Source organism: Microplitis mediator, chromosome 7 (assembly GCF_029852145.1).
Source record: "Microplitis mediator isolate UGA2020A chromosome 7, iyMicMedi2.1, whole genome shotgun sequence".
NCBI lineage: Eukaryota > Metazoa > Arthropoda > Insecta > Hymenoptera > Braconidae > Microplitis > Microplitis mediator.
Genome location: NC_079975.1, coordinates 9,486,104 through 9,754,891, shown reverse-complemented (window position 1 = coordinate 9,754,891; position 268,788 = coordinate 9,486,104). Strand labels below are relative to the sequence as shown.

The following is a 268,788-nucleotide window of genomic DNA, read 5'->3' as shown; positions in this document are numbered from 1 at the left end:
CATGAATTTTTAAATTTTTTTATGTGGCATTAAAAAATTGTCGTATGTCTGCCACATTTAAACTCACACATTTATTCAATAAATTTTGTATAACTTCTAATTGATAACAACTGTAAGTAATTTTTTAAAAATTCTATATCTCGGCGAAATCGCAACTACGTTTTCCTTTTTTCAATTAAGGTTTTAATTTTTTATAAATTAATTACTAATAAAAATTTAATACGGTTATGACAGTTGAAAATTATTGCATATTTTTAAAAAGTGGTCGTCAAGTTCTGCTGTTCCAAGTTTTGACTGTAATATGAGTTCAATATAAACTACAAGTTGATGTAAAGCTACAGCCGTAATAAGAATGTAAGTTGAATCAGAAAGTTGTCTTCAAGTTGCAGAAGAAAAACTTGGAGAGTAATAGTTAATTTAAATCTGACAGAAAGTTGGGAGAAAAAATTCGAGTGAGCAAAATGTTACTTCCAAATTGACTATAAGTTACCGTCAATTATTAGCACCATCAAGTTTTTTGCAGCCGACATCTTATTTCGGTTATAGATTTTCGTCAATTCGTGATCAAAATCGCTATCAGGGAAAATATTTTTCATTTTTTTGGGCAGCATATTTATATTTTATAACTTTTTCTCCACTAACCGTACCAGTTGCTGATAAAAATACTAAAAAATATTGCCATTCGACGATTAGTATGTATTATGGCTGTATATTATATAATAGTATCCTGTGTATCTACGGTTGTTGCTACCCTAATTAAAAAAAATTATTCGAAACAATTCAAATTTAATATTTTATAGATAAACATTAATAATGAGTAAATCATTTCCTTTAATCAAGGAGGCACAATAACTTAAAAACTATATAACCGATTGATTAAATTTTTTTTTACGTTTGAATTCTTAAGTAAAAAAATTCTTTTGAAAATCTCTCTCCAAATCTTTTTTGTTTAATTCTAATTGATAAAAAATTAAAAATTGGTAATTTATAAAATATTTAGGTGATATTTTTTTTATTATTTTTTTTTTCTCCAACAACTGGCGTAGCAGCATTAGTGTAATAGGTAGAATTGAAAAAAAAACGTCTCAAAAAAAAAAAACGGAATATTCTTAAAAATTTTTAAATAATAACAATTAGACTGAAAGGAAAAAATAAAGAAATTAAATTTAAAATAAAATTGAAAATTTGAAATATAAATAAAAATTAATAATGAATATAACAAAAATATTAAATTATAAAATAATAAAAATGATTATTAAAAAATAAAATAATAATTATCATGAGCAATTGAGGTTCGCACTCTTGGATTTTCAATTTTTTTTTTTTACTTTAAAAAAATTTAACGCAAATTTATCATAATCAATTTTTTAAAGATTATATGGTTCACTGAAAAAATAAATAAGTTATATTTTTTTACTCTATATTTTATAATTACAAGATAATCCTGTTATGTGCGATTTCTTAGCATAATAATTACAGTTATTAGTTTTTCAATATTTGATTTTAAAAATTGATCTTAGAAATAGATAAAGATTTTTTTGTTGTGAGCTATCTCAGCAATTATGTATAGATAAAGCTATCGGTAGTTCAAATTATTATTATTATTTATTATAAATAAATTCCTTATAAATATTAAGCCTAAATAATATATTGAAATTAAATATACCACATTAATTAATGTATTATTAAAACAATAAGCGAATTTAAAATCTAACTTTCATCAACACTTTTCATTATCAACGAATGGTTCAGATTGAATTGAACAAAAGTTTTTTGTATCGTCGATAAATTTTTGAGAGAATAATAAATATTCTTGATAATTATTAATATAAATTAACTTACTCAGTCAAGAAATATTTATAAAAGTATTATTTTGTCTGAGTATACTTGCTTATCTTCTAGCTGAATTACATAAATATTCTCGTAATCTTTCATTCTTGGACTTTCATATTTCAATTTTGATCAACAGGTTTTTGCTTACAAGAACTTAATGTGTATTGATATAATTTAATTCATGTAGACATTATTCAAACTAGTATTTAGCTTCACAATGGGATTTGCTGATAATATTTGTTGTTATGATAATATTTTTTTAGCTTGAAAACAAACAATCATTAATCATTATCTATTGAGTAACATTTTTTACTTCCAGCTTCTCAAGTAGTAAGATCTTATAAGAAGCACGTTCTTACGATATTTTAAAAATTTTGAAGGATAGTCATTCAAAGTATGCCAAAACAAATAGCAAAAAAAAAGTATATTGATGATTACTCAGAACTGAAGGCACTTTAATTTCAAAGTTTGAGTTTTAGAAGCTATTATATATTGTCTATAATACGCGATATGATATTTATAGCTAGATTTTATATTATAGTTATAAAAAAGACCGTCCTTACGAATTTGATAAAAATAACGATTCAAACATGAAGCAGTATTTGAAGTTTTTAGAAAAATTTTTGGCCTGCTTAGGAGCGAGTGAATAAAAGTAAACAGCCAAAAATATGCAGTTGTAGTACAGTGGAGACTCTAACTTTGACATCGAGAGGCTTGAAATTCTTAAAATCAAAATCACAGAATGTACGGTATAGGTAGGACATTTTCGATTTTTTCTTTGTAAGAAATGGAGGAGAGTTAAAGTTAATAATTATTCACACTTAAGTGGGAAAGTTATAGAGATTCCACTGTAAAAATTTTTACGATTAATATTTCATGCCCACTATTATATATTTACAGCATCTTTTTACTCTGACTCAATTTCATTGATAATTTCCCGAAATTTACTGCAATATGTAAAATAGTAAATTATATTTTTTATTAACAAATAGGGTAGAGGTACCATGTGTGACCACTGCTCCATTTTTGGAAATTTGATATTTTATTTTAATTAATGAAAAAGTATCAAATAAAATTTCCAGTTTAATAGCGGGTTGAAAGTATCTTTGAAAACATTTTTAAAATTAATTTTGTCATTGCGTCTTTTACAAATTATTTTATTTAAATTTTTCAAGTGTCCAAAACTGGTTCTAAAGTGGCAAAAAACGGTACCTCTACTCTAAATCATAATTGAGTCATTCAAAAAGAATTTTCCAATCTATTTCTACAATTTTACATATTTTTTTTTTTTTTACCAGGTATAGTAAACCCTTCGAGATTTTATATATTCTACAAAAAAAAGATTCTCTGTATAAAGTCGCGCCAAGTACACGTTCAAAATTTTTTAAAAGTAAAAAAAAATTATTTTTTACAAAAAATAGTCAAATTTGAACGCGTACTTGGCGCGATCGAGGCACTACCGTGTCTCCTGATTATAATTTTTAAATAAATATTCCCTCTAAAACGTGTAATAAAAACAATAGTCGTCTAATTTATTTTCCAATTTATTATAATTCTAATTACCATATATATAAAGAGAAAAAATATGGTTGTTAATTTTTGTAAGTTAACATTATTTCAAGGTCAGTGTCAACTAGATTAAATAAATGGTGAGCTGGCAAAAAGTAACATACAGCTGATAACATACAGAATTATTTTATGCATGTACATATATTTATATATATGAGCAATCGACATTTAAAACAAAAATCATGCGGCCAAGACATCTAAGCTGATATACAAACGTGAAATACAGTATATTTTATTACTGTAGGCCACGTTGTATACAAATGACAGTACAGAGAGTAAAGATATTTTATATATGAGGGTGAATGTAGCGGATATAAGACAAATTTTGAATTACAAATAAACGAATAAAACAATTAAAAATATAAAAATTAAAAAAATGCACATACTAATTTTCAAATTTTGTAAATGTGCATATTTTAAATTTTATGTTTAATTCATTTATTTAAAAATTTTTAAAATTGATTTTTGTTAGCTACATTCACACTCTTTTTATATACGACTACAGTACAGTTACAGTACCACAGCTGATTTAAAAATATGTCCGTGTCAGTTAGTATACGTAATAGGTTAGGTTGATGTGCAAAACCTTATAATTAAGAGTAAAGAGCGTGTACTTTGTTGCAGTTGATATTAAGAGTAACAGAGAAGACTAGAATTAAATGCTAGAGATTTAATTGTTAAACAAAGACAGGAATTATTTTTTTGCCCCACTACTTTGTACGTATATCCCTTCCTTTTTTCTCCACATATATTGCATTACAAAACTGATGTACACAGTTCTGTATTTAATGTTCGGAGTTTTGTGTAGAAAATTTAATTTTTTTGTTATTTCAGTGACCAGGATTTATTGTTTATTAATGTTCATGTGTGTGTAACGTGGTCGCACTTTGAGTGCGGCAAGTAAACAAACAAAACAAGATTGACATCAGTTGATATCGTTCCTATTATAACCGTCATTATCATCACCATCATCATCGTCTCATAACTGTAGAATTGTATAGAATGGCTCCAGCACCTAGTAAATTTTTAACGAAACAAAATGTCGCTGGTGCATTAGCGATCAGTGCATTGATTTGGTTACTTAAACGCAAACGAACTAAACGTTCAATAAAATCAAGGTAATTATTTATTAGCGTCATTATCTTTAAATAATAAAATGCTTAATCATTTTCATGTTTATATTGTAGAACTTTATGGCCGACGAGTGATGTACACTATGTCATTAAAGAGGTAATTTTAATTTTAATTACGTTAAATAAATCATGCAACCAATCAATTGATTAAAAAAGTTTAAGTTAAGGGGGGAAAAGGGTCTGAGGTACAAAAAAAGAGACCGAGTCACCTCAAAAAAAAAAGTTTCCATGCCGTAGGCAAGATAACTCATGACTACTTCATCTGAAATTAAAAAACCAAAAATATTTCTTGAGTACATAAATTTATCTTGGATTTGAATGAAGGGATATACAAAATATTCATTTTTGAATTTTTGGTAAAGGTGTAATAAAAAATTTCTGATTTTTACCAAAAATTTTTCTTTTTGTTTAATTAAAAAATAAGTAGCTATTGAAAAAAAAGATCCTTCGTTCAGATCTAAGATAAATTTATGTAGTAAAGAAATCTTTTTGGTTTTTTGATTTCAGGTGAGGCAGTTATGAGTTATGCTGCCTACGGCATGGAGACTTTTTTTTTAACGTGACTCGGTTCTCCCCACTACCACTGGCTTATTTTTCAATATTTTTTCATGAAAATTTAGCAGAATATTCTTGGAATGATGCTTAATAATGTCACGAATTTTAAGAATTTGAATAAAGAAGGCACTCTGAAAAAAAAATCACAAAAATATGCTCTTTTTTTTGTATCTCAGACCCCTTTCCCCCCTTAATTATAATTGCTTATTTATCTTTTTTTTTTGTTACTTCAGGAAAAGCCTAAAGGTCCTCCTAAAGCCCACGTCAATGCTGTTTTTTTCAAACAACTTCGTCAGTTACTATCTATTGGTATTCCTGGATTACTTACACCTGAAACCGGCTTTATTGTATTGGTAGCTGGATCACTTGTTGTTAGATCATTATGTGATCTATGGATGATTCGTATCAGTACTCTCATTGAAGGGTAAATATTACTTAGATTTTTATTTATAACTACGGGGAAAAGTATTTTAAAATAACTCATATTTTATTGATGATAAAATAATATTATTTTCGTTTGGATAGAAATAATTTTATTTATTTATTTTAATAATTTATTACAGTAAATTACCCAGTCCCCAGCTCTTTCAATGACTTTTTTTTTATTCATCTTTTTGCCATAAAAATTTTTAATAACTTGAGTACAAAGTAAAAGCCTTAATTATTGATATTATATAAAATATGGAAGCTATTATAATTTATTTATTATTTTTAGTAGTAAAAATGAATCAATTATTTAAATGCAGTGTCTTATTTTAGACGCACACTTATTTAATTAATTGTTTTTTAATATTAATTGACCATATTTTATAACAAAATCAAGTTATTTTTGTATGATCACTTAAATGTACTAATTATTGACACGTCATATAATTTATATAGAATTCAAAGTTTTCATACAAAATTGAATTTTGTTTTTATCGAATCTTTTTTTGTAAACTACAACTCTATTTTTTAGTTTTATATATTTTAAAGGTAATAGAAAATCATTCACAATCTCTATGGGTGCTAAAAAAAATTACGTAAATAATTAAATAACATCAAGTGTCAATAACTAGTACTCTATTAATAAATCGGGTTCTTTAGCTTAAATTAAATAACAATTGAACTTCATTTTGATATTTATTATTATTAATTATATAAAAATTTATAGAGAAATTAAATAATGGTTGGGGGCTAGCAAGTGAACCCATTACCCTGTCATAAATCTAATGAAAATTTATGTACTTTATTGCAGGACAATTGTCAATATGGATGGTCCAATGTTCAAGAAACGGTTATTGACATTTTTAGCTGCTTTACCGATGGTAAATTTACTGTACTATAATATGAAATGGATATTTTTTTTCAGTATAATGTATTTTTAAAATTGATTATTTTTTTTATTAATTTACTTTTCTTTTTAATTCAGATATCAATTGTGAATAATCTTTTAAAATATGGAATAGGTGAAATAAAATTAAGGTTGAGAACTAATATAACGAGACATTTACTCGATCAATATCTGAAGTAAGTTCAAAATTTTACATTTAATTATTTAATCATTCAAAATGAAAAAAAATGTATTTATATATTTAACTGTTTAATTGTATATATTATAGTATTTAACAATTATATGGTTGGATAGCTAATTAGAATACAATAGAGGTCAAAGCCATTATGTTAATTAGCAGAATTGATATGGAAAAAAATTATCAAAAAATTTAATTAATTTAAAAAAAAAAAAAAATTCATATCTATAATTATATGATTTTTTTTTTACAGGGGCTTCACTTACTACAAAATGACGAATTTAGATACTCGTATTGCTAATCCTGACCAATTACTCACAACGGACATTGATAAATTTTGTGATTGTTGTACAGATTTGTATAGCAATATTGCTAAACCATTACTAGATATTTCAATTTACGTTTACAGATTGACATCATCTTTAGGTGGACAGGTAATTAATTATATTTTTAAGATTTAAAATTAATATTTATCTTTTTTTTTCTTTTACTTTATAGACTCCTCTACTAATGTTGGGGTACCTGCTTGTGGCTGGTAGTTTTCTTACGCACATACGAAAGCCTATTGCCTCAATGACAGTAAAAGAGCAGCGTTTGGAAGGAGAATTCCGGCATATTAATTCACGTCTTATCACAAATTCCGAAGAGATTGCATTTTACCGTGGAAACAATCGAGAAAAGTTAACTCTTTTTGCAAGTTTCCATAAGCTTGTACGTTTTATATTTATTTTTATTTAAGATAGTAGTCTGGTAACTCGGATTGAAAAAATCGAAAAATTTTTTGTGCTTAATTCGAAAATACAATATATTGAGAATATACTGTGAAAATTTCAAACTGAAATTCGAAATAGGAACGAAGTTACAATGAGTTTCCGAGAGCGCCTCATCGTTGCGCGCCGAAGGTTACTGAAACTTTAAACGCGTTTTTCTCGAAACAACGTTTTTACGGTCGGCCCGGGTCATAACTTTTTTTCTATTCAACCTATTAGTCTGAAACTTAAACCAGTTATTCTACACACTTGTAGTTCTCGTCGCAACTAGGATTAATTTTTTTTACTCCTCACTTTCCATTTTATAACCCTTTTTATGCGAAAAAAAAGACTTATTTTTTAACTTCCCGCTAAGAAAATTGTAAATTTTCAAAAATTCGGGAAGTTATTGGTTTCGGTCCGATTTACGAAAATCGAATTTCCATCAGATGTCGACGTTTCGAGGTCCTAGGAAGCTATCCTGACTAATTTCACGATGATGTCCGAGTGTATGTATGTGTGTACGTACGTACGTACGTACGTACGTATGTATGTATGTAAATATTCATAACTCTTGAACGGATGAACCGATTTTGATCGTTGAGGTGTCATTCGACGCGGCTTGTTAATGTCTTGAGGCCGTAGAAATTTGAACTTAATCGGTAGGGTGCGTTCAGAGATATTTCAAAAATAAAATTTTTTCAAAAATGTTTTATTTGGATAACTTCCAATTTGCTCGATGGATTGATTCCAAAATCTAATCAGCTCTAAAACTCTATAAGCCGCGTCGAATGCCACCTCAACCATCAAAATCGGTTCATTCGTTCAAGAGAAACCGTTGACGAAAGAATTCAAACAAATTTTTTCCTTGGTTTTTTTGAAATTTCTCAAAAACGGCTGAGTAAATCAATTTCAAAATTCGACCAGCTTTAGAACTTGATAAAACGCGTCGATTGCCACCTCAACCATCAAAATCGGTTGATTCGTTCGCGAGATATCGTGGAAGAAAGAAATGCTAAAAAATGGTTTTTTACAAAACAATGGCATACAAAAGTATTTGCGAGCTCGAAGAGCTCGAAAATATATTCACAATAATGTTTTCGAGCTCAGCGAGCTCGAAAACAGGGGGAAGTTTTGGGGCTGGCCCGCAGGGTCAACTGACAGACCGATTTTTTTTTTCAAAGTCCGCCATTATGTTATTTTTCGATAAAATTCCATAATCCTAGTTCCGACTAGAATGACATGTCTATAGATTAAGACTAAACAAGAATTTTTAATTTCGGATGCCCTCAAGAGTCAATATCACCCGGGCCATCCACGCGCTTTTTTTTGAGTCGTCAACTTCAAGCGACAATAACAATAATAATAAATTATTTAATTTTCTCAAAAAAATTTTTTTTTGTGGCCTAAAATGTAATTAAAAATGCAAAACTTTTCATTTGTTCCTTCTAAAAAAAAGGACCCTAAAAAACGCATGAAAAACGGCGCGAGTTACCAGACTACTACCTTAACTTATATTTATAATAACATTTTAAATTCATTTTTATTATTAATTACAGATGCAACACTTGAGATCACTCTTGGAATTCAAAGTTGCTATGGGCGTAGTTGACAATTTTGTTGGAAAATGTAATTTTTATTCATTCCTTTAATAAAAAAATTTTAATTATTTTTATTAAAATAATATTATCTAAATAATAATGAATTTAAAAATTTTTATTTTATAGATATAGCAACAGTTGTTGGTTTTTATGCAGTGAGTATTCCATTCTTTCAAAAAAATCATCCAGTGCTTTCTGGTTCACCCGATCACCGATTTAAAAATTATTACGAGAATGGTAGAATGCTGATCAAAATGGCAGAAGCTATTGGTAGATTAGTTCTCGCTGGTCGAGAAATGACAAGATTAGCTGGTTTTACAGCACGTGTAACAGAAATACGTCAAGTTCTTGATGATTTAAATAACGGAAAGTACACAAGAACAATGATAACGGATGCTAAAAATTTATCAATCGGTCAAGCAGGAGCAGGAAAAATTATTCCCAAGGATAATGTAATTCGTTTTGATCATGTACCATTAGTTACACCCAATGGTGATGTTCTTATTCGTGATCTTACATTTGAAGTTAAATCTGGAATGAATGTATTAGTTTGCGGACCAAATGGTTGTGGTAAAAGTTCATTGTTCCGTGTGCTTGGTGAAGTAAATATATTTAATTATCATTTTACATAATCAATAAATCAGTACTTGTTTTATATTTTATGTTAATTTATACTATAATTTTTCAGTTATGGCCTGTATGGGGGGGAGTAGTTACAAAGCCACCGAGTACTAAATTATTTTACATTCCTCAACGACCTTACATGACACTCGGTACTTTGAGAGATCAGGTTATTTATCCACACACTCAAGCGGAAATGCAAAGACGTAATCATGCTAAGGATGAAGATTTACAAAAGTTTTTAGATCTAGTACAGCTCAGTCATTTACTAGAACGTGAAGGTGGATGGGATACAGTCGCTGATTGGATGGACGTATTGTCTGGTGGAGAAAAACAACGAATAGCTGTATGTTAATTTTTTAATTAATATTTTATAAATAATTTGATTACTATTTATTTACATTATAATGATTACAATGTTTTTAGATGGCAAGATTATTCTATCACAAGCCACAATTTGCAATTCTAGACGAATGTACAAGTGCAGTGAGTGTAGATGTTGAAGATTCAATGTATTCTTACTGTCGACAAGCGAACATTTCATTATTCACTGTATCTCATAGACGTTCATTATGGAAACATCACGAGGTAAATATTTTTTCATTTTCTTTAACCATATATATGTAAACAACAAAAAATGTGCCAACAACATTCATTTTATTGAACTTAACAAATTTAAGATAGTGTAGAATTTTAAGTTGACATTCTTCGACTTTTTTGGAGCCTCCTTCACTTGAAAGTTAGGAATAATTATTATTTAATTACTAGAAACTTATACACGTCTTGCGAGCACTTTTAAGACGTAATTGTTAAATATAATATACAATAATTAGACGTAGGTAAGCAATAATGTATCAGCCCACAAAAAATTGCTTTTTGATATTTTTGTACCCAATGATTCCTTAGTAAGTAAAAAAAAAGGTCATTTGGCAGCCGAGATGGAAGTAGATTTTTCATTATTTGATTATTTTAAGATTTCAAATGAAAGTTAATCACAAAATAAAATTTTTTTTGACATTCTTAAAAGTTTTCAAGGCTACGAAACAAAAAAAAATCGTCAAAATTTTAAAGGAAATGAGATGTTTGAATTTTAAAAGTGATACACTGCAATAATATGAATATATAAACAGTTCCATGAATTTACTAAAAAGAACTAAGAAGAACTAATGCAATAGCGAAATTTCATTAATGAGTGGTAAGATAAGTAACTTTATTGGTCTAGGCATTTATATAGGCATGAAAATTAAAGCTTATTTGAAGAGCTTTCAAATAAATTTTATAGAAAGTCGATAAGTCGATCACATTCAAAAAATATTGAAGAAAGAATAAGTAAAAATATGAATTTTTGAAGATTTTGGTATGCTATAACTTCTAAACTAATCGACCGATTGAGCTCATTTCCAAACTCTATTACGGTAGTTACTCACAAAATACGTATACCAAGATTCAAGGCGATCGGTTTCAAATTGTGGCTATAATCAAAGTGACAACCTGCGTAAAATTAGTTTTTATAATATTTTATAAATAAATTTTCAAAACCATTTATCTATTAGAAAAAATGGTTAAATCAATGAGTTGTATAGTGAAAATTGAAAGCAATTGAGCGAGCTTTCAGATAGAACAAACAAAAATAAGCTATCTCTTTCCGTTTAAAAGATACATCCAGTTAAATCAGTAAACAAATTTTTTTTGAAAATTTTTCAAAATTTCAATTAACCATAACTTCTAAACTTATTGGCCGAATTTGCTCATCTTCGAATCCATCCAAGGCAATCGCCCAAAGAATAAGTATACTAAGTTTCATTACGATCGGTGTAGAATTGTGGATGCTATCGTTGGAGAACGGCGCGTTATATCGTATATATTGTAGTGGTTGGTATCTTAAATTAATATCACTTATACACTACAATGATAACACACTTATATTAGAAATAACAACACCACAATTAACAGCAGTAAAAGAAAGCAAGAGCAATATATAGTTTATTGAGATACAATGTTTGCTGTTTAACTGTCAATATAAGACTGACTGACTTTAATCGCGCATCTATAAAACAAGAGAAGAAGGCATTTGTTTTCTAGCTATTCAAATATTTAAAAGATCAGTTTCACATTCGTTACAATATATATATATATATATTTATTTATATATATATATATATATAAATATGTCGTAGACAGCTCGTGAAATTAGACAGTTCGTGAACTGTCTAGTCATTTCATGAACTGCAGCCAGATCGTGGAATGGTCGATCAATTACACGAAGTGTCTAAAATTTTTAGACAGTTCATGAAATGTCTAATAGCTGTTTTGCCGATCGTGTAATATCTATGAATAACGGATTCCTAAAAAGAAGACAACTAAAAAAAGATAAGATATTAATTGGAGCAGCCTACGTTATTTATTCATAGATAAAATTTCATTTTTTATTTATTTATAAAACTTAAAATATAAAATGCTAAACTCGAGAGCCAGCTAAAACAAGTTATTCGGGCAGGAATCACCCTTTTATGATCCCGTTTCGAACCCCCACCTGATCTACTTTTTCTTCTGAGCTGGCTCTCAGTTCTTTAAACGTGATGACATAGACGGAAAAACTTCTTTCTTTAAGAAAAGCTGTGAAAAATTGCAGTGGAGGGCAAGTATTTTCTCAATGCTCGTGCAGAGCTTCTGACGTGCAATGTACTACAAAAAGGTATGCGCGCAAGAAAGCTAACGTTTTGTGCAACAGTAGATGTCACTCGAGTTTACCATGTGTAAATAAATAAAAATAGTCGAATGATTTTATATTTTAAGTTTTGTAAATAAATAAAAAATGAAATTTTATCTATAAATAAATAACATAGGCTGCTCCAACTAATATCTTATCTTTTTTTAGTTGTCTTCTTTTTAGGAATCCGTTATTCATAGATATTACACGATCGGCAAAACAGCTATTAGACATTTCATGAACTGTCTAAAAATTTTAGACACTTCGTGTAATTGATCGACCATTACACGATCTGGCTGCAGTCATGATATGACTAGACAGTTCACGAACTGTCTAATTGCACGATCTGTCTACGATATATACATTTATAAACTTTTGAACTATATGTATTTCCTGACTCAGCTCGTTGAGCTGAGTTTAGAGGTAGCAAAATTTTTCAAAAATTCCATCATGAAGACAAATACAATGGTTAGATTTCTGTGAAATCTACTAAAATGTTTTTCGAGTAGTTTAGTAATGAAAAAAAATTTTTTTCTAATCATAAAATCCCATAAATTGTTGACACATAAATTATTTGGGATAATACTTTTTACGAAATCGAGTTAAGTAATTTTTACGAAAAATTTTTTATTCTCAGAATTTTTATAAAATAGTAAAAATTGTGTTACTTATGTATTGTTTATTTTGTTTCAGTATTACTTGTTAATGGATGGTCGAGGTTCATACGAATTTAAACCAATTGAGCCTAATACAGAAGAATTTGGTTCGTAAATTTTAGTGTCAATTATTTAAAAACCTCAAATTATTTAATGGTAATTGAATGCATGAGGTATTGAATTATTATAAATTATAAGAGATGATTAGTTTTTTAAATAAGAAATCAAATTAAAAGACTTTATTAAACATAAAGTCATTAGGAATAAATTCAAATGATGAATCAATTGATAGATACTAATTAATTAAATGCAAATTATCATTATTTAATAATAATTAAATTCGATTTGTGCACTATATTAAGATAATCAATTATACTGTTATGCACATCGATTTTTTAATTGTTTAATATTGAAAAACTATTAATATAAGTAAATTAAAATTTTATAGAGTATTAGAAAAAGGATTTTATATATTTTTGTTAGTAATATTTCTACTTGAACAGTTTTATAATTCTCAATTTAATATTTTTTTAACAATCAATAGTACTTTCTTGGATTTAATCGCTCAAATTGGAGTAATTAATAACTAAAATTAATGATTAACAATTTAGAGATAATTTTGTTATCATTTTTAATTGTAAATTTGATATGTCAAATAAATATGTAATTACAAGAATAAACTTTTTACGGATTGCTGGACAATATTAATAGGAAAAAAACATAAAGTTCTAAAATAGTTATTTGCAATTTTTTAATGTATCCATTGTAAAAGTACAGTATAGAATAATGTTATAAAAAAATACGACACTAGTTATTATAAAATAAAGTTAGTAAAAAAAAAAAACCAAATAATATTTTTTTCAGTACATTTTATCCGAAATTTATTATTATGAGTAATAAGTATCGATGCTCATTTCATTCCATTTTTTTTTTATCATTCTATTTTTATTCACAGGCTTAGAGCCAATCAAATAATTCTGCCTACTTCAATTCTAAAATACCATCTACAAAATTTTAGCCCCAATATATTTGTGTTTATTATTATTATTATTATTATTATTATTATTATTATTTTCTTTTGATAAAATTTATACATATTTATATGTTAATACAATGATTCGTACTTCAAAACTCATCAAATGAAAAATTAACTGATGTTTGCTTGACAGATTACTATCGTAACTCATATTTAGTTAAAAGAAAGAAAACATTTTTTATAAATTTGATGAAAAGCTCTTTATGCATAAAGCAACAATCAAAAAATTTTTTCAATACATTTTTTACTGAACATAATTTGAGATATCTATTAATCAATTATCCACGAGCTATCTCTGTCAGATATCGGGACTCGGATTTATTAATTCGTAGGTGTGAGTAACAGAATGAACAATAGTTATAACAGCCTAAGGCAGGTATGGACAGTCGCAGCTGAAAATTCTTAGCGTGGAATTTTATGCTATCTGTAACATATTAGCAGCGATTTTTGTTTCTAGGGTTGAAACGTTTGGCTTTTAAAATATGTTAACTAAAAATTAAAAAATTTTACTATTACATAATAATTGGGAATCCCGTATGGTAATGAAGATATTTCTATTCGAAATTTTTTATTTATAAATTAATTTGTTCCCAGTTACTTGTTAAGCTCAAATTAGTAGCGTAGGGTGGAGAGATTTTAGAGATAACAAGTTATTAATTCGAAACGAGAAGCAAGCGCACAAAATTTTTATTTATTAAGAATTTAATTTGAAATGTAACGTCATTAATGTATTTCGCTGTATCTTACTGATTAAAAAAAGTTCATCGAATGCTTTTAATTGTTAAAAATAGACAGTGTTGCGCAATTAAATTTTGTGATTTGAAATTTTTTGAGTTATAACTTAGAAAGAAAGAAATTTAATGTAGTTTTTGAATTGAAACTTTTTTTCTGATTTTTACAGTTTGATTCTGATAGAAAATTATTTTCTTCTATTAGATAACTTTTATTAGTTTATTGTTAATTTATATTTTTTAATAAATTAACGTACCAATTAATTATCAAACTTTAAAGTTGATATTCGAAAAGACTCGATAGTAAATAAACAAAACATTAATAGAATCGTATAGATTCTCATAAATTCCCATCGAGATTTTATAAGAAAATGAATAAGTTCTATGAGAAGTACTACAGTTAAGTATAGGACCTTATACATACAGCTATAAGAATCTATCGGATTTTTTAAGCAGGGACGCTAATAAAAATTTGTCGGTATTGGCCGAGCGCGCATATACCTATCAATTAAAAAAAAAGTATATATTGTATTATATACGCATATGTCCAAAAGCTTATGAAAAAGTTCTGCGCATTATTTTTGGTGGCGCTGTCATTACGCATGTATATGTTACACACTGACAATTTAGTAATATTAGTTTTTTCGTGCACCTATTCGATACATAAATTTTGTTAGTAATTAGAAAATTCTATACTAAAGCAGTTATTAAAATTTATTTGTGAATTGTTGATGATTTATTGATGAAGAACACGTAGCGTCCTAAATAACCCCACTCTACCCTAATATATTATTTTTAACGGTGTGGTCATTTAAGACTAAAAATATATCGTGGTATTCATAAAAATATTGACTACATGATTGATAAAATTTTTCAAACCGATTGTTTGAAATAGAATTTCCGATTATTTTGATGTTCCACTTCTTACTCGTAATGACAATGTAAAACATTAACAAAGTTATTAACTTAATCGTTTCATACTCAATTTCACTTCTTCAGTTGTCAGAGGTAAATAATGGTTCGTATGACATTTTCTTGATTTATTCAAAATTTATTAATATTCGGCATCTTATTTACGTCCAATATAAAAATAGAAAATTCAGGTTAATGAGAATTTAATCAAAAAACAAAACAATTAAACTATTGTTCAAAGAGCGCCGTTTCGTCTTTTTATCAAGACTTTTTCAAACAACTAAAATTTATTTTTTATTTTTAGTTGCTTGAGAAAGTCTTAATAAAAAGACGAAACGGCGCTCTTTGAACAATAGTTTAATTGTTTTTTGTCCAAATTCCCGTTAACCTGAATTATCTATTCATTAATATTGATTATTGTATTACTCACTGTTAAATAAGAATCGACTTTCATCTCTGATTCAATGATCACGGAATTTATCATCCATATTTACATGAATTCAAAAATGGTTGATGACAAAATTACGATTCACTTTAAAATTGAATCTTAATTTTATTTTAAAAAAGATATTTAAAACTTCGAACCTTAATCGCCAAAATAAAATTTAGAATTTTCGAATTATAAATTCATAGTCGGACTATTCAATACGCTAGTTTGAATAACGAGTTTATAAAATAATTCATGAAAATTAATATCTACAATTAGATCTTTTTGTACATTAGCTATCAATATTGGAATATTCATTAATTAATGACAAATTAATTAGATAATAATTAGATAATATTACAATGGTAACCGAAAAAATGTTAGTTGACTGTTCACTTATTATGGTTGGGATATCACTAGTATATGCTAGTGTATTCGAGGAACTTCAAGATCATTACAATGAAGGATGTGCTGATTATACATCTTTGGTAAGTACATTAATGAATGACGATTTTTCTGAGCTGTATAAACTATAAATCATATCATTTCTATAAGTAATTTTGATATTAATTTCTTTCGCGATGATTTTTGTTTAAAATAATTTTTTCAATTAGTAGGTATTCATTTTTTTCAGCTGCAAAATGATCGTTTTTAAAATATCAAAGTAGAGTCATCGTAAATGATGAAATGTAAAATCTTTTTGTTTATAATTTTTCAACAGTGTGATCCCGGACATCCCAAACCGTGCTGTGATGAAAACTATCAGTGTGTACTGGTAGAATCGCTCATGCAATATTATTGTGTGATCAATAGTACGTTATCAAAAGTAGAGTATGAGTATCTATAACAATAGTAATTTATTTCACATCCTTATCGCAAAGCATTAGATGTTCCTAACTGTCACACAAATAATTAATAGAAATTACTTACATTCAGTTATCTCCATGGTTTTTATACTACACTAATATGGAAGGGACACTTATTAAAATCATAGAATGTTGACATTTGTTGAAAATTGAATATTCGAAAATCAAACTAAGAACCAAATCTGTTATTTCTTTTTTTTTTTTTATTTGAAAATTTTTATATGAAACCTCGAAAGAGTATTAAAACAATTGTCATAGATTTTTCATTTGTAAATGAAAACGAATTGTAAACATATTACATAATTCAAGTAAAAGAAAGTTCAATATTTTCAATAAGTCCTATATAGCTTCAGTTTTCGTTTTTCATAAAATTTTAACTTTAAAAAAAGTAGTACTGTTTTTTTATCATGAAAAAAAAAACGTAATTAAGTTGGTAGTCTGAGGAGAAAATTTAGAATTAAACTGTTTGGAAGTTATTTTAATTGTTACTTTTATGCTGAATGAAATTTAAGGTCTTCTTGGAATGTATTGTGAAGATGATGAAGATTGCATTGATAATCATGCAGTTTGTTCTGATTTTGAACATAAATGTACATGTAAAGAACATTACATTACGGTGAACAACAATACATGCGTGCCAGTTATTGGTGGATTTTGTGAGGAAGATAGTGAATGCACGCCTCATAATTCTGTTTGTTTAGATAATGAATGTCGATGCAAAAATAAATTTATAGCTGTAACTAACCAGGAATGCACCAAAAGTAAGCATTATAGAATTTAAAAGTATATTAACTTCTTTTCAAATTCTACTAATGATTTTTTATTCTACAAAAAAAAAAAAAAAAAAAAAAAACAAAGCAATGCTTTTTTTATATTTATTTCAAAGAATTTCGTATGAAAACTTATATATATGTGTAGTTACATATAAAATCAATTAAAAAGTATCTATGGCCTATATGTATTATTCGTTTTTCCTGAAATTTGGTTTCTTAACGGTGTATCAGAGATTTTTTCCGAAATTTTAATAAATTTTAGCTGAACATTTTTGACTGATTCTATTTACAAACTTTCATTAAATCCTATCAGTACGGATAAAATTTATGATTATTCAGATAAAAATCACCCAAAGTTCTATTGTGTTATTATTGGGCTCATCTTTTATCCAAGCAATGAAATACAAAGAATGAAATGCAACAACATCAACTCTTTACATATTGTAAACTTTCTTACAGAATTTTAAAAACTTCTTTGATGGAGTAATAAATTTAATTATAAACGGGTGATAGTCTAAAGATATTTTAAATTTATTTCTAATGCAAACCTATTTTAGTTTATTTGGATCTGCCTTGTGAAGAAAATGGAGACTGTTATGATGTTAATCGTGCGATGTGTTCTGAAAATAAGATCTGCACTTGCAGAAAAAACAGTATTGCAAACATTGATGGACTATGCACATCACTTATAGAAGGATTTTGTGAGAAAGATCATGATTGTTTGCCTCTGAATTCGGTTTGCATGAATAATAAATGTCAATGCAAACGTTCGTTTATATCCTCATTCAATAGAGAGTGTGTACTGTGTAAGTGTAATACTTTTATCGATTATCTTAAAATCATATAAAAATATTTTACTTTAATAATTACCTCTACCATAGTTACTCGCTAATTGCATTGAAAAATTTTGCTTTCGTTTTGTTTTAATCGAGCTTTTTTAGTCTTGGTTGAATAAATGTTTCCCATTTTTTTAAATTATTCAACTTGCGCATTCTTGCATGTAAATATTAATTACTAACAATGTTAAGAATTTAAGTTTAAATTGTTTGGGAATTCACAAAAATTTGATTGAGAAAATGATCGATGTTTATAATTTCATTTTAAAGTGTGAAATAAAAAGCATATGTGTACTTGATTTTTAGCATATTTAAATCAGCCTTGTGAAAACAATCAAAATTGTCATGACACTGATCGTGCCATGTGTTCCGAAGACAAAATATGCGTTTGCAGAACAAACCATGTGGCACTAAATAACTCAACATGTGTATCATTAATAGGTGGATTTTGTTGGCGAAGTAACGATTGTTCGTTCAGAAATTCCATTTGTATACTTGATAAATGCTATTGTAAACCTGACTATAAAGCTCAGTCCAACCATCAGTGCGTGCGAAGTTAGTAGACATTAACTAAATCCACTTCCGGAAAAAAATAATTTGGATCTATAAAAGCCTAAATACTACATTCTGCTATCTAAATACATTTAATTTGTTTATCGCTTAAATCTACATAAATCTGCGTAGACACAAATGCAAAATAATCAGATCTGCAGAGATTTATACACTGATCTGATTTGTTTTAAATCGACTTATTTATACTAGTATAGATCTTAAATAAAATAAATATCTACGTTTGATCTAATCAGATTAAATAGTATATTGGGTGACAAGGGATGAAACAAAATGACTTCAGGCCAGGGTGAAGCTGGCTTTTCGAGCCGTATGTGAGGACTGATCACCTGCAGCCTGAGATCGCGTTCCATCCTGTGTCACCTATTATATTTTTTATGATTGTCTGCATTGGAACCTACAGTTTAAGTGTCAGCAGCCAGTCAGAAATAAGTTCATTTAAGACCAATGATGTGATCAACTATTCGCGTAAGTGTAAATTGTTATTTGCAATTTATAATTAAACAGAAACTATAAATACTATTTATTATTTACACTAATTTATATCAAACTTAATCACAAAGTCAGAACTGTTATGTATGTCAATAAAATTAAAGGTCTGAAAATACTTTTAAACAAATGACAAGTGTCAGAGTTGAAACTGAGAATGCTTGTATTGGTTCGCGACATTGTATTGAAATTAGCTTGTTCCGATTGGCTGTAGAAACATTGAAACTTAAAGTTTCTATTCATACTAGTATCATGAAAATTATTTTTCCCAAGTCAATAAACATATACATAGATCATATACACGTTAGGATGTGTAATTTCATAGCATTTATTTTTTTTTTGCCAGACTGTATAATTTTGTGGTATATTTCTCATTCAATCAAATCCAGCATGATAGTATATTATGTTATCGAGTAGATTGAGCTTTTGACAACAAGTGTGGAATGGCTTACGAGCTGCAAGTGAGTATAGCCAACATAGGAGTGTCAAATGCTCATTCGATTGGGTTGCGTACAATAATTTGACATTAAGTGGCCAGAAAATACGTCTTTATTGATAAAAAAACTGCTCAAAATCTAGTCAAAGTTTGTTTGCGTATACCTGGCATGGATCAGGGATTGATCTTTAGATCAACTTATGATCATTGAAAGAACAGTCTCTAATCAAATTTAAAACAAGTTCCTATTATTGTAACCATGTCAAAAAGGTTCTTTTTGAGTAATATAAATACATGCATTATACTAGCGTTCAGACTGGATTTTTTTTTTGTTGTAATTGGAAGATATTCTCACAAATATCACGGCGAATAAAACGATATTTAGTCGATAGATCAATGTCTCAACCTTGTTCATCGCATCGTAATCAATATCTTTTCGTCGTGCTTCTTTTTTTTCACCAATCTTTTTTGTCTCAACAAAAAAAATAATTGCTTTTAATTCACACAGCCTATTGTTTATATTGTGCATGTATCGATAACAAATTAATTCTATTTTATTGCAACTAATACTGATTAAATTAATAGAATTGGATAAATACTGTGAACGGGATGAAGATTGTGAAGAAGTTAGGCATACAAAGTGTTCAAAAGATAAAACATGTACATGCAGAGATAATAATGTTGCAATAAATGATTCGATATGTGTACCACTTTTAGGAGGATTTTGTTGGAAAAATGAAGTATGCGCAGCGAATAACTCGTTATGCATTAATAATGAATGTCAATGTAAGGCAAATTTTGTTCCTCAATCTAAATTTCAATGCATAAAACGTAAGAGCAATTTCAACAAAAACTTGAATTATTCTTAATATTATTATTAAATAGTATATTGTGTGACAAGGGATGAAACAAGACGATTTCAGACTAGGGTGAAGTTGGCTGCCTGACATCACCCACAGTTTGAAATCGTGTTTTGTCCTGAGTCACACACTATATTTTTCATGATTACCTGCATCGGAACTTCAAGTTCCAGTGTCAGCAGCCAGTAAAAAACAAGTTAATTTCAAGCCGATGATGCGGAGAACTGTTAGAGAATGAGAAATATGTGATTTATAGCCCCTGATTAAAAGAAACGATTCCAAACGATTGAAAACGATTCAAAACAATTCAAAATGATTCAATTCTACTACTATATAGATATACATTCAACATTGAGTGAATCGTTTTGTTTAATCAGGGGTCACTTGTTAAATAGTAAATGAGACAAAAATATTATTTTCACTCATTTTTTTGTAATTTTATTTGGTTAATTAAAACTGTCACTTAAAAAATGAAGTGAGTAAACTGATGTGATAAGTAAACAAGTGAGAGTAATAAGGCTGCAAATGAACATTAAATACAACTGACACCGGGCAGAAACAATTGTGTTGTTATTTTTGAATTACGAATTCGCTAGCAGTTGTTTGCAGCATCGGCTTGAAATTAGCTTGTTTCGACGGGCTATAGAGACACTGAAACTTCAAGTTTCGATGCTGGTACCATGAAAAAAATTTTTTGCTTGTCTTATTTAAACAATAAACTATATATAATTTTATCACCCGAGAAAAGAAAATCATATATGATCATTGATACACTGGTCACAGAAATTAAGGGATAGAAAAAAAATCGGAAATTTTTAGGTGATTTTCAACATGCTGTAACTCGGTGAAAAATGGTCGTATAAAAAAACTAAAAAAAGCAAATTGTAGCCTTAAGTTTCTAGTTTTTAGATCTGGACCTCAAAATTTTTCATCATGTACGGTTCCGGAGTAATCATAAGAAAACCAACGAAAAAAAAATTTTCAAAATTTTTGCTGGTCTTTCAATACCTCTATGGACGACAATCAATTCTTTTGAATAATCCGACTGTCTGACTTTTCTCGGAAATTTTATGCCCTTTAATTTGGTGGCCTTAAAAAGTCTCTACGACGATTGGGCGCCGAGTTATCATTGATCAAAGCAAAAAAGTCCATTTTGGCTTTGATAATCAATAACTCCGGATGTATTGGTCGTACAGAGAATGGAAGCAGAGTTTTGAAAACTGAAAAACATTCTCTATAAGGCAAAATTAGTGGCATTTGATATAATAATTTTTTTTAAAGCGATATTGTTTGGTAAAAAACAGGTCAAAATTCACAAATTTAAGGATATTCGGAAATCTTGCTATAACTTTGGATATAACGGATGAACAAAGGATATCTTCGACTTTTTTTCAACCTCAAAGTGTCCTGAAAAAACCCTGAAAATTTCAAATCGCTGCGATTTTTCTTTCTTAGTGCCCCGAAGCTTTAAATTTATCGATTTTGTCAAAAATCACCATAATTGGTAGTTTCTCGGTTTTTGTTCATTTTTTCGATTTGAAAATGGTTTTTTACCGATAATCTTCATTTCTTTGATCAAAAAGATCGATTATCGAAAAAAATTGAAAAAAAAAAAATTTTTTTTTTCAAAAATTGTTTTTTTTCAAAATTTTTTTTTTTGTTGTATCTGCAATGATTTATCATTGTCAAAAAAAATTCCTAAAATTTTTTTTACCGCTGTAACTGCATCTGCTTCAAATGTCAACTTAACAAACATACCCTTTGGGTAACTCTAATGCCGGCGGTAAAAAAAATTTTAGGAGTACTTATTGGATTATAAAAATAAAGGTTTTCATTTCTTTTTTGGTACTTACTATTCAAGCAATGTTAGGGAATTTCTGTGAAACAGATGTAGGTTGCCAAGAAGTAATGCATGCACAATGTTCAAAAAATAAAACATGTGTCTGTAAACCAAATCACATTGCATTGAATTCCGCTAGATGTGCACCACTTTTAGGAGAAAATTGTTGGAATAATGAAGAATGTGCAACCATTAATTCTGTTTGTCTTAATAGTAAATGTCAATGTAAACATAACTACATAGCATATTCGAATAACCTGTGTGAATCAAGTAAGTGTTTTAATTTCAGTATTTGAAAATGATTTCTATTTATTAACTATATCACGGAGAGAAAAATATCGCCAAAATGACTATCCAATGTATCCTCAAATGACGTATCGTCAGAATAACGATTCGTATACCTAATTTAGGAATACTCTCATATAAATTTAATAATCTATAGTATCGTTAAAATAAAGATACTTATTTGGGTTAGGTTAAGTATTCGTTTATTTAATTTAACGATACGACGAATAGCCTTCGTAACGATATGTAGTTTCGTTGATATAAGTATCTGTATCGCCAGCGTGAGGATCCGTATAGCTAAATTGGCTATACGTATCATCGTTCTCGGTTGCCGGATGCCTAAATACAGAGTTTGCGCAATAGTCATGTCAGCGATTCATAAAATGCCTAAAATAAGGATACGGATCGTCATTTTGACGATCCACTGTGAGGATACTCTGTGTAGCTGAATTGGCTATACGGCGTATCGTTATAAGTAAGATGACTATACAGCGTATAGCCAGAATAGCGATACGTATACTTAATCTGGCGATATTTTCCTCTCCGTGTATGATTTATACATTAATCTGAAAGTTTTAAAATTACTGGTGTTCTTTATTATCAAGGGTCTTTAGGAAAACGGTGTACAGATAATAAAGAATGCATGTATTCCCTAAATGCGGAATGCTCAAGAGATAATGAATGTGTTTGTTCTTCAAATTATATTAAAGTAAATGAACAATGCAAACCACTTCTATCAGGATATTGTGTCAGCCAAAATGAATGCGTACCTGACAATTCAATTTGTCTTCATTATCAATGTAGATGTAAAAGAAATTTTGTGGCCTTATCTGTCTACCAATGTGCATCAGGTGAGAATATCACGTTATAAATTGTATTAATATTTGATAAATTCTTTTCTCAGTGATAGGGATATAAATATCACATCATCTACACTGTCGAAGCTGCGAGTGACAGCCAGTATCATTGTAATCCATGTAACCGGATCACGTTCATAATTAACTAAAGTCACAACTAAAATATAAGCTGACAACTATTACGCATTGATTAAATTTAGTTTTTAAGAAAAATCACACATGTTGTATCAAAGTATTCTATAGTAGAAATAATAATGATTAGTTTGAAGTTTGATTACATGTTGAGTATTAGAACAATTGTTCATGTAATGTACATTTTTTATTTTTCTTAATTATAGATGTAATGCGATGACTTAAGTAATTTAAAGCTAAAGGCTATCATCCGTTAAAGATTTTACTTATTAAGATATTATTAAATTATAATCGTGAAAATCTTGGTTCATAATATCATGAAATAAATTTATTTCTAAGTTAACATTTTGATAACCACTAGTTTTAATATCGATACGTTTTTTGTCATGAATTTAATTTTTATTTCTGTTTTCTTTTTTTTTTTTTTTTTTCAACTGTTTCAGTTGAAGTAAATGAGCCCTGTAATACACATGAAGACTGCAGTAAGACAAAAAAAAATACACGATGTGCTCGGGATAAAGTGTGCCGATGTGATTATAACCACGTGAAAATGGACGATAATTCGTGTGCGCCGATTTTAAACCAATTTTGTTTTGATAATGAGAAATGTGCGCCTCTTAACTCTAAGTGTATTAACAATAAATGTCAATGTAAAACTAATTTCGAAGCAGTATCACCTGACCAATGCTTACCGAGTGAGTAAATAAAAAAAAAATACATTTGAAATATTTAATACGTAATAACGTTGTTTATGTTATAGGATTAATCAAAGTTTAAAATGTTACATCCTTATTTACAATTTAATCAATTAATAACTGATCGTAGAACTTCAGGACAATAAAAACAAATTAGACAAAATGAAGACAATTAAAAAAAATCAGTTACGCACTTTAACAGTGTTCATCATTTATATAAAATAGAACATCACATGATATGTACAATTTATTTAATATGCTATAATTTTTAACAATTTTATACAAAGTATCCTAAAAGCAACGTCCATAAACTAAGAGGTAGATAGGAAGTGTGATTCTGATATGAAAAGGCCGGTTGCATTTTTTAATCTGTCGTACAGGAACTTTTATCAAAAACCGTAGCCATTCGGAAGCACACTTCGGCGGAAGTAGAGAAGGAAGCCTTGCGAAGTACAGCGGTTAACCCTCACTGTACTTTTTCTGCTCATACGCGCTTCTGATTAACCACTTTTTTCAATTAATAACTAATAATTATTTATGCGTCAAATCAAACAATGCTACAGGACTTTCCATCTCAGAATTGTATCAGTTTTAAGCAATATTTGTATTATCGTAATTGTCGAATAAAAATATACTGATTATTACATAATATATTGCATTGGATTCGAAATTCTACCTATTTATTTTCAACTTTCCGTTAAGAGAGACAAGTAGGGAGGCGCTACTAAAAAATTATAGAATTTATCTAGTATCACGATCAAAGTAATTTGTATTGCTAAAACTACTTAGATTTTCATGATCAATAAATAGATTATTTTTAACTTCACAATATCCTAGTGACTTGGAGTTTCGATGTCAGTATTTTTTTTGTAAAAAAATTATGTTTTGTGCAGTAAGGAATTATGTTGAACGCGTACTTGGTGCGGTTTTATAACGTTATAACAGAAAATATGTTTTTGATGGGATTTATGTTTAATACATGATACCCTGAATAACTTAAAACTTAATTCTAGTAACCATAAAAGACGAAAGGCAATTACAAATGAAGGACTAAGAATATTTTAGAACAGCCTTACTGCCACGACATGCTAAAAAATATTTTTTCTATTGCCACATTTGATAATAAAGAAGGAACCGAAAATTCTCTTATGATAGTCAAATTAGGCACAAAAGAAAAAGAAACTTTTATGTTTTTTAATCTGACGTTACGGGACAAATATAACGAACGTTATTAAAAACATTGTAAGCACTTATTGATAAGATTAAATTTCTAATTTGATTGATGACCGTCATTAAAAATATTCCGCATTATCTTCTGAAGCAATATTCTATCTCTTTCTTTCAACTTCAGTAATTACAGTATTTTCTACAAATCCAGTGGATAATTGTAGTTTATAAATCTATTCTAGAATTGTAGTGTAAAGTATATCACCATCAGAAAATTTTTTACTGTAAGTTATTAATTATTACCAAATTTCTATACTGAAGTTAAATTATTTCAGTAAAATTATAATATGCGAAAATAATATTTTAAAATTCTTATCTCAACTCAATTGTGCAATAAATTTTTTTTACTTAAAAAAAAAAAAAAATAAAATATTACTTATAGATAAATTATAGATAAAATTTTGGAAATTTATCACCTTAAAAAATTTAGAGGTTTAATTTTTTACCTTCCCGCTAAGAGAATCGACAATTTTCAAAAAATTCGGAAAGTAATTGTTTTCACCCCGATTTTCGAAAATCGCGCGTGTGTGTGTGTGTGTGTGTGTGTGTGTGTGTGTGTGTGTGTGTGTGTGTTTCTAAACATATAACTTTTTAATAAATTAACCGATTTATATGATTTTTGCGGTAATCTGAAGAGCTTATTAGCCACTTCTTTCCTGAAAATTTTAGATCATTCGATCGAATAGACTCTGAGAAAATTGAAAAATATGAAGAAAAAATTTTTTTTTTAGATTTTTTAAAATTTCTCATGAATGACTTGGCGAAATAATTCCAAAATCCAATCAACTCTAAAACTTTATGAAACGAGTTTATTGTCGCAAGAACTATCTTACTCGGTAAATTCGCTCGAAAGAAATCGTTGGAGAAAGAAATGGTAAAAAACGGTTTTTTCGAATATCTGTGAAACGGCTTGATTAATCAATTCTAAAATCTAATTAGCTCTAGAACTCATAAAAATGCGTCGATTGCCGCCTAATCCGTTCGAGAAATATCGTGTGGGAAAGAAATACAAAAAATCGTTTTTTCGCGAATATCTTTGAAACGATTGATCATTTCCAAAATTTGATTAGCTTTAGAATTCATACATTTTGGTCAGGCCAAAACTTCAATTTTGTAAAATCACAAGAAGTTTTACAGACTATTATAATATTTTATAAAATTTTATAGAACCTCATAAAATTTCATAAATATATATAAAATTTCATACCACTGAGTCCTTGGGATCTTCACAACAATTATGTAAAGCTTTATAATTATAATTATAAATTATAAATAAAATTTCAAAAATAATTATTTTTAAAATTTTATACGGTTATATAAAATTTTATAAAACTTTATGAAATTTTACAAAATTTCATAGAATTATCTTATGGTTCTGATAAAATTTCATAAGTTTTTTTTTTAATTTTATTAAATTTTGTAACACTTTCATGAAATTTCATAAAAATATATAAAATTTCATACCAATAACTCCTTAGGATCTCAATAACAATTCTGTAAATATTTATGAAATTTTATATAATTGTATAAAATTTTATGAAACTTTATAAAGTTGCAGAAAGTTTTATAAAAATTTATGAAATTTTATAAAATTTCATGAAAAGATTTTTTCCCGGGCAGTTAAAATGTATCATGACCGAAGTAAGTGGGTATCTATCCACTAGAGTTTCGGTTTATATTCGATAAATAATTCTGAATTATTTAATATTTAAATTCTACACTAGTTTTACCGCAGAAACTAAAAAAAATGTTAGCTGACTTTTCACTCATTATCATTGGGATTTCACAAGTATATGCTAGTGTATTCGAGGAACTTCAAGATTATTATGATGAAAAATGTGCTGAAAATTGGATTTTGGTAAGTGCATTAATCAATAACTTCTTAAACTATAGATAATTTAATTATTATAAGTACAAAAAAAAATAGTATACGAAAAGAGAATTATGGAAATGGTTTCCATAGTTTCATGAAATTTTTTTTCTATCCCAGTATAGGAACGCCGACCATCATTATGGGAGCAGTTCCTAAAATTATAGGAATATTTGAGTAGAACACAATCATTGTTGAGACAATTTTTCATATACAGTAGGACCTCGTCATAAGACTACGCGTTATAAGACTCTTCCCCTCAATTTGTTAAAACTCGCTCGGAACGCTTCCCCCGCCAACAACTCAATAAAAGTTTTGCGCCGAAACCTCGCTATAAGACTAACGATAATCACGACTAAAATCAAGATAGAATGTACATACATAAAGATCTTAGATTAAATAATTTATTTTCATAAAGAATTCTTAAAATTTTGTGGTATTACATGGAGAGAAATTTATGGTAACAATTACAATATATTATGGGAATGGTTCCCATAATGCATGGTAACCGGTTTTCTTGAAATGTTGATTATAGGAACGGCACCCATATATTGTAGTTATCATTACTATAATATCATAGTAATCGTTACCATAATATTATGGTAACGGTTACCATAATATTATAATAACCGTTACCCTAACATTATGGTAATCGTAACTATAATATTATGGGAATAGTTACCATATATTATGGTAATGGTTACCATAATACATGGTAACCATTACCATAATATTATAGTAATCGTTACCATAATATTATGGTAACCATTACCATGATGTATGGTAACCTTTACCATAATATATGGTAACCATGACTATATCGGGGAAGGGGGGCAAAAGGGGTAGGGTAGGCAAAACGGGGTACCTCCAAAATTTGATAAAAAAAAATTTTATATATTAAAGGGTTTTTAAACATTCCAAAATCACTTCTGTAAATATAATTAAGCGTTACTTTGAATTTTTTTCGGTAAACTTTTTCAAAAATCAATTGTCAGTTGAAAAATATTAATGACGTTTGTTTTATGATAAAAACTATTAAAAATTTTTTTTCTTCTTTTGTATCCAATAAACATGTAAAATATAATTTTTCTTCATGTAAATTACTTAAAAAAAAATTCAACTTAATCAAATTCGTTTAAAATCCAAAAATTTTTTTTTTACCTTTTTTAGGGGGTACCCCACTTTGCCCACAGAAATGAAAAATTTTTTTTTTCAACGGTAACTGAAAATTTTTTCTATTTACTTTGAATATCATTAAAAAAAAAAGATTTAGCGTATTTGAGTCCTCGAAAACTTGGTATTTCCTTAAGTATCCCCTTTTGCCCCTCCCTCCCCTATTATGGCAATGATTACCATAATATTATGGTAACCATTACTACATCATTATGGTAACTATTACCATATATATGGTAACCATTACCATAATATATAGTAATGGTTACCATACATTATGGTAATGATTACGATAATATTATGGTAACGGTTACTCTCTGATAGCCAGAGTTTCTGATCAGAAAGTTGGTGTACCTGAGTTGCGATCAACTTGAGGACAAGTTGTAGACAACTTTCAGCTTGTTTAACTGTTGCTGACAAATTGTCTACAAGTTGCTCAGAAACTTGGCGACAATCTACTGCCGCAACCTGTCACCAAGTTTCTGAGTAACGTAGACAAGTTGTCGGCAACAATTACACGAGCTGAAAGTTGTCGACAAGTTTCTCGGAAAGTTGCCGTCAACTTATGGAAATGCCAACTTTTGCGGCCAACTGGCGACAGGTTGCGGCAGTAGGTTGTCGACAAGTTGCGGCCAACTTGGTTATCAGGGCTATAGTATTATGGGAACGATTACCATAATATTATGGCTATCATTACCATAATTATTTCACATGCGATATGGGAACTGTTACCATGATTATAGGAATTATTTCCATACTTATGGGAACTTTTACCAGAAAGTATGGGCCTATATCCCATAATTCCAAATAATCATTACCATAACGGTATGGGATGATATTTTATAAACGTACTAGGAACGGTTACCATAAATTTCTCGCCGTGTACGTAATTGATTATCAAAATAGAACGACAAAATTCTGTTTATTTATGATTATATATAAAATAGATTCACTGTATACTAGAGTAATGTCTAACCAAATACATAAATAAAACGCAAAATGATGATAGTCTTATAGCGAGTTTTGCGCGCAAACGCATTTAAGCACAATAGTGGGGGTACCTCAATTCTAAGAATTTTTTCCTCTACGGCCTCGAGCTAGTCTTATAACAAGGTCCTACTGTATGTCCACGAAATTTTATACCACATTCACTTGCGTCTCTATATCCATAGCTCGTGAGTGACAAAGAAAAGCGCGCGTCGGAATTACGCGCATCGGTTTACTATGGGTCCCTCTGGTCTCTCTTAAAATTGGCTAGCTGCCATGGTAATTTGAGGTTAAACACATAAAAAAATATAGAATTGCTGTAGGAATTTTCCGCATTTATTTAGTTGCATAAATTTCTACTATCAGAATGTATTTCAATTTACTATGGGACATAGTACAATACGACTTTAGTGTATTTCTATCACTGCGAATTTCTATAAAGTATCATTATAGTTCGCAGATAATATGCGCCCATAGTAAATTTGACTGTAAATTTTTCACCGTGAATATACAGACATATTAATGCATATAAAGACAAAAATTCGAACATTGAAAAAAAATTCGTATACGGCAAAAACATTAGAATTTTCAACAATAATTTTTTGTCAGTACAGAACATTCAAAAAAATTTTAATTTTGGAAAAAAAAATTTAATTTTGAAGAAATCCCAAATATTGAATATTTTTCATTTATTCATGCATGAAAGTTATCCCTTTATAATAAGGGTTATTATAAGCTTTATCTAATGTGTCAATACAAATTTATTATTGAAGAAGCTTCATTTAAATCTTTCCATGTCATGAGCGAAATTTCTTCCCTATTTTGCAAATAAATATTTTCATAATATTACAGGAATAGTCCCCATACCATTATGGGCACCATTCCCACAGTGGTATGGAAACTATTTCTATAATATTATGGGAACTATTCCCATAGTGGTATGGGAACTTGTGACGTTACATTGCTGAGGAGATGGATTTTGAAGGTTGGAGTGCGTGTGAGTTCGTGTGTTAGAGAGAGATAGCGTGAGTGCGTGTGTTGAGTTGAGTATAGTAGATGGTGAGTAGAGAGTATGGAGTATAAATGTGTATGGTAAGTTAAGTGTGCGATAGAGTACGTGTACGGTATGTGGTATGTTTTGGAGTGTCTGTGTGATGGAGCGTGGATTTAACGGGGGATGTCTAGCTGCGTCGCGGATAGCGGCCAAGATAACGTGCCTCTCGACCAGTGATGACGACTAGGCCCAGGCTTAGCCCTCGGGGTTAACGTGGTGATTGCGGAGGTGCGACTAAGATGTCGCCGCCCCTTCGTGGTGGTACCCGAAGTTAGCTGGGGTACGTGTACGGTTATTGGGGGGATGGCAGGCCTCGTTTGCGATGCTCGAGGAAGCCAACAATCCGCTAACTTCGAATATCACGGGGAGTGACATTACGGGAAGGCCCGTGAGTCCACGGCTTGTATGTTTGTGAAGGTAAGAATGGATGGAGGGTTGAACGAATAACGAGGGAGAGTAGATTCGTCGATAACCTATAAAACAGTCAAATAAATATTAATAACTCAAATATTTCAAACAAAAAAGAAGAAGCAGATTAATACATAAACATACACTTACTGACGTTATCAATCGTCAGGAATTATTGAGTGAATTTGAAAAGGATAAAAAGGAGTTTAAGGAAGTTTTGCATATTCTTAACATCGGAGCACGTGGCGGGCCTAGGCCTTGCAGCACAATCAACGCATATCCTTCTATCTAATACTCCCTTCACTAAGCTCTTTCACTTAGTAATTTGCTTAACTATATTTAAATAATTTAAAAGAAAAAAAAAAAAAAAAAATAAAAAAATGAAAAATAAAAAACAAATAAAAATAAACATATAAATAAAAAGATAATAAAAACTAGTAACTTGCTAAAACAACATCGACAGTAGTGCAATAATTAGTAATTAAAATGGAAAATCAAAACGTGGGTATAAATGGAAACCTTATGGATCACGATAAGGATAATCGCAAAAAGAAGTCGGAGCTCATATCACCGCCCAAGGCATCCCCTTCACAGAAAAAGCTATCGGAAAGTAATGGAGTGAACCAGTCACCCAGAAAACAACAAATTGGCAGCAGAAACAAATTTAGAGCAGAAGACCCGGGTCCGTTTATAATTTTTGTCACGGATGAATGTGAGGGCAAAAATCTTGGTCAATATAGCCCAATGATGTTTGGTAAAAAGATCCGAGACTACCTGCCGTTTCTCGTAAAATTAAAGCCACAAGGTAAGGAAAAATACAAGTTGACATTTAAAGACTATGAATCAGCGAACGTGTTTATGGTAGATATTAAGGCTAAGGTATGTAATGATTGGGTTGCTTGGAGACCAATTGAAAGCTATTATAGTATTGGTGTGATCAAAGGGGTTGAACCCTCATTTGCCGAGGAAGAAATAGTGAGTGTAATTCAATTTCCAGATAATGAAGATGTGGAAGTTACCAAGGTACAAAGACTCAAGAGAAGAGTCAATACCAATGGGGAATCATTCCTCGAAAACACGAGTGTAGTGAAAATATTCTTTGCCAGCAAAAACATACCGGAGAAGGCTAGTATCTACGGAATAATAAGGCAAGTGACGGAATACATCCCTAGGCCAATGATATGCTACAACTGTCTAAGTTATGGGCACCAAAAAAAAACTGCATGAGCAAATTTCAGAAGTGCCAGAGATGTGGCAGTACAGATCACACAAAAAGAGAGAAGATATACGCGCGGTGCCTTAATTGTGGAGGAAAGCACGAGGCTTTGTCCAAAGACTGCCCCCAATGGAAATTCAATCAGGACATAATCAAAGTTAGTGTGCAATGTAAAATTACCAAGAAAGAAGCCAGAGCAAAGTTAACGGCGGTTAATGCAAGGACACCAAGTGAACAATTTTTTACAGGGTATGAAGCGTTGTCTCCAGGGCCATTTGGCCAAGACAATTTAGAAGGATTAATTTGGAATGAGTACCGGCCACATCAACAGGGTGACGACTCGTTAGGTAATATCACATTAACTAATGAACAAGCTTATCGTATGGATGAAGATGAGGATTGCGTAACGTCTGAGCAGGTCACTGGAACAATGGCTGTCAGTGAGGGGTATTTAAAACAATTGGTGGAAAATGCTGGAGAAGTTTGAAAAAAGAGTAATGGAGAAAATAGCGACAATACCGAAACTAGAAAAACACTCACAGATGATCTACGCGGTGTTTAAAGAGGCGGAGGACCTCGATAACGAGGACCCGGGAATAGTATGACCATAAAATCCATTAAGATCTGCCAGTGGAATACCAGGAACCTCTAGCAGAGATGGCATTCTGTGCCTTCCTTTCTTAGGGAGGAAGGCATAGACATTTTATTACTGGAAGAAACCTGGCTAAAAGATACCCACAAACTACATCTACCTGGGTTCAACATTATAAGGAAAGACCGAATTACAAATACAGTTGGCGGTGGTATAATGTGTATCATCCGCAATGACATTGAATACCAACAAGTAGAAAATATTAAGCTAAACAACAAAATAGAGAACATTATATTTAGAATAGAAACTACTAGTCAAAAATATCATATAATTAATTTATATAGACCACCGGACAGCGGAGCATCCCTCAGTTCTTACCAATGGAAATACACCATCAATAAGTTGGAGCAACTAGAAAACGTTATAATTTGTGGGGACCTTAACGCACAGAGCGAGGAGTAAGGAAGTCGTATAACGAACCAGCAAGGTAAATATTTGGAGGAAGTACTAGAAGAGTCTACCCTAATTCTCAACGACGGAACGGCAACGAGAATTTCAAGGGAGATGAACAAAAATAGCGTCCCAGATATCACCCTGTCTTCGTGTAACTTGGCACCTAGTATTAGGTGGTATGTTCACGAGAATAACATGGGTAGTGATCACCTACCCCTAATTACGGAACTTCAGGCCCCAAACTTCTATAAAACCCCAAGTAAAAATAAATTATCAACATACGGCATGGACGATTACAAATTTAGCAAACACATCGAAGAAAACATAAGAGATTTTACTAGCTACAGCGTTGAAGAGTATGAGAAATTTAGAGAAATAATACGCCAGGGAGTTGAACAGTCCAAAGAATCCGCCACCAAAAAGAAACATAACTATATAGGACAGAGAGCAGCACCTCCACCAGTCAGATGGTGGAACACAGAATGCGGGGACAAAGTCCAATAACGGAGGAGAACAGTCAAGCTTTTTTTACGTTCCCCCCAGACTACAACCTATGAAGAAGTATCAAAAGCACATAAAGAATTCCGAAATGTTGCCAGAAAGGCAAAAAGAGAGTCATGGAGGAAGTTTTGCTCAACGTTAACACCAGCCATAGAGATGAAGAAAGTGTGGAACGTTGTGAAAAGTTTCAAGAAGAGATTTAATATGAGACCGTCAAACCCAATAAATTCACACAGAGACCCAGAAATACTCGAGGTCATAAGAAAGTTAACACTGCCAGTTGATAACATAGAAGAAGACATAGATGACAATGAATCAATCCTGGAAACACCTAATTACGATATTATCAGTCGCCAACTTATTGGTCATACATCTTTGCTAGAAAAAGAAATTTCACCGGAGGAAACCATGGCAGCTATCGAATCTACCAAGACGAAGAAGTCAACCCCAGGTACAGATGGAACCACTTACGAAATAATTGGGAAGTTACCACATGTAGCAGTCGTAGCGTTAACCAAATTTTATAATCACTTCCTGGTCAGCGGAGCTGTACCTTAAAAATGGAAAGAATATAGAGTATGTCTATTACCTAAAGCTACTAAAGGGTACAGACCGATTTCAATGTCAAATTGTACTATGAAGATAATGGAGAAAATATTCAACAGCAGGTTGATGTGATGGGTAGAAAATAATCATCTGCTTCCCAACGAATTCTATGGGTTCAGGAAAGAGAGATCATGTTACGATAACATCAACCTGATAGTGACAGAAGCGAGAGAGGCATTTATAAAACAACTGCACATGGGCACCGTTTATATAGATATAATGGGGGCATATGACAATGTTAACATAGACAAGTTAATAGAAGATCTAGAGGAGCTCAAAGTACCAGGTAAATTAACGGCTTTGTTAAGAAATATGATGGGACGAAGAACGCTTATATTCGTACACGTTGGACAAGAAATTTGCACTAAAACAACGTGCAAAGGGCTCCCTCAGGGGAGCATTCTAAGCCCACTACTTTTCAACGTTTACATGAGGAAAATAAAATTACACATTCATAAATGGGCAATGGTGAAGTCATTTGCTGACGACTTCGCAATCCACTCGACACTGCAAGATCTGGAGTTACTTGAAAAAATATTAAATGAAAGTCTAGAAAAACTCGACAAGTGGTTAAGGAGGAGAAATCTCAGGATCTCCCCCGATAAGACAAAAGTTATGCTCATCTCGAATACTGAAAAGGAACTAAACATTAATTTCAATGGAGAACCAATACAACAAGTGAGAACATATAAATTTCTGGGTGTAGTTATAAATGACAAGTTGAAGTGGGACTGTCATGTCGAGATGGTAAGACGTAAGGGAAAGGAATACAACAATATCTTGAAGGCCGTTACAGGCTGGAAATGGGGAGCATCTCCCGATGTGATACTGACAATATATAAAGGGTTAATACGTGCAACTTTAGACTGGGGAAGTTTATTTTTCCAGGATACAAGTGAGAAAAACTGGCTAAAAATCAAAAGAGTTCAGTACGCAGCACTGAGGAGTGTAACAGGCTGCATAAAGACAACTCCCATCAACGTTCTACTACACCTATCTGGTGAACCGGACCTGGTCAGCAGAACAAGGTACTTAACGCGAAAATACCTGGCCAGACAGATTTCAAAGAACAATAATCAGTTAATACCCATATTGAGGAGAATGGAATGGCGGTACAATAGAAGGAAGAGTAATGCAGGGAAATCATACCTGCCAACTATTTACAAGATCTGGAAAAAGGAACAAGAGCAGTTTCAGCATATCACAAGATATAACATACCTAGGTCGGAGACAGTGGATTATTGGTCAAGATTTACTACACCAAGAATAGACTTAGATATAGGACGTGAGGCACTTAAACATCCGGACGTTAATACTAAGTGGGATCAGCTAATAGCTGAGAAGTACAAAGAATCGATACTAATTTATACTGATGGATCCAAGACATCGGAAGGCACGGGGGCAGCAGTCATCTGTCCCTCTCTGGATTAATTAGAAAAAATAAAATTACACAATATTAACACGGTCTTCATAGCGGAGATCAAAGCAATCCAGAAGGCAATAAGCATGGCAATTCAGTTAAACATCCACAACTGTAAGATATGTACTGACTCGGAATTAACAGTCAGAGCACTTTTCAGTGTAAGTTTCAACAAAGAGGATATCAACATTTCAAGAACAAGGCAACTAATCAGGACTGCTGAAGAGATTGGAACAGAAGTAACACTTGTGTTGGTCCCTGGACACAAAGGTATTGCTGGTAATGAGATGGTGGATAAACTGGCCAAGGAAGCAGCAGTAGAACCGGATGATACAGAGATGAGCTATGAGTACAACGAACTAAATGAGTCAATAACAAATAAATTAAAAATGGAAACGGAAAAATTCTTCAAAGACTACGCAATAACTAAAGGTACAAAATATTTTTTGTCAAAACCCAGGACAAGTTTAAAGCCCTGGTTCCATGGTCTTAACTTGACTAGACACCAAATTGTAGTCAGTAACCGGCTTAGAAGCGGACACACACTGTCAAAAGCCCACTTAAAAAGAATGAAAATTGTGGACAGAGAAGAATGTGAATGCGGAGAAGTATCACAAACCGTAGAACACCTGATTTGGGATTGTGGTTTAGCAAGTGAAGTGGATAGACTTGAATTGATAAATAGAATCAAAAATTTATCTGTTATAGGACAAGATATCCAAATGCTGATGCTGGAATCGCCAGCTACAATAGTTATGCATATTGCCAGATTCCTAGACAAGAATAACATAATTATTTAAAAAAAAAACAAAAAAAAAAAATAAAAAAACAAAAAAAAAAATAATTAAAAAATTAAGTAAAAAACTAAAAATAAAAAAAAAAAAATTGACAAAAAAATTAAAAAAAAAATAATATATATATAAATAAATAAATAATAATAATAAAAACAATTTAAATATTCAAAATACTGGTTTATGAAATTACCACACATGCGCACAAATAACAATACTTAAACCTACCACTCCACCTACATGAGCACAGCCAGCAATATTTTTACATAGAAACCCGCTTAAACCTTACACATGCGCACAAATAGTTTTGCAGTAACGTTGGAGCTCAGATGTAAAAAGGGAAAAAAAAATAATAATAAATAAAAATAAAAAATAAATAAATAAATAAAATAAAGTTCGTCCAGAAATAAAAAAAGTGAATCAAGAGAAAGAGAAGCAAAAAGAAATAAAAAGAAACATAATCTACAATACATAGTAAATAACAAAACACAGTAATTAATAATCCATAACAGATACTGGCACATGGCACTGAAGGGCCGTTAGCCAATAAAGGAAAAAAAAAAAAAAAGAATGGATGGAGAAGCGAGAATGTGAGATTAAAGGAGAAGGAATGGAGCGAGTGAGTTAGAGTGGGAGATTATCGTGGAACAGTTGTGTGACTACCGGCGAGTAAGTAAGTTGAGACTTGGCGTCGCTCGTGTACGAGTCGACCCAGTAGTCGAGTTTGGAGTCTTAGAGTAAGCGGTGGTGAGTCGGAGAGTCGCCATGGTAGACTTCGACCGCAACCGTGGACTGCTGTCGCTTTGGAGCTTGTGGCTCTGTGTATGGTGCTCTTGGAGCCGTCTGTCGCTTTAATTAATTGTCGAAAATTACCGCATTATTTATTTATATTTTATTTTATATTTTATCTAGTAGTGTATTTTGTGATTCGCCGTCGTCGAGAGGTTCCCGATGTTGTATTCAGGTATTTATTTGCGTGATGGACCGAGAGTACTGGACCGCGGGTCCTTTGGCCCTCCGCGTCACTCTCGCGTCATCTTTATTGTATTTTATTTAGTTATGTTTTGTTATTTTATGTCTTTTATAGTGGTTAATTAATCGGCTTCTTTCGCATTGAAAGAATCGCGGCCGTCTCTCCACAACCTAGCATACTGAGCGCACCAGGACATGCCGCTACCACTGGTCATGTCTCTCATCTCCAAAGGGTATAGTTTTTAGGTTTTAATTTACGTGTACGTTTAGATCGGTTGCCGATACCGGGGAAATAAAAGTCAGCTGGCGCCCGTCAGGATCTGGAGGAGATGAGAAGGATGATTGGTGGGCGAAGTGTAACGTAGCCCACTTTCGTGTAATTTGAGTTTTGAGTTTTTGGAGTAAATTTATTGAGTAAGAATTTTGAGTAATTATTGGGTTTAATTGAGTATATTAAGAAATAATTACGTTACAAACTATTCCTATAATATTATAGGAACTGTTCCCATATATCATGGAAACCATCCCTATAATAGTATGGGAACAATTCCTATACCATTATGGGAACCATTCCCATAATGTATAGGAAAAGTTCCTATAATTTTCTTTCCGTGTAGTTATCGTAAATGATGGAATGTAAAATTTTTTTGTTTATAATTTTTCAACAGTGTGATCCCGGACATCTCATACCGTGCTGTGATGAAAACTATCAGTGTGTACTGGTAGAATCGCTCATGCAAAATTATTGTATGATCAATAGTACGTTAACATGAGTAAAGTATAAGTATTCAACAATTAGTCATTTTTTCTTATCCTTATCGCAAAGCATTAGATGTGCCCAACTGTCACACAAATAATTCATAGAAATCACTTATCTCGTTTGTTTGTATTACTACACTAATATGGGTGAAACACTTATTAAAATCTTTAGAAAGTCTGCATTTGTTGAGAATTGAATATTCGAAAAGCAGACTGTTACGTTCTGGCTTTAATTACATTTAAATAAAAATTTTAAGTATTTTTTTTTCGAAGTGTCGCCACAATAGGCGAATAAATGAATCGACACTTCTTATAATAATAAATAAATCAATAAATCGTTACTTTGTTGGCGATTATCTCTTTTCACCGCTAACAATGTAACGGAAATCTCTTGTGACAAGAGAATCGCGGTGGCTCGCTGATAGTCTAAACAGATGACGATGCATGAGACCCGGGCAACGACGATTCTTTCACAGGAAACCTGAGATGCAACGTTAACATTTTGATGATTGTACTTAGTCGAAGAGCAGCAGAATCAGTTAGTTGATCGCGAGATCGAAAAGAGCACGGACCTCTGTACTAATTAACTGACTGATTCTCCTGTCTCCAGATTTTGTCTAAAGAACCTTAAAGGGGCGAGCGCTTACTAGCTGTTCCACCCTTCCTTTGCTTAGAGCGCTAATCAGCAGTTCGGGCCCCTTCACCACCTATCATATCAACCTTTATGCTTCGAGGCCGATGAAGCAGTACGTCAGGATGTGCAGTACAGCTCGGTCGCGGGATTCAAGGTGTCATCGCGGACCTCACCGAAGGTTGTCCGAGAATTAAATTTGAGGAAGTTCTTGTTGAGCTTTCGAGCTCATGTGTTGTTGTACTTTCGAGCTCGTGTGTTGTTGTACTTTCGAGCTCGTGTGTTGTTGAGCCGTCGAGCTCGTGTGTTGTTGAGCCGTCGAGCTCGGGTGTTGTTGAGCCTTCGAGCTCTTGTGGTTTGATCGACCAATTGGAATTACTTTCCCTTACGGAGGAACCGGGCCTTCAAGGCTCGTCTTGTTCGCACTCAGAGAAGACATCAAGAGATTATTTGGGTCGACTTATGGGGCCCATAATCTCCACCATAGTAAGTGAATAAAACTTTTTTTGCATGAAATAAAGGAAGGTCAACAGCTGACACACCTGGGGTTTATTGACTTCCTAACGACGTCAACCTGGTCAATTTAAAAATATTCTGTCTAATAAATAAAGAAGCCAGAATGCAACAAGACTAAGAAAGAAATCTATTGTTTTTTGTTTGCACGCCTCGAACGCAAAGTGGAGAGATTGGGCATTACTTCCAACTTGTCAAGGTCACCTGATATCCTCACATTAAACGGTATATATTATTTTTATACCACACTTATATGGTATGAAAAACACATTAATATAAAGAGGGAACATTAATGAATAAGTCTGATATTTTTTTTAAGTTGTCCGATATGTATTATTATAACAAAAATTTATCGCGGCGTACATTAGTCTGTGGTTCAAAAAGGTCGTGGTGCGGATATTTTGAGAACTAATCGATGAAACAACTCAATTTTTTTCACAATCTTAAGAATTATGCACGGAGAAAAAAATCTGGTAATATTCGTTAATTTTCAAATAAAAATTACTATTTCGCCGAGGCAAACTTGAAACGGTCCAATAATGTGGAAATTTTCCTTTTAAATGAGTAAAAATTATAATTGCTTAATCCTATGAATTACTAAATTATAAGTAAAATTACTTTCAGTTTTAGAGTACAAAACTAAAGCATTCAATAAAATTTACCACTTGATTTAGTAAAAAATGTATCTTAGAATAAAACTTTCACTGAGACTGCTATTGAATTTTTACTAATCCAGATAGTAAAAATTGTCTCCTTGTGTGTAATAATAAATTTTTTTTCCAACATATATATATATATATATATATATATATATATATATATATATATATATATATACATACTGTCGGAATTTATCTGTATATATATTTATGTATATATCTCAATACCAATTTAAAATCCACCATCTTTTTTTTTTTTATCACTGTGGGATTCGAACCTACGCCTTCCGAATATTCCAGTTTAAGTGCAAGCATGCTAACCACTCGGCTACAGGTACCCTTCCAATATCTCAAAGTATATGCCAAATATAAATAAAATACAATGACCTCTATATTATATCTTACGCATTAAAAGTCACAATGGCAAATAGTAATTTTTACCCGCTAAGTAGCAATTCACGTTATCGATGTTTTAAAAACTGCAATACTTTAACAAAATTTATTTGATATTATAATTTTTAGAATACCTGAGTTCTTTTTACAATGTTTTCAGTAATAGTTTTAAAATGTTATAAAATAAAATTAATAATCTTACAAATTGTAATAATCGGGATATAAATGAATAATTTTCGCGAAATTCATGTAAACATAACTTGAGTCATGAGTGACTTTTCTGTTGTTTCCAAATGAAAATCACTATCTACTCTATACTAATATTTTTTATTTTATCTACTGAACTTTATGGAATAGATAAAAAGAAATATAAGTTTTATAGTAATTTATTTTTAATGAATTGTAATATTCAATTTATACACTTACAAATGTTTTTAACGAAGAATTGTAATATTATCAAAGAGATTTTTGAATATTGTTATTTCCAGAACGATCGTTGTAAAATAATTATGGATTATTACCATTCTTTATTCAATTTTTGCTAATCTGTATTATAACTTTTACAAATCGTAAAATTTACAATACTGATTGTAAGAATCAACAAAAAAATGTAATTTTCCATTGATAATAGTAATTTTTGGTTTGGGATTGTAAATTTCTCTTAGGAAAGTAATTTTTATTTGACGACTATAATTATTAGCTAATTTTGAGCTGCGCTTTTTTCCGTGTGCAGAGAAGGTTCCTTTCGAGAATCACTAATATAGTCCTTCTCGATTCCTTATAGAACATCATTACTGTTGAAACTAGAAATTTTACATGTAAACAAACACACACTGCAGCCCTTTTTACTATACTGTAAAAAGCGCGGTGTTAAAATGAAATTACACTGGTGTAAGAGGTGTAATTCGGCGGTGTTGAAATACCGGTGTAAAAGCAGGGTAAACTTCGTCAGCTCAGAGTATCAACTTTGAGAAGCTTATAAAACGCAAAAAAATATCTTGACACACATACACACACACGCACTTAAACATGTGAGCGCACACACATACACACACGAGTGCACACACACACACACATTCATATGCACACATTCCCAAAGTAAACTATTTTAACACCGGTAAAGAATATTTACACCGGTCGCGGCGTTATTTTCACACCGCTTTCGATGCTAAAATTTAACACCGCCAATTTTAACACCTACACCGCTTGGGCTTACCCCAGTGATTTTTTACAGTGTAGGAATGTACTCCTGGTCTTACTTTCTTTGTTGACTTTCATTACCGTACATAAAAATTTCTACGTGAAAACGCCGGTGATTCGAATTTTTTTACCTTTTATTGAAAATCACTTTCGTAGTCCTTTTCATGTTTTTATAATAAATTATTGCTGTTAAAACCGGCAATTTGACATGTAAAAAAACATACTGCAGCGTTATGGATTAGGTGTGTTTTCCTTCTCTTATTTAAATATAACATGAGCGTTCGAGGCGTGCACTTTTGGATTTTTCCAAATTTTTTTAATTTTCATGTGAACCCTCTAAAAAGTATAAAAACAATTGTCATAGATGTTTCATATATATGAATAAAAAAGAATTGTAAGCATATTAATTAGATTAAAAGAGAGTTCAATATTTTTAATGATTTTTGATTTGCTTCAGTCTCATTTCCTCATACAATTTTAACTTTTCAAAAAAATAAAACTGTTTTCATATCGAGGAAAAAACGTACACGGATAAAAATGTCAAGTAAAAATGCCTATGGCACCATAGTAATAATTACATTACTCTATAGTTTGTGTAAGCAGTCACATAAGAGCGGCGTGACACAAACTATAGAGTGATGTAATTACTACTATGCTGCATAAGAATATTTACTTGAAATTTCTCTCCGTGTAAATAAGTTGATAGTTTGATGAAATTATATTCTAATTATTGCTTTTATACTGAATGAAATTTAAGGTCTTCTTGGAATGTATTGTGAAGATGATAAAGATTGCATTACTACTCATGGAATTTGTTTTGAATTTGAACATGAATGTATATGTAAAGAACATTACATTACGGTGAACAACAATACATGCGTGCCAGTTATTGGTGGATTTTGTGAGGAAGATAGTGAATGCACGCCTGATAATTCTGTTTGTTTAGACAATGAATGTCGATGCCAAAATAACTTTACATCTATAACTAATCAAGAATGCGCCAAAAGTAAGTATTATAGAATTCAAATTTATTTTAACCTGTTTTTTACAATTTTACCGTGATTTTTTTATTCTACAAAAAAGAGTAAAAGATACCCTGATTAAAAATACTCATTGAAAAGTATTGAAAATTATTTCAATTCTTTTCAATCCACACGGAGATTTTTAAAAATATTAAATGGAATTGAAATTTCGATCATTTGAATACTTTCTAATTCTTATAATGGAGTTCAAAAGTATTGAAAAGAATTCAATCAAGATATGGAACTATTTTAGTATTAAATATTCGATTTGTCGTGGAATGCCCCATAGATGTAGTCATTTATGAGATCAATTAACAAGTATATATGACCCACCTAGATTATTCGTTTTTCCCGGGTTTTGGTTTCTTAACAGTGTGTTGTAGATTTTTTCCGAAATTTTAATAAATTTTACCTGAATATTTTTGACTGATTCTATTTAAAAACTTTCATTAAATCCTATCAGTACGGATAAAATTTATGATTATTCAGATAAAAATCACCCATAGTTCTATTGTGTTATTATTGGGCTCATCTTTTATCCAAGCAATGAAATACAAAGAATGAAATGCAACAACATCAACTCTTTACATATTGTAAACTTTCTTACAGAATTTTAAAAACGTCTTTGATGGAGTAATAAATTTAATTATAAACGGGTGATAGTCTAAAGATATTTTAAATTTATTTCTTATTCAAACCTATTTTAGTTTATTTGGATCTGCCTTGTGAAGAAAATGAAGACTGTTATGATGTTAATCGTGCAATGTGTTCTGAAAATAAGATCTGTACTTGCAGAAAAAACAGTATTGCAAACATTGATGGACTATGCACATCACTTATAGATGGATTCTGTGAGAAAGATCATGATTGTTTGCCTCTGCACTCGGTTTGCATGAATAATAAATGTCAATGCAAACGTTCGTTTATATCCTCATTCAATAGAGAGTGTGTACTGTGTAAGTGTAATACTTTTATCGATTATCTTAAAATCATATAAAAATATTTTACTTTAATAATTACCTCGACCACAGTTATTCGCTAATTGCATTAAAAAAATTGCTTTCATTTTGTTTCAATCGAGCTCTTTCAGTTTTGGTTGAATAAATGTTCCATTTTTTTAAATTATTCAACTTATGCATTCTTGCATGTAAATATTAATTACTAACAATGTTAAGAATTTAAGTTTACATTGTTTGGGAATTCACACAAATTTGATTGAGAAAATGATCGATGTTTATAATTTCATTTTAAAGTGTGAAATAAAAATCATATGTGTACTTGATTTTTAGCATATTTAAATCAGCCTTGTGAAAACAATCAAAATTGTCATGACACTGATCGTGCCATGTGTTCCGAAGACAAAATATGCGTTTGCAGAACAAACCATGTGGCACTAAATAACTCAACATGTGTATCATTAATAGGTGGATTTTGTTGGCGAAGTAACGATTGTTCGTTCAGAAATTCCATTTGTATACTTGATAAATGTTATTGTAAACCTGACTTTAAAGCTCAGTCCAATCATCAGTGTGTGCGAAGTTAGTAGAAATTAATTGTATCCCCTTTCGGAAAAAAATAATTTGAATCTATAGAGGCCTAAATCTTACATTCTATTACCTAGATAGATCTAATTTTTTTATTATTTGAATCTATGTAGTGCTGTACAGGCTCTACACTCTAAAACTAAGTGTGTTACGAGTGTATTATTTTAACAGACGTTCAATGTGTTTCGCATGTTTAAGGTTATTTTCAGTTTTAATACACTGTGAAAAATTATCGGTGTGAAAAGGTCCTCGAGGACTTTACACTGTTTGCTCGGTGTGAATTGACGGTGTAAGTTTTCTAAGTGTGAATTATCAAGCTGTGTTCCTTTAACACGGTATAGAGTGTTTTCTTTCTCACCGTTCGGTGTTATTATCTCAAATATTGTCCGATAATATAATCTGTAGTTAAAAATTTTCGAATAATATATAGGTTGCAGCATTGATATATCATTATTATTATTGATGTAGATTATTATCAAATAATAGTAAAGCGCCCAATGTCAAAGCAATCTAGAGTTTTGAATAAATCACAACATTTACATCGTTGGTGGTCTGAACGTTCTTATTCACACGGTCCAAAATTTAACACAGTGCGACGTGTAACTTCCACACCGACAGTGTTGAAATTTTAACACCAAATCATTCACACCACACCGCAGACTCAAAATTTTTTACAGTGTACACGAATTAAATTAACTTTAGACTGGATATTTCATTGTTGCAATTACAAGACATTAGTCATTATCTCTTTCTTTTAAAATGTCTAGTCATGTGCACATTAATAGTACTGTCGTGCTCAGGAAAAGTGCAGTAAGTTCACTTACTGCATTTCTATCTTACCAGTGTTAATTTAACATTAGTTAAATATAAAAGCAATAAGTGAAGTTACTGCCCTTTTTCTAAGCACGACAGAGTATAGCTATATGTATAAGTGCGTATATTAATAAAACTTATGAAATCTAAAATATCGCGATAAATAAAACGACATTTATTTGATGGCCCAATCACAATTTTGTTTATCGCATTGTGAACGATATCTTTCTATGATAGTTTTTTTTTTAAATAATTTCCATTTTGTATATACTACAAAAACAAAAATGAAATAATTGCTTTAAAATAACTCAACTTATTGTTCATATTGTGCACGTATGGCATGCAAAGTGTTCAAAAGATAAAATATGTGTATGCAGAGACAATAATGTTGCATTAAATGATACGACATGCGTACCACTTTTAGGAGAGTTTTGTTGGAAAAATGAAGTATGCGCAGCTAATAACTCGTTATGTATTAACAATGAATGTCAATGTACGGCAAATTTTGTTCCTCACTCTAAATTTCAATGCAGAAAAGGTAAGAGCAACTTCAACAAAAAATAACTTGAATTATTACTAATATTCCCTGATTAAACACTTGAATTCGATCGAATTAAACAGAATTAAATTTTTAATTCTATTTAATTCAGATAAATTTTGTTAATTCGGTACCTAACTTAAAAATGAATTCTGTCTAATTCGGCAGGAAAACCAGAATTCGTCCAAATTAAAACGAATTTAAATAATTCGATTCGTTTTAATTCTGATTAATTCGAAAATAATTCTCCAATTTCGGGTTCTAAATCCGAATTAAACTGAATTAAAATGAATTTGAAATTTTTAAATCGGTTTTATTCTGTTTAATTCAAATTCAAATTTTCAATTCAGTTGATTTCTGTTTTGCAGAATTCGACAGAATATAACAGAATTAAAATTTTTAATTCGGTCGAATTCAGTTGTTTAATCAGGATCAAAATTTGTCATATAGCAAATAAAAAAAAAAAAAAAATTCAAATAACAGGAATGAAAGTCCTGACCAATCATTTTTACATTTTAGTTGTTATTTGTTTATTTTTATTTGTTACTATCACACGAGCAATTAAGGCGTGCAATTTTGGATTTTCTAACATTTTCTCTTTCTTTGTCTTATTTGAACAAAAAACCATATATGATAATCGACTTTATATCAACGCTCATATATGATGTATGATGTACAAGTACAGTTGTAAAAAATCATTTAAGCTAAAAAATTATGGTCAAATAATACTTCATTATATTTACTTCTATTATATCTGTTTAGAAATATAATACAAGTTCGATGTATGGTCATGTATAAATATATATGACCATATAGAGTTGTACATATATTCCCTTATGAAACGAAACGATCTATTCAATGATGAATCTATTTCTATAGAGAACCTATTACAATTGAATCGTTTTGAATTGTTTCGAATCATTTATATCCTTTTCAATAGTTTTTTTTTTTAAACCAGGGTTAGTACGCTAGGTTATAAATGACTACAAAACGATATACTGCGAATGTGATCATATGTTATCATATTTGGTTAAAATACATGTATGACAATATACAAAGCAAATTAATTAATGTTCACAAATGCTTATTTATTTATTTACCAGAAAGTATATAAGTATCCTATAGAGATGATATATTATCTGTACATAGGCCTGGTCACATCGAATATATACATTTCATTTATGCCAGTCTAATTTAAAAATATATTTCAAAAGCTCATGTACGATTATTACAAAAGCAGGACGTTAATGACCATTTATACGTTATAGGGGAGCCTGGGGCACGAAGGCTCCCTTAAGCCGGTTTTTTTCTTTTTGTGGCTTTTAACCATCAAATTCGTTTATTTTTCGTCTATTTCGGAAGAATCAGTCGAAATTTTGCAAAAAAACGAAAATAAATTTTTTTTCTGGGGCACGAAGGCCCCCTCCCCAAAAAATTATAAAAATTTTTTTTTTTTATTTTCCGTCGAGTTATGACCTTTATAATGTTTTTGTTATATTTCAGGTCAATATGTGATATATGGGGCACAATAGACCACTCGAAAAAAAAATTGTAACGAAAAAATTAACTTGACGGAAATAAAAAAAAAATAATTTTTTCGTTACAATTTTTTTTTCGAGTGGTCTATTGTGCCCCACATATCACATATTGACCTGAAATATAATAAAAACATTATAAAGGTCATAACTCGACGGAAAATGAAAAAAAAATTTATACCTAATTTTTGAGGAGGCCTTCGTGCCCCAGGCTCCCCTATATGATCATTTTTTACGAAATTGTATAGAACTAGCTTTAGTACTTAAGAAGTACTTATTGGATTATAAAAATAAAGGTTTTCATTGATTTTTTGGTACTTGCTATTCAAGCAATGTTAGGGGATTTCTGTGAAATGAATATATATTGCCAAGAAGTAATGCATGCACAATGTTCAAAAAATAAAACATGTGTCTGTAGACCAAATTACGTTGCATTGAATTCCTCTAGATGTGTACCACTTTTAGAAGAAGATTGTTGGAATAATGAAGAATGTGCAACCATTAATTCTGTTTGTCTTAATAGTAAATGTCAATGTAAACATAACTACACAGCATGTTCGAATAACCTGTGTGAAACAAGTAAGCGTTTTCATTTCAGTATTTTGAGAATGGTTTCTATTTATTAACTATGATTTATACATTAATCTTAAAGTTTTAAAATTACTGTTGTTCTTTATTATCAAGGGTTTTTAGGAAAACGGTGTACAGATAATAAAGAATGCATGTATTCCCTAAATGCGGAATGCTCAAGAGATAATGAATGTGTTTGTTCTTCAAATTATATTAAAGTAAATGAACAATGCAAACCACTTCTATCAGGATATTGTATCAGCCAAAATGAATGCGTACCTGACAATTCAATTTGTCTTCATTATCAATGTAGATGTAAAAGAAATTTTGTGGCCTTATCTGTCTACCAATGTGCATCAGGTGAGAATATCACGTTATAAATTGTATTACTTCATTTAATATTTTTCATTTGTTCCGAAATAATCACTGGTTCAATCAGATGCAATCGGATTTTTTAACCCGGGATTAAAGTCTTCTAATACACTAATAAATGCGGCGATGTTTTCTTTGTTCGCATCAATCGTGGAATCTATTGAATATATTTACTCAAATTGATCAAAAATATACATTAAATTAAAAATTTTAATTAAACTGAAAGATAAATATAATATTGTTCTTAATCGAATTTAACAATTTAAGCTGTAATTTATTGCGTAATTCGTAAATTTAGTTTTTACGAATTATTCCACCCGTCAAAAATGAATCATACATGGCCATGCATGGCTGTATATGGCTCATATATGAAGCATATATGGCTATACATGGATCATATATGGCCATACATGGGCACACCAATTTTTTAATACAGTCATGCATGGCCATGTATGAATCATATAAGGTCATATATGGCCATACAAGGTTTTGTATGACCATGTATGTCCGTGATTAATTAAACATATATGGCCATACATGGACATACTAACTTTTTTAATAAGCATGCATATCTATATATGAATCATATAAGGCCATATATGGTTTTGTACGACTATGTATGACTATGTATGTCCGTGGTTAATTAAACATATATGGCCATATATGGCCGTTTATAGTCCACGTATGGGCATGTATAGCCATACATAGTTGTAGTGTTGAGTACTTTTCCGGACAGTAGTGGATACAGTCTAGATAGCATACAGTACTGTCTGAAATTTTTTTTTTTACAGAAAGAACTGGGCATTATCCCAGAGAGTTGCCACTACTATTTTGTTTTTTTCGTGTATGATTTAAATTTCTTACATGGAAATCTGTTAAACTATATTGAATATAATTTCAACCATATATTTGTTACCCGTGAATTTACCCGTGAAAATGAAACATATATGGCCATGCATGTCCGTATATATATTCAAGCAAACATTAATATTATAAACTAAAGTCACGATGTATTATAGGATACACTATAGTACAATACATAAATGTACTTGTCACTCTGTCAAATGATAGGAATACTCGAACAAAATCGTACTGAAATTTCGAATTTATCACTTCTAGAATATCTTTCTTACCAGGGACACTACAACTGGTAGGCGCGATCTCGTGGCGAGCACCAAACTACTCCCGCTGCTGCTGCCAAGCACCGGTGACTTTCCCCTTCTCCATATAGATCTTTTCTCCCAAGAAATTTTTTCTCTTGGCTTAAGCAACTTTTGTTATCTTGGTCGGCGAATACAAAAATACTTGCGTGAAAAGTATAGTACTTGTTCCGAGAAATTTTATTTTCTTTAACCAAAAAAATGCAATATTGCTACAAAAAAATAATGTATCTTGCTCCAAAAAAATATCTCTTACTTTAAGAAATATAAACTCTTGAAACAAGTGAAAATTTTTTGATTTAAGCGTAAAAATATGTTGACGTGAGAAAAAAAATTTTGATTCAAGATAAAAATTTGAAGATAATTGTTTACTTGGTGCAAGTAAATTTTTATTTTCCGAATCAAGAATATTTTCACATATTTCTCACATATACTATTTCAAAAATATTTACTGACAATTGAATATGGAATTAGTACTTTCGTACATTCAGCTAATTGCCGTGAGACGGTCTAAAATTTCAATATCTAAAATGTAAAACTTACAAATTCCAATGCAAGTGATTTCATGGAATTGAAACACAAATTTTCAATTTTCAACCTTTAATGAATGGTTGTCAAACTGCAAAAGTTAAAAAAGTAAATTTTTAATTTTATGAAACTTATTAACGATATTTTAAAATGGAGATTTACTATTTTTATATTTTAAATAGTAAAAGTTCGTGATTGCTAAGGCATTGATGATACTTGGTATAGAAATTCTAAAAATTACAGTGTGAGATGTAATAGTTCCATTTTCTAAATTAAGGTTCATAATTGAATGCCCACACTGTAAATCTTCTCGAACCACTCAACAAATTTTCTAGTTTAATACTTTAATTTTGACACAACGGCTAAACTGTAATTTTTACAGTTTTAAAGAGGAATAAATGATTTTTAAATTTATTTCTAAATTTTAGTTGAAGTAAATGAACCCTGTAATACCCATGAAGATTGCAGAAAGATAAAAAAATACACACGATGTACTCCGGATAATGTGTGCGAATGTGACGTTAACTACGTAAAAATGGACGATAATTCATGTGCACCGATATTAAACCAATTTTGTGTTGAAAATGATAAATGTGCGCCTCATAACTCTATGTGTATTAACAATAAATGTCAATGTAAAACTTATTTCGAAGCAGTATCACCTGACCAAAGCTTACCTAGTGAGTAAATAAGAAAAAAATACATTTTAAATATTTAATATGTAATAACGTTGTTTATGTTATAGAATTAATCAAAGTTTAAAATGTAACATCCTTATTTACAATTTAATCAATTAATAACTGATCGTAGAACTTCAGGACAATAAAAACAAATTAGACAAAATGAAGACAATTAAAAAAAATCAGTTACGCACTTTAACAGTGTTCATCATTTATATAAAATAGAACATCACATGATATGTACAATTTATTTAATATGCTATAATTTTTAACAATTTTATACAAAGTATCCTAAAAGCAACGTCCATAAACTAAGAGGTAGATAGGAAGTGTGATTCTGATATGAAAAGGCCGGTTGCATTTTTTAATCTGTCGTACAGGAACTTTTATCAAAAACCGTAGCCATTCGGAAGCACACTTCGGCGGAAGTAGAGAAGGAAGCCTTGCGAAGAACAGCGGTTAACCCTCACTGTACTTTTTCTGCTCATACGCGCTTCTGATTAACCACTTTTTTCAATTAATAACTAATAATTATTTGCGCGTCAAATCAAAAAATGCTACAGGACTTTCCATCTCAGAATTGTATCAGTTTTAAGTAATATTTGTATTATCGTAATTGTCGAATAAAAATATACTGATTATTACATAATATATTACATTGGATTCGAAATTCTACTTATTTATTTTCAACTTTCCGTTAAGAGAGAGAAGTAGGGAGGCGCTAATAAAAAATTATAGAATTTATCTAGTATCACGATCAACGTAATTTGTATTGCTAAAACTACTTAGATTTTCATGATCAATAGATAGATTTTTTTTAACTTCACAATATCCCAGTCACTTAGTGTTTTTTTTTTCGATTTCAGTATTTTTTTGTAAAAAAAAGTATGTTTTGTGCAGTAAGGAATTATGTTGAACGTGTGCTTAATGCGATCTCATAATGTTATAACAGAAAATCTGTTTTTGGTAGGATTTATGTTTACATCCCTAGCGGATCCGAATTACAGTCCGGCAGGATTACCGTAATTTACGGTAAAATTCGGTAATTTGATGCAAATTTACGGTAACTGCGGTATCTTACCGCAATTTACGGCAAAATACCGTAATTCACGGTAAATTGCGTAAAAATAACGTAAATTTACGGCAAAAAGCCGAATTTTACCGTAAATTGCGGTAATTCAGATCTGCCAGGGATGATACCCTGAACAACCTAAAACTTAATTCTAGTAACCATAAAAGACGAAAGGCGATTACAAATGAAGGACCAAGAATATTTTGGAGCAGCCTTACTGCCACAACATGTTAACGAATATTTTTTCTAATGTCATATTTGATAATAAAGAAGGGACCGAAAATCCTCTTATGATAGTAAAATTTGGCACAGAAGAAAAAGAGAACTTCGTTTTAAAATATAGGAATATTCTCTCATTTACTTTTTGGTTTTTGATATGGCGTTACGGGACAAAAATAACGAACGTTATTAAAAACATTGTAAGTACTTATTGATAAGATTAAATTTCTAATTTGGTTGATGTCCGTCATTAAAAATATTCAGCTTTATCTTCGGAGGCAATAGTCTATATATTTTTTTTCACTTCAGTAATTACAGTATTTTATACAAATCCAGTGGATAATTTTAGTTCATAAATCTATTCTAGAATTGTAGTGTAAAGTATATCACCATCAGAAAATTTTTCACAGTAAGTTATTAAATATTACCAAATTTCTATACTGCAGTTAAAATATTATAATAAAATCATAATATGCGAAAATAATATTTTTAAATTCTCATTTTAACTCAATTATGCAATTAATTTTTTTTACTTAAAAAAAAAAAAAATTAAAAATTACTTATAGATAAATTTTTGCAATTTATGACCTTAAACCATTTAGAGGTTTAATTTTTTACCTTCCCGCTAAGAGAATTGACAATTTTCAAAAAATCCGGAAAGTAATTGTTTTCACCCCGATTTTCGAAAATCGAGTTTTCATCAGATGTCAACGTTTTGAGGTCCTAGGAAGCTATTCTGACTTTTTTCAGAATGATGTCCGAGTGCCTGTGTGTGTGTGCGCGTGTGTTTGTGTGTGTGCGTGTGTGTGTGTGTCTAAACTTTTTATAACTTTTTAATGAATCAACCGATTTAGATGGTTTTTTTTGCGGTTATCGGAAGAGCTTATTAGCCATTAGCTTTTCTGGAAATTTTAGATCATTCGATCAAATAGACTTTGAGAAAATTGAAAAATATGAAGAAAAAAATTTTTTTTTTTAGATTTTTTAAATTTTTCATGAGCGACTAGGAGAATTAATTCCAAAATCTAATCAGCTATAGAACTTTATAAAACGAGTTGATTGTCGCAAGAATTATCTTAATTCGGTAGAGCACTCGGCGCGATACCGACATGGTCTGGGTTCGATTCCCAGTTCGGGCTATCTATATTTTTCTCAATTTATCTATAAATTGTCTTATTGACAAGGCTTGCATGTTTAGGCTTCCACTATATAAAATTGGTCTGCTATATACAATAATCGGTAAATTCGCTCGAAAGAAATCGTTGGAGAAAGAAATGGTAAAAAACGGTTTTTTCGAATATCTCTGAAACGACTTGATTAATCAATTCTAAAATATAATTAGCTCTAGAACTTATAAAAATGGGTTAATTGTCGCCTAATCCGTTCGAGAGATATCGTGTGAGAAAAAAATACTAAAAAATCGTTTTTTCGCGAATATCTTTGAAACGACTGAACCAATTATTTCCAAAATTTGATCAGCTTTAGAACTCATGGATTTTGTATAAGGCCATAACTTAAATTTTGTATAATCACAAGAACTTTTACAGACTATTATAATATTTCATAAAACTTCATATACTTTCATAAAATTTCATAAAAATATATAAAATTTCATACCAATGGATCCGTGAGATCTCGATAACAATTCTGTCAATGTTTACGAAATTTCATGCAATTTTATATAATTGTATAAAATTTTATGAAACTTTATAAAGTTGCAAAACATTTTATAAAAATTTATGAAATTTATAAAACTTCATGAAAATATTTTTTCCCGGGCAGTTAAAATGTATCATGACCGAAGTAAGTGGGTATATATCCACTAGAGTTTCGGTTTACATTCGATAAATAATTCTGAATTATTTAATATTTAAATTATACATTAGTATTACCGCAGAAACTAAAAAAATGTTAGCTGAGTTTTCACTTATTATCATTGGGATTTCACAAGTATATGGTAGTGTATTCGAAGGACTTCAAGGTTATAGTAATGAAAGATGTGCTGAAAATTGGATTTTGGTGAGTGCATTAATCAATGACGATTTCTTAAACTATAGATAATTTCATTATGATAAGTAAAAAAAAAAAATAGTATACGGAAAGAGAATTATGGGAACGGTTTCCATAATTTTATGAAATTTTTTCTTATCCCGGTATAGGAACGTCGACCATCATTATGGGAGCAGTTCCTAAAATTATTGGAGTGTTTAAGTAGAATACAATCATTGTTGAGATAATTTTTTATATATGTCCAAAAAATTTTATACCACATTTACTTGCGTCTCTACATCCATAACTCGTGAGTGACAAAGAAAAGCGCGCGTCGAAGTTAAACTATTCCTATAATATTATGGAAACTATTCCCATATATCTTGGAAACTATCCCTAAATAGTATGGGAACAATTCCCACAGTGGTATGGAAACTATTCCTATAATATTATGAGAACTATTCCGATATATCATGGAACCATCCCTATAATAGTATGGGAACAATTCCTATTCCATTATGGGAACCATTTCCATAATATGTATAGGAAAAGTTCCTATAATTTTCTTTCCGTGTAGTCATCGTAAATAATGAAATGTAAAATTTTTTTATCTTTAAATTTTCAACACCCGGGAAAAAATGATTTTGCCTAATTATATATAATTATATATAAGACCTTATATATAATTAGATCTAAAAATTGGCCAGGTCTAATTATATATAATTTATATATAATTATATATAGGTTATATATGATTATATATAATACGTTATATATAATTAGATCTGAAAATTGGCCAGGTCTAATTATATATAATCATATATAAGTTATATATACTCATATATAATTAGATATGATTATGTATAATACATATATATCATATTTTATATATAATTAGATCCGAAAATTAGGCGGGTTTCATCATATATATGATTATGTGTAATTTATATACAATTACGTATGTTCATGTACGATTAATATTGAAGTATTCAGAGGGAAGTTTTTTTTTTAATTATACGTTTAATTATACATAAGTTTATTACTTTTTTAACAGACTGAAAAATATAATGTAACGCTTCGTAAATATTTTAAAATTATAATTTATAGTAAAATTGTAATCATTATTTCTGTAAATATACACCTAAAACTATAATGCATTTAACGAGTACTGATTATGAAATATCAATAAAGACCATAGAGCATCTAATATATTAAATAAGAAAAACTAAATATTAAATATATTCTATAAATAAAATATTAACTTATCTATATATATATATATATATATAAATAATTAATTTATATTTGATTATATATAGATTTAAAGATCTAAAATATAATAAAAATTACTATATATGGGTCTATATAGGTCAGGTCTAATCAGATCTAATCATATATAGACCCATGTACAACTATATATGGGTATATACTATTATATATATTCCATATACAATCATATATAATTAGGCAAAATCATTTTGTCCCGGGATATAATTAGATCTAATTATATATAAGGCTATATATACTTATATATAGGTCTATATATAACCATATATATTCTATATATAATCATATATAATTAGGCAAAATCATTTTTTTCCCGGTATAATTAGGTCTAATTATATATAAGGCTATATATACTTATATATAGGTCTATATATAACCATATATATTCTATATATAATCATATATAATTAGGCAAAATCATTTTTTTCCCGGTATAATTAGGTCTAATTATATATAAGACTATATATACTTATATATAGGTCTATATATAACCATATATATTCTATATATAATCAGGCAAAATAATTTTTTTCCCGGTATAATTAGGTCTAATTATATATAAGGCTATATATACTTATATATAGGCCTATATATAACCATATATAAGTATATATAATACCATATATAATTATATATATTCCATATATAATCATATATAATTATATATAATTAGGCAAAATCATTTTTTCCCGGGCAGTGTGATCCCGGACATCCCAAATCGTGCTGTGATGAAAACTATCAGTGTGTATTGGTAGAATCGCTCATGGAAAATTATTGTGTGATCAATAGTACGTTAACATGAGCAAAGTATAAGTATTCAACAATTAGTCATTTTTTTACATGCTTATCGCAAAGTATTAGATGTTCCCAACTGTCACACAAATAATTCATAAAAATCACTGACATTCACTTATCTCGTTCGTTTATATTAATACATTCATATGGCGGAAACACTTATTAAAATCTTAGAATGTCTACATTTGTTGAGAATTGAATATTCGAAAAGCAGACTAAGAAAGCAATCTATTGTTTTTTGTTTGCACACCTCGAACGCAAAGTGGAGAGGTTGGGTATTACTTCCAACTTGTCAAGTTTACCTGATTTCTTCATATTAAACGGTATATATTATTTTTATATCACACTTATACGGTATGAAAAACACATTATTATAAAGAGGGAACACTAATGAATAAGCCTGATACTTTTTTTAAGTTGTACGATGTGTATTATTATAATAAAAATTTATCGTGGACGTGCATTAGTCTGTGGTTCAAAAAGGTCGTGGTATACGGATATTTTGAGAACGACTCGACAAAATGACTCAATTTTTTTAACAATCTTCAGAATTATGCAGAGAAGGTTCCTTTCAAAAATTACTACTATAGTCCTTCTCGATTTTTTATAAAAGATTATTACTGTTAAAACTGGAAATTTTATATGTAAACAAACACACACTGCAGCCATTTTTACTAGGAATGTTCTCCTTGTCTTACTTTCTTTGTTGACTTTTATGACCGTACATAAAAATTTCTATGGGAAAACGCGGGCGATTTAAATTTTTTTACCTTTTATTGAAAATCACTTTCGTAGTCCTTTTCATGTTTTTATAATGAATTATTACTGCTGAAACCGACAGTTTTACATGTAAAAAAACATACTGCAGCCATTTGTATTAGGTGTGTTTTCCTTCTCTTATTTAAATATAACATGAGTGTTCGAGGCGTGTACTTTTGGATTTTCCAAATTTTTTAAAATTTTATATGAACCCTCGACAAAGTATAAAAAAAATTTTTCATAGATATTTCATATATATGAATGAAAAAGAATTGTAAACATATTAATTAGATTGAAAGAGAGTTCAAGATATTTAATGATTCTTGTTTTGCTACAGTCTCAGTTTTTCATACAATTCTAACTTTTAAAAAAAATAGAACTGTTTTGATATCGCGGAAAAAACGTAAATAAGTTGATAGTTTGATGAAATTATATTTTAATTGTTGCTTTTATACTGAATGAAATTTGAGGTCTTCTTGGAATGCATTGTGAAGATGATGAAGATTGCATTAATAATCATGCAGTTTGTTCTGATTTTGAACATAAATGTACATGTAAAGAACATTACATTACGGTGAACAACATTACATGCGTGCCAGTTATTGGTGGATTTTGTAAGGAAGATAGTGAATGCACGCCTGATAATTCTGTTTGTTTAGACAATGAATGTCGATGCCAGAATAACTTTACATCTATAACTAATCAAGAATGCGCCAAAAGTAAGTATTATAGAATTCAAATTTATCTTAACCTGTTTTTTTACAATTTTACCGTGATTTTTTTATTCTACAAAAAAGAGTAAAAGATAATCAAAGCAATGCTATTTGTTTATTTATATTAATAAATTTCTTATAAGAACTTTCCAAGGTATCAGGGAGGCCTCTCTCAACCGATACTATAACAAAAAATTACGAAAATAATTGGAGATATAAAAGCCAAATGGTATCCGATTTGACGTGGAATGCCCCACAAATAAATTCATGTATGAAATCAATTAACTAGTACATATGACCCATCTAGATTATTCGTTTTTCCCGGGTTTTGGTTTCTTTACAATGTATCGTAGATTTTTTCCGAAATTTTAATGAATTTTATCTGAATATTTTTGACTGATTTTATTTACAAACTTTCATTGAATCCTATCGGTACGGATAAAATTTATGATTATTCAGATAAAAATCACCTATTGTTCAATTGTATTATTATTAGGCTCATCCTTTGTCCAAGCAATAAAATACAAAAAATGAGAATGCAAAAACATCAACCCTTTACAGAGGGTTCCTACAGAATTTTAAAAACGTCTTTGATGGAATAATAAATATAATTATAAACGGGTGATAGTTTAGAGATTTGTTAAATTTATTTCTTATTCAAACCTATTTTAGTTTATTTGGATCTGCCTTGTCAAGAAAATGAAGACTGTTATGATGTTAATCGTGCGATGTGTTCTGAAAATAAGATCTGTACTTGCAGAAAAAACAGTATTGCAAACAATGATAAACTATGCACATCACTTATAGATGGATTCTGTGAGAAAGATCATGATTGTTTGCCTCTGAACTCGGTTTGCATGAATAATAAATGTCAATGCAAACGTTCGTTTATATTCTCATTCAATAGAGAGTGTGTACTGTGTAAGTGTAATACTTTTATCGATTATCTTAAAGTCATATAAAAATATTTTACTTTAATAATTACCTCGACCACAGTTATTCGCTACACGGAAAGAAAATTATAGCAGCGGTTCCCATAATTTTGTGAAATTTTTTCCTATACCATCATAGGAATTACGACCATAAATTATGGGAGCGGTTCCTATAATTATAGGAATGTTTCCCATAATTATAGGAATAGTTCCTATAATTCTGGGAATGATACCCATAACACTATAGGAATGGTTCCTATAATTATAGGAATGGTTCCTATAATTTATAGGAATACTTTCTATAATATTATGGGAATCATTCCTATAATTTATGGGAATGGTTCCTATAATTTATAGGAACTATTCCCATAAATTATAGGAACCATTCCCATAATATTATGGGAATGGTTCCTATAATAGTATGGGAACTATTCCCATAATATTATGGGAATGATTCCCATAATGCAATTGGAACGGTTCCCATACCATTATGGGAACGGTTCCCATAATATTATGGGAACCATTCCCATATCATTATGGGAACCATTCCTATAATATTATGGGAATGGTTCCCATATTATCATGAAAAAATTAATTTAAATAAAAGTGTGGTAATCACTTCTACAATACACAGAAATATTATTAAACATATAAACAAAAATTCGAACATTGAAAAAAAAATCGTATTTGGCAAAAAACATTAAAATTTTTAACAAGAATTTTTTGTCAGCACAAAACATTCAAGAAAATTCAAATTTCGGGAAATTTCTACACTACTGTGCAAAAAAAAAAATTAATGATATTATAGGAATGGTTCCCATAACATTATGGGAATAGTTCCCATAATATTATAGGAATAGTTCCTATACCAATATGGGAACCATTCCCATAATAGTATGGGAATGATTCCCATACCATTATGGGAATGGTTCCCATAATGATATGGGAATGGTCCCCATAATATTATGGGAATGGTTCCCATAATGGTATGGGAACCATTCCCATATCATTATGGGAACCATTCCCATAATGGTATGGGAATCATTCCCATACTATTATGGGAATGGTTCCCATAATATATGGGAACCATCCCTATAGTAGTATAGGTACTGTTCCCATACCATTATGGGAACCATTCCCATAATGCATAGGAAAACTTCCCATAATTTTCTTTCCGTGTAATTGCATTAAAAAAATTGCTTTCATTTTGTTTCAATCGAGCTCTTTCAGTTTTGGTTGAATAAATGTTCTATTTTTTTAAATTATTCAACTTATGCATTCTTGCATGTAAATATTAATTACTAACAATGTTAAGAATTTAAGTTTACATTGTTTGGGAATTCACACAAATTTGATTAAGAAAATGATCGATGTTTATAATTTCATTTTAAAGTGTGAAATAAAAAGCATATTACTTGATTTTTAGCATATTTAAATCAGCCTTGTGAAAACAATCAAGATTGTCATGACACCGATCGTGCCATGTGTTCCGAAGACAAAATATGTGTTTGCAGAACAAACCATGTGGCACTAAATAACTCAACATGTGTATCATTAATAGGCGGATTTTGTTGGCAAAGTAAAGATTGTTTGCCTAGCGATTCCATTTGTTTATTCGATAAATGCTCATGTAAACCTGACTTTAAAGCTCAGTCCAATCATCAGTGTGTGCGAAGTTAGTAGAAATTAATTGTATCCCCTTTCGGAAAAAAATAATTTGAATCTATAGAGGCCTAAATCTTACATTCTATTACCTAGATAGATCTAATTTTTTTATTATTTGAATCTATCTAGTGCTGTACAGGCTCAACACTCTAAAACTAAGTGTGTTACGAGTGTATTATTTTAACAGACGTTCAATGTGTTTCGCATGTTTAAGGTTATTTTCAGTTTTAATACACTGTGAAAAATTATCAGTGTGAAAAGGTCTTCGAGAATTTTAAACGGTTTACTCGGTGTGAATTGACGGTGTGAAATTTTTCTTGGTGTGAAATATCAAGCCGTGTTCCTTTAACACGGTATAGAGTGTTTTCTTTCTCACCGTTCGATGTCATTATCTCAAATATTGTCCGATAATATAATCTGTCATTAAAAATTTTCGAATAATATATAGATTGCAGCATTAGTATATCATTATTATTATTGATGTAGATTATTATCGAATAATAGTAAAGTGCCTAATATCAAAGCAATCTAGAGTTTTGAATAAATCACAACATATACATCGTTGGTGGTCTGAACGTTCTTATTCACACGGTCCAAAATTTAACACAGTGCGATGTGTAACTTCCACACCGACAGTGTTGAAATTTTAACACCAAATCATTCACACCACACCGCAGACTCAAAATTTTTTACAGTGTACACTAATTAAATTAACTTTAGACTGGATATTTCATTGTTGCAATTACAAGACATTAGTCATTATCTCTTTCTTTTAAAATGTCTAGTCATGTGCACATTAATAGTACTGTCGTGCTCAGGAAAAGTGCAGTAAGTTCACTTACTGCATTTCTATCTTACCAGTGTTAATTTAACATTAGTTAAATATAAAAGCAATAAGTGAAGTTACTGCCCTTTTTCTAAGCACGGCAGAGTATAGCTATATCTATAAGTGCATATATTAATAGAACGTATGATATCTAAAATATCGCGATAAATAAAACGATATTTATATGTTGGCCCAATTATAATCTTGTTCATCGCGTTAGGAACGATATCTTTCTATGATAGTTTTTTTTTTAAATAATTTCCATTTTGTATATACTACAAAAACAAAAATGAAATAATTGCTTTAAAATAACTCAACTTATTGTTCTTATTGTGCACGTATCAATAACAAATCATTTCTGTTTTATTATAACTGCTGATAAAATAAATAGAATTGGGAAATCACTGTGAACACGATGAGGATTGTCAAGAAATAAGGCATGCAAAGTGTTCAAAAGATAAAATATGTGTATGCAGAGACAATAATGTTGCATTAAATGATACGACATGCGTACCACTTTTAGGAGAGTTTTGTTGGAAAAATGAAGTATGCGCAGCTAATAACTCGTTATGTATTGACAATAAATGTCAATGTACGGCAAATTTTGTTCCTCAATCTAAATTTCAATGCAGAAAAGGTAAGAGCAACTTCAACAAAAATAACTTGAATTATTACTAATATTATCATAAACGGAAAGAATTTTTGTATGAATATTGCCATGCCGGTTATTCTAAAATGTCACGCTTATCAAGACGAGAGGAAAGCTTGACCTCACAATTATTGAACTAGCTACAATGGAAGACAGAGAAAAAATCCTTAAATGTAAATCAACGAAGCTCAAAAGAACCAAAATCTTGATCAACCGAGATCAGTCGCAGAATGAGAGAGACATACAACGAAAGATAAGGGAGATAGCAGGAGATGAGGCACGTAAAGGTAAAAAAGTCCATGTCAGGTACAGAAGCCTGGAAGCTCAGCAGCGCCGAGATTTCAGTCTTTAGATGGGACAGAGATGGAGCAGAGCAATACCGGAAGGAACTAGCAGATATTCAGCCATAGAAGTTGGATAGCGTAGAAGGAATGGTGAGTTGTATAGCATCAGCGATTAAGACAGTGTCATCGAAAGTGAACATGTTGCGAGTTATAAAAAGTGGTAGACGCGGGCGGGCCAAAAATCTATAGTTCAACCGGGATTGTGTGCAATCGAAGAGGGAAGAGCATAGAGCCCAAAGAAAATGGTTTAAGTATGGTGGTGAACAGCTTAAAAAACAGTACATTGCAGCTCGCAACGCTCATGTTGACGTGGTAAAAAAGGCGAAGAAAAAACATGCTACTGATGTGCAAGAAGAGCTGTCAAAGGCTAGAGATATGCAGAGCTTTTGGAAAACCATAAGGAAATACAAGCCAGCTCCAACAAAACCCAACCCGATAACAATAAACCAGTGGGAAGATTTTTATAACAACGCTATGCCACCAAAAGCAGAAGATAATCGCCGTTTCCGGGACTGCCGGCATCCGTTGCTTGATCGCAACATTACCGTGGAGAAGGTGAAGAACATTCTAGCTAAGGCCAAGAACAATAAAAGTCCAGGGTCGGACGGCATACCTGCTGAGTTCTACAAAGCGTTGCCAGAATGCTGGATCATTTATTTAACAGACTTATTCAACGAGATACTGACTTCTGGTAGAGTGCCCGAAGAGTGGTGTAAATCTAACATCACGATGCTGTATAAAAAGGGCGATGAACTGAACCCATTAAACTATCGCGGAATCGCGTTTGCTAATGCCAGTGCAAATATTTTCACTACCCTGTCAGCGCGCAGGCTCTATCGTTGGGCTGAAGAGGCCGGTGTTCTTCCAGAAGGCCAGAATGGATTTAGAGCGGCAAGATCGTGTGAAGACAACATTTTTATTTTATCGGCAAAAAGTGCAGCAACACTGGCGAGGAATGGCTGATTGTTCGTCACCTTTATCGACTTCCGCAGAGCATTCGACTCAGTCGCACATGACGTATTATGGAAGAAATTGTTTGAACTGGGAGTGAGCAGCCAACTAATCAGAGCTATCAAGAACCTATACGACAAAGCTGGGTTTCGTGTAAAAGTAAACCAGACATCATTCACCGAATTCGTTGACATCACCGAGGGAGTACTGCAAGGAGACCCTTTAAGTCCCCTTCTATTAATTTTGCTATTAGCGGATATTAATGACTCTTTTGTGGCAGAAGGGTACTACGAGGTGACCGAGAAGATGCTAATATTGCTCTTTGCGGATGACACGACTCTAATAGCTGAGGACGTGGTTAAAATGCAAAACTTGCTGAGAACGTTTGAGAAGTACTGTAAGATCAACCGATTGACCGTAAATGTTGCTAAAACTAAAACTATGGTCTTCAAAAAATCGGGAAGACTTCCAAAACTGCGTGTCCTGAAATATCAAGGTCAACCGATAAAGGTTGTAAAACAATTCACATATCTTGGGGCCCCCTTCAGTGCATCGGGTCTGTTGAACAATTTGGTTCAATATTTTATGGGAATTCATGAGAATCTATTGGATTCTATGAATTTTTCTTAAACAGTGAGTAATTTTCATCAAAAAATTCTTTCCGTGTGCAAACTATATTTGCGCTAAAGGTGCTTTACTGACATTTCATTTTTTTCGACTATTTCACTTACACAAAAACGTTCCTACACTTTTGTCATTGCATAAAAATAGGTTAATTATGTACTCGCATATAGAAAATTTATTAAGAAACAATTTAAACTCAATACTAAGTCGATTTGTTATTTCATTGATTTAAAATTAATTATTTTATTCCAAGAAACCAGTGCTGACAATTGTTACGCATGAATCTTTGTAAACACGAAAACTCTCGAAAGACATAATTTTTGAATTAATCGCTATTACATGTATATTTTACGTGTGTGTATTCTATGACGAACGTGTACGTATTCAATGATGAATCTATATTAGGGTGATTCATTTCCGCAAGTTTTTTTTTTTTTAAGTGCTGAAGCAACATCTCAATCTACATCGAAAAAAAAAAATTCTCACTAAATATGAGCTCTTAATTCCAATGCTAAGTACTTTCCATTTGATTTCAAAGATTTCTCATTTAAAATACACGTAAACTAAATTACTTTTTTTTTTTTAACTTTCTAATACTCAGCTGCGTTTCATGATATCAACGCGGTTTTGGTCGCAAATTGTAGGACATTTGATCTTCTTCAGAAGTGCCCATAGTTACTTAGCTGTAATTCCAGCTGTTTCACTTGTGTCCGTTACGGAACTCATTTTTCCTATGAAATTGACTTTTATTGGCTTGCAGAACGTAAACCAATGAAAGTACACTAAAAATTTTAGTAAGAATTTTATAGGAAATTTTATTCCCTTCAATAAAAGTCCTATGAGTCAACTCGCTAAAGTCCATAGTTTCCGAGTTATAATTATTTTAATAATTTAAAAAATAAATATCAATTATAATTTTTTTTTTATATTATATTTTTCAAATTATTAAAAGTACTATACCTCGGAAACTATCGACTTTAGAGACTTGGCTCATAGGACTTTTTTTGAAGGGAATAAAATTTCCTATAAAATTCTCATTAACATTTGTAGTGTACTTTCATTGGTTTACGTTCTGCAAGTCAATAAAGGTCAATTTCATAGGAAAAATGAGTTCCGCAACAGATACAAGTGAAACAGCTGGAATTACAGCTAAGTAACTATGGGCACTTTTGAAGAAGATCAAATGTCCTACAATTTGCGACCAAAACCGCGTTGATATCATGAAACGCAGCTGAGTATTAGAAAGTTAAAAAAAAAGTAATTTAATTTACGTGTATTTTAAATGGGAAATATTCGAAATCAAATGGAAAGTACTTAGCATTGGAATTAAGAGCTCATATTTGGTGAGAATTTTTTTTTTCGATGTAGATTGAGATTTTGCTTGAGCACTTAAAAAAAAAACTTTTGCGGAAATGAATCACCTTAATCTATATCTATATAGTATTAAAATTGAATCGTTTTGAATTGTTTCGAATCATTTTTAATCGTTTTCAATAGTTATTTTTTAACAAGGGTTGGTACGCTAGGTTATAAATAACTACAAAACGATATACTGTGAATGTGATCATATGTTATCATATTTGGTTAAAATCACGAAGGCTACATAGGCCTATGTAGCCTTCGTGGTTAAAATACATGTATGACAATATATAAAGCAAATTAATTAATGTCCACAAATGCTTATTTACTTATTTACCAGAAAGTATATAAGTATCCTATAGAGATGATATTTTATCTGTACATAGGCCGGGTCAAATCGAATATATACATTTCATTTATGCCAGTCTAATTTAAAAATGCATTTCCAAAGCTCATTTACTATTATAACAAAACCAAGATGTTAATGACCATTTACACATTATATATGATCATTTTTTACAAAATTGTATAGAACTAGCTTTAGTACTTAAGAAGTACTTATTGGATTATAAAAATAAAGGTTTTCATTGATTTTTTGGTACTCGCTATTCAAGCAATGTTAGGGGATTTCTGTGAAATGAATATAGATTGCCACGAAGTAATGCATGCACAATGTTCAAAATATAAAACATGTGTCTGTAGACCAAATCACATTGCATTGAATTCCGCTAGATGTGCACCACTTTTAGGAGAAAATTGTTGGAATAATGAAGAATGTGCAACCATTAATTCTGTTTGTCTTCATAGTAAATGTCAATGTAAAAATAACTATACAGCAAATTCGAATAACTTGTGTGAATCAAGTAAGTGTTTTAATTTCAGTACTTTGAGAATGATTCCTATTTATTAATTATGATTCATACATTAATCTTTAAGTATTAAAGTTACTGTTGTTCTTTATTATCAAGGGTCTTTAAGGAAACGGTGTACAGATAATAAAGAATGCACACTCAGAGAAAAAATAAGTTATTTTAACTATACAATTATAGTGCAATAACGCTTCAACTATTTAATCATAATTTCTACAACAATGATTTATAGTTATTATATCAATCGGAAAATAGTCAAAATAACTATTTTTCAGTACAATTAGTCATGTAGAATGTTAACATAACTAATTTAAAAATGTTTATGAAATAAAAATTTTATTATTTTTATAATTCAATTTTAGTAGTTTTATTTACTATAAGTATTTCATTCAAAAGCATAAAAATTTAAGTATCTTTAAACATACAGTAATAATTATTGGCAGTATTTAAAATTTATTAATGTTACTACTTTTATAGAATTGACACAAATCTAGTATATAAGTTAAGTAACCTATACATTGGTGATTAAGTAAACAATGATTTTAGTTATCACGATTAGAAAATTATATTTATAGTATCTATAACTTTAAGGGCCAGTTTTTCAAACCGAGTTTATTTTTATCCGGGTTTTAATTAATATTGCTAGTATATCTATATATTAATAATATTGTAATCAAATAATTCATAATGCTACGTTGTTTTGTTTCATTAATACCAATTCGTTTAGTTAAATTAACCATAAAGTTAAAGTGCAATGAAACTTTAACTAAAAAATTTTAATTTTATGAATTAACTCGATAATTAAAATAACTATTTAATATTAACTACAACTCAACACTTACGATTAAAACAATTTTATAGTAACTTGAACTAACGAAAAAGTTGCTGTAATTACTTAAAATTTATTTAATTTAAACTATACTTTAGTAGTTGCGATAAAAAATTTTCATCATTATCACATTGTAGTAATACCAATAAATTTTATTATATTTCAACAATTAATGAATAGTTAATACTTATTACTATCGAAAATAGTATTAAGAATTAATTTTAAATAGTTGAAGCTTTTTAGTTAACATGACTATCGACTTTTCTCTGAGCGTACTTATACTGTATGAGTAATAAAAATAAATTTATTTTTAAATCAATATTCTACCTATTAGCTTTAACATACAATATATTTTTACAGTGTTTGGTTATATCATAAATTTCATTTTTGTTTCTGAGGTTTTTTTTTTTTTTTACTGTTTTAGTTGAAGTAAATGAACCCTGTAATACCCATAAAGATTGCAGAAAGACAAGAAAATATACACGATGTGCTTTGGATAAAGTGTGCCAATGTGATTATTTCTACGTACAAATGGACGATAATTCATGTGCGCCGATTTTAAACCGATTTTGTGATGAAAATGATAAATGTGCGCCTCATAACTCTACATGCATTAACAACAAATGTCAATGTAAAGCTAACTTTGAAGCTGTATCACGTGATCAATGCCTACCAAGTGAGTCAATAAGAAAAAAATTAGGATGTGCATCTAAACTGGCTCCACCGGTTAAAAAAGTTAACCGGATTAATTACCCTAATTAAGAAAAATGATTTAATCCATGCTAAGTGTATATCAATATATTAGTCGATTCAAATTGTTTTAAATCTTTTTAAATAATTTTTCTTCATGTATAGCTGGCTAGATCATCCACTTAGCTGATTTAACCGATTAACTTAATTAGCTTGACTGATTAGCCAAAGGTTTAACTCAAATTAGCTTAGCTAATTAGCCAAAAGAAAACGGTTAATTTAATTTTTTATTGATATGCCATTCAATGTTAAAAGACAAGTAGGAATAATCAAATTAAATATAATTTCAAGTTGAAGGAGCAATTGTAATATAAATACATAAAAGGATTTTAAAATAAAATAATTACAAATTATAAAATAGTTGAGTTAAAAGTATAGCTTTGTTAATTATTTTAACTTAGCAAATCACTAAGTCCTTCAGTGATATCTATATTTTGATAGAGAAATATTAATAGATCGCATTTTCGGACAAAAAACAATTTTTTTTAGTAGAAATAATATTTCATGCTATCAAAAAAACTTGCTCTGATGGCATAATCGATGTTTAAATAGCTAAATATTATCTAAGTTTAAATTTTAAGTTAGACAAAACAGTTTTGAAAAAATGGCAAGTTTTGAAGACATATCAACAAGATATTCGACAGTGTTAACAAAAGATCAATAACTATACAAATGAGCAAATCATTCTTCTAGAAGACAATCCTCTGCTCTTATAAAATTCAAGACGGCACCAATTCCTATCGTTCACTAGATTTGTTAGACAATATCTTGCTACTCCAGTATCGGATACGCCATCAGAGCGAGTATTTTTGACAACAGGAAAGATTATTTCTGCTAAAAAAAAACTGTTTATTGTCAGAAAATGCGAATCTATTAATATTTCTCTATCAAAATAGGGATATCACTGAAGGACAGTGATTTACTAAGTTAAAATAATTAACAAAGCTATACTTTTAACATAACTATTTTATAAACTGTAATTATTTTATCTTAAAATTGTTTTATGATTTATACAGTAGAAACTCTGTAAGTCGAACCTCGATAAGTCGAAAACCTCCTAAACTCGAAGAAATGTTTCATCCCCTTCTCTCCAAGCCCCAAAATCTCCGTTGCTCGAAATTTTCACCCTCTCTAAGTCGAAATAATTAGTGAGTCCCTACAAGCTATTTCTGTACATTTTTACCCTCCATAACTCGAATACATACACTTGGACCTCTTTATCTCGAATTTAAAATTATTACCGTATGTAAGTGTCTTTTTAGGATTACCAGTTCTACGAAATGGTAATGGAATTTATAGCTGACGTCAGGTTTTCTATTAGCGATTGTAAAATTATCATACCTTTAGACTTAGTTAGGATTCACTGCAATACACATCTATTTCGACAGCTCCTGTTGCCTAACTCGAAATCCTCTATAACTCGAAAACTCTATAACTCGAATTTTTTTGCCTCTCCCTTGGAGTTCGAGTTATATAGGTTCTACTGTATTACAATTGCTTCTCCAACTTAAAATATTTCTTAATTTGATTATTCCTACTTGTCTTCTAACATTGAATGGCAGATCAATAAAAAGATTAAATTAACCGTTTTAACTCTTAACTAATTTGAGTTAACAGGTTGGCCTATGGCTAATTAGCCAAACTAATTAAGTTAACCGGTTAAATCAGGTAAGCTGATGAGCTAGCCAGCTAATTAACCTGGTTAATGTTTTTTGCCGGTTAAGCCGGTTTAGATGGGCAGCCCTAAAAAAAAATACATTTTCGATATTTAATACGTAATAACGTTGTTTATGTTATAGAATTAATCAAAGTTTGAAATGTAACGTCCATATTTACAATTTGATCAATTAATAGCTGATCGTAGAACTTCAGGACAATAAAAACAAATTGGGCAAAATAAAGAAAACTTAAAAAAATCAGAGTTATGCACTTTTACAGTGCTCTTTATTTATATATAATAGAATATCGCTTGATATGTACAATATTTTTAATATGCATATAATTTATAATAACATTGCATAGAAATTATTATTCATATATATTATCACGTAAATATAATTATTACAATAAATATAAAACAATAGTCATCATAACAAATATATGACATTAAAAAATTTTTAAATAATGACAGACATTTTTTTGTTTTTGTAAAAGTTAAAATTTCATAATTATTTATACTAATTAAAAATTCATATAAATGCTGTGAAATTTATGAATAAAAAGCCTCATTAAAGCTGTAAAAAAACGTACTACAAAATATTATTAAAAAAAAAATACTGTTTTGTGTTGAGGCAAATTTATAACTAATTTACTATATCTACTTTTTATAAAATAATTGATATATTATTAACTGTGCAGTTTATACTTCTATCTGAATTTTTAAAAAGCATAATTTTCTTTTTATGCAAAATTTGTATTGACACAATCGACCAATAAAAATAATATAATAATAAATAAATAATTAATCGCAGTAAATTCAAAATTTCAATTTGTTATTTTATTTATTTATTTATTTTTTTTTTTCATCATCAAGGCACTGATGGTCGGGCTGAATATATACAACATTAATTTTTTATTATTCATAGTTATGATAAACTATAAATTTTAAAATTTATCTTTCGAGAATCCATACACCCTTTTATTACATGGTCCTTTAAATTTAATTATTCAATTTATAAATATCAATTAACAGATTTAAGTTTATTGATCTGTTATTGATTACGTTTGGTATATATAAAGCTTCTTTATATTAAATATAGATATCGAGTATTATTATATAATAAATTAGTGCAATTGCGATTTTATAATACATACTATGCTACGGAATAAATGGTTAACATTTATATACTTATTGGAAAAATATTTTTTCAGTTGTTGAAACGAACTAATTTTCAACTAAAAATTTGCTTATCCATTTTTATTTTTATTACCGTGTAATGTAACTTGATTATTTTCCATTGCTCAGATATTAGTTTCAAAACATATAGATTACGATGTTCGATTAGCCAACAAAATTGTTTATGTTAACTTACTGAATAGTTGCATGTGATTGAAATTTTGAAATTTCATAGCATACTTTTTTTTTTAGCAACATCAAGTTTTAAATTATGGTTTACAGTTAATCCTAGCGGATCTTAATTACAATTCCCCGCAAAATATCGTATTCAATTGCAAATTTGCTACATTTTACGATAATTTCCCGCAATTTGTAGCATTTTTACCGTAACACAGTGAATTACTTCACATAACGGTAAAATCCCGTAATTTTGCAGTAAATCTGCACATTTACGGTAAAGTATCGCAACGTTATTGCAAAATTGCGGTAAAATACTGCACTGTCACCGAAAAGTACCGTACTTTTACTGTAAAATACCGCAGGATTGCCAAAAATTTACGGAGAATCCAAATTACGGATATTACCGTAATTTGGATCCGCCAAGAAAATTTTAAAGTATGTTAATTTTTTGAAAAATATTTATCAATTAAAAAAATTATTTTTAATTTTATATTGATAATTATTTTGTCTAATGATTAATGAAATTTGTTATCAATTTTAATATGTTATTAATCTCAATTTACATTATATTAATCTGCTTAAATATTCTGTGTAAGATAAATACGTTAATAATTTTTTATATATTTTTTTTTCTAACGAAGCTATTTTACAATTCTTTTCTTTAAATTTGATTACTAATTTACATTATAATTATATCATTAATTATTTAATTCCAGTATTAAAATTTTTCGTTTGTTTTATAATAATTATTATAAACAGAACACAATTTTGTGGATTTTTATACAATCGTCATGCGGGTATCGAAAGTTAAAAGCTTTCGAAATTTTTCGTTATGAAAATTCAAGAATACTTGACATAGACAATCAATTAGAGATTCTTTTATAAATTGAACATTTTTTTTTTTATTTCATTTTATACTAAACTCATCAATTTTTCACAATTAACCGCAGTTTTTATATAGATGAGTATATTTATTCAGATATTGAAACAAACATAATTTAAAAATTATTATAGCGATAGTAAAATTTATAATGACTATAAATGATAAATTACTGTGACCATTGTAAATTTTACTGTGGCCATGGTACTTTTTGAAACATGTTTATTTCAGTGTCCGTTAGATGGCTAAGATAGTTTATTGTTGCTATGACACCATAGCATTTCAAACAAGAATAATATCTTCGTGTACAGAAACAAGTGGTAGCACCTTGACAATATATTTTATCATTCAATCAATTACTGTTCGTTTATTAAATATTGATTGTAGATTTTATCAACACCATGTTAATATAGTTTTTTAAAAATAAAATCACATTGAAACACTTGTCATCAATTGATACACCATCCAGATGTATTTATGTCGTTCAACGTAACGAATAAAATATCATTTAAAACTATTGTTGAGAAACCGGAAATGTCTATGTTTCTCTGTCTTCTGTTTGATTGATATCTTTTCGTTACGCTGGTGCTTCCTGTCAAACATGGTGTTGTGCATACCTGCACCATGTTTGACTATTATTGTTATCTTCGTAGTAAAGTAATTCTCAGTCATCAAAATCGTGGCGTAGCTTTATATAAAGGCAGGAACCAAGAATAATACCAAAGACTTCAAGAACGGAGAGACCGAGACCGACGGCTCCTAAAATAATCAGGTGTTCTTTTGTCGTCTCCAGAAATTTGTATATACATCCCTGCAATTATTTAGAATAATAAATTATAATGATAGTTATTGATATTATAGTAAGATGATTGTTTTAGAGAATATATATATTATGAGAAAAAAGTCTGATTTTGGTCTAGAGGCGACCAAACCCAGACTTAAAATTTTTGAAAACAAGTTTGAAAATAGTCCAAATAAGGAATAGTACAGGTAAAACTTGATTAAATTTCACATGTTAATTAAATACAAATAAAGTTTGGAAAATCCAAAAGATACCTCATAACGCTTATTTAATTTGGAATTTAAAATAACTTTTATTCCTAAATCATAAAGTAAAACAAAACAAAACAAAACAAAATTTGTTGCTACTCTCACGCTATTGTTTATAATAACATTTGACCTCAAAAAAATAGAAAAAAATTTTTAAAATGTTGTGCAAAAAAAAACGCCGCCTGGATGCAGCACCGGTAAAAGGTCCATAATAGAATATATCTATGCATATTAGGTTTGCAAAAATATCCGTCAGAGGTAGCACCAGTGGAGAAAAACATATACGGAATTTTGTATACATCAGTCATCACTTTTAACTAAATATAAAAAAACGATAGAAACTATAATAGTGAATATTGAAAGGGTTCATCTTGAGAAAATTCTGTACAAAATAAATAAAAACCGCTCACGATACGATAATTTTTTCGGCAATTATTACGACTACATACAAAAAAAGTTCATACATACAGGCATCCAGACGTCCAAGTAAAATTTTTTTAAACTGTTTTTTTCTTCAAATTAGTAAAACAAATGTTTTTGAAAAAACATAAAATAAGTTTTCTCAAGTCTTTTCTCGATATACGTTTACTCATATTATCCTACCGATGAAATATGAACGTAATAGAGTCATTTTAAGGCCAGAAAATTGCTCGACTTTGACGTGTTGAGAGTAGAGCACTACCTTAAACAAACACTTCGCGTTATGAGGCGTGCAAAAAAGTAAATTTGAATAGAAATAACTTAAAATTTTTATTTGATTTAAAACAGATAAAATTTTTCGACCGAGGACAACTACCCTAAATTTTTTTTTATGTCTCATAACATTTTTACAATTAAAAAAGTTTAACTTCTTCAGAAGAATTTATTATGGTAATTTACCGTGTACTGAATATTAGATGGATGATCTCGTCTTCCACAAAGTAATGTAGGTGTTTTGCAACAACTGTCAGGTACTAAACTTCCATCACGTTGTACTTGTTCATCTTTGTACCACTCACTCGCTAACCAATCTTCAAATCTCCTAGCTCCACAGCATCTAAACTATAATAATATTATTATTATATTAATATTTCGTATCTCAAGCACAAAGTGTAAAGTGTACTCATCTACCGCTTAAAAAATTTTTTAAATATTTTATTAATTATAAACAATATGTTAAGATTATGTATAAATCGTAAATAAAAATAATTATTTGAGCAATAGAAGCCGGCAATAATTGAAATTTATCGGTTAAATTATTAAAAATAAAATTTGGCAACATCTGGCGATTTAATAAAGAAAATCGTGTGTGCAATTCTTGAACATAATCAATAATAAATGAAAGTATTTGATTTCTAAGAGATAAAAGTATTGATCGTAGTTGACTCAACCAAAATATTAAAAAGTCGATGTTGTGTTTAACAACAGAAGTGTAATTGTTATTTTGTTGGATTGTTTGCTGAATACTTATAAACTTTTATTAAAAAATTTATTGCAGTAAGAGAAAAAAAAAACTAAAAAATGATAAAGAATTTTATCTTAGAAATATTTCGTCTAATTTTTTGAAGTATTGAAAAAAAAACTTTTTGAAATACTTAAAAGAAAATATATTTATTATAATAATAAGCTTAAGTTATCATATTAATTAATTTTACACAATTTCATCTAACTTTATAAAATTTTATAAAAATATTTTTTCACGGAAATCAATACAATCAAGCGATTTATACACTTACTTCAATCTGCATTTTGTCAATTGCTGCGGTTTCCCGGGAACTCACAGAGTAATATTCTAGGAAAGTGCGGTTCAGAGTATCCTTTAGCTCCGGGCCAACTTGTTCTTCGTGCAATCTAGCCAATACTCCAACCCCTGCTTCTAATCCTAAGACAGCCATCACCACGAAAATATACTATAAAAAAAAAAATTATTTGGATAAGAATTTTTAAATCTCACCATAGTTTTCGCTATTTATAATTAATTAAAAGTTTTGAAATTTAAAAATAATTCATAATTTATTAAATAAAAAAATTTATCTCTTTATTTTTAATTAACAATTTCAAATTTTCAGACATCTTGTGCGGATGTACATTAATCGTCATGCTAAATAATGTTACAAACCACGCAGTCTCCGGTCAACAATACCTTGTTGTTCACAAATTAATTTTTTGAACATATTTTTATGTAACTCATGCCCGAAGAATATGCTACTAACTGGCTAAAGTCAGCCTCATAAAATTTTATATTAAAATACAATCTTTTCTGATTAGTCAAAAGTATGATTTAATATATATTAAATCACTACTCTTTATATTAAATTATGAAATTTTAGTGAAATGGACAGAGTACTTCTCTACTCAATGATTCAATCCGCTAACGAATCTATTACTTCCCTCTTTTATGACGTCACTTTGAAATCTCTAGACTGCACATGTGCGTTTAATTAATCAACACACGCATATGTAGATCAATGCAACGTAAGCTGAATTTGACGAGTTTACATATCTCTATTAATTGATACGACATCCCTATCTAAAAGTTCCCATAGAATTCACTCAAATGGGTCAAAAACCGCATAGAAGCCAATACAAGTCTACTGTATTCTATGCAGCTTTTGACCCATCTGAGTGGATTCTATGGGAACTTTTGAATAGGAATAACACCAAAGTTGTGTTTTTTTATTGAGTTAAGTTCTGTTAACTGAGTAGTATTAAACAAATTATCCAATGTCATAAAGTATAAATCTTTTTTAATTATAATAAAGTAAATTATTTTTACAATTTCGACTGCATGACGCTAACTTTAGACATTTAACGGCGTTTTTCTTCGTGCATTCATTACATAAATTGTTGTATACATCTAGTGACGTCGAGTATTATACTCTCGTATGTTGGCAACACTCGCTTTGCACGTGTTACCAAACCCACACTCAAATATAATACCAATACAACAAGATTTATAACATACTATAAAATAACTGGTTTAATGAAAAATTCATCAGATAAGCAAAAAAAAAAAGACAATTATCTATTTTAAAACTATTTCGTTCATAAAATATATAGTGGGGCTGGATAGAGAGCTGGTTATCGGATTCTTAACTTTGCTCATAATTATTTTATTTTTCATCATTTCTATTGTAAATATTGATATAAAATTTATTGAAATATACAGTTGTATTTTTAACTAAGTTTTAATAATTATTTATTTTTAAGTACTAAAAATATTTGATAAAGTTTAGTTAAGTAGTTCTACTACGTCTTTTACAAGGGCTCTTGAATTACCTGACAAGCATGAGTGAGAAGCAAATATCTGGTACTGAGCTCTAATGGACACAGGGTCATAGCGGTCATCGATATCTGTCTGAGTAGCTCTTGTTATGTTAGGTATACATGTCAATAGTAATTGTCAAAGCATCGCTTCAACTATTAAACGAATTCAATTTTTTAAGGCAAATTATTACTATATTATGCGCGAAGAAAACGGCCTGAAGAATAATTAAAAAAATAAGATACTTAAACGAATTTTTATGTTTTAAGATCCTAGAAAGCTATTCTGACTATTTTCAAGATAATGTCCGAGTGTATGTATGTGTGTATGTACGTAAGTAAATATTCTATAACTTTTGAACAGATAAATTGATTTGGATCTTTGACACAGCATTTGAACCGACTTATCAAGTCCTAGATTCAGAGAAATTGAGCTTGATCGATAAAGTTCGTTTTGAGTTATTCCAAAAATAAAATTTTTGAAAAAAACATCTTTTTTTAGGATAACTTTTATTATCCTTTAAGACTGATTTTGAAATCTAAACTCCAAAGGTCTAAAATATCGAATGTTACCTTAACCAACAGAATCGGATCATTTGTTCGAAAGATCCTTCATGAAAAAATTTCAAAAGTATTTTTTTCAAATGTAATCAAAATTGTTGAACTGATTGATTTTTTTTTTTTAGCATTAGAGGCTAAAAAACTGCGTTAAATACTGTATTGAACATCCCAGGTCGAAAAATTTAATTTTACTACTCTAATTAGATTGTATTTGGACTAATTGGTCCGTATTTGAACTGGTCGGCCTGTCTCTAAATTTTCATTTTCATAAAAATTTGAAGCTGTTTCTGATCTAAATACGATCAAAAACAGACTCAAGATGATAGACAGAAAAAGTCTAATTTTGGTCTGAATAAAAGCAAAATAAGGCTAAATATTATGGTTTTGATCTAGAGGCGACCAAAACCAGACTAAAAATTATTGAAAACAAGTCTGAGCATAGTCTAAATGAGGAATAGTACGTGCAAAACTCGATCAAATTCCATATGCTAATTAAATATAAATTAAAATGAAATTGAATCAAAATAACTTAAAATTTTCACATATGATTTGAAACATTAAATTTTACGACCCGGGATCAAACTCGGTTGATTAGTTCAAAAGATATTGGTGACGAAAAATTCAAAAAATAACAATTACTCTAATGGTTTCAATTATTTTAGATTTTTTTAATTTCCGCAGATTAAGGCAAGACAACTTTTTTCGATCTCGCAGAATTTGGAAATGTATTCACCATACTGTTTTCGAGCCCAAGAATCCCGTGAACAGCGGGAAGTTTTTGGGGCTGGTCGCAGGGTCAACCATTTCTCAGATTTTTTAAATATTTAGACATGTAAGGGTTCATCAATTTACTCTGATGCCCTCATAAATAAGCCTCTAAAAAGATAGGCATCCAAATTCAATGGGCCTATGCTTGACTACTTAATTTTCAATATAAATTAATAAAACAACTTTTAAATTATTATACAATTAATCTCTGCGCTGATTTACGGCGACGAACACTAAAATTATTAATTAACTAAGCTTCCCATTAATTATACTGTTGCTATTATTTATTGCCTTGAAGCGATGTAAATATGATTTTACAATGGACTGCCTTGATAGGGAGTAAATATACCTTATTTGTATCTATTGACCTGAAGTTTAATTTCAATAATGTTTGTAAGTACTAAATTACATTATAGTAATATAAAAACTTGAATTACAAAAGTGTTAAGAAGATAAACGTAAGATATAACGACTTGTTTTATTGTAACAAGAACTAAATTGCTGAATGAAAGAGATAAATGGACCGTAATTGATTAAAGTGTTGAAGAAATTTAAGCCAAACAAGTTGTGATTGTGTATTTTATACAAGTAAAAGCTGTTGTTGTATACATTATTTGATACTTTAAACGTCAATTTACAAGATTAATGCAGTAAATTTAATTTAAGATTTTTTTTCTTGTGACTGTTGTATCTTGTACAATTGACTCATTGATTTTATTATCAATGGAATTAAAACATTGTGCATAGTATTTTTAAATTCAAATTGAGTATTATACGTATAGAATATATAATTATATTCACGAATGTTTGATGTGATAATAGACACCACTTTTTTTTTCGTAATAATCATGAAAGCTTGAATATTTTGTGAATTTTACCTAGTCAGCAAAAATGCATTTACATGGTTTTTTAACATGAAAAAAAAAGTTTGAGTTTTTTTTAAATTAAGTGTTTATTTTTAAAGAGTATTCATTAAAATATTGAGAGTTTTATTTAAGAAATTAAAAAAAAAATTTTTTTAATTAAATGATGTACACAGTAAGAAAAATTGTGTTCAAATCAACATATTCTGTGTGTTATAAACGGTCTACATAATATATGCGTTATTTTTTAATACAGACTTTTGTTTTTGAATGTCAATACTAAACTTGTGTTAAAATGTCAACCGAAAATTCGGGTAGTACAGAAATTAATTCAAGAATTTTTAAATGTCAGCAACGATAACAAAAAAAAAGTTAACTTTTACAATTTTTGTTTTACGATAGATATTCATTGAACATAATTTATATATTATTTTGGGATTATCAGAAGTAATAATAATTTTTATTTAACGTTGAACTAATTTTTTATAGTAAACAATATTTTTATTAGTGTCAAGACTTAAAAAAAATCACTTAATATTTCATACCAGTTGAAAATAGTAAAACAATTAATTTATTTGAAAAAACGAAAACGCGCACTTTTATTTGGCGAAAAAATAATTTTTGCATTACATTTATGCATTAAATAATCAGAAATTAAAACTTTTTTTTTGTTAGTATGATAAACATTCCAGCTTTTAGTAAATGGTAAATTTAATATATTAATAATTAAAATTATTAAATGAAATTGACATTTATAAAATGTCGGATTCATTTTTTTTTTTCTAATAACTTCCGTGAATTTCGACTGAGTTTTCAACATAAATTTTGTGTTAATTTTAAAGTAACACTTAATAAATGTTGATAATTTCGATTTTTGTACTAAGTAACGATTTAAAAGTGTTAAATAGCAGATAGATTTTAAATTTTCGTGTAACACAATGAAATGTGTTGATTTAGCCCAAAATTATCAACACAGATACTAAATATTTTTTACTGTATAATTGCAATTGTTTACTTCAAATTCAATACATTTTTTTGTGAGTACACACTATTCAATTAAATATTTTAGGAGCATTATGTTTATGTAAGAATTTATTTACTTTATATAAGAAAACAAACATTAGGAAAAAAATGCACACTGTTTTTTTACATACAAAAAAAAAACCATTAGTAAATTATTCTAGTATTGATGATAATTAAAAAAAAAAATTCTTAAACTACGAAATGGATTTTTTTAAATATTCAAAAAAATTTAAACAATAAAAAATAAAATTGAAAATCAGCAACCGAACGTATGGAATAATTTAATACTGACAGAGAAATAAAATGCTCATAAAATCTGTGTGAACGAGGTAAAATTTATATCACGCGTTTCAGTGATTCAGATTTATTGACTGGCAACGGACATGGCTATTCGTATTGTTCAACATTCCAATGTATGCATTCGACTTGTCGTGTACTGAAGGTAGACACACACGCGGCAAACTGTCAATTACCACGTTACGCTAAATTTCGAATTCATGGCAATATATTGCACCACTATGGTCTAATTTATTATCAAACGTTCAATAAACTATCCAGCTATATATCGATCACTTTGATCTTCATTCATTTCACAATCTATACTATCTTCAATCTCGCATACTCAACTCTTAAATTTTTTTGAATATTCAAATTTATTTTATCATAGAAATAATTAATTATTTACCAGAGCATAAAATATAATTTACTTTGTATGTTCATTAATTAATGTTCAGGTTTAATTAGGTACTTCAATTTTAACTGCATTCAATAAATTATTGTCGTGAAAATAGATATTATATTATTCATAATATTACAGACATTTTAATTGAGAATTCAGAGTCATTATACAAATGTTATGTATATGAATGTCAAAGATAAATTATTGCTCCGCCTATACTAAGGTGCGTCTGGTTACAGAGCAGGTACAAAAATTAAATGATTAATTTAAAATAAGTTATAGTTTTAAATAGGAACGTTTATAATCAATCGATTTTTAAATTAAATTTAATAAACAAAAAAGAGAAAAAAAATATGATCAATACTCGGAGTCGTAAAATTTAATAAAACAAAAAACAAAACTAAATGTTTTAAAATTTCATCAGTTTTAATATACGATATACAAATGAGGAGCATTTTTTTTTTTCAAAATACAATCAAATAAAATTGTATCACAATAAAAAAAAATTTAAGAAAATATTATTTTGGTTTCAAGTCTTCTATATCCAGCTACACGACAATTATTATGTATTTTTTTTTTTTTTTTTCGTGAGACTATAACTCGAAATAACATAAATTAACACTTGAGATGAATTGATTCAGCGAATCTTGCACAGAAAATTTTGTCATGATTAAAAATAGTTTATATTTTTGTACTTTGCATTTTTTTTCTCAATAACCAGATAGCAGTCTCAATTTCAATGGAACCTATACAGATACTAAAAGAATTTTTCTGAAAATGATTCACTGTTTTCCTGTATTTTTACTGAAAATTTGATATTTGTCGTTTCGTCCGTAAATTATAAAAATGTTTCAATAATACAATAACTAGAGATTTGAAGAAAAAAAAAAAACAGTACATTGTGTGACGAGGGATGAAACAAGACGATTTCGGACCAGGGTGAAGTTGGCTGACATCTCTCCCAGTCCAAAATCAGGTTTCATCCTGTGACACACACTATTTTTCGTCATAACCTGCATTAGAACTTCAAGTTTCGGTGTTGACAGCCAGTCAGAAACAAGTTAGTTTAAAACCAATGGTGTGATCAACTATTAGCGTAAGCGTATATTTATGGTTAAGCAGAAAGAATAAATACTGTTTATTATTTACACTCATTTTTATAAAACTTAATCACAATTTCATAGCTGACATTTATATAAACAAAATCAGATCTGAAATTGAGAGTGAAAATAGCTTTCACCAGGCAGAAACATTATTTGTTTCTTTACAAGGGACGAAACAAAATTGTTTTTGCCCGCTAATTAAAGACGTTTACAATTTACGCATCCGCTAATATTTGTCTGCGGCATTGGGCTGAAATTAGCTTGTTTCGACTGGCTGTACAGACTCTGAAGCTCGATGCTGGTGTCATAAAAAAAATTATTTACTGAAAATTATAACGTGGTCGTCATGTTTTAGGTAGCTTCTTTGTTCTATTCTTTGTTCTATGTTCTCTTATTCTATTTTTTTTTCAGCTTTTATATTCGTCAATACGGACGGAAATATTTTTTACTAAAGTTATAAAATAAAATTCAATAATAAAAATTTATATAAGTTTAAAAAGTCAAAATCGGTGCCTAGAGACTAATAAATAGTAATACCGTAAGCAGTTGATAACTAAAATCTACTTCAAGTGTAGATGGAAGTACGAACTACAAATGAATACTTAAAAGCCATATAAATATTTTACTCCAACACTAGGATAGTTCTAACATAATCCGTCTACTATTATATATGTATATTATATATATATATAATATATATCTGCTGTGGTTAATCAATATTTATACTAAAATACTGTTCAGCCCTTCACAATGCAGAGCTTTCATATTATTATAGAGAAAATAGCCTCTTAAATTTTACATTTAATTCATAACGTTAAGAGAATCTCGGTAAATCTTTTCAGGATCTCTCAAAATATAGAGATCTAATTGTGAAGATTAACTTTACAGCATTATATATTATTTTGAGAGATTTAAGCTTTAATATATACGAGCAGTTGAAAGATAAAGTAAAATTTACTATTTAATCTTAATGTGGAGGAGCTTTATACCTCTTACAATCAGCTTATGTATACAATGAAAATAGAATTGAAAAAATATTTTTCTGCAATTTTAAAAATGTGTAAATTTAAAATAAATTATTTAAATTTTAATTCACTCAGTTTGAAGTAGGAAAAAATTTATTTAAAGAGAGAAATTAGTTTTTTTTGTCGAAACATTTATGAATCAGGTTATGGAAAAATAAAAAAAAAATGTTCGATTCAATAAGAACAAAATAGAATTTTACGATTTTATTTTATGGAGTCTTGAGAGAGTTACTTTTATTAGATAAAAAAATATAAAGGAATTTTACGATAGATATGTCGACTCGAAGGATCGTAAAAATGTCCAATTATATGGTTATAACCAGTCCAGCTAGATCATTTTTGTGTCACAATCCGTACTATTTTAAATCATTTCGATATAATATTTTACATCGTACACAGTATGAAATTTTTTTTTTTTTAATCAACACAAATTATAGGTTGGAAACAGTCCACACACGCAATTCGTGTTTATCTTTAAAACAGAACATTGATGTCAAATTGACATTTAAAAAAATATTGAGTTTACTTTAAATTGTTCACTAAATATTTGTAGCGGTCAAGAGTTTTTAAAATCAATTTTTATTTTTGACTGAATTTCTTCTCAGGATGTACATAGGAAAAAATTTCTGGAATTGAGTGTTTAAATAATGAAGTCAAAAGATTTTTTCAAAACATCTACTCTGAAACTTCAACTTTCAAAGATTGTTTAGTCAGTCGAGACAAGTTAATTTTATGCTAATGCCGCGGGAAACTGTGACGTATGCTTAAATTGCGAATTCAATGCGAATCAATGAAATAGTAGGATAAAGGCAAAATTTAGATTTTAGCCTGCTAAAGTTATTCATATTTATTTTAACCTTGTCGGAATGCGAACTGTTTGTTAAAAATTTTAGACTTCAATTATGTTTTAATGGTGAAAATAACTGACGGCTTTTGTTTATGGGTAAATTAAATTTATCTTGATTGTAATTCGTTATTTAAACATACGCTAACAGCTTTCCACACTATTAAGCTAAAATTAACTTATTCCGACTGATCTCAAGCATTGAATCTTAAAGTTCCGAGCAGACGTTATAAAATATAATAATGGATATGGGATGAAAAATGAATGCAAGCATGGTTCATGTCAGCCCTCCCCTTTGGCTAAGGCATAAAATTTCACTATGACCTGCATTCATATTGCTTCATCCCTTGTCACTTACTTTCCTAGTCAGTGTTTTTTTTTTTGTATTTTCAGAAGTTGATAAAAGGTTTGTTGGCTGCGTTCAAGTTTATTAAGTCCAACTAAATTATGAACAGAACTTGAACTACAAAACGACGTACGCTGTATACTCGCTGCTAAAAGTTTTCATAAGAAACAATTGCAGAGTATAGTAAAATATACTCAGTACCCTCAGCATTGTTTAGAAATTAGTAAGTTTGAACGCAGCCAATGTGTTCCGTTTTCAAACTTAGCATAGTGTTCACTTTTTGAAAAAAATTTTTTACTTAATTGCATAAGCACAAATTACGATCGTAAGTAATAACTTACTAAGTCGTAAACATAAAAAAAATCCATGTAAGAATCAGCTTAGATTCTTATCTGAATTTCCACAAGGTGTTTTTGGATGGATTCTCATATGGTTTTGTATAGGGATTCAGCATAAATTCCATATAGTCTTACGTGGTTTTTTATGGGAATCCACACTATTCCAAACCCATATGCAAATCTAGTATGGATTCCTTTGTAGATTTTCACAGTGTAATGTATATAAATTCATGCTTTCCTATACACGGAATAAAATAGGCGCTGCAACAGGACGCATTCCTGTGAGAGCACCAGGACAAAATCCTGTTGTAGCAACAGGATTTTCATGTTACAGCAACAGGACACATCCTGTGAGAGCAACGGGATAAAATCCTGTTGCAGCAACAGGATTTTCATGTTACAGCAACATAATTTTTCGTGAAATCAATAAAATAAGGAACAAGTTTCATATACCAATTTTTTTTGTCAGTATAGTAAAATTTCAAAGTTTGAAAGAAATTAAGTTCGGGAAAAAATTCCACTTTTAAAATTAAAATTTTATTTCAAAATTTGAATTTTTTTCATAATTTTAATTTTTTCTAAACTGAATTTTTTAAAAAATTTTTAAATTTTACTATACTGACAAAAAAAAATTGGTACGTGAAACTTGTTCCTTATTTGATCTATTTCACAGGAAAAATCCCGTTGCTGCAACAGGATTTTGTTCTGTTGCACCCACAGGGTGTGTCCTGTTGCTGTAACATGACAATCCTGTTGCTGCAACAGGATTTTATCCCGTTGCTCTCACAGGATTTGAGACCTGTTGCTGAAACATGAAAATCCTGGTTGCAGTGCCTAATTTTTTTTTTCCGAGTATGAATTTCCATACAATCCGACATAGACTTTTTTGGTAGGAAAGTAATATTTAATGATTTTTTTTAAGGGATTGCTATTGAAAAATCACTATACTTCTGATGTATTTATAGTTCGTTGAGCCGGATAATATTTTTTGCAGAATGTTTTTCCGTAAAAAAAAAAAAAAAAAAAAAAAAGAATAATGCAATATCTTATATCAATATTTAAGTATCAAGACAAAGACCTCCCAAAAGATTTTTTTTTTATATTTCTTGAGAAAGTATATATTTGTTTTCATTTTCTGTACTAAGAGAAATGAGAAAAGAATGTAATGCGTCCATAAAATGCGGAATCTTTATCGATGTGAAAATTAAAAAAAAAAAAAAGTAGCAATGATAAAATGTAATTTGTTATAAAAATATTTAATTGTTCTTTATATCCATTAGGAGTTGTTTATATAATACTAATTGTAGATGTTAGTAGACTTTTAAATCAAATACAATATCACAAGTACACTAGTTACAGCTTGACGACAAGTTTCAACATAAGTGAGTTAACGTTAATAAGATTAACGGTGTGGTCTAATTAAGATAATAAGAATCGTGTTAATAAGTAATTACGTTCGTCGTAGATAGCGATGTTTGTACATTAGAAACGTTATTTAGAGAAAATTAAGATAGAACATGTGGTCACTAGAGAAAATCTTCATTTAAAAATAAATAGAAAATAAAATTGCCCACGTTAATTGAAATGATACTAATTAATCAATTTACTTTTCTTCCTTATTTTTAATTCTGCTAATTATTTTCATTAATTCTACATTTAAATTAATAGTTAAATTTAAAAATTTCTATATTCTTGAGAAAAAGTTTTTTATAAAAGATAATTTTTAATTAAATTTCATACATTATAAACTTTAAACTATTAGTAAACTTAATATGCATATTGAAACACTGAAAGTATTTATGAGATCTTAACTCAATTAAATGTCTGGTAACTGCATTTGCATAAAGTTTTGGTCTTTTAGTGATGAGGATCAACGAGAAGTGCGGGATATGACCTTTGAAAAGTAAAATTAAAATAATTTAAGTATCATTTTAAACTTAATTACTATAAGTAGAAAATGTGTAGAATACATAAGTGCTTTAACTAAATAGGTTTCAGGATGTTAGATGGGCAAAGTGCCTGTTATGGCTATTATTTATACAGCCGAGCATATGTTACGCACGTATATATATGCATGTATAGGCATAAACGATAAGAAAAAAAGTCGAGTAAGTTAAATGTATAGGAACGACGAACTAAACGCTAGATATATACGTATTATGATTTAATATAACTCAACCAACTAAATCTAGGTCATTGCTTCGAGAAGATAACTTTGTTTTTGTGATCGTTTAACGCTTTCCACATTTATCGATTACACTATCATTTTGTCAAGGACCATTTACTTTAGTGCTACTCACACTCAATATATGTATATAGAACTTTGTGTATACCGAATGCATTCTATAGTGTTTTTTTTTTTTTTTTTTTTTTATATCTGGATTTATTAATTTCAATAATATTTATTCTCAGATACTTATACTGCTGAGGTATTAAAATGAAGCCGAAACTCCCGCAAATTAATAATAAAACTTTTTCAATTACATGGGAAAAAAGTTGAGCAAAAAGTACTTAGTAATCGATAATATCTTATTAAAATATCTGGTATTAAATCATAATCTATATATATATCATATTTATTTAAACTGTGATAATTTTTTAAATTAATACAATAACTTTAAAATCTTTTTATTTAACTTTTTAGTATAATAAATTCTATGCACGGAGATAAATTTATGGTAACAATTGCAATATATTATGGGGATGGTTCCATTATATATGGTAACCGGTTTATTTGAAATATCGAGTATAGAAATGGCACCCATACAAATTATGATAACCATTTCTATACAATATCAGAATAGTTCCTGTATAATTATGGTAATAATTCTTATGTCATTGAGACAATTTTTCTCATACTACTGTTGTAATCGTTACCATACATAACGGTAATGATTCCTATAATGAATGGGAATCATTGCCATGATATTGTGATAAAAGTTACATGATATTATGGTAACGATTATCATAACATTTATAAGTTCTTCATATGATGAGAATCGTTACCTTAATAACATAGGAACTATTACCATAATTTCATAGGAACTATTTCCACATCGTATAAGGAATGATAATTATATACACGGAGTAATTATTCTTGTTCAAAGTGCTACAGTGTCACAGTAATGCTGGACCATGTTGGCCACCGGACGGAAATTGAAACAAACACCCAGAGGTGTAAAATATAACTTGATTCAGGCTCGCTCTACCTTATGTTCTTTTGAAGTTATCAATTTGTCAACGATTTTCCGATAAAATCTCGACTTTTCCGACTTCAATTAAATTTTTTTCAACTTTTAGAGCTTTTTTCATCTTAGTTCGAACTTATTTGTCTTCATTTCGAGCACGACAATTATTTACCTTAAACTTTTGAATTGCTAAACCAAATCGAAAAAAAGTGTTTTATTTGTCTTACTTGAGACTTGCTTAACAAAGTCAAAAGCAAGCAGTATATTTTGGTGTAAAATGTGTTTTTCGCGTTTCACTTTAGTTTTTACTTTTTCGCCTTATAATTGAAGTCGAATAAGTTTAAACCAAGTCAATTTCGATTTGATTTACAATTTTTCGTCTTAAATCGTGACTAAGTAAGCCAGTTAAGTCTAAACCAAGGCGAAAACTCTATGTTTTTTATGTCTTCGTAAAAAAAAGTCGAGTTTGTCTTGTGAAAGACGGCTCTAAATTTCGACTTGCCAAACCAAGTTTAAATTAAGTTTTATTGTTAATCCGGGCACATGCAAAAATTACTATAATCATAGTAAAATTTATAATGGTTACAGTAATTTGTGATATATTCGTTGTCAATTTTATTATGGCCATGGTAATTTTCTCCTGGGTTTATTTTAATTTCCGTAAGGTGGCTGACATGGTCTAGCATTATTATGACACCATAGCATTTCAAACAAAAATAATTTCTCTGTGTAGTTCCAAAAAAATGGTTACGATACAGTATGGGAATTATTCCTATTTTATATTGTAATTATTGTCATAAATTTTCCTCCAGGTAATGTCTTAAATTTTGCATTAATCAAATTTTAAAATGATAGTGTAATCTTTACCTATATTACTTCGCATTACTTAGATATCTGTTCACTATCAAAGAGTACGTCGAACTTACAAGTTTTACGTATCTCTTTTCTCATGAAGAGCTTCATCAATTTCTATCAAATTCTCGTCAAGTACTTGAAGTGAAAAGTCGTTTAAATCCTTGGTAAATGTTTAACTCATTGAGCAAATGCTGTACTTAAAACATTAGTTTTCTTTGATTTAAGAATAAAAAACAATTGGAATAAACCCACATGTCTTTATAAATTATTAATACACTTTTATTTTTTGTGTGATAAATATCAATCTTTTATAATAAGCCGATAGCAGAAAGATTTTAACAAATTATACAGATAATTTTTCTTCATCTATTCTCTTTGACATAAAGCTCTTATCTTACTCTGACTTCGCTGATATATGCTGTCACAAGCTTCTTATTTGTTAAGCTTTTGAATAGTGTATTCCAATTTATATCGACGTTTTTTTATTCAGTTGGGTCCTTAACATTTATTTTATTTATTTAGGAATTATATGGCATGCAATTGACAAAAAACATTTTTTTCAAAAGACTTTTTAAAAATGATATTGTAGAGAAAAACAATTTGCTACGAAATGTAAATTTTATTTGTCATACATATTTATAGATGATCAATTATTGCACAACTCAATTGCGAAGCAATGAGATGTGTTCTGCCAACGCTTACTCAGTCCAAGCTGATTCACTCACGTAAAAATCATATTTACGCTTATTCAAATATGTTTATAACTACAACACAATTTGTATCATTTGAAAAATCATTCATTAATAAATAAAATGAGCACAATTTCAAGTGACGTTTTTTAAAAGTAATGATCGAAAAAAAAAAAAAAAAAATGTAAAAAAAACTGATGTCCGTCAGTATATACGATATTGGTAAGCACAGTAACTTAAAAAAAAAGGCCATTCGGCATCCGAAATGGAAGTAGATTTCTTACGATAATTGTTCCACTTTCAATAAGTATATATAATTCAATAATCACCCATCAAAAATTTTCAAAGATATTAACAATAGCATTATCACCATAATACATAAGTCAATGATGTGACTTTGAACCCTTATTAAAAGTCGAACAATTATCGTAAAACAAAAAGTAAAAAAAGGAAAATATAGCTTTTTCTGTCGGCTATCAAGTTCTTTTTACATAATAAGGATAGATATACCTGTTAAAAAGTTATGGACGAAAAAAAACCAAAAAAGTAGGATTTTTCGTTTTTTTTTTTGAATTTCAAATGTCCACCATTTCTAAACTATTTGACCAATTTTGCTCATTTTCGAACTTAACCAAGCTAATCGTTCATAGAATAAGTGTGCCAAGTTTCATTAAGATCTGTTAAAAATTGTGGCCGCTATCGTCGCAATATGGCGCGTTATATTACATATATATACAGGGTGATTCAGAATTACCTTCACAGCGGGAAAATTTGAATAGAGGAGACGATTCTAAGCATAAAGTTCCTTAGCCATTTTTCAAAATTCTCAATAGTTTTTGAATTATTTAAAATCTAAATTGACCAATCAAAGACATGCTTTAAGATTTGAAAAAAATTAAAAAGAATAATAAATAAGTTTGGCAACGCCGCAACAGTAAACTTCAAGTTATACACTATTTATTTAATTTAAAAAGTTCGATTTGTCACAGAAGAGAAACAAAACACACAATTACAACATAGAATATATTCGTATATTTTGTTTTATCTTTTCTCTTTTTATAGAAAGAATTATTAATGCAAAATAATGCTTTTATAAAAAATAAAACTTTTGGAAATTCGACAAAACAAAAATTACAGATTTTCAATAATATGATGAGCAACCCAGATTAAAAAAAGAAATTTGAAAACTAATTGAATTATGTTTTACCCGAATAAAAGCAATTTCAAATAGACAAATATATAGATATACACATTATTTTAAAATCTTTTATTCTGCTTGCTCTGTCTCGCTCAAGACTTTGCTAAGCGCTGATTGTACGTCATACTATACATATTTGTAAAAATCTCGCGGATTGTCTTGTTAAACATCTTCCAAGTGATCTTTCTCGGCGATTAGCTATCTGACTATCTCGCTAATGGTCTTGCTGGTGATCTTTCTTCAAATTTTGCTGGTGATCTTGCTGACCATCTGGCTGATGGTCTTGCTGGTGATCTTGCTGACGGTCTTGCTGATGGTCTCGCTGGTGATCTTGCTGGTGGTCTTGCTGGTGGTCTTGCTGGTGGTCTTGCTGGTGGTCTTGCTGGTGGTCTTGCTGGTGGTCTTGCTGGTGGTCTTGCTGGTGGTCTTGCTGGTGGTCTTGCTGATGGTCTTACTGGTGATCTAGCTGACGGTCTTGCTGATGGTCTCGCTGGTGATCTTGCTGGTGGTCTTGCTGGTGGTCTTGCTGGTGGTCTTGCTGATGGTCTTGCTGTTGACCTTTCTTGTGGTCTTGCTGTTGACCTTTCTTGTGGTCTTGCTGGTGGTCAGCAAGACCACCAGCAGGACCACACGAAAGATCAACAGCAAGACCACCAAAAAGATCACCGGCGAGACCACTAGCAAGACCACCAGCAAGACCACCAGCAAGACCACCAGCAAGACCACCAGCAAGACCACCAGCAAGACCACCAGCAAGACCACCAGCAAGACCACCAGCAAGACCACCAGCAAGACCACCAGCAAGACCACCAGCAAGACCTTCAGCAAGACCACCAGCAAGACCACCAGCAAGACCACCAGCAAGACCTTCAGCAAGACCATCAGCAAGACCACCAGCAAGACCACCAGCAAGACCACCAGCAAGATCACCAGCGAGACCATCAGCAAGACCGTCAGCTAGATCACCAGTAAGACCATCAGCAAGACCACCAGCAAGACCACCAGCAAGACCACCAGCAAGACCACCAGCAAGACCACCAGCAAGACCACCAGCAAGACCACCAGCAAGACCACCAGCAAGATCACCAGCGAGACCATCAGCAAGACCGTCAGCAAGATCACCAGCAAGACCATCAGCCAGATGGTCAGCAAGATCACCAGCAAAATTTGAAGAAAGATCACCAGCAAGACCATTAGCGAGATAGTCAGATAGCTAATCGCCGAGAAAGATCACTTGGAAGATGTTTAACAAGACAATCCGCGAGATTTTTACAAATATGTATAGTATGACGTACAATCAGCGCTTAGCAAAGTCTTGAGCGAGACAGAGCAAGCAGAATAAAAGATTTTAAAATAATGTGTATATCTATATATTTGTCTATTTGAAATTGCTTTTATTCGGGTAAAACATAATTCAATTAGTTTTCAAATTTCTTTTTTTAATCTGGGTTGCTCATCATATTATTGAAAATCTGTAATTTTTGTTTTGTCGAATTTCCAAAAGTTTTATTTTTTATAAAAGCATTATTTTGCATTAATAATTCTTTCTATAAAAAGAGAAAAGATAAAACAAAATATACGAATATATTCTATGTTGTAATTGTGTGTTTTGTTTCTCTTCTGTGACAAATCGAACTTTTTAAATTAAATAAATAGTGTATAACTTGAAGTTTACTGTTGCGGCGTTGCCAAACTTATTTATTATTCTTTTTAATTTTTTTCAAATCTTAAAGCATGTCTTTGATTGGTCAATTTAGATTTTAAATAATTCAAAAACTATTGAGAATTTTGAAAAATGGCTAAGGAACTTTATGCTTAGAATCGTCTCCTCTATTCAAATTTTCCCGCTGTGAAGGTAATTCTGAATCACCCTGTATACATACATATATAAACTTTTGAACCAATGGTATTTTTGGAACCTACTCGATGAATTATGATAGATTATGGCAAAATTCTTTGAAAATTCCACCATGAGGACAAATGCAAAAGATAGATTTCTATGAAATCTACTAAAAATACACAACCAGTTGATCTTCTTTATTAATTATTTTACTTTAATTCTTAAATAAAAGAACCCTTTTGAACATCACTAACACACGAAAATGGAAATAATTTTTATAATTTGAGTCTAAAGGCGACTTAAGGGGTAGTTGGGGGTGGCCTGCAGTTTTCGGCTGACGTGCGAAACATTTCAGAAATCTAGATCCAGTAGATTTTTTAGTTTTCATTTTGTTTTTTTATTTTCGTTCCGCGAAAAACGTACCGATCTTCAGGTACATCAAAAGCCACAAAAAATAATTAGCGGCTTAAGGAGTCCATTGTATCCCGGTCTTCCCTAATTTAATATTATTTTGAGTCAATGATACTCTCATGAATAACACCATAAACTTTTCATTAAACTTTATTGCTCAGACTGAGAGCTTTTTTTTTCTCTATCTTTAAAAGAAAATTTGAGTGTTCCTAAAGTGGAGTTGTAAGAACTGTTCAAGTGATGAAAAAAAATAAAGATAAAAGAAAAACTAAAATGTGCGCGTTTAACCAATTACTTTCTACTGATGTAGACTGAAATTTTCCAGATATTACTCATATAAAATATTATTTCGTCTGTATAGAAGTAAAAAATAAAATTTCCATTTATTTACGGGTCAACAAGTATATATTTTTTATCAGTAGACGTGTATATAAATATAATTCTATTAAAGAAAACAAACGAAGCATTCAGTAGTAAAATGCTTTTCACTTTGTTTCAATGGATTTAAAATAGTAAAAAAATATAAATTAATCGGGCTAATTTTTTTAAACAAACAATGGTTTATTTATTTATTTTACTACTGAAGAACGTAATTTAATCTGAAAGTATGATTTGTTACAAAGCTACTTTGTATTAAGAGTACAAGAATTTGATTTAAATATTTGAGGGTTGTTAATATTGAGTGTTCAATAAATTCCAATAAGTTTTTATATCTTTTATATCTATATATATACTCAAAAGTAATATTCATCAATAGCAATAGTAATAAAAAATGTATAGATAATATATATCTAATAAATGTACTTTTTATAATTTCGTTTTAGAGGAAATAAATAAAATTATATATGACCAAATAGCTGAATGTAAAGTTATCGATAATAATAATCAATAAAATAAAACATTGATTAGGTAATACAATTAACGAACAAGTTATACTAGTGATAGAGGTTGTGCTACTTATAATTTCCAAATGCCATTATGGTAATTTTAAGCAATCAGCCGCTTTAACGGGTTTACCAATTGTATCCAGATGTGAAATAGTTAACGTTTTACGACCGCGCAAAATCTCATACGATTATTTGCCTAGCGTATAAAAATTATTTATATATATAAGTATATGTATAAAGTGAGCGTGTAACAAACATTTAGTTTGGGAATAAAAATTTTTATTTTATCAACACCTTATTCAAGATGGTGCTTATACTAATGTTCGTAAAAATAAAAATAATGAAATTTAAATATATGCGAGTTTAATTAAAGTATATAAATTACTACTTCATGTAAATAAATATTACAAATTTATAAATATTCAATTCAAATGTTTGTATTAAATCAAGTTAATTATTTGGAAAAAAATAATTAAGTGTTTATTAAATTTTTTTTTGTTTCGTTATTAAATTTAAAAAAAATACTTTTATTCCACTTTAAGCTTACTTGTATTTTACCTTAGTGCGAAGACAATTTAATGTTGTTTTTTTTTTACACCTTTCTCAACTTTTTAGAAAGTTTTTTTATTGTTAAAGTGAAAAAACTTTTTCATGCATCACGAAAAGAATTAAAAGATTCTTCTTTATTAAAAACTTTGTATCGATCTAATTAATTAATTAATAATTAATAATATTACTTACTATTAATAAGACGCATCGATTTTCAGATGACACTCCACCGCAACCAAGCCAACTGCCAATTACTGCAAGAGTTCCGGCGACAATAAGAGCATATGCAAGGATTGGATACGTTGATGTTGCCATTAGCGATATGTAGCTGTGCTTAGCAATTACTGTCCATATTCCTATTCCTCCAACTACGAGTCCAGAAAGCTGAAATAGCAATTTATAAATTCAGCTTAGTATTAATTTTAATACATTCACATTAAATTATAATTATTATTTCTTTTCCTTGTATAAAAATTGTCAGAAATTTACTCGGAGAAAATTTTATGGTAAAAGTTACCATCAAATTATAGTACCATTTTTAAACTGAATTATATGATTGATAATATCATTTAAATTATTAAATAAACAATCTGAATGATAGTGTCTACCATCTATATGGTAAAGTTTACAATTATTGATGATAACCAGAAATTATAACTGTTATTATCTTAAATAATTACTACTATTATAAAAAATCGTAATTTTTAATAACCTGATGGTAATAGTTACTATCAGCCTAAATAATGATGACCATATGGTCATCATTATTTAGATATCTAAGCTAAAAAAAAATGATTAATTTCACACACACACACACACACACACATACCTAGGCACGTACACATGCACGCACGGGTGCGCACACTCGCTCGCACACACGCGCGCACACTTACCCGCACACATGCACACCTGCGCACACACACACGTACGCACACATGTGCACACACGCACGCACACATATACACACGCATGCACACGTGCGCACACACATGCGCACATTTACCCCTACACATGCACATACACGCACGCAAACTGAATGGTAAGAGTTACCATCTGCTATTGTAACAACTATAATTTCTAATAATTACAATTAGCATCTTCGATAGTAACCGTTACCATCATCAATTGTAACTGTTATCATTTTCAATAGTAATACTAATCATTATAAGCACTGAAAAATGTTATTACCATTTTAGATAGTTAAGATCACAATTTTTGTATTATAGATACAATAATTAATTTCTCTCCGTGTAACTATTTTTTTTCTTATCATCAACTCGACAAGTAAAAAATAAAATTTCATAGCAATTTATAAATCTTGAGTTAAATAAATTTTATATATGGAATTAAAGAATTTTTTAAGAGACTCAGCTGGAGATTTTTTTTTGAGATAAGTGGAACAGACTCCAAAGTAGGAACTAAAGTTAAAATATTGCGCGTGGGTGTATTATATGCTATGATTTTTAATGTAGGTGAGGTGACATTTGAATTCCAACAAACCTGTTTTTTATTTTTATTTTATTTTTTTTATATTTATTCTTCAAGATATTTCAATCATTAATAATAATATTCCTATCTTAATATTTTATTTTTACACAAATTAAAATATTAATTATCTCCCTGCCTCATTATAAACAAAAAAAAATTACTCTATTATACTAATTTATGAAGGAACTATAAATATTTGACAATCATAAATGGCTAAAAATAAATTAAAACATCTTATAAACGCCTTCTTAAGGTCTTTGTCGTTACATAATTTATTAAAAAGGAGTCTCCTCAAAATACAGCCAATAAACTTTTCCATTATCAATTATTTCGTTGAATTTACTGTTTATTTTTTTTTTAATAAACTTGAACAATCATGAATAAACTAAATGATAAATATAATATAAAGGATCAAGTTGAATAATTAATATTATAAATATCTTTATGAAAATGTGAATTTTTCCTTTTTCATTATATAAAGTTCCTTACAAAGTAAAGGATGAAATGTTTAAATCAAGTCAATGTATCCTTTCTCATTTTCTATTCCTGCTTCTGGTATGGCTCCTCCTAACCACTTGAATAGAGAATTCTAAAGCACGGGTAAGCGCACATACTCTAAGAGTACACGAATACGGTATATATATACATATGTGTGTGTAAACAGTGGTATGGCTGAGAGAGTCGTTATACCTAGTCGTGGACATATGGATAAATTATACTACATATCTACGTGAATATACATAAGTAAACAATGAATATTAGCGTGGCACATATATACATCAGTTTGTGTGCAATGTTGGTATACAATGTTACAAGTATAAACTGTAATCTTGTATATACATGTCAAAAGCAAGTCTACTTGTTTCACTAAAACGCTTGGTAGTACATACACAATTGAGATTAAATTTCAAAGCTTGAGAAAATCGACTGCTGAACGGAGCATTAACTCTCGTCACAGAAGTGGATTAGTATTTATACTTCGTTGACTTAATTAATTCAAACAAGCTATGAGATTTTTGATACTGATTATAAGATTTTCATTATATATATATATGTATATACAAAATTCAAAACTTGATTTATTATAGTTGTCATTGAGCGTGGTGCCGCCTTTTTACATTTAACGGGTTTTCTGTAATTCTGTTGGTACAAAGTTTAAAAAATTACAACACTTGTGTTGAACATTATAAAGACTAATATATTATCTATACATCGATCACATTAATAACAGAACAGTTTTATTAAAATAAATCTGAAAAACGATGACTCTGCGAGCCAGCCCCATAACATCCCACTTCGAACTCGAAAATACTTGAGTATGTTTGTTTTTTTGAGCTCGAAGAGTATATATTTATTTGTATGAGAATACTTTACTAATAATACTCAATTGATAGTTTCATACTGGATATAAAAAGATCGATTCGCATATCTATGTCAAAGCTTTTATTTTATAAATAAAAGTTTTTTAATCACGAATTCCCAAATTTCTGATATATAACTAATAGTTTCTCGCAAATATTGACCGGAATTTTGATGTTGACTAAGTCAATAGTTGAAAATAAACACTTTCTGAGTCTGCAAATAAGTTTTGTGTGTGTTAGTGTGTTATATTTACATCAAAGAATATAAGAATAATAATGATTAATTTGTTATTTTATGCTGATGTAAGATAAAGTAATAACGATAAAGGGGTTAAGTGAAGAGTATCATGATCTTTATTTTAGACTCAAGTTAATTATTAAACGTGGTTAAATTTTGACCTACATATATATCTGTCCATATATTACTGCATATTTACATGTATACATATTCATAACTATACACTATTTATGTTCGCAAAAAAAAAGTTCGTTTTATATAGACATTTAGATTTAAAAAAAAATCCTGGATTCCAATGGTTTTTAACATACATATTATTGAACCACTTTATTACAGTGTAATTTACGAATTAGATTAAATATATTCTGAGTAAAGGACATAAAAAATATAACAAGACATAAAGCGAATTTTAATAATTTTCTTTTCATATAAATCTCTTTTAATTAGATTTTTCTTTGCGTTGGTTTATTTTAATGACTTAAAAAATGATACAGATTTCAATTGCCTGTTTTATGATTTTAGTCAAGGTGGATTATAAAATGAATAATTTAAAAAATAATAATAAATTATTCAATTTATATGAGAGTTAGTCAGATTATTCAGATTACATGAAAACATTCATAATTTTATAAAGTTTTTATAAAAATTCGTATAGGCTTATAATATTAATATAAAAGTTAATATATTGGAAAAAAAAATATTGATGTAAGAGCAAATACCGTTAGGTTGTAGTAGAACCATCCAAAGTTTAAACAATCGTAGATTAATATAGCGATACTTTATTTGTGTAAAGTTTAGATTGCTATATTACTCATACAACCCGGGAAAAAATGTTTTTATAAAAATTTAGGAAGTTTTGTAAAACTTTATAAAATTTTATTCAATTTTATAAAATATTACCAGGCCATTTTCATTAAAAAATTTTATAAAAACATGAATGTATATCTATATAGTATTAATATTGAATTGTTTTGAATTATTTTTTTCAATCAGGGGTAACAATTATTTATATAGATAGTTGATTTAATGAAACATTCCCGGGAAAAAATGTTTCATTAAATCAACTATCTATATAAATAATTGTTACTCCTGATTGAAAAAAATAATTCAAAACAATTCAATATTAATACTATATAGATATACATTCAACATTGAGTAAATCATTTTCTTAAATCAGGGACGGCAATATGTATTGCAATATTTAACAATACGTATTAATATATTCATAATCGAGATTGCTAATATATTGACCATTCGGATCGCTAAATCAACAATTCGAATTGCTATAATAGCAATTTACACGGAGAAAAATGTTGGCTCGAAACCTACCAATTTTTATTATGCTGTCGACCAAACTTGAAACAGAAAGGAAAGCATCCAAAAAATTATTATGCGTATACGAAAAATTATTATGTTGTATCACAATACTTACTACGCGCGAGAAACTTATCGATAAGATTTAATAACAACTACTTTCATACATAATAAATTTTTGGATGCTTCACTTTCTGTTTCATCTTTGGTCGACAGCATAATAATAATTGGTAGGTTTTGAGCCAATGTTTTTCTCCGTGTATAGAAATCGTTAAAACAGCAAAATACCAAGTATTGGAAATATAACCAAGTAGTATGGTTAAATTAACAATACTTTTATTGAAAATTGAAGATAGTTAACGCAGCAATCTATAGTATTGTCAATTTAATGATACATTATGTCAATTATCTACCATTTGCAATACTTCAAATAGTCACGATAACAACATATTTTTTTAGTGTAAGATTTCATATAAAGTTATATGTAACTTTATATAGTTGCAAGATGAAGTTTAGTACGAATACATATAATCGTATATGCGATTATATATCATGGTTATTCGGGGTGTACAAATAGTTCAAACTTACGAATTATTCGTATGAAATCGGATTGAACTATTCGATTCGATTTTGGAATGTAATAATTCGAATTTATCGAATTATTTCAAAATTTAAATTTCGAATCGGATAGTTATACTCGATTTAAACACTATTCGCACACCTGTAATGGTTGCATAAAAGATTATATAGTCATAAAGCTCTTAAAGTCAATTAAAATTCATACAATTTAATGAGATTTTTACAACCGTTTTTATCATTTTATATAAAATTCTATTGAACATTTTGTGCGCGCACAAAAAATATATATCTTGGCAAAATAGCATATATGCGGCTTATATATTTTTAGTATTGTCGAATGTTTATGCTATTTTTCCGGCATACATATTCTCGGATATAAATTTTTTCGTATAAGAGTGAACTTGAATGGATCAAACTCAAACCGCTCAGAATAATATATATTAGTAGATGATATAAAAACCGGAGATCATTAAAATTTATGTTTAATTATAATAAGTTTCAAGAGACTTGAGTTGAAACTTGAGTTACAGATGAATTGTTCTGCAGAAAGTTATTCATAAGTACTGAGAAGGCTGTTAGAAATAGATGGCAGATAAAAAAAAATAAATGAACGAGCAATATTGCTCAAAGCAGTAAAATATTTCTCTTTTGTTGAATGATTGCTGTACCAAGAATTATTTTTTTTAAATTTTAAATAAACGTATTGTAAATCATTTGACACGATAATTTGCTATTGAATTGGTGACGTTTTATTTAAATATGTCTAAAAAATATATAAAATTAAAAATAATTAAAATACCGGCGCGTAGGTCTATTATGTACTTTAAAAATATATGACTTCAAGGCTAGATATATGCGCGTGTAAATGTATATATACATCTATAATTATATGGTTATTAAATTTGATAATTATTCAAAATAATTTGAATATTTTTAATAACTTTTAAAAAATTTTAATTGCCCATACAATTTATGTGATTTTCTTATTACTCAACTTCATATATAATAATAATAATTTATTTGTTTAGCAACAGCTATTTTACATTTCTACATAAAATTACACAGTATTAAATTTTTAGCGTCAATACTCCTTCTTGATAAAAATTTTTAACAATCTTTTGAAATGAGACATTCTGTTCTCCAATTTAGGACAATTTGGGAGTTTATTATAATAATCAAAGCCTTTGTAGGCTATACTTTTTTCAGCAGAATGTGTCCTTGTCAATGTAATATCAATCGAAATTTCGCTTCTATTATTATGACAGTGCTTATCGTTCAGTTTTATGATATTCTCAAAAAGATACTTTGGCGTCTCATTTACTATCAATTTATGTATCAAAATGCAGTAGTTATATATCATTCTTTGTCGTATATCCATCCAACCAAGTGCTTCTATCATACTCTTGATGCTTGTATATCTATTTACTCCTAATACTAATCGCATTCCTCTGTTTTGAACTTTCTGCATTTTGTCTAATAGCTCTTGAGTATATATATATATACTTATATATATAGATTAACATCATACTGCTACAATAATCAAAGTGTGGAATGGAATAAATAAAAATTAAATGATAATAAAGCAATTGAATTTCATATAAAAGAAAATAAACAGGAAAATGACAATAGTTGAATGCAATTTGATTGTTAAAAGTAATTTAGTATTTAGGTCTGAAGAAAGAGGTACACAGATAAATTAAGTGATAAATTAAATAGAAAGTGGATTCAGAAAAGTAAGTATTTTGGGATTATCTTCTATCCTGATAGAAAAACATTCTCAATTCTAGTGGGTTAGCCTATATAAGATTACAGCAATCTAAATGGCCCGACGTATAACTATTTCGTTTTTAAGACAGTACTAAATTTACGTGCAACAGTCGCAAGCGTAGATGAAACTCGTTGCCTTTATTCAAGAACAAATAATATAAATTTTCGCAATTGAATTATGTGGTGTGTATAAACAATATTTCATTTATGATAACAGCAATAAGTTATGATTGTTGATAAGATATTTTTTTATGGGAACTAAATAATTAATTGAAATTTGTCGTTCACGAAAATAATTTAATATTAGTAAGAAGAGGAGAGAAAAGGGAACATGAGTCCATTAAATATTTTCATAAAATAAAATTTGAATCAGAAAAATCAAACCCTTGAATTTTTTTCAAAAAGTTTGAAGAGGCAAAATGGAACTTCTGAGATAACTCGGGGCACGAAAAAATTTTAAATTAGCTCACAATGATTTTATTGGACAAATTTATATACAATTTCAATTAAATAAGCTGGCAAAAAATTTTTTTTTGGTTCTCTACGTGTGTTTTGAAAGATAAGAAGTTTAAAAAAACAATGTTTTTGAATTTAATTTTCCTGAAAAGACTTCTTTCACCCTTTCTCTCCCTATTACTGTAATTTACCATTATTGAATATTTGATTAAATTATCATTTATCTAAAAATAAAACGGAATATTTTTTCACCTTGTAATTTGATTAAATTTTAGATAGATTTATTTGTGTTATCTATGAATTAAACATTTAAAATTTATTTTTTAATAAAAATGGAAATTAAGGTGAAAATATAATAATACTAAAATAAAATGTGTGTACTATTAAGTAAAGAATTTACACATCAGTGGAATGTTCGTGCCAAGTTGTGGTTTCACGCAAGAACGTCTGCATGGTGCAAAGTATTTTTTTATTTTTTTGCATTCGTCTACTGTTCACAAACACAGTGTGAGAAGAGAGCATGAATAGTAAAAATTATAAAAAGGTAGGGAAAAGATCTATATATATTGAAAATAAAGTATCTTTGCTTTTCGATAAATATATCTTGTTACAATCACTAATTGCAGAATTTTTCCTTTTTATTTTTTTAGCTTTTCACTGTGAAAATTTGAAATTGAAAAAAAAAGGGGGGAGTTATTAGCTTCGGTCCGTTTTTTGAAAATCGAGTATTTACCAGATCTCGACTTTTTGCGGTCCTAGAAAACTATTCTGACGATTTTCAGATGGACGTCCATCCGCAGGTCCGTCCGCGCGCGTGTGTGTGTGTGCGTGTGTGAGTGAAGGGTGTATGTAAACTTTTTTTCGTCCGACGATAGCTTTGGAACTAATCAACCATTTTGAACGTTTTTGGTGGCAATCGAAAGAGCTTACCAAGACTAAGAACCATTTAGATTTTTAAGTCGATCGGTTGAATAGTTTACAAGTCATGCAGAAAATAAAAATTAAACAAAAATATATTTTTTATCTAAGTCTCAACAAACTCGTTTTATTTCCGCAAAGCACGTACAAATCGGTCAATTGGATTCAATGATATCATCGGACAAAAATTTTTTTTTTTCAGCGAAATGTATATTTTTGTTCAACAGTTTCTTGAGCTCAAAAGGCTTTTTTAATCAAAAGTTTACCAATAATAATGCTTTCGAGTTCTCTGAGTTCGAAAACAGCGGTGAGTTTTGAGATTGGTCCATGAGGTCGTTTGTTTTACAAATTTTGTTATTTTAATTCATCCACAAACATTTAATTTCAATGGAAAATAAAATAACATGCGGTTATAATAATAATTATAATATTAATAAATATTATACAATTTAAAAAGCAATATGCAATGTTTTTAAAAGATTAATTGCGTAAATCACAACGAAGTAACATATGGTATAATTAATTATTGAAAACACGATTCGGTTAATCGATCTTTTTAATTATAATCAAAATATAATTAATGTTACAGAACGTGGATATATTAAAATATTTTTAGTTAAAAAATTTTCCGTAAAAAATAATAAAAAATAAGCTGCTATAAACTAAACTGATCAGTATAATAAAATATAGATAAACCGCAACGCTTCAACAAGCTTTTAATAGGGGTGTGCGAAGTTAACGATAAATTTAACCAATAATACTTAGTTATACTCATACTAATTGCGATAATATTATAGTATCATATAATGCTCATTGATGATATGATATTAATTAATACCTATTGTTACTTTTTCAATAAAAATTATTTAGATCTATTAGATCGTTTTCACTGGGAAAAATTGTTTAAATCTACCGAGATCAGATAAGATTAAAGTAGACCTAATATTTTAAAATTTTTATCTACATTGATGTTACTATATCTATTTAGATTTACTCAGATATATCTAGATCTCTTTCAATCTGAATTTGTTTTAATATCACTCGCATTGAAAGTGTGAGTTTCAATCCCCTGTTTTAGCCGGTTGAAAAAGCCCGTTCCAGACAAATGTGATTTAGCGGAAAGAAACGGATCAGTTAACTTTTGACTTCATTTCATCTCTACCAGAATCGCATTCGTTTTTCACAAAACTCTAAATGTTTACGTTAATAAAATAACTAACCAAACTGACAATTGTGTTAGGAAAATTTCGAAAAAATAAATTGATAATAGTATATTACACACCAAAGGAAGAAAGTACACGCACATAATTCCATAGCAGTAACTACCTATAAATTTTAGGTAACGATGGGACACCTCAATTTTTGATAAAAGTTTATTAAAATATACGCTAAAAGATAACTATTTTTACTATACCACAGAGTAATAAAATTTTGATTGATCTAAAGATCTATTACTATCTTTTAATATTAACAATAAAAAAATAACTAAAAAAACTATGTTTTACAGAAAATTTAAAAATTTCAACTTTTTTGATACTTTGTACGACACAACATAGTTATATGATCAAAAATCTTTGAAATTCGGGTTGGTTCGAAAATATTCTGCTTTTTTCGTTTATTCTAGTACTGATAGTTTAGAAATCATAACATGATGTATCGAAACGTATGCGAGCATTCTCTTAATTATAATTTTATTTTATTTTATTTTTTACGAATACTTTACCAAATATTCTAATTTAACAAAGTCGATTCCGATACAATTAGTAAAAATTTCTAACATAAAAATTAATCTGTTGCTGTATGAAAATAACAATGCACATTGTAAATTATGTTTCATGTAATTGAAGAATTTCTATGTTATCGGTAGTTTTTACCATAATTCCATACTGTCCTCATGCTACGATTACTGTCGTAGTTTTTCTAGAAATTTCTTAAGAATGAAGTACCGTGAAATTCTCTGAATGTAGGATATTCTAACCCACTATGATTAGGACGCTTTATTTTCTTCGAGGGTGTGTATGCTATATTTTATCAGATTTGCACCTGAAAGTTTTAATTTTTGTCTCTGTTTGGAGAAGAATAGCGCATCAGCTAATTTTTATCACTTGTCTTCTCATAAGAGAAAAATATTCAACTTTTTTCCCGCTGAACAGGGCAGGAGTTTAAACTTTCAGCGCAGGTACGGTGAAAAGTATGTTTTGAACCGAATTTCTTCCTCGAAATTCGGTAATTATGTCACAGTGTATTTCTGCAGCTTATTTATTTCATTTATTCAAGCTATTAAATTTTTCTAACAAAAATGATTTTTTGAACGAAAAATTTTTTTGAAATCTAAAATATTTATGTGATCTCAATCTTTTTATCCCACTACTGTCCTATGGGCAGTAACGGAATACTGTATTTTTTAATCATCATTTACACATAGAATCTAATTTTAAAATGAAACACAGCAATAGCTATTACTTGCATTTACATTGAGTGTATCCACTGTAAATGCAACTGTAAAAATAAGTGAAGACTGTGAAAATACCTGTGGATATTATAATATGTACGACAGTATAGACAGTATAGCACAACATTTAAGTCCATATATGTCGACTTTTAGTAAGAATAGATAATTTCAAATTTATAGTCACTTTATTTAAATCCAAGTTGTATGTGATTTTAAAAATGTTTGTTTATATTTTTCATTAATAACAAAATAGTCAAGTTTGAAACTTATTATTTTGAACAGTATTTTTCATCAAGCTAATTAGTTTTTAGTTTAATATTACATTAACAAACACGATTATACAACAGATTAAATTTATTGTGATTCAGAAGTGATGATTCAAAAACTATTTTTCTTAATAAAAGCTTAACAGGAATTCAAATGAAAAGTTCTTCAAAGCTGGCAGGAAAAAGTTAGCTAAATAAGCAGTTTGTTTCTATGACAACTTGTAGAAATTTTATGATTCGGTAAATATATACTATAAATTCAAAAGTTGGTTTCCTTAATGTAAGAGTGACTACAGAGTTATAAAGATACGCCTACAAGATTCTTTTAGAAAGTTCACCTCCGCATTTAAGGGATTACAGCGAAGAACCTATATATATATCTTATAATATTTTTCATGTAGGTCACTCAAGTCTAAGTCTTTATCAATATCAAGTTTTCAAAAGCTATTTGTACTTTAGGGAAATTTCTAAAGGATATAATAAGAGAGACTTAAAAACAAACTAAAATAATAATGGCTTATTATTTAGTTACAAATTACATAAATTAAAGTAGATAGATAGTATTAAAAAAGTATACATCAAAAATGAATTTTATATACATAAAAGATACCAAAAGACGATACAGCATTTCGACTAATTTGGATAATAACAGGATAAATTTTTTTCATATTTTCAGGATATGCTGACAGTAATAAAAGCTGATCCTTAAAATTTGAAACTTTTCTCAATTAGTTTGCGAATAAACGAAAAAAAAATTATCCTAAAAATCGACTGAACTAATGGAGCTTAAAATGTAATTCTTTTCGGGCATATAAAAATTCTTAGGAATAAAAAATCATAGCTATAGAATATCATAAAACCTTAAAAAAAAAAAGAATGAAAAAAAAATTTCTATGCTTCAGTACGACGCGTTTAGAATAAAATCACGAAAATATTTTAGAAGCTTTTAAATCCTTTTTAATAAAACTTTTTATTTTCGTTTTTTATTCATTCCAAGTACCATTTCATTCCCGGTCTCGCCCCTACATCATTTTATGGTTATATCTTAATTAACGATAATAGCTCGTTAATTAGTGGGTGAGTTTATTGTTGGATGATGGTTTTACCATTAATCACTACTGTGGTATAATTATCACTCTTTTATTGTCTGGTTCAATTCTGCATACATTCACAAAGGAACCAACAATGATTAACTGCACTATCAAAACCGTACTGTCTATAATACTATTTAATCCATCCAATCTATTGAGAAAATTACACTGAAGCTTTTATGTTATGCTATTATATATAATATTAAGTAATGAATATAATGTTTAAATCTTTTGAGCAACTACTTCTTTTTTTAACACTCAATATGAAGACTAGATTTTAAAATCTGTCTAAAGTGTGAATATTTTATAGTTTAAAAAAATGTAATTTTATTTGGCCATAGGACTTATGTCCCCTGACAGCCATAAGACAAAATAATATACAGAGTGTACAAAATCGGTAATTATAAGTAATGCAAATTTAAACTTCACAATTTAAAATTAGGTAACCAAAAAAAGAAAAAAAAAATAGAACTATCAGTTACAGCATCGCTTCAAGATCTTGACTGAGTATTTCTCTGGCTGTACTATGTCACCATAGCATTTTAAACGAAAATAATTTCTCCGTGTATACAACTTATTTATAGTTTAATAAAAGTGACATTGCTTACTCAATACTCTCTAAAACTGAATTAGTGAAACTATTTGCTAGTGAATTTCGCTAATTTACGTTTAGAGAGTACATAAACAAAATTTTTTTTCATCTCAACTAACGATAATTTCGCAAGCTCATCGAAAGTTATTGTAATTATTTTTTTCTGTTTTGTAGATTTTAAAAGACTTACACCCTCATACTCTGATCGGAGTTAACATATTTCGCATGTACACTGTTCAAACACCACTAAGTAGCACCGCTACATCAGTGTGAGTTCATTTCAACACCGTTTTTTTACAGCGTAAAACAAATTATTGTCTAGTAAAAATTATCCACATGCATCATTTCCAGATGACATATTTTTAAAAATATTATTTATGAATATAGCAAAAACCAACCTATCAAGATCAAAACCAAAGTAAACTTGTGTCAACATTAATTATATAGTCTGTCAATTTATATTCTGAATTAATATTGGACTTATCTCGATACTGTATTCAAAATTAATATACGCGTAGCACCATTAAATTGATGAGCTGTTAGTGTAATGATTATAATGAACTAGGTAAATGATATTCAGGCAGCAAGTATATATATATATATATATATATATATATATATATATATATATATATATATATATATATATATATATATATATATATATATATATTTATTTATGAATATATACATACATATTTAATTTATATAATAATAATAATAATATGCTTCATAATTTTACGTGAGAACAGAGCGATAAAGTAATAGTAAGAGATGAATATTAATGAAGTAATGAAAGTTGTTATTTTAATTATTAACAATTATTTAAACGAAAACTTTATATATCAACAAACTAATCGTCGTTATTACACTTATATTTAAAAAAAAAAGCTCATTCGTATATTCTGTAATAGTTAAATATTTTAAGCTACTTTACTCCGACCTGCGAAAAAAAAAAAATTCACTTTACTAAAAAAATATGTTTAATATTTCAAGTACACTTTGCAGTGAAAATGAAATTCTTCTTATTTTGCTGCTTTTAAATTTCTTCCCTTTCTGGATATAAATACCAAAAGTATTACATTATACTACGAGTCTTTAAAATAATAATTCTGCACTTTTAACTCAGAAGGTTTTACAAAGTAATTTGTTTTTATGGATTATAAATATACAGTACTTTTATGAAAATTAATATTACAAAAATGTTTTCTGGACTTATATATATTTATTTTCTTTAACATTCCATAGCAAAGAAAAAGCCAGTATACAAATTGATAAATTTTGTTATTTGATTAGATGAATAAAAAAAATTATTTTACATGATTGCAATAATTATCCTGATTAAAATTCGCGTGGTATAAATAATTAGATTAGTATTAATGCGTGATAATAATAGACAATAATCCACCAGCTGTTATAAAGGGTGATAAAATGATTATTATACACATAAATGTGGGGAATATAATCGATTACAGGTAATCAGCAATAACTCTTTTTCATATAAATAAATAAAATATCTAAAAATATATACTTACAAATAGAACAACGTTATATATATGAAGAACATATTTGAGGAAATTAACGGAGCAGCAACCATCATCTCGAGTTCTAATTCTGGTTGAACTACCAGGTAATCTTTCCGAGCCTTTAGCCATGTTCAAACCAATTTTTCTGTTATGCAAATAACCGTCCTTTCTCCAGTCTTAAATGTCACCTTTTCATAGCACCTGTAATTTAAAAATTTTAAAAAATCACATTAATTGAAAATCTTTATAGTTAAATATAAATATACACAGAAGAAAAACAATTCTTGACTGAAAATAAATATTCTTGATTCAAGAAAATTTTTTGGAAACCTCGATTTTCTTGGATAAAGAAGTAATCTTTTTTGATCAACACAAATTTTCTTGGCTCAAGAAAATCTTGACTTGCTCTCCGAAAACGTTTGTCTTCAAAATATTTTCTTGACTCGAGATAAATTCTCTTTCTGTGTAGATATTGAGTTATACAGGGGAGGGGCGGGGGGCAAAGTGGGCCCCTTAAGGAAAATAATTCTGATATTATTCATTTTTTTTACGCTTTTACTTCTTTTAAGACCCTTGATACTTATTTTCACTTCATTATGCTGCGCCCATTAAAATTGAAAAAATCGAAAATTAGGGGCAAAGTGGGCCCTCCAAAAAATTTCGGATTTAATATTTTTTATTCTTTACACGTGTGATATTTGCAAATTACTACAAAACAATTGTATTTTAATAATATAAAAAGTAATTTTAATAGTCTGCTGCGGTATAACTTTAAAACGTAATTTTATTTTCTTTAACTTTCTTAATAAATTATATTTAATAAACAGTTTTGATGGTCTATTTTAGCCCTCATTATATAAGAAATTTCAACAAGTTTATGATCCGTCCGAATTTACGGGCGCATAGAAAATGTTCAGGGGCCCACTTTGCCCCCAGGGGTCCACTTTGCCCCCTCTTCCCCTATATATTATATTGTTTATTAATATATAATATATTAAGTTAATATATAATATATCAAGCTAACATATATAGTATATATAAATATCAGAAAAAAAGGATTTTTTTGTACGAAAAGATTTTACTCGCTCCAAGAAATTCTTTGCATTATAAATCGAAAACGAAAATATTTTTGGGGCGAGAAAAAACTTCTTACACCAAGAAATTTTTTCTAGTCTTAAGAAAATTTTTGTTTTTATTTCACAATGCAAACTTTTTCTTGCGCCAAGAAATCCATTTTTCTTTGTGCGAAAAAAATATAGTTAGTTGTAATTTTTCAAAACTTTTTCACTGAAATTCAATTCCCGTTTCTAATCAATTTATTTAAAATTAATATTATTCTCAAGTCTGAATAAATATTTATAGTATTTTGAACATAATTTATTTATTTCTGTATTAAATTAATCATTTTTTAGTTTTATAACTCAAGCCTTATTTAAATATGTTCTCATACATCATAACGTAAATTTTTATCTCGGTATTAAAGATAAGAATGCATTGCAGTCTGTAACAAAGTGATTTATTGTTTTTAATATTTTTCAGAGTTAAAAATGCTTTTTATTTTTTTTTGTTTTTTTTTTTATATGATTAATTTGAATTCTCATATCTTGTGATTAAGGAGTGGTCCCTTTCCACACTTAGCCAGTATAAATATATCTAACGCCTCTTTGAAAGTTGGCGTGAAACCAAAGCTATATACATAATACATCCTGAGCAATACACTTGGTGACATCGAGTGACATATAGGGCCACGAAGTACATTTGTCTTGATGATAGACATATGCTATAAATATTTCAAGTGTATAAAAACACGATAACATGAAAGAATATTAAATGTACTAGTTGACATATAAGTTTTCAGATATATATCGAGAAGATTTCGTGATCTTTTGGGACTAAAGTTTTTTTTTTTTTTTTTTACGAATTCATCAATAACACAATTATTTCACTATTAACTGCCGCGACTAGTTGTCCTCGGACAAAATGACCCTGACAAAATAACCTCAGCAAACAAAAAACCTTATAACAAAGTATCCTGTTCAAAACTAGGCTGGTATTATTACGAAAATTATTTTTGAAGATGAGAATATGTCCAGACTAACGAAAGAGCTAAAAAGGTTTCAATTTTTAATCATAGAAAATGATGACAATTTCGATTATTATAGTGGTTATCTTTACGATGACAATGCCCGCACGAAAAAATATATATCCCGGAAAAATAGTATAATATCCAGCTTATATCTTTAGTATGGTCGCATGTATGCTATTTTGCCAGCACATATTCCCGGATATATCTTTTTCCGTGTCGGTGATAATGACGTTAATTATATTGATAAACATGATGAAAACAATAATGACGATCATCATCATCATAATGACGATCATCATCATTATAATGACGATGATCATGGTGGTGGTGATGATAATGATGATGATGATGATGATGACGATTATGATGATTATATTGATAACCATGATGATGATGATCATCATCATGATTATCGTGGTGATGATGGTCATGATCACTTTTTTGTAAGTTTAAGAAATAAACTAAAAACTGTGAGATTTGTTTTTGTTAAGGTTGTTTTGTTACGGAACAAATACCGAATATTTTTTTTTTATTCTATTGAAAAAAAAAAATTCAATACATTCCGTGATTAATTAATATCTAATTTATTAAAATTAAAATAAAAAATTATTCATCGAGCTTTCGTGTATGATATATTTTTTTCAGTAGTTATAAATTTAAAACTTCTTCACCCATAAAAAATGAACAAAAACATAGAAAAAAGTAAATATTGGAGAACTAGATTGGATGTAGTGCAAATATTTTTTATATAAAATATATTGACTCAAATTCCTCTTTAGTTTGTATATCGCTCCAAGCAATATCCGTTAATTAGATTCAAGATACATAAACTGGTTAGGGTTTTAGTTGTTTTGTTTTTTTAATTTTACTTATTTAAATAATAATTTAAGCTTGTATAGTTTATTATTATTCATTATTATTATTAAATATATTACAATCACACTTGATCACTATTGTACAAAACTTCAAACGATTCGGAATTTTTGCTTGTGGCACATTGATAAAATATATAAATTAAAAAAATTATACCCATTTGTAGATATGAATATTAATATCATTTATCTGGAATTAACTAGCATCAGATGTCACTCCGATAAAATAAAAAATTAAAAAAAAAAAACAAACAAAACGTGCGGGAATTAAATATGTGGTGAATCCGTTCGAACCAAACGATTCACCGGTTTGAACACGACTGATTATCGTGGACCTCAATCCGTTAATGCGATATATGAACACTAATTCAGTTCATCTCCATGTCTGTCAATCAGGTTTAGATCTGGGTTTGAGTGTAAAGTATGACAGTGATTCACTTCTATGAAATATTTACATAATTCTTTCATTTTTTATTTTACTTCATGTATATGAATATGTGTTTTTTTTTATCATGGAAAAAATTTCGCGAAATTCATGAAATTTAGAAAATAATATTTTTCATCTAAAACATTAAATATATTTGGAAACAGCAAAATCGCTAAAAATTTTTGGGATTCACAGAAAATTGGATAAAAGTATTTACTGCATAGTAAAAAATATTGTGTTAAAATCAACATAATCTGTGTGCTACTATAAACGGTCCCCACACAATATCTGTATTTTTTTTAATACAGTATTTAATCGAATGTCAACACTAAAAATTTGTAATTAAATTTCAACGCAAAATTCGAGTAATAAGAGAAGTAAATTCAACACTGTTCGAATGTCAGTGGCGACACAAAAAAATGTTAATTTTTACAGTTATTTTTTTGGGCCATAGATATTCATTAAATACAATTTATATATTATTGTAAAGTTATCTATAGTGACGACAACTATTATTTAACAGTGAACTATTTTTTGACAGTAAAAAATGCTTTATTAGAGTCAAGATTTAAAATAAATTACGTAATAGTTCATACCAGTTGTAAATAGTAAATCAATTACTTTCTTTTAAAGAAACAAAGACACATTCTTATGTAACGAAAAAATAACTATTAACATTTCATTCAAAATTATACATAGTTGAAAATTTTGTGTAAATTATTTGACACCATCAAGTCTAAATTTAACTAAAGTTGAATGTGTGATCTGATGTCAACAAGTTTTAAGGGTTACCTGACCGTTGATCCAAAGACGATTGATCCCCGACAATTGATTCTTGCGATAATTGATCCACCGATAAAATATACTCACACACATATAAATGTGAAAAATTACGCCCTTTTTTCACTAATTTTGTGTGCGTGTAACATAAAAAATATACTCACACACAAATTTTTCACATTTATATGTGTGTGAGTATATTTTATCGGCGGATCAATCGTCGCAAGGATCAATTGTCGGAGACCAATTGTCGGGGATCAGTTGTCTTTGGGTCATCGGTCGTGTCACTAGTTTTAAACCTGTGTTCATTTTAGAGTAACACTTCATAAATGTTTATAATTTAAATTTTTGTTCTAAGTAACAGTTTAAAAGTGTTAAATAGTAGATCGATTAAAAATTTTAAAGCAACACAATCAAATGTGTTGATTTAACAAAAAATAATCAACGCAAAAAATTAAACGTGGATTGTTTCTAATACAGATACATAATATTTTGTTCTGTGTATGGTTTTAATGATAAAGTATAAATTTTCACGATTAATAAGTAATTAAATTATTCATTTCACGATATTCACACCGTCTGAAATAATAAAACTTGCACACAAATTTTTTATGCTTATATTTTTATTTATATTAAAATAAATAAATAAAAATCCCACGAATACATTTAATGATAATGAATAACAAAATATATTCGTTGTTTTAAGTAATTTATTTTATACTGAAACTGTTTATTGAAATCTTTGTTACGATAAACGATTGCATACAAACGTTACTCTTTCTTCAAGGTCAAATAACTATTATCATAACAATAAATTTATCATTGTGACAAGTTTGGATTATACGTATCATTTAATTAATTCAAAATGCATACATAACATCCGTACTGAAATTTTTTTGAATTTCTGATAACAGACATCTCCAAATAAAATTAATGAAAACAATCCAGATGTTTTCGATCTTTACATTTTTTATTAGCATGCAAGATAAATAACGTATACTTCGAATCTCACCAGATATATTTTAAAATAATGATATAAAATAGAGATAAAAGACAGAAGAGGACTACTGGTTTCGGACATGTTAAGTACCTGTTTTAGTCACTTTAAGAATTTTGATAAGGTGATTTATATAATACGCAAAAATTTCGTAGACGTTTCGATCGTATTCAAAGATACTTGAATTGCACTTATTATACAACTAGTATTTTTTATATTAATTTATATGAGGAGATAAAATCAATGAGATGATTCCAATAAATCACGAAAACCGTTCCCATAATGTACAGAAATGCTGCCCAGAATATTAGAGAAAGAGTTCCAATAAGTATATAGGGGCCGTTTTCGTAATAAATATGATAAATTTTTTTATAATCTGTAGTAAGTAGGTTATTAGTATTGAATAATAAATACATTTGAACTAGAAATAAATAACACCGTAATTACAAAACCGGAAGAAAAGCGAATAAATGAATCGTTTAAGATACCGAAAGATCTGATGAAAGTTCCGAAGTCAATCGCAGACTTAGCTTCAGCTATAGCTGGACGAGTGAGGCATTGCGATTCGAATGGGCATTAAATAACCATTGGCTGCGTTCAAGTTTACTGTCCAGCTGTTCTTAGCAGAATTTGAACTATATAATCCCTCGCAGATTTGAATCACGGTGGAAACACGGTGGGTTTGTTCCATTTTACCACTGTGATTACGCGGTGTATCCACCGTGATTACACGGTGGCTTGAACACCGTGTATACACGGTGTTTCCACTGTGATTACGCGGTGGATACACCGTGGAAACACGGTGGTGAAATAGCACAAAGCCACCGTGGAATCACGGTGGATACACCGCGTAATCACAGTGGGAACACCGTGTATACACAGTGGTCAAGCCACCGCGTAATCACGATGGATACACCGCGTAATCACAGTGGATACACTGTGTATACCCGGTGGTGAAATGGAACAAACCCACCGTGTAACCACAGTGGATCCACGATGTTTACACTTTCACGGTGTTCCCACCGTGATTCAAATCTGCGAGGGATGCCAAATTACTATATTCACTAGTGGAATTATGTTTCATACAAATAAGTATAGAGTATAGTAAATTATACTTAGAACTATTCAGATTTTAGCAAATCTCAACGCAACCATTGAATCCGAACATTTTATTGAGTAGAGAGCATTTGTTATCAACATACTCCTGATATTTGGATTACATACCGATATTTTGATTTAAATATCCACTTTCAGAACGCTTTCTTTTTAACGAAATTACTATTTTCTTTACAATACTGTGATCTTTTCCTTTATTATTTTAATTTGAATCAGTGGAATGTCCACTAATTCATTCAGTGTTCTGAATTTTCTCTGGTTAATCAGTGAATTTTTAGATCACTCGTAGGTATATAAGTGAACCTATCTACAAACGATATTCATTAGAAAGGTTTTATCCTTATCATTATCCAATTACCTTCTCATACTGATTCTCCTGTAAAAGTGTAGAACGCTTTCACAGGAGAATTAAGGTTAGTTCTTTATTATTTAACCATAGAAATTTAAATTTAGTTAGAAAATCAAATCCAGAAACTTGATCGAATATCGATGGGATCGGACCTATAACTGATCAGTCAAAGCTGTTAAGAACCTTTCTGAGCACGAACAACAAGCGGTGTAGGGAGAGTTTAATCGAATTGGTACCACAATGGCTTTCTTTCGGCAACAGATTAATTATTATTTAACCTTAGAAATTAACCATTTAATTTGATAATCGAATCCAGAAACTTGATCGACCAGCGATGGGATCGAATGCCTGACTAACTGATTTATAAGTTGATTTAAATACTTACCAGGGCCACTGTTTAAATCAGTGACGTTTTACGTAAAATTAGTGAGATTTCATCGGCAATTGAGTAGAAATCTCATTAACTTGAATTGAGAAGATATGTGATGGGTCCAGTTTCCATTCTTATGGAAACATTTTCCATCTTACAGTAGGGTATCGTTAGAAGACTATTAGTTTCTCTCTCAAACTATCGCTATATCTGGTGTATAAAAAAAGACAGCAAATAGTCTTATGACGAGTCCCGACTGTATGTAAGAATAATTTCTATATGAGTTAGAAACCCTTTTCATAATGGAATCCATAAGTGCATAGACAGTAGGGTGATTCAAAAAAAAAATTTTAATTTTTTTTTTCGCTCTTACCTCCTGAAACGTTAGTGGTTGCCGAGAAAAAAATCCTCCCAAAAGATGGGCTCTCTAGCTCAACTCTAAGAGGTCGCTATTTTAATTTTAATTTCGCATCTAATTAACATGTAAAAATCTACTTTTTTACTAAAAGTGTAATTACTCGTAAGCTGCTAAATATTTTTCGAATTTATACAAAGATCTTTAAAGTTGATTCCTCAAGCTTTCCAAAACCCTATGATGAGTCATAATTATCATAATTAAAACGCCAATCGAAGCTATCTGAATAGTATCGATTTTGTATTTCAAAATGAAATTGTTAATTTTCAATTTTTTTTTTTTTGCTAGCTTCAATTGGGGATAATTTTGACTCATCATAGAGTTTTAGAAAGCTTGAGGAATCAGCTTTGAAAATCTTTGTATAAAATTTAAAAAATATTGAGCAGCTTACGAGTAATTACACTTAGTGAAAAAGTAAATTGTTACATGTTAATTAGATAGGAAATTAAAATTAAAATAGCGACCTCTTAGGGTTGAGCTAGAGAGCCCATCTTTTGGAAGGATTTTTTTCTCGGCAACCACTAACGTTTCAGGGGGTAGTAGGGGGTAATTTTTTTTTTGAATCACCCTAATAGACAGTGCTTATAATTTTCTTTCTGTATAAATCAAAATAAGATAAAAAGTGTCCACGAATGGTAGAGTGTCCAAAACTAGCGCTTCTATTCTATATAGATTAAAGTTGAACACAGTTATTATTATTATTTTATTTTTGTTTTTATATAATAGTTATTTAATGACATATAAACTAACGATGTCATTTATATAATATAAAAGGAAAAAAAAAGCTTAATTTCATTAGTTTATTAAAAGCCGGTATACTTCTTTCAAAGTCCGAAATATATTCTAGTGGAATCAAATTCATTATCGAATACATTAGAAATCATGATTCATCATAAGATCGTGACTCTTGGATATAGTAGAATGATTGATAGTGAATTATAGATTAATGATGTACATATTAATACTGTGAAAAATTCATTGATTCAAATGACATCTGTCTCAAAGATAAGAATTTATTATCTCCGGGGAATTATATGCCATGTCCGTCGTAAAAAAGCTAATTGTTTTATAATGAAGTTCACAAAGTATGTTCGTAATGATACAAAGGCATGTTTACGAAACTTACTTACTTGAAACTGCGCGAAACCTTTACTTATTAACAAAAAAGGCGTTTTATTAAGCGACCTATTAAATAAACGGCTCGAAAAGATAAACTGTTAATTATACAAAGTTTTGTAAAGGCTTATTTTTAAGAAAAGAAAATGTAGTAGAAGCCATTAAACAGGCGCAAATTCCGGATAAAAAATATGTTTCTTCTGAGTAGTGTACATAATAATGCCAAAATAATGGTAATTTATGTATCGAGTGCAACAGTGTATTAGACGTGAGTTGTGATGATTGACTGCCAAGCCAAAGGCGAAATTTTTGTAAGAAATCCTCTAAAAGTACGCCAATGGGCCTATTGGCGACAGCTTAGCTGCCGCAGGCACTAAAGTGCGCGTTATATATGAAACAAAATTTTGTCACAAGATGACTCAATGAGTTATTTTGATATTTTTTACACGCTAACTATAGTGCATGCAACTAAAAAATAATATTTTTGTAATAACAACCGCGAAAGTTAGATTTTAGAGTTATACTTAGTCTGAGTAAAGTACGTGATTCCCGACCAACTATAGTTTAGTCACTTTTCCTCGCACACGTGTGGATAAGTAACTTCTCACTCTCTATGTATCTTTAAATTCCCACACGTCCATGTACGAACTCTACAGTTTATGAGGATTTCTTTTACTTTTACAATCGTTCGCTTGGTGGCATGAAAATCGGATGAACGTTAGCAGTTGATTCATATAAACACACCGATCCTTATTTTATTAAATTGAATTTTTAATAATGAAAATGTTAAGATATTTTTTCTTTCAAATCTAACTTCCGCCGTTGATATTACAAAAAATTTTGTTCGATACGTAATATTCAAAGGTAGGAATCCCGAAAAACTAGGAGTATTCTAACTCGTTTGAAATTGTGATACATTCTCAACAGACCTCGGACGTAATATACAATCTGTTGAAAATGCGTCACAATATCAGACTTGTGACATCACTCCTAGCTTGTCGGAACCCCTACCTTTGCACATGAGTATCGAAAATAACTATTTTTGTACGGCTGACGTCTCAATTTGAACAATTAGGTATCTTTGTTACCCGCTGGCATACATAATATCTATAACTGCCGACTACAGGCACTTAATGGCGTACATTTTGGGTATGAGTTACAAAAAAAAAAAAAAAAAAACATTATGCTTCACTAAAATTACGACATGATTTATTAATAATTGAAAAATTTCTTCTTAACTGAAAGTTTATATTTTTTTTGTCAAGTTTTTAACTTTTACTGTTAACAATTGATAAAGTTTTTTTTTTTTTTTCAAGTCAGCTTATTTACACCAACGATTTATTTTTTCGACCGACCGATTTTAATAAGAGCTTAAAAGATTTATGGCTTTGCGCCCTTCAAATATAAATACGTATATAAATGTTGGAAAAAAAATTTATAAATACTCTATTGTTGATAAATTTAATATTTTTATTTACGAAAATCATAGCTTAAAGAAATTTGAATAGCTAGATTTAACATTTTGTACGTGTCTTCACATTTACCTCTGATAGGATCAAGATTTAATTAACTTGTGCGATTGATGGTTCATCTTTAAGAGTCGTTTGTTTATTTTCTGAGTTCGTATTTATATCATAACAACATACTCTGTAAGTATCATTACGTAACATATTGCTGAGCTTAATCTAGTTACTAATATTACTGTAGTGCTAATGGATAAATCTTGCAAAAAATTGAACAGAAGAACTAATTTTAGAGGTTTAGTATTGAAAACTCGCCAAGTAAATGTAAAGTACTTCAATAAATTTTCCATTTGAAAGTCTTTTAATTTTCATAGCGAAAAGTTAAATATATTATCTTGGTACAATAATTATGAACGGTAGCAATGAACATAAATTAAGAATAATACAAATACACGGGAAGAGAATTATGGTGACCTTTTCTATACTTCAGGTCGAAAATTTGATCTGATTTTAGTCGAAATACATTGTATTTGAACTATAGTCGATCTGTTTTTAAATTTTTATAAAAATTTTAAGCTGTTTTTGATCCAAAAACGATCAAAGACAGACTAATAAAAATAATAGGCCGTAAAAATCTGATTTGAGTCTAGATAAAGACAAAAGAAGGCAATATTTTATGAGAAAAAAATCTGATTTTGATCCAGAGGTGACCTACCCGGGTCGAAAAATGTGGTCTATTTTAAACCAAATAAAAATTGGAATTATAGGACATAGGCTCATAGTTTTTGGGAAAATTTTCCATAACTATAGGAACCATTACTATAATTATGGTAAAAGTTCCTATATCTTACAGTAATTGAATTATGGTAATGATTATCATACTTATGAGAATAGTTTCCACAGTCAAATAGTAATAAATCTTCTATCCACATTGCAACGGTTTTCAGATCCGTATGAGAATTAGCCCTGTATATAATGGTAACCGTTCTCATAATATATGAGAAGTATTTCCATAATATTATGGTAATCATTCTATACTACTATTGTAAGCGTCACCATGTATTATGGTAATGATTCCCACGATGTGTGGGAATTATTATCATCTTAGTATGGTAACGATTACTATAGTAGTATAGTAATGGTTATCATACTATTATGGTGATTGGTACCATAATATATGGAAACAATTCCCATGATGATCTAAGAACTATTCCGATACCGTATAGGAATAAAATCCATATGGATAGGAATGATCACCATAATTTGTATGGGCGCTATTCCTATAATCGATATTTCAAAAAAATCTGTTACCATACGATATGGAAACTATTTTTATAATACATTGTAATTGTTACCGTAAATTTATCTCCGTTTAAAAATAGAAATAAGCAGATATAATATTTATCATTCACATTCCAAATAAATCCAATATAATATTTTATCTTGTGCCTATAAACTCTCTAATCAGTTATGTATCTATTCAGTTAAGCTATATTAATAATACAGATATATTAACAAGGCGTACTGATTTGAATTGCCAGCTAACCAATCAAACCTCTTTTCAATTTGAAGTCAATATTCATAACATTTATAACAAAATCCAGTTAATGTGTTCGATAGCATTATTTTTATGTAGTTGGTCTCTATAAAGTTTGAATATAAACTTTTTATGATTTTATTTTTAAAAGCATTAATAACTTAAGATAATAAAAGTAAACTCTATAAAATTATAATATAAATTTAAACCGTAATTAGATTTATCTCCCGACATTATCTGACAGAAAATATACATAGATAAAGAAATGCGCCCTTGCGTAACACATACCGGACTTCCTACGTTGATTGTATAACCCAACTATCTGATAATATGCACTAAAGTGACTGCATAATTTATCTTACATTATTAAATAATATTTTTTTTATTAATTTGCTCTTTTTTTATTGTATTATAGATAATAATAAATATTTGCTGACATAAGTATAAATACTACATCTCGAAATTTTTTTGTGTTTTAATTGTACTTTTCTCACACCAAGTATATTTTTATCTAACACAATGAAGACCCCCTAGTAAAGCGTCAATTTGTGGCACCGTAAGTTCCCAGCTCAAGTATATCCTCATTTGTTCAATGCCCAACGTCCACGATCAATTTACTGATGAAGCCAATCATCCAATCGTATTAACCTTGCGGGTCACTTTTGCAAATGCCCTCGCTCGTTATTGGCTGGTTCCTGCGTTCAGCAGAAACATTTATGTCCTAATAAAAAATGACTATAAATTATTGAATGCGAAAATCTATAAATTATCATAATTCGTAAGCACTGAGACAAAGCAAATATTATCCATGTAAAAAATATTAAAAAAACAAATAGGGGAGGGTGGGGCAGAGCGGCCCCCCTGAAATTTTGACCAAAAAAAAAATTTTTTTTTTTTCGACTAATTACTATAAATCCGATATGTTTGCGCATTTTTACCCCTACGCATGACATTTGGGGCAAAATGGACAAGCCCAAAATTTTGAAAAAGTGATTTTTTCATATTTTTATCGTCAAATTAAAAAAAAATTATTATAATTCCACATTTCTAGCCCTACGCATAACACCTGGGGCAAAATGGACCAGCCGAAACTTCCGAAAAAATTATTTTTTCATATTTTTCGGCCATTTCTTTGTGTAAAAGGCAAATTTGGTCACTAAAAATTTATAAAAATTAAATTTTTTTTTTAGTTGATAAATTTTTGAAATAAAGTAAAATTATAGAATTGATTTTTTTTTTATTAAATAACAATTAGTAATTGAGGTAATCGAGAGTAAACGATTTTTTACGCTTTAAAAAATTTTTTTCGAGTAATATAAAACCAAAAATAGTTGTCAAGAGAAAGAAATACATTCTTAATGATGAAAACAATTTAAAAAAAAAAAAAAACGAAAAAAAAAATTTTTTTTATCACTTTTTGAAGGGGGGCCGCTCTGCCCCACAAAAAAAAAAAAAAAATTTTCAGAATTTTGGCAAAATGTCCATAAATTTGTTCGAAATAGGACAAAAGTAAAGTGATCATATGGTTGAAAGCCACAAAAAATAATAATTGGCTTAGGGGGGCCGCTCTGCCCCACCCTCCCCTACTTTATATTTCATAGTCTCTTTAGTTATTAATTATATCTAACTATCAATTTAATAAAAAAAAAAAATGTAAGAAAAGAGGGTTGATCCTGCGGGCCAGTACACGCAGAGAATTTTACGGTATTTTTCGCATCAAAAATTTATAGAAAAATTACTATAGTCATAGTAACATGAGGACAGTATGGAATTATTGTTCAAATTATCAATACTGTAAAAATTTTTAAAATACATCGAACATAATTTACAAGGGGCATTGTAATTTTGACAAAGCAACCGATAAAATTTATACCAACTGCATAGTAAAATTAATTAGGTTAAATCAGAATATTTAGTATGCAGTTGGTATAAATTTTATCTATTGCTTTGTCAAAATTACAATGCCCCTTGTAAATTCTGTTCGATGTATTTTAAAAATTTCTACAGTATCGGTAATTTGAACAATAATTCCATACTGTCCTCATGTTACTATGACTATAGTAATTTTTATATAAATTTTTGATGCAAAAAATACCGTAAAATTCTCTGCGTGTATTAAAACTTTACTAACTGCGAGTTCGAAGATATGTTTAACAAAATATTTTTAAATTACTTGAGTTTATATGCATACATATATGAACTATCAAACCAATTGTATATTTGGAACCGACTAGACTAATTATGATAGGATATGATAAAATTATTTGGAAAATCCGCCATGGGGACAAATGCAACAGCCAGATTTCTAAAAGCTCTACTAATTAAAAAATAATTTATGATCTCGAAACTTACGTTTTGGTTATGTTTCATTCGATAGAAGACAATATGATAGTTCCATGATTTGATCTACAATCTATCAATATTGATTTCCTGTTTAGGTTCGAAATAGATATTTACGTCTAAGGCCGCAAAGTGGCGATTTACCGACAATCTAGATGTCGCGATATGAGCCTGAAGTTTGTGGCGCGAATTTGCGAAAACGAGTGTAAATATAACGTCCGAGGTGAAGCCGAGTACTCGATCAGGGAACTAGTACCCGATCACTCATGTATTCGACATCTATATTTAGTAAAATTTAGTAAATATAAATATGCAAATACATGAAGTGATCAAGTACTAGTTCCCTGATCAGGTACTAGGTCTTTGACCTTAAATATTTTCACACAAATCAATTGTAAGTATTTTTGGTTTAGTAAAATGTTCTGATAAAATTTTTTACACAGGTAGGGAAATCCGAAGCAAAATGAGACACCAAGTTTGAGAGATAAAATAATATTGTTAATTGTTTAAAAATGCTTAGTTGCGGTATGAAGAAAATGATCAGGAAAGTTGATCAGCCTGAATAGTGCGGCCAATTTAATTTCAGTAAAAAAATTTTTCCTCAGGTATTTATCATCTAGATTATCCTATCGAAAATTGGAAAAGTTGACTCTGAGGTAAAACAGGCCACGTGTTTTATAAAAAAAAATTTTTTTCTTCTCTGAGACATGAAGTATCATTCTGCCCCAGACACCTACGTAATGACTTATTTTACCCCGGATTTCCCTATAAACAAGCAACTGAAACAAAGCATAACCCTTACACCGTAAATTATCTGTTATAAAAATATAATTAGTCATTAAAATACAAATAGTCAGTTATTCATTTTAAAAGCGTGTCTGTTGTGTATGAAGGTGACTCGTTCGCCTGTAAATTTTTTTCCGCCCATACACTGTTTGTTTCCAGATTTGCTTATGTGGGCGGATTAGCAAAGAATAAAGTACAACGTTGATGATCCAACAGCTTTGTATAGTATAAAATATGTTAGTGCTCACCTTCCATAGTCACATTCGCATCATATCAAAAATGAGACACGCGCAAGTGCGTGTATATGTATCATAGCCACGCGAGTGGTTGCCACTCTCTTCCACACATTATATTATATATTATTACTCTATTTCTTCTTCAAAGCTGGTTTTAGGTCTCTCTTTTCCTCTTATACCTTTAGTAGTCTTCTTCGTAGCTCTTTTAGCGTTGTCCGAACACTATACTACACTGATGATGTACACTACCCACGCTATCCGCTATGTTCGCCTACTACCATATCGAGCAAGAGCCAAGAGGAGTTAACAGTAAGAGTACCCATGAAATTGGATAATGCCTTTCTCTTGCTTCATAAAGTATTTTCCTTTCGATCCGCGCTGCCTGATACATCCCTATATTACTTTAAATTTATAGTGATAAATTTATGCTAAAATTACATTGATAACCAATACATATTACATCTATAATGTCGATTTATGAAATAAAACTGGATTACATTTAACTGCCACACTGAATCAACCATGAAGATATATTTAAATAAATTTATTTAATGCAATGAATGTTCCTCTTTATTTTCATTCTGCCTACAGTTGAATCACTCGTTTATTTTTGCATAAAAATTTAAATGTATGTTTTACAATCTTCAATAGATTGATTTTTATGTCTTATTTTTTTTTTCTATCTACGCTTAATTTACTTTTAATTATTTCCGTAATTGATTACAAATTTAATAGAAAAGTGACTTTAACTAATGACAATTGGCAATGGTAAATGTTTGCATTACAGAACTTATACTATCTGAAGAGATTTTAATTAGAGAAATTATTTGAGTACTAATTTAACTTTGCTAGCATCAGATTATAAGGATTATAAATTCTGAAACGTTATTATTTCAAACTTTTGATTCTATATAAAATGTTAATTTCATTATCTATGTCTTAAAAATTTAGTGAAGACCAGGGCAAAATGAGACATTGTTTTGGAGATGAAAATTTTTCTTTTTTTGTTGGTTAATGCTTACTTTAGGAACGGTTCTTAGAAAATAATGGGGTAAGTTAATCAGCCTGAGCAGTGCGGCCAATTATAAAATTTACAATAAAAAAAAAACTTTTTTTTTTTTTTTTTTCAAGTGATGGTTATTTAACTTTATTTTATTATCAAAAAAATTCAAGTGGGAATCCTGCTTAGATTCCCACATGGCGTTTTCGGACGGAATTCCATACAGTTTCTTACAGAAATCCAGCATAGATTCCTGTATGTAAAATCTCACATAGATTCCCTTATAGTTTCCTATAGGAATCCAGCATAGATTCCCTTATAGTTTCCTATAGGAATCCAGCATAGATTCCCTTATAGTTTCCTATAGGAATCCAGCATAGATTCTTACATTGATTCCTATGGAAATTCACACCATTCAAAAATTTATAGGGGAACCTAGTTTATGATTTCCATGTAGACATACATGGTTTACTACACTGAAAAAAAGAAATATTTGTCCCAAATAAATCAATTTATTTGTGGCTTTTTTAAAAATATTTCTTAATGACAAATAAATATATTTGGTACAACAAAATATGACAGTTGATTCAAATAATTTTATAATTTAACGGAGATATATAATTTATTTGTGGTAAGTAATTGATATATTTGTGGTAAAGAAATTAAATTTGTGACAAATAACCTGAAATTTGGCGATACTATACATATATTTGAACCCGTTATTTATTTGTAGCAATTGGATCATTTCTTTACCACAAATAAATCATTTATTTCACGCAATTAAACTACTCAAATATATTATATCTTTCTCACAATTAAATATTTATTTGGCCATATCCAAATATACGATATCTTTGGCTCAAATAAATCTTTTTTTCAGTGTATGTATATAAAAAATTTAGATAGTAATCCAGATATCCAGGTTCCTTTATGGATTTCTAACATGGGGATCCAGATACTAACAGTTTCCTATATGTCGAATCCCTAAATGGGAGTTGGAGTATTCACAGTTTTCCATATGGATTTCCTATATGGAAATTCAGGTACCCATACTTTCATACATCGATTCCTATATAAATTCGTATTTTCCTATGTTGATCCCCATGGATCCTTATGTGAATCCGTAGTTTCCTACATGGACTTCTATGGATTCCTACTTAATTTTAAATAGTTTTTTTCGATAGGAAAGTGAAATGACACACGATTGAAAAGAAAAAAAAACTTTGGTAAATCGAAAAGTGCACGACTCTTAATGATCATTTGCAAAAAAAAAAAAAAAAGAAAAATGTACGATAAAAGTTTCAAGAGCAAATTTTTTTTGTTTTTTCCTTTCTATTACACTAGAAATTTAAATTTCGCTCCGAAAAATAGTCAGATGTATTTTTTCGCGCAGACGCGACTGGAGTGATGAAAGTATATGTAAAAAATATGTATAGATGTACAAAATTAGTTAAGCTTTTTTTATTAATTATAATTAAATGGGGCCGAATTTGATGGTCATTTATGACACACTTCTTCGGCCCTAAAATAATTAAAAAAAAAAAAAATAATCCAAATAATGGCTTTTTTCTCGAGTTTTTGTGTTTACGGGTTACGGACACTTTTTCTACTGCTTGACAGGTAAATATTTTTTTTCATTTTGATGCTTTTTTAGTTATTTAATACATAAAAATGGTCTTTGTAAGTAATAAAATTAATCCTTATTAAATTCTCTATCCGATGATGTGTAACTTGGTTAAGCTCCGTGGACTAACAAGAGTAAAACAGTAAAAACAGTAGCGAAAAAGAGGCAAACTGAATTTTTCGATCGTAAAGCATACTCTAATGCTTCGCATTAAGAGCTGTGCAAAAGCTTTTTATTGACAATTTTAAAATGGCTGCACTGCTTTTTGTTCTAGAAACGGTTAAGTCAAAAATATTGATTTTGAAATATTAATAGGAAATAATAATTAAAACTATATATTTCTATAGATAAATTGGCCTTATATATAGATGAAACTAATTTAGTAGTTATCATTAGAAAAAATGTTCGATCGTAAATCTGTTTTTAACATAGCTATTCTGAATGAAGTTTGAATTAAAAAACAAAAGTGAGTGTGATTTGTGATACATATATAAACAAGGGACAGAATAGAATTCGTAACGGTTTCATTTACACTCACACTCCGTTTGCTGTCTGATCGTGTACAGTAAAAAATGAAACAACAGTTCCCAGAGGGAGAACCAAGTTAACACCGACCAATTTGTCGTAACTCATCCTGCTCCGGGTCGCTTAATTTATGAGTTACACCCTCTAGAAAGCAAAATAAATTAAGCATTGGCTATAATCTAAATATTTTTTGCCAGTATCTAATTAAAGTGAATTGTGAATATAAAAAATCAAATATATTTATTGCTCTAGATACTTTTACAAATTTAAAGTACTATAAACAAAAAAAACCATGGCATAAATTCTTCGTATGAAAAAATTACTACACGGAGAAAACGAGTCTCAAAAATATTATAATCTTTATTTATTCTTTACTGCCTTCAAAATTTTTAGTAAATTATGTTCTTTATTCAAATATTTTTAATTTCTCTACCTTCCCCTCAATCAATACAAATGTATACACACTGATTACAATGTTTTATATATAAAACATACATGAAGAATAAAAAAATCTAGCTTTTACCGGCCGACATTTTGTTATTTTATTTCTTGAATAACACGGGATTTATTCGACCGATTGATCTAACACTTTCACTAAATCTAAGTCGTAAAAACCCTTTCAATAGCCACGAGAATCGTCTAAATCGGTTTATTCGTTTATCGTTCGAGAAACACAGTACACTTTGACACAAACATACACTGTTAAAAATTTGCGGACTGAACGCGGATTAAATCTGGAGTGAATACGAAGGATGGCTGTGTATTTATTTGAATCCTCGGAGTGAAGCTTACTACGAAAGAGGAGTTTATTTTAATATTAAAACTCCGAATCAGTGAATGCAGATTTAAATAAAATCCAGATGACTCCGAAATCACTTCGCTGAAAAGGCAAACTCTCTATTTACTCCGTATGCAAAGTGATTTTGTTTTAAAAAACCCCGACACTCTGGCGGAGTCAATTTGGATTTAAATCGAATCCGTAATCACTCCTAATTTACTCCCGATTTTTTACAGTGTAATTCTAAAAATAATCAAATTCTCTCTATGATGTAGATCAATAATTTCATATTTTTTGCAAATTGTCAATTTTCATAGCGAGATTCAAAAGTAAACTTCACCTTTCATTTTATCGGGATTGACGTAAGATTTCAGCGCAGAATTTCAAACCATAATAAAAATCGAATCACGAAATTGTATTTAGGACAAAATAAAAAATTTTAGTTTCAGCACGTAGTCATCATCGAAAAATTGGCTGAATCTTATTTCGTCAATGGTTATAGTGCCAATCTTGATCCATGCTTTAAGAATTTTAATGCAAGCTCGATCTACGGGTATATTTGAAGCACTGTATGTGCTTACATAAGAAAATAAATAATAACGATGTAGTATAACATTATCCTTTGAAACTGAATTATTTTTCATCGTTATCTATCGTTTTTATGTACCCCAGTACGATAATAAACATAAAAATAAAACAATGAGTTCAGTTTTTTCCTCTTTCTAATTAAATTGTTTAAAAACAAAACTATTTCGTATGAGGTTATATTTTTTTTTTTGAAAGGAATTTTTTGCAAAGTGAAATAGAAGAAAAAAAATAATAGAATGTACTTTTTTGGTAAACGTACGATATTTTGTTATCTGAAATAGGAAGTAAGGATGGGTAGAGGGTATAAAGACGAAGATAAAAAAATAAAATAAAATAAACGATGAAAAAAAGAATAAAAAGAGGAATGAAAAGTGGTAAAAAAGGGTGGCATGTCACAATCATCTAGAGCTACAGTCCGAACTATCAGCCTCTACAGAGCTGTACATGCAACTTGGTACGTGCCATTATTGCTTTCAACTTTTTTTCCCTTGACGAATAAAACTCGGCACTTGAGAGTAATATAAAACGCTTCAACAGTTCACCACACTAAGCAGGAAATTACGACGAGACCTCATGGACAACACAACTGTCATCGAATATTCCTTGACAAAATAATATCTTTTCATTTTATACTGCTCTTGAAATTTCAATTTCGCCAATCAGAGACAATTGAAATAATATATAGAGCATTGATTAGATACATAAAATAAAATTTATGTATTTACTGCAATTATTTTATTTTTCATCATAGGGGGAAAGGGGGGGGGGGGTTCTTAAGAAAAACTTAAGAAAAAAAAACTTATATCCTCAGTTGTTCTCTGTTGCATTGCTTCTTTCTAACCCCTTAGCATGTATTTAGTCTCAATGTGTCGCGTCTATTAAAAATTAAAAATCTTTAAATTGGGGGCAAAATGCCCTCCCCCCCCCTCCAGAAAAAGTTATAATACTTGACTTTTTTACCCTTTTTACTTTTTCTAGTCTTATATTCTACCGTATATTTTTAATCAATATGCTCCAAAAATAAACATTGAAATTCGGAGCAAAATGAACCCTCTAAGAAATCTACTTAAATTTGGTTATTACTTGACTTCATCTTAAATTTGGTTATTAATTTTATTCTATGTTTCGATCTCGCTTTGAAGTACCATCGCGTACGTCAATGATTCCGCACATATTTTAGCTATAAGCAAAGTCGAAGTTAATCAGCTTATTTCTATTGTAATTTCTTTCATTACGTATTTTGTGCGCGTTGAGTTACTACATACTTATATTTGTTTTAACCGATTTTCCATTTTAATTTCTCCAATTTCTTTAAATAAATTACTAACTTAATATTTGTCAAAAGTAACAGCAATTTTTATAGAAGCTATAGATGCAATGAAAATGTGTCACGAAATAATATTCATGTAATTTTTATAATTAATACAATTGCAATGTTTGTACAGGCAGCAGCACTAGTATATTATAATGATTGCTACAGATGTGTATTTTAAAATAAAAATTGAATACCCAATGACGTAGTAATCGTGAATTCTCAATAAAAACATACATTTACATCATCGATATTATAAACGTTCTAATTTAGACGGATACAAATTTAATACCATGCGTTGTATAATTTTCACACCGGCAGTGCTGAAAATTTTAACACCAAATCATTCACACCAAAATGTTGATAAGAATTTTTTACAGTGCATTATATTCTTTACCTATTGCTTTTATTACCTTGGTTATTTTTTTGTTTTTATTTTATCGATATATCCATTCACTGTTTTAATAACAACTTCAAAATCATAAATATTAACTACCAAAGACTAAATAACTTATTTTTATCAGATCAAATATAAGAGGTCAATAATCTTGAAACGTTGTTTTTTTTTCTCTAACTCGTGAACTTTTACCTCGATTATATCATTGCCGTGGCATCGGTACGGCCAAGGTTACACTTTGACTTACGCTATGAAAACTTTTTCTTTATTTTTACATTACATTATTATGATGTAAGAATTTATATCATTATCATACATATAGAACGAAAACATTTCACTTGTATTTTTCATTGAATTCGTTTTTCAGTAACAGTTGTATTTTAAATTATTTAAATGTATGAACGAATATTTGATAGATAAAAATAAAAAAATTCTAGGTCGAGCAGTATATCGTAGAAAAAAGTAACGTCCAAAAGATCTCATCTCTACAGATGGCTTCGTGTGCGAGAAAAACAGGCGTATAGCAGCATAATATCGATATTGAGCGAGTTCAACGGCAACATATGCCGAGATATATACTTCAAATCATGATAGTTTGATATAGTGTGCAGTAATGGTATAATGTACCGATACATAGAAAACCCGAGAGAAAGCAAGATAAGAAAATGGTATAAAGAGTATGGTTGTTTACTTGCTCAGAAAATTTTGCAATAGATGAAAGATCATGTAAAACCTTCTTTTCTCATACTTTTGTCATTGAAAAATATTTTACCTCGATAATCCCATACAGTAAATTGGCTCGTGTGCTTCTCAATCGCTGATCAAGTATCAGCAGCGACCATTTTTTTATTAATTTTTTTTTATATAGATATACAAATACATAGTTTGCTAAAGGTTGATGTGCTATACCGATATCCTGGCTTGACCTGGTAACTATATACTATTATTATAAATTATAAATGCATATATTTAGTTATACCATCGCTTTATAATCGTTTAACTTTACCCAGTTCAAAAAAAAAAAAAATCGAATTTAAAACCACTTTTTGGAATTAGTGGCATACTTTCATTACAAAATAGTGAATATTTAATTATTTTGACTAATTGAATTTTAAAAAGTAAATCAACTAAGTCAAAACCAAGAAACTTAACTTTTTTTTTTACTTAAATACTAAGTAAGTCAATTTAATAAAAAGCAAGTCAAAAACGCATTCGATTTTAACTCAATTGTGGCTAAGTTGACTTACTTAGTATCCATTTAAGTCAAAAAAATCAAATTTGACTTGGTTTTGGTTAAGTTGACTTAAAAGTTAAACAACTCAAGTTTAAGTTTTCTTTTAGAAAGAAGCTAGCAACGAGATGGACTACTCAAAGATTTTACTAAGTAATAATTAAACTGTCCCACTTTATGATAATCGATACGAAAATAGATCTTTGTAATTTATTTGATTGGTTTCAAGAGTGAAGAATTTGGTACCGTCACTTATTGGCTAAAGACATTTTATCCGATAGACAAAATATCCCCGGACTAAATACTCGATAGATAAAATATCCCCGACAAAATATCTTATAATATAAATACTTTTAATATAAATAGTACGGTACCCTTTTATCAGAAATGTTTAATATATTTGCACATAAAATTTGAGTGTGTGATATTAAAAATAAATCAACACATATGCTTGAAATCATACTGTGCCCTTTTTTCACAGATTTTGGGTGGGTATTATTTTGGAAATAGGTCAACACATATGCTTGGAATGGTACAGTATCCGTTTATCGAAAACCATTAATTATTTTTTCACTTAAAATATAATTATCTGAATAAGATTTATCGACAGGATATTTTGTCACGGATTATTCGTCTCTTGAATATTTAGTTCGGGGGTATTTTGTCTATCGGATAAAATGTCTTCGGAAATTTTTTTGCGGATATTTCATCCGCGGATTACAAGCGTGCTACCAAGAATTTGGTATCCAAATGGACTACTTAACAAAAATACAAAAAAAAAAAAAAAAAAAAAAATCGTAAATATTATTATATTCATTCGTAGCAAAATTACTATTTAGTGCTAAATGGTCTGATACTACTTAAAGTTGGACCGGTTTCAAAGATGGGAAAAAAAGTTTTATTTTTTTTCAATTAACTATGTTGCAATAATCATTCAACAAAATTTAAGAATTGTATTTTACTTTAGACTAGCTTTCAATAATTAAAAAAAAAATAATAGCCTAACTTGTTTTGGTAATTTTTTGAATTTTTAGGATTCTTTTAAAATTTATCGAAGTGAACCCAACTTGCCCCAATGAATAATGCTGATGGTCTCTAATATAAAAAAAATAAAAGAAAAAAAAACTGTTGGAAAATCGGAAATCGCACACCTCAATCGCTCATGTGATAGGTAGTAAAAAATAAAAATGAACAACTAACAAAATGTAAAAATAATCAGTCAGGATTTAAATTCCTGTTATTTGAATGTGTAATTGATTTACTATATGATGACGTTGAAACATTATTAACACTATTGTTTATTAGTTTAGTTAGCTCTAGGCATTCAAAGTAAAGAATAATGAAAATTTCATTGAATTTTTTGAAAATGATACATCAGCTAAAAATTTTTTTAGTTTAAATTTTTTTCTATAAAAACGCATTAATCAGTTAAAGTGAGTGACTTATGGTACTGATCGAGTTTAGGGTCTTTTACTTTACTTAAAATTATTTACGAACAATTATCGACAAGGATTGAAAAAATGTTTTGCACACAGATACAGTCGTAAATGACTATTAGATTTGAAGCAATATATAATAAAGATAACATCCATAGCTTGGAAACGAAGTGTAAAAAAAATTAATCAAAGTAAGCTAATTGAAGTTAGAGATTAAAAACACACAATAGAAAGGAAAATGAATATTAAATCTCACAATTATTTCTACGTACTATATATAGGTTTATTAATAACCACAATACAATTGATATAATACTTATGATTTTTAAAAACGTTTATAGAATAAAATTTCAATACATTTCAACAATTTTTCCAATAATTTTTACCGTTCTTTATTGTTTGAATTCTATATGCGAAAATCCTGGACAAAATATAAATTGAATGAAAAAAAAATCATTAAAAATATTTATTATATATAAACGCATGCGAACTGCGCAATTCATTTAATTTGGTAGTTTTTTTAAATTTTTCATAACTGAGCAAAATATTCTTATCTAATTTTACTGAATAAATAAGTTTAGAGCAATGATACTTCTATTTTCAGAGTTGTGCTATCAAAGATAATACAAAAATTTTAACTCATTGTTTGTTTTTTTTATAATGGATAGCATTATAAATGAAATCATAAGATGATTTCAAACTATTATCTGAAACTGAAAAACAAAAAGGAACGTAACTATTTTTACTGAGTTTAGAGATTAGTGTCTGCTTCATTTTATGTATTATATATTATATGTTACTTATACTATATATATATATATATAAAACTTTCGCATGGCTGAAGTAGATCCGTAAGAGAAATTTCCCTACAAATTGCTTAAGCTCGTAGCATAATGGAAATTTAAAAGAGTATCACTAATTACAATGATAGCCTTAAAAATACAGTCATTTATACTCGTGACTTTAATGTTTCCTTGTATAATAAGTAGATTTCTTTTAAATCTACTGCTTATTCTAGACGCTAGCTTTCATTTATTTTTGAAAATGTAAATGGTCCAAAAGGTCAAATGTCTTCATCAGCTTAAAAAAACGAAGAAAACACACGAAGAGAATTTTTAATGAAAATTACACTGTAATTTCGAGTAATTCAGGGCTATTCTAAATTTTTGTCAGAGATTATTATTGTGTATTTCAATTTTTAACTTTTTTTTGTTAACTTATTATCGCTAGACTATATGTTACTCTGCTATAGTGAGAAATTTTTCAAAAACAGAAAAAGTAGTATAATTATGTGATTTTCTACTCTGTTAAAGTCCTATATTTAATTCTTTCTTGTCGATAATTATTCTTAATCCATCAATTTTTACTCTGCACGTATTAATTTTACCCCCTTCCCCCCCTACTATTTGTTTAAACGCGTTTATTTTATGATGAAAAATTGTTGAATGAAATCTCTTGAAATGAATGAAGTTTCGAGTCCATTGAAGCAATTTTTACTCTACACTGCAAGACAACAATTCAGTAGTCTGCACGTTGAAAAAAACAAGATAAGTACATCACTATGGTGTATATGGACTTGTATATAACCAATTTTTTTTTTTTAAATATAGTGGAACCTAAACATGCAAACCTTCTCGAGAAGACAATTTATAGATAAATTGAGAAAAATATAGATAGCCCGAACTGGGAATCGAACCCAGACCATGTCGGTATCGCGCCGAGTGCTCTACCAGTTGAGCTATCCGGCACTAAAGTATATTCCATTCAATTTGATCTATAACTTATTGAGCCACACCGTCCATCGTACGGTAATACACCAATTTTATATAGTGGAAACCTAAATTATAAATAAAATAAAACATACATGAACAGACATGATCATATCAAAGCAATTTTTTCCGGGCATCCTGTAATAGGGACCCGAGTCGAAATTTAGAGCCCATTTAGAGCCTTCTAAAGTTGGACCTATTTCGGACTTGGAGGCTCTAAATAGAGTCTGTTTCTATGTTAAATTAGGTCCGATTTTGGTCCCTGAGGTGCTACAAATTTCCGTTTTCAGCACTTGCGGGCTCAATGTAGGACCTGATGAAAATTAAAATTAGGTCCGATTTAGGGCCTGTAAGCCCTAGTTTATTGTAATAATAATAATATTAATAATAATACTCATATTATTAATATCATTAGCACTATTAATATTGTGACTAATAATAATCTATGTTACTCTGGATTTTATTTGCACTTACAATGCTTAAAATAATTTCAATTTAAATTATCAAAATATACAGCAAATGCTGTTAATAGTTTAATTTTTTACAATAAATTACAAAAAATTATAACTTCAATTAAAGAAATGGATTATTATTAGTACTTATTATAATTAAAATAATAATATTTTTCTTTGTGTTACGGAACTAATATTGTCGGACTTGAAGGCTCAAAATCGGACCTCTCAGTGAATGTTAGGACCTCTGGGTTCAAAGTCGGAGCTACAGGACTACAGGGCTCTAAATCGGATCTATTTAGGGCTAGAGGGGCCTATATAGGCTCTAAATTTCGACTCGGGGAATGATTGTCATGATAATTATTACTGCTGATAGTGAGTTATCATCTATTGGAGAATAATATTTCTTACAATCTAAAAAATTTGTAAATTTTGCCATCTACGATAGTAGTGATTATCATTTCGGATAAAAATGATTGCCATCTCCGACAGGAAAAGATAATATAAAAAAACGAAAAGATGGAAATAGTTATTATTTCATTGTGATGGAAGTATTATCACTTTTTTTCAGCGTGTCGTAATTGTGAGTACAAACTCATCTGACTTATTTTTACCCACTGAAAGAGTAAAATTTCGTAAATCATGAGTAGAAGTAATAATGGCTTAAAATTAATCGATTTAGAGTAATTTTTTAAATAAATGCCAATATACTTAGCAATACTTATAGTATGAACTAAAATTCTCTTTTGTTGATTTTTTAATTTTAGTTATTAACCAGAAAGTAGAGAAAATATTAAATACTATATCGTGCACTATAAATTTGAGTTGTCATCAGTAAATAGGTCTGGTGAACAAATAATGTAATTAGTAATACAGTAAGTATAAAGGTACCATTCGTTTCAGTCTGTTCTATATCTACTGCACACAAATATCTAATGGAAGATATCTAGCAGAGTAATTGCTATTTTAAGGTAGTTGTCCTGCTACAATATTGTTAAAAAGTTGTGAGCCATATACGCGGTAAGAGTAGGTTAGGTGGTAGTTGAAACGAGACATTGCTTTTGTTTGATACTGTACCCGTGAGACGTTTACCTACACACAACTCATACATACGTATACACAAATACTATTGAACATTTTCTTAAATTAAAATTTGGCAACGTCGCATATGCTCTGCCAGTTTCTGTGTAGTGTACTGAGTATTTATTTAAATTTACCGCTCAAATAATACTATTTATACTCACGTACAGCGTTGTCAAATTGTTTTTTTCCAATTCACTGACATGTATATTTTTTCATTTATTGTTGAACTTTGCGTTGCTATATCTCAGCAATGAGATGGTGAATGCTTTGTTTTTTGTTTTAATAAATTCAGAACGAATTCATTAATTTTCTGTTAATTTTTCAAAAGTTTCTGACTGTTGGATTTTTTATTAGAATCACGAACGCGACTTGAAACGCATACTCCTCATTGCTCGCAATGTTAATGATACGAACTTTGATTATGAATAATTCAAATTAGAGATGGTCAATCGATTTCAAATTTTAATGGTAATTGTATCTTAATACCCTTAATAAGTGTAAAAACTTTTAGAACTTTCTGACACTATGTCCATCACCCGACAACTACCTTAAGTAACTTATTATTCTTTGATACACATGTTAATAGATTGAATAGTTAATTACAATATACTACTTTATGATAATATATTTAGAATTTTTATAGCCATTCCTTTTGCACACCTCGAACGCGAAGCGATTCGTTTTAATATTGCATACACTCAGAAAAAAGTTATTTTCATTAAGAAAAACTATATTCTTAATCGAAAAAAATTAATTTACTGTAAATTTGTAGTAAAATTTTTCTTTGACTGAAGAAACTGCAATCCCTTTGTAGCAATTAGTTTTGAAAAAAAATTTACTAGCTGTAAATATATTTTTTTCGAAAAAAATGAAAAAATTTTTCTATCGACATTTATACCATTGAAATTAACATGTGTAGACGCATGAGAAGTCTTTTGTAAACAGACAATTTTTAATTTTTATAAAAAAAAAAAAAAACCGTAACTTTTTAATAAAATATTTTGTTGTGTTGTACGTAATTTTTTTTTTCTTTGCAAATAATACTGCCAAAGAGATTGTGATTTGTCAGTCAGAAAAGAACTTGAGCGCAGATTTGCATTAAATTAATCCATTAGATTAAAAATATATTTTTTGAATGAACGTAATTTTTTGTCTTAATTATACAGAGCTTTTAAACGTTAATATCTAGAGTAGGGTTGTTTTTCAAGCCTTGAACTTTTGATATGCCGAAATAGCCTTTGAAAGCAGATACAGCACATCGGAATGCAACCTTATATCAAAACTTGTTGTGATGCGGCGAGGTCTGTTGAAATTTAACGCTTCAATTCCTAAATACCATAACTGACATTCTCAAGATGTTATTAAGGACCAAGAGTAGTTAGTCATAAAATAATTTTAAATTTATCAGCCTCACTCCAAAATATCTTTATCAATAGTAACATAAAAGACCTCTCAAAATTTCGCATATCGTAAAAATAGTCATTATTCATTCGATTTTTATCATTTCTTTAAATGAAACTTTCCGCTGAAAATGGAGAAAAAATATAAAAATTCAAAAAAATGTTTTAAAATAATTTGAATATTTGGCTGAATGTCTGTGCTTTTTTATACATTTTACTATGAGTTAATATTCTACTTTTACAATAAATGCATTATTTTTTTATATCATAATTTTAGATTTTATTTGCGTACAATGAGAAAATTTTTACTAAATAGTACATTGTGTGACACGAGATGAAACAAGACGATTTCAGACCAGGGTGAAGTTGACTGACATTACCCACAGTCTGCAATCGTGTTTTATTCTATGTCACACTCTATAAATTTTTCATGATTACCTGCATTGAAACTTCAAGTTTTAGTATCAGCAGCCAGTCGAAAAAAAATTAATTTAAGACCAATGGTGTAATCAACTATTACCGTAAGCGTAAATTGTAATTTGCAATTTATGATTGAGCAAAATCAATAAATATTATTTGTGATCTACACTCATTTTTATAAGACTTGATCACAAAATTAAAACTAGAATTAATAACTTGAAATTAATAATAAAGAAAAAACAAGTGTTAGAGCTAACATTAAGTATGAAGCTGGCTGTCAGTGAGCAGAAACATTACTGGTTTGTTTCCAAGTGACAACATAAACTTGTTTCTGCCCGCTAACTGAAGGCATTCGCAATTTACGCATTCACTAATATTCGTCGGCAGTTTTGAGCTGAAATTAGTTTCTTTCAATCGGCTGTACAGACACTAAAAATCGATGTTTTGATGTTGGTGTCACGAAAAATAGTATATTACACACCCAGAGAGGAAAGTAGAACATTCCAACTTACGTGCTTGCCTCCTAAGCCTTAGGCAATTACACGCGTGGGTCGGAATGTCCTACTTTCCTCTCTTGTTGTGTAATATACTATATCTAGGCTTTACACGAAAATCCACGATGATTTTGGTGGAACGATATTAACATTGAAACGTCGCTTATTATGCATAAATATTATATTTTTAGAATTATTGTTTACAAAATCTTAAGAGCCACCTAATATTATTATTTTCATTTTATTTTCTAAACAGATGAAAATATTTAAAAATGTACAATGCAATTCCATCAAAAATGTAGAGATAAAAAACTGAAAGATCGCTATTTTTGTAAGTTTTGGAATTTTTTAAATTAAATTCGACCTATTAACGGAACATTAAAATTTTTGGCAATTCTTTTTTTGATCATAATTGAATTGTTTTTTTTTTTTTTTAATGACACAAATTTAAAAAATGAGAAAAACAATAGTGACCCCCATAAACAAACTGAAAGTACCGGGAAAAACTTAAAAATGTTGCACCTAAATAACAAAAGAAAAGAGAGTTTGGAGACCCTATTGAAGCACAAAATTCAGACTTTAGGGTGAACGCCAACAGCATAAGCTTTTATACCTTAAACTTCAAAGCTATTATTTTTACCTTTCGCACTTTTAATACCACCACATCTCACTTTTGTAAAGCTTCCTGCCATTAAAAATAATTTGTCTACTTGTTGAGAAATTTTATTGAATAATAAATTCTCACTTGAACTTTAATCGTCGAAAGACGATCGATTTATTATAATGATAAGAAAAAATTAATACAACGATTGCACACTACCATTGTAAATATGAAAAAAAAAATTATGTTTGACGTTATCAATTATTTACTATAATAGCAATAAATTAAAAGTCGATGGTAATTTAAATAGTTGAGTTTTTTAAATTTTAATAAATAAGTTCTTTAAATTTAGTGATATAAGTATGAAAATATAAATAACTTTGATTTGTTTATCATTTTTGAATAAACATAAATTTTATTTAAAAAATTCTGTAGACTAAACACCACAAATAGTCGTCGTTAAAAAAAAAAATAATAATTTGTGTGAATTGTTTCCAATACAAATCCTGTTGATTTCAATATGATGATTGACTTTATATATTGTATTGGTTTTTTTTTCTCATAATTATGTATTGAAAGAGGACTAGTTCTTACCACGTCGAAAGACGGGTGAAAGGAAAAAAAATCATTACTAAAAAACTAGGTATAGACAAAAAGAAATAAAAGGAAATCGTAAGTAATTTATCCGGATGAAATGGGTGAGCTGCATCAAAACTTGCGTGGCGCCCGACGACTTTTCTGAGCTCAAGATTAGTGAGTCTCCTTCTGTGACCATCATTACAAAAAAAGCTTCACGGAGAAAAAGTTATAAAAGCGAGGATGTTTCTGCGAACAGAAAAAAAAAAACAGAAAAAGAAAGAAAAACTAGTAGAAAAAAATAAATTGAAAGATGGTAAAAGTATGCAGAAATGGACAGAAAATTTTTCATCATATCAATGATGTTCTTTTATTTTTTCTTAACTTTTTTCTTTAAAAAATTTTTCTTTATTCTCTGATATTCGTTCAAATATATATGGGAAGAGTAAAAAAATAACAATTTACAAAGGTTTTATTAAAAATGTCAATTTTTATAAAATCCACTCTAAAAATATTATAGAGAAAAATTACTATTTTTGAGATCAAAGAGTTTTTTATTTTCATATTTACTCTTAAAATATGAAAACAAAGATATTAAAAAAAGGTCAATAAATGGAACATGAAGTAACGCTATAGCATTTAAGTTTTCTCTTCAGTACACATGACAATTCAAAGGAAGATTTGATAATGTGATACTTTGTGACGGCAATCAAATATTTTTATTCTTATTTTATACAGACTATCTTTCATATATTTTTTTTCTCTTTATAAGAAGTACTAACACGAAGTCAGATAAAAGAAAATCAATTTTGAAATTATAAAATATGTAAATTATCATATCAACAAAATTGTCCCTGTAAACTTAATCTATGAACTTACTTCATAAATTTAGAGCCCAGACTGTAAAAAGTTTTTGGTGTGAAAATGGTTCCCGAGAACATTACACGGTGTCTTCGGTGTGAATTGACTATGTACAACATCAAGCGGTATATTTTTATTATATTTATAATACGGTGTGAGTGTTATCTTTCACATCGTTCGGTGTTATTGATCATGACTGAAACATTGTCCGATCATATGGTCTGTAGTCAAAAATTACCCAATAACTGCTTTTAATATAAAAATTAATTAATTAACTTTAAGTTAAAAAGTTAATAACCGAATCAATAAAGAAATGTATAATGTCAAATATTTTCAATTGAAAAAATAACTCATAATAAATAACATTGTATTCATTAATCAAATTAAAATTAATTACAAACTAACACTATTTATATATAAACCTTTGCCATTGATATTTGTACGATTTTTATAAGGTATTTTAGGGTTCAAAGTTGATAAATTAACGATTTCATTAACATAAGTATTTTTGTTTGATATGATATTAATTAAAAGTTAAAACTTAGAATAGAATTTCCGATAAAAGCATGCTTCATTATTATCTTGCTCAAATGAAAACTTATTGTTATTATTTTGGTTTTCATTGTGTGTCTATCAAATTTACCACCGTGTGTCATGTAACTTTCAAACCGGCGATGTTGAAAATATTCACATCACACGACGGACTCAGAATTTTTTACAGTGCATAACTGAAAGAAATTCAAAACTTTTGAAAAGAAAAATATCGGATACCAGTAATTAAATAAACTATTATTTTTCGAAATAGTTAAGAATCGTTTACTACCGTAAAAAGCAAACTGACAAAAAAATGTCAAAGAACGACTTAAGCCTCTTTTAATTCATAATTATCTTTGTAAATAATGGAAAGAATAAAGTCTTAACCTTTTTTATTGTCTTGAAGCAGAATTGTGTAGTAATAAGGCTCACAATTTAAATAATAGATGAAAATCGGTCATCATAAAGAAGTAATTCAAAATGCTCCTTACTAATAAATTATTATTCACAAGTAAATTCTTTAGAAATTCGTTAGAAAAAAACTGCATCAAGTAAACGTCAAATATTTATTTACATATACGAAAAAAATATATATATTCATATTTTGCTTTTACAAAAAAGTTGGAATCAGCATAAAATGCTAAGTAAATAGTAAAGTTTAGTTGCAGAGTTGTGAAAAGATGTTTATTCAAACGTACTTTGTTGTGCGTGTTTGTTTGCATTTTCGAATAATATCTGAATGAAAATTATGTTTACAAACTAATATTTTACTTTTCTTCGTTGACACACATCAAACACGATTGTATTAACATATTTCCACGACTTTATAAAATATTATTTACTTAACAATTTATTTAAATTTGAAATGATTTTGCTAAAAAAATGAGCTTTTTTCATGTAAATCACTGAACATGTACGTGACGTTTTTTCAACGAACGATCTGTTTTTTGTAAAATTTATTTTTCTTTTTGAACCGTATTTTACCTACTATGAGTGAAATATGCCTAGTCACGTGTGCATAGCTAATTTATAGACTGAGAAAAAAAGTTATTACTTTTTCTATGACAACATGGTAATTCTTGGTACTCCTTATGGAAACATATTCTATGTCACCTTAAAAAGGTTAGACTATGTTATCATAGGAAAACATCGCTTTATTTTGTTAATTCTGCAATCGATCAATTCATTAACTAATTGTAGGTTTTATCAAATAAAAATCCCGTAGTTCTTATAGTTTATAGGGTTCAAACCTTATCCATTATTGAAAATCGATGTGTACATTTCATCATTATAATGAAATACAATACCAGTAATTAAGAGGTATATTTGGAAAAAGGCACTTGCTGTATGAACATGGATTACAGTTTCACTGCGCATTGATGAATATGCACTGAGAACTACATATAATTACAGTGAAGAAAAATAATTTCACAAAATATTGTATTTTCTTTTTACAAAAAATCATACTATTTGTGATTTTTAATAAAATATATTTTTAGCAAAAAATGCTGACCTTTTTTTTTGAAATTGTGTAAATAGACTTCGCTTTTCTTCTGTCAAGAAAATTATTCTTCAACTTCTTGTGTCGAAAAATTTGATCTGATTTTAGTCTAACTAGATTGTATTTGAACTAATAGGTCTGTCTTTAAATTTACATAATAGTATATTATACACCAGGGGCAGAGGCAGCCGATCGGTTCATGTGTGGCTCGGGCGATCATCAAAGTTAAGCAGCACCGAGCGTGGTTACTGTTTGGCTGGGTGACCGCTTAGCCATGCATTGAGCTTGATCGGACGTCTCTGTGCGCTAGGCGCGGACTGAAGAGCCAGTGATCGGTAAAATGGGAATTTTATCGATCACTGGAACTTCACCTGCTCCGAAAAATGACAGCTGTACTGGCAAAAGGTTTTCTCTGTGGTTTCCCTTTGCCGCTATACTCCTACGGCAAAAAAGGTGGGGTATAGGGCATCACGTAATGATGCAGTACAGAAGCACAAGTCGGTCCACAGCCGCATGAAAAAAGAGGAGGGAATAGAAAAAGGTAGCGATTGCGATTAAAGGCAAGAAGTGTAAAAGGCATAAATATGCTATACACTGTTAACAATAATAAAAAAAAATAGTATATTATACACCTAGGGAAGTAAAGTAAGAAATGTCTCAGATCACATGTAATTGTTGGCCGAGGCGAAGCCGAGGTCAACAAACATGTGATCTGAGGCTTTCTTATTTACTTCCCGAGGAGTGTATACTATTTTTCTCCTCGACGGAGGCGGAAAGCGGCAACTTCGTTTTGTACAGCGGGACGAAAGTTGACGCTTTCCGCCCGGAGGTGAGAAAAAATTTTAAGCTGTTTTTGATCTAAAGATGACTAAAAATAGACTAATAAAAGTAGTAGGTAGTAAAAGTTTGATTTTGGTCTGGATAAAAACAAAAGAAGGCAATATTTTATAACTATTGTGAGAAAAAAACTCTGATTTTGATCTTGGGGCGACCATAACCAGACTGAAAATAGTTGACAACAAGTCTGAAAATTGTCTAAGTAAGGAAAAGTATGGACAGAAATCGATTAAATTTCACATATTAATTAAATACAAATAAAAAATAACATTTAATAAAAATAATTTAAAATTTTTATTTGATTTAAAACAGATCAAATTTTTTGACCCAGATTATAGATATTAAATTAATAATATAATAATTTTTATTGACGTACTACTTAAAGAAATGTTGTCATGAATTGAAAAAAATAATAAAAAAATACAACATAATATAAAAATAACAACAATAAAATTGACTATAAAAGTTTCTATAAAAACCTTTTCTGAAATAATATTTTTTTGTTATTATGATAAGTTATTTGTATACTACATATAAATACATAAACTTTAAATAAATGCACCTCATACATAACTCGCACCAACTACTGGTGGGTGTTTTTCTTTACTAAGCTTAGTACACTATAAATGAAAAAATATCCGTGTGTTATGTTTATGTAAAATTCTATCGTACTGAAAAGTAATATGCAAATACATAAGTTAATAAAAAAAATCGGTATAGAAAATGATAATTCACCCCAATTCAAAACGTTAATATTGTATATTTCCTTTCAGATAATAAAATAATTATTTTTATTATTTAATGAATTTATTAAAAAATTTTCCATAGCCAATTTATTCGATATCATGAATCATATCCAGAGAAAAAAATCTAATTAATTATTTTGAACTAAACAATAGGACAATTGTTTTAGGGAACCGTTAAATAAAAAAATTTCTTTTTTTGTCCATTATTTAGTTGATCCTCTTACGAATAGCTTTGCCTTTGATCCGTAAACTACAATAAATCTCTACTATTTCGACTCCTGTTTATCGATTTATTCTCCTCCTATAAATTTGTTATAATTTATTGCAAATTGTTGATTTATTCAAGTATACTGTTATCTTTAGATATAACTCTACATAAATCAATGTTTATTTTGTTTCTTTTAACTATTTCACCATAAACTACACATTGCAATTGAAGATTACACATATACTATATAGATCTTAGATAATTCATTGCTATGATGTGGTTTGAAATATTGTGAGCATAAACTTGGATATATTTTTATTCATTGTATTGAGCCAAGAGTCAAATATCTGTTGGATAGTAGTATATACGATAGTAGCAACAGCTGCATATAAACGCAGACCCATTTTAGAATGATCATCATAACGTGAACGCCATAATATCGGTGTACTTGATCCTCTACTTTTTCAAATTCAAGTGCAGACTGTATACTATGCAAGGGGCTTTGTTGCGTTTTATTACACTCTCTGATGGGATTTATTCCTTCTCGTATATCATGCCATTGTTTAAACTTAGTTGCTCGTTTCGTATTATTATGGAAATCCCGTCATCAGCCGTACTCATTTTAGTACACTGTCTATATATAGTGTAATATTAATATAAGTGAAGAATAGGACCATTTCTCTATATATGTTGTATTTTATTGGCATTTTATGATTTTCAAAATACATAAAACTTAAGTTGACAATATTTTCTTTACACCTCAAAAAATTAATTACAATACTATTGAGATAAAAATTGAGAATTTATACAGAAATAGAAAAGTTACACTGTAAAAACAAACCGGTGTAAGTCCATGCTATGCCGGTGTTAAAGTTATTGGTGTCAAATTTAACCCCGAAAATGGTGCTAAATAACACCAGTAGCTGTATTTAAACCTTTTCCGATGTTAAACAAAAGCAGTTTTATTTTTGAAGTATCAAAAAGATCGAATTTTATTTCAAATACTAAAAGAAATTTTGATGTTTCAAAAATTAATGATACGACAGATTCACCAATTTATGGAGAAACCCAAAGAATATTTGTCCACAAAGACATGTTAATGTTATTGTATAAAAATGAGACACAGATTTTTATAATTCAAGTCTCTTTCGAACTAATTTAACAAGAAAAGTAAAACAAACTTATCAATGATTGATTAATCATCTTTAAATCAATGATTACCTTATGAAAAACATCAGAGTTATGATAAAAATGAATATAATATTGTTCCTAAATATTTAGTTTGATAAGTGATCAGAAATTCATGAAATTTGTTCAGTTCAATAAAAGTAACATTTCTAATTTTATAGGTAATAAAATTGTTCTTATTTCAATCAACGATCGGACTTAATTTACTCTGCGTATACACCATTTTAACATCAGTTAGATAACACAGCTGAGTGCCAGCGCTACACCAGTGGGAGTTCATTTTAAACTAGCGCGGTGTCGAAATGAGTCCATTTTAACACTGCTTTTTTACAGTGTAATAATTGGAGTCCAAATTTAAGAAGAATTTCTTATCTACTCTCTGAAAATAAATAAGTGAAAATCACTATTTGGTGTTGAATCACTTATTGCTAGTGGAAAGTACACCACTACTTGAATTAGTGACATACTTTTCACTAATTCATAGTAAATAGTCACTATTTTCACTATTTCAAATTTAAGAGAATAAGTATGAGTGAATCATATTTTCAAACCGAGGAATGGACTTGGATCATTCTTAAAAGAGTTTATCCTCACATACACGGAGAAAAAAATATTGTGATTGGCACGATCTACTAGATAGTGATTTGCGTATCGTGAAGGGAGCGATCTGTAGAGCTACCGTTGCAATCCATTCTAGTCCCATCTACGATCCGTATTGCTGTCAGCATTATACGTAACAATACTCGCACTAACCTCAAAATAGCTAAACGAGTATCACGACAGTCAGTATACTGTATCGTGCTGGTCACGATAAATTTTTCTCCGTGTAGATTTGGTGCAACATAAAAATCTTACGGTCAAGTAGATTTTAAGTTAGTCCAAAATTTTGTTCATAAGTTTCTTTTTTTTTCTAACACTGAGAAAAAAAGTTAATGCTGTGAACGAAGCTGTCATTGGCTCAAAGACAGCTGGCATTTGGACTCAGCGAACAAATTGAATAGATTCTCTGAAAGGACACCGCTTTTGAAACTGAAGATTCCTTTCAATGACCAGCGTAGTTGCGACGTCTTAACTCTCTTCGGTTCTATCCAATTTCGATATTCACTCTACAAATTTTCAGTTTTCGATCCAACATTACCAAAAGTCGAGCTAATTGACTAGTATTTGAATCAACAAAGTAATTTAATTATTTTAATGTCATATAAGTTTTAATAAAAAAGAAAAGTTATTGAGTTGAATTATTGAACTATTAGAAGAAATTATGAATACAAACTGAATTAATTGCTGATAATGTTAATAACTATTTCAACAATTAAAATTCTCTTTCAATAGAATTTATTAATCGATTTAGAATAATTAGAACTTTTAGTTAAATAAATATATACCTGCAGTAAAGAAAAATAAATTCTTTGTCTCAAAAATATTTTTCGTTGCCTCAACTATGTCTGAGCTTGCGCTCGCAGAGTTGGATCTTTAGGCGGGAAAATTTAATTTGTAAATATGTAGATGAAATGGGATTTTTTTAAAACTAGACTTTTTAAATAGTTAGTTTCTTGACAATTCAATGACGTCATAAACTAGCACTTGCTTATGCTTAATATAAGATTTTAAAGATTTCTTGACTGGTAAATTCCAAATCCAATCAGCAAATTATAATCAACGCCATTATTTATCGATACCATAATAAGCTTTATTGATTGCTATCAAAATTACGTTGGTTGGATAACTAGTTTTTCAAATATCGTGATCTTAATTTAAAAAAACAACAATATTTCCTTATTTTTATTGAATATCTTAAAAAATAATGATCCAACTAGTTTTAAAACTCACTTCGACTTAAATTTCGGTTTTTTTTTTCGAGTATTATCAAAATTATTCAAGTTATCGGGAACGAAAAGTTTAAAGAACTGATTACTTATGAGGAAGCGATGCACACTGAACATTATATAAGGTAACTCTTATCAGCAGGTCAGTGAAACTCAACTTCTTCACGATTCTTGGTACGTAAAAAATTGATAAAACAATGTCTCAATTACAATTATTATCATATAATTAATACCTCGAGTCTTGAGTAAAAAAAACTTAGAAAAATTTTGATAAACCTGAAACTGTAGGAAGTTTTGAAGATAACCAATTTTTTTTTTTGTTAATAAAATTGAATTTTCGATTTCCACATCGATAATATTTCAATCACTCTATCAATGCCAACAAATATTCTTATGAGAAAAGATTTATGTAAATGTAATTTTGTAAATAAAACAACAAACGCCGAGTAGCAACATGAAGGTAAATCAAATTGAAGAACATGCTTCAAAGTTCGACATTATACAATAATGTGTTGTACAAAACAGAATCCTGTTTTGGTTTTGACAATAAATTATTTTTAGGGTTGAAATGTACATAGATACATGTGCAGAAGCAAGTGTAACAGCAGTTAGTTTACAACCTGTAGTAATGCTTACTTGGAATACTGATGTGAATTTAGCTCATCTTGAAAGAGAGCTTGCACGTGAGAGATGGAATAAGCCAAAGGACTAAAATAATAGTTATCTCATTCGAGCAGAGTTCACACTGCAGCGTATTCTACACATTATCCAAGCACAAGTAATAGGGAAACTACATTTCCACATCTAACGAGACAATGGAAAATTTTCAGAGTCAGACGAAACCTTTGTGAATATTGTAATGTTACAATGTTTGAATGGAAGCTTTTGGTAGAAAATTAAAAAAAAAAGTTGTGTCAAACATGTAAATACAGATGAAATTTGAATATTTGTATTTTCCGAAAGTAAAACTCAATCAATTTCTGAACGAAAAAGTAATCCATAGGAAATAGATATTTATTGAAATAAACTGTCAATAGATTTCATTTATACCTCTTTGTGGTCTATATATATTTTTTTTTAATTTATTTATTGATTATTTATTTTTTTTTTATCACAAGAAAGGCAAATAGTCAAGCTAAAAAACGGCAAATATATAGATACATAATATACTAATGACCATTTTTGTAGAAATTAAATTTTTTTGATCGTGATTAGTTTCTGTTTATTTTTTTCTTTCAAAATAATAAAAACAGTAAATGTTCGACGCTGAAAAAGGAGAGGATGCGCTAATTTATTGCAGCATATACTCAATTAGTTAAAGTGTTTCACAATAGTTATTAAATAAACTCAATCAACAATTGTTTCAATAATTTAATTATACACAACAGAAATACAATAATCATTCAAAAATTTTTTTCAAACCCTGTGAAAAAATAATACTTTTACCGAGAAATATATTTTGATTGAAGAAATAGTATATTACACGCCGAGTGTGTAATTGCCTACATCCCTACCCATACCAAAGACGAAGATGGCAACCATGTGGATTGGAACTTAGCCCTTTAGCACTTGGCCGTAAAACACCATGTTCAGGCGGGTTGTTGTGAAACTAGAGTGATAGCACCTACGGTAAGGGCATTTTATAGGAAAAAAAAATTTATTTCTCTTTCAATATTCGACAGTCATGTAACCAATCCTCATTACGACACTGTTACTATACACAAAGTAGGGTTAAAATGAGTGGAAAGGGACGCACAGTAACACTACTACTTTCACATTACACGCATACGAATTCACGACGCTTTTTGATTCGCGCTCGACACACACCGAGATGTTTCGAGACTCCTAAGAGTTAAAGGGTTAATAACTTAAATTTGCATATTTTAAGACAGCATGTTTTTTGCCACTCTATTCGCCAAAAATTAGTTTATTTCGACTGCCTTATTTGACATAAAAATTTTCATAATCAATGCAGGTGATATGAAAAATATAGTGCTTGGCTCGGGATGAAACCCGATTTCAGACTCCGGCGAATGTCAGCCCGTGCCTTCAACTCGGCAGTCATTATCACCCTCGTTTGAAATAGTCTTGTTTTATTCCTTACTATTAATGATCGCAAATACAAATATATGTGTATGGGTTTCTAAATAAATTTGGATTTTGTTTTTCGTTTGCACCCTACAAAAAGCTCAGTGTATGGTAAAAAAAAATTCACCAAATTTAAGAGGTCGCTAAAGAATTTTGAAAATTTTTTAAGAATAAAAAGAATCGCGTTTTCATTTGTTAAAATTTTATTTTCTGCAGCAAACGTTACTACATGAAAAATTTTCTAAACCTAAATAAATTATTCTTGTATAAAATATATATTTATTTTCAAAAAATAATTATCGAATCAAGAAAATCTGCTCTACTGTAAGCAATATTATATTTATTTCCATCAGTATATATATGTTTATATTTTGGCACAAGGCTGTATCTACGTGTCTTTTGATTTAACGACTAATCTATTTATCATCATTAACAATATATGTGCCATTTTCAGATTTTCACAAGCCTTCGAGTACTGGTATAATTTATTTTAGAACGGAGACCATGTGCGGGTTGGGCAAATGTTGTGGAGGTGTGTGAATGACCTGTAGGCGGAGGTCTCCGCAACATTTACGAAGATTGAGAAAACGAAAATGAAGATAGAAACCCATTTTTGGAGCTATGACAAAAATGACCCGACAAAAAGTTCATTGTAACTTTAATTTTATTTATCGTTTTAATTTTCATCAAATCACGTTCTATTCTTTATACTGTAAATATCAAGAGTGGATTCACAGTGAACATGGATTTTGTATTTTATTTCAATCCGAAATCTCTCCATCACTCGGAGTTCCAGAGTTTAAAAAAGAAATTACTTCGTATGCGAAGTAAATGGAAATTTCTTTTTGAACGGAGTGATTTCGGAGTGACGCGATTTTTGTTCAATTCGCATTTACTTCATTCCGGAGTTTTAGCACTTAAATATCTTTACATGCCATAGAAATCCAGTAGGACCTCGTTATAAAACTATTAGTTTCTCTCTCAAACTATCGCGATACCTGATTTATAAAAAAGACAGCAAATAATTTTATAACGAGGTCCAACTGTAGCTTTTTTATGAGAAATATAGTGATTCTAATAAATAATTGATTCATGTATAAATAATTAAAAATAAAACATGTTTCAATAAATTATTATTTTATGAAATGCACAGTGAAAATATTAAATTATTTAATAGTTATAGAGATATAATTATTATAGGAATATTTTATATTTCGGTACAATATAAAATATTATTTCGTGGTATGGTTCGTAAGTTATATGGCAGATTGTGGCTCAGTGAAATTATATTAACGATAGAAAATGAAAGCTTTTCCTTTAACTTCATAAGCGTGAAAGTTTTCATTATCAGCTGCTTATAATTACCAAAAGTTATTTTGCGTGAATATATGTAAAGGGGTCATAATAATTCCCATACTCAACGTAATTGTCTAAATATAAAAGACCAAATCTCACTATCCGGATTAGTAATTCGCGTCCTTAATACCAAAAATTAACTCGAAAATTAAAAATAAAATTAATGCCAAAAAGGCATATATTTGTTGTTATCGGCCATTTTGATATAAATATTAAAATTTTTTTGTTTTTTCGATAAATTTCATGATTCTAAAGCGATAAGTGGCTCCTAAAAAGTTCTCACTAAAAAATCTGAAAACTACAATCTTACACTCAGAAAATTAAATGATTGCAGTTACTATCTATTTATGTTAAAATTTTTTACTATCAACCCGATGGTAGTGACAACTATCTGGATGATTGTATAAATCATATTTATGGTAACTGTTACAATCATGTATGTTAATTAGAGATAGTTACAGTTATCATTTTAAATAGTTGTATTTACGATCTAGATGGTTACAGTTACCATCAGAAATTGTAGTAGTTACCATTAAAGATGATTAAAGTTACCATCTAAGACAAGTAGACTTTAAACATCAAATTATGGATTTAAATAATTGTAAAAAATAAATAATTGTCATTTTTTTGTAAAAATTTTATAAATAAAATTTAAGTATGTTTGTCATCATATTTGTAATCAAAAATTTATAATTTTGCACCAGTACTTGAAAATTATTGAATTTTTGATCAATTTTTTTTATAGCATTTAATAATTTTTTTTTTTTCTTTATCAGTGTTTTTATCAGTGATAAATTATCACTATCCTTGATAGGAAACATTATTATCCTGATGGTAAATATTACCATCCTGATAGTAGCTGTAATCATCTTAATGGTTACTGTTATCATCCTGATGGTAACTGTTACTATAAAAAATGGTAACTGCAATTATAACAAATTGTAGCACTAACCATCTTTACACTGAAAAATTTTTTAATCATCCTAGATGATTGCAGCTACAAATTTAGTATGATAACTCCAATCATTTATTTTTCTCCGTGTAGAGCTTCAAAGTGTTTTACTATTTTTTTTTTTTTAATTTACGATACGACCATTTTTCACATAAATGCAGTTATAGCTTTGAGGATACTCAAAACTCACCGAAAAATTTCGAAATTTTTTTTGGCTTCAATTTTTTCTCTTAGTATATTTAAATTTAAACTTGCGGGTTTAATTTTATGGAAAAATATGTTTTTTATATGCCCTATTGACGTTAATGATCATTGTGCCTAAAAGCAAAAAGGCTTATGTATATTTATAGGCCTGTTTGGTTTTAATTTTTTTTTATCATCAAAATATTCATTTAAAATTATTTCTAAGCGATCGAGCAAAAAAAAATGTATATGCCTTTTTAGCTCTTATTGTAGATCTATATACAGCATATGCCTTTTTGGCATTATACGGTAAGAAATGCATGGCGTTTAACACCATGCTGATATGGTCTCAAGACAGATACTAAAATAGTATGTGAAATATTCCAAGACAGTATTTTAACGAGTCCCAGAAGTATGGCGTTATTTACTATACTGTATCGTACTGGAGCTATTGTATTGCTCACACGTTTGCATAGCAGACACGGCGAAACAGCATGGCCCTGAGACCCATACTACAATGCCGAGGGTACAATGCTACTAGTTTTTCCCGACATAATTTCTGGCGTGTCAATCAATGTATACTATTGTATTACCACCAAAACTATATAGATGTCGTTAGACCAAGTTTATCTGCCAGAAGCGTTGTGGATACAGCAACGCAGTATGGGCCTGACGGCCATACTGAAATTGCAGCGTCCGCGACAACTATCGCCAATGTTATTATTCCCGCAATGGTCCAATCATCTATGCATACAATTTTATAACCTATAAAAATCTTCGATACCATACATTATGGCGTTCACGGCCATACTGGCATAGTGATATCCGCAAAACATTTCTTACCGTGTAGGGACGCGAATTTACTCCGTGAGTTTCACTATACGATTTAATTTTGCGGAGTCCTCTTATAATTAATATTTTCTAAAACGCCCCATCGGATTACATTTTACTCCGAAGGGTTTAAATAAATGAAAATTCATCCACTCTGCGTTCATTCCTTAAAATTTCTATAGTGTAATGAGTTTTAAAATTTTCTGATAGTAAAAACTCATATTGTCATATGTATATATATTTAAATTATAATTTATTAAAATTATTTCACGTTTTTAATGTAAAGTGCTTAGACTTGATGTAGTGGATGATTATCAGTTATTTCAACAGATATCACTCATTCGATCATGATTTTAAGTATATATGCGCACATCTCATGTATTTACTATGCGTATGTATTCAATAGAATGTGAGGCCGCCAGTGTATGTTTGTAGTTGACTGCTTTCGGATTTAATCTCTTTGTAAACATGATATGTGTATACAGCAAAAAAATTTTTTCCCTTTAATTGCTTACACAGATTATTTTTTCATTTGTAAATATAAATATTTTCCATTTAATCAAAATACTCTGATGTTTGCACAGTTATTTTTAAAAAATAACATTCATAGATATAATTTCTATTTATTATATTAAATGGAATTAATATAAATTTCGTTATACGGTCATTGTAATGAAGAAATAAAATTACACTGTACACATTTCATGTACCACGAATTTGAGTGAATGAACATTGTGTGTACCAAATGTTTGATGAAGTCATAATCACGTAACAAAACATTATTGTTATTGTTAAATTAACCTTATTTGAATTATGTTATAAACAAATTACTGATGTATGAATATAAAGAAACAAAAACCGTAAGATATTTTTTTTTTTATATTTGAACAGTAGTTTAATTTTAATTTTAATAGAAGTTTTAAAATATATATTCGTTCGAACATATATTTCGTTTTGATCATTAGTTATAATTATGAGTGTAATTAATGGCACGTAAATAATAATTTAACTTTATACCACTAATTAATTATTTTTAATTAAACGTGAACAATATAAATATGAAAGAAAAAAAAATCTGGGCGTCGGTTGGCCCTGCGGGCCAGCCCCAATACTTCCCGCTGTTTTCGAGCTCAAGGAGCTTGAAAACATTACTATGAACATATTTTCGAGCTCCTCGAACTCGAAAATGCTATTACATGCAATGATTTTTTTGTGAGCTTTTCGAGATCTAACAAGTTCCGTTTCATGCAAGAGTTTGAAAAGGTAAGAATCGAAAATCATTAATGAAGAAGCGGATTTTAAATTTTGATCCCCGATTATGTTCTATGAAATAAATGTATTGAGGCAGAAATCAATGTTTGTGATCAAAATCAAAATTTGAGTGAGTTTTGACTTAAGTCAGAGCAATAATATATGGAATATCCGAGAAAAACATTAAAGACTGGGTTTTTTCAATTTTTTGCTGATAATATGATTTAAACTAAAGAACAAGTTAGGTGACATTATATGATGATCGAAAGAGACTATAGAGGGAGAGTTTGTATGATTTTAGACACATTTTAGTACAGTATACTTCAATTTATCCGGAAAAAAAAACATGAAATGTTATTTTTTAAACTTTTCAGCGCCGATGTCTTTTGAACTAATGAACCAATTTTTATATTTTTACAAAATAAACGCCGTTGAATCGCATAATGAAATGTTTATTACTCAACGTTTAGTAATGATCGAATATTCTCTTTATATGAATTGATATTTTATCAAAATTTTATCAAAAAGAATATCAATAAAATAGTAATAAAGGGAGTAATATAACAATTTTTTAAATAAACATAACTATCAATTACCATCTTCTGATTTTTACTTTACATTTAGTAATAACTAATAAAAGTAATGCAATTATTGATTCGCATTAGTATTTTTTACTACGGTATATTAAATGTTGTAATATTTTCGAGACTCGTTTTCTCCGTGAGGGTAAAATGAGAAACTATTTTTAAGACAAAAAAAGTTTTTCTTGTTTAAAAATGCTTATTAACAGTTTTGAAAAATAGTGGGAGAAATTGAACAGCCTCTGCAGTGCAGCCATTTTCAAACTTGTAGTAAGAAAAAAAGTTTTTTGTTGTTTTCTTCTTCAAATGTTTGTTAACTGAATTATTTAATTGAGCGCTAAAATTTTTTGAAGCTGAGGTAAAATGGTTCATCAGTAAAAAAGAAAAACCAATAGATATTTGCTTGAATTTTTCGTACTTGAACTATGACAATTGAAGTTGATTTCAACAATTAAGTCGATGTTTTTTACTAATTATTTCTGAATGGCTGCAGTGTCCGAGCTGTTCCACAAATCCCAACTTTTTCTACAAACCATGACTAAGTGAGTTTAAACAAATAAAATATTTAAAAAAAAAAAATATTCTTTTTTTTCTCTGGGTCTTCTTATACAATACAAATTTTAATCGATGTATTGTTAAAATTGTTTATTTTTTCTCTTAAATCAATAGTGTTTGTCTTTAAAGAATAATGAGATAAAAAGAAAAAATCTATGAATATACCGCAGTAATTATTTTAATTAAAAGCATTACTTGGTTCTTTATACCATTATCGTTTCTCATGGTATTTTTTATCCGCATTTTTAATTAGAATGCTATTAATTTCTTTGACGCTGAATATATTATACAACATTACCATTTCTATTAAAGCGACAATTTATTTTTTCAATATAAAATAATTTCGTAAAATATCGACCCAAATTGTAAATTGAGAAATTTAAATTTTATTTACTTACGCAGGATTTTTATTTATGTATTAACAGTTTTTTTTTATTTTACATTCAATAAATCATTGTTTTAATTTCAATTTATATGATAACAGCTAAAGTATGTTGTATGTGACTACATACTGTCGATCGAATATTAATTTCCGATTCTCTCCCGTATATATCCTTGTAATATTTTTTTACCCAAAATTGATTGCATACACTCCAGTAAAAGCACGTTCGTTTTATAAAACAGACTACAGAGATTCTTTAGATTTTTCGATACTGGAAAATCCATCAGTTCAGAAAAAAAAATAAAAAAGTACAACAATCATAAAGATAATTTAATTCCTTTACTATCAACATTACACTTTAGATTTAAAAAAAAAAATAATGTTCGGTAAAATAAAAAAAAATTTCAATTGATGAGGTGTATGATCAATACAGAATCGCATTTTTTGTCCACGTAATTTCTAGATTGAAAAATTGTAGAACTGAATAATGCTTCAGAAAAAAGGCCATTGGCCGGAGTACACAAATGTTGAATAGAAAGAAATAAAAAGAGACTAAAAAAATTATAAATACAATGAATACGAAAAATGCAAGACAAAGTAAAACGTTAACTATCGTAGTCTTTGAAAGGTTGAAAATTGGCTATGAAAATTTTTGTTACCATAAGTTTTAATTGATTCTAGTTACACGCTCGAAAAATTGAATATTTATAGAACAAAAAAAAAAAAAACGAAATAAATGAGCTCGCATGAATATAAAGTTGATATTTACAGCGTACTTTTATTAAATTGTTTGTACATTGTATATCTTTATTTTTAAAATTGAATACTGAACGAATTTATAATGGAATAACGTAGCAAATTTCAGTAAATATCACCATCTAATTTTAAATTTAATTCTATTAAAACTTATGTATGGTTTTTAGTACAAAATTATTGAAAATTGTTTAGAAAAACAGTTAAAAATAATATGATCATTGACGTGATATGTTAAAGTCATATAAATAAAACTTATTATTGGATGGGCATCAAGTGGAAATAGGCGGGTTACGATGAAAATCTTAAAAAAGCTACAAACATAACATTTAAACGAAGCACATACATGAGGAGCGAATAAACATTATCGAGAAAAATAAATCTAGATGTTTTTATTTAGCTGACCTTAATACATATTGGGTAAAAACGTTTACTTTTCCGCAATAAAAATAGAAATTAAAATCTAAACCGATTCCACAAGATGTATAAGATACTATTTATTAAGTTACATCTAAAGTACTGTTTCCATGGATTAATTAATTGAGGAACATTAGAAGAAAAACGGATTCCAATTTTATTTTCGAGGTACTTAATTCAATTTAGATCGCATAGTTTAGTTTTGTTATCAACAATTAATGTTTATATTTTTAGTGCTTGATAGTCCGATAAATTCAAGAAACTTTGAAATGTTTATGGTTGATATTGTCGCGTAAAAATAAAAAAGTTATGGTATAACCAATAAAAAAAGGTTCATTGAATTTTACGGTTTTTATCTAGAGATACTATCTGCAGAAAACTTTGTTCCATGAATAATAGAACAACAGCCAAAGCCAAACGGTGTTTTTTTTTAACAGAAAGGATGAGTATATTCAAAAGTTAAAAATAAAAAATAATATAATTTTAGACTCGATGAAGATTTTAGTTACTAAATTCTATCTAAAATAGTTTACAAAACTTAATTTCGAAGAAAATTTCAATAAATGCAAGTAAAAATAATGTCAAGGAAAATCAAACTATTTGGGGATAAAATTGTATGGTGTTTTTTTTACAGATATCTAGTCGAAGTTGTTGTTCCTAACTAAATTTATGAGACACAAAAAAAAATAAAAAAAAGTTGCTATCTACTCTTTTCTTTTTTAGGACGGTTGTAGTCTATTATCTATCGTGGCCTTATTTTCTTTCTATTTTATTTCTGATTTTTACTTTCCCCACTTTATTTTTAGTTGTATTCTTTAGAAAAATTACGATATTTATTATAACTTTATACTTAGCTCATTCTGAAATAGTAACTCATTTGTACCACAATCATTTCCTGCTAATAGATAGAATATAAAATTTCTCTCACGGTCTTCCTTCAAAGATATTATTATTTTAACGTTTTCAGCCTCATTAAATAGGGTACCATACCATCATCCTAAAAATATTTCTCGACGAGTACCAAATACATCATACTACAAATTTAATCGAGTACTTGATCTAAATGACGGAAAATATTGAAAGTTCACTTAAATAATGTGACTACTAAAACAAACAACACTCAAAAGGACTCGCATCATTAATTCCAAATGTACCGAAATGAATCGCGGCAAAACTATGAAATGGTTATATAATAGAAGTATCCCCGAAATACCCCGATTTAACAGGGTCTCATTTGAAAGTTTACTTTGAATGAACCGATATATTTTTTACGGGTAAAATTTAAAATGAGATCTTGTTGAATCGGTAAGTTGACTATTCGGTACTGTGTTTAGTTTTGACACCGTTTAAATCTATGTTCTAGTTAGAATCATTATTGAAGTGCACTTGCTATATTTTCCGTCATTTAGATCAAGTACTTGATTAAATTTGTAGTATGATATATCTGATACTCGTCGAGAAATATTTTTAGGATGATGGTATGGCACCCATTAAATTAAACTCTACATTCATTATTAAGATAAAAACCAACACGGAGAGAAAAATATGGTCAGAATGACTATCCAATGTATCGTCAAATGACGTATCGTCAGAATAACGATTCGTATACCTTGTTAAAGAATACTCACATGTTAATTTAACAGTCTATAGTATCGTTAATTTAAAGATATGCATTTGGGTTAGGATGAGTATTCATTTATTTCATTTAAAAATACGACAAATAGCCTTTGTAAACATATGAAGTTTCGTTGATATAAGTATCTGTTTTGCCAGCGTGAGGATCCGTATAGCTAAATTGGCTATACGATGCATCATTCTCTGTTGCCGGATACCTAAATACAGAGTTTGCGCAATAGTCATATCAGAGATTCATAAAATGCCTAAAATAAGGATACGGATCTTCATTTTGACGATCCACTGTGAGGAAACTGTATAGCTGAATTGGCTATACGGCGTATCGTTAAGTAAGTTGAGTATACAGCGGATAGCCAAAATAACGATACGTATATTCACTCTGACGATATTTTTCTCTCCGTGTAGTACCCATTCACTCCATTTATTTGTATGTCTATATTTAGTAACATTAAGTAAATATAGATACACAAATACATGAGTGATCGGGTATTAGTTTCTTGATCGGGTATTAGTTCCTTGATCAGGTACTAAGTCTCTGACCTTGCTATAAGTCTTAAAAAATTTATGGTTTTTTAAGTCATTCTTATATTTATTTCTATTATCAATCTACCAATATATAACAAAAAATTCATCATTGATATTTAATACTTAAATTGGTTTTTTGCGTTCATTTTTATATAATTGTCTTACAATTCAGAAAAATAAAGACGTTCTCATGTTCCAGTGCACAAATAAAAGTTCACTGACCTCTCGTAGTACATACGGAACTATTAGTCGCGGCATTATCATTTTTTCTTTTTCTTTGAAATAATAATAATAATGTTGGGAAGATTTAAAAATATTATCGAATTACTTACAAATCCTCGTATCATGCTTTGTACAGTGCGTGACATGATTTCAAATTTTTCAATCAGCTTGGTCCAACAATTAACAATCCTAGAATAAAAAAAAATAAAAATATTTATTACCTATAGTGCGAAATTAAATTTTTATCTTCAGTAAATAAGACTTGCGTGAACATTAACCTATTTAGAATTGTTGCTTAATCGAAAAAAAACCTGACTTCAACCTCCATAATGCAGAAACTGAAATAAGCCCAGCATAGAAATTAAAATGAGGTTCTAGAATACGTTGATTTGAATCCTGAGTTGAAGGTTGAAATTGAGATTCAATTTTTGAATCCGGGTAAGGACGAAAAAATAAAATTATTTAAATAGCATCTTATAGCTAATATAAATTATCTAATAGATAGAAGTTCAATTAACTGAAATCTTTTGCAGTAAAAAAAAATTTATGGGATCTAAGGAAATAAAACTTCTCGCAGTTGGTTTCCTATGCGTTTTTTTTGGGTCGTGAAGTATCTAGAAGTTAGAAGACGAAAAATAAAAATTATCAAAATAACTACAGAAATATGTATTGAAACCAACCATTCAGAGGATTTACGTCTAAATTATAATTCCCTAAATTTTTTTACGGCTGCTAAAAATTTATTTTTGTGGACTTAAGGTTTAAGGTTCACGCAAGTTTTTATGAACAAATATAAATAACCTTAATACTTTTTGAAAAAACTTGAATAAATTCATATCAGCATAAAAGTATCCAAAAAGCTCTAAAGTAACATAAATAGCTGCAATATATTGATACTTATATAGACATGGAGGCGTCGAAAAAGAATGAGACAATTGAAAATATAAAAAGTTTTTTCTCTATCCGCAAAAGTGCTTTTCTATAAAGTATCAATTCGTCATGTCACCCAGAGTTTTCAGAGGCGATAGTATGGTGTGAGTTTAGTCAGTCTGACTAAAGTAAACTATACATACGAAACTTGTAAACCCATGAGGAGGATAATGGTAAAGGAAATAAAAGAAGATAAGAAAAGACGTTAAGACACGCCGAAGACATCGATAACGTCTATACGTGTCCTTTCTATTCTGCACGTGCTATCAAGGCGCGTGGATCCCACGGGAATCAGCGGACAAACTCGACTGTCACCACGGTCTTGGTTATCGTCGATCAACACACAACTCCATTCCATTCCCTCTGTTACATTTTTACGGTTCAAATCATGTCGTACAACAATATTATCGGTATATGAATACATATATGGAACCTCAAAGGAAATCTTTTTTTATAGTGCATATTTTATTCTCATAATCCAAAATATATCATATATTACATGCATTCTACTTACATTTCGATATAAATATTATATATATCAAAAAATGAAAAAAATCAAAAAATGGTTCGGTCTTTAATTTTCGAAGGTTCGAAAATCTTCACAATTGTCAACTTAAAGCTCCAAGTTAACAAACATAAGAAGTTTGAAACACTACTTTTGGGACAACTTTTTTACACAGTAATTCAATATTAAACTTTAAAGTTATTGAAAAGCAACTATAATTGGTCCATCGTAATGTCTGAAATAGTCAATAATTATGATGAATTGTGAAAATTTATTAAGATTTTAAAACGTAAAAAATTTTGGTGATTTGAATTAATAAACCCACTCTCTAAAAATGAATTAGTGAAATTAACTGCGAATCAGTGGATAGTCACTATTTCTGTAGCTATAAGTATACCACTAATTCAACCAGTAGCTGGTTCCCAGTGAATATTCGCTAATTCGAAGTGAATTTCACTGATTCATTTTTTGAGAGAAAAACCTAACGATTCTTAAATAGTAGTTTATCTATTGAGTGCGATTGTGTTTAAGACGCGAGGTGTGAAGATTGGTGCCCGAGCCGAACGTCGAGGGTACCAACACACGAGCGTCTTAAACTCGATTGTACTAGATAAATACATTAGTTTTTGTGACAGATATTTGAAATGTACTACATTTAGTGCCTATAAATGACAGGTTATAAATCCGAGTTTATTTATTTGGTAAGATTGTTTTGAGTATTTGTTGAAAATGAGAGAGAAATCGGTAAGTGTACGAATTAAAATGATAATAAATTTTGTCACAAGATGGCTCGTTGAGTTACTCCGATATTTTTTGGTCGCTTGCTATCGCACATGTAACCAAAAAATATTTGTTAATCTGTCGATGACATCACTATTAGAACGATTAACTATCTTTTTACCAGCTGTGTCTTATCTAATATTTTTAGCTGCCGGTCATAGGCGCTAAATGTCGTACATTTCAAGTGCCTGTCAGAAAAATTAACTTATATAGCCACCAAAAAGTTTTAATTTTATTGATTATCAATATTGAAATTTTTTTTTTTTTTATTGAAAAAATTTTTTAAGCATGCACATGTTCATTGAGTAACTAAATAAAATCAGTTAATTTAGACTATAAATTGCAGCCTTAATTAAATCTGTTTTTAATATCACCTGCATGCATTGAAAATATGAATTTCGATACCTGTTCAAAGTAACCCAATTTCAGATCAATGCATAATTGAACGGGTTAGAAATCATCGGTTTCAGCCCTCTGAGACGCGACATCGAGTATCGGTCCACTAAATTAGTTTCTGACTTCATTTCAGCCGTGTCGAAATCGTATGTGTATTTCAAACTTTAGAATAATTATTATTCAGTGTGTATTAGAACGATCATACCACCAACGGTGTAAACGTTTATCAACTTCGAACCATAAAATACCTTATAAAGCTCGAAAAAATATCAATTTACTTGTAATGAGTAATTTTTTCATTAAAAATACTTGACATTGTATTCATTTATTGATTTAGCTACTAATTGTATAATTTTTTTATCATTATTAAAGAAAGTTAGTTGATAAGTTTCGAAGTTAATGTGAAATAAATGAATTTTTTTTACAACGAAAAAATGTACAATATTGTCAATACGTTCAACTGATTTATTTTTAAATCAATACAAATAATTATCAATAAATTTATGCTAACACAATAGAGTCAACTATAAAAGCAAATGCTTTCACTACATGCCAATTATCTTAATTAAAGAAAGGTACTTAATTCATCCGTTACTTTTGATTGAGTTATCAACCTAATTAGAAGCGTTCTGAGTGGATATAGATGAAAAAAAAGTCAAGAGATGCAAACAAAATGATAAAAATAATTTTGTTCCTATGATAATAAAACTAATTGATTTGAAAGCTGATTTCAAAGTTCAGCTGCATTACTTTTTTATATTTTATTTTCCATCCTTACAAATCAACGATGCATATCAAACTATCATATTCACCAATTATTTATTGTGATACCGGATCAATAAATAATAAATAATATAATATAAAAATATCAATAACAGCACTGCTATTGTCACGTAAATTGATAACCTTTTTATTATATTAACAGTTCAAATTAAAATATAAAATAATAAATTTCATTACAAAGAAATGAATATATATATTTATATACATATTGTAACGAATGTGAAACTGATCTTTAAAATATTTGAATAGCTAGAAAACAAATGCCTTCTTCTCTTGTTTTATAGATACGCGACTTAAGTCAGTCAGTCTTATATTGACAACTATACAGCATACGTCTTGTATCAATAAATTATATCCTTGATTGCCTTTCTTTTACTGCTGTTAATTGTGGTGTTATTATTTCCAATGTAAGTGTGTTATCATTGTAGTGTATAAGTGATATTAATTTAAGATACCAATCGCTACAATATATATATATATATATATATATATATATATATATATATATATATATATATATATATTTAAGGGAAGAGCGGGCAAATCGGGGCTGGTTGGACAGAATGGACTACTCCAAATTTTTGGTAAGAAATAGTATATTACACACCAAGGGAGAAAAGTCGGACATTTCAAGTCGCGTGTATAATAATTTCGTACCCAAGCCGAAAGGAAACACGCGAATTGGAAGTCCTAACTCTGTGGTGTCTATACGATTTTTCACTAGGTCTACACCTGAAAGCTTAAATTTTTGCCTCTGATTGTGGGAAAAATGGCGCACGCGCCATTTTTTATCATTCATTTTCTTACAAGGGAAAAGAACAACTTTCTCCCCGCAAAACAGGGCAGGAATTTAAGCTTTCGGTCCAGATATGGTAAAAAGTTTTCTTTTACTTTTTTTATAGCGCGGTTTTTTTTGCCTGCCTGGAGAAAGAAATGTTTCTCTATGATATTTAAAAATTAGGTTTACTCGATTCAAATAGAATTCAAAAAGAAGATTTGCCGCATTCAAATGCACAACAGATATCTCCTTAGCAGCCCGTTTGCGGTCTGGCCTTTCCCTAAATATCTTCCATTGAACGGAAACGTTAATTGCAGCAATTTTCAAATGTGATGAATTAATAATAAAAAAAAAAGTGAATCGATTTTACCACTTCAGTTTAACAATGAAAAATAATGATATTATTAATACTCTAACCTCATAATGGAAATCTAATGTTCAAGTATTTGAAATATGCGACAATCTTGCAGTATATCCTTAACAGATGTTTTATAAAAATTGAATTACTTTCTATATTCTACATAAGGATCAAAGTACAACTTTTATTTTACACTTGAGTAGTTTCAGTCAGAAATAATCGTAGTTTGAATCTCGAAGAACATTTCAAAGAGAAAAATCTATTCTTGTTAAGAGGAAAATATCCTTTCATTTAAAAAGATCATAAAATTGTTTATCACTACAGTTTTACTCTTTTATTTTTTCGTTCTTTGCAATATAATTGTTTTAAAAGTTTAGATCTTTTAAAGTTATAATGGATTTATTTATGTATATATTATCATTCAACACTTTTTTCTATGCATTCAATTGGTATTTTTTATCCCTGAATTACTTGATGTCAATAAATCTAGGCATGAAGATTTCTGTACATCTAAATTATTTTTCATTGGATTTTATTGCATTTAGTATTTGCAAAATTTAGTTAAAATACAACGAGTAATAATTCTTACATCATCAATCTTCATAATTTTTCATCTATCACAATTTAAAAAACTTATTTTTAGTTTTTAAAAATAATATCAATCATGATTGATTCAGTCTGTTTTATTTCATATTACATCATAACCTTTTATTTAAATTAGTTTGGCACAGAGTGATTTTCTGGTTCCGTAACGCTCTGCGTTGTGGAATTTCCATTCAATTTCAATATGTAATTTGGTATTGAGATTTTTTTAGCATGGTTACAAAAAAAAAAAAAAAAAAAAAAGTGATGAACTTTTATTAAATAAATTTATCTGAACAGCCGAAGGGTAAATCAAATATCAAAGTAGTCAACGATTCAATCAAATTGTTTTATTTTGTGACAAAAGTAGATATAAAGTTTTTGATTCGTTGCTAAGATTATTTTTTTTATTTTATAAATAATTTTAATTATTATCACAATTTATTTTATTATTCAAATGTTGAATAATTTGTCATCAATAAAAAAAAAATACATCCCTTTTTAAAAAAAATAAAACAGGTCTCATTAGTTTTGAAATGCGAATGAATGTCGTGATACTCAACGGAGAAAAAAAATTGTGTACAAATAAATAAAATAATTATGATAAAAGTAATAATAATAATATACTTGCCAAAAGTTCAATGCATATAGGGGGGAAAATGTGTACCCTAAAATTTTTGTTTAATTTAAATGATACAAGAATAAGGAACTCTTGTGAAGTGTTTGAGATTGTGTTCTACTTTCAATTTGACTAGATTAAAAAAGTTCATAATTGAAATAAATAAATTGAGAAAAATATGGACAGTCCGAACTGAGAGTTAAACTGAGACCATGTCGGCTATGTGCCGAACGCTTATACAGTTGAGCTACTATCCGAGCCTATACCATATTCCGTTCAATTTATCTGTATCCAAAATATTAGAACAATATGTACCTGACGCTCAAAACGTTTTTTGCGCAACGACTATGTAAAAAATTTATGTAATTTGACTGCTTAAAGGTGACTTAAGCGGTATTTAGGGGTGGCCTGCAATTTTCGGCTGACACACGAAACATTTCAGAAATCTAGATCCAGTAGATTTCATACTTTTCATTTGGTTTTTTTCATTTTCGCTACGCGAAAAACGTTCCGAACTTCAGGTACATGAAATAATTGAGTACGGAAAATCAATTTTCTGAAAAAATTATTAATTTGCTTTTAAGATGAAATAAAATAATAACCAAATTTAAGTAGATTTCTTAGAAAGCCCATTTTGCCAGAAATTTGAATGTTTTTATTTTTGGAGCATATTGACTACGAATACATGACAGAAAACTAGAAAAAGTAAAAGGGGTAAAAAAAAGTCAAATAATAAAACTTTTTTCTGAGGGGCTCATTTTTCCCCAAATTAAAAGATTTATAATTTTCAATAGACGCGGCATATTGAGACTAAATACATAATAAGAGGCTGGAAAGACGTAAAACAAGTGAAAACAACTGAGGGTCTGAGTTTTTTTTTCATAAAGGGCCCATTTTACCCCTCCCTTCTTTCCACTATATATGTATACACAACCAGCATTTTATTCCATCATTGTACTCACAAGTACAAGAATTTATTATCGTTTTTATCTTTTTTAAAGGAATCGTATATTAGCAAGTATAAAATAATAATCTTTTACAAAACAAATCAAAAAAAGAATTATAAAACTAATGTTTTAATCTTTTAATTTCGTAGAAAAGATTTTTATCCTGATTTAAAATTATTTTATCTTGATATTTAAATCAGCAGTCTTATTTTATTAAATTCTGCGTCGTAAATTTGTGATATTTGATTGAGAAATCAACGGGACGTTTTATGTGTAAAATTTACATATAAACAATTTACAATAAATATTTATCATATGAAAATAAAAACATCTATGAATCCTTATTTAGGATTCATATAAATTATTTAACCAAGATTTTGGAGCGACTATTTCTTCCCAGACTTTATATTCACCTCAAGTTATCTCCAACTATCCTCATTCTATACATCGAATGAATTGAAATGGACCTAACCAAATCAACGCTCTCCCCACAACCACATGGCTCGTAAATCAGATAAAACAGCTTCAGCATTGTATGGGTGGATCAATTTCAAACCGTGAATTTGCAACTATACCGCATTCAGAAATATGTCTTTTTGTTAACCTTTTTTAATCAACATATTCTTCAGTTTATAAAATTTGCAAAAACTAATTCTTATGAACATCATTTTGTTTATAATAATTTCATCGGAATCTAAAATAAGTCATAAGTAACAAAATATAAATATTTTCAAGTGACATTGAACTTTATTGATCGAACACTATCTGTATACACAGAAAAAAATTCAACTTGAACCAAGAATTATTTTCTTCGAAATTGAATTCCTGTTTCAAGTCATTCTTTTTTCATGATTTAAGAAAATGTTCACTAGCATCAAAAACGAGACAATTCTTCATTAAAGCTTTTTAATCTTAATTGAAAATAATTTATTGGTAAATCAAGAATATCAACTTTAAAAAAAATCTGTCTATCGGTTAACCCTGCGGGCCAGCCCCAGAACTTCCCGCTGTTTTCATGCTCAAGGAGCTCGAAAACATTGGTGTGAATACATTTTCGAGCTCTCCGAGCTCGAAAATACTTCTGTATGCCATTGTTTTCGAAAAAAAACCGTTTTTTAGCATTTCTTTCTCCCACGATATCTCGCAAACGAATTAACCGATTTTGATTTTGATGGCTAAGGCGGCAATCGACGCGTTTCATCAAATTCTAGAGCTGATTAGATTTTGAAGTCGATCGTTCAAGTCGTTTCTGAGAAATCACTAAAAAACTAAAAAAAAAAATTTTCAGGAAAGTTGACGGTCAACAAGCTCTTTCGATTGCCACCTCAAACACCCAAATCGGTTCATTAGTTAAAAAGTTACAAAGAGTTTACACACACACTCGGACATCATTCTGAAAATAGTCAGAACAGCTTCCTAGGACCTCAAAACGTCGACATCTGATGAAAACTCGATTTTCGAAAATCGGGGTAAAAACAATAACTTCCCGAATTTTTGAAAATTTACAATTTTCTTCGCGGGAAGTTAAAAAATATTCTTGAACCAAAAATAAATATTTTTTTTGTAATGATGTTCTTGACTCAAGTACATTCTTCTTGATTCAAGTTAGTTTGTTTTCTATGTATTCAAACCAGGAGCACGGTAAATTCTTGACTTAAATGTAATCTTACCTCATCCACTAGTACATACATGAATAAACTCTCAAATTGTTGAACAACGAACAGTACAATCTTTGAGTTACGCTTCATCAAAATTCAAAGTAGCTTGATTACTTGGAAACGATAACAAAAGGTGTTGAATACGAAGTTAAGCGTGCAAAAGTATACATATATACATTTATATATAGATATATATATAGAGAGAGAGAGAGAGATTAAAATAGAGTAGAAGGTATATGCTACAGATTTTATCTGAAAAAATCTGCAATAGTCACGACAGCAAACGACAACTATTGTATCCAATTAGAAAATTTAATTACGTCACCAGTATCATCAAAGAAATAACAAATGACTGAATTGATAGACAAGATAGAATAAATCAAAACTAAATGCATATTATGAGAAAGCTACAACGGAAGCTAGTGAATTTAGTTAAAGTTCTATTGCAACGACCAATTTAAGAGCAATTTACATTGTCATTACACCCAACGGTATTTTCTCATTGGGGGGCATGCTACGACTACGGCAAATTGAAAGCTGTTAGACTTTATAAAATTCAACTATGGTAACTTAAGACTGTGCGTTTCTATACCACAGGCATTAAAGTCTTGCCTAGTTGTATATTGATAAACGATTTTTATACTGTTAATTTAGTTTACTACGATAGAAGGTACTTTCCAGTTTGCTACGATAGTAGAAACTTCATTTAAATAATAATGGGCTTATAATTTAATTCAAAGTTTAAAATTTTTTAATTTTCTTTAAATTGAGATCTCAGGTTCTTTGTTTGTTCTGGACCAATGGATGTTGGATTCAGTTTGAAATATAAACTAATTAAAAGGTACAAATATGAATGGTCCATAATGTGTCAGGAAGTCTAGTAATATGTGAGAAACATCAAAAATTTAGTTGATTCAAATTCATGTCTCTGAAAGCTTTTTGGTTCTCTCATAATATCCATATAGATTCTATTATTATATTCGCATGAATACATTTATTCATTGATCTTTCATGAATTCATTTAAAACTTGTAATAAACATTTCGATGAATATAAAATCATTTTAAACTAATGTCTCCAGAATCAAAAACTTATCGGAAAGGTGATTCAAATTTTGAGTCAAAGTAAAGATCTATGTAAGATTTTTCGGTCAATATTTTTTTATAAAAATAAACGTAGTTGATTTAACTAAAGTATCATAAGCATTTATGAACATTTTTCGACTGACACATTCGATTTTTGAAAAAGTTCGACAAAAAAAATTCAAAATAATGCTTAATCATATTTACAAAAGTGACTTTGGAATTTTCAAAAAACATTTTAAAAAACACATCTTTTTCTACAAAATTTTGGGGGTATCCCAATTTGCCCTTCTCTCCCCTATATATGTATACACTGTGTCGTTTTTTGACAAATTTTTTTTTTAATGCTCATTGTTTAAATTCATTTAATATAGAAAAAGGAAATCCGCCACTCATTACAACCCGTAATTAGAAGTTTAAAAGGTCGCTTTATAATAACAATAATTATAATGATTATTATTATCATTATATTAGCCAGATAATATACAATGTGGTCCGTTATATTTTAAACACTTTGTAATGTGTATAACAAAAGAATATTGTACAAGTATTATTCTCTAAAAGTGGATTTCTTCCCTTTGAACTACTTCATGAAATTTAAATTATGATTACTCTAGACTAAATTGCTCCGGTTTGTAAAAAAGGATGCACTTTGAGTCTATTAATTACAAAGGGAACTGACGAATTATTGTGAAGCATCTTTCAGAAACAATTTAATGATCTTTAATTATTCGAGTACTAATCGCATTAGTTATATACATACATACAATCTTACTTCACTTACATACAAATGGTTTTATCATTTATAATTAATTTAGAAGACAATAATTTATAAGCATTATATTTAAATCTGATTATTTCTGCAAACAAAAACTTTATGTTTTGTATTGAAAAAAATTTCATCTTTTTTATGTCGGCTGTGGAAATCTAAAACTAAAAACAAAAGGTTGAGAATATATAGAATAGTTGAAATAGCACAGAATGAAAAGCATCTTAGATTTAGATTCATACAGAACGTATTATATTACTAAATCCTATCTCAAATGCTTCTCTTTTCATTCACATTTGTGTTTTCATCACCATCATGAGGGACATAAAAAAAAAGGTCTTTTTTCATTCTTTAATCCAGTACATTCCTTTTGTTTCTCGTATCTACGCAATAAGATATTAACTCATAAAGTAAATTTCAATAGCAAAACTAAGAGTTTGTGGTTGCAAGAATTTTGTCAATGGTACAAATTCATCTATTATTTTAACAAATCACGATTTTTATTGGGCTACAACAGTTTTATCACATTTACAAACCATTTCTTGGCCCAACAAACAATTTGGTAGAATGATGAAAACATTGTAACCACAACGAACACTTCGTTATCCGTAAATTAAGGCAGAATTTTGTAACCGTATATTATTTTATCTTACGGGAACAAAATAGTGGTTTATCCTACATGTGTATTAAGGAACGAATTGTTTGACAACCATGTTGTCGCGACATGAGGGTAAGGCTTACGATGCATTAACAAGCCGTAAGCAAGTAAACGACAACCACATGAGTCCTCATGTCAATGTATCATAACCTCAAAGCGAATAGCGTGATCATGATTGTCATGTTCGCTTTTTAGTCCGCTTGTAGGATACACTATTTTTTGCAAACTCTGCAATGACAGTTCAATTTTAGAGAAGTAAAAAATTAAAATGTTATTTTAAATCAAATTTGCCAAGGATATGATAATTTTTAACGTAATTTTTAGTTTGTGAATATTTGTTTTTTTATTCTAATAAGCATAAATTGACAAAGTTTTTTATCACATACGATCGCATCACATGAGCGACAGAAAGTAAAATGTAATGTGTTGTCGCAATATGTGATGGCATCTCACTCACTTCAAGTACAATCACGTCGTTAGTTATAGAGAGTAAAATTAAATACAATCACTGGTCGTGACATCTTATCACTACGTCAATATAGTAAAGTTAAAACTATAAAGCTATAGGTTTCCACCAATTTTATATAGTGGAAACCTAAACATGCAAACCTTCTCAATAAGACAATTTATAGATAAATTGAGGAAAATATAGATAGCCCGAACTGGGAATCGAACCCAGGCCAATTCGGTATCGCGCCGAGTGCTCTACCAGTTGAGCTATCCGGCCCTATACTATATTCCGTTCAATTTGATCTATAACTTATTGAGCCACACCGTCCATCGTACGGTAATACGCCAATTTTACATAGTGGAAACCTAAACATATTTAGCGCACAAGTGCGGTTAAGACGCGTTTTCATTTGTTTCTCTATTCGCACTCAAGTGGATGAACGGTACTATCTTTGTTGCACTTGTACGGTAAATGGGAACTTTGTCCAAGTTTTTCCCGTAAACAAATGGAAGTTATCAAAAAATTGAAGTGCATTTCGCTAGTTCAGAGAGTAAAGCGTCGGGTCTGTGTCTTTATTTTGCGTTTAAGGCTTTTATTTCAGAGGAAAGCTTAGACAAAATTATCTGATACCCGTTCTTAAGTAAAATGTATAGGCAAGACTGAATATATTTGGTGCTTCTGACACGGCCTACAGCGCTCAGAACTTTCATAGCAGTTGTTGCTAAAAATTTTCTCCCTGTGATATAGAATATTTCATACTCTCTAAAAGTGAATTACACTGTAATAAATGAAGAGTGAATTCGGATTTTATTTCAATCCAAATTCACTCCGTCACTCGGAATCCTGGAGTTTAAAGAAAAATCAGCCTCCATACGGAGTAAATAGAGAGTTTGTTTTTTTCAACCGAGTGATTTTGGAGTGATGTGGATTTTATTTGAATCCGCATTCACTCCGATCCGGAGCTTTAATATTAAAATAAACTCCTTGAAGGAGTTAATTTCACTCTGAACCGGAATTTCAATATTATATTAAACTTCCCTTCGGAGTGAATTTCACTCCGAGGGGATTAAATAAATAGACAGTCATCTGCTTTGCATTCACTCCGCATTCATTCTGGATTTACTCCGCGTTCACTCCACTGATTTTTCACAGTATAGCGGAATTCATTAGCAAATAGTGAATATTCAAAAATTTTCACTAATACAGTTTTAGATCCTAGATCTTAAACTCTACTTAAGACTAATCATTAGCTAATCAAAAAAAATAGATGTGCAAATTACCTTATCAGAAGTAATAATGGAAATCATTTTCTTCTTCATATTTCGTTGGGTAATTCAACGAATCATAACGATCACAAGGAGTCTTTATAAGATCCGAACATCTTTGATAATTCTATAGAGATGTTATTTATGAAGTACCCTTTCAAAAGTCGATTTCGCATAAAAATAGATGTGAATTTATTAATTTTTAATATTTCCAGTCTTGTGGCGAATTATTGAACAATAATTATACTTTGACTTACAATCGATAAAAGAGTAAAACTTCTCGAACATTACATTTATTCCAGTAAATGAAGTGAAAAATTTCCCGTCGTAAATTTAAAAGTTATCGAGAAAAAAGTGTAATTGGTTTTTTGTAAATATCTTCGTAAAAATTAAATTATGCGCAAAATTGCAAAAGTCCGTTTCATTGCGATTTAAATTATCTATGGAAAAGATATTTAATACTTTTGTGTAAAATTGAATAGCTATTATTATTATTATTATTATTATTATTATCATCATTAATATTTATTGTAGCATCATTAAATTACTCTATACAATGAAAATTATATTATACAAATATTAAATAAACTATTTAATATTGCAATATAAATCTATTCTTCAAAATATATAAAGAAATTATTTACATTAAAATCCACATCGAATTTCAGTTATGTGTATTTATTCAAAATATTCCTGTTTGTTTTTTTCTTTATGTTTATCCGCTTTTGAGATTATACTAAAAATTATCAGATCAATGTCAAATAGATTGATACTTTGATAAATATTTATTCTTCATGTTATCAAGATTCGAAGATGTAAAATTATTTTCTGTAAATATATATCTCGACACTATTTCAGTGAAAAAAAAAAAAAAATAATAAAATGAAATAACTCAAGATATAAAAGTAAATGATTCAGAAATTTTAAGATGATTATATTATTATCCAGTCAGAATCGATTAGATAATTAAATCATCTCTGGAATTCTCGTTTCATATATCCTTTCATTCTCGCCATAGTTGTCAACGATAGCTTAAACCTCACACGTGAATCCTAAAGATCCAAGATATTGCGTTTTTAAGACTATATATTTAATTTTACGATGTACATCAACCTCGTACAATCTTGATTTTCTGATCGTTCCCGTTCATCGTGAAGAGGATAATTAGAATTTAATGCATACGTGACTAAAACTTGCGATGTCGCATCACATTTAACACAACGCTTCGAGCAAACTGTACAAGAAACAAGGACTACATACCTTCATTAAATTACTAATTATCTTTTTTTTCTTTACTTTTATCTCACATTTTATTTGTATATTAAATATATATTACAAAACACCTAAGTGTTGATAATCAGAGTATCTTGTTAAAAAAATTAAATTTGCATAATTTACTTCTTAGAAATAAATTAAAATTTTTTAAACATGTATCGGGGCTGAAAAATTATTATTTTAACATAAATTTACAAGATGATATAAAATATTCGGATAACATTTCTTGCTAATAAAATTAATGGTAAATATTTATACAAATATTACTTAAACAGTATTAGTGTGCCTGGAGAAAATATTGCTATTTTTTCTATAGTCACACAGGGAAAATTCCAACAAGAAAACGAAAACAATTCCCATACTTTATAGGTATTTTTCCTATATTGCATAGAAATATTTTCACAATACCTATTCACGGAAAAAAAAATAGGCGCTGCAACAGGATTTTGTCCTGTTGCAGCACCTATTTTTTTTTTTCCGTGTACTGGAAGTCTAAATTCTTGTCCTGTTTAGAGGAAAAGGAAGAAAGTTGTTCTTTCTTTTTATGAGAAATAAATGACAAAAATTAGCGCACGCACCACTCTTCCCACAAACAGAAGTGAAACAAACTTCCAGATACAGATCTGGTGAAAAATAGTGTTCTCACTACGGAGGAAGTTGGGACGTCCCAATCTACTTGATTGCCACCCTCGACCAGCTCAAATAGACACGAGAATCAAAATGTCCTACTTCCGTTCCTTGATGTATAATATACTGTAACTAAGTTAACGTAGAAATAACTCCTAGATTATTATAGGTATTCTCGCAATATTAACACAGGAATAATTTCCAGTTTGCCTTGCATTTCATGGAAATTTACCTGTGTACATGAAATAATATTATTATCATGTTCACATAGGAATGATTCTTATGTTGCTGTGTGAATTTTTTAAATATTAACATACTTCCCAAATCTGAAACAGTGACTATTCACGGTTTCACAGCTATAAGTATACCGAGGAGTATATACACTTTTTTTTTAGTGATTTTTCACTGTTTCAGATTTAGAGAGTAGGGATTTTAACTATGTATGTCAACACAAAAATGATTCTTCTGCTAACATAGAAAAAATACCTCCTAAAAGATAGATACTTTCCCCATTCTACCATATACACGGAGAGAAATTTATGGTAACAATTACAATATATTATGGGAATGGTTTCCATAATGCATGGTAACCGGTTTTCTTGAAATGTTGATTATAGGAACGGCACCCATATATTGTAGTTATCATTACTATAATATTATAGTAATCGTTACCATAATATTATAGTAATCGTTACCATAATATTATGGTAACCGTTACCATGATGTATGGTAACCATTACCATAATATATGGTAACCATGACTATATATTATGGTAACCATTACTACATCATTATGGTAACGATTACCATATATATGGTAACCATTACCATAATATCATAGTAATCGTTGCCATAATATTATGGTAACCATTACCATAATATATAGTAATGGTTACCATACATTATGGTAATGGTTACCATATATTATGGTAATCATTACCATAATTCTTTCACATGCGATGAGGGAACTGTTACCATAATTATGGGAATTTTTACCAGAAAGTATGGGCCTATATCCCATAATTCCAAGTAATCATTACCATAACAGTATGGGATGATATTTCATAAACGTACTAGGAATGGTTACCATAAATTTCTCTCCGTGTAGATTATACCTATGTTGACATAAGAATTTTTACCGTGTCAGCATAGGAATTTCTTCTATGTGAATATAGGAAGAATAGTCATTTTCTTTCTCTGTGTATGTCAACCTAAAGATTTTTACTAGGTCAAAACACATAAAAATTCCCGTAATAACATAAGAATACTTTCCGTGTTATTATAGGAAATATTCCTAATATGCTGACCAAGTGAAACTTTGTGATAAAATATTCGAAAAACTCTATAGAAATTATCCCTATGGGAGCAACGTAATAATGCCTGTTATTATAGGAATTTATCCACACTATGTTGTGTAAGAAAAATCATTATGTGAATTAATTAAAAGTAAAATTATTACTCTACGTGTAAAGTAATGCCTCATACTGAATTATAAGCAGTACTAAGTACAATAAAGTACTTGGAAGTGTAGGATTTAACATCAAGGTTCGTAAGAATAATCTCAACTGTATCAAATGTAGTCAATAAAAGTCCTTCAGCAAAGTTAGTTAGATAATTAATTCACACCACGTTTTGCAAACGCCGAATACGTGTCGCAGTTATCAATCAATGTAATTACAATTAAAGCGATGTATTTGATTACACAAGAGGTTACATTCAAAATGTATACAATCTTCATGACTTTTTTTTCACACAAGATTATGTGCGAACAGTATTTATTAGCTTTAGTACATAAATATCGAAAATTAATGTAAACAAAATTTTTTCAAGTATCATTTACAGATTTAAATTAAATTAAAACATTTCTTACTAATTGATATTTAATCATATATTCTTTATTTATATACATATATATAGAAAGATTTATAGATCTATACATAATACTAAGAACTATTTTTTTTTTTAAATCTTTTTTATTTTTTCAAAGATGTTTATTTATGAATTTAGAAAAAGTGGGGTAAGTTGGCCACCTCAGGCAGAGTATCAAACATTTTCAATTAAACAAAAATTAGTTAGTTAAAGTATTTTTCATGCGACTTATTTTCTTGAGTTAAGAAAAACTGAAGTAAAACGAATTTAGGGTAAAATGAACAACTAATAAAAAACCAAAATTTTTGGTTGAAAGTTTCGAGTAGATGTACTGCCTGGGGTATACAACTCACTTCATCCTCTCCAAGTCCCAGTAAATAATAGTTTTTTAACAAAAGAAAATTCTTCCGAAATAGTGTTTTATTTTGCCTGGAAACACTAACGGAATTTATGATCCTTCATTTCTTTCCAGTGTCTCATTTTTTCCCGAGTACTCATACAAGTAGTGATACTACATTTTAAATGAATTAACCAATTCAAATGAGTCTCTCATCATCGAAAGAGTTTCATCGAGATTGTTATTTTAAATAACAGCAAAAATTTGTCATTTTTTTGTTATTTTTCTTTCAAATAACGTCTGCACCGGTTAATTTTGAAATTTAATTCAATTCAATGTCTTCAATTATTTTTTAAATTGCTACAAGAACCATTCAAGCCGGTTGATTGGTTTGAGAAATATTGAACGAGAAAATTTTGCTCATATAGACACACACATGCTGACGTTCTCTTGAAAAAATCATAAATTACTTTTTAATCCTTGTGATGTAAATATTTCTTGAAAAAAAAAAAAAAAAAAAAAAAAAAAAAAAAAAAAAATGAATTCAAACTAATAATTATTGTTTGTTTTTTTTTTTACAATTTGAAAGTTAAAATTAAAAAAAAACGTCAATTGAATAAAAGTATTAAACACTGATTGCTTACGCATCTGATTAATGGTTTTTTATAATTTAAAGAAAAACTCAATTTTGTGAATACGAGTAAGGTAAAGACCCTAAACCCGACCAGTACCATTAGTCGCTTACTTTAACTGATTGATGCGTTTTAGTAATTTTTATGAAAAAAAATTTCAAGTGAAAGAATTATTACTGATAAATAATCTGTGTCATATTAAAATATGGCTATCAAAGTATTATATAATTTATTAGAAATTAAAATTAAGTGACTGTTTTCAAAATCGCGCTCAGCCTGCCATTTTTTATTTTAACGATCGTTAGATCAAGTTTAGGTTCAGTTAAGTTCTTTAATAATTTTTATAATTATATGTTATTCAATATACATTTAAATTTGTGAGAATTAAACAAAGTAGTGCCGGATTTTATATAGTGGGAACCTAAACATGCAAACCTTCTCAATAAGACAATTTATAGATCAATTGAGAAAAATACAGATATCCCGAACTGGGAATCGAACCCAGACCATGCCGGTATCGCGCTAAGTGCTCTACCAGTTGAGCTATCCGGCACTAAAGTATATTTTAAAAATTATTCTCCAAATTAATAAACTTATCATAGTTCAATTGATATTGTCTTTGAGTGAGTATAGGCCATATACGTTGATCAAGTATTGGGTACATCACAACTTTGCACGGAGAAATTACTCTTGTTTGAAATGCTATAGCATATAGGTGTCATAGTAAAGCCGAACTATGGTGACTACCTGACGGAGATTGAAAAACACATGAAAAAATTACTGTAACCATAGTAAAATTTATAATGGTTATAGTAATTTGTGATAAACTCGTTGTTACTTTTATTATGGCCATAGTAATTTTTACATGAGTTTGTTTCAAAATTTCTGCCAAAGCCAATATGGTCTGGCTTTACTATGACATCATACATTTCAAGCAAGAATATTTCTCCGTGTGGGTGCACTCAACGAGCTTATTTAAATAATTAATAACAATTAATTATCAAGATTATTCTTCAAATTAAAATTTTATTCTAACATTCAAAACTATAAAAAGTATCTCTAAAAAAAACTATTTTTCATCTTATTTACCAATTTATATTGAGTTGTTTAATCTCACCCCAATAAAAAGTGAGCGGGTAACAAGTCTTTTATCTTAATACAATAAAGTCTCAATTTACTGAACCAAAGGAGTTAATTCTTAATAAATAACTTTAAAAATTTAACAGACTTGCGCATGAACGCTCATACTTTAGTCTGTACTTGTTAAAAATAAAAAATTCTATGGTAAAATTTCAATTTATTTTTTTTTTATCGCAGGATACACATTCTGTGAAAATTAAAGTATACATAAATAATTTGTTAGAATGACTTGTGAATTTTTAATATATACTTCTACAACGAAAACCTGAATTTTTTAAGGATTACTCTGGTTCTCTGCTAGTATTTGATTTATTCCGAAGCACGAATAACATATTCACCAAGGTTATGGAACCTTAAAGATTTCTTAGCTTGGCTATCGACATTGCTATTTCTCTAGTATATAGTGGAACATAAACTGAATATATCCTGTACTTTGAGTATCAAAATAGTTTTATGAGAAGAATTTAAATTACATGAGCTCTTAGTTGTTTGGTAAAACGCACCCTGTTAGTTTTTTCAAGAGAACTTAAAATGTATTACGAAAAAAAAAAACAATATTAATAATAAAATAGGTAAGTTACTTATTTATTAAAAAAAAAAAAGTTCATGCATAAAATGTAAAAGTATGAACTTATTTCTTATAAAAAATAAATGCATTGAAGAAAGATGAAATTTGAGATATTTTCCATTGTTTTTAACGTAAAATCTTACTGAAAAAATTTATAAATATACGCGGGAATTGTAAAAAAACTTTTCTTTTAACAAAAATTATAAATATAAAAACAAGAAAAATTATTTGTAAATGCTATTCATTGTAACTTCTCAGCATAAAAAAAAAAATAATAAAAAAAAAGCATTATATTCATGGTTAAATTCTTTTACCTGTTGAAGTAGTTACCGTTGACCATTTTTCTGAGTAAAATGACATAAAGTCAATAACTCTAACCGAACTGAAGTACTATGTATTTTATCCTCAGGTACAGGTAACGAACCAAGAATCTTAAAATCAGATAAACAAGTGTCCCATAGACTACAGATTTTCTAAATAAAGCAAAAAAAGAAGCAGGTATAGTATTTAAAATAGGAATTCATACCAATGACTATTTGACTTTCTATACGTTGACTATTATAATTGCCGTTAAGAATATTTTAGAGTACTTAAAAAATTATTTAATAAAAATAATATTATACTAATGACAATACAATGTAAAAAATTGGGAGTGAATTCGGAGTGATTACGGATCTTATTTCAATCCGTCAATCGGAATCCTGGAGTTTAAAAAAATCACTCTGTATATAGAGTTAATAAGGAGTTTGTTTTTTCAGCGGAGTGATTTTGGAGTGATCTGAACTTTATTTCAATCCGCATTCACTCCAATTCGGAGTTTAAGTATTAATTTCCGTTGACCAAAAAATTGATAATTCAAAAATTAATATCTAACTAATTATAATAATAATTATTGAATAAAAAAACATTATGTATTTTTTAATAGTCTCCGTTCCGACTTCCGACCAGTATATATTAATAAAAATAAAGAATAATTTTTTATCCGTATCTTTAATGTATAAATTTGATGATCCATATAATTTTAATGGCATACATAATCGACAATCGATTCCTTTAACAGAACGATGTATATATACACAAAGTAGATTTTGCTTTACGAATTACTACTGGACGACGAAGCTTGTGTTGATACATGAGTGCTTCGTAGCAAATACGTTCGAAAATAACTTTCTCTGAAAGAGTAACTAGGTTTGATAATCCAACTGAAAGAGATACATACCATATGGAAAGAATATGAAAAATACTCGCCAATTTATATTTTTCTTTAATGAATATTCGTTTTAATTATATAAATTTCATATACTACGGATCTGCAAGATCATAAGCCTTCTCTTCATTAATGCAATTTATATATTTAACATATATATATGCATGCAAACATATATATAGTATCTACAAAGAATAGATTTAAAAGTTATCCGATTTTTTTATTTAATGAAATAAAATCTTTATTTTTTTTTATGATTTGAAAAAAAAATGATTGTATTTAAAAAAAAATAATTAAATATTTATTTACAACAAAGTTTGTGAAAACTCAGTAGTCCGATACCCGTGAAGTAATGATACACTATATATGTATGTCACGAGCGCCTTCAAACAAAGCTTACTGATTAATTCCTTGTCGACGGGTGGAGACATCCAGGCAATGCCTGAGGGTGAAATTGTATAATGTAGCTATAACTATGGCGACATTTGTTTGCAATACATATTCTGTGACTTGTCCACTAAAACTCGAACTATATATAAAAGCTAGATTTATGCTGACATATATATATGTATATATATCTATTACAATCATAATATCAGTCTAGAAAATTATGTATACGCTGTTTCCTCTTTTTATTACTTCATATAATGAAAAGCAAATAATTTCTTCCCATACTGATATAGTATATACCTCTAAAATTTTATCATAATATTCGTGGGAGTTACCAATATAGAATATAAATTATATATTTATATATAAGTATTATGAAAAATGCATGTTTCAATAGAAGGTTTACGTTTAAGGAAGCGGAATTGATAACTTTTTTAGTAGATTTCATATAAATCTAGCTATTGTGTGTCTTCATGGTGGAATTTTATAAAATTTCGCCATAATGTTTTAATTAGTCAAATACACGGAGAATAATGAGCTCAAGAAATAAACGAATTTCTATTATGATATGTCGACTAAACTTGAAACAGGAAGTTGAGTCGCCAAAAAATGATTATGCGACACTATTCTTCATCGTTATAGTCTGTTCCTATCACCACATAATTTAATGCAATTCGTTCTTTAATTTAAATAATATTACCAACAAAAAAATTGAAAAAACACCTCTTTGAACATTTTTCTCGGATCCTTTATATATTGTAGCTCTGATCTTATTTAAAAGTCATTAAAATCTTCATTTTAATCACTGACATTGATTGATGCCTGATTAAATTGATTTTTAGAACATAATCGTGAATAAAAATTTTAAGGACGCTTGTTTATTAAGTATTTTCGATATCTCGAATTTTTCAAGTTTAATATAAAACGTATCGTTTTCAAGTTTGAAAACACCAATGTAACTAAAGGTATTTGTCAAGTAAAAATATTGGAAGTTACGGTTTCGAGCTCTTTGAGCTCGAAAACAGCGGGAAGTTTTGGGGCTGGGCCGCAGGGTCAACCGATTTACAGATTTTTTTTTTATTCATTGCTTTTATTTTATTTTTTACGAATATTTTATTGAATATACTAATTTAGCATAATCAATTACGATGCAGCTGTTAAAAATTTCTAAAATAAAATTTAATGCACATTGGAAATCTGTTCGATATATTTGAAAAATTTATATGTTATCGGTACTTTTTACCATAATTTCATACTATCTTCGTCCTACTATTACTACACGGAAAAAAAAAAAATAGGTGCTGCAACAGGATTTTCATGTGACCGCAACAGGACACATCCTGTTGCTGCAACAGGATTTTTCCTGTGGAATAAACAGGATAAGGAACCAGTTTTATGTACTAATCTTTTGTCCGTATAATGAAATTTTAAAATTTGAAAAAAAATTCAAAGTTTGGAAAAAATAAAAATTTTTTTTCGAAGTTAATTTTTTTTTTCAAAATTGAAATTTTTTTTTAATTTTGAAATTTCATTATGCGGACAAAAAAATAATACATGAAACTTGTTCCTTATCCTATTTATTCCACAGGAAAAATCCTGTTGCTGCAACAGGATTTTGTCCTGTTGCTCTCACAGGATTTATCCTGTTGCTGTAACATGAAAATCCTGTTGCTGTAACAGGATTTTATCCTGTTGCAGCACCTATTTTTTTTTCCGTGTACAGTAATTTTCCTATAAATTTTGTCTGTAAAAAATACCCTGAAATTTACTGTATATAGCGCAGGAACAGGATTAATCGCATCATAAAAGTTCAAATAAGGTTTTAAAATATATTTGTTTGGGGCCTGAATTGAGGTTCAACATCTTGATTCAAATAAAGCTGATAAAGTAAACTTCAATTGGTACTGTTTACTTTTTATTTAATGATAATTTTTACTAATTTTATTGAAGTTCAAATTATTATAGTAAGAAATTTACTTACATTCTGAATGCCGGGTGTAACTTTTTTTATCATCCACGTTATACAACAGGAAAAACGCTTACATTTAATCATTGATATATATCATACAATATACCTGATTATCCGTTATAATTTAAAATATTAGAATATGTACTAGCATTAAAATTATTGCCTTAAATGGTTAGATATTTTTCCTTTGTCGTATCATCGGACTTTGTATGGACATTCTCCTCCTCAGTAAGGAAACTTTTAATTGGCGGCGATACACTGGTTTATTTATGCAGTGAATTTGCATCTGAGCGAAATGTATTCCCGTTTACGAAGCGCCTTTTTACAACAAGAACATACCACCGACGATCTTCTCTTTTTTTTAATCTTTTTCTCTCTTTATTCATAGATACACGAGCTATCTCCAAGTCTTTTTGAAAAGCCAATATATCGAGACATTGGGTCGGAATAACAAAACACTTGAATTCTTATTAAAAATATAAAAAGACTCCTTATGCTCGAATACATTGACATCATTATTGTTGTTAATAATCAATCATCTATCAATTTTCTCAAACTCCACTTATTCAAAATTATCGAATCTCGATCATATTTTAATGCATATAAATTTCTTTTAGATAAATAAACAGATGATCGTTAGAAACAAGGGTATTTAATGGATTACGACATTATAATCGAGACCATCTGTTTCATTATCAAAATACATACGTGTTATGCTACAATAATGGCTAATATCTAGTTCTAGTGCATTCAACATTAATTTCCCTCACTAAATAGCCAAATACTGACTATTAATTCATAATAAATCTAAAATATTTTAGTCGACAGTATACAATCCTATTCTTATCATTGAACTTTGTACGTTACTTTAAAATCTGATTAAATCGAATATACTTTTTTTCTTACATTCTTATCTTTTCTTCATATAATATAAATCTAATTCAATTTAAAAGTCAACAATACCTTTGAAAATACTCAATTTTACAGACAATTCAATTTGAGTTTCAACGCATGTGGCACTATGACAACAAAATCGATCGGAAATGGCACCATGTACCAAAGTATACATTAGATTATCCGAAAAGAATTTATCAAGAATCGCACTTGTGTATCTATAGGAGAAGAGCGGGAAAAACGAGACCACTAAGAAAATAATGGATTTTTGAGCATTTGAATATGGTCAATGTTCTTTCATTCATTACTTCCCGCAGAAATTAAATCAAATGTTCAGTTGTCATTGTTATCCTGTTACACTGTAGCGTAGAGTAGATGATTTTTTATTTAATTAGTCCCTTCGAAGTGTATTTCACTTTGAAGGAGAGTTTTGGAAAGTATCAATCATAAAAAAACTACGCAGAGTAAAATCATAGTAAGAATCGCGAAGTCGATTACTAATACATTTATATTGAGTATAGAAATAATTACAAACTTCCTTTACATATATTCAAGCGAAGTAATTAAAAAAAATTATAAGTATCAGCTGTTAATGGAAAATTTCGTGCTTATGAAGTTGAAGAAAAAGACTCCATTTTTTATCATTAATATACCCGACTAGAATTTTTCATAAGGGCCTGACGAGGTCCTTATCAGGTTAACCTTATTTCAAATAAGGTCCCGATCAGGGTATCCTGACGAGGATCCTGATATGGATGTAACGTTTAAGACTCATGAGGTCCTTATCGGGATTGCCTTATCAGGACCTTACCAGGATATTCTCATCAAATCTTATCAGGATTACCTTATTAGTAATTATTTTTAAAAAAATACTAAATTGCAAAAAAAAATAAGAGAATTTTAATTCGATCGAGAATGTTATCTATCGTATTGAGAGCATTAATTAGAGAAAGTAAACATCTTTTTTATTGATGAAAAAATCCCGATGAATGCTGGGCTCGAACCTGCGTCCTTCCGATTCAAAGTCCTCGATGCTATCCACTGCGCTGACATACACATGTGATCTTGAAAGTGTAAATATAATATTCATTATGATGTCAAAGAATAACTGATGAAGAAGTAAAAAATCTGTGCTACAATAATTGACGTGATTTTTATATAATATTCTTTTATACTTTGTTTAATTTGTAGCCTGTAAATAAAATATTTAAAGGGATGGGATAACTTTTTTTTGAATAAGAATATCCAGATAAGGTCTTGATCAGGAACTCTTTGGATTGACCCGATGGCAAATAACTTTTTTTTGAATAGGGATATCCTGAAGAGGTCCTGACAAGGAACTCGTTGGGTTGACCCAATGGCAAATAACTTTTTTAACTTCCCGCTAAGAAAATTGAAAATTTTCAAAAATTCGGGAAATTATTGGTTTCGGTCCGATTTACGAAAATCGAATTTTCATCAGATGTCGACGTTTTGAGGTCCTAGGAAGCTATTCTGACTAATTTCAAGATGATGTCCGAGTGTATGTATGTATGTATGTACGTACGTATGTAAATACCTGTATCTTTTGAACGGATGAACCGATTTCGAACTTTAAGGTGTCATTCGACGCGGCTTGTCAATATCTTGAAGCTGTGAGAAATTGAGCTTGATCAGTAGGGCTCGTTCAGAGATATTCCAAAAATAAAATTTTTTCAAAAATGTTTTTTTTTGGATAACTTTTATTGTGCTCGATGGATTGATTCCAAAATCGACTGGGCTCTGAAGCTTTATAAGCCGCGTCGAATGCAACCTCAACCATCAAAATCGGTTCATTCGTTCAAGAGAAACCCTTGTCGAAAGAATTAAAAAAAATATTTTTTTTTTATTTTTTTTTAAATATCTCAAAAACGACTCAATAAATCGAATTCAAAATTTGATCAGCTTTAAAACTTGATAAAACGCGTCGATTGCCACCTTAACCGTCTCAATCGATCAATTTGTTTGAGAGATATCGTTGAAGAAAAAACGTTTTTTTTTCGAAAACAATAGCATACAAAAGTATTTTCGAGCTCGAAGAGCTCGAAAATGTATACACAATAATGTTTTCGAGGTTTTTGAGCTCGAAAACAGCGAGAAGTTTTATGGCTGGCCCGCAGGGTCAGCTGATAGATCGATTTTTTTGAATAGGGATATCCTGATGAGGTCCTGACAAGGAACTTGTCAGGTTTGCCCTAATAAGGCAAACCTTACATTAATCTGATAAGGTCCTTATGGTACTTCAGTCAAATCAGGAAGAAATTCTAGTCTTATAAGACATATTTTTAAAAAAGCCACAAATAAATTGATTTATTTGGAACAAATATTTCTTTTTTTTTCAGTATATGTATTTTTGTGGCCAACAATATATGAAGTATGCTGAAAAATTCCTTAAAAAATAATGTAAAAAAAAATTCTTTACCAAATTTCTGGTCCATTTTTCTCGCCCTTTCTCAATATTTATTCGTCTTTTCGAGAACATTACTATTTTTTTACTTTAAACATATATTCATTACATAAAATAATAACTATAGAATTTAGTCGGTAAATAATTTATTCCACCCTCGGTTAAAAATTTTTCACATGAAACATTTATCGGTTTTACTGTGGTTCGCATACTTTAAATTTTTACTTTCAATGTATAGCTTTTTACTTTTTTTATGGATAAAAGAAAAAGTTTAATTTTAAAATAAAATTCTCTCAGTTGTTACTCTGTGAATAATTCAGATAATATTGGAAGTAGTTCTAAAATTATGATAAATATGTGCAATGAAATTTTTAATTATTACAATATAAAAAGGTATAGTATATATTAGGGTGCTTCGTTTGAGATGACTATTTTTTTTTTCCAAGTCCCATGTCACAATATCATTGTACACATTGAAAAAAAAATTCTCACTAAAGATGAGCGCTTAATTTCAATTTTAAGTACTCGCTAAATGAATTTGAAATTTTCCCATTTGAATAACACGTAAATTTTAATTTTATTTATTCAATTATCTATAGCTTTACGGCATTTCAAGATATTTGATTGACCATAGGTGGAAATCACAGAGGAATCGTTCCTCTTTGAAAGTGCTTGTAGCTAATTTATGTTTTGTAACCGACCGCACCGGTAAAAAATCTTAAAGCCAATTTTTTCTCAAATTTCATGGTTTCTTTTATTTTATTCACAAACCATCAACTTTACGACAAAATTCTACAGATCTTATTTGTAGGGAATTTGATTTCCTACAAAAGAAGTTATGTAAGCCATTACCGTAGAGCTAGTAGTTTTCGAGATAAATCCAATTTAACATCTCAAAATTTGAAAAATCGCTGTTTTATCCAAGATTTTAGTACTTTTTGGTAAAATCATCGCTGAAAACACAAATAAAACAATATATAAAAATACATATTACACATTCATATGTAAATAGAAAAAGTATGAAACAATTATCTTTGTACTGAGAGAGAAAGTAATTAAAAAAGCTTCCGACGGTCAAATAGAGGCGATTGGATTAAATGAAGAAAAGACGGAGGAAATGTAGTAGGAGACAGTTTTGTTTTACATGACATATTTTTGATGATATATTAACCATGATATGTCATATATTTCTTCGGCCACAATTTTATCAAAAAGTACTAAAATCCTGGATAAAACAGCGATTTTTCAAATTTTGAGATGTTTAATTGGATTTATCTCGAATACTACTAGCTCTACGATAATGGCTTGAATAACTCCTTTTGTAGGAAATCAAATTCCCTTCAAAAAAAGTCCTGTACAATTTTGTCGTAAAGTTGATGGTTTGTGAGTAAAATAAAAGAAACCATGGAATTTGAGAAAAAATTGGCTTTACGATTTTTTACCGGTGAGTTCGGTTACAAAACATAAATTAGCTACAAGCACTTTCAAAGAGGAACGATTCCTCTGTGATTTCCACCTATGGTTAATCAAATATCTTGAAATGCCGTAAAGCTATAGATAATTAATTAAATAAAATTAAAATTTACGTGTTAATCAAATGGGAAAATTTCAAATTCATTTAGCGAGTACTTAAAATTAAAATTAAGAGCTCATCTTTGGTGAGAATTTTTTTTCAATGTGTACAATGATATTTTGACATGGGACTTGGAAAAAAAAAATATTCATCTCAAACGAAGCACCCTAGTATATATAGTAACAATAGTATAGTTATATAACACTATGGCATGTGATATATTTATTTTATAGGAGATCAAAGCATTGGAGATGTTTAATTGTGAGACTGTTTCGTGGTCTAGTACTCTTGTGGAGTAATCGTATGTCATGTTCATGGGTTATTGCGTCGACTGACGCGTTCCATTCGTAGCACCCTGAACCACAAAGCTCATTTCATGCTGTACATTGCGGCTGAGATGCAGATTCAGGCAGCAGAGAATAACTGTTATATGCAACACATCTCATACCTTCATTACCTAACTTGTGTATACACTTTACTACATATCTATACCTCCAACAATAACAATAACGTCAACTAGAGTTTATCATAATATTTTAATTTATAAATTAACTACTCGCTTTATAGATAAATTCATTTTTCAAGTTAGAATTTATTTTGCAAAAGTGTTAAAACAAATTTTAATGATGCAAAATTAATGTTAATAAATAACTGAAGGTAACATTCAACAATTAACTAACCCTGTAGTAGTTCAAAATTTTTTTGCTCATTAAACGTAAAAATTGAGGAAATTTTATTTATATAACTCATGTCCCAAGAATACGCCACTAACTGGCTAAAGTTAAACCCTACAAAATTTGATATTAAAATACAATTATTTTTGATTGATCAAAAGTGTGATTTAATATATATTAAATCACTACTTTTTACATTAAATCATGACATTTTAGTGAAATGGGTGGAGTATATCCCTACTCAATGATTCAAACCTCTCTCTTTTATGACGTCACTTTGAATTTAGCTACCTTATTAACATGACGAAAATCTCTAAACGGCACATACGCCTTTAATTAATCAGCGCACGCATGTGTAGATCAATGCGACGTCAGCTGGATGTTATAACCTTAAATAACTCAATTAATTAATACGATAAAAAACCAAAATTGACGTTTTTTTTATTGAGTTAAGTTTTGATAAGTGAATAGTATTAGACACAAAGATGTACCTGAAGATCGGAACGTTCTCCGCGGAACGAAAATAAAAAAACAGAATGAAAAGTAAAAAATCTACTGGATCTAGATTTCTGAAATGTTTCGCATAAGTGGTAGTATGTCAGTCGAAAATCGCAGCCACCTCCAACTAACCCTTTAGGCTGGGCCGCACCTAACGAAATCTCGAATTTAAGAATTGTAATTATTTATTAAATAATTATCATAACAGCAATTTTCTTAGCTTCTGACTAAAGGCGGAAGACGAACTTCCTCGGAAGATTTTCATCATCCGAGTCTCATAAATATTCAAAAAGTAATTAGAATTCGTAAATTCAAGATTTCGTTAGGTGCGGCCCAACCTTAAGTCACCTTTAAGCAGACAAATTACATAAATTTTTTTCATTTTCGTTGCGCGATAAACGCTCCGATCTTCGGTTCATAAAAAATATCCAATTCCATAAAATATAAATCGTTTTTAATAACAATAAATTAAATTATTGTTATAACTCTGACAGCATGACACCGACTTCAGGCATCTAACGGCGTTTTTCTTCGTACATTCATCTATAAACTATTGTATACATCTAGTGACATCGAGTATTATACTCTCGTGTGTTGGCAACACTCGCTTTACTTGTGCCGCCAAACCCACACTAGCGTATAATACGGATTCCACAGATGTATATAAGATACTATTAATTCAGTCACCAAAGTTGGAAGTTTATATTTTTCAATGGAGCAAGAATGTATTTCTTATTTTTATAAATTTTCAGATGTGACAGTAGAATTCTCTAGATAAAACATTATAATGTATGACACTGTTTTATTTAGTTGTTAACTCAACTTCCTTTATCATCTTTACAAGTAATATATAATTTTTAAAATATATATAGAACGTTCTCTAATGGTAACATAAAGAATTTATTTCTGGTTCACACTATAAAAGATAGACAAAAAAAAGTTGTCACGTCTGTGACAGCAGCACGGAAACTGCGAATTCCATAGAGGTTACCATGCATTCCAATAATTGGTACACTCGAGTGATCATTAAAAATGCTTTATATTTCTTCAAAAATGCAGTGAGTTATTTAATGAGTGAAAACTATTAGCTTAATTAGCTGAAGTATAAAATAAGAGAATACGTTTTAAATTTTTGGCAAATTTTTTAGATGGTCCTTCGTGCCCCTGGTGTCCGTTGTGTCCCGGTATTCCCTATATATTTTACTAAATGTTCGTAAAATTTTCACTACACATAAATATGTACATACATATTTTATATTATTAGTGACTAGAAATTATATAAATTTGTAGAAGTAACGAAAAAGAAAAGTTATTCCGCTTAAAAAATCGCCCGATGCTATTTAATTTTTACTTACAGTTTTAATGAGAAAATAAAAGTTAGTAAGTGTCTGGCGTTTATTATCAGTCATGATAACTTTTTCCAGCAAACTTCAACTAAATTTTATTTTCTTAACCCTCTGTGCATCCAAGTTGAAAATAATTTTTATTATTTCAAAAATTGTCAATAACTTCTGTCATTTTATTTAAATTTTCTACGTAATATGCAGGAAATTGTGTAAGAAATAACATCATGAACAAACTTGATAAAATTATGCTAATCTACTTATTAAGTGAAGATGAAGTATTATTGTTATTCCGAGTTTTAACTGAGTGGAAAAAAAAACTAGCCTAGCATATGTGAGATTTCATTGTAAAACGTAAGTTAATTTATTTAAATTATTATTTTATTACTAGAGATAATGAGCTAAGTGGCGACTACATTAAACTTTACAAAAAGTTATTTCTAAAAGTGTCAGTGAAAAAAAAAAGTTTTATAATTTTTTACTTTTATAATTTACCCAATTATCTAAAGTTCTTTTACACTTATTTTAAAAATTTTTTCGGATGCTAATAATAATGCTTATGCTGAAAAAACGGATAAAATTATTAGAAGAAAAATAATCTTCAAGGTATTTTTAAATTTTAATGTTTTCATTATAAAACTAAATGTCCAAGAGTATGAGTCAGTTTACAAAACTATCTCATTTCGTGTTATAAATATAATTATGCATATTCATCTACTATTTTTAAACTTGTTATAAATTTTATAAAGAATAAAAAAATAAAATAATATAAAAAAAAAAATTCAAGTTCTTTTTTTAATGTTAGTAAAATTTTGAAGTAATTAGAAGAACCCTTGCAAAAATTTTTAAGCAGTAAAAAATATTGTGTATTGGTGTTGAAAACGTTGTGATTTTTTTTTCTTTGATTATTGTGTGTTTACAATTATTTTCACGATGTTACTAAGAAATTTTGAATCGATCTACTATTTAACATTTTAAAAGTGTTACCTACGACAAAAATCAAAATTATCATAATTTCAAATTATTTTGTGTAATGTAAAAATTATTTTTTATCATTCATGCGACACAAGTGCTATCTTTGTGCACGCTCGTTTGTTCGCCAAATAGCTGTTTGCCCATTCAACTGTTTCCACGACATTTGTGTGCGTTATACGATTATCTGCGTGCGACAAGTAAATTTGAGTGCGACAAGTAAACTTTGCTCTCGTGGGCAATCGACAACTTACCGCACTAGTTGTACAATATACTATTGTCACTTAATAATAGTGTGTTTTTGTTGTTTTCCAATAAAATAATTGATGTACTGTTTACAACCAGTACGAAATATTGCGTAATTATTTTTCAAATCTTGACTCTAATAAAAATCATTGTTTACTATCAAAAAATGGTTCAATGTTGAGTAATAATTGTTGTCGCTTTTAATAACCTTAAAATAATATATAATAGTATATTATACATCATGTGGAATCGGTATTATACTTAAGCGTTGGTTTGGCGGCACGAGCAAATCGAGTGTTACCAACACAGGAGAGTATAATACTCAATGTCACTAGATGTATACAATAGTTTATGTAATGAATGCACGAAAAAAAACCGTTAAATGTCTAAAATAGGAGTAACGGCTGGATAGGTTATCCCAATGCCTTATTGAAGAGCTAACTAACTAAATGTCTGAAATTAGTGTCAATAAGCCGGAGTTATGAAAGTAATTTTCTTTATTATTATGAAAAAAGATTTACACTTTATGAAATCGGATACTTTGTTTAATTCATTCACTTAACAAAACTTAACTCAACAAAAAAAAACGCCAACCATGTTGTTATGTCGTACCAGTTAATAGACATATGTAAGGTTATAAAATTCAGCTGACGTTGCATTGATCTACACATGCGTGTGCTGATTAATTAAATGCGCATGTGCAGTCTAGAGATTTTCGTCATGGTAATAAAGTAGCTAAATTCAAAATGACGTCATAAGAGAGAAAAGTGATAGATATGTTATTGGCTTGAATTATTGAGTAGAAATGTACTCCGCCCATTTCAATAATATTTAATGATTTATCATAATAAGTAGTGATTTAATATATATTAAATCATACTTTTGACCACTCAGAAAGCATTAAATTTTAATATCAAATTTTATGGGGCTGACTTTAGCCAGTTAGCGGCGGATTCTTCGGCATGAGTTACATTAATTATATTGAATGAATATCTATAGTACAATAATATGATGTAAATATTAACACTTTGCTTTGTGTCGTCATTGACATCTAAAAAGGGTTGAATTTACTTCTCTTATCATTTGGATTTTGTGTTAAAATTCTAATAAAAGTTTCGTGTTTGAATTCAACACAAATAGTCTGTGTTCAAAAATAACTCAAATATTGTGCGATCCATTTCTAACACACAGATTATATCAATTTGAAAACAATATTTTTTATTGTATAATAATTGCAAGACTTAATATAAATTTTTTATTAAAATAAAATATTTAAAAATAATTAAGTGCATTTATGTAACTCATCGATGTATATATTTCTTTAACTAATGAGTTATTATTTTTGCAGTCGTAAAATAAACATCCGTCACTGTAAATGTAACACTTAAAGTTATTTAAACTCTTGTTATATTTATTCAAGATATATATGTAGCAATGACCATGTCACTATTTAAACCACATGTTTACATTTATCTTGATAATGGAGAGAAAAATTTTAAATTAAAATTATCCATGAATAATTGAGTTAGTCATATTTTTTCGCTTAGTAATTTTTTTTTCATAAAAAAATATATAAAACTCGAATAATAATAATAATAAAAGTTTTGTAATTTTATTCGTCATTATTTATTAAAGTAATATTAATTTACTAATTAGTAGGTGCGTTTTTTTCTAGAAGCAACATTTTACAATAAACAGTAATTATAAAATAAAAATGTAACTTTTAATTTTTCGAGACAATTTTTAAATAAAAAAGTTTCATAATTAATAAATTTAAAAATTTATTATTTATAAAAAGAAAAAAGTACCATCTAGCAGCTAATGAAAGGTAAATTTCTCATGAGTAAATTACCTGCAGAATTTAAAAACAAGAAATCTTTTAATTTTGAATTCTCAAAAAAACGGTAAAAATTATTATTAAATAAAAATGAAACCAAAGCTCATTATTTTATCAGTTTCAATGTAAATTTTATAGCCTCTAAGTCATTTTATTACAAAGTTATAAGAAAAAAAAAAATTGGTAAAAGTTATTATCAAAAAAAAATTTTTTTAATGAAATTGAAACCTTGCACATCGGTTTTACTTTATATTCAACAAAATTTAGCTAAGGCCTTTTGTTAAAAAAAAAAAAGTTATATATAAATAAGAAACCTTGGAAAGAGTATTTTTCCTTATTTTGAAAATTAAAAATGGCTGCCGTTTCTAGACTCATTGACCAATTTTGTTCATCTTAAACTTGAATCAAGGAAATCGTCGAAAGAATAACTGTCCAAGTTTATTTCAGTATGTTTAGAATCGTAGGCGGTGATGATGACAAGGCGTGTTTTATACGAGACACTACTTTCGTGATAAAAAAAATATTGTTTGTTTTTGAAAAACGCTTCATTACAGTTTGTAGAAAAGTGCGGGGTAAGTTAAGCAACCTAGATTTCGAGTTGATAAAAAAAAGCTGTGGGTATCTAAAAACAGAGATTTTTAAGAAATCGATTGGTTTTATGTGGCTGTATTTCAAAGACACAGCAGCAATTAGGAAAATAGGGTAGAAATCAATAGAACATACTTCAACGAAAAATTTGAGCCCTTGATTATCTCTCCATTCAAAAAATTGTAGATTTGAGAGCACTTTGAAAACCGGAAAAAAATTATTCAAACAGTGGCTCAGTTAGAAGCCTACAGCTAAGCCGGAATTAAGTTTAAATCAGTAAGGTATTTTTTTCTTGAAAATATAATGCTGACAGGGAAAAATGCCGTCTTGATTGAAGCTCTAAGTTGTATGGGAGCTGAGGTATGAATTTTTGAAAATGACTAAAAAATCAACTTTTTTCAAATTTCAAAAAATTTTCCAGCGGCTGGATTTGATCGCATCGAGTTGAAATTTTCAGGATCTTTTCTTTTTCTAACCTACTTTCGAAAAAAAAATCGGCGTTCAAATCGGTGACCCACGCGCGCACACTCTCGTCGAAAAGTAATGGATCTGCCCTTATATATATATTTCCACGCGGGATAAATAGACATAAATTATATAATAAAAAATTTCACTTATTATTATAGAGTAAAATAGCGAGTATTATTATGTCACAAAATCTTATTGAACTTTAGATTTGTGCAAACTTGAAATTATATTCCATCAGTGCAAACTCAGCAAAAATGAATAGTATGTTTACGTGCTCTAAAAGTAAATTCGTATTTCTTCATCCGTCAACATATACTCTCACGGAACATTAAATTTTTTCTATGAAAATCCAACAATTGAACCAGTTTCAAAAATCTATTATTTCCATAATATGAAATTATCCCTTACCAATTTGATATATATTTCAATCATCGAATTTATCACTTAAAAAATTTATACCCGAAAAAATCTAGACAGAGAAAAAAAAAATCAGCACATGTGTCCATATGTACTAGAAAACTTCATTCATGATATTAAAAATAAATGTGAGTATTTTTTTATAGTAAAAAAAAAAAAAAAATAAGTGCAAAACCACAGTATGAATCACAGTAAGATGTACCGGAAAAGATGGTTGTAGAACGAGGGTACATTATCACACACCGTATACACGTGAGTTCTATATTTTAAAACTTTTTTATAGTCTTCCATATGAGCATCGAACCGGTGTAACCGGATGAGAAAATGGTTGAAAAGATGTAAGACTAGAAATACCGCCAATGATCATAATATGTTATTTATTAAATCATATCATAAAATAATTTATATGTTTATGGTTATAAAATATGATAAATATGCAAAAGTGAGCCACCTATTTTGTAATTGACATTGCTTATAATTTCTATATATATATATATATATATATATATATATATTATAATTTCATTTTTCAAACCTTTATACCTGAATAAAATTGATGTGCGTGAATCCCCTGATTAAACAAAACAATTCACTCAATGATGAATGTATATCTATATAGTAGTAAAATTGAATCGTTTCTTTTTACCCGGGTAATGTATCAGATATGAGACAATTTATTAATTTTAAATAAATTAATTAATTAAAACAATGAAGTAGAAAAAAAAACACGTACTGATTTTTCAATTATTGAACCATGCATTTATTAATTTTTATTCTACTTAAATTTTATTTATATTCTTCAAAATTTTAAAAACTGCTAATTGTCAGCTACATTCACATTCATAACAGAAGACATTAAACAAATTTTTTTCTGTTGAATACAAAAATTAAATACTGACATAAAAAAATGATCAAAAATGCATCTGAATATAAAAAAATTTTTATGAATATTTTTATAAATTTACTCTCGTGACAAATGACGTTAATAATAAAAACACTAAATTGTCAAATCTCTAAGAATTAATGACTCTGAAGTTAGCAGACAATCAAAAATTTTCAAATTTTTTTTTCAACAAATCGTTTACAGAAAAAAAAACCTAAAAATATGTACCTGTAGAAAATTTAAAAAACTATAGGCACAATTTTTAAAAATTTTTTTTTTTATAATTTATCGTTTTTAAATAAATCAAAAAAAAATTAGACGTCAGCTAACTTCAGTTTATTAATTTTTTGTTGTCTCAATTTTTTTTTCTTTTCTAAAAATTTAAGTTCCACTTTTTTATAACTAGTAAAAATAAAAATAAATAAAATACTCACCATATATTCTCTTGTCAATCCACGTTTGTTATTTTTTTTCAAATTTAAAACCAAACAAACAAAAAACGTTCTTTAAAAATTAAAACAAAAATTGATACTCAAGCTATAAAAATGTTTAACATCCACAACATATAATTACACGGTTCTTATCACTTACTTTAATACAAATAAAAAATGCGCGCTCACGTAACACTGAATTTATAAAATCCACTCATGTTTATACACACTGATTTAAACTAAACCATTAAATATGTTAAATAATAAATTTGTAATTTTTATTTAAATCGAAAGTTACTATCAGTGAAACTTGTTATTTATTAGAATAGATAAATAAACACGATTATATAAATTTAAAATTTATAATGCGATATTATTTGTCACGTGATTTAGAGAATAATAACGACAAAGAATATACAGTTGTTTACAGGATGAAGGCCGGAGCAATACTGAGTGGTTTTACACGTCTAGATACTTATAACTTATATTTGCCGGTAAGATGAAATGCGCGCGCGCCGATTTCGAGAGTTAACTTTACAATACTAAACTAAACTTACTACGGAGAAATAGTATACTATACGTGTATCTTATATCTTGGATGTACACATATGTATTTAAAGACATGAGTTGAGATCGACAAACAGAGAACATCTTTATGTTTGATTTATTAATTTTTTAAAACCTTTAATTTTTAATAAAACTTTACATTGTAAATATATGCAAACAGAACGAGTTTCAAAAATATTTTAATATTTCATTTATTTTAGTAAAAACTCCGGGTTCAAAAATTTAATCTGATTTTACTATAATTAGACGGTATTTGAACTAATTGGTATGCACTTGAACTGTTCTGTCTTTAAATTTTAAGACGTTTCTGATCTAAAGACGATCAAATGTTTCTGATAGTCGGTTGACTAAAAATAACAAAAAAAGTCTGATTTTTGATCTAGATAATAACACAAGATGGTTAAAAAAATATTATGAGACAAAAGTCAGATTTTGATTCATAGGCGGCCAAAATCAGACTAAAAAAATTATTGATAACAAGTCTGAAAATAGTCTAAATAAGAAATAGTACGGGCAAAACTCAATTAAATTTAGCATGTTAATTGAATACAAATAAAAAGTAAATTTGAATATAAAAATAACTTGAAATTTTCTAGGGGTGTGCGAATATCGTTCGAATCGAATAATTCGCGAATTATCTAAATATCACTGGATTTTCTATCGTTTCTAATCTGAATTCCATTGCATCGTGTATCAAAATATTCTACTTACGAATAATATACTTTTTGATTAAAAATCAATTACCCGGAGAAAACAATTGCTCAATTTCAATGTATGTTCACATCTGTCAGTAACATAAAAAATCTAGATACTAATATTGGCAAGAGATCTTTTCAATTCGTTTTGGTTTTTATAATTATTAATTTTCGTTTGAAAAAAATTAATAAGAAAAAGGTTACACATGCAGTATGAATTGAAAAGATCTCTTGCCAATATTAGTAGCTATATTTTCTATGTTACTAACAGATATAAACACTAGGGTGGGTTGAAAAAAAACTTTTTTTTTGTTTTTCTTAGCATGGGGGTAAAATTTGTACCTTATAAAAAAAAAAATTTTTAAGAAAAAAAAAATTTTTTACTCAACATTTTGAGGTGGCCCACTCGTTTTTAAAATAAATAATTGATCAAACGGGGTAGTCCCAACGAAAAAAATTACATGGTGTTCTAGAATCTGTAGGGTGTCCTTGAAAGGTCCCCTTGAAAGCTAATTGAAAGTCAGGAGTTGAAAAAATTTTTTTCCTATTATTTTTGTAATTTAAGTAAAAAATTCAAAAATGAAAAGCATTTTCTTTTGAATTAAAATGAAAGTGAAGTAAAAAAAAATCACATTCGATAATTATTAGATGTTTTACACGATTTTGGACAAAAAAAAAAACTTTTTCGTTGGAACTACCCCGTTTAATCAATTATTTATTTAAAAAACGAGTAGGCCACCTCAAAATGTTGAGTAAAAAAATTTTTTTTTTCTTGAAAAATTTTTTTTTTTATAAGGTACAAATTCTACCCCCATGCTAAGAAAAACAAAAAAAAAGTTTTTTTTCAACCCACCCTAATGAACACATACATTAAAATTGAGCAATGTTTTCTCCGGGTAATTTATTTTTAATCAGAAAGTATATTATTCGTAAGTATATAGAATATTTTGATACACGATGCAATGGAATTCAGATTGGAAACGATAGAAAATCCAGTGACATTTCGATAATTCGTGAATTATTCGAAAATTTCCGAATTGTCCGAAATTTTTCGAATTATTTGAATTTTTCCGAATTATTTGATTCGAGTCCCGAATCGAATGTTAATATTCGATTCGGAATGAATAATTCGTAAGTTCGAATTATTTGCACACCCCTAAAATTTTTATTTGATTTACAACTAATCAAATTTTTCGATCTGGGAATACTAATGCGAATCAATAATTGCATTACTTTTACTATTTCTTACTAAATGTAGAGTAAAAATCATAAAATTGTAATTGATACTTATGTTTATTCGAAAAATTGCTACATTATTACTTGTATTACAATTTCATTGATATTTTTTATTGATAAAATATCGATTTATATGAAGAGAATGTCCAATTATTACTGAAAGTTGAGTAACACATTTTATTATACGATTTAACAATTTTTATTTTGTAAAAATATAAAAATTAACTAAAAGTGTGTATCAATTACTATATACAGTATAATAAAGTAACTATCTCTATAGTAATTTCTGTAAATTGGATGAATAGCGTAATATTAAGTATTTCATAGCAACTAGGAATTACCAAACGATTTGTAGTTTTTCGAAAGCAGATCGATAAAATTAACAATTGGTAGAGATAGCGTATATGGATATGTATTACAAGTTTTCAGAGACTTTCTTTCAAAGGAGACATCGGACCGACAGACTGATGACTGGATTCGCACGCGAGCGAAAAGGATTCAAATCTCGGTCGATTCAAGTGATTTTTAAATATAAAAATTGCCACGAAAACTAATATACTGTAAAAAAGGATTCATCAAAATCTACACATATCGCGTGTAAAACGAACAGTTTACAGTTTTTATTTGATACTTTAAAAGTTACACACGTATGTGTTAAAAGTAAAAATTTCCCAACAATTCTTTTGTGATAGTCGAGAGTATTTTTAACATATATATTGTGTGGTGATTTGAGAGTAACAGTTAAAAAGTGATACTTTCAAATAAAATAACATTTTTATGTGTTAAAAAATCAATTGACTAAAGCTGGTAATCAAGCAAGATAATGACAGTGTGTTGCATTAACCTTCGAAAGTGTTAAAGATTTAACACTCGCTTTTTTTCACACTTTGACGAATCCTTTTTTACTGTATACACATGTCATAAATAATAATAATAATAATAATAATAATAATAATAATAATAATAATAATAATAATAATAATAATAATAATAATAATAATAATAATAATAATAATAATAATAATAATAATAATAATAATAATAATAATAATAATAATAATAATAATAATAATAATAATAATAATAATAATAATAATAATAATAATAATAATAATAATAATAATAATAATAATAATAATAATAATAATAATAATAATAATAAGTTGAAAAAATAATAAAAATTTAATTTTATATCATTTCTTTGTAATCTAGTAAAATTTACTAAACTGGATAGTAAATTTCATTAAAGATATAATCAAGTTTATTAATGTAGTTTATATTTATTGGCATATTCAATTAATTAAAATTACTAAATACAAATAAAAATGGAATTCTCTAGATAGTGACATACACAAAACCTACACAATTTCAATAGCGTTTTAAATTTACATTATAAATTTAATAATTTGAACTCATATTTTTACTTAAATTTCCCTGTATTTTTTCTTCGTATATATATTTATTTTTAATAAAACTTCTATAATTAATTTAGTCAACTGATGATTATAGAGTTTAAAACTTTTTTTTTTTATTTCTCCGAAGATAATTAAATTAGTTAAGTAAGTTGATCAATTTGACTTTTAAAACAAATTTTGTATTCGAAATTCATTTTTTTTTTTTCTATAAATATAAAAAATAAAAAATTCATAAATTTTAATATGTAATTACGTAAATATTGAAATAAATTAATTATCGTTTTCAAAATAATCTTAAATTACGTTTCGTAATATAATCTACACTTTATTAATTATTTACAATTGAAATTATATAATAAGATAGTGCATTATATAATATATTATTGATTCGGATATCTAATATTTATAAATATAAAAAAAATATTATTTATATTTTATTAAAACAGCAAGATTTTAAAATTACGATGATACGTAAAGTATATTTATTTGTTCCGCAAACAAGTCACGATTAAGTGTCATAAAAATCGAAGTTGTCGAAGTAAACTATTTTATTAGACTTATATTTATTCTCGAACTTCCAAGTTTTGTGACTTTTTTTTTTTCATCAATTTTACTGACGTAACAGTCGGAACAGACTTTTTTGTGATAAATTCAATTCCTTATAAAAACATATTTTATGAATTTCAAATAATTTTTTTTCTTTTTTTTTTTTAAATAGTGGAAAAAAAAATATATTCAAGTGACATGCACTCTAAAACCAAAAGTGTTGCAAGTGTATTATTTTAACACACATTAAATGTGTTCCATATTTACGGCCATAAGCAAAACTAGTTTTTTATTGTCACATAAAAGACATTTCACGGTGTATTAAATTGCTTATAGCATTTCAATGTTATTTTTTCACAAGCAAACGGTATGAAAAAAATTCGTCCATATAACAATGAACTTCCAAATTTTAGAAAATTCTGAACTTTGAATTGATTATTTATGGAACTATACAAAAATCTATTAGTTAAGAAAATTATTCATAATATCACATAGGCGTTTAAGGTTTAAGGTGTACGTTTGGATTTTCAAAATTTTTTTTACTCTTATCCGAACTTAACAAGAACGTGGTCAGGAGGTTGAAAATTTTATTACTTTTGAATTACTTTGCAGTTCCAAAAATGGTCAACTTAAACCTCAGAATCGACGAAAATTTGGAAGTTTAATATGTTATGAACTTTTTCGGAACATCTTTGGAACCAACTTTTTTTTTCACGGGAAATTTTTTTTTTTTATATTCAAAATTAACTGTCATTAAAATCTAATAAAATTTATTAATTGTACTTGGATATTATTCAACATAATTCAAAAAATTAAAGCATAACTTTAAGGATAAATCAACCAAGAACTTTCTTTGTCAAAAATTGTTATTCCGCTTAGTGTATAACGACTCATTTTAATATAAATAACCAATCTGTCGAAGAGATCAGTTTGAAAAAAATGTATCGATTTTTTTCGATCATCTATAGATAACTATAAATATATATAAGCCTGTAAATATGAATATTTCATTGACTTTGACCCAAGTATGAAGAACAAAAAAATAAAAAAAAAAGAGTGTATATATATCCATATTCTACTGGCAGTTTAATAATGAAATTTTAAGTAACGTAAAAATAAGAGAATTCATCGAGCCATTAAAAATAATAAGTTTTATGTATACGTTAAACTAAAGCTCAAAAGCAGCTTTATTTAGTAGTCAAGCAAAATAGTTTAGAAGAGTAATTAATTATCTTGAAAATCCGGGAAATGACAGGTGCAAGGATCACAATTGTTGCTCGCTGTAAGCTTCAAAATACCCAGCTCAGACGGGGTATGATAATTAATATATTGTATAGTTGCTCGAAAGCTAATTTTCGAAAATATTGTAAGAACATTCGCAAACAGTAGGTTGCTCAGACGTTTCGTATGATAAATTGCATTTCGTTAACCGCACTTTATGATCATAGTTTGTTGTAAACTTTAGTAATGACCTAAAAAAAAATAATTTATAATTTATTTAGCAGGGTCTGTTTAGTTTTAAACGTAAATAAATCAAGTTCTCTCAAAAGACGCAACAAATGCTTATTAAAATAAACATTTTTTATAACATTTACATAATTTATATCTAAGTTTTATCGATTCATTAAATCTTTCTATAAGTAACTTACTCTCTTACTCATATCGGAAGAAAGGTATATTACTGCGGCGTACGGAACTAAATGTATATAAAATTATGATTAAGTACTAACAATGGGAAGAAGGGATTGAAAATTGTGAAAATTATCATCGATCTGATAATTACTTTTACTTATAAGGAATGATGGGGCTAAATAAGACACTATTTTGGAAACTAAATACACTTTTTTTTTTTTAGTGTTTGTTTCACTCTTTAGAACTGGAAAGAGTTAACTATTAGATAAAATGCGCCACGATTGTAAGAACAAAATTTTTATTTCAATCCGAAATTGCTTCGTCACTTGGAGTTCCGAATTGATTTTATTTCAATCCGTATCCACTCTGATCCAGAGTTTTAATTTTAAAATAAACTAAATTTTACTCTGCGGGGGTTGAGTACCCTGGTCAAAAACAAAACTTGATTTAGACTTGGTCGTCTTAAATCGTGACTAAGTAAGCCAGTTAAGTTTTAAACAAGGCAAATTCGCCTTGATTTCGACTTCAAGAAAATTTTTTCTTGCCCCAAGAAAAGTTTTTTTTTCCAATTTATAATGCAAAAAATTTCTTGGGTCAAGTAAAAATTTTTTGCGCTAAGAAATCCTTTTTTTCTGTGTAATTATGGGAATTAATCTCCTGAGGATTATAATCCTTACCATATGATATAGGAACTATGACCATAATTCCTAGTATTATTACCATAGTGTTATAGGTCGATATTTCATAAACGTACTATAGGAACGGTTACCATAATTTTTTCTCCGTGTAGTAACTAATTTTACTACAGGGTCGATTTATTCCTGTTTTGAACAGAAAAACAAACAGATGAAAAAAAAATTTTTTTACTGACAATCATAAATTATCCGCGCATCCCTTGTAGGAAAAAAATTATTGACAACGAGGCCGGTCTTGGCACAATACTGGGCTACCCAGGCTCGGCCTCCAAAAGTTGGTTCGAGATCCGACCAACGTTCAAGTGACGAGCCTCGGTTCGCCAGTCTTAGGCCAAGATTCAGCCACTACTCAAGTAACAAGCCTTGGTTTGTCAGTCGTGGGACAAGGTTCAGCCAATACTCAAATAACAAGCCCTGGTTTACCAGTCTAAATAACAAATGTTACCTAAAAACCTCTGACTTCTATGTATAGTATAACAGCCTAGTGGATAAGACACTTGCCTAGCAGCCATGAAGGATCAGGTTCGAGACCCAGCGAATGCAAAAAAAATTAGTTTCATCGATCTACCTGATTTCTCTGTGTACAAATTTATTTCCATATGTTACCATCACGCACATGTCTACTAATGCTTTTTTTTTTTTTAATTTATTTTTAATAAGTATAGGTGCTTATTAAGCAACAGTCTTGGCACAATACTGGCTCTCGATATCGGGCCAATACTTAAATGCAGTCTTGGCACAACACTGTCACTCAAGCTTGGCTCGGTGTTATCATTTCGATGCTTAGACAGACTTGGACCACTCTTGGATTTCAAGCTTCCTCCAGAGTTATTAAGTCTTGCGCCAAGCCTCGGCCAAGCTTGGGCCTATTGTTTCTTCCTATAAGGGCAGCTGGAGCTGTTCAATTTACCACTTTCTTTGGACACCTACTAAAAATATGATGTCCATTTTGGCCCACTTTCTCCTATATTTAATTTTCAAAAAAAGGTATTTGAATATAAGTTTAATAAATAATTAAAAATATATTTTTCGAAAAGTTGAATAAAATTTGAATTATTTATTGAAATAAATAGTTACAATAATTTATAAGATTAAATGAATATTTGTGAATCGAGAAATGTCCCAGCAGCAATGACGGATAAATTAACTCCCCCGAGCACATATCCTGTATGTTAGACAACAGTGTTGTAACATTAGCAGCGTGTTGCTACATTAGCATTATATTTGATATAACCGTAACAATAATTATTACACATGGGAGAATGATAGTGACAGAAGGTTATAATGATGAGTCTTGTCAAGAAATTACCATCGAGCCACGTCCAGTACATTAAGGTACAGTGGGCTACGTTTTCACTGGGATTTATCACGCCAATCATAATCAGCCGAGGATTGACTCTCGTATAGAGACAAGTAGTAAGTATGAGAGCGAAATAATTTATAATTTTATCATCACCAAGTTACGATGCGGCTGCTAAAAAATATAAACATTTTACTTTTTATTTTATTATATTTAATAATATATCATCAACGTTCAATTATAATAAAAATAAAATTAAGTTAAGTTAAAGTACCAATTATTGACACCACATATTTTTTTTATGTCCATAAAATGTTAAAATTTACAAAGAAAAAAAATTTATTGACACTAAAATTTTTTTGAATTATGAATTGAAAAAAAAAAATTTTCTTAGGACGAAAAAAAATTCTTGTGGCTCTCAAAATTGTTTTTTTCGCCCCAAGATTTTTGTTTTCTATTTAAATAATGCGGAAACAGGGTCGCCACAAAGAAATTATTTAAAAATTCCCTGATATTTTCCAGTAAAGTTTTTCACATTTTTCCCTAATTCAAAAATTTTATTTATATCATTAAGGTATTCAAAATTTTAGAATAATTTTAATCTTTACCATGTCATTATAACGTCAATAATTGGTCTTTTTTATATAAATTTTTTATTAAAAATAATAAAACTTACGCTCTGCAGGGGCAGCTTCAGGAGCTGGTGGGGCAGGAGCTTCTGCAGGAGGTGCAGCTGGTGTTTCTGCTGGAGCAGCACCTTCAGCTGGTGCTGCCGCGGGTGTTGCTTCAGCTGGAGGTGCCCCTGATAATATTGTGAATTAAGTAATCATTTAACTTTAAAAATAATTGTTAAATAGCAAGACAAAAAATATTTAATAATTCTTCTTCAATAAATTTACCTTCAGCTGGCGCTGCTCCTTCTGCGGGAGCAGGAGCAGCACCATCGGCAGGTGCTGGAGGTGCACCTTCTGCAGGTGGTGCAGCTCCGTCTGCTGGTGGGGCTGCACCTTCTGCTGGTGGGGCTGCACCTTCTGCTGGTGGAGCTGCGCCTCCTGCTGGTGGTGCTGCACCTTCTGCCGGTGGGGCTGAGCCATCAGCTGGTGGAGCTGCGCCTTCTGCTGGTGGAGCAGCTCCTTCTGCTGGTGGAGCAGCGCCTTCTGCTGGAGGTGCTGGTGCCGCACCTTCAGCTCCTTCTGTGAAACATGAAATTTATCGATCCAGTAAAAATAATAATATGTACTGTTGATTCAATTGACAGTTATCATAATATTATGGGCAATGTTATTTACCTGCAGGAGGTGCAGCTCCATCTGCGGGTGGTGCGGGCGAAGGTGCGGCTTCAGCAGGCGATGGCGCAGCAGGAGGTGCTTCTACCGGAGGTAAGGGTGATGGTGCTGGTGTCACTGCGGGAGTTGATGTTACGGTTGATGGCTCTGCTGATGACGGTGTGGGCGATGGTGTTGGAGGAGCAATGTCAGGTGTCGGGGGAGCTGGTTCTGGGGCTGGGGGTGGTTCCACCTTTAAAATTTATATACACGTAGCACTATATATTATTGCATTTATAATTTCAACAAATCATCTTCACACTATTAATTTATTTTTTTTATTTATACTTTTGTATATATCTATACGTACATGGGAGAAGAGCAGACAACACGGGATTCAGTGGGTAAAGCGGTCCGCGCCAAAATTTTGTAATGATTTTGTTTTTCCCAAATTCTTTTTAACTGTCATTTACTACTATTCGTCATACTTGTACAATTTTAGTATCCCAAAAATTTTTTCAAGACTTTTCAGTGGATTCAGTGTATTTTTGACCACAAAAAATAAATACAGTGTTTTCTTCAATATATTTAAATCTTATGTAAGTTATTTATCTTGAATTGTTTTATTTTTCCGGCCTTTATTTACTAATAAAAGTATTGCAAATCTCTTTGATTAAGCAAACATTTTTATTATATACTGTAAAAAAAACCAAGGTAAGTCTTGGCAGTGTAGGTGTTAAAATTTTCAGTGCTAAAGTTTGACGCCGAAAGCGGTGTTAAAATAACACCACCACGAGTGTACATATTCTTTAACGGTGTTAAAAAAATTTCCCGGTGTTAAAATATTTACTTACTCGATCACTACATGTAGTGCAGTTAAACAGTGTTTTTATTGATAACTTAAATTAATGGTCATTAAAATGGTGGGCGTAAAATTGTGTAATTTTTAAATAAATTACGTATAACATAAATAATTATTTAAATAAGTACATAGCAAAATTGAAATTTCCTCCAAATAATATTCATTAAATTTTTATTTTTTTTTTTTTTTTATGGAATAAAGTTTTTTTTCTAATTTCTATACTTGGAATTTTTTTTTACACCGATTTAACACCGACAAATTACACCGGTGTTATTTCATTTTAACACCGCTCTTTTTACAGTGTAGTCATTTTTTTAAATAAAATAAAAAAATTTTTTCACTTTTTTTTTATAGTGGTCCATTTTGCCCGTCCGGGAAACAAACTTTTTAATGGCAACTGGAATTTTAATTTAATTACTTCAAATAGAAGTCACAAAAAAAATTTTCCGTATTCAAATGCACAAAAATCCATTAGTTCCTTAGCGGTTCCGTTTTGCCCGCCTTTCCTCTGTATATATGAGGTGTAATAAAAGTAATAAAAAGCTGTCTAACAACAAGCATTTTTTTTCTTGAGTTATGAGTATTCTTTTTATTTAATATTTACGTTTTGTTGTTGATTTATAAAAAGAAAAATCTATATAAGATCAAAATAAAGAAGCCTTTATAAAAACCCGCAAGCAATCACGATGTTCGTAAGTTAGAATTTACATATTCATCATTGCATGGTTATTCTTTCTCTTCCTGCTGACCATTCGCTTACAGAGAATATAATCTACGATCTCGAGAAGTGAATTACGTGTCATTATACGCCCACCTTGGTGAATCCCGGGTCTACAGACTCCGATGATTTAAAACACACAACTAATAATTAGGACGTAACAACGTCTAAACATTGTGATAAAAACTATGATGCTTTTATGAACAAATATCATATAATTCAAAATATTGTATTATTTATTAAAAATTCTTTTTTTTTCAATTTAAAAAAAATATATATTTACTTTCAAAATTACTCATGATCATACGGTCGACCGTGATACGCAGTTTTATTAACAAAATGAATGAAAAACAAAATTTTTTTTCCGGCTAATTAGTATTCGTTAGAAATAAATTATAGTACGTATACATTAAAATTAGTGAAATCATGTAATAACAACTAGATAAATAATTAACGGAATTCTATTTGTAGATAAAGGAACAAAACGAAAATTGAAATCCGTTGAACGGTAATTGTTCGCAATCAAGTGATTGTGGTAGAGGCATCGGAACACAGCATTTACTGATACACGTACCACATTTGTACAGATAAAATTGTTGGATATGATACATTTATATATACATATATATGTATCTGTCAGAGTGTTGTAATCGATCGAATTTAAATAGCAAACTATTATCAAGCAGAAAATCGTTAGTAATACCTACCGATTTGTACTGGTTACATTGAAATGTATTTCCTCAAATTATCAGTTTATCTCAAAATTTATTTTATAGACATATATTGTCCGAAATTAGTTAAATAAACACTACTAAAAATTTGTTTAATTTTCAAGGATAATTCTCATGAAAATTTATAAAATTTATTAATTTTGTATGAATATTAATTTCTTTACATAGTTAAAAAAGAAGTTAATTGATTGACTATTTACAACTGGTACGAAATACTACGTGATTTTGTTGAATCAACTCTAATAAAAACATTGTTAACTGTCAAAAAATATTTCAATATTGAATACTAATTATCACTTTCGATAATCTCATAATAATATATAAATTATATTTACTGAATATCCATCATGGTACACGAAAAAAAGAACTGTCGCTGCAACAGGAATAGGGCTTGTAGCATGAGTTTCTTGCTGCAACACGAAAGTTCTGTCGCAGCTACAGGACCCGCCATGTTACAGCTACAAGATTAGTCCTGTTGCAGCCACAGGAATAATCCTATTGAAACTACAGGATTAGTCCTGTTGCAGCCACGTGTCTATTTCTGTTGCAACCGAAGGTCCACTTCTGTTGCAGTCACAGGAATATAGTCTTGAATTCGTAATAAGTATAATAATGTGAATTATTGGAGATGAGAATCAACGCCGATGAAAAATATTTTTTTTTATCAGACCTGTGGTTGCAACAGGATTATTCCTTTGGCTGCAGCAGGACTGATCTTGTGAATATTACGGGACTTTCCTGTTGCAGCTACAGCGCACGTCCTGTAGCTACTATAGCGAGCCATGTACTGTTGCAGCTACATTTTTTTTTTCCGTGTATGAAAATAAAATGTAAAACATTTTTTTTGTTTAGTTACTGAATTTAAAAATTGTTGAATTTACTTTTCGCGCTACCCGAATTTAATGTTGAAATTTTAACACAAAGAGTCTGTGTTAGAAAAATAACCCAAATATTGTGCGGACCGTTTCTAACACCCAGATTATATAAATTTTAACACAATATTTTTTACTGTACATATATTTACCATAATTATTCAAATTTCGATATTTGAAAATTTAATACATTCATACAATATATATTTATAACATGATAGATTTGAAATTCCAAGATAGAGATTAAAATATTTCAAGTTATTATGAATTTTCATTGAAAAAATATTAGGAACAAAATCTATTTTTATACTGGATTAAGGTAAAGTACCCAGTACTTGAACACTTCTAAAAATGGGACTAGTAGTTAAACAGACTTTTAGAATTGTTGTTATACAAAATCCGTAAATATATTCAATAATAAAGTAATTGATTTCTGTAAGTGTTTTCAATTATAAATCAAAAAAAATTATATATTTTTTAACTTAAAAGTTGACATGTCGAGAATAGCCGATAGATGCTATTTTTTTCATGAAAAAGAAACTATACTGTAAACCGTACAATCAGTAAAAAAAACGGTATATCATCATTTTAATTAAAAAAAAATCGTACAACCCAATGAAATAGTCTTTTCTCAATGCTATATATTTTTTTCAAAGACATAAACTAAAATTTTCATATTAAATTTTGGCGTGTAACTATACCTCCCAATGTTCAAAGCGGTACCCAAAACTTGAACAAGATGGCGTTACATGCTCAAGTATTGGGTCCATGTTATTTTCATGGCAGCAGTAGGTGAACAAAGTGAACTTTATTCCAGTGCAATAACAAATAATTTAATTCAATTATTTATTCTTTAAAAAAGGTATACAAAAATAAAGTATGAGTGATTCATCAACAATTAGTGTAATAATTTTAAGTGATTTCGTGTGAAAACGTATCTACTTCTTCAAAATAAATTTTTTATTATTTTCTAACCAAAAAAAGTTAATAACATATAGGTAAGATGGAAATTGTGAATAACATTTATTTGTTAATAAAAAATAATGCGTTACAATTAGTAAAATTTACAATAAAGTTTGTTAAATCCATAAAATTTCACGACTTAACAACTTTACAAAAAACTTTAAAAATTGAACAAGAACTATTTAGATCTAAATGTTTAAATTATTGTTCTGTCCTTGCAATAGAAAAATTATATATATATAATAAATAAATAAAAGTGTTTATGATTTTCCATTCAGGTCCCAGTGAACACATGACCTTATTTTGACGTCATACGTAGGTTATAGCAATGTCGCGACATCTTATGTAAATTTGATGTCAATCTGACGTTCTACATGACTTTAATATGGTGTAAAGCTTGTGACATCATATTGATGTTAGCATGATTCTTGTACGATGTCACAGTGATGACTTATGTATTACTTACGTTTGACATAGAATCTACATCACATTGTTATGTAGTAATAAAGTCATTATCCGTATATCATAATGACGTAATTTTAAAATCATACATTTATGTCAGTAGCAAAGTCACGGTTATACGTAATGTGGATGTCACTCTTAAATCATATCTTTACATCAGTGACAAGTCAGTATTTTACGCAATGCTGATGTAATATCCGAGTCATAGTTTTTTATCATCTATTTATTGAAATAAAACAATCATAGAATGAATTTTCAAACATGTGTAAATGTGTAAAAATAACAATTAAACGTCGAACATTTTTGTGGTCAAAGTAATCGATAAACTCGATAATAGATCATTCAGACGTTTTAGATTAAAACATTAGCGTGAGCATAAAAAAATTAACTTTATTTTTTTAAATGATATATCGAAAATATCATTCAGGATGACAAAGAAAATGTAACGACAGTTTGAACTCTTTTACTATTATGATTTTAAAGTTTAGTATCACAATTTTTTAATCGATTGAATTTCATACGATTTTGTGAAATTATTTAATGTTTCGCAAAATTTTATATAAGATTTTTTAAATTTCACATCACAACAAAAAATTAAAAAATTTGATGAAACTTAATGAAATTTTATACAATTATCATCAAGGTCGACAAATATTGCTTCTATAAAATTTTATTTAAGTTCATGGAGTTTTTTAAATTTTGTAAAAATCCATCACGAAAACTTATTAACTCTGTCTTTTCCGGCATTTCACTCTAAATACATCAATTAAGCACGAGATTTGAACTCTCGTGATGTGGACCAGTGAGCAACGTTCAGGACTATCAGCCAAGAGGAGCCGTGTTCGAACCCAGCAGACGCCCAGGATTTTTTCATCATTTAACGTTATCTAATCTTGTTTCAGAATTCACAATGCGTTCGCGCGGTAATAATCAAATCAAAAATTCGGTATTTCATTTTATTTTTTTCTTTTTCAAAATATTTTTTCCGAATTGATAATTTTGACATCACCCATATGTCATATTGACGTCATAGAAGGTCACACAGACATCACAATTACATCATGCATACGTCATTAGTTTTACATCATTATCTTACGTAAAAAAGTGGGAAATAATGAGTCACAGCTGACTCATTCGTGACTTATATCTTACGTATATGATGACATAGCGTAACGTCACTCTGACGTCAAATTTACGTCAATGTGTTTACTGGGGTAACAGTTCATTTTTTGTGTTGTTTTTAGTTCATAATAATCAGTTCATTAGTAATAAAAAATGTTATTAAAAAATTAAATACAACTATTTATCATTTTTAAATGATCACATTAAGTATTCACAGTATTATTTTTAATATTATTCATTAATGTGTTATAATTCTTTTGATATTTCAATAAAACGTTGAAATATTTTGGTGTGCCTATTGCCATATATTTTATTAGTTTAACTACTGCTCCCGGAGTGTTCAACTACTGCGACTTGTCAGAGTTGATTGTTCAACTACTACTCCTTTCATAGTCTATTTTAAAAACGTGGTCAAAATATAAATATTCAATTATCTGCGTTATTTTGCGCTTCAATCAATTCAAAATTATTTATATTTTCATGAAAATCATTAATTTGACTAATCATTATAGCTTTACACACTAAAAGTCGCGTCAAATACGTTTCATTTTTAAACCTGTTCAACTACTGGGTACTTTACTTGATATCAAATTATATTTTTTTCATCCCTAAAAATTGTCAATGTTTCGAGTGTAAAATTGAGAAATACTTACGTCTAAATTTATATTATTGTAACGAAAATGATTAAAGGAACTGGGTCATATCAAATTATAAAACGTCGATAAACACATTTACACACTGTTTATAAATAATTAACACACAATTAATTACCTTATTAGAAACTAAATTAAATAATTAAAAAATTAATTTGAACCAATGAACTTATATTTTTCTAAATGTATAAAATTACTGATCGAATCTGTCGCTACCAGTTCGTTTGAAGATTTTTTAATAAAAAGTGTAATAAAAACACGTTAGTTTTATATAAAAGTTTTACAAAAGAAAAAAAATCTATCGTAATATTCTTTGTTCTATGCTCAAATGAAGAGCATACAAAAAAAATTATTCAATCGATATAAAAAAATCTTCAAAGGGCTTAGGTACAATCAACTTAAATCTTACTGAAGAAAAAATAAACATATTGATACCGAATATAAAAACTATGAAGTTTATATATTGAGCTTCTTCACAATAATTTTTCTTCATTATCATTATTGTATTATTTTTTTTTTTTTCGAGAAACACTATTATGAAAAAAATACACATCGCATTGTAATCAGAATTGATGTTTTGTCTAATACATACAAATAGTATTGTGGGACTAGGGATGAAACACGACGATTTCAGACCAAGGTGAAGTTTGCTGACATCACCCGCAGTCTGAAGTCACGTTTCATCCTATGCCACACATATTTTTCATAACTATACCTGCATTGGAACTTATTTTCAGTGTCAGCAGCTAGTAATCAGTCAGAAACACATTAATTTAAGACCAATGATGTGATCAACTTTTAACGTACACCCAAATTGTGAGTCGTAATTTATGATTAAGCATAAACAATAAATACTATTTGTTATTTTCACCCATTTTTATAGAACTTAACCACAAAGTCAGAAATGCCACTAACATAAATAAAATTAGTGATCTAAAATTACTAATAAACAAATGATAAGTATGAGGATTTACAGTCATAATGTCGTATTATTATAATCCTCGACATTAACATCCGGGTTGAATATTAATGATTGATCAGGATTTTTGGAATTCCCTACACGGAAAAAAGAACGGTTGCTGCAACAGGAATAGGCCCTGTACACGGAAAAAAATTTCCTGTTGCTGCAACATGGCTACCTGCCTCCTGTTGCAGCAACAGGAAATTTTTCCAAAAGGAAAACTGCAAAAGGAAAAAATCCTGTTGCAGTGACAAGATTTCCCTGCAGCTGCAACAGGAGGCAGCCATGTTGCAGCAAAGAGAAAAAGTCCTGTTGCAGCAACAGGATTTTCCTGCAGCTGCAATAGGAAGCAGCCATATCGCAGTAACAATATTAATCCTGTTGTTGCAACATGGCTGCCTCCTGTTGCAGCAACAGTAAATTTTTTTCCGTGTAGTATGAGTTTGTTGCTGCAACAGGAAAGTTCTGTAGCAGCTACAGGATCCACTCTGTCACAGCTACAAGATCAGTCCTGTTACACTCACAGGAGTAATTCTGTGGCTATGAAAGGACTAATTTTGTGAACACTTAGGGGCTTTCTTGTGGTTGCAACAGGGCTACACCTGTAGCTGCAACAGATATATTCTTGTAGCTGCAACAGGAATATTCTTGTAACTGCAACAGGAATAGACCTGTGGCTGCAACAAGACTATACTTGTGGCCGCAACAGGACTGATCTTGTGAATACTACAGGACCATGTCCTGTTGCAGCGACAGCTATTTTTTCCGTGAACAAAAGTCTGTGACAATCATTAGGATTTATTCTGATTTATCAGGATTCTTTGGTTTTAATATTATTGTAGAGATCCAGATGATGCGATTTTATTCCCGACTATTTTCTTGTCTCAGACGTTATGACCGGTTACCAACAAATTTGTTTCCACCCGCTGACTGAAAGCATTCGCGATTTACGCATTCTCTAATGTTTGTCTGCAGCATTGGGCTGAAATTAGTTTGTTTTGTCTGACTGTACAGGCACTGAAACTTGAAGATTCAATGCTGGTATCATGAAAGAAAAAACTAGGACTTTAGGTACATATATTGACAGAAAATAAATCAGTAAATAAGAGGTAACTTTACCAATTAGGACAATGACAAACACAGGAAAAAATAAATAATTCATTTGATTTTGATAACTTATTGTTTCACATATTATTTACGAATTTTTAATTATTATTAACACAAAAATAATTAACTAAACAAAGACAATTATTTTACAATATACTGATTATTTTTAATTTTAGAAATAACGAAAATACAAGACAGGATAATCGTGGGGATTTGATTACACAAAAAATTGGAAGGTTAAAAAAACTTTCTTTAAACAAAAAATAAAAAAAAAGTGAACATTTTTTTAATGGATGTTGTAATCTTTTTTTTAGGTGATATTTGTTTTTGGGTAGAATTCATATTTCTCATGCCTCGACTTCTTCTTCCTTTACCTTCTTCTCGTCTCCTTTCTTTGACCAATCCGGTTTTTTCTGAAAAATTTAAAACATTATTTATTTAGTTTATTTATATATTTCTTCAAATAAATCTAAGGAAAATGACTATTATTATTGCATTTACTAATTTCTAATAACTAATAAATAAATGCTTGCTAAGCTAATTAATAATTATTCAAAACAAGACAAAAAAATGGTACATTCGTTTATATTCACACACAAAATTGACTTATAATTATATTTTTATTTAATTGCTAATCTATACTATGGCAGATCTCATTGAGTCAATTAATTTATTATTTGATAGTATAAAAAAAAACATACTAAATTAATGACTAGTCGTTATTTAAATAATTGACAATGTTACACCTTCAAGTCAGATTATGTAATATAAAGACAAGAGAAGTATTAAAAGTGATAAAACTATAAAAATTTTTAATTTATAATTAAATATGTAACACTTCTAATATCGTGCTACAGGCGGTAGTGAAGCTAAACTACAGAAAATAAACTTCTTTAGATAGTTTTTGTTTGTTTAGAAATTTTTTAGTTAAAAATTATATTTATTTTGAATCCTAAATTATACTTTCTCCCATTTGTGACTGGCATTAGAATTTTACCTTATCTTTTGAGGCATTCTGCAAACATAGTGTAAGAGCAAAAAATATTAGCAAAATAAGACATGGACAACAGTTAAAGCATTATGTACCGACGCTATAATCATTGAGTGTTAATTGATCTTAAAAAAATTAAATTATAATAAACACTTAATAATAAGATTAATGTTTATGATTAACCATATTTCCATATTATTTTTTTCAATACACTGTAAAAAATTTTTGGCGTAAAAATGGTCCCGGAGGACCTTGGTGTGAAATTTTTTCGGTGTGAAACATGAAGCGGTGTACTATTAACACAATGTGAGTGTCATCTTTCACACCATTTGGTGTTATTAGGTCATAACTCAAACATTGTCCGATCATATGATCTGTAGTTAAAAAATTACACAATAACTGTATTTACACGGAAAAAATTAATCGGTAGCTGCTACCGATTATTTTTTTCCGTGTAATATCACAAGTAATTAATTTAACTTCAACTTCAAAAATTATCAATTAACTTTCTTTAATAAAGATTAAAAATAAAAAATACAATTAATAACTGAACCAATAAAAAAATATAATGTCAAGTATTTTTAATTTAAAAATTACATATAACAATTGACATTTTGTTAATTAATCAAATGTAAATTAATGACAAACTAACAATTTATATACTTTTGTCATTGATATTTGCTCTTTAAAAATGAATTAGTGAAATTCACTGCGAATCAGTGAATAGTCACTATTTCTACAGCTATAAAAGTATACTACCCGCACGAAAAAATATATAAATAACATATATGTACCATATAGCCGATACATTGATGCATATATGTCACATATATATTTTTTTGTGTGGGTACTAATTCGACCAGTGGTATACTTGTAGCTGGTTTCCAGTGAATATTCACTAATTCAAAGTGAATTTCACTAATTCATTTTTAGAGAGTGTACGACCTCTATGTGGTATTTTATGCTCTCTAAACATAAATTAGTGAAGATAAGTGAATTTTCACTGATTCAAAGTGCGAATCGAACCACTAATTTCAAAAAGTTGTTCGATTTGCACTCAGAATTAGTGAATATTCACTTATTTCACTAATTCATGTTTAGAGAGTGGTTCGAAGTGAATAAATTAACGATTCTATTAACATAAGTACTGTTGTTTGATATGATATCAATTAAAAATCAAAACTTAGAATAGGAATTTTTCTAAAAGCATTTTTTATTATTATCTCGTCTAAATGAGAACTTTAATTATTTTTATTTTCATTGTATACCGAGTAAAGTAATATTCACACTGTTGGTGGAGGGACTGTTCTAAAACACGCGGTCGGCTAACTTTTACACCCGCAGTGCGTAGAAAATTTGCACACCAAATCATTCACACCACTTCGCAGACTCAGAATTTTTAACAGTGTATTAGCTGTTTGTAGTCGCCCTAATCTTTCTTACAATTAAAACACTCAATGATTTTTTTTTTAAAATTATCAATCTAATAATTTCATTTTTTACACATATTACATATAACTTTACTACGTCGGCTTTTCGAGATATCGGAAGTCTCAATTGTTCTTTAAAATTATAAACAGTAACAACAAATAGTTATTGCTTATTAATTTATCAAAAAGTTTTTGAAATTAAGGTGCTTGTTGCGTGAAACGATTTTTCGATTCCCATTAAAATTGAGTATTTCAATATTGAAAAAAAACATTGCCCATATAAAAAAATTTGTTGAAAAAGCGTTTATTCTAAACTTTGAAGCGTGATACAATGGTATACTTTTTCTAAACAATTTTTAAACTTTTGAAAATACAAAGAAGAAAATAATTGACTTCACAATACAAATGAACGTTTTTTGACTCCTTTGTAAACTTTCTTTGACTCTCTATTAAAAGTGCTAAATTTTATTATTTTTTTTAAATGCAGAATACAGTCAGAAAAAGCTGATTTTGAACTAGTCAAAATTTTGACATTTTAACATGGATTCTTATGGAAAATAGAGATTCACGCGTGAGCTTTTTATAAAATAAAATCAAAACGCATAATAAAAATTTGATAAAAATTTAATATGTTATAGAAACCAAAGTTACAAACCGTATAAAAAAATAAAAAATTATTGACTATCTCATTTTTGAAAAATTGGTCATTATCTATAGAAATATATTCGCATAAGTGAACTGAACATGTATTGTTTAATAGTATTTTGTGTATACGTAGGTAAGGTATTCTACCTGTAACAGATCTATGAGCAAAATTTTTGCCCAAAATACTTTTGAATTGGACTTTCACGAAACAACGACCTTAAATACTAAAATATCAGTAAGTAAATCAAACAAATTTTTTTAACAACAAGACTTCAGATAAAACGATATAACATTTAACGAATACACAATATCAACACAACTTTCGAAGCTTGGCAGCAAAATCCGTTGAAAAATGCTGAAAAGAGCGGTACTTATTTAACTTTAGAGTAGCCAGGTGTTTTTCTTCTGTTTCAATAATAAATCAATTGACGCGATATTTATTTAATTATTTCTTTTTTTCGTATTCAACTTATAAGGCATTCAATTTTTTAGTATAAAATAACTAAATACTCAAAATAAAATTATTCATAAGTTATTTTACGTTCACGGAAAATTCTTCTTGTTCAAAATACTATGGTCCCATAGTCAAGCAGGACCACGTTGGCTACCTGACGGAAATTGAAAAAAAAATACAGAAATTACGATGGCCATAGTAAAATTCACAGTGGTTACAGTAATTTGTGATATAACCGTCGTCAATTTTACTGTGCACGGGTCAAAAATAAAAAATAGCGTAGACTTACTCTCTTAAATTTGAAATAGTGACTATTCACTGTTTACTAGTGAAAAGTATGTCACTAATTTAAATAGTGGTATACTTTTCACTAGCCATAAGTGACTATTCACTGCCAAATAGTGATTGTCACGTGACGTTCACTATTTCGAGTTTAGAGAGTAACTGGCTTACTTAGTCACCATTTAAGACGAAAAAGTTTAAATCAAGTCAAAATTGACTTGGTTTGGGCTTATTCAGCTTAAATTATAAGGCGAAAAAGTCCGAACTAAGGTGAAAGGCGAAAAACACATTTTACACTAAAAAATACTGCTTTCTTTTGACTTGGTTGATCAAGTCTAAAGTAAGGCGAATAAATAACTTTTTTCGACTTGCCTCAGCAAGTCAAAAGTAAGATGAAGGACTGTCGTACTCAAAGTGAAGATGAACAATTTCGAACTAAGATGAAAAAGCTCTAGAAGTTGACAAAAATGTAATTCAAGTCGAAAAAGTCGAGATCTTATAGGAAAATCGTCGACGAATCAATAACTTTAAAAGAAAATACCCGTTCGGCATGAATGTCAGGAAGATATCTTTTTGATATCAGAAAGATGACATAATTTTGCAGATAACTTTATGATTCTAATAAGATATCTTTCTGCCACTCATGCCGAGCGCGTAAGGTAAAGCGAGCCTGAATCGAGTTTTTTTATTTGACCACCCGGGTGACCATAGTAACTTTTGCATATGTTTATTTCAATTTCTGCAAGTGGCCAACATGGTCTGGCTTTTCTATGATACTATAGCATTTCAAACAATAATAATTCCTCCGTGTATAGTCAACAAATAATAAAATACAATTAATTAACTTATTTTATAACCAGTTTACACCCGATTACTAAAAAGTTAACATATTACTATCATAAATGAATAAACGAAATATTTATGGCAGGAAGTAGATTTATTTTTAAAAATATTATTTTTCGTGTTTATTTTAAAGTGGAAGTAAAGTTCTTGTGTTGTGATAAGTTAACTGGAAATGGATTGTAAGTAGAGTAAGCGCTTTCACCATCATGTATACCTAGTGAGAACAAATAAATTGTGTACGGGTAATAGTGTTGTAAGCCATTCTCACCTTTTGCATATCAAGTTGCACTTTTTACGATCGTAAAGTCAAAAAAAAATTTTCATATTTTTCTTTAAATAATTTTTTTAATTTTACGTAAAATATGTATTTTTTTTGTCTTTTTTACGAAAAAGTTTTTTAAAAGCAAAAAGTACCAAACACTCTCTAAACCTGAGTAAATGAAATAAGTGAATATTTATTAATTCGGAGTGCCAGTCGAACTACTTTTTGGAATTAGTGGTTCGATTTGCACTTTGAATTAGTGAATATTCACTTATTTTCACTTACTCATGTTTAGAGAGCAAAATTTTATAACTAAAATATAAAAAATAAAACCAGGTTGTAAACTAAATAAATATATTTGAAGGAATAATAAAACTACACTGTCAAAAAAAAAACGGTGTAGGTCCACGCTATCCCAGTGTTAAGGTTTTCAGTGTTAAATTTAATCCCGAAAACGGTGTTAAAATAATACTAATAATAGTCTTAGAATTTTTCCCGTTGTCAAGTGGTGTTAACAAAAAAAATCGTTTCATTTTTAAAGTTTCAGAAGTTGAATTGTATTTAAAATACAAAAAATAGTACATTGCAACGAGTGAACCAAATCAGCCATTATTTTTCAAGCTCATCGACTTTAGCAGGAGTTATAGACGAGTGATTTGTGCACGCCGAAGACGAATGCTAAAGACATTGTATTTTACGGATAATGGTTTAGTCCACGTGTTTCGTACTAGACTTTATTCAACGCATGTCTGATTATCCTGATTCATTACATCTATAAATTAAGGTCACGGTAGTCGTTTAGCGATACGGTGCTAATTTGCGCTTATCACAAATTAAAAAATTTGCCGTAAAATATGAACGACTAATTAAAAATTCTCAAATATATTAGTGTATGTAATTCTAAAACTATTTGGCGTCAACAGTTTGTAATAGTAGAGTATAGGTAAGAAAGGTATTCAATAATGGTTTCAAAAGAGTGTCATTATGAGCTCATTATGTCATGGTAGTGGAAAGTCTAGAAATCTGCGTTGCCTTCTCATTTATTACAGTACATCGGTCGATAAGCGGCCACTTTAAGGTTCGCTTTACAGCTGTGATAAAACAGGATAACAGTATATGCATTGAATGAAAAATTTTACTCAACGCAGGCCTGATTTGCGCACTTTATATCGTCTGCGTTACGAACCCTAAACGGCTGTTTATCAACCGGTGTAAAGAAATTGAGTAAAGTCAAAGTAGATTTCCTCGTTTTCCACCGGCGTTGCGAAAAGTGAGTGTTATAATGAAATTTCACAAAGCGTCTCAAGATTTTGACTGAGCTCCATCTATTAAACATCATAACAACTCGTTGAGCGACTCAAAGTTTTTTGTCAAAACGTATGTTGAACGGCTAGTACACTAAATATGGTTACTTCAATTCATCATATGCAGAGTACTGTACCGCGTGATTGTTGTATTTTTTTTATTAATAAACACTCAAATTAATAATTAAAACATCCGAGTGAATTATAAATCAATTAAATATGAATTATGACTTTTAGAGTCGATGGTTTGTTGTAATTTCGTGGGTGCACGGTGTCGCTAAGCAGCCACAGACTTCGCTTCGCAGAGTGTCATTAATCGCGTAAATCAGGCAATTGTTGAATAAAATATAGTGCATAGTACTCTCTAAATCTGAACAGTGACTTTTCACTGTTTCACAGTTATAAGTATACCAATTAGTGGTATACTTATAACTGTGAAATAGTGTATATACACTACTTTTCAGTGGTTTTCACTGTTTCAGATTTAGAGAGTAGGACACTCAGATAGTCTTTATCCTATCTATACAATATACTATTATTTGTTTCGAAAATCAGTGACACGACAGAAAAATTCAAAGAATAACTTCCACAATAACAGTTTAATATTATTGTATAAATTATGGAAAACAAAATTTAATGATTCAAGTCTCTACGCATGTACACCATGTTAACACAGGTTGAATAACACCGCTACACCGGTGTAAGTTCATATTTTAACACCGCTTCTTTTAGAGTGTATAATTTTAATGAATCGATTAGATAGGGATATAAAAGAAAGAATTGTCAAAAAATTTTTGTATTAAATATTTTTTTGGCCCGGAAATTTTTTTGTAAACTTTTCTATCAACTTTGAAATATTATTATTGTATGATAATTTCAAAGTTGGTTATTATTTTACAATAATCTGTGTGTATCATATTTTGAGGATGCATGGGATAAATTATTTCTTCGTCTGCCATTCCGCTTTCTCAGATTTCTTAGGCTGTGGAGAACAACACTCATCACCTATCTACTTAACTACTACGAAAAAGTAAATACAAAAAAACGTAATAACTAGCTAATTTTATCATATTTATCAAGGAGATGATGTTATGATAATTTAATCAAGTTAATACTATATTATAACACAGTCTCTTATTTTTTATTTATAACATCTGCATTTAAAATTATGCGTTTCAACGTCGGTAGAGCCAATTGAACTAAACCAAATTCAGACTTATAAGATTTACCGAATTGAATATAATCGATTTATTCCTCGAGGCAAAAAAGGTCTAGTTTCTGTCCGCTAAATTAGTTTCTGACTTCATTTCAACCCTGTCTATTTGTCTTAGATTGTTTCGCTTCGACTGACTCCAGGCATTTAAACTCTTAATTTTAATCCAGATTATTAAAAATATAGGAAAGTGAGGAACAAAATAAGACATTTTTTAAAAATAAAAAACCAATTTTTTTTAATAATGCTGTTACAGTTCTTGGAACAAATGAGGTAAGTTAAACAACGTTCAATTTAAAGTTTTCAATAAAAATTTTGTTTATATAAAGTATTTACTCAAAAATTCTTTTATTGAAAACTAGAAAAAGTCACCCTGAGGTAAAGCGGGTCACCATTAAAATTTTGTTGATTTATTAGTTAAATTATTGAAATTAACTTTAATTGTCACAGATCAAAAACGAAAATTTAAACCAACAATTATTTGAATTTTTTTTTAATAGTGGCCTATTTCACCTCATATTCGACTTTTCGAATTCACAATGAAATAATTTAGGTAACAAAATCTTGAGAAAAAAAAACTGTGCAAGCTGATCAATTAGCCTCAACTTCTTTTGAAAAATGGTAAGCAATTTTAAACATTAAAAAAATTCATTATCTTAAAAATTATGTCTCATTTTGCCCCGGTTTTCCCTAGTGTGTGACGCAGGATAAAACACGATTTCATCCCTTGTCGCTTAATTTACTATTTCTTATTTTAGCACATCACCTTGATTATATTGATAAAAAGACAAATAATACAGAAGGCTGGTACATATAGAAAACAATCAATACATCCTGTATAAGTATATTTATGTATATATACAAAGGGTAATGACTATAAATTCTACTTTACGTCAGGACAAATCACAAAGACACATATATGTCTACATCATATGCAGGGAAGCAAAAACAATTTAACTACTTTTACCTGCCTCCATATTGATAAATATTTACAAATGTTTCATATATTTATGACAAAAAAAAATTTCAAATTACATCACTAAGAAATTTAAGGAATCAGTTCATTTAAAGATAATATAATAAATTCTTTAATTTGATTAAATTTTGAAAAAAAAAAACAGTAATGACTCTAAAAAATGTAATTTTGTTACTTGTAGAACTAATTCCTTTGATTATAAAATAAAAAAAACTTGATATACGCGAAATAAAAAATAATCCTTTGAAATATATATAGATCGTGTTCTGTATTTGTGTTAAAGTAAATGCCGACAAACAGCAATTATTTAAAAATTAAGAATACGGTCCATTTATACTTGAGAATAAAATGAATAGATCTGAATACATATATATATTTAAACATAAAATAAAAATAAAAAATGAATTTATTTACCTCTTTGTCCTCCTCTTCCAAAGTGAATTCCTTCTTCTTGACTTGTTTCAATTGATTCCTGAAATTAAATTCAGCCGCCTTCTTTTGAAGCTTGGCGAATTTATTTTCATATTTGGAAACCTTTTTCAGGGTAGGCTTTACACTGAACAAATAAATTTATATTATTATTTTCAGTTTATGAGGTACGTAAACAGAGAGAAAATTATGTTGATCATTCCTAGTAAATTATATGAAATATCCCATATCGCTATAGTAATAATTACTCAAAATTATAGAATATCCATTCACAGTTTTTAGAAAAAGTTTCTATAGATATGGGAATAATTAGTATTATTATGATTACAGTTCCTATGCCACATGGTTATTTAATTATGGCAATGATTACCATACTCATGGTGATACTTCCCATAGTCGAATAGTGATAAACGCTATATTTCAAAGAAAGTATACCCATAATATTTGTAGTAATCGTTCCCATTGTATTATGGTAAACGTTGTCATATATTGTAGTAATGATTACCACTCCATTATTAAAATTAATATCATACTATCACAGGGATAATTACTATAATAGCATAATAATGATTACTAGGGAAGGCCAGGGTTGGTTATCACAGAGGTCATAATAGACAACTTAACGAATGAAATACGAACATTGATCGGTGTCAAAGAATCGACGTCGAAAGGGAGGTGATACCTTCGCGATTCTTTGCCGCTGATCGTTGAACCGATCGCCATACAATTATAGGAACAATCATAATAATGACTATTCTAATATCGTATGGGAAAGTAACCGACATAAATAGTGTTGCTCATTATAAATATAAAGGTTATGATTACCATAATAATATAGTAATAATTTACCACAGTATTATGGTAATCATTACTATCGAGTATGGTATTTATTATCATACTATCACGGAAATAGTCATCACAATGACATAGGAACTATTGTAATATCTACACAGAAATAAAAACCTACATAAATAGGGATGCTTATTATAGTTACTGAAGTAATGATTACCATAATAATATAGTAATAATTTACCACAGTATTATAGTAATCATTACTATCAAGTACGATATTCATTACCATTCTATCACGGAGATAATCATCACAATGGCATAGGAACTATTGTAATATCTATAGGAAATATAGTAATAATATAGTAATCATTACCACAGTGGTGTGGTAATCATTACCATCTAGTATGGTATTTATTACCATACCATCACAGGGATAGTTACCAAAACGACATAGGAATTATTGTGATATCGTATAGGAAAAAAATCCAGTTAGATAGGAATTTTTATCATAATTAGTGAAGTAATCATTATCTTAATAGTGTGGTATTCATAACCGTATTATTACAGGGGTAATAACCATACACGGAAAGAAAATTATGGGAAGTTTTCCTATGCATTATGGGAATGGTTCCCATAATGGTATGGGAACAGTACCTATACTACTATAGGGATGGTTCCCATATATTATGGGAACCATTCCCATAATGCAATTGGAATGGTTCCCATACCATTATGGGAATGGTTCCCATACCATTATGGGAATGGTTCCCATACCATTATTGGAACCATTCCCATAATATTATGGGGACCATTCCCATATCATTATGGGAACCATTCCCATAATGGTATGGGAATCATTCCTATACTATTATGGGAATGATTCCCATACCATTATGGGAATGGTTCCCATATTGGTATAGGAACTATTCCTATAATATTATGGGAACTATTCCCATAATGTTATGGGAACCATGCCTATAATATCATTAAATTTTTTTTTGCACAATAGTGTAGAAATTTCTCAAAATTTGAATTTTCTTTAATGTTTTGTGCTGACAAAAAATTCTTTTTAAAAATTTTAATGTTTTTTGCCAAATACGATTTTTTTTTCAATGTTTGAATTTTTGTTTTTATGTTTAATAATATTTCTGTGTATTGTAGAAGTGATTACCACACTTTTCTTTAAATTAATTTTTTCATGATAATATGGGAACCATTCCAATTGCATTATGGGAATCATTCCCATAATATTATGGGAATAGTTCCCATACTATTATAGGAACCATTCCCATAATATTATGGGAATGGTTCCTATAATATTATAGAAAGTATTCCTATAAATTATAGGAATCATTCCTATAATTATAGGAACCATTCCTATAATGTTATGGGTATCATTCCCATAATTATAGGAACTATTCCTATAATTATGGGAAACATTCCTATAATTATAGGAACCGCTCCCATAATTTATGGTCGTAATTCCTATGATGGTATAGGAAAAAATTTCACAAAATTATGGGAACCGCTGCTGTAATTTTCTTTCCGTGTAATGACATAAGAATGATTACTAAAATTTCATAGGAACTATTTTAATATCGTATAAAAATAAAAGCCATACAGATAGAAATGATTCCCTTAATCTGTATGGGTATTGTTCCTATAATCAGATTAAAAAAAAACAGTTTCCCCACGATGTGGGAACTATTACTGTCTAATATTGTAATCATTACCGTAAATTTCTCTCTGTGTAGTTATAATTTTTTTATATATAATATTAAACTTACAATTTGCCTCTGAGATCGTTCACCTGACTGTTGAGTTCGGAGATCTGCATTAATTAAAAATTCAATTAATTTTTTATAATTTACATTAATAAATAAATTTTATTTGTTATTATTAATAGTATCATTATTATGATTATTTTTATAATTATGTATGTAAACTATATTATAACACAAATCTATAAGCAAAAGCTACAAAGAAAGCCATAAAAAAATTTAAAAAATGAATGCTACAAAGCTATTTGTAATAATAAAAAAAATTTTAAACAAAAATAATTAAAAAAAGCAGAAAATCATGAATTATATTTACAATTTTTTACATTTCTTAAATCATAAAATTATAGTATGTTTTATAATTTTTATAATTTAACTGGTCCCAGTCAGCGAGTAAACTTTTTCTACCTAAATCTATAATTATTAACTAATTATATTCCTGTAATATATATTTATGCACATATGTATATATTATGTACATTTATTAATTATTATTATCATAAAAAAAAACGCTGTAAGTAACATTTATAATTAATAAACTGTGAAATTAATAACAGATTATTTAAATTGTTGAAGATCTTTAAATATATCTTGTCATTAACCGAATAATGTTTTTGATTGGTATCGATAAATTTCACAGTAAATTAATTGCGGATATTTATATAAATAGAATCCGATTTGTTATCGGAAAGTCAGTAGTCATTTTTTTTTTTTAAATAATTTATATGGCAATAAATATAAAAGTGAACGAATTTTATACAAATATCCCCAATAATAAAATAAATAAAATTTAAAAATTGTTGGTTGGTGGTGTGTGGGTTGGTGCAAAATCTTTTTCAATGATTTAATTAATAGATTAGAACATAAAATACGATACCGTGGAAAAATAAAAAAATTAAATCGCAGGTATACAAAAAAACAAAAAAAAAGGATTTATACACCAAATTTATATGGCATACAAACATACATGACAAAGTAATTTAATTGGCAGTAATCAACGAGTAACAACGATATACAATAGTTTCTCGATAATTTTTTTTTTTTATTTACACACACCCACTCTCTCTGTGTTGTGTTTTGCTCTCTCGGATGAGGAAATTCGTCAACGCGTTTTTTTTTTTTTTAATTTTTTTTTTTTGTGAGAGCCACAAGTTGGGACAGGAGGAATCACGAGGTGCGCAAGTACGTAAAAGGGGCTTATTGGTCGCATAAAAAACTTTTATTTGGAAATACAAACAAGTGTTAACGAAAAAAAATAATAAAAATTCAAAAATAAATAAAAAGAAAAGTAAATAATACGTAATCCATCATAAAAAAGGTAAATCCATGTATGAATTGTACCTTCTCATAATGTAATATAATAATAATATAATTAAAATAGGACCCACATCAATCATCACACATTTATAATGTCGAGTGGCATGTTGGAAAAATAAAAAAACATATATAAATTATACATATAATACAGAGGAAAAATTCAAGCAGAAACAATAGTGATGATGAAGCCATGCAAGTATTAGTTATTCATCATTTAAATTAAAATTTTAAGTATGAATCTTATAAAATTGTAAAACAAAATAAATACATTGACAAAACGACAATTTATATATTTCAATTAAACTATTGGGTATGTTTTTAACTTCAATAACAACGAATACGTGATTTTGCACCGTACTCACAAACACACATCGACCACACTCAAGATATGTTTATATCTAACGTCCTCTCATCACATAAAAAAATAAGTTAAAATTTTTAAAAAATAAGTGACAAAAATATGGAAATTTCTGACACACAAAATATCGTATCAAAATTTTTTAATACACTTATAGCTTTTTTATTTTTAATTCTTCGATTATTACTTTTTATTTATGTTTTTTATAGAGGAAAGAATAACAAATAGTTATGTTGTATATATAATTTTTTCAAATTTGGTCCAAAAATAAACAAATTTCATAAAAGATTGACGTGGATAATTTTTTTTTTAAATTCACTATTTTTATGTTTTTTAATCTACCATTTGCAAATTTTGTAACGAAAATTTACGTAATAATGGATTACAAAAAATAGTACATTGTGTGGCAAGGGTTGAAACAAGACGATTTCAGACCAGGGTGAAGTTGGATGACACACCCGCAGTCTACAATCGTGTTTCGTCCTGTGTCACACCCTACATATATTTTATGATTACCTGCGTTGGATCGTTAAGTTTCAGTGTCAGCAGCCAATCAAAAACAAGTTAATTTAACAACAATGTTGTGATCAACTCTTAGTGAAAGCGTAAACTGTCATTCGCCATTTATAATTAAGACGAAAAAATTAATATTAATTAACATTTACACTCATTTTTATAAAACTTGATCACAAAATCAGAACTGTCACTAACTAAATAAAATAAGTAATCCGAAATTACTAATAAGCAAATGACAGGTATTGAGATGAATCAAGAGTAAGACTGGCTTTCAGCGGGCAGAAACATTTTTTGTTTCTTCCCAAGGGTCAAAACAACCTCGATTTCCGGTCATAATATCCTACCATTATAATCCTGGACATAAAAATCCGAGACAATAATATCCCAAACAAAAAAAATCGTGACAAATATTGATGTTTTATCAGGATTTACTCTGATGTATCAGTAATTTACCTGGATTTTTCGGATTGCCTTAAAAATCTGTGACAATAAGCGACAATTTATCAAGATGTATCCTGATTTATCAGGACTCCCCCATGGAAATAGTATATATGCAGAATATAAAAAGAATATATTCTGGAATATATATAAGAAATATAAAGAATACAAAAATAATATATAAGGAATATAAAATAATATAATTAAGATATATACTTGATGTATTCTAGATACAAACAGAATATATTTATTTTAATATATTTTTTGCCGTTTTAAATATATTCGGAATATAGATAGAATACATGTAATATATATCAAGAATATGCGAGAAATATATGTAAGAAATATTCAGAATACAACAATAATATTATAATTAAAATATATACGAGATGTATACAGAATATATCTTGCCAGACAGACCCGCTGTACTTGCTCTGATACTAGAATCCCACTGGAGAATTTTTTTTTTTGCAAGATATATTCTGTATACATCTCGTATATATTTTAATTATTATATTATTGTTGTATTCTGAATATTTCTTACATATATTTCTCTCATATTCTTGATATATATTACATGTATTCTATCTATATTCCGAATATATTTAAAACGGCAAAAAATATATTAAAATAAATATATTCTGTTTGTATCTAGAATACATCAAGTATATATCTTAATAATATTATTTTATATTCCTTATATATTATTTTTGTATTCTTTATATTTCTTATGTATATTCCAGAATATATTCTTTTTATATTCTGAACATATACTATTTCCATGGGGGCTTTTTGTTTAAGATATTTTTGCAGGAATCAAAGTGATGAAATTTTATTTCCGACTGTTTTCTCGTGTCAGATGTTATGACTGGTTACCAACACATTTGTTTCTGCCTGCTGAATGAAGATATTCGCAATTCACGCATTCGCTAATGTATTTATCTGCAGCACTGGGCGAAATTAGCTTGTTTCGATTAGCTATACAGACACTGAAACTTAAAATTTCGATGCTGGTACCTCGATAAAATAGTATTCTACACACCAAGGAAGAAAAGTAGGACATTCCAACCCGCGCAAGCCAAAGGCAAGGGTGGCAAAGGCACGTATTAAAACGTCCTTCTTCTCCGTAGTGTACATCCTATTTTTCACCAGATCTACACCTGAAAATTTCGATTCTTGCCTCTGTTTGTAGAAAGAACGTCACATGCGCTAATTTTTATTATTCGTTTTTTTATAAGTGAACTGTACGACTTTCTTTCCGTAAACAGGGCAGGAATTTAAACTTTCAAAGCAAATATAGGGTAAAATATAATTTTATAATCAAATTTTATTTAACCTATTTCAGTAAAAAAAACCAAAATAATTTCCACGATCCAAAAAAAAATTTTCTTTAAATTATTCTATCCTCTATAAATTTTTCCATATATTATATGAATAAATTCTTACATTTCAAAAATAAATGCACAAACTTTTTTAAATTATTCATATATAAATTAGATTGAGAATTTATTTATTTAAAAATCAACGTATACGTTTTTCATTATTTTCTGCTTAAAAAAAAATTAAACAAATGTTGTCTTTCAAAACTCTTATAAAATTTCTTTCACAGAATATATGAAATACAACCGTCAGTTGATGTATTTGCTTAAATTTTTTTTTTGTATTCAAAAATTTTTGAATAATTTTATGACATTAAATAATTGGAACTGATTCATAAATTTGTAAAATAGAATTATATAAGATATAAAAATAAATTTGCATACCAAAATTATATGTATAGATTGAATGTTTTTATAATAATTTTGGCAAACAATTATAGAAGAAGAATATTTATATGATAAAAAATAGTGATAATAAATTAAAGGACATTTTTTTTAATTAAATGGGTGCGATTGTGGGGTTATATATTGTACCTCATAGTCCCTTTTCCGTACTTCACGCTCCAAATCCCACTTCTGACCCTCACACGCGTAGACGCGTTCGTAATACGCTTGGCAAATCTCCTTCAAGTCCTCTACAAGAAGACGGAGAGCGATAAAATATTCATTTTAATTTTCATTCATTTAAAACAAATGATTTTTATTTATTTATTTTTTTAAATAATTAGAAAAACAGTAATCAGTTAATTATAAAAAAAAATAAATAATTATATCGTTGATTACAATAAATTAATTTTATGTAAGTGCATTATGTTTTATTTTATTTTTTATTTGACACAAAGGATTAATTGGGAATAATATATTAATGTAGTAATATTAAAATGGACGTAATTGATTAAGTATAATTATTATTAATGTTAAAATTTTATGTGAAAAATATAATATCATCATATACATGTATATGTATGTAAACGAAATATTTTTGTTGCGAAAGCTATAAATTATTTAAATTAAAAAAAAAAATCGCAATTAATGTAAAGTTACATCATTATAAAAAATGTATTTTTGTTTGTTTATTATTATTTTAATTACATAAATCATTTCACCGCGATTTTAGCCGTGCATTTCGCATTATTTGAGCTTCCTTATTTCAATTAAATTATGAAAATAAACAAAATGTTTAAATAAATATTATTTTATATAACTGCAGCAGATCGATATTTTTTTTGTCGCTAATTACCTCAAAATCTTTCATTCTATTTTTCCTCTCAAGATCATATTTATCACCTTCAAGTGCGCAAATTCTGTGCCAAAAGGCTGTGCAAAGGGTCTGGAGCTCAGCTAAAAAAATAACAATCGACAAAGAACAATATGGAAAACTATTCATTTCAAATGAGAAATTTTCAAATTTTTATCATCTGACTTTTTCCTTTCATTATTTTTTGTTAAAATATATCAGATAACGATAAAGTTTTTCTACTTTTTTTTTATTTACTTCATTAAATTTAAAGCATTTATTCACTTTGTTAAAGCCAATTTTAAATAAGACCTCAAGCAGCTGTAAAGTATAGTTGGTTCCGTGGTGTAGCGGTTATCACGTCTGCTTTACACGCAGAAGGTCGCCAGTTCGATCCTGGCCGGAATCATTTTTTTTTATTAATTTTTATATTAATATAATAAATAAATACAATTTTACCAGCATATTAAAATATTAACTACCAATTAATTCAACAAAATGAGTACAAAAATAACTACTTTTAGCAATCTACGCTGCATTATATACGTACAATTAATATATTATATATATTACATATACTTTTGCCGAATTTACTGAAATAAAATTAGTTTACGTTAATGAGTTTAAATAGGATAAAACTATCGGTTCTGGATACTCGTTATAAGAGAAAGTGAGGGAAAGACAACATTTGGAAGGCAAAAAATGCTTAGTTACGATTTGTAGAAAAGGATGAAAAGTTGATCAGCTCGGGCAATACTTCCAATTGAAAAATTTTTTTATAACGCATACTCGAAATATATCCAAATAGTAACTATGTTACGGAGAGACAGTTTCAGTCAATGTGCCGTCAAGTTAAGGGTAGCATTAGACTATGCATCCAAATAGCCGTTTCGTCCGCAACTTGATGTAAACTTGCAGCTGGAACTTAACGTCAAAATTGGGCATGATCGGCCGAACTAAGTACCAAGCAAATTTACTAAGGACAGTAAGATTTGGTATAGTAAATATGCTTTTACTATACAAAATCTTACTAAGCTTACTCAGGATTTAGTTCGGCCAAACACACCCTTGCAATTCGTTGACGAGCGCAACAATTGATGACAATAGTTAGGCGAGTAAAAAGTTGCCAACAATTTGACGGAAACTTTGTCAAGTTGTTTTCTTATTGCAGCTGCAGATTGTTGTCAACTTTCTGAGAAAGTTGAGGCCAACTTGTAGTCAATAGTTGGATAGTCAAATGTTACCCTGAACTTGACAGCATATTGACCGAAACTGTTTCTCTGTAACTTAGTTGCAGAGAAATTGTGGTTATCTGAGCAACTATTAGCTACAAGATGGCTTCAATTTCCCCAAAAAGTTGGCGATAATCTGAGACCGCAGTTTCAAGGCAAGTTGACAGAGAAAATTTCCGTTAAATTGTTGACAAGTGTCTACTCGCCTAACTTATTGCATTCAACTTGGTGACAAGTTGCGATCAACTGTTGCGTTCGCCAACAAGTTGCAGGAGTGTTTGTGTCAAGTTTCAGCTGAAAGTTTACGTCAAGTTGCGGACAAAATGACTATCTGAGTACGTCATTTAATGCCTATAGTTGGCAGTTAAAAGTATAAGATATGACACAGTGGGTCATAAAAATACCTAATCGTTCGAATTATGACGACATTAGACGTGCATAAAATACTTTTTAGTTGCATGGACGATAGCCAATGTACAAAAACAAACATAGTGTCATTGGGTCATTTTGTAACAAAATTTGTTTATCAAGTGTATTTTGTTATTTAAAATTTCAAAAATTTGGCTCTGAGGTAAAATGGGCCACTAATAAAAAAGAATTTTTTGTACTCCGTCTATATGCTGATTCCGATAATTCAATTAATAAATCAGTAAGTGCACGGAAAAAAGAGCAATTGAAAAATTACAGTTTCGTATAGTAGTAAAGCGCTCCGAGTCTGAAACTGTAAAAATTATATTTTTTATCAGTAAATTTTACAGAAATAACAAATATTACAGTTTCAAACTCGATATTGTCGATTTAAACTGTAACATTTGCTGCTCAAAATTGTATTAATTTTATTACTATAACAAATTTCTAAAATTACAGTTTAAGCTTTAATGTTTAAGGATTTTTGCCCCGAAAGCCTTTTTTATTGTAGAAACTGTAATTTTTCAACTGCTCTTTTTTCCGTGTGATTAAGAAGATCAAATGATTTTATTCATTTTTTATAAAAAATAACATTTTTTTTATTCATGACTTATTTTACCTCAGTTAACTTTTTCCGGTTGTCAATAAAAAAACATTCAAAAAGAAGAAATTGTTGTTACCAAAAATTTAAAATTAAACGCAATGCCTGAGCTGATCAACTTACCCTAGCTTTTTTTAAAAACCGTTAGCATTTTTTAATAAAAAAAAAAAGTCAAATATTTTTGTTCCGAAAATGGTGTCTCATTTTTCCCTCATATTCCCTATTAGCTTTAAACACTTTGATAAGATGATTTATGGATGCAATATAAAAAAACATCACAGATATATAGCAATAAGTATTTAAAGATACTTTAATCGCATTTATTATATATGAGAATATTTTATAAATAAAAATAAACTATAGAGTGTAAACACAAAATGCAGTATCGAAACCGATGCTTTTACCCTACAAATCTTATTATTTTAAAAATTTATTTAAATATCAATTGCGTTAAAAATAAATTAGCATTATATTGCAATTACTTGACAATTGCTAATTTTATTAATTATTATTAAAACCTCGTAATCTTTCGTGTCAACATCAAACTCAAGGTCGTATTTCTTCTCCTCTAATACCGCAATCCTTTTGTGATATTGAATCAGAATTGACTTCAATGCAGCTGATAAATATTTTTAAAAATATTATTTTCTTAAATTCATTTATTTATTTGCTTTATTATTTTTATGATTTATACTGTAATTTTATTAAATCATTCGTATTCATTAAGTTCATTAAGAACTCATAAATATAAACCTAATTGTAAGTAAATAAAATTTATCACTAGAAAAATAAATAAGAGTTTATTAAATAGTGTAAATAAATATAAATGTGTTAAAATATATATTTATATAAAACGTAAGTATAAATAGTAAATGACAGAAACCATTTCAGCAGATAGCATTTATGTATCATAAATATGTCAGTATGTTTGTGTATGTAAATGTATGCAAAACCAGCAAACAAGATAAGATCAATTTTTATAGAAAAAATAAAATTGATAAATAAATAATACAATAATTATATATAATCAAATTATTTCATATTTAGTAAGAGTCGGGCATATTTATAACGATTAAGGAAGGCGGGCAAAACGGGATCGATTTTCGTTCTTTTTTTACTTCTATTTAAAGTTAATAAACCAAATTTGCTGTTGCCATAAAAAAAAAACCCTCAAAAAAAAGTAAAAAAATTTTTTTTTATTTTGAAATAAATTGACTACAGTAAAATTGTTTATATCTGATTTAAGTATGCGGTAAAAAATTGGAGTTGCTACAACAGCAGCTGTAGTTGAGGTTACTACAGGTTGGAGTAAAGAAATGCCGACTCCAACTTGGAATAACCTCAACCACACGTGTAATAACGTCAGTACTATTTATGTAGTATCCTTTACTACATATTGAAGTACTCGCTACTACAATGTTTTACTTCAATATTGTGGTTAGAAGAACCACAATTTTTTTCCGTATAAAAACAGATTTGAAATAAAGTAAAAGACCATAAACCCGATCAGTACCATTAGCCACTCACTTTAACTGATTAATGCGTTTTTATAATTTTTATAAAAATGAATTTCAAGTAAAAAAAAAAATATGATTGATAAATAATTATTTGTGAATCTAAATATAAGAATGAGACGTATCAAAGTATATTATGATTTATTATAAATTTAAATTAAGTTACTGTTTTCAAAATCACGCTCAGCCGGCCATTGTTTACTTTGAAGAGAGATGGGATGGGATGATGGGTCTCTTATCTTACTAATAGTAAATAAAGATGCCGAAAAAACAAAATAATTGAAAATAAATCACTTATATCAAATTCAAATATAGCGAAGAAGACACCGTATGGATTTTTTGTGGCCAACAATACATTAAATATACTGATAAATTTTTAAAGAAAATTTTGGGGCACTTAAAATTGCATAAAAATGATAATAAGAGTTGCAGATGACGATTAAAAATAACTTTTTGAAAACAAAAATTTTTTTTGGATTATGGTCAATAAATTTCCTTGTTGAAATAACTATGAAATACTTATATATCATCATACAACCGTTGATCTTACAATTTTTTTTAATTACAAAATAACGACAAGAACCTAACTAAAAAATCTGTGAGATATTTTTGCATAGGTTCTCATATAATTATTATTATTATACAATATACCCATATATGCTCATATAATTATCAATCTGATAAATACCGTCAGTCATGTTATGTAAAATGTTGGCTCTTATAAAACGTCATAACAGAAGAGAATAGTTCCGTTGTCTCATAGAAAATTTATAAGGTTTTATGATAAATGGAAACCGAAGTAACAGGTCCGGAATTTTCCTCAAAAAAAATTGCTATGAAGAACTATGTGCAATTACAGTGCCAAATACACATCACTTTCTCATACATTTTTCCATATACTTTTATTCTTATGAGAATCTATAAGATTTTTTCAACAGGGTTGCATTATTATTAATTTCAGTAATAAAAATAAATGATTGATATTCGCGGATTGTAATAATAGATGGGTAAAAGTTAAATTATAAATATGCCTTTCTCGTATAAACAAAATTTGTTCAAAAAAGATTCCTAAAATATTCGACTTGTAGAACTTTTTTACACGGGTGATGAAAGATATTTTATTTATATTCTTAAAATATTCGATTAAATATAATCGATCTACAATTAAAAAGAGTGAATCTGAATATAAAATTTGATCTTAATTAAAATTTGCATTTGAAAGTTATCGTGCGAAGAAAAAGAGCAGAGATTGAATATAATTAAATTTTTAAAAATAAAAAATAATTTCTTTTTTTGTTCATTCAATATAAGAATACACAATTTAAGAGCATGGAGCCATCAGCTTTACAGCAGTTCCGAAGCTTCTTGAGTGCGCGGTCACGATAATTCACAATAAAATGCCATGAAATTTCGTCGAGCAGATAATTTTTTTTTTCTTTTTTCTTAAAACACATGATAGCAAAAATTTTCATATAAAAAACAGAACAATAGCGATGATGATTTAGAATGTTAATGAGATAAAAAAAAATTTATTGAGTATGAAAAATAATAGAGTATATAAATATATATAGATATGTATATACAGAAATATATAGTCGAAATTTGCAAAACACTTAGCAGTAGTGCATCAATCGTGCAAATTTAGAGATTCATCATAACATCATAGATGAAATTTATATATTTATAAAATTGTAGCCAATTTTTTTTCTTTTCATTGCAAAATTTATACCTCGTAATCCTTTCTTTTAACGATATATTCAATATCGAATTTTTGGTCTTCCAGTGTACAAATCCTATTGTGGTAGTCCCTGAGTACACGTTTCAACGCTTCTGTGCATCAATAATTGATATATTGTGTTAAGTATTTATTGATATTGTTAAAATGTTTTATATATTAATTTAAACATAAAAAAAAGATTAGTTTTAATGTAATGGGTAACAAAATAAAGTTCATTAAAACTCAGGAATTAAAATGTGAAAATTTTTTTTAACTTCTCGTATAAAAAAAATTCGTTCCAAAAACATTCATGACAGTGAACTTCAAAAATTGAGACAGTTCTAAACTTTAAGTCGAATATTTTTGGAACTGAAAAAGGCTTTTCCTGCACTTTTTTTTTTTTTTTAATAAAAATAATTTGATTTGACAGTTTTTGGGTTTAAAGAACATAAAAAAAAAAACGAAATTATGAACATTTACGACTCTTTCCAGAATTATTCAGGTATAAGGCAAAAAAATAAGAATGATTTGAAAATATTTATCAAAATTTTTTTACTTTTATTAAAACTTTTTGGAAAGGTCAGTTTTTTTCACATTTCGACATTCAAAAATAGTCCAAAATTGTATTTGTTTTATTCATTAATAAATCATCTTTCAAATGGTATGAATTTAAATTTTGTTGAGTATATTTGAACGAGTGTAAAATGTTTTCTACGTGAGTGAATCAGCTCGGATCGAATAAGCGTTAGTAGAACACATCTCATTGCTTCGCAAATGAGTTGTGCAAAATGAGTGATCGAATCTGATTATGAACTCACAAAATTGTCAATTCAAATAAATGAATAAATAGCAAGAAAAGTGCACACTAGTTGAAAATTTTTCACACTTCTAATTATTTTAAAGTTCTAAAAATGTTCAACTCAAAGTTCGGAATTGTCTTAATTTTTGAAGTTAATTGTCAGGAACGTTTTTGGAACGAATTTTTTTTACACAGAAATTGGCTAAAAATAGTTGATGGACTATTACAAATAAAACTATAGTTTATAAACAGAAAAAAAAATCCTCAACGGAAAGTAAATATTTTTGATTCAAGAAAATTTTTTTGAAAGCCTTAATTTTCTCGATAATAAAGTAGAAATCTCCTTTGACCAAGACAAGTTTTCGTGGCTCAAGAAAATCTTGACTTGGCTCCCAAAAACTTCTCTCTTTCAAAATATTTTCTTGACTCAAGAAAGTTTTTTCTGTGTAAAAATAACAATAAAGTTTTGATTTCAGGCAACTAAATAGTATTATTTGAATAAATTTAAATTGTCTTAAACCTGAAATTTTTTTAGTCACATTTTACGATGTTAATATGTTATAACTCAATTTAAAAAAAAAAGTACCAATTAATAATTATGGCTGAGGTAGTTAAGATGTAATTAATGTAAAAATATGATTAATTTCATTTTTCAATTTTTATTAATATGATAGAAATTACATGTCAGCCCATACGACCTTTCATATGTAACTTATATTTTTTTGACTATTTTTTAAGTCGCAAATCCCTCCCTTTTTTCCACCACAGCGCTCGTCTTATCCTTACTATATAACGCATTTGAAGGAAGAAATTGAAAAATGTCAGAGAACCCAATTCAATATAGTCAATCTGTTCTTTATATTCTTAGTTTTTTTTCCTCTATACATGCGGATAACAGATAAGTATCAAAAGTCTGAATGCACGAACTAAATCATAAGGGTTTAACTTTTTGCCCAGAAATAAATTACCGAGAATCTAACACCTATCTAATTGTTCACCGATCCAATTAGTAACCCTCCCATTTTGCTTTAGTTACTAGGGATAATCCGTCTCATCTGTACACATACTGCTGACCGTTGATTATTTGAAATATCATTCCAAGGAAATAACGACTTGTTGAGTATAATAAAATTGGCAGATATACACGGGAAAAAAAACACGTAATTTTCCTATATTATATATAGTAATATTTCTTATATATAAAATTACAAAAGGAATTATTGACTTATTTTCTTTTTGCATCTATATAAACTTATAGATTAAAAAAAAAACAAACTTGATATTTAACTATAAATTTTTTTTGTAAAATAAATTTTAAATGTAGAAATATTTTTTCAAGGTGAATAGAGTTTCCAAAGTAATTAAAAGCTTGTGGTATAAAATGAACACTTGATAAAAAAAATTATTTTACTAGAGTAAAGTAAATATTGAGTTGACGAATCAACTTTAGCGGACGTTAAATCAACGTTTTTCTAGAATAATTGAAATAATATATATTGAAACGATGGTATATTATATATTCTATAGAAATATTTTTTAAAAGTAAAGTTCTCATTAATGTATTGGATGATTAACTTAATAAAAAAAATTAATCGTAAACTGGCAAGAGTGGCCTATCATGAATACTTTGGGCTCGTTTATTTTAATACTTCAAAAGTACTTTATTCATCGCATGTGTAATTTATTTTACAAATGTACTTTTGGTTAACAATTGTTCATTTTATTGCTCAAAATTACAATTAGTTAAATTCTATGCAAAAAAAATTATACCTTTTCATAATTTTTTTATAATGTAGAAAAAATTACCATGTTGCCATAATACCCATTATTAGAGCATAGTAAAAATCGCTATATAAAAATAGTAAGATTTACTATGTCCACATAAGAGTTTTTACTATGTCCGCAAAGTATAAGTTACTAAGTTACACATAAGAAAGATTCTAATGTCAGCATACAGTGAAAATTTTTTATGTCAAATCAAATCAAAAATTAATCAAATTTTTAATATAAAAGTATAGTAAAAATTACTGTTACACATAGTAATAATTACTATACGAATAGTAATAATTCCTCTGCCGGTATAATAAAATTGCTTACGTTAAACTTAGGAACTATTACTGTAACACTCTCCAAAAACAAATTAGTAAGAATCACTATTTCGTATAGTAAATACTCACCCTCGCAGATTTAAATCACGGTGGAAACACTGTGGAAGTGTAAACACAGTAGATCCACCGTGGTTACACGGTGGGTTTGTTCCATTTTACCACCGTGTATACACAGTGTATCCACTGTGATTCCACAGTGGCTTTGTGCCATTTCACCACCGTGGTTCCACAGTGTATCCACCGCGTAATCACAGTGGAAACACCGTGTATACTCGGTGGTAAAGCCACCGTGGAATCACGGTGGATACACCGCGTAATTACAGTGGTAAAATGAAACAAACCCACCATGTTTCCACCGTGATTCTAAACCGCCAGAGGGCACTTATTGCTAATAAAAAGTATACACGGAGAAATTATTCTTGTTTGGAATGCTATGATGTTTTAGTAGTGCCGGACCATGTTGGCCACCTGTCGGCAATTGAAATAAATACATGTAAAAATTACTATGATCATAGTAAAATCGTCAACAATTATATCACAAATTACTGTGACCATCGGATGTTTGACTACGGTCATGGAGAATAGAGACCTATGTCTTTAATAGGAGTAGTTATTCGGCTAAGAGAGAAAATATGACTGCACCGAGAAGAAATAATTGGAATATTCACTATTGTAACGTAATCACTATTACACGGAAAGAAAAAAATGGGAATTTTCCCAATTTTACTTGGGGAAAATGCCTTTGTTGGCATTGTAAATTTTACCATGTCAACATGTGAATTGTAACAATGTCACATGGTAAATTTTGCTTTGTTACATTGGAATTATTCCTATATTGACAAGGTAAATTTTCCTATGTCAACATTGGAAAAATAACTATGTAATATAGGAACAATTCCCATATCAACATTGAAAAAATTCCTATATTAACATTGTTGGAATTCCTCTAATGCCATGGGAAATTCTCCAATGTCAACATGGGAAAATTTCCTATGTTAAGGTGGGAAAAATTCCCATGTTAACAAAGTAGAAATTCCCATGTATATAAAAGAGAAATATTTGTAAACTGATGTTTTTTTTACGTAATTTATGAAGTAAATCAAAATAATTCAATTGAATTGATGATTATATACTGTCGGAAACACGATGTAGGGGAGCCTGGGGCACAAAGGTCCCCCTGGGGTACGAAGGCCCCCCTCAAAAATTAGGTAAAAATTTTTTTTCGTTTTCCGTCAAGTTATGACCTCTACAATGTTTTTATTATATTTCAGGTCAATATGTAATATGTGGGGCAAAATGGACCACTCGAAAAAAAAAAATTGTGACGAAAAAATTTTTTTTTTTCCGTCAAGTTAATTTTTTCGTTACAATTTTCTTTTTTAGTGGTCTATTTTACCCCACATATCACATATTGGCCTAAAATATGATGAAATCATTATAGAGGTCATAACTTGACGGAAAATTAAAAAAAAAAATTATTTCTTATAATTTTTTTTGGGGGGGGGGGGGGGAACTTCGTGCCCCAGAAAAAAAAAAATTTCTTTTCGATTTTTTACAAAATTTTAATTGATTCTTCCGAAATAGACGAAAAATACATGAATTTGATAGTTAAAAGCCACAAAAAGAAAAAACCGGCTTAAGGAGGCTTTCGTGCCCCAGGCTCCCCTAATTGATTTTTACGTACTCGTTTATATTAATCGAATTTATAAAAACATTTGTTCATTCGTAGGTGCTACAAAAAAATTTTATTTAAATTACACAAAATTTTTTCGGAAACTTTAAAATTCTATTTTCGTAAATCTAAAAACCTTCACACATCCCTATTTTATCGCTTTAAAGCCTAAATGATACAAATGACCAAAATATTTGGTATTTTAGTGATTTTAGCTTCTTGTAGATTTTTTCCATGCAACATAGCAATTTTTCCTATGTTGACATGGAAATTTTTCCCATGCCAACATGGATATTTATACTATGTTTCCATGGGAATATTTACTATGTTAACAAAGGAATTTTTTCCTTGTCAACATGGGGAAAATTCCCATGTCAATATAGAAGAAATTACTCCGGAAACATGGGAAAAATTCCTATGTTGACATGGTAAAAATACCCATGTCAATTAAGGAATTTTAGCAATGTTAACAGAGGAATTTTTCCATGTCTACATGGAAATTTTTCCAATAGCAACATGGAAGATATTCCTATAATATATTGGTAAAATTCCTATAAAATATGGTTATATTCCCATTTTTCTCTAGTAAAATTTCCCATGTTGATAAAGTAAAATTTGCCATGTCAACAAGGGAATTTCTCCTAAGTAAAATTGGAAAAATTCCCATGTTTTTCTTTCCGTGTACTATTAATTTTATAAAAATTTATTTATAAATATATATAGTAGACTCTCCTTTGCCGCATGGTAATTCTTACTATTTGAATGGAAACCTGTTCTACCTTGAAAAGAATTAAAAACAACTATACGACAGTACTGTAAATATTATTAACGCATTAGTGACAGTTAAAAACTATACATTTATAATAATTACAATACGTAGTAAAAACTAAAATGTTTTTTCTCCGTGTGGTTTTTTTCCCGTGTAGGATTGTTGGGTTTTTTTCTAATAATATATGCAGAGAATATTCATAACTAAATTAAAATAAATAAATATAATAAGTCCGTTACCTTCACTGACGTTTTCAATATCTTTTGGTTGACCACATCGTTCTTCAATAATCCGTCTTCTTTCCGCAGCTTTGCGTTCCTGTTCTTTCTTTAGCTCTTCCGCAGCTTTTTTACGTAACAGCAACTATAAAAAGTAAATTTATTCAGTATTATTTACATAATAATATACTGCGATTTATTATTTTTTTATTCTTTATATAATTTTTACGTATAATAATTTTAATAAAAGAATAAAAAATAATCAGATAAAAAAGAAACATAGACACGTACCCTTAGTTTCTTTTTTCTGTCAGGGGTCATGAAACCCTTCTTTGCTTTTTTCGCCTTGGAAGCCTCTTCTAGACGAGCGCGGACCTCCGCCCTCTTCCGCTCCGTCTCCGCCTGCTTCTTCTTCTTTTCCTACATTGTCAGTGTGAAAAACACTTTAAACTCTCGTTTGACATATTTTTTTTTTCCATTCACCAACGACAAAAAAATCGACTGTAATTCCTCACTCAAGATTTTTTTTCCCAAAATATTTTTTTTATAATTGAAAAAAAAATTCCGACAAATATTGGAGATAAAATAAAAATAACTACGAGTAGTAACGACATTTTCATCGATAAAATTTTTAAGATTCTATCAAAAAATTGTTTTTAAAAAATAATAAATATTTTTTGTTAATTTATTGATTTTATAATTATATTTTTATTTAGTCTTGATACCGTTCAAAAATAATTTATTAGAACATAAATTATTTTGAAAATTTCACTTGTTTTCATTATCGAGGTGAGGCTACAGCCGATCGGTGATATATTTCCCCGTTGTTTTCGTTCCTGTAATAAAAAAAAAGATATTTTTCATTAATAAAAAATTTAGACAAAACTTTTTTTTTATGTAACTCATGCCCAAAGAATACGCCGCTAACTGGCTAAAGTCAACCATAAAATTTTATATTAAAATACAATCTTTGCTGATTGGTCGAAAGTACGATTTAACTTTTCGTCCGTCGCGTATCTTTTGCCGAACGTCGTTAGTCGCACGGTGAGGGAATCGCTGCAATGTTAATTTTAGAGAAATGTTGCTACCTCGATTTCGAAGTTTCACTAATTTACATCACATTAATAATTTTCTATTTAAATTTTTTGAAATTAAATATCTACTAAATTTGTTTATTTTTTATAGATATGGCAACTTTGCACATCAAATTGTACTTACGAAATCAGTTGCACTTCAGGGTCTCACACTTTTGAAAAATCGATTTTTTTTTGTTCGTCTTTTCTTATAGTTAAACATTTCAAGAATATAATCCCAAAATTTCAAGTCAATCAGAGCAACCCTTGCCTCACCCTCCCCTAAGTTGAAAAAAAAAAAACAATTTTTTCACTTTATTCTTCTAAAATTTCAAACGCATTTTTCTCGAAACTATACTTTTTCAAAATCCGTGATCACTGCCATTTGAAAACTACATGACCGATTTATTTCAAACTTGGTACACACTTTCTACATATAAAATACCTCCCCCCAACGTTGAGTTTGAGATTTTTTTTTTACATTGAGGGATTCCTACCCCCAAAATGGCGGAATTTTTTATGAAAAATAGCACTTTTCACTTTACATGATCACCAAAAATTTAGAAATGAAAAAAAAAATTATGAGAGATCGTTAGGGGGAAGGGTTTGATGATACTTAAACTAAATTTTAAACGTACTCGACTTCAGATAATTTTTAGCTGCGATATAGTGATCACCGCAAATCGTGTTTTTTCAAAAGCGTTCTTGGGAAAGATTGACACCGGCTTGTTTGTGGATATTTTCACGTTAACATTCTAGGGAGTGTTATTGAAATTACACTTAGCAATGTACAAAAGGTTTAAATCAATTTACTTTATCCATATAGCTGAAAAAAACTCGCAAAAAAGTGTTTTTTTTTACGCTTCAGACCCTGACCTCCCCCCCGTAATACACGAATTGCCGAATCGGTTGAAAAAAATAATGATTAATTTTCCAAAAATTATTAGTATTAAAAAAAAAAAGGTGGGGATTCTCTCATAGCGCGACGGACGAAAGGTTCATATATATTAAATCACTACTTTGTAAATTAAATCATGAAAATTTAGTGAAATGAGCAGAGTATATCTCTACTCAATAATTCAAGCCACTAACGAATCTATTAACTCCCTCTTTTATGACGTCACTTTGAATTTAGCTGCCTTATTACCATGACGAAAATCTCTAGACTACACATGCACATTCAATTAATCAGCACACGAATGTGTAGATCAAGGCAACGTCAGCTAAATTTTATAATCTTACATGTCTCTATTAATCGGTATGACATAACACCAAAGTTGACGTTTTTAACTTACTGCTATGAAAATTGTGAATTTTCAAAGAAAGAAAAGTTATTAATCGAAGTCCAATTTTAAAAAATCGAGCTTTTATCGAGGGCTCATCAAGACTTACTCTCTGAACATGAATTAGTGAAATACGTGAATATTCACTAATTCAGAGTGCCAATCGAACCACTTTTTGGAATTAGTGCACGGAGAAAAAAATATTGCGCTCACCACTCAACGGTATTGTGATATTCACTCTCCTCGGTTGGTTATACTTTGTATACGGAAAGTCTTGATCTATCAGATCGTGATTATCGCGATTCCGGCGGATCCCGAAATCATAAGATCGTTTTGCTATAGTAGCGATCCGTTCTGTTGGCAAATAGCCATAAAAAATTTGAGGTTAAAATAGATAAATTTTCAACTTTAACTTCATTACAATTTTATTTTTAGTTGGAATTAATAATTACATGCTAATAATTCTAATAGGTGCAATAAAAAATTATTATTTAATATTAAGAAATGTAAAGTAATAGAATATGGGTAATTAATTGATGTAAATTTCACAGTCTTTTTTTTTTTCAAAGATAAATTAAAAAATTAATCGACAAAAAATAAGAAATTCTTGCATATTAAATATATAATTCGTATTTTTTTATCGTCATTGTGTGCGCTTTAAATAATTAATAATCTTATAAATAAAAAATTTGGTTATGAGTGATGGCGCTTGAGAAGTAGATCGCGATAATCACGATCCGTTTTGGTAGGATATGGATACGTTAACTGACGATCACTATACATTTAAGTATATTCACAATCCGTAGGATCATTATAATAAGTATCTAGTGTTTCATTCATATTGATATATATATCGTGAAAATCAAGTAACAATTTAGTACTAATCACGATACAACTGTCGCTCTCCGTTGGTGAGCGATAAGCGCAATATTTTTTTTTCCGTGTGGTTCGATTTGCACTCTGAATTGGTGAATATTCACTTATTTTCACTTATTCATGTGTAGAGAGTAGAACTGAATGGATTTTAAAGTAGATCCGGGAAACAGTTTCCAAATTATTCAATAAATAAAAATTACAAAAAAAAAAAAATTTATGGTTTTTGTTGCATACACAGTTGAAAATTTTGTATTCTTGTGCATAAAAATTCAATGGTTAACTATTTTGTGTCAATTATTTGACACCATCAATTGTCAATTTAATTAAAGTTGAATGTGTTATCTGATTTCAACAAATTTTAAATCTGTGTTATTGTTTGACACAAGTATAATGTGTTAAATTAACACAAAAAATTGAATTGACTGTTTGTGACGTGTGATATGTGTTAAATTTAACACAAATTTTTCAACTGTATAACTGAACTCGAAATTCATGCTACACAGAAAATAAAGTTATCTTGAGTCAAGAAAATATTTTGGAAAACGAACGTTTTCGGGAACCAAGTCAAGATTTTTTTGAGCTAAGAGAATTTGTCTTGGTCGGAGAAGATTTCTACTTTATCTGAGAAAATTTAGGTCTCCAAAAAAATTTTCTTGAATCAAGAATATTCACCTTCAGTCGAGAATTTTTATTTTCCGTGTACCGATTTGTTTCAAAGTTTAATCAAAGCTGAATCTCAAGAAGCCCTATCCATTACCCAAAAAAACGTGCAAATCGGTTAATTTATTTCGAAGATATCATGGAACAAGAATTAGCTTTTTCAGTGAAATATACTTTCTTTTAGTCCAACCGTTTTTTGAGCTTAAAAATTTACGAATAGTAACGTTCTTGAACTCAAAGAGCTCGAAAACAACAAGAGGATTTGGGGTTGCCCCACAGGGTCAACCGTTTTCCAGGTTTTTTTTTATTGACTTTAGACTTTTAACGGCATTTTTCTTCGTACATTCAGTACATAAACTGTTGCATACATCTAGGGACATCGGATATTATATTCTCGTGTCTTGGTAACACTCGAGTATAATACCGATTCTACAAGATGCATAAGATACTATTTTTGTTAAAAAAAAAAAAAATTGTACAATTTTTAATTGAACATTCAATTAATTTCATTAAAGAATTTACTATGTAAGTAATTAAATTGATGAGAAAGGGATCAACAAAATAAAAACGAACTAAATAAAGCTGACGGGCAATTGATTACGTTCTCAGTGTAATGCTAAAGATACAAAAGAAGATTCGTCTACGTGGTTTCGCATTAAGCAGGTCTAAATGCGTCCATTGCCGGGATAGAGTTTAAAAGAGCATTACTGATGAGATATTTAGTCTGGTTCGCCTCATAGAAAATTGTAATTCCGGCTACTAAATAATTGCTCAATATAAATAAAATATATACATAAAACCACTGTGCTTAATTTAATCACTGTCTTATAAGATTTCAAAGTATGTTTAGATACTTTTATGTACTGTTTAATTTACGATTAATTTTGATTACATTGTACAATTTTTTTTTTTCTTATTAACATTGCTTGAGAAAATAAACATCATAAAGATAACAAAAATAAACATACCTCTTAAATAATTGTTTATACTGCACATAGAACAACATTGATCATGATGATGATGGTAATGATGATAAATAGTTTCATTAAATTTTTGTTTGTTGATGTCGACAATCAGGAATAAATTTTAGATTTCACATGAAAAATAATAATGAATAAATAATTAAAATTTACATCGTTTGAATAGTCAAAATTTTATTTTTATTTTCTAGGATAATTGTCATTAATATTCAATCAAATTCATTAATATTACATTGCACTGAGAAAAAAAAATACTTTTATTAAGAAGATTTACTTGATACAAGAACATATATTCTTGATAATTTTCAAGAATATATAATTTTGTCTCAAGAATTCGTAGAATTGAAGGAAATAATTTTTATTTAATTCAAGTAAAGATATTCTTTTGTTTACTCATAATATAATATCAAATTCATAGAATAACAAAAATAAATTTGATGCTCTTTTCTCAAAAAATTGATCATTAATAAGAATAAAATAAATATTTTGAACGGATTTCTTGAACCAAGAAATTCTTGTTTGGAAAACAGTATTTTTTTTTCTCAGTGTGATATCGTTTTTTTTGTATGAAAAAAAAAAGCATAATCGTTAATGAAAATGCAGTGTGACTATTTAAAAATTCATGTTCTATGTTACTCTGATTAAAAACTCCGATTGAAACCAATGAATTCCGATTGAAAGTCTATCGGATTTCAATCGGAATTCAGCGGTTTCAATCGGAGTTTTTAATCAGGGTTATTAATTAAAATATGGAGTTAAATTATAATTTAATAAAGTATAGAACTAATGTTTTTTATTTTAAATCTCAAGTTGTTCTGAGCGATATTGTGAGTTTATTAAAGCATTGACATTAAATTTCTCTATTCTACAAAATAATTACTGTGTAAAAAAATTTCGGAGTGAACGCGGATTTAACCCAGAGCGGATGACTGTTTATTTATTTAATCTACTCGGAGTGAAATTTACTCCAATAGGAAGTTTATTTTAATACTAAAGTTTCCAATCGGAGTGAATTCGGATTTAAATAATAACTTTTCTATAGAATTAATATTATTTAAAATTAACTGATTCATTTAAAATTTAAGAACAGTAATTGAAATTTCACAAAAGACACTGTAAAGAATTTTTGGTGTGAAAATGGTCCCCGAGGATTTTACACGGTCTGCTCTGTGTGTATTGACGGTGTGAAATATCAAGCCGCGTACTTTTAACACTGTATGAGTTTTTTCTTTCAGACTGTTCGGTGTTATTAGCTCAAATATTGTCCGATAATATAATCTGTAGTTAAAAAAATTGTCAAATAATATAAAGGTTGCAGCACTAGTATATCATCATTATTATTGATGTAGATTATTATAAAATAAAAATAAAGTGTCTAGTGTCGAAGTAATCGAGAGTTTTGAATAAATAGCTTAAGATTTACACCATTGGTGGTGTGAACTTTCTAATTTACACGGTCTAAAATTTAACACCGTGCGTCGTGTAACTTTCACACTGGCAGTCTTGAAAATTTTAACGCCAAATCATTCACACCACACCGCGGAGTAAAAAATTTTTACAGTATAACATACATTAAGATTAAAATTTTTGCGAGTTTATAACTCGAAAATTTAAAGGAATGTAGTATTCAAGTATATTATCTCTTAAAATTAATCAGTGAAAAGTACTCCAATCAGTGAATATTTACTGCAAGAGTAGTCCCAAGTATATCACTAATTCAATCAGTGATATACTTACATTGTAAAAAGAGCGGTGTTAAAAATGGACTCATTTTAACTCCGCCCGGTGTAAAAATGAAATTACACCGGTGTAGGAGGAGTAATTCACCGGTGTTAAAAATACCGGTGTAAAAGCGGAGTAATACCGCACTGAGAGAAAAATTTACTAATGTTTGATAAATTGATTTATCAAATATTCAACTGTATTTATTAAATACTATCCTACACATATCAAATATCGATCCTTCCATCGACTAAATATTAATAAATTGATATTAACATTTGATAGGTCGCTGATCAATATTTAGTAGGAATTTATTAATATTTAATAAACTTTTATCAACTATTGATATGTGAGATTTGTATATAGTATTAATGAGTGTGGTGGCGTTGTACCCTCTAACCTAACATATTGCCTTATACATGCGTTACAACTAACAAATTGTTTTTATGCTTGTTGAAATAATAAAAAAAAAAATTAAATAAAGTGTTATAGAAAAATGATTAAAAGAGTGGGGCTTGCTAAATTCGACCTAACCTATATTAACTAAACAAACTGCTTACATATCACGATAGTATATAAGATATGTAGAAACGTAAACTATATCAGTCTGTATTTATTAATATTTGATAAACCACCGATCAATAATTGATAAACTATTTATTAATATTTAATAAACACATTTACTAATCTTTAATAAGCGGTTTATTAATATTTAATAAACTGTTTTAATATTTGATAATGACCGACTTGGGAACAATCTAAGTAAGCTGTTTATCAAATATTGATAAATTTTATTAGTATTTGATAAATTCTTTTCTCAGTGCGGTGTAAGAGCGGGATAAACTGCGTCCGCTTGGAGTATTAACTTTAAAGATTATAAAACACAAAAAATGTCAGTTCTTTATGAAAATTAATAAAAAATATCATTTACTAACAAGTATAGTGATCGAGTAAGTAAAAATATTCTCAAAATAAAATATTTTAACACCGGTAAAGAATATCTACACCGGCGGCGGCGTTATTTTCACACCGCTTTCGGTGTTGAAATTTAACACCGCCGATTTTAACACCTACACCGCTTGGACTTACCCCGGTGATTTTTTACAGTGTAGGACTGATTCGCAGAACTTTTTACTGATTCATTTTAAAAGAATAGATAAGTACTCAAAGAATAATGCACGGTAGTATTTACAATAATTCATAGGAATGGCTCCTACATGGAGCTTAGACAGAGCTCTATCGAAGCTCCGTGAGTTCCCATATTGTATGAGAACAAGTTTTTTAAAATACGAATTATATATACTGTAAAAAAGCAAAAGTGAATCGAAGTTTCGGAGTTTGAGAAAAAATCATTCCGCATGGGGAGTAAAAAGTTTATTTTTAAAGTTAGTGTTAAATTGATTAATTTTAATATCAAAAACAGTTATTGAGTCATTTTTAACTACATGTCATGTGATCAAACAATGTTTGAGTTTTGAACTAATAACGTCAATCAGTATGAAAGATAACACTCACACCCTGTTAAAAGTACACCGCTTGATGTTTCACACCGGAAAAATTTAACACCGTCAGTCACGCCGAGTTAACCGTGCAAAGTCTTCGGGGACCATTTTCACACGAAAAATTTTTTACAGTGTATAAATATGTAAAATATTATGAAAATAATTGAGTACATACCAAACCTCATCATCAGCCATGGCAAAGACTCTTGATTTTGCTCAAATTCCTGAAATAAATAAAAAACATTAATTTAAGTACACTTATGCATTTAATTTAGCAAAACCAATATAGAGTTTCCGGTGTTCAAATATAGACCAAGTAGTAGGTCCCCACCACAAAGTATGTAAGCTTCGACTACGATCCAAATTTGGTCGCAACGACCTAGTCGATCTTTCTCTATCTCTTTTTCTGTCTATATCTCATTGGTACTAATAAAGTATCTATTTTACTCAAATATTTATCATTTTTGTTCACAGATTTAAAAATGTCATTGATTATCATCAAAGATTAACAGTATATTATGTAAATCTATACAATGACAACTTTAAACTATATACATAAATTTGCGATCGAAAGTTTAGGTTTGAACATACGTCAGTGACGGTGGATAGTTTGTGTCCTCAGACACTTGAATGTTCTTACCAAAGTGAGAATCAAAGTATGCTCTCCAACCCCTAAAATTATCTTAACTGAAGTTTAGTAGCTACTGTTTGTCTAAGTTACAAACGGGACTTTAAGCTCTAATAAGTCTCGTGGGGAGTAATTAATTACCTCAGCAACAGTTCCTGACAATTCTAAACCAGCCAATTATTTTTAAATTACTATAAATTATTTCCTTTACTGCAACTGCACTTTTTTTTTTCAACTTAATATATATTTTATTTTTACATCTGCTGTAAATAAAATATTTTCATTTCATCATATAAATATAATTTATTCCATAAAAAATTTATCAACCTAAAAATGTCAAATCATTCATCAAGTTTAGATGAATCGCAACATATGACAAGCCAGAATTATGCAAGACTCACGTCATACGTCAGAGTATGTCCCATAATAAAGATGCAGGCTAACAAATTTATTTATAAATATTACTCTCTCTCTCTCTCTCGCTCTCTCTCTATTTCACTTTAGCGTTATATATATAGACGTAGTATATTTTTATTAAATAATTCAATTGCAGTCTCATAAATATGAAACATAAATGTCTAGTGCATTTATAAAAATAAATTTAAAAAATAAAAAAAGTATGTTAGTAATAAAGTTTAAAATTGTTTACAATGTATAAGTGTTATTAATGGTGTTAAAATAAAATTACTCTACACCTACATGAGCCTAAAATACCCGATTTATGAATGAAACGCTAGAAATATTTCAGAGATGAATGAAATCTTTCAAAATTAAATGACATCATTTTATAATAAATATAAAACCAATAATTTAAATTTGATTATTTATTTAAAAAAAAAAAAAAAAACTTCTTATTGTAATATATACGCCGACGAATAACTAATTAAATAATATAGTCCTAATGATTCACTTATTGGCTCAGTATCTGAGATCATCAGCCTTTTAAATTTTTCAAATGATAACCCGAGAAATAAAGTTTAGATCTGCATTTTGTCTATATCTGCCCAGATCAAATTAGACCTGTGCAGATCTAGACACGCTGATTTTTAAGCAGAAATTTACATCAGCCTAGATCTACTTTGATCTGAACAGATCTGTTCATACCTATTCATACATAAAGTTTGATCTAAACTTTCTTTCCCGGGAATATAAATTAGCAAAATATTTTTAAAAAATTGTTACATTATTAATAAATAAATATGTAATAAAAATAATTGTTGAAATTTTTTTAATCCATGTATGCTGGGAATTATCTTAAATAATGAATCACATCTCATCACTTATTTATAAAACTTTAATTAAATAATAATCACTTAAATTTTTTATTATATTTTATTTTTTAAAAAATTACTCATCGAGTTAATCACGACAAACACTGTAACTTAATTGAGATAAAGTGGATGAAGAAAAATAAAACCAATTAATGAGTAATTAAATTACTCATTGAACACAATAATTATTTAAATAATATATATTTTTTTTTAATTTTTTGGAAACTTATATTATAATTTCTAAAAACATTGTTATTAAAATAAATATATAAATAATCTCCAGTATCCACGAAGAAAATATTCTTACCTGGAGCGGAAAATAAATAAGTTGGGTATGTGACTAGTCTACTGAAAGTTAAGCAGCAGACTGTAATGCACTAAAGATTATTTTTTCACGGCCCTAGAATCTCTTGAATCTTTGACATGATATGCCACGTGATCAGCATTATAAACTACAACGATTGGTCAATACAGATTTAGACGAACTATAGAAGCTCCGAGCAACTCCAAAAATAATTTCAATCTGTAAACGGAGCCAACTTCTCTTCTTCTTTACTACCATCATACTGTCTCTTATTTTTCCCTAGAGAAAATAAAAAATAGGACGGCCTCGACATCATAAATTTTGCATTAAATAAATTTACACATTTATATAAATATATATATATACATGTTTGTATAGTTTTTTTTTATTTTTATTGTACCGTATAAATTTTGATGAATATAAATTTTCAAAATTTGTTATTTTCTTTCTGTCAGTTTGTACCATAAAAAATTTATAGTAAATATATTATAGGACGGATTAATGATATCATTGACTACTTTTTTAACACAATTCAGTACAAGCGTGAAATAATTCATACTAAAAATTATAATTATTTTTTTAACGAAATATATAAATATATACATAACAATTAAAGTATCTATAATATTTAGTAGAATACTGTTGATAATTAATGTTACATGTTTTATGAATTGGTAATTTTTCGACTTATTTTATTCTGTTAACGATACACTGTAAAAAAAATTTGCGGAGTGAACGCGGATTAAATACGGAGTGAATATGGAGCGGATGACTACATATTTATTTAATCCCCTTGGAGTAAAATTCACTTCCTAGGAGTTTATATAATTTTTGTCCAGGCTTTTCTTTCGAACGAAATTTCTAAACACAAAATTAAGAACGAGGCTCGATGCATAAGTATAATTTAGCATCTACGGTTTCATTTTTAAAAAATATTCATTTTTTTAAGAGAAAAACGTAAACTTGATTGTGATATATGCAAAAAAATCAATGATTGATAGCTAAAAATTTAGAATGTGGTCACAATTTAATATCATTTCGAACAGGAATTTCGTGGTTTTATAGAATAAATTATAATAATCTTAATTTAAATATTGAAATTTAAAGTTTATGTGTAAATAATTCATGTTACAAGTGATAGAAATTACTGTTTGGTAGATAAAAAAATGAAATTATAATAATTAAACGTTTCAGCTTACTAAACATTCGCTGTTTAGAACATTGAAGTTTAGAGTAAAAAAAGTAAAAAAAGCATTGAGTATGATAAATAAAATTTTCAATGTCGAGTAATTGGTTTTATATATAACGTTAAATAATTATTACGTTCTTCAAATTGTAGAAAGTATATCTTAAGCGCTTCAGTTTTTATAGTTTGAAACAATAAGATTTTACTTGTGTTTGTGGGCTTCCAATGTATGTGAAAGAATTAACCTAAAGTATTACTGATGCGACTATACCTACATGGCAAGATGACGTATTTTGTCATTTTAAACAATAAAATTTAAAGACCAAGAGTAGCTATTTTTTTTTTCATGTCGATATATTGAAGAGAATCATTCTTATACTTTTTCGCTTTCAATACTATATTATTTATAAATTCCCAGGAAAAAATGATCAGACCTGATCATGCCTGTCCATGCCTGATCATGTCTGATCCAGCCTGATATATGGGATTAAATTTAAAATCTTAGTTATGATTAAATATAACTCACTTAGTTTTAATTATATATAGCTAACGCAGTTATAATTATATATAACTTATATATAATTTCATATAACTGTAAATCAATAATTAACAAATTAGATATAAAATTTTGTTGACTAAAAATCTATCACGTATAAGATTTTTATTACTTCAACTTCATACGAAACTCATTTTTAAAGTCAATCTCTTAGGTCAGCGGGTAGCGGGTTAAACTTTCGAGCGCGAGTTCCACGGTTCAAATCCTGCACACGCCCGAATCTTTTAAATTTTTATAGAAATAATTATATATAATTTTATATAGTTATACATAATTATATATAATTATATAGGGCCATTTTTTATCTATAATTTTTTTATCCGGATGAGCATAAACAGACATGAACATACCTGGTCAGGCATGGTCATTTTTCATGTCTGATTAGGTCTGATCATTTCTTCCCGGGTTACCTTCTTTGATGCGGGTTTATTGTTCAAACAATAAAAATCAGTGAAAATCCGAATAAAATTTACTCTCTAAAAATGAATTAGTGAAATTCTCGTGAATCAGTGGATAGTCACTATTCCTACAGCTATAAGTATACCACTAATTCAACCAGTGGTATACTTATAGCTGGTTCCCAGTGAATATTCACTAATTTGGAGTGAATTTCACTGATTCATTTTTAGAGAGTATTATTTATTTTTTTGCGTGTAGAGAAAAAATTTCAGATCCCTCTTAATATTAAAACTCCGAATCGGAGTGAATGCGGATTTAAGTAAAATCTATACATCACTGCGTTGAAAAAAGCAACTCCCTATTTACTCCGTGTGCAGAGTGATTTTTTTTTCAAAACTCCGGAACTCCGAGTGACGGAGTGAATTCGAATTTAAATAAAATGCGTAATCACTCAGAATACATTAGCGATTTTTTACAGTGTAGTTATAAAAAATTCATAAATGAATAAATAAGACTAGTTCATAAATAAATTTATCTAGATGGGTGAGTTGATAAAATATTTATCTTTAGAGTCTCAACATCTTGTTTCTTTCAAAATTAAATATTTCATGCACTTTAATAAATTAAAAATGAGTTAAATGTTAAAAATTTTTGTAAAAATTATTTTTTAATTAAAACAAAAAATATTTTAATAGATATATTAAATTTAAAAAAAAATATGCTGAAATTTTACATGTCTGAGAAAATAAAAATATTCAAGTACGTAATGATCGAAGTAAATGAAATGAAAAATTAAAACTAAAAAAATTAAAGGTGTTGAGACTTAAAACCTAATTAATATTAACTATGATTATCCACAATTAAATGAATCTAAATTTTATCTGGGGTAAATTTTTCTAATTCTTTTCGAATAGCAGCAATCAGTGGAACCGCTGGATCATCCGGAGCTAGATGAGTATCCGCGAGCACGCGAGTTACGTTTACTTCTGGTAAATTCGGGCGATGAAACGGTCCTGCACTCATTGGCCTCGATCCCCATGCCCCTCGTGTTGTTTGTATGCTCGTGTTTCCGGTTTCCGGTATTGATTCTTCGAGTACATCGCGTGGTAGAGAAGTCCGTGGACGCGTCTTCGAATGTATCATTGGACTTGCGGCCGGACTGAAATAAGTTAAATAAAAATATATAAAATATATATTAATATATTAATAAAATAAAATTTATTTAAAGCTACCTGACGAGTGTACATTTCTCTTTCGATTCCAAACACATCGTAACACGATCGTGTAAAATTCCGTTTGAATGTGAAGATACTGCGATATTTTGTTCTTTGTTTTTTATGTCCTTTGTGGTGAAGAGACTGAATGAATCCTCTAGAAGCTCGTGAAGTCTTCTCCTGGCTCGACCCACCGGACCCGACGACGGAAGTTGCCGTTCTACGTCCATTTCTGTACTCGCGTTTTCTGCGAGAATAATTTAGATCTTTTTAAAAAAATTTTATTTAAATTATCTTATTCAATACTTTAGTAACCCAACTCTCTGATGTCTAGAAGATTTATCTGGGGGTACAGAGTAAAAATATTTTGTATCTGTGTTAAAAACGGACTGTGTTAAATTTTTTGTGTTGATTATTTTGTGTTAAATCAACAAATTTCCAATGTTGATTTTAACAGAATATTTTTTACTGTGATACTCTTAAAAAAATAAAAATGAAAGAATATTATCTATCTCCGAGACATCGAGGCAGGTTAAATGACAGTTATAACAGTAAAGCTCAGAGCTATATAAAGGAACAGTAATTTTATTATGTAAGAACCTTCAACCGCTCGTTGTTTTCTAAGATCCCAAACAATTGGCCCAACAACTCCTGGATCCTTTACAGCACTCCTTGTTCGTCCTAGTGACTCATCTCCTAACTTTCTATTAACAAAGCCATTCTCCCGTCTCGTCATCTCAGGAGTTTCAAACTCCATGTCTAAATGTCTGACCTGAAATTCACATACCGATAATAATTATAGCAATAATAATATTTACCCTTGATGTTTTTCTTCTTTCTTAAATGATAAAATCAATAAAAGATAGTTGCTATGTCTACACTGTAAAAAGAGCGGTGTAAAAATGAAATTGCACCGGCGTAGGAGGAGTAATACACAGGTGTTAAAAATACCGGTGTTAAAGCGGGGTAACCGGTGTAAAAGCGGAGTAAAACCGGTGCAAAAGCGGAGTGATACCGGTGTCAAAACGGGGTAAAAAGCGTCCGCTTGGAGTAATAACTTTAAAGATTATAAAACACAAAAAATGTCAGTTCTTTATGAAAATTAATAAAAAATATCATTTATTAACAAGTATAGTGATCGAGTAAGTAAAAATATTTACAAAGTAAAATATTTTGACACCGGTAAAGAATATCTACACCGGCGGCTGCGTTTTTTAACACCGGTCTAGAATACTTACACCGGTGGCGGCATTATTTTAACACCGGTACAGAATATTTACACCGGTGGCGGCGTTATTTTCACACCGGTTTTGGGGGTAAATTTAACACCGATAATTTTAACACCTACACCGCTTGGACTTATACCCCGGTGATTTTTTACAGTGTAGTAATTCAAAGTTTTTTAATTAAATTGGAATCAGTGAAATTATTTAAAATACCAGAGGACAACTTGACTAATAAGATTTGAATTTTTAATTTACAAAAAAAAATAAAATTAGTTTATCATTAACAGGGGAAGGGGCAAAATGGGCATCCCGAGAAAGAAAATTTAAATAATGAGAGTTTTTTTCAATTGTTTTAGTACGAATTTACTTTTTTCTTTCAAATCAAATAATGCTAAACATTCGTAAATTTTCATGCCTGGTAGGCATGGAGTGAATTTACTTGAGAATACAATGAATAATAGTAAATTGGATGTTCTCCTAGATAATGATGCAGACATAAATAATTTTGATATCTGTGAATTTCTTCCACATAGGATCCATTGTATTTACATGATGCTTTTTGATAGTGATCGTGTTGGAGACAGTATTTCGGAAAATAAAAAACACGTTATTAAACAGATTTTAAAGTTAAGAAGTCTAAATGCACCTCTATCTAATTATAATAATGTGTTGATGTCTTCTCTTATTAAACACAAACCGTTTGATGATTATAACAAAATATGTGAGCAAGAAATGTCGAGAGCAATGATGGAAAAAATACCAAACTCGGGGATTTCATTTCATGATATTTTGAGCAAAAATAGTAATTTTTTAGCTGCGTATGCAAAAAATATAAATCATCAGACGTTCATATTTTCGGGTGAAGTTTTGCGTAGATTTCCGGTTTATGGATCGACGATAAAAATTCGCTTTTCGAAAGGATTAATAAGGAAAAATTTATTGGAAGAAAGTACTCAAGTTTTTCATAATCTTTTTCCCGTTGCGTCTAAATTGTTGCCTGATGGCGTCGATGCTGTATTTGAATGTTTAGATAATAATGATTTAAGACATTTTTTGCGCATGTTCCAGCAAGATAACTAATTGTAAAATATGTATGTCGTAATAAATTATTAATTATTTACTTTCAATGGGTTTTACTTTTTTCTCTGCCTCGCTTATTTGACTTGTTTTATTAATTTTATAATTATATTTATAATTCAAATTTTCGATCAGTTTAGACTCCTCCTCCCCTTACGTGAGATTGACACTAAAAATTAAGTTTTCTTTCTGCAGTGGGTAAAATTCTGCGAATTGGCTGGTAACGTGAGTAGCGTTTGGCACTTGTCGTAACTCGGAGAATCCGTGGAAGAGAATAATCGATACGTTGCCTATAATATTGTCTTTTCTTTTAAATACCCGAAACATTTTTTTTATTTTTTTATATTTCTCTCGAACTAAATGATTTTAATAGCCATGAGATTTATTTTAGCAGGCAAAATACACACTCAAAATAATTTTCTTTAAATATCTGTAATATTTTATATTTTTTGAAGTTGAGGTAAGATTTTCGATTATCCCCCCCTCGGTTTGAATGAGATTTGGTGAGATTTCATTGGACCCCCCCCCATTCTGAGCTCGCGTAATTAATGGATGTCCCCTTTGTTTAGAACAAAGCAGTTACAAAAAAAAATGATACTGAAGTTAGCCGACGTCTAATAATTTTTTTTTTTTTTTAAACGATAAATTAGAAAAAAAAAATTTAGAGCGATCATAAAGCACCCTCAGCGCTTTCGCGCTTGAGTTGTGCAATATTAAAAAAAATTGCACCTGCAGTTTTTTAATTTTCTGCATGTGAATATTTTTATTTTTTATTTTTTTGTAATCGATTTGTTGAAAAAAAAATCCGGAAATTGTTAATTGTCTGTTAACTTCAGGACCATAAAAATCGGTCTATCGGTTGACCCTGCGGGCCAGCCCCAAAACTTCCCGCTATTTTCGCGGGAAGTTAAAAAAGATGCGCTGCGAATTACCGTCAATTCGCTCAAACGAGACGTGTTCTACTCAAAATTCAAGGTCATTGAGCCAACGGCGATTTTGATGAGAGAACTGACTCTAATTCGCAGCATATTTTTTTTTCTCAGTGTAACTTGAGATAAATTATAAAAATTTTTTTTACAATAATTTCAGAATAATTCAGATTTTTCGAATAATTTTAAAATTTCGGAATGCTCTGAAAACTGATGAACAATTCAAAAATTCCGAATACGAAAACATATAATTAATTCAAATTTATAGAATTTTCGTATTTTTCGTATGATGTTTGGAATCGAATATTGATATTCGATTCTACTCGAATAAATTGTAAGTTAAAATTATTTGCACACCCCTAGGCCCAACATAAAAAAGAAGTTTCAATGTGAGACTAAATGAGACTTCTTTTTAAAAACTAATTTTTTCGTAAGATTAAATTTACTTTTTGTCTCCCGGGATAAAAATAATTGTGACATGGAATTTTTTATTAAAAGACATGCCTTTGATAAATAAATTTTACCAATACCGAATCTACACTGTAAAAAATCGGGAGTGAATTCGGAGTAATTACGGATTTTATTAATTACTCCGCATAAGGAGTAAAGAAGGAATTTGTTTTTTCCAGCGGATTGATTTTATAGTGATCTAGATTTTATTTAAGTCCTTATTCACTCCGACTCGGAGTTTTAATATTAAAATAAACTCCCTTTAGAAGTTAATTTTGCTCCGAACAGGGATTTCAATATCAAAATAAACTCTCCTTCGGAGTGAGTTTTACTCCATGGGGATTAAATAAATACACGGAGAAAAATGTTGGCTCGAAACCTACCAATTTTTTTTATTATGCTATCGACCAAACTTGAAACAGGAAGGGAAGCATCCAAAAAATTATTATGCTCATACGAAAAATTATTATGCTGTATCATAATACTTACTACGCGCGAGACACTTATCGATAAGATTTAATAACAATTACTTCCATACATTATAATAGTTGTGATGCGGCATAATAATTTTTCATAAGAGCATGATAATTTTTTGGATGCTTCCCTTCCTGTTTCAAGTTTTCTCGACAGCATAATAAAAATCGGTAGGTTTTGAGCCAACATTTTTCTCCGTGTAGAGTCATCCGGTTTGCATTTACTCAGCATTCACTCCAAATTTAACTCGCGTTCACTCCGCAAATTTTGTACAGTGTATTCCCTGGCTCAATCTTATGAATTGTTAAAATTGATTAGTAATTAAACTTTTTAAATAAAAATTTGTATGATTTATTCCAGATTTTAAAATTTTTATCAAGAACTTTTAGTCGCTCATTTACCCCTCCCCCTCCCCTTTGTTCCTCTTCGATCTTAAATAAAATAAAAAATAGTTTATTTACCACAACTGGTTCTAATATCCTAGAAAGCGGCTCAACACTTCTCATGCTTGGAAATAATTTGCAAGGCGGCATTGATAAATAAGAATGCGGTGAAGCTGTTTCTTCTAAGTGATGAATATAACCATTTTCTAGTGATTCACCTCTTTCATTACAATCAACTACCGTCTCCATCGAATCTGGACTGTCTAATGTTTCAATAGCATTCATTTTTGTTATTCGTTTTCTTCCATTTCTAATCAATTAATAATTTATATTTTTTTTTTAAATATGGAATAGTAACAGTTAATTATTTATTTAAAACTAATAACAAAAATAATTACCTAGATTTTGTTTGTAAAGTTGCATACTCTTGTATATCCCAAGAATTTTGCATTTGTTCTTTAGTTTCTTCCTCGTCGCTCGACAATTCTTGTATATCGTCGTCAATAGTGTTGGGCGTAATAGGTGTACCTGGAGTTCGAGAAAAACTTCCTGGTGTCTGTCTCTGACTGGTACCATCCGTCTATAAACAGTTCAATACACGAGAAATTACTACGAAAGTATTGTGGAGGCATACAATCTATACTAAACTGATTTTCAAAGTTGTTTGCATGATATTCTTATTCATTATAATCAATAGTTTAGATTCAATCGCTCATATATATATATATATAGAGGAACGGCGCGCAAAACGAGACCAGGTGGACAAAACGGACCGCCACAAAATTTAGACAAAATCTATTTTTTTTTTTTCAAAATTATTTTAAAATTTTTTTAAAATCCCAAAATTTTTTCTTAAAAAACATTTTTTTTCAGAAATTTTTCAGTAGACTTAATTGTTGACCATCAAAAATACATACAATGTTATCGTCGATATATTTAAATTTTATATAAGTTATTCATCTTCAATAAATGTTTTTCTCGACATCTTTATTACACTAACAGTATTGCGAATCTCTTTTTTTACTTAAATTAAATATAAACAATTTTATTACAAGGTGACTGAGCCAGTAAATAATCGTATAACTAGTGAATGAACGGTGGTATTTTTCAATACCTTAATGTAGAAGTATGCAGCAAAATTTGAATTGAAGGGAAAGCTATCAATCAAACAATAATGAAGTATTTTCTTTATGTAGCTGTGGTTAAAATCTAAATGATGTAAGTAAAAATTAAATAATGTTCATTCACTGGACCGCTCACCTTAACCATTTTTTTTTAATAAAAAAAAAATTTATTACATTTTTTTTAGGATGGCTCGTCCCGGAAAAATTTTTTTTTTTTCTATGGCAACTGGAAATGTGGTTTAATTATTTCAAATGGAAGTAAAAAAAAAAAAATTCACTGTATTCAAATGCACGAAAATCGATTATTTCCGTAGTGGTCTTGTTTTGCTCTCCCTTCCCCTATATATACATTAGTTTTAATATATCAACTTATTAATTATAAAAACATCGCAAGCGAAATTCAAAAATTCTCTAACAAAAGTACCATGAACTTAAAAATATTTCCAGTAATTAATTAATTAATAAAATGTAAGATCTTACACGTCCTTCTGTTTCTGATGTGTATCCAGTATTATCTAATCCTGGAGTAGAAGCTGTGTATCCAGCTTCTTTTTTCAAAATACTTTGATGGGGAGGAACAGAAACTGCACTATGAACTTTTTTCTTTTTAGCAATTAAAATAATCCCGATGATTATCAACGTTAAAAGTAAAACAGTTGCTCCTGCGGTACCAACTAACAGCCAAACTTCTGGTTTTCTTGAAAGTGCCAGTGGTTTAGTTTCTTTCAAATAGGCTAATAATTTAAAAAAAATTTTTTTTTTTTTAATTTTACAGACTTGAATTGTTTATTTTAGAAAATCTGTTATTCCAAAGCATTTCACTTCTCAAAAAAGACAAAAAATACTATTCTGATTTAACTTATTTACACGGTAAAAAATATTTTGTTAAAATTAACATAATCTGTGTAATAGAAACGGTCCTACAATATTTGTGCTATTTTTTGATACGGACGATTTGTGTTGAATTTAAACACAAAATTTGTTTTAAAATTTACACACGAAATTCGAGTAATACGAGAAATAAAAAAAAATTCAACACTTTTTTATATATCAGTAGCGACACAAAAAAAATGTTAACTTATACGTTTTATTTTTATACTATGGGTATTCATTAAATATAATTTGTATATTAATTTGAGGCTATCAAAAGTGATAACGATTATTATTTAACAATCAACTATTTTTTGATAGTAAGAATTTTTTTATCAGAGTCAAGATTATAAGAAAGTAACCCCAAGTATCACATGCTTGAGCAAGATTCTGGTGCCAGTGCCTTGAGCAAAACCCCCGGTCACTAGTGTCTTTTTCTACGTATGAGTCTTGCGCAAGATTATGTAACAAGAAATCGTCATCAGACTTGTGTATGACTTGCTCAAGGTATTGTACACAAGAATATTAAAGATATCAGATACGGTGCAGTTGAAAAGTGTCTGGCGCATTTCTTGCACCAGTAACTTACAACAAGCTATGCGCAACTATTTTCAACTATAATCTTCCTCCAGAATTGAGTTATAATCTTGCACAAATTTCTTGTGTAAAGCTTGCACTAGACTTACTATTGAAATCTAGCCACAAGTATCTGCAGCAAGACACATAGGTAGGAAAAGACACTAACGTCTATCGAACTTGAGACCAGGCTTGCTCAAGCCTTGAACAAGATTGTTATATGGGACGTAATATTTCATATCAGTTGTAAATAGTAAATCAATTAATTTCTTTTAAAAAACAAAAACACATTTTCTCGTGTTCCATGTTTAAGGCCATAAGCAAAACTATAGTTTTTTGTAGTCACTTAAAAGACGTTTCACAGTGTGTTAAATATCTGTATATTGCTTATGGCGTTTCAATGTTATCTGGCAAGTGTGTTAATTTTGACTACACACTTGGTGTTAGAGTGACGTTACAAGAGTTGCTTTTCTCTCTTGTGTTCTTTTCCCTTCCCTTCCCACCCCAGAATATTACTCTGCCATGGGAAAACCCGAATCCTCGAGTAAATTTAATGTAAATTCTTTTTGTATTTTTTCTTGAAAAAAAAAAATGAAACATTTTTAGAAAAAACTCATGGGCGAAATACTAGACTGATAGATTTTCTTAAACAAACGATCCACTTGTTTTTACTACTTAATATATATATATATAAAAAAAAACTTACGTTCACTTTGAATGATAACCGGTGCACCGAGCTCTAAAGCAACTTCTTGAGAAGATAGAAGTGCCATATCCTTGGCTGCAGTTTCAGCAGGAACAGGTTTTCCACCCAAATGAACAGAATAAATTAACTTTGTTGATCCATCACGTTGTACTGTTGTATTTTGCATTTTAACTTGAACAATTCCTGTACCTGCGGTCCTCAATCTTGAACTTGATGAATAATTTTCTGTTTTATTATTTAAGCTAGATGTATTTAACTGGACAGGTGATAATAAAGATTGATTATTGACTATAACTAAATTTTCATCATTAATATCGACATTTGTTGTGTTTGATTTTGTATTATTGATTAAAGTTAATTTATGAGATTCAGTCTTTAAATTCGTATTAATATTAGTATTTGGCTTAAAATCATCTTCATTGTAATCTTCATAAAATTGTTCTGGATTTGATCTTAAAGCTTGTGGACTCTCGACTATTTTTTCCATAAATAAATCCGATTTATTATTTTTAAAAGATGTTTCAGTTGATTTAACATCTAAGGTATCGTCATTTAAAATAACTTTTGATTTTGTATTTTCTAATAATTCTTTATCTAAATTTGCAGTTGTAATTTTTATTTTTATTTCTTCATTATTTTCAAAAGTTGATTTATTTTCATTTAAATTAATTGCTTTAATAATTTCATTATTTGGAATTTTAATTTCCTTCATTGTTTTTACAAATTCAATTTTATCTGTATTATTATTTTCTATTATTGATTCAGTCGTTTCTATTGTACTTGCAATTGTAGAAGTACTTTTTGACCCATTTTTCAGACGCTAAAAAAAATATTCAAGTTTATTATAATAATAATTAATATATGTTGGGGTAATTTGTAAATTACAGTATCCATAGATTCTCCTGATGCTAATTTAGAATCATTATGTTGCGTAAGTCGTTTATTGGTAGCTCTTCGAAGACGTGGATCTGTTATTAAAAGTCCCAAATGTCGTTGCTGTTGACGCGAAAAAGCAGCTTTGTACAAACGAGCTAATCTTAATTCAACTTTTGGCGGTACATTTTCACCAGCTTGAAGTACTGTTAGAAGCCAGTATCTAAAATAAAATAAATTGCCGCTAGTTATGTAAACAATAATATTATGATATGATGATGATTGAATTAAGTAAGCAAATAGTTACTTAGGATCTGGATCTTCGCCAATAAAAATACCAATTTCTTGGTCAGGGTCAATCAATGTTGGAGTGGGATCTATGCAAGAGATACATCCGGGATCGTGAGTTCCACTTCCAGGGTTTTTTTCTCGACCTACATCTTCCCCGGGAACGTAAACTGTTGCTGTATGATGTACAGTACGGGTTTCGTAATATGTAAGTGTTTGTTCTGGATCTATCCATGGTGGCGCGTCTTCTAGACCAGTCCAAAAAAAATCTTGTAGGTGTACTCGTCGTCCAGGAAGATGTTCAATAAGGATTATTTCGTCCTCTAAAAAAAACAGTAGTTTCTTTTTACCATACCTTCACCGAAAGTTTAAATTCCTGCCCTGTTTGGAGGGAAGAAAGTCGTTCTTTTCTTTTATGAAAAAACAAATGATAAAAATTAGTGCATGCGCTATTTCCATAAACAGAAGCAAAACTGTGAACTTTTAAATGCAGATCTGGTGAAAAATCGTATACTCACCACGGAGGAAAGTAGGAAATCCCAATCTGTGTATTTACCACCCTCATCTTTGGCTCGGGTAGGCAATTACACACGAGGGTTGTAATATCTTACTTTCCTCTCTTGGTATATAATATACTAATTTCACTATATCTTTACCGAAAGTTTAAATTACTACCCTGTTTAGTGGAAATAAAGTCGTACTTTTCTCTTAACAAATGAAGAATAGTAGATTACACACCAAAGGAGGAAAGTGTATGACATTCCAACCCACTGGTGTAATTGTCTACCTGAGCCGAAAGTGAGGGTGGCAAATGCGCGGATTGTGACGACTATTTTTCACAAAATTTGAACCTGAAAGTTGAAATTTTTGCCACTGTTTGTAAGAAGAATGGCACGCGCTCATTTTTATCATTTGTTTTCTAACAAAAGAAAAGAATGACTTTCTTCCCTCTAAACAGGACAGGAATTGTAACTTTCGGTGCAGGTACGAAAAAAATATCAGGCTTCATGTGATGACAGTCAACTTCACCCTCATCTAAAATTGTCTTCTTTTATCCCTAACCACGCAACATACCATTATTGATATCGAAAACTTGTTACTAAAAAAAATTTTTATTAAAAAACGTAATCTGTTAAAATTTTTTTTTTTACTTCATTAAAATTTTTATAACTTGTAACTTATAACACCGGTATATTTTAATTTGTTATTATAAAATTCTGATATATTTAGAAGAAGTAAGAGCGCATTCATAAGTACTCTAGACCTAAATCTAGTTTAGAAAGATATCCTAGTTTAGAAATTTAAATTTTTTTCAAGAACTATTTTGCTAGCCAATAATCTTTAATAATATTTTTAAAAATTTTAATCAACTAGGAGTTATATTTTATCGTACGAGACTAATTAATTTTTTTAAAGCTCTGAAACAAATATTAATTTGAATAATTACTACATTATGTCTGGTGTAAAGTGAAAAAAAAAACATATAGACTACAAAAAACTAAAAAATTTAATGCCAACAAGTTACTTCAGTGACAGGTTTCGTAAACGCACGCAATCACGTGACAAAGCATCATCAAATTTACATAGATGAGCTTGCGTAGCTTAAGACTCAAGAGCAACGACCTATCATGAGTAAAAGATAGTACAGGAATAAAAAGAAAATTAAAATACTTTAGCCAAATCTTTGAATGGTACTAGCTTGCACAAATGTTGTCGCAATCGATAGTTTTATTTGTGTATTCAGTTCAGTATTCATATATGTCTTTTATATTCTGTAATTCGTCAATTATTAAATATATTCAAATATTTAAGAAACAATTGTAATTAAAATTTTTATTTTTTATTTCATTATCAATATTTAGCATCATCATTTTATACTGATAAGATCAGTTATTACCCTAAAATGTTTTATATTTATAATTCATGTTTGAAATACGTATAAAAAAAATATATTTTGCACATTAATAATAGATATTTTTATTTTCAACTAATAAAGAGATAAAGTATCTAATTACCGGCTCTCAATCAGTAATTAAATGCATATACAGTCCGCGTCTCTTGAATAGCCTCACCTATTTTTTTTCAATAACTAATTCTTTACTCGCTGATATATAAAATTATATGTGTATTTTACATTAATTATTTAAGACAGAACAAGATGTGTTGTTAGTGTTGGAGAAACAAAGTGAGGATATCTGGAGAAGGGCACATCACTGGTTGGCAGTTCGTCACATGAATGCCTCAGTCAAATTTAATGCGCAAAAAATTAATACGTTTCATTTTCGTAATTTTACGTTTTAATTCTGGAGCGTAGTGAATAAATTAAAATCGATTTAAAACATCAAAATTGGTCACTATATAAAATGGGGCACAATAAAATGTTAAGTGTTGAAAAAATTAATAAAATTAATGAAAAACAATGAAAACTACGGAAAAAATTATAAAGGTCGAACGAAATTCGCAACAAAGTCAAGGTAACGTCAAATGATAATTCGCGCAGCATCTAATTTTATTAAGACTGTGAGGCAAATACCCGGGTAAAAAAAATTTTGGTTCATAATGAATTTAGATCTGAATTTCATGACAAAACTCAGATCGTGGCACAAATATGACTTTCATCATGAATTTACTCCAACTTTTCGTCTAGTAAATCCGTATCAATTATAAAATTAATTTATTACGTCTTTGAATTGGACTTGGGATGACTTCGAAAGAAACTTGACTGAATTTTTACTGAATTAAACCTTTTGTCAAATTTATCGATTCGGAAATTACCAATAAACTTTTTCTATCAAGTACTTGAGTTACGTAAATCAATTTCAATTGTAAAATTAATTTAATGAATGATCTTCGGATCACTTGGATTGAAATTTTACTGAGTCATAATTTTGACGTGATTACAGTTGTTGATACAAATTTATGATGAAAGTCATATTTATGTCACGATCTGAGTTTCGAGATGAAATTTAGATCTAAATTCATTATGAACAACAATTTTTTTACACGGATAGCAGCAGAAGTTGGAACAGCAGCATCTATTTCAACTGTAACAATAAGAGTGACAAGACGGGCAAAGTATCTACAGAGAATGAAATTGAAGAAAAAACCGGCTTTGAATCGAAAACACATGTCAGCACGACTTTCATTTGCTAAAAAACATGTGAGTTGGACAGATAAATTTGACCAGCGAAAAATTTGCCATCGGTCATTTTTTGAATGTAATGCCGGTTCCCTCACCAACTTGATTTTTCTTAGAGAATTATTTTATGAGAAGTTGATCGAAAAATTTTTTACCATCATTTCGCATCTAAGTAGAAGTGAATAGAAATTTTTTACGAATTTCTTTATTTACATAAATTAGTCATTTTATGTTTAGTGATATCACTTGCAGTTTACTTACAATTACAAGTACTGTACATTTAAAATTGTCCAGGGAATTGTTTTATAAAAAATTGACCAAATAATTTTTGACGTCAACTGCCAAGAAATTGCCCGCCAATTTCTCGTGAACTGAGTGAACATAAAAATGACGGTAATTTCGGATCACTAATTATCCCAAAAAAATTTGTGGTAATTTGTCGCTAAAAGCGACAGTGCCATTACCATTTATGTGTATTCCGTCCTTGTCTAGGGGAGTGCTAAACATCTCTCCTTTCATACTACACATTAAACCGTACGCTACGTTCACTCTTATATACTGAATGCTACTTAACAGAACTACTTGCGAGAAGAAACCGATGTACTTAATCGATCTATATAATTACTTAAAAAAATATTATTGTACTGTAAACTTTAATTAAAGCATATTTACACTAAAGTATAATTTTTAAATCAATAAAAAGTTTAAAAATAATTAAATTTGTTATATTAAAAAAATAGTTAATAAAAATTTGAAAAAAAATTTTGAGCAGTTATTAATAATAATATTATTACTTGAATAATGTACAATAATAATAAATTGTAAATTAAAATTTATATTAGTCAACAGTTAAAAAAAAAATTATAAACAAATTATTATTTTTCGTCATCTCGTTCCATCCGGCCGTGACTTCAAACGTAAGTATTGAAGTACATACTTTGATAATTTTTTTTTTTTTAGAAAAAAATTGAAATTATTTAGTATCTTATATTGATGAAATAAAGGTAATTTTTTTATTCTATATATTTTATAACTACGGATATTGTCTCATAATATGGAGGTTTCTACTTGAGTAAGTACATGAAATTTTTTTTGAATACCTTTTTAAAATACAAGAATAATATTTAATGATACTGAAATTAGCCGACATCTAATAGTTTTTGAATTTTTTTCAAAACGATAAATTATAAAAAAAAATATTTAACAAAAATTGCACTTATAGTTTTTAAAATTTTCTGCATGTGCATTTTTTTAGTTTTTTTTTTTTTTTTTGTAATTGATTTGTAGAAAAAATTTTTAATTGTGGAAAAATTAATAACAAGTTAAAATAATTGTAATTTTTTTTTCAGCAATAAACAAATTTTTTGGTAAAGACATTATATATTTATTTAATAGTACTTGTTCTGATTAGCAAAAATTAATCGCAGTGTATATTTATATTTTCCAAAAAAAAAAACAAATTTAATAAAGTAAATTTTTTCTCATGGGATGATAATGTCCTTGTTCCACGGTCTGCTTAAGTTTCCGGTTCGGTAGCTTCCGTCGAATAGTGGACCCGCGAACAAGTTCCGCCAACGCACCTACGCGTATCGCTATTATTTATTATCATCTATCTAACTATAGTAAACAAACTCACTAGAAAGACTATTTCCTAGTAAGAACAATGAAAGAAAAAAAAGAAAAAATTTACTTGGGCCAATTAATAAAACTAAATTTATTTATACATAATGAAATAAAATAAATTTTTATTTTTAGCCATTCGTGCTTAATAATGCCAATACACCGTAGATATTTTTAGAGTCAAATAATCCCGGTGTTAAATCGATAGGAAACCGAGTTCCTATGGTGAATTAAATACCTCAACGAACTTCGATGTTACTTTTAACATTTATTACAAAAAATAATTTTAATATTTTTTTTTTATTTTTACAATCAATCATTTTATGTCAAGAAAATTAATTCAAAATAAAATTTTATTTTATCATTTATAAATTTTTTAGTGACTTTTCTATCCTGCACAGAAAAAAAAAAGATTTCTTGGTGCAAGAAATATTTTGCATTATTAATTGAAAACAAAAATATTCTTAGGACTAGAAAAAATATTTTCTTGCCCGAAGAAAATTTTTATTTTCAATTTATAGGGCAAAAATTTTCTCGGGTCAAGTAAAAATTTTTTGGAACGAAAAATTATTTTTTTCTGTGTAAAAAATTTCAATCCCAAAATATTCTATTTAGAATCTTTTCTATCCATGAAAATTTTACCCTCAAGTTTTTTAGAATTCAATCTGAAAAAGTTACACAGAAAAAAAAAATTTCTTGGCGCGAAAAAATTTAACTTACCCTAAAAAAATTTTTTATTTACCCAAATACATTTTTGCTTCATGAATTAAAACAAAAAATTTCCTTATTGCGGGAAAAACTTTTTCTAATCCTGGGAAAATTTTTTAATCAAAATGAAAAATATTACTTGCGCTACGAAATTCTTTTTTTCTGTTTACAGATTAAACTTAGAAAAGTTACAGATGGAAATGTCGTGAAAGTAAAAATTTTTGAATAGAATTTTCTAGGATCTACATATTTTCAAATAGAAAATTTACTGATAAAAATAGTCAATAATTTTGTACTTGAGTAGAATCGCCATAATACTATTTAGTAGTTGATGACAATTGTAAAAAAAAGTTCAAGTAAATTAATGAATGTGAATGTGTTGTGATTTATTAAATAATAATGTTAATTGAAGTGTTAACTTGAATAAGAACACGCGCGTGGTAAAGAAGGCAATAATATCGATTTACCGGAACACCTGCACACGTTTATTCTCTTCGAGCTTTACTTGATTACTAAATAATCTATAGAAATTTAAAGACTTTCTTCCATTAATTAAAGCCATTTAATTTATCCAATAAATAGAAACAAATTTTTTTATGTAAACTAAGAATTTTAAATAATTTCTACAACATTATTTAAATAATTTGTAATACTTAAAGTAATAGAAATATTTCATAAAAACTTTATTAAATTAATAATTTGAAAAACCACCTGTTCGAATAAATAAAAAAGTGATCTATAGATCTAGTAAATTAATAATATTTATAATTAACAAAAAAAAAGTAATTGAATTAAAATTGTTTGGTAAAAAAAAATTAATAGAATTTCTAGGAAATACAATTGGAAAAGTTCATACACCTGCAAGTTACATAAATAATAAAATATTCCGGCGGCATCGACCCTACATAAATCTACGAACAGACAAGTCACAACACTTGTCAGAAAAAATAGTATAATAATAATAATAATAAAAATATATCGTTTATAAACAATTACTATTACGAACCAGCTCCAGGCGGCAGGGCGGCTTTAACTTTCAAGTAATACGGCAATAGAATAAAAAATTGTACAACTATTATATTACAACAAGTGAACGGTGTAATGCAGACGACACTGCAACACATCGCGGTGCGCTCTGCTCTACTAAAAAATAATATGTTTGCTACAAGCGTGTCACAGTAAACCCCTTCTACTTTCCACCTGCGATAAGAGAATTAGATAATGGGTAAAATGATGCAAGTTGGCGGTTTTTTTTGCACATGCGCTCAAGTTTAAAATTTATTGCGTCGTGAACTAAGTTGATGATTTTTCATTTTTATTATTTTTTTCTTTATCAAAACTCAAAGTGCGGAACAATCGTATTTTTTTTAAGCATGCGCGGTAGTAATGATACATCATGCGCATGAGGAATATTTAATTTTTAAAAAGTATCATTATATATTGACGTTTTTTTATGTTCGCGCCAACCGCGAAAACTACAGAATATTAGGGTAGAGTAATAAACAAAAAAATAAATTTATCTCAATATCTTGAGCTGTCCCATTAATTTTAAATATTTAAAATTGGCACCATTTATCGGGCAGTTTTTGAATGATTAATTGAAATTTATTAAAATATTAAAAATTTTTATTTATGTCAACATGACCCATTGGTATCATTAAATTGATAAATATTTTGAATTATCTTAATTATAATAATAACTGAATTTTTTTATTAATTGCTATTTTTTTTATTTATGGGCTTTTTTATGAAAAGTACAATATCTATAGCAATAATTAGTAATTAAGAGCATATGACTTTTATCAATTAACAGCAAAATTTCATTTACTTTTAAACATAAAATGATTTTCATTACAATTTAGCGAAACAGCTCAAAATAATTTATCGCAAGGATAAGGATTTTTAAATTTGTATGTGAATATGTTTAAAAATTTAATAATTTTTATAGAATAAAAAGATTTCATTTATACAAAAACTAATTTTTTATCACTAAACTTATTTAAATGTCTTATGTAAAATAAGTAAATTTGAATTTTTTTCCGAATAATAAATATTTATTGATAAGAATCAATTATTTGTAATTTTGAGTTATTTTTTATACAATAAAAATTATAATAAAAAAATTTTTTCAATCTATATCTTGGCGAAATTCTGACTACATTATCCCTTTTTAAATTAATGCTTTAATTTTTTTTGTAATTGATTTTGAATGAACAAAATTTTGTTGAGGGTGGAAGTAGGAAATACATATGGAAAAATAATAAATAACTTAGTGTGATACTAATTAGTTATATTAGACAAGCTGGAAAAATCGTAAAAAATTTAGAGCGATCATAAAGCACCCTCAGCGCTTTCGCGCTTGAGGTGTACAAAAGAGAATCACGAGGAAATAATTCGTAACAGAATTATGATAGTCAGATAACACCAAAACATTCATAGAAGCAAGTCAAAACATAGACGTTGAGTGGCA

The 268,788-nt window shown here is 29.0% G+C and overlaps 7 protein-coding genes and 3 non-coding genes across 19 annotated transcripts; 5 read left to right on the top strand and 5 right to left on the bottom strand.

The window, feature by feature from the left end:
* The first annotated feature begins 3,922 nt into the window (after positions 1 to 3,922).
* On the top strand, positions 3,923 to 13,412 carry LOC130671401 (ATP-binding cassette sub-family D member 3). Its single transcript, XM_057475273.1, has 14 exons — positions 3,923 to 3,941; positions 4,027 to 4,119; positions 4,237 to 4,520; positions 4,590 to 4,632; positions 5,324 to 5,514; positions 6,328 to 6,397; positions 6,502 to 6,599; positions 6,855 to 7,035; positions 7,100 to 7,312; positions 8,910 to 8,979; positions 9,078 to 9,553; positions 9,640 to 9,918; positions 9,999 to 10,160; positions 12,976 to 13,412. Exons 3-14 carry the CDS (start codon positions 4,405 to 4,407, stop codon positions 13,051 to 13,053), a joined length of 1,977 nt encoding a protein of 658 aa, XP_057331256.1. The 5' UTR covers positions 3,923 to 3,941; positions 4,027 to 4,119; positions 4,237 to 4,404; the 3' UTR covers positions 13,054 to 13,412.
* A 3,976-nt stretch (positions 13,413 to 17,388) lies between these two features.
* On the top strand, positions 17,389 to 25,256 carry LOC130671173 (prion-like-(Q/N-rich) domain-bearing protein 25). The gene is made up of 8 exons (XM_057474898.1): positions 17,389 to 17,671; positions 18,241 to 18,489; positions 18,826 to 19,074; positions 20,600 to 20,845; positions 22,736 to 22,984; positions 23,605 to 23,850; positions 24,432 to 24,683; positions 24,749 to 25,256. The coding sequence occupies exons 1-8, from the start codon at positions 17,434 to 17,436 to the stop codon at positions 24,763 to 24,765; spliced, it is 1,746 nt and encodes a 581-aa protein (XP_057330881.1). The 5' UTR covers positions 17,389 to 17,433; the 3' UTR covers positions 24,766 to 25,256.
* A 19,891-nt stretch (positions 25,257 to 45,147) lies between these two features.
* Positions 45,148 to 51,521, top strand: LOC130671079 (prion-like-(Q/N-rich) domain-bearing protein 25). Its single transcript, XM_057474770.1, has 5 exons — positions 45,148 to 46,025; positions 47,891 to 48,139; positions 48,245 to 48,490; positions 50,619 to 50,870; positions 50,936 to 51,521. The coding sequence occupies exons 2-5, from the start codon at positions 47,893 to 47,895 to the stop codon at positions 50,950 to 50,952; spliced, it is 762 nt and encodes a 253-aa protein (XP_057330753.1). The 5' UTR covers positions 45,148 to 46,025; positions 47,891 to 47,892; the 3' UTR covers positions 50,953 to 51,521.
* Positions 51,522 to 61,535: 10,014 nt separating this feature from the next.
* LOC130671364 (stabilin-2-like) lies at positions 61,536 to 69,742 on the top strand. Its single transcript, XM_057475209.1, has 4 exons — positions 61,536 to 61,764; positions 65,669 to 65,917; positions 67,177 to 67,428; positions 69,302 to 69,742. Exons 2-4 carry the CDS (start codon positions 65,671 to 65,673, stop codon positions 69,316 to 69,318), a joined length of 516 nt encoding a protein of 171 aa, XP_057331192.1. The 5' UTR covers positions 61,536 to 61,764; positions 65,669 to 65,670; the 3' UTR covers positions 69,319 to 69,742.
* An 813-nt stretch (positions 69,743 to 70,555) lies between these two features.
* On the bottom strand, positions 70,556 to 193,190 carry LOC130671363 (CD151 antigen-like). 2 transcript variants are annotated; one of them, XM_057475207.1, is made up of 7 exons: positions 192,741 to 193,190; positions 157,025 to 157,103; positions 106,916 to 107,107; positions 93,051 to 93,242; positions 74,164 to 74,337; positions 73,328 to 73,489; positions 70,556 to 72,209 (listed from the first exon to the last, which is right to left on the bottom strand). In XM_057475207.1, the coding sequence occupies exons 3-7, from the start codon at positions 107,033 to 107,035 to the stop codon at positions 72,063 to 72,065; spliced, it is 795 nt and encodes a 264-aa protein (XP_057331190.1). In that variant the 5' UTR covers positions 107,036 to 107,107; positions 157,025 to 157,103; positions 192,741 to 193,190; the 3' UTR covers positions 70,556 to 72,062. The 2 variants fall into 2 exon arrangements, with proteins under 2 accessions (XP_057331190.1, XP_057331191.1); XM_057475208.1 differs by lacking the exons at positions 157,025 to 157,103; positions 192,741 to 193,190 and adding an exon at positions 110,022 to 110,192.
* On the bottom strand, positions 168,413 to 168,485 carry Trnas-cga (transfer RNA serine (anticodon CGA)). The gene has a single exon. It is a non-coding gene; the product is annotated as a tRNA-Ser (tRNA).
* A 7,358-nt stretch (positions 193,191 to 200,548) lies between the features above and the next one.
* Positions 200,549 to 202,347, bottom strand: LOC130671097 (skin secretory protein xP2-like; the record flags this gene model as incomplete). The annotated part of the gene is made up of 4 exons (XM_057474796.1): positions 200,549 to 200,997; positions 201,500 to 201,625; positions 201,723 to 202,016; positions 202,113 to 202,347. Coding segments are annotated over 4 exons (669 nt in total), but the record flags the coding sequence as incomplete, so codon positions are not given.
* Positions 202,348 to 210,593: 8,246 nt separating this feature from the next.
* On the bottom strand, positions 210,594 to 267,479 carry LOC130670721 (troponin I-like). 9 transcript variants are annotated; one of them, XM_057474153.1, is made up of 11 exons: positions 267,325 to 267,479; positions 260,871 to 261,174; positions 260,576 to 260,786; positions 259,691 to 260,510; positions 258,019 to 258,272; positions 256,813 to 256,994; positions 256,493 to 256,724; positions 252,476 to 252,647; positions 251,894 to 252,141; positions 248,524 to 251,820; positions 246,497 to 246,541 (listed from the first exon to the last, which is right to left on the bottom strand). In XM_057474153.1, exons 1-10 carry the CDS (start codon positions 267,440 to 267,442, stop codon positions 251,599 to 251,601), a joined length of 2,763 nt encoding a protein of 920 aa, XP_057330136.1. In that variant the 5' UTR covers positions 267,443 to 267,479; the 3' UTR covers positions 246,497 to 246,541; positions 248,524 to 251,598. The 9 variants fall into 9 exon arrangements, with proteins under 9 accessions (XP_057330139.1, XP_057330140.1, XP_057330138.1 ...); XM_057474151.1 differs by having other exon boundaries at positions 251,894 to 252,122; positions 267,325 to 267,476; XM_057474156.1 differs by lacking the exons at positions 251,894 to 252,141; positions 252,476 to 252,647; positions 256,493 to 256,724; ... (4 more) ...; positions 260,871 to 261,174; positions 267,325 to 267,479 and adding exons at positions 210,594 to 210,952; positions 211,537 to 211,554; positions 219,354 to 219,495; ... (2 more) ...; positions 238,243 to 238,366; positions 238,513 to 238,641 and having other exon boundaries at positions 246,498 to 246,541; positions 248,524 to 248,638.
* Trnav-uac (transfer RNA valine (anticodon UAC)) lies at positions 227,520 to 227,592 on the top strand. Its single transcript has one exon. It is a non-coding gene; the product is annotated as a tRNA-Val (tRNA).
* On the bottom strand, positions 264,411 to 264,516 carry LOC130672554 (U6atac minor spliceosomal RNA). Its single transcript, XR_008990735.1, has one exon. It is a non-coding gene; the product is annotated as a U6atac minor spliceosomal RNA (small nuclear RNA).
* Positions 267,480 to 268,788: the final 1,309 nt, after the last annotated feature.

Coding starts and splice junctions, on each gene's coding strand:
- LOC130671401 (XM_057475273.1), top strand. CDS start 4,405: ATGGCTCCAGCACCTAGTAAATTTTTAACGAAACAAAATGTCGCTGGT. Junction 7,036..7,099: donor CATCATCTTTAGGTGGACAG/GTAATTAATTAT, acceptor TTTACTTTATAG/ACTCCTCTACTAATGTTGGG. Junction 9,554..9,639: donor TGTTCCGTGTGCTTGGTGAA/GTAAATATATTT, acceptor ATAATTTTTCAG/TTATGGCCTGTATGGGGGGG.
- LOC130671173 (XM_057474898.1), top strand. CDS start 17,434: ATGTATTGTGAAGATGATGAAGATTGCATTGATAATCATGCAGTTTGT. Junction 18,490..18,825: donor CAATAGAGAGTGTGTACTGT/GTAAGTGTAATA, acceptor CTTGATTTTTAG/CATATTTAAATCAGCCTTGT. Junction 23,851..24,431: donor TGTCTACCAATGTGCATCAG/GTGAGAATATCA, acceptor CAACTGTTTCAG/TTGAAGTAAATGAGCCCTGT.
- LOC130670721 (XM_057474151.1), bottom strand. CDS start 267,442: ATGTGTTGCAGTGTCGTCTGCATTACACCGTTCACTTGTTGTAATATA. Junction 261,175..267,324: donor CGCCCTGCCGCCTGGAGCTG/GTTCGTAATAGT, acceptor TGTTTTTTTTAG/AGGACGAAATAATCCTTATT. Junction 256,725..256,812: donor ACTTTACAAACAAAATCTAG/GTAATTATTTTT, acceptor TTAATTGATTAG/AAATGGAAGAAAACGAATAA.
- LOC130671363 (XM_057475207.1), bottom strand. CDS start 107,035: ATGGCTAAAGGCTCGGAAAGATTACCTGGTAGTTCAACCAGAATTAGA. Junction 93,243..106,915: donor TATATAACGTTGTTCTATTT/GTAAGTATATAT, acceptor TTGCTATTTCAG/CTTTCTGGACTCGTAGTTGG. Junction 74,338..93,050: donor ATCGATGCGTCTTATTAATA/GTAAGTAATATT, acceptor TTTTTTTTATAG/TATATTTTCGTGGTGATGGC.
- LOC130671364 (XM_057475209.1), top strand. CDS start 65,671: ATGTTAGGGGATTTCTGTGAAATGAATATAGATTGCCACGAAGTAATG. Junction 65,918..67,176: donor GAATAACTTGTGTGAATCAA/GTAAGTGTTTTA, acceptor TTACTGTTTTAG/TTGAAGTAAATGAACCCTGT.
- LOC130671079 (XM_057474770.1), top strand. CDS start 47,893: ATGTTAGGGGATTTCTGTGAAATGAATATATATTGCCAAGAAGTAATG. Junction 48,140..48,244: donor GAATAACCTGTGTGAAACAA/GTAAGCGTTTTC, acceptor TTTATTATCAAG/GGTTTTTAGGAAAACGGTGT. Junction 48,491..50,618: donor TGTCTACCAATGTGCATCAG/GTGAGAATATCA, acceptor TCTAAATTTTAG/TTGAAGTAAATGAACCCTGT.